The sequence below is a fragment of the Parasteatoda tepidariorum genome, chromosome 10, assembly GCF_982258835.1.
Source record: "Parasteatoda tepidariorum strain Cologne lab strain chromosome 10, Ptep-v5.0, whole genome shotgun sequence".
NCBI lineage: Eukaryota > Metazoa > Arthropoda > Arachnida > Araneae > Theridiidae > Parasteatoda > Parasteatoda tepidariorum.
The window spans coordinates 14091977-14380334 of NC_141764.1; the positions used below are offsets into that span (position 1 = coordinate 14091977).

General features: G+C 31.1%; 7 protein-coding genes across 23 annotated transcripts; 4 read left to right on the top strand and 3 right to left on the bottom strand.

The window, feature by feature from the left end:
• The first annotated feature begins 45681 nt into the window (after window positions 1–45681).
• Window positions 45682–76633, top strand: LOC147802166 (uncharacterized). 11 transcript variants are annotated; one of them, XM_087154063.1, is made up of 4 exons: window positions 45685–46141; window positions 47575–47681; window positions 52182–52267; window positions 56661–57177. In XM_087154063.1, exons 1-4 carry the CDS (start codon window positions 46087–46089, stop codon window positions 56740–56742), a joined length of 330 nt encoding a protein of 109 aa, XP_087010189.1. In that variant the 5' UTR covers window positions 45685–46086; the 3' UTR covers window positions 56743–57177. The 11 variants fall into 11 exon arrangements, 8 of the variants coding, with proteins under 8 accessions (XP_087010194.1, XP_087010191.1, XP_087010193.1 ...); XM_087154064.1 differs by lacking the exon at window positions 56661–57177 and adding an exon at window positions 76035–76633 and having other exon boundaries at window positions 45687–46141; XM_087154066.1 differs by lacking the exon at window positions 56661–57177 and adding an exon at window positions 59122–59264 and having other exon boundaries at window positions 45690–46141.
• Window positions 73817–119411, bottom strand: LOC107439396 (galactosylceramide sulfotransferase). 4 transcript variants are annotated; one of them, XM_087154061.1, is made up of 3 exons: window positions 118895–119411; window positions 83719–83863; window positions 73817–75560 (listed from the first exon to the last, which is right to left on the bottom strand). In XM_087154061.1, the coding sequence occupies exons 2-3, from the start codon at window positions 83835–83837 to the stop codon at window positions 74471–74473; spliced, it is 1209 nt and encodes a 402-aa protein (XP_087010187.1). In that variant the 5' UTR covers window positions 83838–83863; window positions 118895–119411; the 3' UTR covers window positions 73817–74470. The 4 variants fall into 4 exon arrangements, with proteins under 4 accessions (XP_087010187.1, XP_087010185.1, XP_087010186.1 ...); XM_087154059.1 differs by lacking the exon at window positions 118895–119411 and adding an exon at window positions 110168–110324; XM_087154060.1 differs by lacking the exon at window positions 118895–119411 and adding an exon at window positions 96967–97092.
• A 4028-nt stretch (window positions 119412–123439) lies between these two features.
• On the bottom strand, window positions 123440–141786 carry LOC147802167 (boophilin-H2-like). The gene is made up of 5 exons (XM_087154211.1): window positions 141713–141786; window positions 134568–134741; window positions 131117–131308; window positions 127403–127579; window positions 123440–123591 (listed from the first exon to the last, which is right to left on the bottom strand). Exons 1-5 carry the CDS (start codon window positions 141759–141761, stop codon window positions 123587–123589), a joined length of 597 nt encoding a protein of 198 aa, XP_087010337.1. The 5' UTR covers window positions 141762–141786; the 3' UTR covers window positions 123440–123586.
• Window positions 141787–145936: 4150 nt separating this feature from the next.
• LOC107450163 (serine/threonine-protein kinase 16) lies at window positions 145937–169782 on the bottom strand. Of its 4 annotated transcripts, none has more exons than XM_087154215.1 (8): window positions 169642–169782; window positions 166168–166285; window positions 164189–164423; window positions 161640–161782; window positions 155355–155475; window positions 154444–154539; window positions 151923–152047; window positions 145937–150024 (listed from the first exon to the last, which is right to left on the bottom strand). In XM_087154215.1, the coding sequence occupies exons 2-8, from the start codon at window positions 166269–166271 to the stop codon at window positions 149898–149900; spliced, it is 951 nt and encodes a 316-aa protein (XP_087010341.1). In that variant the 5' UTR covers window positions 166272–166285; window positions 169642–169782; the 3' UTR covers window positions 145937–149897. The 4 variants fall into 4 exon arrangements, with proteins under 4 accessions (XP_087010341.1, XP_087010340.1, XP_042898757.2 ...); XM_087154214.1 differs by lacking the exon at window positions 169642–169782 and adding an exon at window positions 169518–169591; XM_043042823.3 differs by lacking the exon at window positions 169642–169782 and adding an exon at window positions 169277–169556.
• Window positions 169783–176132: 6350 nt separating this feature from the next.
• On the top strand, window positions 176133–221620 carry Galphas (G protein alpha s subunit). The gene is made up of 11 exons (XM_043042822.3): window positions 176133–176741; window positions 190892–190964; window positions 192500–192554; window positions 195588–195707; window positions 201243–201340; window positions 206350–206404; window positions 207958–208031; window positions 213128–213307; window positions 214731–214861; window positions 217544–217611; window positions 219815–221620. The coding sequence occupies exons 1-11, from the start codon at window positions 176603–176605 to the stop codon at window positions 219959–219961; spliced, it is 1140 nt and encodes a 379-aa protein (XP_042898756.1). The 5' UTR covers window positions 176133–176602; the 3' UTR covers window positions 219962–221620.
• A 16611-nt stretch (window positions 221621–238231) lies between these two features.
• Window positions 238232–241623, top strand: LOC147802168 (zinc finger MYM-type protein 1-like). The gene is made up of 3 exons (XM_087152677.1): window positions 238232–238265; window positions 240698–241141; window positions 241238–241623. Exons 1-3 carry the CDS (start codon window positions 238232–238234, stop codon window positions 241621–241623), a joined length of 864 nt encoding a protein of 287 aa, XP_087008803.1.
• Window positions 241624–249700: 8077 nt separating this feature from the next.
• LOC107439399 (CCAAT/enhancer-binding protein epsilon) lies at window positions 249701–252228 on the top strand. The gene has a single exon (XM_016051984.4). The coding sequence runs from the start codon at window positions 250030–250032 to the stop codon at window positions 250909–250911; it is 882 nt and encodes a 293-aa protein (XP_015907470.2). The 5' UTR covers window positions 249701–250029; the 3' UTR covers window positions 250912–252228.
• Window positions 252229–288358: the final 36130 nt, after the last annotated feature.

Below are 288358 nucleotides of genomic sequence, written 5' to 3' on the forward strand. Positions count from 1 at the left end.
CCCGGGGCACAATACCTTTTTAGCGCCCCCCCCCCCATTCGAAATGCATCTAATATTATAAGTAAAATATACTCGCAAAGTAATAAATAAATAAAGTAGAATAAATAAAGTCATAGGCTCAAGTTAGGCATTAAATTTGAGACAAAAAATGTAGTTGAGAAAACAAGACTAGACTTTGAAATGTATATGATCATCTAGAATTAGTTCATAAGATACCTATTATTTATTTTACATATTTATAAAGAAATATTTTAAAAACACGCAGTTTTAAAACAATAAAAAAGTAAATATTTATTATCTCTAAGGAGATACATATATTTAATAATATGATTATAATACAATTATAAAACTAATTACTATGTGTAAATTTTCCGCTTTTGATGAAGCAAATTTATCAATAATATCATCAAAGTTGATCATTTCAAATTTTTCTCTTTCCACACTTAAAAATGCCAGGTCACTTAGGTGATCTTGTCCCACAGTTGATCGTAGATATGTCAAAATTAATTTTAATTTGCTGAATGACCATTCGCAGTTAGCAATTGATACTGAGATAGTCAGGAGTATTTGAAGTGCCACTCTCAGGTTTGGAAAAACATCTTCTCCATACGGGATTATAAAAGTAAGAAATTCTAATAGAGTTTTAAGTTCAATTTCTTTTCTACAAAGGAGTAACATTTTACAGTCACATTCTTCGATAAAGAGTTCTATTCCATTGAAATCTGTATTATACACTGTACAAACATACAAACGATTTTTGTACAGTGCAAATATTTGGAGATAATATATGTAACCACACAGCGTAGATGCCATAAGGAAGTGCTGACAGATACAGGTCGAGTCAGCCAGCCATTAGAAAAGACGTGTCATTTCTATTATGAATATATTATTACAGTTTGATTAGTGTTCCTTTTTATTTACGAATTAACATTTATTATATTTCACTGGCACTAAATTTAAAATATTTTTTGCAGAAATAAATTATAATAAAAATAAAAATTATCCAACAATTTTTTTTGTTTTGCTGACCATTTGGCGCCCCTTTGTGAGTAGCGCCCGTGGGATGATGCCCCCCCTTGCTCCCCCCTCGCTACGCCACTGAATTGACGATAAAAACTCAACTGGCTTCAAAGAGAGAAGTAAAAGTCGACATGTTTCAAGCTTTTAAATATAATCGCCCATTCTCAAGACTTGTCAGGCTTGAATAACTTTGTGAGTTTTATTATTGGACGCTCAAAACATGTCTATTTTCATTATCATCTATTATTTTTTTAAATCAATGAAGTTTTAATATTTTCGATTCAGTTTCTTGGGATTATCCATTTAGTTACACAACATATTAAATTATTTCACTCGATATTAAAATAAGTTTTACATAGGCACAGGTTCTTAGATTGAAAAAAATAATAATTCACTACTTTGTAAAAAAATCAATGCAGTAAATTTTTTTTTTGCTGCAAGCCTTAACATTTTAATTTAAGGACATAAAAAAATTCCGTTTACAATTGAAATTTCAAAAATTTTCTCATTTATTATCCGGTGAGGAGTTCTAGAAATGGTACTGGGAAATCAAAAGAAATTTCGAAGACAAATTTACATTGGGCAAAAATTTGGAAAAGAGAGGAAGGTTAAATCAAAAGAAAAAGAAATAAATTACTTTTTTGCATTAACTTCAGAAAAAGAACGAAAATTTAAAGAGATTGAAAGAGCTGGAAAAAAATTTAAAGCAGAAAGTATGACGAAGAGAAAAAAAATACTTTAAAAGATTAAAAAGAAAGCTTCAAAAAATATTTGGAAAAGAGTGAACAAAAAAGTGATCTAATTATAATAATAAGAAAAACATCATCGGATTACACAATGATAAACATTCATAATTTAGAACGCACTGTTAAACTGTAAGAAAAAAAAATTGAAAAAATATTTTTTAATTACGTATTTAAGCATATTTTACTTTCCATTCCATGACTAAAAAAAAAGAAGCATTTTCCACGTTAACTGTGGATATATGTTGTAATTCTAAGAAAAATCTTGTTTTTACACATTTGTGTGACCTATGGATTCCTAACGAGTATCAAACATTCTCAAAATTAAGTGCTTATTCACTGGAAACTTTAGTACTGTAATAGATAAGAACTGTTCCTTCACGTGTTATCTTACTACTTATTATTTAAACCACAAAAAGCTTAAAACAATATAATGTAAATTATCTAAATATTTTTTACATAATTTGCATTTAATAACAAATATGTCGACACCACCATTTAGCTAAAATTACAAATTTTTGAAATTTTTGTGTTTTTTTTTTTTTCAAAGGCAAGCTAAGCTTAAGTGTTCCTTCACTGGTTAGTTTACCCTACAAGATGTTGAGAAATTTGTTTTGTTGTGAGAGATGCTTAAAAATGTTGACTACGTATTTTTGTTAATATTTATAAAATATATATTCAAGAAATTGATAAATATTTTATTCGAAATCTATTCATACGTATGTATATTATTAAAATTGTATCAGTTATTGAGAAAAAAACTAAAAAAATAATCACATTTAATAAGCACAATCTGGTGTATAATCATATTCTATCAGAAGTATGCTTTTATAAAACTCGACATTCGTTGAATAAAATGATTTTTATTCAATAAAATGTTTTATTCAAATTTCTTTACTAAGTTGTAAATAGATTTTTAGACGAGTAAAAAAGAAAGATCGTATTTTATAGTTTAAAAAAAATAAAATAAAAAGATTAGCAAACGATTATTAGCGAAAAAAATATGAATGAAAATTTACGCTACGCTCGCTAAATCAAGTTTCTGGTAAGTTTATCACATTTTAATATTAATCGCCCCATTTAATCATTTCTTCATTGTCGCCAAATTATTTTTCTTCAAATAATTAATTTCAATTTTTCTCATCTTCTAATAAATAAAAACAGTTAAAACTTTAGATTTTTCAATTGAAAAATATGTAGATTATTATGGTATAAAAAAATCCATGCCTTATAATTCAAAATTTTTTCATCCTCACTTTAATTAAATAATAAAAAATAATAAATAATTATTAAAAATTATTTTTTCATAAAATTATCTTTGGGTAAATGAATTTTATGAGTGGTTGCAATTTTTTTTTTGAATCGCTTCATTAGTTTTTAAAATATGACTGAAATCGCAAAAAGCGAAATTAACATTAAGGGGTCCAAACTTTGAATCGCTCTCCTGACCAAACTATGGGGACCACATTTCCCAGATTGCGGCTACCCCCTATATTTTGAAGATAAGAAATCCAAATATGTAAAAAAATATATTTGTTTATTCAGAGAAAGTACGTTTTGTATTTTTTTTTTCTTTTGCGAACTGTACACTCATTTTTAAAGAAAATATAAAAATAATAATAATGAAAAAACCCTTCGATTTCTTTTAAAAAAAGAATATTCTGGAACGAATCTGATCGGGCGAAATATTTTTTTTAAAATACTTCTCAAACATTAAATAATAAAATAGTTTTGAAAGCTAGTGATTTTTTTTACCAGAATATTTCGCACAATTCTCAAATAAAAGGAAAGTGTTGCATAGCCATTTTAATGAAAATTAAATAAATAATAATAAAAAAATAGATTTTTTTTAAAAAAAATCAATTTTTTTTATATTTTTTAACTCATTGTTTTTTATTTGTTTTTTACTAAAATGCTATGCAACTCGTTCCTTTTATTTGTGAACTGTGTAAAATATTCCGCTAAAAGAAATTCGTACATTTTGGAAAACAATCTTTTTATTTACTTGGGCACTCCGTTCACCAACCCCCGTGATCGTTTCGCTTTCATCAATATTTTTTTTCTTAAAAGTTAATAAGAAAAAGGTAAATTGGTTTATAAAGCATGTTGTTATAATTATTTTAATAAGCACATTTTGTTTACATGCAAAGCGTAACGAAATGAGCGAATATCTAGATTTTAAAAATAATCAACTGCACTTGGAAAAAGAATTATTTAAACTTAGAAACACAGAATTAACGATACATTAAGAATTAACAAACGAAACGAAATTTTACTTGTTTACGATATATAATGATAACTTTTTATCATATTGCTCTTTAAATTGGAAAAAAAAAATCCCCTTAGGACTATAAATTACATTTTTACAAATTTAGATATTAATATTAAGATTTATATCCGTCAACATCTAATCTCTCACTCTTTATTACTCTTAATCTTCCTTTCTTACTTTTGACATCAATTCAAAAGCGATCTTATAAAATGAAGATATCGAGAGAGATAAAAAATTTCTTCAACAGTGGATATATAGTCATTATGTAAAGCAAAAAAGGCGTGAAATAATTCACTTAGGAAGCAATTACACCGGTGTAAGAAATTAAGAAAATTTGCATTTTCTAAACCTAGCTTGAATATTCAGGAAGATATGGGAGTTTTAATTAAAAGTTAAATTCTTTGACCTACGTTTTCTTACCACAACTGTAGAATATTCAGTAAAATTAAACAAAATTGTTAGAGTAATTTTTAATTAATAATAAAAATATCATTATAAATTTTAAAAACAATTCGTTAAAAATTGCGCAAGATATGAGTGCTTAAAGTTGTATTTTTATATCGCTCATGCCCGGAAAACATTTAAAAAAAAATTTCCATAATTTTGTTTCGAATTTTAATAACTCCTAACTGACTAAAGTCCATATTCTTTATGTTTGTCAAATCCGTGTACATTGCATTTGTCTACGTTTGAAATCTTTTTCACTGTTTGAATGATATCGAGTAAAAATAAAAAAAAAGATTTGTTTTTCTTTCTTTATTTCTAGTGATCGAGAGCTTGACAAAATTCAACGAGTAAAAACAAAGAACATAACTATGAACAATAAAATAATAATAAAAGAAGTCTTCTCGCTCGACAAAGATAATCCCTCTGCAGTATTAAATACGAGGGTCACTCTGAAATTTTTGAAATACAACTAGGTTTTTAAAGTTACACTTACAAAATTTTAGGTGTGTTCAAAGTAGTCTCCTCCAGCATCAATGCACTTTTGTTGTCAAATTTTCCACAGATTAAATGCCTCAAGTCATTCATTTCTTGGAATAGATGAAAAAATGCATTTATAGCCACATCAATCTCTTCTTCTGAATGAAAACGACGTCCACGTAAGTTCTTTTTTAGATTGAAGAATAACCAAAAGTCACACATGGCTAGGTCAGGTGAATACAGCTGATGTTCTATCACTTTAATTTGTTTTCGTTTAAGAAACTCAACTGTTAATCCGGCTGTATGTGAAGATGAGTTGCCATGGCGGAGCATTAGTCCCCTAACATTCACTTTTTGTCGAATTTCTGGAAGACATTTAGTGGTATACCAGTTTGCTTTGTTACTGTCGTCTGTCCCTCTAACTTGATGGCTTTGATCAATCCCGTATTTCTGAAGAAAGCGGCATACATCACTTTTTTCAGTGCGCGTTGTCTTTTCACCAATTCTAGCGTAGGATCATTTTCAAAGACCCATACTTTGCTTTCTTGACGCATTGCAAAGTCAAAAAATGGTATGTACGTTTTATCACCCGTTACAATTTTAGAAATGATGCCGTGGCCACCATCATTTAGCAATTTAAGAGCTTCTTTGCTGATTCTGACACGCTCCTCTTTTTGGTGCTCAGTTAGATTATGGGGAACCCAACGGCAAACTACTTTTTTCATATGTTATTCTTCACGAATAATTTTGTGCATGGCTGCGGATCCAATGTTAAATTCCTTCTGTATAATTTGATAGGTACAGCGATTATCATCCTTTAACATTTATCGTATGACAGACACATTATCTGGGATTACTGTGCGCTCCTCATCCTGAAGAAAATTGTGACCTCTGCTAAATTCTTTAAGCCATCTGAATACAGTAGCACGAGCTGGAGATTCATCACCAAATGCTGATTGCAACCGTTGAACGCATACTTCTTGATTTAATTCTGCTTTAAAATCGTAGTAAATCATAGCGCGAAAATGTTCTCGCGTCAACTCCATTTTCTCTTCTGTTCAAAATTTATTCTACGCTAAACAAGTTGAAGTAAGCCAGAACAAAATCGTCTGCTGTGTTAATACTTAGTATTTTAAAATTAAACAGTTGTTTTTATTTTGTAAATTCTCGTCTGCGCGCATCTCAAAAATTTCAGAGTGATGATAGCTAGCATTGTAAGGGCTGACATTTCCCTTTCAACTTAAGCTTTGCATTCTTCGAATTACAAAAACATAACAACATACAAAAGAAAATGCGTAAAGGAATTCATAGGAGAGCGCCATCTGGTGGCTTTCCGCAACGGAGTATAAATAAAATTAAACCACCTCATGGAGACCTTTTTTTCTTTGAGTTGTCTCACTAGCGCAGTAAACAACTGTGTAGAAAATTGCTTTTTATATTATAAATTGCAATATTTCTACCAAAAAAGTTTAAAATCTCTATCAACCATAAATGTTGATTTGAGAACAAGATAAATAACAATTAACACATTCAAGGTTAAAAAAAATGTAGTTAGTTTAATTAATGAGAATATCACCTCAAGTATTCTAGAATAAATATTTATTTTAGGTAATATTTAAAATGTGCATAATCTTTGAAAGCATACAAATATAAAAGCTTAAACAGTAAAATTTATTTTTTCGTGCGTTAACAAAAGTAAATAGTTTCAAGATTTTTTAAAAAACGAACTGTTTTTGTAGTTTCATTTTCGATATAAATTTAGTGCCAAAGAATTTAGTTTCTCTGTCGTTGTAGACTTTTGAATTATGTACATTGTTCTGAACTTTCAGATATTTTAACATCTCAGAGCAATAATTCTCAATATTTTTTGTCTCATGCTTTTCTTTCATTATTGTTAGAAGATTACTTCCCTGCCCCTATCTAAAATCCGAAGCAAATACTATACACTTATTTAGATTATTTTCTGAGCAATTTTTAAAAATTAAATACGAAATGTTTTTAAAAGGTGAATAAAAGTAAAGTTGTATGCTCTCTAAAACTGAAACTAAAGATGTAAATTCCTAAATAAAAAGAAAATGTAATTATTTTAATGGAAAAAGGTCGATTAGCATACCTGCACTTGAAAAAATAAACAGTTATATTAGTCTGAAATAAACAATTATGAAAAGTACACTTCTTAAAATGAGGATGAGATTATAACTCGTTCACCAAGAGTTGGCTCCGCCTTCATCACGTGGTATGCGACCATACTATTTCGCTATTTTTGGGAGAAGGTTGTGAGCAATCCTGAACAAGGTTGCCATTTGGCGATCCTATGGCAAAAATATTTATTTCGCAAACTTTATGTGCATTTTTCTTAATATTAAATATTACATAAATTTGATGATATTTAGCACCATTTCTTATGATATTTCTCTCTTTTGAGTGAATAGTTTGTCCTTTGTGAGACATTTTGCTGGGAAAACAGCAGTTTTTAAATTAAAAATATATTTAATTGGCTAGAGAAACGAAAGGTATAATAGCAGATGATAAAGCGAAATAAGTGATTGAAAAAGAATTCACTGTTTGCGTTTGGCACGCATTAAGGGTTGTTTCAATTTCAAGAGCGGAGATGTTTCTCTTCTTACTCCCGCGCTGAAATGAACTCTGAGTCAGAGGAGGTGGAGCCCAGTGCCACTCCTGATGAACGAACTATACCTTGATATTTTAAAATACTTGTTTTTATGTCTCATAAAGTACTAACCAGCGACCAGCTGCTTAGTTTTTATTTAAAAAGAAATAGATTTTAAAGTATTTCGATATTTAATATCGTGCAATAAGAAATTAGCATATTTGAGATTACCCCCTTTAAGATTGAGAGAGTGAAAATCTGATCATCAGATCAAATGTTATTCAGAAGATTCCCTTCAGAAGAGAAGATTCAAAAAGACTCTTTTTTAGATTAGCTATTACCTTTTTCCAACCTTATAAAATATATTAGTTTCTCTGGTTTATTACAATAATAAAAAATTGACATATTTTTATAATTTTTGATAATAGTAGGACCTTGCTTTTTAAATTGAGTCAAACCCAAGTTTTTCATTGAAACAGTGAGGTTTTCTTTTAATTAAATTAAATCATATTTCTTAGCTTTCAAAAATTTCTCGTTTTATATTATATCCTTATATTTAAGTGTAATTTTAAAAAACTATTTAGTTACATGAATTAAATAATTTTAATTAATGATATAAATATATGATTATGAATAGTATGGTGACTGAAAGATTTTTTTTCAAAAGTGAAGCTATTTAAAAACATTCAATATCTTACATGAGCTTAAACAGTGGTTATATAAATTTACATTTAGAAGTATCATTAAGTTAGAATATAAACTTAATTTTGTCTAATATACTGTGATATAAGTATTCTCTTCTTATTTTCAAGTCACTGAAGCTGTTGTGGCACTCTTTGTTTAAAGCCTATTCACCGCGACAAGGTGGTGCCACATCGGATAGGGTCGGTTTTTAATTGTCCTGCCAAAAACCGTATAAAATGCAGATAGTGATTCGATTTTTAATTGTCCTTCGGCCAAAAATCGTATAAAATGCAAGCAATATTTTGATTTTTAATTGTCTTAAAGCCAAAAATCACAGAAAAAGCAACTGCAAGAAAAGGTCCGGACACAGCGTAACCCTCAGAACATGCTGATGCTACTTATCCGGACATCCAGAGAGATTAAATCAATCTCTCTGGGCCATACAGAATAATTATTCTGTCTGGCTCAGAAAATCCAATTTCAACTGAACAAGGTTCAGCCTGTCCAACGTTGTGCATTGAACAGCAATTGAGATTGGAAAAAAACTTGCAGATCCTTCTAAACCACTTCATAATGCTAGTGGGTATTTAAAACGCTTTTTTGAAAAGAGCTTAATAAGAACAAGTTGATCGCACCACTATCAAAATGGAAATGACTGAAACAAAGCAATTTTTCGTTATTAATCTTGTAACAATGAAATAAGAGTATTGTTGGTATGGGAAAAAAACGAGTTGTGTAAATAAAAATTTAAACAATGAATAAGCTGATTGTTAAAATGAACTTCAAGTTAGAATTGTTTTATTCTTAAGCACAAACTTGGTGAGTAGATGATCAGTTCCAATGAAATTGGAAAACAGTTTTAAAAAAGTCACACTTTGATAAGAATAAGTGTTTATGATATAATTTTTTTTAATACAGTAAAAACTCGATGCAACGAACAAAGCATATAACGATAAATCCATTATTGCGACTATTCCAATAATTCACTATTTTCCGTCAAAATATTAGTATTAAAGATTTTAGATATATAAATAAAAATTGTATATTTATGACAAGTTAGCCCACTTTCGCGACAAACGTTTTTAGGGACGGGAATTTTTTTGTCATTTATGCGAACAATCCTATAAGAAATAGGGGTTAAATATGGAAGACATCTTTATTTCTTTTTTAAAATCATTATTGTTTATTTATATGAAAAATTTAACACAAATTAAAAATAATTTTTTGATTGATCTATTTGTGTAGTTTCAATCATGATTTCTGTGGTTTTCAATAGCTTTTGGGGCGGTTATAGCTAAGATTTAAAAAATAAAAATAAAAAATTATTACGATGCGTGACATTTTTAATGTGAAGAATCATTTTCTAACACTCCTTATCTATGTCGATTTCATCGTAAATCTCATCCAAGCGACTTTTCTACAGTTATTGTTACGCATTTCCACACGATTTTTTTAATATCCGATATTTTTAATACGATATTATTACGATTCGAACATTTCGAATCGCGGTTTGTAGCTTGCTTTATTTCTACCAACTTTATCTTAAATCCAAGTTATTTTTCGATTTTTTTTCCGAGTCTTTGGTTTTTTAGAAGAAAGAAAAATACTGTCGGACTTCTATTTAAAGAAGTTCCATTTTGCGAATTTTTTTCGAGGAACTAAGAAAATGTTGGAAATTTCCTCGTAAAATAACTTCCAACTTTGTAAAATAACTTTCTATTTAACAAACTTTTCTTTGAGATCCAAATTATCTATTCCCCAAATGTTTCAGGACATTTCAAACCTGTGCAAGCATCTTTATTTTCTTTTACTTTAAATTCCTCTAGTTCTTAAAATACTTCCTGGCCAAATGCACCATTTACAAAAAAGAAAGGGCAATCATTATCGAAAACAATATTTATTATAACGAAACAAGGAGTTCCATATTATTAGGGTGGAATCCTTCAGATTATAAAGTTATACATTAGAAGACAATTAATTCAAGCCAATGCTTACTGCTTAGTAGTTCAATGGTAGACTGAATATCAGCCCTCTAGTGGGGAGATTTAGAATTAATCAAATTTACATCTACGTTTCTGAACATCTGCAGCTTTTAATAAAAATATTTATAGTTCGCTTAAACTATTAAAATAGCACCATGTGCCCATCATTAGATCAAAAAAGTTTTTGGTTATTCTATCTAGGGGAGTGTCGGGTACCCCCGCCCACTGACAATTTCATACGTATAGAATACTTTTTCAAGTCTATGGGCCATCGGACATTAATTGTTATATTAAAAAAAGATTATTTTCAAAGTTTCAAGCATTTATGCAGCTGATAACATGGTAAACAATAGTTTTGAAAATATGTTGAATACGGTAGTCATGAAATTAAGAAAAATTGGTTGAATGTTTCGATTAAACTTCATTTTAATACTAAAAAAATAATTTTTTCTATACATACAGCATTAAAGTATGTAGTCTTAAGTTTAATTTGCACAAAAAAAGAAGTTTATATGTGAAAAATTGTTCGAGTAATTACAAATTTACAAAATAATTAGATTTCGGGTATCACCGCCCAATTTTATTTCGTCGATAAATGTACGGTTGCAAAGATTATTATTTTATTGCTTCAAATTTGAATGTTATATGCATTTTTAACAACAAATATTGTTGTTATTAAATGATAGAATTCACTAAAAGTATATAAATATGTAATAAAAAAATAATTTTGTGATAAAAATGATAAATGAGGTTTATCTATTGTCAATACATTGGTCATTTTCATTTTCACCAGAAAAAACATTCAAAAAACACAATTTTTGTAACTGGGCGGGGCTACACGACACATTTTGAAAAGAGCTAAAAAACATGCTTTTTTAAATTTCTATTTTTTTAAGTTAAACTAATCTTTTTTTGATTTATTCTTTTTGCATTATTTAATTAGATGATAAAACAATAGAAACATACAAAAATATGGATTATTGCTCAATATTATACAGAAATATAAGCAATACCTCTTAAGCGGGCGGGGCTACCCGACTCTCTCCTATATATTTTTTTAATTTATGTTTGGAATTTCTATTGGGCTCCATATACCTTTTAAAAAAACAGCAGTTTCTGCGATGAAAAGCCGAGTAAAAAGCATATTCTTATAATATTAATAGACTCTTATCAATTTTCTTAAGTTACAAAATTAGACGAGAGAACGTGTTTTCTCTGAATAAATAGAACACTTTTTCGAAGCATTCGCTCAAATACAATAGGGATTAGCTGCAATCTAGGAAATATGACCCGAATATATTGGCCAGGAGAGCAGTCGAAAGTATCGAACGAAATGTATCGAATTTTACTTCTGAAGTCAAATTTTAAAAATGCGAATTTCTTATAAAATTTGATATTTCAGAAAATATTTGCTTACATTTTCAAGTAATGAGAATAATTAAATTTGATAGAAACTGTTTTTTGATAAAGGTTTTCCCTGAACATGAAAGTTTACACTACGTTCGAAATGTCGACACAGAGCATTGTGACAAAAGTCCCTCCCATCTGCCTTGAAAATTCTAGCCCATGATGGTTTCCTTATAAATAAGGAAATACATATTATTTTTTTTAATTTGATGAGTTGACAATTAAAATTTGAAAACTCTGTTGTTTATCTTTACAATGAATTCTTTATGCTGTCAGTTAAATCATGAATTTTTGTCAGATTTCCGTTTTCAAGAAAATATTCAACCTATTTCTTGGTTCTGACGGAATCTGGCAGATAGATCTTCGTTTAACCCAAATTTTGACGGGAAAAATCAGAAATTTTAATTAATTTTTTTAAAATTCATAATTGTTCATCTGAGAGATTGGTTTCGTATAAATTTTCTATTTCAATATTCGTTTGCTTTTTATCATAATTTTAATTTATTTCCTTGTTAGCGCCCCCCACTTTGTGAACCACTGCCTTAATGCATACGCTGGCCATCATTATTACAAGAATAAAGGTTATTGTTTCGCTTATTCTTGTCTACTATAACCTCAACTTCCTGGCTTGCCAACCAGGAGGTGGGGGCAAAAGGAACAGGCGCACCTTCTGAAATTTTAAGTGAGGGGGCCAAGAACATTGGCCGCTAAAATAAAGTCACGTAAAATTGGTAAATTTAGAAAATAAAAACTGCTTTTTTTTTCAATTTTGAAGTTATTTTTTTCAAAAAAAGTTTTTTTTGAAACTTAATTAAAGGGCCAATAATGTGTTTCGCCCCTTCTAAAATTAGAAATAGTGAAAAAAGATAGCTTTTCTTTTCCAACTTTGAAGCGATTTTTCAAGTAGAAAACTTTATTTTCCTCTGAAATTATAGTAAAGAAGCGAATAACGTGCTTCGCAACATCTGAAATTTAGACATGCATGAAAATACTGTCAAGATAAACTGATAATTTAAAAAAAAGAAAAGAAAAAATCAACTTTGAAGTTATTTTTAAAATTGAAAACTTTATTTTACTCGGAATTTTAAATGAGAGGGCTAATAATTTGCTTAGCTCCTTCTGAACTTTAGATATTTGTGAAAATAAACTAAAATTAAATTGTTCATTTGGTAAAAAGTAAAAGTACCCAAAAAATGACCAAAACATCGAAAAAAAATTATTGTTTATAATAAAACTCAAAATTATTTCAAATGCACTGAAAAAAAAACATCTCTCTATCTGCATTTTTAAAAAAGTTATGAATGATTTTAGATTGCCCTAATACCGAAACTTGCTCAGCAGACAAATTTTAAAGTGCTTTTTCTCATATATGATAATTTTGAGTTTTAATCTTAATCAAATCCCTAAGGAATTTTTTCTATTTAAGATAAAGTTTTGAAGTAAACTTTTTTATCTTAAGTATAATACACTTAGTTAAACTGTGCATGGAATAAGCATTTTATGAGGTATTAAAATTTTTACAGCATGTTATATATGCCTAACAGGAATTTTTAACTTTTTTTTTGCCACTTTTTTACAAAATAATTTATAAAAACTATTTTAATTGTTATTTCAAAAAAATGAATGCACAATATTGTTAAGATGAATATTGTAATCAAACATTTTTTGAAAATACGTAAAAATAAAAAAGCCTTAGAGATTTAAAAATTTTAAATTTTTCAATTTTTTTTTTAAATTTTAAAAAAATTAAACAGTTTAATTGTTTTTTGAAGATAAATTATTGACTATAAGTTAAATGAGCATGTGAAGCACCCACAAAATGAATGATTATACCTTTATTTAAAAAAAATTGTTTCAAGGGTACTGTGACCCCTTAATTTAAAAGCTATTTTTCGAAAAGTAAAAGTTTAATTCCTTCTAAAATTTAGTTTAAGAGAGAATAATGCATTTCGCTCCTTCTGAGATTTAGACATTAAAACAAATAATGTCAAGCTTAATTAACAAACTTAAAAGAGAAAAAAAAAAATTTCCAAAAAGTGATAAAACTTTCTCTTCTTCTGAAATTAAAGTAAGCGGGCAAATATTATGCGTCGCCTTTTCTGAAATTTTGACATTAGTGAGAACTAAGTTAAATTATTATTTAATTCATTAGTAAATTTAAGTTAAATTGGTAATTTAGGAAGAAAAAAAATTTTTTTTCCAACTTTGCTTCCGAAACAAATACTATTTTTTTTACATGTGATAACTTTCTTTGTATGAAATGAAAGAAACACTTTTTAAAATAAAATGCAACCCCGTCAATGAGAATAATTTAATTTCCTGAATCAAAATATTTATCTATTTTTTACTTTAATTCAAGAGCTTTTTATTTATTTCAATTTAAAATGCACTTTTGCATTACGTAATGTGATAAAAAGAGGTTGCGCATCCCTACTAAATGAATTACAATAAAAATACCTTCACTGTGAGCTCTTCTCTCATATCTATATAAGGTAAATTTCATTTTAAACTGGTAAGTGTTCTGTTCTGATTTCGCCTTTCCATCACAATTAATTATTTTAATTAATATTAAACTAATTTATATTAAATTATAAAAATAGAATGAATGATTATAAGTACCGGAAAGTCTCTTGTTTCATATCATAATTTTAAAAAAATTGTGTCAAGTCTAAGGGTAGAGCAGTTTTACAAATCATATTAAGGAAACGAGTCTGTGTAAGCCACTGATATGGAAGCAAGTAGAAAGAGCGGCATACCAGAAACACATTCACATACTAAAATGAATTAACACAACAAAAAACATATTTACTTAAATACGTTTCTTGAAATAATGAGATTTATCTGGCTTCTAAATGGCGTAACTATCTGTTATTTACAGTATAAAGTGAATGAAACAGGAAAAAAAAAGTATTTCTATTGTAATCGGGTGAAGAATTTTTAAAAGAGAAAAAAATCTCACTTTTACTCACATGGAAAGTTTTATAAATCAGCAAATCAGTTAAAAAAAATTTTATAACCTTTGGTCTTTAAGGAAATTTTTAAATGAATAATTATTTTAGATGAATGACTATTATATGACTGCACAGTAAAATTCTATAAATTTTCTTACTTCAATTGTAAATGAGTAGTATATAAGTAAAGGAGTAAGTACTTTAAAATAATTACTTTTCTAGCAACATAGTAAAATTCTATAAATTTTCATACTTCAATTGTAAATGAGTAGTATATTATAAGTAAAGGAATAAGTACTTTAAAATAATTACTTTTCTAGCATATAGTAAAATTCTATAAATTTTCGTACTTCAATTGTAAATGTATTATAAGTCAAGGAATAAGTACTTTAAATTAATGACTTTTCTAGCAACACAGTAAAATTCTATAAATTTTCATACTTCAATTGTAAATGAGTAGTATATTATAAGTAAAGGAATAAGTACTTTAAAATAATTACTTTTCTAGCAACATAGTAAAATTCTATAAATTTTCATACTTCAATTGTAAATGAGTAATATATTATAAGTAAAGGAATAAGTACTTTAAATTAATTACTTTTCTAGCAACATAGTAAAATTCTATAAATTTTCATACTTCAATTGTAAATGAGTAGTATATTATAAGTAAAGGAATAAGTACTTTAAAATAATTACTTTTCTAGCAACATAGTAAAATTCTATAAATTTTCATACTTCAATTGTAAATGAGTAATATATTATAAGTAAAGGAATAAGTACTTTAAATTAATTAATTTTCTAGCAACATAGTAAAATTCTATAAATTTTCATACTTCAATTGTAAATGAGTAGTATATTATAAGTAAAGGAATAAGTACTTTAAATTAATTACTTTTCTAGCAACATAGTAAAATTCTATAAATTTTCATACTTCAATTGTAAATGAGTAATATATTATAAGTAAAGGAATAAGTACTTTAAAATAATTACTTTTCTAGCAACATAGTAAAATTCTATAAATTTTCATACTTCAATTGTAAATGAGTAGTATATTATAAGTAAAGGAATAAGTACTTTAAATTAATTACTTTTCTAGCAACATAGTAAAATTCTATAAATTTACTTATTTTAGTTATTTTCTGTATAAATTTGATTCTTAGAATAAGGAAATCATAATATAAAGTTCATGTTAAATGAAATTATAAAATCGTTTCCGAGTTTCGAAAATATATTTTTTGGAATATCTGACAGTGAGAAAAAAATACAAGATGTAGATATCAGTTTCTTCAGACATTCTTTGAAAGCAAGTCGACATACGTAAGAAGCAAACTCTCTTTGAGTCTATTAGTATATTGTTACCTAGCATTGCAGGAAAGGCACGCACCTATGTAATTACTTTACAGGTGGCGCCACTAAAATTTATAAAACATACTGTTTTAAAAAGCAACTAATTAAACGTGAATTGATTGCAATTGTTCTAATATCTATTATTAATCTGAGTCGACGAAACATAGCTAATAAACTTTAGTTAATAAAAATACTTCATGTATCTAACATGTACAAGTCATTTTGTACTCATCGTATGTTTATGTACAATCGTTCTTTAATACTATTAGCGAAAGTTTTCCTCCTCTTTTAAGCAATTATTTATTACTTTATTTATTTAATACAAATACTTGTCATTAATATTGAAGTTTTTATCACTATAACTAATTATATTTTAATAATCATAATCAACTGATGTTAGTAATGGCAAATTAAAAAAATTGTATTATTGTTAGCTGGACATTTTCATAAGAATTTTAAGTTCGCCATCTATTGATTCATAAAGTAACTACATAGAATGGTTGATACCGAAGACTTAATAAGGAAATTCATTCTAACACTGAAATGTTAGTCCAGAAAATAACGCAGAAAAAGAGGAAAAAATTACGTTCCTTCACTGGAGCTGCTATATATATATATATATATATATATATATATATATATATATATATATATATATATATATATATATATATATATATATATATATATATATATATATATATATATATATATATATATATATATATATATATATATATTTATATATATATATATATATATATATATATATATATATATATATATATATATATATATATATATATATATATATATATATGTATATATATATATATATATATATATATATATATATATATATATATATATATATATATATATATGAATGATTAATTATATTGAATGGACTGATTAAATTCCCTGTCTCGAAAATAGTCGAATTGAAAATATCAGGTTTTTTGAAACCCCGTGGAAAAGCCTAGCAATATGTTAAATGAAGGATGACAGAAATAATAAATAATTAAACCTGCTAGATTTGCTATAATATTGGCAAAAATGAAGCCGCTCATTTAAATAAACGATTCAAGTGTCATATTAAAAAATTATGAAAATTTTCAAAATCATGTAGAAATGCAAATCAGGATAACTTTAATTTACGATAAAATTGACATTAAAGCACATCAAAAATGCCCGATTCAAATTCGTGAGTCATTATAATATCGCATTCAAAAGATCGAAATTTTAAGAAACACGTAGTAAACCAACAAGAACCTACGAAAACTAACAAAGATTAACTATGAAATGGTATCAAAGAGCTTTAAAAGTGATGAATATATTTCGAAAGTACTGCAATGTAATTTCATTGTATTAAAATTATTGAGATTATTCAGACTTTGGTAATTCATAGCGAGAACAATCGGAAAAGTGATCGAAAAACTGCATTATAGATTTACAACTTCTAAAACTTAGGTACGCTACTCAAAAATGTCTTTTTTTATTTTTCAATAAAAAGAAATAAATATATATGTAACTTTTTTTATTACGTTCCGGAGCTATTACGGGCAGCACATCACTGTACGATAGAGGTACACCACTTGAGGCCACGGGCGAGTCGCAAGTTTTGCATTAGTATCATATAGTTTATTATTCTGTATCACTGACCCCTTTTTCGCGAAAAAGTAAAAAAACTTTTAATTTTTTTTCTACAAAGTTTCTAAGTAATTCCATCCTAAACAAGTAAAATAGTTAATAAGTGTTGCCACCGTCAAAAAAGTAATAAATGAAAATAGTATCAAAAAACGAAACTATATTAAAAACAGAAACCGAAACTAAAAATATTTTAGGCTTAAGAAAAAAGAAATAAGCTCCCCATGACGTTGCAGACAAGTTTCGATTTCAGGCGGGCAGAAAAAAGCCACTTCCTGTTTATAGGCGGGGCAGAAATAAGCACCCTCCGGTTTGCGACGGATTTTCGTTTCCAACCAGGCAGAAATAAGCATCCTTTGACTTTCTATGGTGATGTCACTTCCGCCCCCTATACCCCGGCTATTACTACTTACCCTAATCGATATTATCGTTTAATAGCTCATATCAAGTGGACAATGTGAATAACAAAGTGAACATGTAAAACTGTATGGGTAAATTAAACAAAACTTTTTCGGTGTTAATTATCCGAATTTGTAGTATTGCTTAGAAAACACGTTATAACAGTTTATCACCTTATGCACAGCACAGCATTTTGTACTTGTGTTGGTAAAGGTCAATATGAATAAAATTATATTGACTTTCTTTAAATCTGCGATAATTAAGACTTGATTTTAAAATTTATGTTTTGGAGGTAAATGATGACACCAACACGAAATATTATTTTAATTACATCCACCAGTAAATGAATATATACCGGTATATGAATATATCTGCATCAATATTAATTACAATGAATATTACAATCATCAGTGTGAGCAATCAATATAATATTGTCTCGAAAGATCTTTTGAAATAATGTTCGAACCTCTAAATTTATTATTGACTGACGAACTAGAGCCCAGATACTCAGCATAGGGGAAAATCAATTCTCTTGAGATGCATAATTTTAACGGATAGTCAGTTCGGTTCTTAAACTGATACGTAGAAGCTTTTTATTTTATTTTGTAGTCTATTTAGCCTGTATAACCACTTCTAGTAGATCCCAGATCATTGAGAAATCCCTGGAAATGAGGTTGAAGAACTGGGAGTCCTGGAAGACCTTTCCTTCCACTCTGTAAAACTTCTGACAAAAGAAAGTATCTGGAGCGTTGTCATTTTTTGTAAACTCTGATGATGAAACTTATTTGAGTTGAGAATATATGAGTTGATTGAGTTGAGTTATTGAAACTTATTGATGAAACTATCATTTCCATTATAGTTGAAGCTTAAGGATAGAATTCTAATTAGTTCTCACAAAGGAAAAAGGGATAGTAATAGTGGTTATTACTCAATTTATTTTAAACTAGATTTTTACCTTAATTTATGTTACTTAATTGAATGACTCTAACAGCTGTAAGAAACATATCACAAAAGCAGTCCCACAGGTCTGAGTTCCCTTGTTGTAGAAGCTGTTATAAAAAGTACATCATCATTATCTCTTTATAACACATTTTTTATAATTATAGAATGATAACAAGGACCTTCGTTTCTTAGTAGTAAGAAGGAAGACGGTTTTTTTGTTTGCATATTCTAAATTTATTCACCATAAATTAAACTATGCACCGAAAATAGTTAAAAATATTGCTTAAAATTCTTTAAAATATTTCTCTGATTTCTTTTAATTAATTTTCTGAATAAATCAAAAGAAATTATAAATCATTTAACAATCTAAAATTTTTTGCGCTAAAATGAGTCAATATTTTTTAACTAATATTTTCTTATCGAATTACACAATTCCATCTATATCAATTTAAAACTAAATTTTTTAAAAATTTATATTTTTTGAAACTGTAGATTGATTACAGTGACCTTTGTTTCTTATCTGTGAAGCAAAATCAAGATTGTTGCTTTACTGATGTCTGGACATGAAAATAAGTTCTACTTAGTAGTAAACTGTTAAACATCTGCCTTAACTATTAATGATCTCTCATAGATAGTGAAAAAGGAGGATGGGTTAAATGAAGGGGGGATTCATATTGTTTCCTTCTGATATTGCCAAAATGTTATTTTTTTATAATGCATAGATGTAGTTTAAATTCATTATGAGAACTTATAAATTCGAAGTTATGTTTGGAAAAAGATAAAAGTGTTGGAAAAAAGGTTGACCTGAAACTTCTTCTTTTCTAAATTGCTATAATACATAAATAAAAGTATCCAATTTAATAAAATAATCAACGTGAAAATACAGAAAAAAACAAAAACAGTGAAGTGATAATTCTCAATATTGATGCAAACAAATACTAAATTAAAACTAAACAAAAAAAAATAGGAAAAGAATTTTAAGGTCATAAAATAATAGTTTTATTTTCATTCAACAAAAAAAAATCGAATTCTGTATGATACACGAGAAACAATAAACTAAGATAATAACACTTAAACACTAAACTAATAAAACTGAATTAAAACTAAGTACAAAATGCACACAAACTTTCACAAAATTTAAAAAAAAAAAAAAAAAAAAAAAAAAAAAAAAGAGATATAATATATAAAAAAAAAAAGTAAATCATATTCTAACATTTAAGGAAAACTAATAGATCTATAAATAAATAGAAATAAACAAATAAATGATGTGAATAAACTAAATGAAATAAATAAACTAAATAAAATTAATTAACAATATAAGATAAGCAAATGAAATAAATAAAATTAAAAAAATTTTTTTACTAAACTGAAAAATAAATAATAAAAATTTATTATACCAATATTTTACTAAAATTAATTGCAATAATACAAAACTTAATACAATAAAAATCTAAGAACTAGTTTAAGTAAAACTTCAATTTCAAAATGAAAAAGGTGCTAGTTATTAAGAAATATTAATGACCTGAATAAAAAATAAAATTGTGCTACAGAAACAACAAAATTACTAGAAAACTCAACAGTGAATTGAATTAAAACAACTTTTAAGTTTACTAAAAATAAACGTGGAGTAATTGAAAAGTATTTCAAGAAAGAAGTACAATTGCACAAAATACTCTAGCTCAAAATATCATTTACAATTCAAAATAAAATTAAACTTTTTTGAATTAAGCAATATCATACAAATCAACATAAACACGCAACATGAAAAAATCTACAGGTTAAACAATTCAATTTTGAAATTGAAAAAGATTAACTAAAAATGTCAACAGTGTATTCTGACTACAACTAAAGTAATTCTTCAGTAAAACATTACAAGAGTTGTAACATTTTGACAGAACTAATATGGGTGACAATTATTAATTCTAGTACTCATAGAACAAATTAAGCATGATAAACTGTCGAATATATTGCAAAAATAATTTAAAACAATGGAAATAAGCCAATTTTCCTGCATTTTAAAAGTTTTTACCCATTATTCGCCATTTTACCAATTTAAAAAAATTAATTCCTTTATGAAGGATCCTCTAAAATACAGGGTGGTCCCGAATTCATGGTACAAACTTTAATGGTAGGTACAGGACATTGTAACAATGATTTATTGTATAGGAATGTATAGTCGCAAGTGACGCGGTGAGGCGTAAACAGGGGAAATAAAAGGAAAGAGAAATGGAGTGATCGGTTGGTATCATTGCCGGTAGAGGGCAGTAGATGTCTAGCCACCGTTGAAAATGATGCATCGCAGTAGGGAAAAGCGCCATTCACAAATGTGCTGCCGTAGACGATGGGTGACTTTACGTATGCAGAAAAAGCAGACATGCATTACATATACGGTCGTGCAAATGGTAACGGCAGAGCTGTGTTACGAATGTATCGCGCGGAGTATCCTGATCGACGAATGCCGGGTCATAGAATTTTTCAACGGTTACATCGTCAACTTTGTGAAACAGGTGCGTTCGACGTCAACAGACATGACGCTGGTCGATTAAGAGCTGTACGCACTCCAAGGCTGGAAGAAAGCATCTTGAACATTGTGGCTGATAGACCCGAGTCAAGCACAAGAACTGTTGCGCGTGACGTAGGTGTGAGTCATCAGACTGCATGCAGAGTATTAAACGAAAATCGCTTACACCCCTTCCATTTTCAGAAAGTATAAGCATTGAATCCGGCAGATTATCCTCTCCGCGTGAACTTCTGCCTGTGGGTGATGCAGCAATGTGCGTTGCAGCCGGATTTCGTAAGCGATGTGCTATTTACAGATGAAGCGACATTTCCACGCGAGGGTGTCTTTAATTCGCACAATTCCCATGTGTGGGCAACCGATAATCCACATGCAAAGCGTCCACATGCGTTTCAGCAACGTTTCTGTATTAATGTGTGGGCTGGTATTGTGAACGACTTTTGATTGGCCCATACTTACTACCCACGCGACTCAGTGACGGAAGCTATCTTATTTTTCTGAAAGAAGTGTTACCACAACTGCTGCATGATGTTCCGATCGCCATTCGTAACCGCATGTGGTTTCAGCACGATGGGGCGCCAGCACACTTCAGCAGTGATGTACGGAATTACCTGAATGCCACGTTTGGTGCTCGATGGATTGGGCGTGGTGGACCAATCCCTTGGCCACCCCGATCTCCCGATTTATCGAGCCTCTATTACTTTTTATGGGGACATCTAAAGCATCTTGTTTATGAGACTCCAGTTGACTCAGATGAGGATCTCGTCGCTCGCATATCTGTAGCTGCTGCAGGTGTGCGTGAAATACCAGGCATCTTTGAACGTGTACGCCAATCGCTCCACCGACGCTGTCAAGCATGTATCGCTTCTGGTGGACGCAATTTTGAACACTTACTGTAAACATGACACTTGTCAACAACGCTTTCAATAAAATCTTTGTTTTTCCTTTCGGCCGTTATTTCTCCTGTTTACGCCTCACCGCGTCACTTGCGACTATACATTCCTATACAATAAATCATTGTTACAATGTCCTGTACCTACCATTAAAGTTTGTACCATGAATTCGGGACCACCCTGTATAGAAAAACACATTGAAAAAATAATATAATTCAAAGTAGGCAAAAGAAAAAAAAAAAAAAAATTTTTTTGAAAAGTTGATAAAGCTGGGATTCGAACCTGCGTCACCTCGCTCAAGTCATCAGTTACTAGTCCGGTGTCTTGACCACCAGACCACTCGAACACTAGAAGCCAGTCACGATTTCGCTTCAAAAGCCCTCTGACGGTCAGCTATGCAATAGAACTTTGAGGGCCCCCTGAACCCCCTAATTCACCTATAAATATTTCCTGCAGCAGATATCTTTGGACCAAAGTCCCCTACATAGGGTCCGAGTTTGAAAATTATAACATAATATTAAAGGGAGTTAGACGGCTTCGAAATTCGAACCCCACCCCGACATTTTATTTTATTTATTATATTTCTATTATTATTCCATTACGCGTTCTTTAACAAAGAAAGATGCACACTTCTTCTCTTAGAACACCTTACGCATGAGAAACTGTCGAATATATTGTAAAAATAATTTAAAACAATGGAAATAAGCCAATTATCCTGGATTTTTCCAGTTTTTATCCATTATTCGCCATTTTTCCAATTTAAAAAATTTATTTCCTATATGAAGGATCCTCTAAAATATAGTAAAACACATCGAAAAATAATATAATTCAAAATAGGCAAAAGGAAAAAAAAGAATTTTTTTTTGAAAAGTTGATAAAGCTGGGATTCGAACCTGCGCCCCCTCGCTCAAGTCGTCAATTACTAGTCCTGTGTCCTGACCACCAGACCACTCGAACACTAGAAGCCAGTCACGATTTCGCTTCAAAAGCCCCCTGACGGTCAGCTATGCAATAGAACTTTGAGGGCCCCCCTGAACCCCCTAATTCACCTATAAATATTTCCTGCAGCAGATATCTTTGGACCAAAGTCCCCTACTTAGGGTCCGAGTTTGAAAATTATATCTTAATATTAAAGGGAGTTAGACGGCTTCGAAATTCGAACCCCACCCGGACATTTTATTTTATTTATTTTATTTCTATTATTATTCCATTATGCGTTCTTTAAAAGAGAAAGATGCACAATTTTACACATAGAACACCTTACGCATGTGAAACTGTCGAATATATTGTAAAAATAATTTAAAACAATGGAAATAAGCCAATTTTCTTGGATTTTTCCAGTTTTTACCCATTATTCGCCATTTTTCCAATTTAAAAAATTTATTTCCTATATGTAGGATCCTCTAAAATATAGAAAAACACATTGAAAAAATAATATAATTCAAAATAGGCAAAAGAGAAAAAAAAGAAATTTTTTTTGAAAATTTAATAATGCTGGGATTCGAACCTGCACCCAATCGCTCAAGTCGTCAGTTACTAGTCCGGTGTCTTGACCACCAGACCACTCGAACACTAGAAGCCAGTCACGATTTCGCTTCAAAAGCCCTCTGACGGTCAGCTATGCAATAGAACTTTGACGGCCCCCCTGATCCTCCTAATTCACCTTTAAATATTTCCTGCAGCAGATATCTTTGGACCAAATTCCCCTACTTAGGGTCCTAGTTTGAAAATTATAACTTAATATTAAAGGGAGTTAGACGGCTTCGAAATTCGAACCCCTCCCCGACATTTTATCTTATTTATTTTATTTCTATTATTATTGCATTATGCGTTCTTTAACAGAGAAAGATGCACAATTTTACACAAAGAACACCTTACGCATGAGAAACTGTCGAATAAATTGTAAAAATAATTTAAAACAATGAAAATAAGCCAATTTTCTTGGATTTTTCCAGTTTTTACATATTATTCGCCATTTTTCCAATTTAAAAAAATTATTTCCTATATGTAGGATCCTCTAAAATATAGAAAAACACATTGAAAAAATAATATAATTCAAAATAGGCAAAAGAAGAAAAAAAGAAATTTTTTTTGAAAAGTTGATAAAGCTGGGATTCGAACCTGCTCCCAAACGCTCAAGTCGTCAGTTACTAGTCCGGTGTCTTGACCACCAGACCACTCGAACACTAGAAGCCATTCACGATTTCGCTTCAAAAGCCCTCTGACGGTCAGCTATGCAATAGAACTTTGAGGACTCCCCTGAACCCCCTAATTCACCTATAAATATTTCCTGCAGCAGATATCTTTGGACCATAGGCCCCTACTTAGGGTCCGAGTTTGAAAATCGTAACTTAATATTAAAGGGAGTTAGACGGCTTCGAAATTCGAACCCCACCCCGACATTTTAATTTATTTATTATATTTCTATTATTATTCCATTATGCGTTCTTTAACAAAGAAAGATGCACAATTTTACTCATAGAACACCTTACGCATGAGAAACTGTCGAATATATTGTAAAAATAATTTAAAACAATGGAAATAAGCCAATTATCCTGGATTTTTCCAGTTTTTACCTATTATTTGCCATTTTTCCAATTTAAAAAAATTATTTCCTATATGAAGGATCCTCTAAAATATAGAAAAACACATTGAAAAAATAATATAATTCAAAATAGGCAAAAGAAAAAAAAAAGAAATTATTTTTGAAAAGTTGATAAAGCTGGGATTCGAACCTGCGCTCCATCGCTCAGGTCGTCAGTTACTAATCCGGTGTCTTGACCACCAGACCACTTGGACACTAGAAGCCATTCACGATTTCGCTTCAAAAGCCCTCTGACGGTCAGCTATGCAATAGAACTTTGAGGACTCCCCTGAACCCCCTAATTCACCTATAAATATTTCCTGCAGCAGATATCTTTGGACCATAGGCCCCTACTTAGGGTCCGAGTTTGAAAATCGTAACTTAATATTAAAGGGAGTTAGACGGCTTCGAAATTCGAACCCCACCCCGACATTTTAATTTATTTATTATATTTCTATTATTATTCCATTATGCGTTCTTTAACAAAGAAAGATGCACAATTTTACTCATAGAACACCTTACGCGTGAGAAACTGTCGAATATATTGTAAAAATAATTTAAAACAATGGAAATAAGCCAATTATCCTGGATTTTTCCAGTTTTTACCCATTATTCGCCATTTTTCCAATTTAAAAAATTTATTTCCTATATGAAGGATCCTCTAAAATATAGTAAAACACATCGAAAAATAATATAATTCAAAATAGGCAAAAGGAAAAAAAAGAATTTTTTTTTGAAAAGTTGATAAAGCTGGGATTCGAACCTGCGCCCCCTCGCTCAAGTCGTCAATTACTAGTCCTGTGTCCTGACCACCAGACCACTCGAACACTAGAAGCCAGTCACGATTTCGCTTCAAAAGCCCTCTGACGGTCAGCTATGCAATAGAACTTTGAGGGCCCCCCTGAACCCCCTAATTCACCTATAAATATTTCCTGCAGCAGATATCTTTGGACCAAAGTCCCCTACTTAGGGTCCGAGTTTGAAAATTATATCTTAATATTAAAGGGAGTTAGACGGCTTCGAAATTCGAACCCCACCCGGACATTTTATTTTATTTATTTTATTTCTATTATTATTCCATTATGCGTTCTTTAAAAGAGAAAGATGCACAATTTTACACATAGAACACCTTACGCATGTGAAACTGTCGAATATATTGTAAAAATAATTTAAAACAATGGAAATAAGCCAATTTTCTTGGATTTTTCCAGTTTTTACCAATTATTCGCCATTTTTCCAATTTAAAAAATTTATTTCCTATATGTAGGATCCTCTAAAATATAGAAAAACACATTGAAAAAATAATATAATTCAAAATAGGCAAAAGAGAAAAAAAAGAAATTTTTTTTGAAAATTTAATAATGCTGGGATTCGAACCTGCACCCAATCGCTCAAGTCGTCAGTTACTAGTCCGGTGTCTTGACCACCAGACCACTCGAACACTAGAAGCCAGTCACGATTTCGCTTCAAAAGCCCTCTGACGGTCAGCTATGCAATAGAACTTTGACGGCCCCCCTGATCCTCCTAATTCACCTTTAAATATTTCCTGCAGCAGATATCTTTGGACCAAATTCCCCTACTTAGGGTCCTAGTTTGAAAATTATAACTTAATATTAAAGGGAGTTAGACGGCTTCGAAATTCGAACCCCTCCCCGACATTTTATCTTATTTATTTTATTTCTATTATTATTGCATTATGCGTTCTTTAACAGAGAAAGATGCACAATTTTACACAAAGAACACCTTACGCATGAGAAACTGTCGAATAAATTGTAAAAATAATTTAAAACAATGAAAATAAGCCAATTTTCTTGGATTTTTCCAGTTTTTACATATTATTCGCCATTTTTCCAATTTAAAAAAATTATTTCCTATATGTAGGATCCTCTAAAATATAGAAAAACACATTGAAAAAATAATATAATTCAAAATAGGCAAAAGAAGAAAAAAAGAAGTTTTTTTTGAAAAGTTGATAAAGCTGGGATTCGAACCTGCGCCCAAACGCTCAAGTCGTCAGTTACTAGTCCGGTGTCTTGACCACCAGACCACTCGAACACTAGAAGCCATTCACGATTTCGCTTCAAAAGCCCTCTGACGGTCAGCTATGCAATAGAACTTTGAGGACTCCCCTGAACCCCCTAATTCACCTATAAATATTTCCTGCAGCAGATATCTTTGGACCATAGGCCCCTACTTAGGGTCCGAGTTTGAAAATCGTAACTTAATATTAAAGGGAGTTAGACGGCTTCGAAATTCGAACCCCACCCCGACATTTTAATTTATTTATTATATTTCTATTATTATTCCATTATGCGTTCTTTAACAAAGAAAGATGCACAATTTTACTCATAGAACACCTTACGCATGAGAAACTGTCGAATATATTGTAAAAATAATTTAAAACAATGGAAATAAGCCAATTATCCTGGATTTTTCCAGTTTTTACCTATTATTTGCCATTTTTCCAATTTAAAAAAATTATTTCCTATATGAAGGATCCTCTAAAATATAGAAAAACACATTGAAAAAATAATATAATTCAAAATAGGCAAAAGAAAAAAAAAGAAATTATTTTTGAAAAGTTGATAAAGCTGGGATTCGAACCTGCGCTCCATCGCTCAGGTCGTCAGTTTCTAATCCGGTGTCTTGACCACCAGACCACTTGGACACTAGAAGCCATTCACGATTTCGCTTCAAAAGCCCTCTGACGGTCAGCTATGCAATAGAACTTTGAGGACTCCCCTGAACCCCCTAATTCACCTATAAATATTTCCTGCAGCAGATATCTTTGGACCATAGGCCCCTACTTAGGGTCCGAGTTTGAAAATCGTAACTTAATATTAAAGGGAGTTAGACGGCTTCGAAATTCGAACCCCACCCCGACATTTTATTTTATTTATTATATTTCTATTATTATTCCATTATGCGTTCTTTAACAGAGAAAGATGCACAATTTTACACAAAGAACAGCTTACGCATGAGAAACTGTCGAATAAATTGTAAAAATAATTTAAAACAATGAAAATAAGCCAATTTTCTTGGATTTTTCCAGTTTTTACATATTATTCGCCATTTTTCCAATTTAAAAAAATTATTTCCTATATGTAGGATCCTCTAAAATATAGAAAAACACATTGAAAAAATAATATAATTCAAAATAGGCAAAAGAAGAAAAAAAGAAATTTTTTTTGAAAAGTTGATAAAGCTGGGTTTCGAACCTGCGCCCAAACGCTCAAGTCGTCAGTTACTAGTCCGGTGTCTTGACCACCAGACCACTCGAACACTAGAAGCCATTCACAATTTCGCTTCAAAAGCCCTCTGGCGGTCAGCTATGCAATAGAACCTCTAGGGCCCCCCCCTGAACCCCCTAATTCACCTATAAATATTTCCTGCAGCAGATATCTTTGGACCATAGGCCCCTACTTAGGGTCCGAGTTTGAAAATCGTAACTTAATATTAAAGGGAGTTAGACTGCTTCGAAATTCGAACCCCACCCCGACATTTTAATTTATTTATTATATTTCTATTATTATTCCATTATGCGTTCTTTAACAAAGAAAGATGCACAATTTTACTCATAGAACACCTTACGCATGAGAAACTGTCGAATATATTGTAAAAATAATTTAAAACAATGGAAATAAGCCAATTATCCTGGATTTTTCCAGTTTTTACCCATTATTTGCCATTTTTCCAATTTAAAAAAATTATTTCCTATATGAAGGATCCTCTAAAATATAGAAAAACACATTGAAAAAATAATATAATTCAAAATAGGCAAAAGAAAAAAAAAGAAATTATTTTTGAAAAGTTGATAAAGCTGGGATTCGAACTTGCGCTCCATCGCTCAGGTCGTCAGTTACTAATCCGGTGTCTTGACCACCAGACCACTTGAACACTAGAAGCCAGTCACGATTTCGCTTCAAAAGCCCTCTGACGGTCAGCTATGCAATAGAACCTCTAGGGCCCCCCCTGAACCCCCTAGTTCACCTATAAAAATTTCCTGCAGCAGATATCTTTGGACCATAGACCCCTACTTAGGGTCCGAGTTTGAAAATTATATCTTAATATTAAAGGGAGTTAGACGGCTTCGAAATTCGAACCCCACCCCGACATTTTATTTTATTTATTTTATTTCTATTATTATTCCATTATGCGTTCTTTAACAAAGAGAGATGCACACTTCTTCTCTTAGAACACCTTACGCATGAGAAACTGTCGAATATATTGTAAAAATAATTTAAAACAATGGAAATAAGCCAATTATCCTGGATTTTTCCAGTTTTTACCCATTATTCGCCATTTTTCCAATTTAAAAAAATTATTTCCTATATGAAGGATCCTCTAAAATATAGAAAAGCACATTGAAAAATAATATAATTCAAAATAGGCAAAAGGAAAAAAAAGAAATTTTTTTTGAAAAGTTAATAAAGCTGGGATTCGAACCTGCACCCCCTCGCTCAAGTCGTCAATTACTAGTCCTGTGTCTTGACCACCAGACCACTCGAACACTAGAAGCCAGTCACGATTTCGCTTCAAAAGCCCTCTGACGGTCAGCTATGCAATAGAACTTTGAGGGCCCCCCTGAACCCCCTAATTCACCTATAAATATTTCCTGCAGCAGATATCTTTGGACCATAGACCCCTACTTAGGGTCCGAGTTTGAAAATTATAACTTAATATTAAAGGGAGTTAGACGGCTTCGAAATTCGAACCCCACCCCGACATTTTATTTTATTTATTTTATTTCTATTATTATTCCATTATGCGTTCTTTAAAAGAGAAAGATGCACAATTTTACACATAGAACACCTTACGCATGTGAAACTGTCGAATATATTATAAAAATAATTTAAAACAATGGAAATAAGCCAATTTTCTTGGATTTTTCCAGTTTTTACCCATTATTCGCCATTTTTCTAATTTAAAAAATTTTTTTCCTATATGTAGGATCCTCTAAAATATAGAAAAACACATTGAAAAAATAATATAATTCAAAATAGGCAAAAGAAGAAAAAAAGAAAATTTTTTTGAAAAGTTGATAAAGCTGGGATTCGAACCTGCGCCCAAACGCTCAAGTCGTCAGTTACTAGTCCGGTGTCTTGACCACCAGACCACTCGAACACTAGAAGCCATTCACGATTTCGCTTCAAAAGCCCTCTGACGGTCAGCTATGCAATAGAACTTTGAGGACCCCCCTGAACCCCCTAATTCACCTATAAATATTTCCTGCAGCAGATATCTTTGGACCATAGGCCCCTACTTAGGGTCCGAGTTTGAAAATCATAACTTAATATTAAAGGGAGTTAGACGGCTTCGAAATTCGAACCCCACCCCGACATTTTAATTTATTTATTATATTTCTATTATTATTCCATTATGCGTTCTTTAACAAAGAAAGATGCACACTTCTTCTCTTAGAACACCTTACGCATGAGAAACTGTCGAATATATTGTAAAAATAATTTAAAACAATGGAAATAAGACAATTATCCTGGATTTTTCCAGTTTTTACCCATTATTCGCCATTTTTCCAATTTAAAAAAATTATTTCCTATATGAAGGATCCTCTAAAATATAGAAAAACACATTGAAAAAATAATATAATTCAAAATAGGCAAAAGGAAAAAAAAGAAATTTTTTTTGAAAAGTTGATAAAGCTGGGATTCGAACCTGCGCCCCCTCGCTCAAGTCGTCCTGTGTCCTGACCACCAGACCACTCGAACACTAGAAGCCAGTCACGATTTCGCTTCAAAAGCCCTCTGACGGTCAGCTATGCAATAGAACTTTGAGGGCCCCCCTGAACCCCCTAATTCACCTATAAATATTTCCTGCCGCAGATATCTTTGGACCAAAGTCCCCTACTTAGGGTCCGAGTTTGAAAATTATATCTTAATATTAAAGGGAGTTAGACGGCTTCGAATTTCGAACCCCACCCCGACATTTTATTTTATTTATTTTATTTCTATTATTATTCCATTATGCGTTCTTTAAAAGAGAAAGATGCACAATTTTACACAAAGAACACCTTACGCATGAGAAACTGTCGAATAAATTGTAAAAATAATTTAAAACAATGGAAATAAGCCAATTATCCTGGATTTTTCCAGTTTTTACCCATTATTTGCCATTTTTCCAATTTAAAAAAATTATTTCCTAAGGATCCTCTAAAATATAGAAAAACACATTGAAAAAATAATATAATTCAAAATAGGCAAAAGAAGAAAAAAAGACATTTTTTTTGAAAAGTTAATAAAGATGGGATTCGAGCCTGCGCCAAATCGCTCATGTCGTCAGTTACTAGTCCGGTGTCTTGACCACCAGACCACTCGAAAACTAGAAGCCATTCACGATTTCGCTTCAAAAGCCCTCTAACGGTCAGCTATGCAATAGAACTTTGAGGGCCCCCCTGATCCCCCTAATTCACCTATAAATATTTCCTGCAGCAGATATCTTTGGACCAAAGTCCCCTAGTTAGGGTCCTAGTTTGAAAATTATAACTTAATATTAAAGGGAGTTAGACGGCTTCGAAATTCGAACCCCTCCCCGATATTTTATTTTATTTATTTTATTTCTATTATTATTCCATTATGCATTCTTTAACAGAGAAAGATGCACAATTTTACACAAAGAACACCTTACGCATGAGAAACTGTCGAATAAATTGTAAAAATAATTTAAAACAATGAAAATAAGCCAATTTTCTTGGATTTTTCCAGTTTTTACATATTATTCGCCATTTTTCCAATTTAAAAAAATTATTTCCTATATGTAGGATCCTCTAAAATATAGAAAAACACATTGAAAAATAATATAATTAAAAATAGGCAAAAGAAGAAAAAAAGAAATTTTTTTTGAAAAGTTGATAAAGCTGGGATTCGAACCTGCGCCCAAACGCTCAAGTCGTCAGTTACTAGTCCGGTGTCTTGACCACCAGACCGCTCGAACACTAGAAGCCATTCACGATTTCGCTTCAAAAGCCCTCTGACGGTCAGCTATGCAATAGAACTTTGAGGACCCCCCTGAACCCCCTAATTCACCTATAAATATTTCCTGCAGCAGATATCTTTGGACCATAGGCCCCTACTTAGGGTCCGAGTTTGAAAATCGTAACTTAATATTAAAGGGAGTTAGACGGCTTCGAAATTCGAACCCCACCCCGACATTTTAATTTATTTATTATATTTCTATTATTATTCCATTATGCGTTCTTTAACAAAGAAAGATGCACAATTTTACTCATAGAACACCTTACGCATGAGAAACTGTCGAATATATTGTAAAAATAATTTAAAACAATGGAAATAAGCCAATTATCCTGGATTTTTCCAGTTTTTACCCATTATTTGCCATTTTTCCAATTTAAAAAAATTATTTCCTATATGTAGGATCCTCTAAAATATAGAAAAACACATTGAAAAAATAATATAGTTCAAAATAGGCAAAAGAAGAAAAAAAGAAATTTTTTTTGAAAAGTTAATAAAGATGGGATTCGAGCCTGCGCTAAATCGCTCATGTCGTCAGTTACTAGTCCGGTGTCTTGACCACCAGACCACTCGAAAACTAGAAGCCATTCACGATTTCGCTTCAAAAGCCCTCTGACGGTCAGCTATGCAATAGAACTTTGAGGGCCCCCCTGAACCCCCTAATTCACCTATAAATATTTCCTGCAGCAGATATCTTTGGACCATAGACCCCTACTTAGGGTCCGAGTTTGAAAATTATAACTTAATATTAAAGGGAGTTAGACGGCTTCGAAATTCGAACCCCACCCCGACATTTTATTTTATTTATTATATTTCTATTATTATTCCATTATGCGTTCTTTAACAAAGAAAGATGCACACTTCTTCTCTTAGAACACCTTACGCATGAGAAACTGTCGAATATATTGTAAAAATAATTTAAAACAATGGAAATAAGCCAATTATCCTGGATTTTTCCAGTTTTTACCCATTATTCGCCATTTTTCCAATTTAAAAAAATTATTTCCTATATGAAGGATCCTCTAAAATATAGAAAAACACATTGAAAAATAATATAATTCAAAATAGGCAAAAGGAAAAAAAAGAAATTTTTTTTGAAAAGTTGATAAAGCTGGGATTCGAACCTGCGCCCCCACGCTCAAGTCGTCAATTACTAGTCCTGTGTCCTGACCACCAGACCACTCGAACACTAGAAGCCAGTCACGATTTCGATTCAAAAGCCCTCTGACGGTCAGCTATGCAATAGAACTTTGAGGGCCCCCCTGAACCCCCTAATTCACCTATAAATATTTCCTGCAGCAGATATCTTTGGACCAAAGTCCCCTACTTAGGGTCCGAGTTTGAAAATTATATCTTAATATTAAAGGGAGTTAGACGGCTTCGAAATTCGAACCACACCCCGACATTTTATTTTATTTATTTTATTTCTATTATTATTCCATTATGCGTTCTTTAAAAGAGAAAGATGCACAATTTTACACATAGAACACCTTACGCATGTGAAACTGTCGAATATATTGTAAAAATAATTTAAAACAATGGAAATAAGCCAATTATCCTGGATTTTTCCAGTTTTTACCCATTATTTGCCATTTTTCCAATTTAAAAAAATTATTTCCTATATGAAGGATCCTCTAAAATATAGAAAAACACATTGAAAAAATAATATAATTCAAAATAGGCAAAAGAGAAAAAAAAGAAATTTTTTTGAAAATTTAATAAAGCTGGGATTCCAACCTGCACCCAATCGCTCAAGTCGTCAGTTACTAGTCCACCAGACCACTCGAACACTAGAAGCCAGTAATGATTTCGCTTCAAAAGCACTCTGACGGTCAGCTATGCAATAGAACTTTGACGGCCCCCCTGATCCCCCTAATTCACCTATAAATATTTCCTGCAGCAGATATCTTTGGACCAAAGTCCCCTACTTAGGGTCCTAGTTTGAAAATTATAACTTAATATTAAAGGGAGTTAGACGGCTTCGAAATTCGAACCCCTCCCCGACATTTTATTTTATTTATTTTATTTCTATTATTATTCCATTATGCGTTCTTTAACAGAGAAAGATGCACAATTTTACACAAAGAACACCTTACGCATGAGAAACTGTCGAATAAATTGTAAAAATAATTTAAAACAATGAAAATAAGCCAATTTTCTTGGATTTTTCCAGTTTTTACATATTATTCGCCATTTTTCCAATTTAAAAAAATTATTTCCTATATGTAGGATCCTCTAAAATATAGAAAAACACATTGAAAAAATAATATAATTCAAAATAGGAAAAGAAGAAAAAAAGAAATTTTTTTTGAAAAGTTGATAAAGCTGGGATTCGAACCTGCGCCCAAACGCTTAAGTCGTCAGTTACTAGTCCGGTGTCTTGACCACCAGACCACTCGAACACTAAAAGCCATTCACGATTTCGCTTCAAAAGCCCTCTAACGGTCAGCTATGCAATAGAACTTTGAGGGCCCCCTTGAACCCCCTAATTCACCTATAAATATTTCCTGCAGCAGATATCTTTGGACCATAGACCCCTACTTAGGGTCCGAGTTTGAAAATTATAACTTAATATTAAAGGGAGTTAGACGGTTTCGAAATTCGAACCCCACCCCGACATTTTATTTTATTTATTATATTTCTATTATTATTCCATTTTGCGTTCTTTAACAGAGAAAGATGCACAATTTTACTCGTAGAACACCTTACGCATGAGAAACTGTCGAATATATTGTAAAAATAATTTAAAACAATGGAAATAATCCCATTATCCTGGATTTTTCCAGTTTTTAAACATTATTCGCCATTTTGCCAATCTAAAAAAATTATTTGCTATATGAAGGATCCTCTAAACTATAGAAAAACACATTGAAAAAATAATATAATTCAAATTAGGCAAAAGAAAAAAAAAAGAAATTTTTTTGAAAATTTGATAAAGCTGGGATTCGAACTTGCACCCCCTCGCTCAAGTCGTCAGTTACTTGTCCGGTGTCTTGACCATCAGACCTCTCGAACACTAGAAGCCTGTCACGATTTCGCTTCAAACGCCCTCTGACGGTCAGCTATGCAATAGAACTTTGAGGGCCCCCCTGAAACCCTAATTCAGCTATAAATATTTCCTGCGGCAGATATCTTTGGACCATAGACCCCTACTTATGGTCCGAGTTTGAAAATTATAACTTAATATTAAAGGGAGTTAGACGGTTTCGAAATTCGAACCCCACCCCGACATTTTATTTTAGTTATTATATTTCTATTATTATTCCATTATGCATTCTTTAACAAGGAAAGATGCACACTTCTACTCATAGAACACCTTACGCATGAGAAACTGTCGAATATATTGTAAAAATAATTTAAAACAATGAAATAAGCCAATTATCCTGGATTTATCCAGTTTTTAACATTTATTCGCCATTTTTCCAATAAAAAAAAATTATTTCCTATATGTAGGATCCTCTAAAATATAGAAAAACACATTGAAAAAATAATATAATTCAAAATAGGCAAAAGAAGAAAAAAAAGAAATTTTTGTTGAAAAGTTGATAAAGCTGGGATTAGAACCAGCGCCCCCTTGCTCAAGTCGTCAGTTACTATTCCGGTGTCTTGACCACAATACCACTCGAGCAGTACAAGCTGTCACGATTTCGCTTTCAAAAGCCGTCACACGCTCAGGTATGCAATAGAACTTTGAGGGGGCCCCCTGAACCCCCTAATTAACCTATAAATATTTCCTGCAACAGATATCTTTGGGCCATAGACCCCTACTTAGGGTCCGAGTTTGAAAATTATAACTTAATATTAAAGGGAGTTAGACGTCTTCGAAATTCGAACCCTACCCCGACATTATATTTTATTTATTATATTTCTATTATTATTCCATTACGCGTTCTTTAAAAGAGAAAGATGCACAATTTTACACATAGAACACCTTACGCATGTGAAACTGTCGAATATATTGTAAAAATAATTTAAAACAATGGAAATAAGCCAATTTTCTTGGATTTTTCCAAATTTTACCCATTATTCGCCATTTTTCCAATTTAAAAAAATTATTTCCTATATGTAGGATCCTCTAAAATATAGAAAAACACATTGAAAAAAATAATATAATTCAAAATAGGCGAAAGAGAAAAAAAAGAAATTTTTTTTGAAAAGTTAATAAAGCTGGGATTCGAACCTGCACCCAATCGCTCAAGTCGTCAGTTACTAGTCCGGTGTCTTGACCACCAGACCATTCGAACACTAGAAGCCAGTCACGATTTCGCTTCAAAAGCCCTCTGACGGTCAGCTATGCAATAGAACTTTGACGGCCCCCCTGAACCCCCTAATTCACCTATAAATATTTCCTGCAGCAGATATCTTTGGACCAAAGTTCCCTACTTAGGGTCTGAGTTTGAAAATTATAACTTAATATTAAAGGGAGTTAGACGGCTTCGAAATCCGAACCCCACGTCGACATTTTATTTTATTTATTATATTTCTATTATTATTCCATTATGCGTTCTTTAACAGAGAAAGCTGCACAATTTTACACATAGAACACCTTACGCATGAGAAACTGTCGAATATATTGTAAAAATAATTTAAAACAATGGAAATAAGCCAATTTTCTTGGATTTTTTCAGTTTTTACCCATTATTCGCCATTTTTCCATTTTAAAAATATTATTTCCTATATGTAGGATCCTCTAAAATATAGAAAAACACATTGAAAAAATAGTATAATTCAAAATAGGCAAAAGGAAGAAAAAGAAATTTTTTTTGAAAAGTTGATAAAGCTGGGTATCGAACCTGCGCCCCCTCGCTCAAGTCGTCAGTTACTAGTCCGGTGTCTTGACCACCAGACCACTCGAACACTAGAAGCCAGTCACGATTTCGCTTCAAAAGCCCTCTGACGGTCAGCTATGCAATAGAACTTTGAGGGCCCCCCTGAACCCCCTAATTCACCTATAAATATTTCCTGCATCAGATATCTTTGGACCAAAGTCCCCTACTTAGGGTCCGAGTTTGAAAATTATAACTTAATACTAAAGGGAGTTAGACGGCTTCGAAATTCGAACCCCACCCCGACATTTTATTTTATTTATTATATTTCTATTATTATTCCATTATGCGTTCTTTAACAAAGAAGGGTGCACACTTCTTCTCTTAGAACACCTTACGCATGAGAAACTGTCGAATATATTGAAAAAATAATTTAAAACAATGGAACTAAGCCAATTTTCCTGGATTTTTCCAGTTTTTACCCATTATTCGCCATTTTTCCAATTTAAAAAAATTATTTCCTATATGTAGGATCCTCTAAAATATAGAAAAACACATTGAAAAAATAATATAATTCAAAATAGGCAAAAGAAGAAAAAAAGAAATTTTTTTTGAAAAGTTAATAAAGCTGGGATTCGAACCTGCGTCCAATCGCTCATGTCGTCAGTTACTAGTCCGGTGTCTTGACCACCAGACCACTCGAACACTAGAAGCCATTCACGATTTCGCTTCAAAAGCCCTCTGACGGTCAGCTATGCAATAGAACTTTGAGGGCCCCCCTGACCCCCCTAATTCACCTATAAATATTTCCTGCAGCAGATATCTTTGGACCATAGACCCCTACTTAGGGTCCGAGTTTGAAAATTTTAACTTAATATTAAAGGGAGTTAGACGGCTTCGAAATTCGAACCCCACCCCGACATTTTATTTAATTTATTATATTTCTATTTTTATTCCATTATGTGTTCTTTAACATAGAAAAATGCACACTTCTACTCATAGAACACCTTACGCATGAGAAACTGTCGAATATATTGTAAAAATAATTTAAAACAATGGAAATAAGCCAATTATCCAGGATTTTTCCAGTTATTACCCATTATTCGCCATTTTTCCAATTTAAAAAAATTATTTCCTATATGTAGGATCCTCTAAAATATAGAAAAACACATTGAAAAAATAATATAATTCAAAATAGGCAAAAGAAGAAAACAAGAAATTTTTTTTTGAAAAGTTGATAAAGCTGGGATTCGAACCTGCGCCCCCTCGCTCAAGTCGTCAGTTACTAGTCCGGTGTCGTGACCACCAGTCCGCTCGAACACTAGAAGCCAGTCACGATTTCGCTTCAAAAGCCCTCTGACGGTCAGCTATGCAATAGAACTTTGAGGGCCCCCCTGAACCCCCTAATTCACCTAGAAATATTTCCTGCAGCAAATATCTTTGGACCAAAGTCCCCTACTTAGGGTCCGAGTTTGAAAATTATAACATTATATTAAAGGGAGTTAGACGGCTTCGAAATTCGAACCCCACCCCGACATTTTATTTTATTTATTTTATTTCTATTATTATTCCATCATGCGTTCTTTAACAGAGAAAGATGCACAATTTTACACATAGAACACCGTACGCATGAGAAACTGTCGAATATTTTGTAAAAATAATTTAAAACAATGGAAATAATCCCATTATCCTGGATTTTTCCAGTTTTTACCCATTATTCGCCATTTTTCCAATCTAAAAAAATTATTTGCTATATGAAGGATCCTCTAAGCTATAGAAAAACACATTGAAAAAATAATATAATAAAAATTAGGCAAAAGAAGAAAAAAAGAAATTTTTTTGAAAATTTGATAAAGCTGGGATTCGAACCTGAACCCCCTCGCTCAAGTCGTCAGTTACTTGTCCGGTGTCTTGACCATCAGACCACTCGAACACTAGAAGCCTGTCACGATTTCGCTTCAAAAGCCCTCTGACGGTCAGCTATGCAATAGAACTTTGAGGTCCCCCCTGAACCCCCTAATTCAGCTATACATATTTCCTGCGGCAGATATCTTTGGACCATAGACTCCTACTTATGGTCCGAGTTTGAAAATTATAACTTAATATTAAAGGGAGTTAGACGGCTTCGAAATTCGAACCCCACCCCGACATTTTATTTTATTTATTATATTTCTATTATTATTTTTTTTTTTGCGTTCTTTAACAATGAAAGATGCACAATTTTACTCATAGAACACCTTACGCATGAGAAACTGTCGAATATATTGTAAAAATAATTCAAAACAATGGAAATAAGCCAATTATCCTGGATTTTTCCAGTTTTTACCCATTATTCGCCATTTTTCCAATTTAAAAAAATTATTTCCTATGTGAAGGATCCTCTAAAATAAAGAAAAACACATTGAAAAAATAATATAATTCAAAATAGACAAAAGAAAAAAAAAGAAATTTTTTTCGAAAAGTTGATAAAGCTGCGCTTCGATCCTGCGCCCAATCGCTCAAGTCGTCAGTTACTAGTCCGGTGTCTTGACCACCATACCTCTAGAACACGAGAAGCCTTCCACAATTTCTCTTCAAAATTCCTCTTACTGTTAGCAATGCAATAGAACATTAAGGGCCCCCCTGAACCCCCTAATTCACCTATAAAAATTTCCTGCAGCAGATATCTTTGGACCATAGACCCCTACTTATGGTCCGAGTTTGAAAATTATAACTTAATATTAAAAGGAGTTAGACGGCTTCGAAATTCGAACCCCAACCCGACATTTTATTTTATTTATTATATTTCTATTATTATTCCATTATGCGGTCTTTAACAAAGAAAGATGCACACTTCTACTCATAGAACACCTTACGCATGAGAAACTGTCGAATATATTGAAAAAATAATTTAAAACAATGGAAATAAGCCAATTTTCCTGGATTTTTCCAGTTTTTACCCATTATTCGCCATTTTTCCAATTTAAAAAAATTATTTCCTATATGTAGGATCCTCTAAAATATAGAAAAACACATTGAAAAAATAGTATAATTCAAAATAGGCAAAAGAAGAAAAAAGAAATTTTTTTTGAAAAGTTGATAAAGCTGGGATTCGAACCTGCGCCCAATCGTTCATGTCGTCAGTTACTAGTCCGGTGTCTTGACCACCAGACCACTCGAACACTAGAAGCCATTCACGATTTCGCTTCAAAAGCCCTCTGACGGTCAGCTATGCAATAGAACTTTGAGGGGCCCCCTGATCCCCCTAATTCACCTATAAATATTTACTGCAGCAGATATCTTTGGACTATAGACCCCTACTTCGGGTCCGAGTTTGAAAATTTTAACTTAATATTAAAGGGAGTTAGACGGCTTCGAAATTCGAACCCCACCCCGACATTTTATTTAATTTATTATATTCCTATTATTATTCCATTATGTGTTCTTTAACATAGAAAAATGCACACTTCTACTCATAGAACACCTTACGCATGAGAAACTGTCGAATATATTGTAAAAATAATTTAAAACAATGGAAATAAGCCGATTATCCTGGATTTTTCCAGTTTTTACCCATTATTCGCCATTTTTCCAATTTAAAAAAATTATTTCCTATATGTAGGATCCTCTAAAATATAGAAAAACACATTGAAAAAATAATATAATTCAAATTAGGCAAAAGAAGAAAAAAATAAATTTTTTTTTGAAAATTTGATAAAGCTGGGATTCGAACCTGCACCCCCTCGCTCAAGTCGTCAGTTACTTGTCCGGTGTCTTGACCATCAGAAAACTCGAACACTAGAAGCCTGTCACGATTTCGCTTCAAAAGCCCTCTGACGGTCAGCTATGCAATAGAACTTTGAGGGTCCCCCTGAACCCCCTAATTCAGTTATAAATATTTCCTGCAGCAGATATCTTTTGACCATAGACCCCTACTTATGGTCCGAGTTTTAAAATTAATATTAAAGGGAGTTAGACGGCTTCGAAATTCGAACCCCACCCCGACATTTTATTTGATTTATTATATTTCTATTATTATTCCATTATGCGTTCTTCAACATAGAAAGATGCACACTTCTACTCATAGAACACCTTACGCATGAGAATCTGTCGAATATATTGTAAAAATAATTTAAAACAATGAAATAAGCCAATTATCCTGGATTTTTCCAGTTTTTACCATTTATTCGCCATTTTTCCAATAAAAAAATTATTTCCTATATGTAGGATCCTCTAAAATATAGAAAAACACATTGAAAAAATAATATAATTCAAAATAGGCAAAAGAAGAAAAAAAAGAAATTTTTTTTGAAAAGTTGATAAAGCTGGGATTCGAACCAGCGCCCCCTCGCTCAAGTCGTCAGTTACTAGTCCGGTGTCTTGACCACCAGACCACTCGAACAGTAGAAGCAGTCACGATTTCGCTTTCAAAAGCCCTCACTCGGTCAGGTATGCAATAGAACTTTGAGGACCCCCCTGAACCCCCTTATTCACCTATAAATACTTCCTGCAGCAGATATCTTTAGACCAGAGTCCTCTACTTAGGGTCTGAGTTTAAAAATTATAACTTAATATTAAAGGGAGTTAGACGTCTTCGAAATTCGAACCCCACCCCGACATTATATTTTATTTATTATATTTCTATTATTATTCCATTATGCGTTCTTTAACAAAGAAAGATGCACAATTTTACTCATAGAACACCTTACGCATGAGAAACTGTCGAATATATTGTAAAAATAATTTAAAACAACGGAAATAAGCCAATTATCCTGGATTTTTCCAGTTTTTACCCATTTTTCGCCATTTTTCCAATTTAAAAAAATTATTTCCTATATGAAGGATCCTCTAAAATATAGAAAAACACATTGAAAAAATAATATAATTCAAAATAGGCAAAAGAAGAAAAAAGGAAATTTTTTTTGAAAATTTGATAAAGCTGGGATTCGAACCTGCACCCCCTCGCTCAAGATGTCAGTTACTTGTCTGGTGTCTTGACCATCAGACCACTCGAACACTAGAAGCCTGTTACGATTTCGCTTCAAAAGCCCTCTGACGGTCAGCTATGCAATAGAACTTTGAGGGCCCCCCTGAACCCCCTAATTCAGCTATAAATATTTCCTGCAGCAGATATCTTTGGACCATAGACCCCTACTTAGGGTCCGAGTTTGAAAATTATAACTTAATATTAAAGGGAGTTAGACGGCTTCGAAATTCAAACCCTACCCCGACATTTTATTTTATTTATTACATTTCTATTATTATTCCATTATGCGTTCTTTAACAAGGAAAGATGCACACTTCTACTCATAGAACACCTTACGCATGAGAAACTGTCGAATTTATTGTAAAAATAATTTAAAACAATGAAATAAGCCAATTATCCTGGATTTATCCAGTTTTTACCATTTATTCGCCATTTTTCCAATTAAAAAAAATTATTTCCTATATGTAGGATCCTCTAAAATATAGAAAATTACATTGAAAAAATAATATAATTCAAAATAGGCAAAAGAAGAAAAAAAAAGAATTTTTTTTTGAAAAGTTGATAAAGCTGGGATTCGAACCAACGCCCCCTCGCTCAAGTCGTCAGTTACTATTCCGGTGTCTTGACCACCAGACCACTCGAACAGTAGAAGCAGTAACGATTTCGCTTTCAAAAGCCCTCACTCGGTCAGGTATGCAATAGAACTTTGAGGACCCCCCTGAACCCCCTTATTCACCTATAAATACTTCCTGCAGCAGATATCTTTAGACCAGAGTCCCCTACTTAGGGTCTGAGTTTAAAAATTATAACTTAATATTAAAGGGAGTTAGACGTCTTCGAAATTCGAACCCCACCCCGACATTATATTTTATTTATTATATTTCTATTATTATTCCATTATGCGTTCTTTAACAAAGAAAGATGCACAATTTTACTCATAGAACACCTTATGCATGAGAAACTGTCGAATATATCGTAAAAATAATTTAAAACAATGGAAATAAGCCAATTATCCTGGATTTTTCCAGTTTTTACCATTTATTCGCCATTTTTCCAATAAAAAAAATTATTTCCTATATGTAGGATCCTCTAAAATATAGAAAAACACATTGAAAAAATAATATAATACAAAATAGGCAAAAGAAAAAAAAAAGAAATTTTTTCTGAAAAGTTGATAAAGCTGCGATTCGATCCTGCGCCCAATCGCTCAAGTCGTCAGTTACTAGTCCGGTGTCTTGACCACCATACCTCTAGAACACGAGAAGCCTTCCACAATTTCTCTTCAAAATTCCTCTTACTGTTAGCTATGCAATAGAACATTAAGGGCCCCCTGAACCCCCTAATTCACCTATAAATATTTCCTGCAGCAGATATCTTTGGACCATAGACCCCTACTTAGGGTCCGAGTTTAAAAATTATAACTTAATTTTAAAGGGAGTTAGACGTCTTCGAAATTCGAACCCCACCCCGACATTATATTTTATTTATTATATTTCTATTATTATTCCTTTATGCGTTCTTTAACAATGAAAGATGCACATTTTTACTAGTCCGGTGTCTTGACCACCAGACCACTCAAACAGTAGAAGCAGTCACGATTTCGCTTTCAAAAGCCCTCACTCGGTCAGGTATGCAATAGAACATTAAGGGCCCCCCTGAACCCCCTAATTCACCTATAAAAATTTCCTGCAGCAGATATCTTTGGACCATAGACCCCTACTTATGGTCCGAGTTTGAAAATTATAACTTAATATTAAAGGGAGTTAGACGGCTTCGAAATTCGAACCCCACCCCGACATTTTATTTTATTTATTATCTTTCTATTATTATTCCATTATGCGTTCTTTAACAAAGAAAGAAGCACACTTCTACTCATAGAACACCTTACGCATGAGAAACTGTCGAATATATTGAAAAAATAATTTAAAACAATGGAAATAAGCCAATTTTCCTGGATTTTTCCAGTTTTTACCCATTATTCGCCATTTTTCCAATTTAAAAAAATTATTTCCTATATGTAGGATCCTCTAAAATATAGAAAAACACATTGAAAAAATAATATAATTCAAAATAGGCAAAAGAAAAAAAAAGAAATTTTTTTGAAAATTTGATAAAGCTGGGATTCGAACCTGCTCGCCCTCGCTCAGGTCGTCAGTTACTAGTCCGGTGTCTTGACCACCAGACCACTCAAACAGTAGAAGCAGTCACGATTTCGCTTTCAAAAGCCCTCACTCGGTCAGGTATGCAATAAAACTTTGAGGGCCCCCCTGAACCCCCTAATTCACCTATAAATACTTCCTGCAGCAGACATCTTTAGAACAGAGACCCCTACTTAGGGTCTGAGTTTAAAAATTATAACTTAATATTAAAGGGAGTTAGACGTCTTCGAAATTCGAACCCCACCCCAACATTATATTTTATTTATTATATTTCTATTATTATTCCATTATGCGTTCTTTAACAAAGAAAGATGCACAATTTTACTCATAGAACACCTTACGCATGAGAAACAGTCGAATATATTGTAAAAATAATTTAAAACAATGGAAATAAGCCAATTATCCTGGATTTTTCCAGTTTTTACCCAGTATTCGCCATTTTTTCAATTTAAAAAAATTATTTCCTATATGTAGGATCCTCTAAAATATAGAAAAACACATTGAAAAAATAATATAATTCAAAATAGGCAAAAGAAGAAAAAAAGAAATTTTTTTTGAAAATTTGATAAAGCTGGGATTCGAACCTGCACCCCCTCGCTCAAGTCGTCAGTTACTTGTCCGGTGTCTTGACCATCAGAAAACTCGAACTCTAGAAGCCTGTCACGATTTCGCTTCAAAAGCCCTCTGACGGTCAGCTATGCAATAGAACTTTGAGGGCCCCCCTAAACCCCCTAATTCAGCTATAAATATTTCCTGCAGCAGATATCTTTGGACCATAGACCCCTACTTATGGTCCGAGTTTGAAAATTATAACTTAATATTAAAGGGAGTTAGACGGCTTCGAAATTCGAACCCCACCCCGACATTTTATTTTATTTATTATATTTCTATTATTATTCCATTATGCGTTCTTTAACAAAGAAAGATGCACACTTCTACTCATAGAACACCTTACGCATGAGAAACTGTCGAATATATTGTATAAATAATTTAAAACAATGGAAATAAGCCAATTTTCCTGGATTTTTCCAGTTTTTACCCATTATTCGCCATTTTTCCAATTTAAAAAAATTATTTCCTATATGTAGGATCCTCTAAAATATAGAAAAACACATTGAAAAAATAATATAATTCAAAATAGGCAAAAGGAGAAAAAAAGAAATTTTTTTGAAAATTTGATAAAGCTGGGATTCGAACCTGCGCCCCCTCGCTCAGGTCGTCAGTTACTAGTCCGGTTTCTTGACCACCTGACCACTCGAACAGTAGAAGCAGTCACGATTTCGCTTTCAAAAGCCCTCACACGCTCAGCTATGCAATAGAACTTTGAGGGCCCCCCTGAACCCCCTAATTCACCTATAAATATTTCCTGCAGCAGATATCTTTGGACCATAGACCCCTACTTAGGGTCCGAGTATGAAAATTATAACTTAATATTAAAGGGAGTTAGACGGCTTCGAAATTCGAACCCCACCCCCGACATTTTATTTTATTTATTATATTTCTATTATTATTCCATTATGCGTTCCTTAACAAAGAAAGATGCACAATTTTACTCATAGAACACCTTACGCATGAGAAACTGTCGAATATATTGAAAAAATAATTTAAAACAATGGAAATAAGCCAATTATCCTGGATTTTTCCAGTTTTTACCCATTATTCGCCATTTTAACAGTTTAAAAAAATTATTTCCTATATTTAGGGCCCTCTAAAATATAGAATAACACATTGAAAAAATAATATAATGCAAAATAAGCGGAAGAAAAAAAAAAGAAATTTTTTTGAAAAGTTGCTCAGATTTTGCTTCACATTTCTGAGAGTTCCCATTCGCGAACTTTTTTCGTACTGTAAGAATGTTCTTTTAGTTTAAGCAACGGATGAGCTAGTTGCTCAACTTCACCAGCCTGACCATTTAGTTTAAAATTATAGAACTCGTGTAACAGAAATAGAAGGTCGGATACGGCGTAATCAAAATACACGAAATGCGAATTCGACAATAAAATTTAAATATTTGTTTCTTTTAATAAGCTTCGATAAATAAGATTCTAATTTTATAAGACTATGAAGAATGGATCTCGTTGAAGAAATCCCTCGTATCTTAGGAATTCCTTTAAAGAACATTAAGCAGTATGCTTTTGATGAAGCTATATGCTTGGTTAGTTTTATTTCCACCCACAAAATGTTAAAAATAGTCGCGGAACTAATTTAAACATTTTGTGGTATACCATGCATATTGTATTTTCTACTGCAAGTCACATTTTTATATCTCATTCGCAAATATAGTAATGTTTAATATTGTGAAGTATGAATACTCAAACCAACTCTTAGATTCTATGTTAAGTAGGTTTTGTAATTCTGTATACGGCTTTAATAATTCAAATTTAGTTATTTAAAAAAAGAAATGTAAAAAAATTGAACTTTCTGTTGTTATATTAAATTGTATTTTGTTTAAATTCAAATACGTTTATGAAATTATTGCTGAACAATTTATTTGGCCATTTTTAGTAACATCCATTTCATTGAGTTTTTTTTTCAATTTATTTCGATTTTATTCATTTTTTTTCAATGTCCTGGACGAGATAAGTTTTTTTTTCTGTAAATATCCCTAACTATTACAAATCCAAAATTTCTTGACAATCTGGAAAAAAAACTTGCTTACTATATTTTCCCTTTTTCTCAAGAAAAACCCTCTTTCAGATTGCCATTTGATTTTTGAGCCCACATTGTATGGTGAAAGTTTTTTTGTTTTGGTAAATTCTTTTACCCTTTATAGTTGAAACCATCAGTTTTGTCTCACCTTGTATATTACTTGCAGCTATGTAATTGATTAACTTGTTCTCGGTCAAAAATTTTTGCGACAAAAATTTATTCAGCTAACTTTATTTTTGTTGTAGGAGACAAATTTTCGTTTTTTAAAACCAAGTTTTATTTGCTAAGTTGAATAAACGAAGTTTATGATTTTTGTGAAGTATGACAAATTTATTGATATAATTTGCCAATAATACTCACTTTTTTGATGATGCTACAGAAATTAAACATAGTTTTTTAGTTTTTAAAAATTTTCTTTAAAATATGTTTTATAAAATAATTTTTTGATAATCAGATTTTCAACATTTAATTACTGTGTTTCATAGAATCTACCTCTCTTTTTTCAGTAATTTATTAAATGGCACACTCCTGTGTTTTTCACATTTTGTAATAATTATGAAGCAACAATACTGTGAATTCTGTTTTTTATTTAATTACTTAAATCGGGTTGGAAGATTCGACTAAATAATAACAGGTGGATAACCGAAATCCCTTTGAATGTAGTTCATAAAGAAAGGACAGTAGAAAAAAGTGAATTTTTATTTCTGTCTAAAAAGAACCTTTTAAAGAACATTTTCTTTTCTATTGTTTTTTATTGTGAACACACTTTTTTGTTAGATTCAGGTAAAAGATACAAAAATTATTTTAAAAAATTATGCCTGAAAAATGAGATAAAAGCACATAAATTGCTAGTTTTGATGTAATAAATGTGTTGTTAATGTGTTGAGTTATATATTTAGATTATTTTATGAGTAAAATAGTAAGTGTGCTTATTACAGTTTAGGAAATTTTAAATGTTGATTTACTGGCCTCTCGGTACAGATTCATTAAGAATTGTATCATTAAGGAATTAATCTTCTCTATTATAGGATTATAGAAAAATTATATGATCATAGTCATTGCCTGTTTACAGACACGGTCCACTGCAATAAAGTTTCTCATTCATACTTTTTATTCTTTCACAGGAATGGACACCATATCAATATATACCAGAATTTTTTTACGATCCTCAGAAAGCTCTCGTGTATCTGAACGACTTCATCACTGGATTGATTCAACTTTTGGTTGTAAAGTATGTATTCTTAATATTTCTCTTTTAAACAAATGGATTTGTTTTTTGTTTATTGAAAATCGTATTAATTTTCTGTACTGTGATTTTTAAGTAGCTTTTAGACTTATCATCATCCATACAGATCAGTTTTTCAGGTAAAAATTAAAATAAATAATGTGAGAGTACTAATTTTAACCACAAATAATTTTTTTACAATTGTTTGTAACTAATTTTTTCAAAAAAAAAAAGCAAAAAAAATTATATAGGAAAAAAGATTTAACTTCATTGAAGTAGAGATAAAATTTGTATTGATATTATAGCCTTTTTGTAACCAATAAAGAAAATGTAAAAAATTGTTACTAATTTTTTTCAATGTAATTTTTAAAAGCATTCTAGAAAAATTTTTAACCATGACTTCAAAAAATGTTCTATTGTTAGATTATTAGTTTTAAAAGCGTAACCTATATATCCTTACATACTGTTGCAGGAAATCTGGTCTTGTACGCACTAACAACTCAAACAGTGAAAATGATACAAACTTAATTAAGACTTGGAAACTTTGATTTGTGTAAGTTTTTTATGTGATCAGCATTTGGTTAACTTATTATATTACTTATTACATTACTTTTTGCGTTTGATGAACAGATTACGTTACTTTTTTTGAAAAATTCATTTTTTTTAATATTAAAATATCATTTTAAACAGTATTTTTAGTATGAGTTTTAATCTTTTTCTTTAAACAGCACAATCTTATGAAATAAGAGACTTAAGCTTTTTTGAAAATGTTTATTTTTTAAGCTCATTTTTCATTGGTAAAGTAAAAAAAAAAAGAAGAAAAAAAAAACATAATATTGCTTAGATGTATCATAATTGTTATTTCTTATTAAATTGCTCTATGGTGCAAATGATGAAGGAAGTTACTCTTAATAATAAAACTATTGACACCTTAATTCCCGAATGTTGTATGTTTGTAAGGAAATGAAAGAAGGTAACAAATATTTCCTTTTAAGATTAAAAAAAAATGAAGTTAAAAGAAATAATGTATACATTCACTAAATATTTCATGACGATATTATTTTAGAAAACATAGAAGGGAAGGGAAGAATTAAATTCCCCAAAATAGATTGACTCAGTGCAGTAATTTTGTGTTGTTGTTGCTGGCCCACACGGTTAGCGGAGCTAAACCAAGTCCATGACTCCAGAGACTCTCAGCAAGTCTGTAACAAAAAGTGGATCTGAAAAGAGGTCCACTTTAGAGATATTTAGGCATTGAAGTATATGTTCAGGAGTAGCTTGTTGGTCGTTACACTTAGTGCAAACAGGGAAAACTCTTGAACCATTACTGAACAACATAGTTCTTAGGTGACCGCTTCGAAATCTTGATATAACCGTCTGATCCCGCCTGCTGCACTGAAGGGTCAGGCTGCCACCTGGGCGGTTGCACTGATACCAATGATGAACAGGAGGGGCCACAGGATGCAGTAATATTGTAAAATAATATAATACCTAATATAGTAATATTATACAAATGACCAAACTGTTGTTATTCTTAATGTGCAGAAATTCTAAAAAAAAGGAGGGAGTGTAGTAAACTAAGGAAGTAATCATCTTGTATAACCTCATTCTTGTGAATTGCATGCATTTTTTTATTTTTATTTGGGAACCTATTTTTATTTTTTAAATTATAAAATAGATTTTTCTTATCATTATTTAAACAATTTTTTCCATTCCGCGACACATTTACTGAAAAATAAGTTAGTGTGCTTTTATTTTTAGTACTAAAGCATTCAAAACAAATCTTTATGAAGAAAAGAAATTTTTAAATAACTTTTGGTAATAGCAAAATATGGATTGAGCTAATTTTCATGTAAATTTAGGTCTATATAGTTTTAAAGTTACCTTGAAAGTGAGCTTTAAATGGATCACTCAGCCTGATTGCCTTGAGGTTTTATAAACAGTCAATTAGCACTACTTTATTTAGAAGCCCAGCATAGACACAATCTTGGAATTTCCAGATAATTGGTTTTTAACTATAGCAGTAAATATTAAAAACAATGTATTCTTGTTTTGGTTTTATTGACATTTAAACTAGAACTCCCTTTTGTAAACGAAGTTTTAGACCATGTTCTTAAATGTATTGCAAATCATTATAAAATACATCTGACCTGTGCACAGTGCTGACCACATTGCTGCAACCACGTTGTTGGTCTTAAAAATTTGAAATTAAGACATGTTTATTATATTTAAAAGTGCTATTAATTCATGAAAAAGAATTGTAAAAACTTCTAATTACAATTTAAAAATAAATATTTTCTGATATTTCTTTACTTCTTGAATGTTAAGATATTAATTTTTTTCAAGCGCTGCTATCTTGAAACCACTGCATATTGTTTTCCGCAGTGTTATTTGCCTTAATTAAATCTGTGAAATGAAAATAATTTAAAATTTTCTGGTGGAAACTTAACAAAAATACTTTCAAAATGGCAGTATGAATGTTTGGTTTAAAATATTGACATCTAATTGTGTACCAAAATAAAATGTTACAGGTGTCTGACATAAAAGAGAGTGGTGATGAGGAAGGGCAAGTCCACCTTTTTTTTTAAAAAAATTTAGGTTATATAAATAAACATTTTAATTTAAAGTAATACATTTTTAAATTGTTATTCTTTAATTACTATTTAATTAACTTTCAAAAATTTTGACATAATAAACATATTGATTGACATGATGTAAAATGTTACTTAAGACAATTTCAAATAATAATTTTATAAAAAGTATTTTTGTCTTGAGAATAAATATGTTCAATTGCTCTGAGCATGTTGGCTTTTTATCAATTTCAATAATAAAGAAAATGAAAATATTGTTTTAAAAAGTATTTTTTGCAATAGTTTTCTGGTATTTATTTATCAAATACAGTGAGCTTATTTGTGTTCAAAACTAATGCAAAAAAATTAACGAAACATCCTGAATTACTTTAGATGTAATGATTGGATTTTACATACTAAAACTCAATCCTTTTGCAATGGGAGAAGTTCAAATCTACTTGTATTTCAAATCCTATGGAGATGCAATGCTATCCTGTGCCTGAAATTATAGCTTTTAAAAAATTCCAAAACACTATCAAAAATATTTATTGTTTTATTTAATGTCAAATGGCCAATTATAGTCCTCAAATAATTAATATCTGAAAAAAATATATTCTTTCTTTTTTCTGTGGACATTTGATAGAGAAAAATTAATGTTTTCATATTTGTTTGTAACCGCTAAATAAAAAAGCTTTCATAATTAGAAGTGTCTGCTTATTACATCTAACCGTAACTGAAACTTGTGATTTGTTTTCCTTTCGAATTCAAAAAATTTTTAGAATGTCCTTAATGCTCTTAAAAATTAACAATTTTTAAATAATAACTAGTAAATTCTGGTAAGCTGGAATAATACACGTTTTAATTTGAAATCAAAATAAGTAATTTTGGGTTTAATTTTCTTTTGCAGTTTTTTAATTTCTATATTTTCTTTTAATTTCAAGTTTTCATTTAAAACTATTTGTAATATAGCATGCTGTCATATAAAATATTGTTTTATTTTTAAAAAATATTGAAACATGCACTCAATTTCAAAATATAATTTTTATTTATCATTTTTATAGAATATAAAGTTTCATACTAAAACATTTAAGAAAAATTATTTGTTCAACTATTTTTATTGTGTTTTTTTTTCCAATTTATTTTTTGAAATTATTTATTTTTCCACTTCTATTATCGCATTTTTTGAGGGGTGATAATGAACTTTTGAAGAAGAAGCTAAGCGGGAGATAAAGTTAATAGTTATATGCTTGAGGATAAAATTTACAAATTTCTGCTCTTTTCTTATGAAACAGCTATAATATACAATTACTCAAATATATCCATAACTAAAAATTGTAAGCTTTTTATTCAACAACTAAAAATGCAGCAAATTTTAATCAGGGAAAAATAAACATTTGGTAAATAGAGGTTTGTTAATCAGTGTTCAACTGTAACTACTTGAATGTCCTGGATAGTTTGTAATAAAATTAGCCTTATTAATTACATTTTACTTTGAATCATTATCTTGTTCTTAACTCTTTATTGATTATATCTAGTGTCTTTATTGAAGTTTATGAAAAAAAACCAAGTATGGTATACAAAGGGGAGATTTCTGTATTGTGATCTGTGGCAGAATAATTGCCAAGTTTTGGTAACTTCCAGGCAGAGGGCCAGTGAGAACCTAAAAAAAAAATTACAGAAAGGAATCAACTCAAAAGGTATAACTCGCAGCCAACCCCGGGCACACTTTTACATGTTTTTTTTCTTAAAAATTAGCAAGTTTAAAATCCATTTGGCAATTGTAGTTGGCGGGACAAATCCCGATACGTAAATATCCCTTGTACAAAATGCTTTTTAACATCTTGTTATAAAGTTTTTTCATTTATGTTTAAAGTTTTATTTTTATTCTTTAAACTAATCCTTCCTTTTCATGCATATTTTTTGTTGTCTAATATAGATAAATATGGGATTAATATTGCTGACTAGATTCAACATATTGAAGTTTTGTTATTCTGGAAAATTTAAACATGCCATGCAATTCAAGTTAGTATTGATAATATATTCAATAAAGGAAAAAAATATATATATATATATATTCAATAGTATTAAGTATTGTTGTATATTTATAAATTAATTTGATACATAAAATTATTATTAAATTAATTTTGTTCATAGTTGTTTATAAAGGTTCATTTATAATTATTATGTTAATATTTATTGTGATATGGAAGGTTTAGCTTGCTTACAGGATAATGATATGTTGAAAAAGAGCTGTGCAGTCGGTTATTGAGATATTCAGGGATGAGATTTTTCCGCTTTTTAACGGATTTCCGCTTTTGTCACTTTTATCTCTTGAATTTCAGCTTTTTTTCCCTGCTTCCAAGTTGAGTCTTTTTCCTCCTGCTTCTAAGTTGTGTTGAGTTGTTTCTATCCTGCTGCTGAGTTGAGTTGTTTGCGTCCTGCTTCCAAGTTGAGTTGTTTGTCTCCTGTTGATGAGTTGAGTTGTTTCTCTCCTGCTGCCAAGATTAGTTGAGTTGTTTGCCTCTAGTTGCGGAGCTGAGTTGAGTTGTTTGTCTCCTGCTGCTGAGTTGAGTTGTTTCTATCCTGTTGCTGAGTTGAGTTGTTTGCTTCCTGTTGCTGAGTTGAGTTGAGTTGCTTCACTCCTGCATAAAAGTTAAATTGAGCTGTTTGCCTCAAGTTGCTAAGTTGAGTTGTTTGCCTCCTGTTGCTCGGTTGAGTTATTTTAATCCTGCTGCCAAGTTGAGTTGAGTTGTTTGCCTCCTGCTTCTAAGCTGAGTTGAGTTGTTTCTCTCCTGCTGCAAAGTTGAGTTGTTTCTCTCCTGCTGCTGAGTTGGGTTGTTTGCCTGCTGTCGAAAGTTGTTTCTCTCCTGCTGCCAAGTTGAGTTGTTTGCCTCCTGTTGGTGAGTTAAATTGAGTTGTTTGCCTCCTGCTGCTCAGTTGAGTTGTTTGTGTCCTGCTGCGAAGTAGAGTTGAGTTGTTTGTTTCCTGTTGCAGAGTTGAGCTGTTTATCTTCTGCTGCCAAGTTCAGTTGAGTTGTTTGCGTCCTGTTGCTGAGTTGAGTTGAGTTGTTTCTATCCTGTTGTTGAGTTGAGTTGCTTTCCTCCTGGTGCTGAAATAAGTTGTTTGCCTCCTGCTTCTAAGGTGTGTTGAGTCGTTTATCACCTGCTGCCAAGTTGAGTTGAGTTGTTTGACTCCTGTTGCTCAGTTGAGTTAAGCTGTTTCTATCCTATTGTTGTTTAGTTGAGCTGTTTCTATCCTGTTGTTGTTTAGTTGAGTTGTTTGCCTCCATTTGCTGAGTTGAGTTGTTTCTCTCCGGCAGCAAAGTTGAGTTGTTTGTCTCCTGTTGCTCAGTTGAGTTGTCTTCATCCTGCTGCTGAGTTGAGTTGTTTGCCTCCTGTTGCTGAGTTGAGTTGTTTCTATCCTGTTGCTGAGTTGAGTTGTTTGCCTCTTGTTGGTGAGTTGAGTTGTTTTTATCCTGCTGCCAAGTTGAGTTTTGTTCCTCCTGCTTCAAAGTTGTGTTGAGTTGTTTCTCTCCTGCTGCCAAGCTGAGTTTAGTTGAGTTGTTAGCTTCCTGCTGCTGAGTTGAGTTGTTTGTCTCCTGCTGAGTTGAGTTGTTTGCTTCCTGTTGCTCAGTTGAGTTGAGTAGTTTATCTTCTGCTGCCAAGTTCAGTTGAGTTGTTTGCCTCTTGTAGCTGAGTTGAGTTTAGTTGTTTCGATCCTGTTGTTGGGTTGAGTTGTTTTCCTCCTGGAGCTGAGAGGAGTTGTTTTCATCCTGTTTAGTTGAGTTGTTTGCCTCCTGCTTTTAAGTTGTTTTAAATTATTTATCTCCTGTTGATAAGTTAAGTTGAGTTGTTTGCCTCCTGATCCGGAGTTTAGTTGTTTCTCTCCTGCTGTTGATTTGCTTCCCTCCTGTTGCTCGGTTGAGTTGTTTGCATCCTGCCGCCCAGTTGAGTTTAGTTTTTTGCCTCCTGTTGCTGAATTGAGTTGTTTCTCTCCTGCTGCCAAGTTTAGTTGAGTTGTTTGCCTCTAGTTGCCGAGCTGAGTTGAGTTGTTTGCTTCCTGTTAGTGAGTTGAGTTGAGTTGCTTCACTCCTGCATAAAAGTTAAATTGAGCTGTTTGTCTCAAGTTGCTAAGTTGAGTTGAGTTGTTTCTCTCTTGCTGCCAACTTGACTTGAGTTATTTTCTTCCTGTTGTTGAGTTGAGTTGTTTGCCTTCTGCTGCTGAGTTAAGTTGTTTGCCTCCTGCTTCTAAGCTGTGTTGAGTCGTTTATCTCCTGCCAAGTTCAGTTGAATTGTTAAAAATTGCCTCCTGTTTCTCAGTTGAGTTGTTTTTATAACTGTTGTTACTATAACTGTTGTTGAGTTGTTTCTCTCCTTCTGCTGAGTTTAGTTCTTTGCCTCCTGCTAATGAGTGGAGTTCAGTTGTTTGTCTCTTGCTACTGAGTTGAATTGTTTCTCTCCTGCTGCTGAGTTGAGTTGTTTTCATCCTGCTGCCAAGTTGAGTTGAGTTGCTTGTTTCCTGTTGCAGAGTTGAAATGTTTATCTTCTGCTGACAAGTTCAGTAGAGTTGTTTGCGTCCTGTTGCTTAGTTGAGTTGAGTTGTTTCTTTCCTGTTGTTGAGTTGAGTTGTTTTCCTCCTGGTGCTGAAATAAGTTGCTTGCCTCCTGCTTCTAAGCTGTGTTGAGTTGTTTATCTCCTGCTGCCAAGTTGAGTTGAGTTGTTTGACTCCTGTTGCTCAGTTGAGTTAAGCTGTTTCTATCCTGTTGTTGTTTAGTTGAGTTGTTTGCCTAGGGTTGCTGAGTTGAGTTGTTTCTCTCCTGCAGCAAAGTTGAGTTGTCTGTCTCCTGTTGCTCAGTTGAGTTGTTTCTATCCTGTTGCTGAGTTGAGTTGTTTCTATCCTGTTGCTAAGTTGAGTTGTTTGCTTCCTGTTGGTGAGTTGAGTTGCTTCACTCCTGCTTAAAAGTTGAGTTGAGCTGTTTGCCTCAAGTTGCTGAGTTGAGTTGAGTTGTTTCTCTCTTGCTGCCTAGTTGACTTGAGTTGTTTGCCTCCTGCTGCAAAGTTGAGTTGAGTTGTTTGTCTCCTGCCGCCGAGTAGAGCTGAATTGTTTGTCTTCTGCTGCTGAGTTGAGTTGTTTGTTTCCTGTTGCAGAGTTGAGTTGTTTTCCTCCTCGTGCTGAGTTAAAATGTTTGCCTCTTGCTCCTAAGCAGGGGTTGAGCCGTTTATCTCCTGCTGCCATTTTGAGTTGAGTTGTTTGCCTCCTGTTCCTGAGTTGAGTTGTTTCGCTCCAGAGTTGAGATGTTTGCCTCCTGCTTCTAGTTGAGTTGTTTGTCTCGTGTCTGCTGAGTTGTCTCTTGCTGTTGAGTTGAGTTGTTTCTCGCCAGCTTTCAAGTTGAGTTGAGTTGTTTCTCTCCTGCTGCTGAGTTGAGATGTTTGCCTCCTGTTGCTGAGTTGAGTTGTTTCTATCCTGTTGCTGAGTTGAGTTGTTTGCTTCCTGTTGGTGAGTTGAGTTGCTTCACTCCTGCTTAAAAGTTGAGTTGAGCTGTTTGCCTCAAGTTGCTGAGTTGAGTTGAGTTGTTTCTCTCTTGCTGCCAAGTTGACTTGAGTTGTTTGCCTCCTGCTGCAAAGTTGAGTTGAGTTGTTTGTCTCATGCTGTTGAGTTGAGTTGTTTGCCTCCTGTTGCTGAGTTGAGTTGTTTCTCTCCTGCTGCAGAGTTGAGTTGTTTTCATTCTGCTGCCAAGTTGAGTTGAGTTGTTTGCCTCGTGCTTCTAAGCTGTGTTGAGTCGTTTATCTCCTGCTGCCAAGTTGAGTTGTTTGCCTCCTGTTGCTGAGTTGAGTTGTGTTGTTTCTCTCCTGAGTTTAGTTGTTTGCCTCCTGCTGCTCAGTTGAGTTGTTTTTCTCCTGCTTCCAAGTTCGGTGGAGTTGTTTTCCTCCTGTTAATGAGTTGAGTTGTTTCTCTCCTGCTGCTGAGTGGAGTTGAGTTCTTTGTCTCCTACTGCCTAGTAGAGTGGAGTTGTTTGTCTCTTGCTGCTGAGTTGTGTTGAGTCTTTTCTCTCCTGCTTTTAAGTTGAGTTGAGTTGTTTGCCTCCTGGTACTGAGTTGAGTTGTTTCTCTCCTGAGTTTAGTTGTTTTTCTCCTGTTGCTCAGTTGAGTTGTTTTCCTCCCTTTAATGAGTTGAGTTGTTTCTCTTCTGCTGCTGAGTGGAGTTGAGTTGTTTCTCTCCTGCTGCCTAGTAGAGTTGAGTTGTTTGTCTCTTGCTGCTGAGTTGAGTTAAGCTGTTTCTCTCCTGCTTTCAAGTTGAGTTGAGTTGTTTGCCTCTTGTTGCTTGGTTGAGTTGAGTTATATTGTCTCCTGTTGCTGAGTTGAATTGAAAGTCTGATTTGCATTGCTTTTAAAGCTTACATTTTTCTTTTTAATAGGGATCTATACAATGGATTTTCGAATCGGATTCTGTACGTAAGGTTTCATTTAAAGTGCTTATTGCAAAAAATAAGGAGATAAAAAATGCTTATAAGTGCGAGACAATTGAGGACCTGGATGATATTGATACAATAGAACAATCGTTACACTGACTGATTCGCTGGTAAAGATTCGAAAAAGACTTTCAGAGACTTTCAAAGAACTGTTGATGGGCGGTATACAAAAGAAAAGCTAGTATAAATTTGAAAAAAGACTTTTAAAGAACAGTTGATCAAACGTATGCAATATAAAAACTAGTAAAGGTTCGAATAATACATCTGAAAGATAGTAAATGAGCAGGATAGAATTAAAGCGCAAGTAAAAATTCGGAAAACACTTTCAAAGACAGTTTATGAGTCCCTCAATGGCCCAAAATTATTTATTATTAATAAATGTGTAAAAAAAGCCTAAAAATGATTGACGCATTTGAATTGTTATTTGTAACAGAAATAGCTCCTGTTAAAATAAGTAACCTGTTTAAATAAATAATTTACTAAGCCTTATTTCTCATTTTTTTTCTGATTTACTTTTTAGATAAGTGTGATAAAAAAAACTACAGTTCATTGTTTGTCGTTTTCCTTCATTTGTGTGTGCGAGTAAGAATCGTTGTGAACGTGTGTGTGAGCGAGTGTGTGAATTTTAATATTTTTATTTAATTTAAACAAATAGTATGGTAAACCACTGAATAATAATATCAATAAATGGAAATATTATCAAAATACAATTATCAATAGCCATATAATTATATGTTCAAATTTCAAGATAAGAGCGTGAATGATTCAAAAGCATTCACGTTTAAAAATTTCAACTGGTTCAGAGAATACCATTAAAAAAATCAGAGCATGATTTGTCAAATAAGTATAATATTTAATTGACATAGAATGAGTAAAATAATAATCCCCCCAGAGAAGCCTTCCGTAACACTCATCAAATTTTGTTCACAAGATTTCACCAATAAGCATGATCCACTGAAGTTCACTCACTATCACCACAGCTCGCTTTAATCAAAAAGTAAGTGTCGCCATCATTCACCAACATGAACTTTTGGAAATGTAGAATCGCTATCACTTTGACACCATGAAACCAAAAATATCGAACAGGTTTTTAGAAGCATGGATTTCTCGAAAAGGTGGAGCAAACGAAACACCTTTTTACTTTCTTAGTGTTTTCTCCATAGTCGCTCCATTCCAAAAGTAAACACGACAGTTACAAAAGGGGACTGAACCAATTTTCTTCGCTAAGATGAGTCACAAACTAACGCCGAAAGTGATAGAGAAATTGTGGCAGATTATGCTTTCCATTTCTGAGTAGAAGGGTAAAATGTCGCCAGCCAGGGTGAAGGTTCATCCAAATCCAATTAATTTCGCAGCATTGGAAATAAAATGCTCAGCATTCTCTTCTAGTTTGAAGTTTTGACATTTCACTGTGAAGTCCAATTTCGATCCGTTCGTTAGTAGGCTCAAATCTTCCAACAAGTGTGTTCTTTCAGTTAATTTTTTTTAATGTTTTGAAGAAGGATTTATTATTATCTTGCGCCCGTTTCATCAGGTCTTAACACCCTGCTCGGCTTGTAAAATGATGCAGTCGGACCGAGCTGGAAAACAGACATTGGATTTTAATGAAAGCAAAGCAAATTTTATTTGGTCATTCTTTGATGAGCGGCGAACGAAAAGTGTGTCATTCACTCCCCCAATAAACTTCAATACTGTTGACTGACAAAATATTTTAGTTTCTATCAAACAAAAAGCAACTTAAATAAAAAAAACATGTGTAACTGAAATTCGACGAATTAAATTAAGCAATTTAATTTTTTGTGTAGACTATATTTGAGGGTGCCCCTTAATTCTCGCCAAGTTGTGATCGCGGTTAATCGCCAAGCTTTGCGATGTTGAAACCCAATTAGGATTCTGATTGGCATAGATTTTAACGTTAGTTTTAAATGTTCAATGGTATATGTAATTTCAGAGGTCCGTTAGTTCTACGTTGGATACCGGCTGGTAAGGTTAGTCTTGCTTCTGGTCAATAAGATCGAAGGTATGTGGGCAGTCATAAAAAGGGACTTTAGAAAAAATTGTCACTTCCAGTCCGGTACCACAGACGCCTTTTTCGATTCGTATTTCGCCGAATTTATGTGGTGATGAAGGTACACATGATAAATGTCTATTCTATTCGTGATAAATTTAGACAGTATCTAACTGCCATTAGAGAATTCTGTGCACCTAAATCTGGGAGTTGTGAAGTGAGTTGTTTTTTTCCTTTTCTTTCTGTGCTTACTCCATTAATTTTTGTTTCAATTCAAAATTTTATTTATAGGGTTTATTAATTTTGCTTATATTGGGTTCACTGCAGTTTTATAAAGTTTTGGCCGATGTTTTGTTGAAATTTTCCAATGTTTTATTGAAATTACATTATGTTTTGCAGATATTCCTGTTAGCACGGTGTTCCACGCAAACAGGAATGGCGCCAAACATAAGTCGCCAATTTCGCCAAGAGGCACCCTCAAGTACATTTATACCAATTTTTTGTCATACTGATTACTAATCAAAACACAAATATAAAGTGAAATAATTGTGTTACTAATGATCAATAAACATTTTTGTCAGAATTGTTTTAAAAAAATAAGGTGAAAACAATAAAATTAAAAACTATTTACAATAGATCTCTGAATATTCTCAAAACCTAACTATGTACATTTTTCATTGATTTTTTTTTACATCATTTTGTGTACGAATAATTTGCACTTTTATGCATTATTTAAGAAATATCTCAAACAAATATGAACTGTTAGTTAATATTTCTGACTGAACAATTTTTTAAAAGTTAGTAAAAAACAATTAAAAGTAAGTAAAAGATATGTAACAAATATAAGAGTATTTTAAAGTAAACTCTGATCTATATATTTCACGCATTCGATACAAATAAAAATCGCAACAAGCTTTAGCTGGTAAGTTTAGTTGCAACATTTCTGCAGGCAGCATTATTAAAAATTATTACCTTTTCACACACATGCGTTCTCAATTTTGGTTGGCTGTTTTGTGCCTTACTAAACAGAAGTCTTCTGTGATTGGCTGTGTGTTATCATTCCACTCTCTTCTTATATTATATAAAGATATAAAGAAGAGGGTTTAGTAGCTGCACAAAAACTAAGATTATTGCATGACTATTCCATTTTTTCTATTTAAATCTTCTCCCGCTTATTATTATTTATGTTATTTATTTATTCTTCTTCTTTATATAGTTTGGTTTGGTTTTGGTTTTGTTATACTTAGTTTAGCTTAGTTGGGATTCATCAAAGATAAACTGTATCTTTTAAAAAGAGAAGGAGATCTTAAATATCTTAAACTTTATAATCGTCTGTTTCAAGAAGCTTGTTGGGTATTTTTGTTTCATGTAGGGGAAAGTTGGATAAAACGGGATAGTCGAACAAAACGGGATACGTCGCCTAGGGACCAGACTATTACAGCTATTTAGTGGACAACGACAGAAGCGTGTTATTCGACCGTGATTATATTATTCTCGGTGCGTCCCGTCTCGAGATCACTATTCGATAGAAAGTTGTAGGTCTCAGAACTTTTTTATTCTATTTTCTACATTTACGTACGTTGTTTTTTACATTGTACTGCCTCTATATATGGGAATAAAATTCCAGTGAATATTAAATTTGATTAACCATTTATTTACCAATACTTTTATGTGCAGTCTATCTAATTTTCTTTGCACATTTAGGCAGCAGCCATGTTTGTTTCAAAAAGGGTCGGAGTCGGACAAAAGGGGACACTTATGAGTTGGACAAAACGGGATAGAGTTTTTTATGTCCCGTTTTATCCACCTATTTATTTGTTGGATTATTACATTTTAAAATAGTTATATATTAATGTAGGCCTAGGCTTTTTGAACAGATTATTTATATTAGCTATATATATTTTTGAAAAATTTAGTCTCTTTAGTAATGCAAAATTTGTTTATTAACGTTCATTGTTAAGCATTTTATTTTTGACTCTAGAATTTCACATCTTCTTTAGAACTAATTGTAATGTATTTCTCTGATGAAGACTTGAGCTCTTTTATATATAAACTTCTTAATTTTCTGGATTGCTAAATTCAATCTGCATTCAATTCTTAAATGAATTCTTCTCTTTGTAACTGAAGAATTTAAATGCTTGGTTATTAAAGAGTCTTTCAGGGATGTTACGACATCAATGGAGTGAATTAGAAATAAAAGTGAATTAGAAATGGAAGAAAAGGAAAGGATTATTAAACTACAAAAAAAAGAACCAAGAGAATTGAAGGAAAGGCTGCTAAGAAATCTCTATTAAGAGCACAAGGCACATCTCGACAACGAAAAAATGTGAAAATAAGCCTTCATGTTTGAAAACTTATAGTCTTTAGAAACAAATGTAGCATCATATTTTTTGTGTACTTACTTATAAAACAACAATCTATATAAAAGTGTTAGAACAGTAAAATACCATGAATATAATTTATAGAAATTTTTTCTCTGTCAGTTAATTATGCTTTTCACTTAGTTTTATGCAAAAAATTATACATTGTAAACCCTATCCCGTTTTATCCAACCCAGGTATGCTAAAACGGGATATGTAAGAGTTTGGAAATTAATTTTTTTTTCTAGTTAGTTTAAAATATGTTTTTTGTGTGCTTCAATAAATGCTGTAGCTACAAAAAAAAGTAATGTATGGTTTTCCTTAACAGATATTCCGTACTAAATAAAAACAATAATGGTATCCCGTTTTGTCCAACTCTCCCCTACTAACTCCTGGGTGCTGGTAAAGGCAGCTATTTGAAAAAGCAGGTAAAGTGAATATCGGTAATTTTTTTTTTTTTAATGAAATGGATATTTGATTACTAATTAAGACTTCGGTATTGTACCCATTTTCTGGAATGTACTGATCCATAAGTTTCGTTTTTCAAAACAAGATCGTTTGTTTAATTTAAAATTTGAATTTTAATACAAGTAAAAAAAAAGTGTCTTTAAAATTTTGAACTTTTTCCATTTTTAAAAAAATTGCATTTCTCTTAAGGTAAGTAAAATATTTTTATTTTAAAATAACAAAAAAATTATTCATTTAAATTGTAGTAACTACATTAATGTCTACTTATAAAACATAATTTTATTTTAAAACTTTATAGTTATTTTTTAACTAGTCATTTTTACCGATATACTTATTAATTTTATCTGGATATAAAACAATGGTTAATAGATGTTTTAAATTCAGAAGTTGAATCAAAACAAAGCATAAATAATAATAATAATTGCGGAAGTAATAACCCAGCATATGTTAGGGAAGAAATTAAACCCTTATCTTTCAATGTAATAAATATCACCATAAAAAACAATTTACTTATATTAAAATCTTTAAAAGTTATAGCTTTTAAGAGAGGAGCTCATACAATCATTGATATTTAAGGATATAATAAACTATGAATATTTATAATTCAATCTCTCTCTAAACTGTCACCAATACAGCCAAATGTTTTGAATTAAAATAAAAATGGAGTGAAAAATGTCTTAGCGTTCAATTTCGACTTTTTTTTAGTTATAACTGATTTGTTTATTCTACATTTTTTCCCCTTTGGTTTCATCTTTTAAAGTTTATATTTATTAATGCAGCGCACACCTTAAATATGAAAGCAAAAAATTTAAATTGTGTTTATGAAATACTGTTACGAGCGCGGCTCGAGAATAAAATAGCCTGAAGCGCCCGTGACATGCTTTTTTTACTCTTATATAGTCGGCCAAACATGTAAATATTCAGAGATATCATAAAATACCGATTAATCTCCCTTCACATTTTGAAGAAATCCTTGGAAGTTGCGAATCAAGGCCACCGAAGGAAATTAAAAAGTAAAATCGATTGTATTTTATTAGACCTAAATATTATAGAATTTAATTTTCTGAATAAGAATTTATTAAACAAAATTTAAAATTTTTTTTATTTCTCTAGTAATGCTTATTTTTATTTTTAAAAAAAAGTTTAAAGCTTCATAATTCAAATACCTTTAGTGCCTTGCGTTAGCGTTTCCCATTCTCTATCTTCTTCAAAAATTAAGTTTTTTTATGTCTTTGGTTATCCTTAAAAAGTGATAATACATCAAAAATAAAGTGCATTATTTCCATATAGTATGCGACAAAGGTTTTTTTTTTTTTTTTTTTTTTTTTTTTTTTCAAATCAATTTTTGCGTATTTCACCATATCTCGAGAAATTTTTAAGCGAATTGCGAAATTTTTGCACTCAATTATAAAACTCATTTAACCACAAATAATTCTACGCAAAAACTAAATTTTAGTAAGTATTTATTGTTTTATTTAATAATATTCGATGAAAACTGCTGGGAAACCCTTATCGGTTGAAAATATTTACAACTAGAAGGCTAAGCCACCTGTTCGCTGCCTTTCACCAACCCCGATGATAGCTTCTCATTAAATGTCGTTTCATGGCAGAAAACAGTTTTTCTACTAAAATTATTCTAAAATTTTTGACTTGACAAATATGTACTTAAAGGAATTCTGTTTGCGTATGCTTACGCTTATGCCTCAACTTCCCCCGTCCAAATATTATTATCTATTAGTTTTGTAAATATTTATATTTAGAACTATTATATTTATTTACTAGGACGCTTCGCCCCCTGCTCGCTGGCGCTCGCCAACCCCCGGAACTGCTTTCGCAGTTCATTTCGGATTGGTTTGCAATCCGATGCTCGCTTTGCTCGCTCATTGGATACGTTCTTAACGTCTAGCTTTTGTATACTTTTCTGAACACTGAAGTTCCGAAAATTTTTCACTGTAGAAAATTCTAAACCTGTGCATTTCAATATTAATTTGAAATTGCAAACAGTTCTCATATTTTTCTTAATCACACTATTCTAAATTTCATTTGTTGAGAAAAGTAATTGTTGTAAGTTTTGTTTTAAAGTCTTTCCCACCAGAGGGCTAAAACCATGTGTTGTAAAACAATATGAAATAGTACTGAAAGCCGGATGTAAAGCATCGGCTTCGATGAAGATAATTTTGTGAGAATTTTTTTGATAATTCGGTGTGAATTCACCCTATTAGACATATGATGCTCACTACGTGCTCTTGCGCGCTGAAGCCTATCAATTAAAACATATTAGCATTTTATATAATATAGATTAGCCATATGATGCTCATTATGTGCTCTTGCGCGCCGAAGCCTATGAATTAAAACGTATTAGCGTTTTATATAATATAGATTAGCCATATGATGCTCACTACGTGCTCTTGCGCGCCGAAGCCTTTCAATTAAAAATGAAAACTGTTGCCAGCGTGAGAAAAGAAACATCATCGGTTTTATTGATACATACGTACGTATTAGCGTTTTATATAATATAGATTTATATTTTAATCTATTGGTGAACAGAAGTAATTTTTCTAAGTATTCAATTTTTAAAATAACATTAATAATATTATATTGTTAAAATAATATATTCAAGCAAATTTGATGAGAATACAAATAAAAAGTTGGACCTATTTATTGTAAATAAGCATAATTATAATACAATTAAAGCAAGTTCCAAGCTCCATTTACAAAAGTAACTACCGAAAAATGTAAGCAGAAAATTTATCTGAATAAGAATTTCGCTTTTCTAACTGAATATATGGTTTAATAAGGAGAAAAGCGCGTTCGAATGCAACTCTATCTTCATTTATTTCAAAATTAAAATAATTTCTCAGTATGCTGGATATTACCTTTAAATTCTTAAACAACTAAATAATGAACACTACAAATGCTAGCGGTTTGGTAAAATATTTGCCCAGTTAAATTAACCGATTAGGATAATTCTAAAGAATTTCTTTACTCTAAAACAAAGATGCATAACAAAAATTTAAAAACAGACGATTTTATAATACTAAGTTCCATCTCGAAAACTGCTGTTTGCAGAACTGTTTAATTTTGTAAGAAAAAATTAAAAATGTATCTAATACCATTATATCTCAGATTGGGTGACGACCTTGTAATTTGTATTGTATCGAAAAGTATCTACTTTACTTTTTCATTGTATAAATTCACCGTTCGAGTATTTATTCGAGTATATATTCGAGTAAATTAATTGTTGTTTGTTATTTGTTGTAAATTAATTGATTGGAAATTCATTGTATATATTCGAGTAAATATTCACCATGTTCATATTCGAGTAAATATTCACCATAGTAAACATTCGAGTAAATATTCACCATAAATATTCACCACTATCGAGTAAATATCCACCATATATAAATAAATTCTCCCAATTTAGTTTTTTTATACTAGTGTCGCCATCTATAGAAGCGTTTTGGTAATATAACGATGCACAGAGTCTAGGTTTTAAATTTTTTTGAATAAATTTTTATTTTTAACAAAAAATATTTTATTTCGTTACTTTTATTATAATCAATATGTTCATATCATTTTCCTGAAATAGATTGAATTTACATATTTTCATTAAAAATATTTTCCCCTCACAAATATACCATATATATATATGGCATCACAGTAATCTATAATAGCTTCCTATTTCCCCCAAATATTAACCGATACATTTCATAACCTAATATTCTGGGTACATATATTGCGACAGCATTTCTGAATACCACAGCGAATTTCAAAATTAAAAGCAAAATCGGGGCGTGGGAGCGAATGAGAGCTCTAATTGTAATTTCAAAAAACTTTGTCAGCGGTGTCGCCATCTATGGAAGTGTTTGGTTAACATAACAATTTGGGTTCAAAAATTTTAAATTTTTTTTTAGCAGTTTTTATTTTTAGAGTAGAGAATATCTTTTTATTGCTCTTTTTTTTTTCTTTTTTTTTTTAGTTGCTCTAATCTGTATGTATATTTTCGTGAAATAAATTTAACTAAGAATAAAATAAATAATTTCCCCTCCGAAATATAAATTATCACATATGGCAAAATATAACAGCCTGTATTTTCGCCTACAATTTTGTAAATTGGCCACATAAAGTTTAATATGTCAAAACTTTTTAATATATCACATTAAGTTTGGAAATATTAGACAAATTAAAAAGCAACCAATAGGTTAATTTTTTTTTTTTTTTTTTTTTTTAAATGTAAGACATATTGATGTTGAGTGTTTTGTATCTTTTGCCTATTTCAGGAGCTTTGGACAAAGTTTGAATTCTTTTAACAATATTCCGTAATTATGTCTATGTACCTGCTATTTTCAGAATTTCTGACTGTTCCCTTTAAAACAAGAAATGTGATTATAGTCTTTATACTTGTTTCGATGAATTCATATTTTTCTTCATCAAAACACGACCCTTACCAGCTTGTTATGTTTACATTTCCAAACCAATGTTACGATTTTTAGTAGTCTACGCAATCTTCTAGAAATCTGATCTTCAAGTTTTATATCAACCTGCATACTTAAGGTAGTAGATGCTGAATGCTCTTTTGCATTGCAAAATTACACCATTTTCCCAGTTAGTTTTTTTTTTTTTTTTTTTTTTAATGTAAAGATGTTTTTTTTTAATTAGCTTAATTAGCAGGTGAAACTATACAGCTTTATTGTTTTTATGTGAACGGTTAGTACTTGTTTATTTTCGTGCATCAATTGGTTAAATTAGACGATATATAATATAAATTCGACGATTTGAAAACATTAGACGGTATATTGTATAAATAAGAATATTTGTTATATCAGGTATTATATGAGTATATCATAATACTTCCTATTTGTATTTATTTTTAACGTATTGTATTATAATGTTAAACAATTTATACATGAATGTAAACAAGTGTAAACCTGTTACAGCCGATTAAAAACAATAAAGCTGTATAGTATCGCCAGATAATTAAGATTTTACATAGAATCTTATAGTGCGTCTAACAATTTGGCGAGGTACTATATGTTTTAGAATGTAAAATAAAATAATATATTCTACTACAAAAGCAACAGTGCGTTATATGAAGGGATTAATAACAAGTTAATAATAAGAATGCCTTAATTGAGAAATTTGAGCTTGACGTTTTTTGATAATCTATGTTATATAAAACGCTAATACGTACGTATGTATCAATAAAACCGATGATATTTCTTTCCCCGCGTTGGCAACAGTTTTCATTTTTAATTGATAGGCTTCGGCACACAAGAGCACGTAGTGAGCATCATATGGCTGATCTATATTATATAAAACGCTAATACGTTTTAATTGATAGGCTTCGGCGCGCAAGAGCACGCAGTGAGCATATCATATGTGTAATCGGGTGAATTCTCACCGAATTGTCAAAAAAATTCTCACAAAATTATCTTAATCGAAGCCGATGCTTTACATTCGGCTTTCAGAACTATTTCATATTGTTTTACAACACATAGTTTTAGCCCTCTGGTGGGAAAGACTTTAAAATAAAACTTACAAAAGTTACTTTTCTCAACAACTGAAATTTAGAATAGTGTGATTAAGAAAAATATGTGAACTGTTCGCAATTTCAAATTAATATTGAAATGCACAGGTTTAGAATTTTCTGCAGTTAAAGTTTTCGGAACTTCAGTGTTCAAAAAAGTATACAAACAGCTTCCTAGTTTGTTTTTATAACAATTAATTACATAGCTTATTTTAATTGTTATCTTTTATTTCCTTTCTTAAGTTAATATTTAGCTTGCTATATTTAGCTTTAATTTAAACTTTACTGGTAAAAAAAATGCCTTTTAATTTTCCCTTATCATTTCTAACATTTGGCGACACAATAGTTGAGATTCCCTGCTCTAAGTAAATGCTAAATGGGGGGAAAAACACAGAAATTCCCTCTTCTACAATTTTATAATAAAAGTTTGGCAGATGAGCATTGATTTAAATATAACACAGGAAAAAAAAGAAGAGATTACACACATAATGATGCCAAATTTGCATTAAAGATTTAAAACGAAGATTGTCTGACGAGATTAGTTTGACAGATATTCAACTAACGTCAGAAGATCAATGCAAAAGTAAAGTGTGGTTTAATTTTCATATGGACTTATTTATCAGTTGGATAATAAAGTAGCACAGGTGTAGTTAGAACCGCATAAAGTCTGAAATCTTTGTTGAATTTCCTTATCTTTCTAATAATTTATCTATACAAAAATGAGCAAATTAGAACATTCTACTGAAGTTCTAATAAGCCATCAAATCACAATTATTAAGTTCTAATAAGCCATCAAATTATTTCGATATTGAGATTTTTGATTGAAAAGTCTTACTCGTTTTCTCAAAAACGAAAAGACTAATAAGCTTGTTAAACCAGTCGAAATTATCAAATATAAAAGCTACAAAGAACAAAAAGTCACTTTTATATGTTTGCAATGAAGAGGATAATGTTTGAGCTTTGTTTTTTAATCAAAATCTTTGTTTTCACACCAGAAATCCCTTTTGTTTACCCGTTATAAAGAACTCTTTTTGTTTCTTACAAAATTTATGAGTTGATTAAGAAACTACACAAATACAATATTTAAACAAAGAGCTAACCAAGCATGTGATTCGCAAGCATTTGTGAAGAAAATACAAGCGAACCCTTATTGGAGTAAAAGATTAAAAACTCCAATTTTTATCCAAAGCAAGAAAATGCGTTTATAACAACAGCCACCAGTTGCAAAAAAAAAAAAATAATAATAATAATTGCACACATTATATTACAGTTTTGGCAAGACAGTGGCATGTAAGAAACTAATTAATATACAAACAGAAGGCGACTAACTCGTAGTCAACCTCAGACCAAGCCCCTACATAATGTTTTAAAATTTTCTTCGTGTACCATTCAATTCTTGGCGATGGTACTTGGCGTCATCGAAAGTATTCTAGAGAAATTTCAAGTGCAAAATATTAGTTTTCTGTGAATATAGATTTTTCTTCTAGTATGGGCAACAATTTAATTCATTCACCCTCAATTGTGACAGAGCTTCTAAAACTGCAATTTCCAGATTAGCAAGTGGTTACACAAAAAGTCTCTCGTTTTTCGAAGGCAGGAGAATCTTCGAGGTCTGGTCCAAATGTCAAACTGAGCAAATTTCTCCCGAAGACATATAACTTTCAAGAGAGGACATGTACTCATCCTTCCTTCTGGTCTTCGACTTCCAAAGGGTCAACGGTCTGATGGACCTTGTCTGATTTCGTCACACATTTAGTGGATAAGTCACAACAACAAAAACAACACAATTCTAATGAATTAATGGATGTATTAATTAATACATCTGCCTTTGCAATGTTATTTGGCGCGAACATGTACCTATACTGTTGTATCCCAGAGCTATTTTAAGATTTAACTTCACTGAGTGGATAAAGAATTCATGTCTTGCAAATGTACCAGTTTAATTTTGATATTTTAATACATCTGTCGTATTAATCACATTCTCAATAACACATTACTAATTTTTAAATAATAATCAATGAAGGTGCAATTATTTCTTTAAAAAAATTTATGGTTTTCTGAAAAAAAAGTGGGTAAAAAGTTGCTTGTAAATATTTTTTTTTTCTTATTTGATGATAGTTCTCTACAGAATGGTTTTTTACTTCTGATTAAAAACTATAAGAATAAAAAAAAGAAACAATATGAAAGTTTTTATTTCAATATAAAGAATTTTTAAAATAGTTTTTTATCCTAAGAATTCTTTATTTAACGTTTTTTAGTTTATAATTTTTTGATAAAAAATTGTTGTCAAAATACTTTTTTTGAAAAATTAAATGGTATAGCATTATGTGTTTATGTATACTTCTTGTATATTCTAATGTTTAAAGTAATATGATTCAGAAAAGTATGGAATAAAATTTCAGTACTTACGTATTAACGCCACCGCCGCTACAGTTTTGGCGGTTTTTAAGTGCCGCCTATCTATGCTTAAAATTTTTGTGAGAAATCATAAAGTAAAGCACTTTATTTAAAATCAAAGTAGTCAATCGGATTTCGGTGGAAAATGGGCTGAAGCAGAGTTTAGCATAGATTCAAAACAATGATATCGCCATATGAACTCTGATAAATAAAATTCCAAATGAAATAACATTTCCAAAACGTAAATTTACCAAGATAAGTTTCATGTCGTGGGAATTGGTACATTTTCGTTTTTTCGGTAAAATATTTCGCTCCTGAAAAAATAAAATTGCATCTTGTTCTGTTTTTGGAAAATCCCAAAGATGAATATTCGTAGCACTAAAAAATGGCGACAAAAAAGAATTGTTTTTGTTTCGTCAGCTTTCTTTATTTTACGTTTCTTAGTTTCCAGATAATGAATTTTATTGGAACTTGAAATTTTTTGATAAAAACTGTTGTCAAAAAACTTTTTTTACAAAATTAAATTTCATAAAATTATGAGGCTTATGTATACTTTTTGTTCTTTTTAATTTTTGAAGTAATATGATTCTTAAAACTATGGAATATAAAGTTTAAATAGGCCTTTCATGTTATATCATTAAATTTAGCAAAACTATTTCTCGAGCATTAGGCTATAACTCTTATAAGAATATACAAATTTTTTTCTGTTTATGTACAAATATTTTTCCGGTGAGTTTTGGATGTTTCTTCTCTAAAAAACAGATATACCATTTTGTTTTCGTTTGCATAAGAAAGAATATCAAATATTTTTCTTTTTTAAATTTAATTAGCCACAATAAAGAAGGAGCATTGCAATGCTACACGCTAGATTAAAGACGTCTCTAGAGTAACTGAATGACTGTTCATATAAAAATCGCAGGTATTCGTCTCATACAACGCCCCCGATAGTTCGTTGCGATCGCGAATTCTTTTTTTCACTTTCAATTTTGTTATGCATTAAGTAGGTGAGTTTATTTTTGAGGTATGGGACCAGAGAGTTCCCATAAATACTTCTTGAGTTGTGAATAAAAGAAAATTTCATCATTTGCACGATATTTTTGCTTTTATTGTTTTAATTAAGAATCTGAAATTCTAACCTATAGTTCAAACTGGATCGTTTTCAATACTAATTCAGGTGAATATCACAAATAAAGAGGGTCCCGAACTAATTGACACGGTCCCAAAGGTTAGAGGTCCCAAAGCCTAAACTTACCGAGGCTGAAAAAGCTAAAGGCAAAGAATCTATCTTTTTATATAAAACGCTAATACGTACGTATGTATCAATAAAACCGATGATATTTCTTTTCTCGCGCTGGCAACAGTTTTCATTTTTAATTTATTGGATTCGGCGCGCAAGAGCACGTAGTGAGCATCATATGGCTAATCCATGTTATATAAAACGCTAATACGTTTTAATTGATAGGCTTCGGCGTGCAAGAGCACGGTAGTGAGCATCATATGTCTATCTATCTCCGATTGTCACCGAGAAAAAAACGGTTGGTTGGTTATGAGTACTGAAATAGTTCCTTTTCATTGGCAGAAATGAGAAGTGTTATGCTATTGCTATTTAATTTTGAATTGAGCGCTTTACTATTCCACGTTTTGTTATATTATCTTTACATCCGGCGTTCAGTGGCAGACTACTATTTCATATTGTTTTACAACACATGGCTTTAGCCCTTTTGTGGGAAAGACTTTAAAACAAAACTTACAACAGTTACTTTTCTCAACAACTGAAATTTAGAATAGTGTGATTAAGAAAAATATGTGAACTGTTTGCATTTTCAAATTAATATTGAAATGTACAGGTTTAGAATTTTCTACAGTGAAAAGTTTTCGGAACTTCAGTGTTCAAAAAAGTATACAAAAGCTAGACGTTAAGAACGTATCCAATGAGCGAGTAAAGCGAGCATCCGAAATGAACTGCGAAAGCAGTTCCGGGGGTTGGCGAGCACCAACGAGCGAAGCCTCCTAGTATTATATAAAACGCTAATACGTATGTATCAATAAAACCGATGATATTTCTTTTCTCGCGTTGGCAACAGTTTTCATTTTTAATTGATAGGCATCGGCGCGCAAGAGCACGTAGTGAGCATCATATGGCTAATCTATATTATATAAAACGCTAATACGTTTTAATTGATAGGCTTCGACGCGCAAGAGCACGTAGTGAGCATCATATGGCTAATCTATATTATATAAAACGCTAATACGTTTTAATTGATAGGCTTCGACGCGCAAGAGCACGTAGTGAGCATCATATGTCTAATCGGGTGAATTCTCACCGAATTATCAAAAGAATTCTCACAAAATTATCTTCATCGAAGCCGATGCTTTACATCCGGCGTTCAGTACTATTTCATATTGTTTTACAACACATGGTTTTAGCCCTCTGGTGGGAAAGACTTTAAAACAAAACTTACAACAGTTACTTTTCTCAACAACTGAAATTTAGAATAGTGTGATTAAGAAAAATATGTGAACTGTTTGCATTTTCAAATTAATATTGAAATGTACAGGTTTAGAATTTTCTACAGTGAAAAGTTTTCGGAACTTCAGTGTTCAAAAAAGTATACAAAAGCTAGACGTTAAGAACGTATCCAATGAGCGAGTAAAGCGAGCATCCGAAATGAACTGCGAAAGCAGTTCCGGGGGTTGGCGAGCACCAACGAGCGAAGCCTCCTAGTATTATATAAAACGCTAATACGTATGTATCAATAAAACCGATGATATTTCTTTTCTCGCGTTGGCAACAGTTTTCATTTTTAATTGATAGGCATCGGCGCGCAAGAGCACGTAGTGAGCATCATATGGCTAATCTATATTATATAAAACGCTAATACGTTTTAATTGATAGGCTTCGACGCGCAAGAGCACGTAGTGAGCATCATATGGCTAATCTATATTATATAAAACGCTAATACGTTTTAATTGATAGGCTTCGACGCGCAAGAGCACGTAGTGAGCATCATATGTCTAATCGGGTGAATTCTCACCGAATTATCAAAAGAATTCTCACAAAATTATCTTCATCGAAGCCGATGCTTTACATCCGGCGTTCAGTACTATTTCATATTGTTTTGCAACACATGGTTTTAGCCCTCTGGTGGGAAAGACTTTAAAACAAAACTTACAACAGTTACTTTTCTCAACAACTGAAATTTAGAATAGTGTGATTAAGAAAAATATGTGAACTGTTTGCATTTTCAAATTAATATTGAAATGTACAGGTTTAGAATTTTCTACAGTGAAAAGTTTTCGGAACTTCAGTGTTCAAAAAAGTATACAAAAGCTAGACGTTAAGAACGTATCCAATGAGCGAGTAAAGCGAGCATCCGAAATGAACTGCGAAAGCAGTTCCGGGGGTTGGCGAGCACCAACGAGCGAAGCCTCCTAGTATTATATAAAACGCTAATACGTATGTATCAATAAAACCGATGATATTTCTTTTCTCGCGTTGGCAACAGTTTTCATTTTTAATTGATAGGCATCGGCGCGCAAGAGCACGTTGTGAGCATCATATGGCTAATCTATATTATATAAAACGCTAATACGTTTTAATTGATAGGCTTCGACGCGCAAGAGCACGTAGTGAGCATCATATGGCTAATCTATATTATATAAAACGCTAATACGTTTTAATTGATAGGCTTCGACGCGCAAGAGCACGTAGTGAGCATCATATGTCTAATCGGGTGAATTCTCACCGAATTATCAAAAGAATTCTCACAAAATTATCTTCATCGAAGCCGATGCTTTACATCCGGCGTTCAGTACTATTTCATATTGTTTTACAACACATGGTTTTAGCCCTCTGGTGGGAAAGACTTTAAAACAAAACTTACAACAGTTACTTTTCTCAACAACTGAAATTTAGAATAGTGTGATTAAGAAAAATATGTGAACTGTTTGCAATTTCAAATTAATATTGAAATGCACAGGTTTAGAATTTTCTGCAATGAAAAGTTTTCGGAACTTCAGTGTTCAAAAAAGTATACAAAAGCTAGACGTTAAGAACGTATCCAATGAGCGAGTAAAGCGAGCATCGGATTGCGAAGCAATCCGAAATGAACTGCGAAAGCAGTTCCGGGGGTTGGAGAGCGCCAGCAAGCAGGGGGCGAAGCCTCCTAGTGTAGACTAAATTAGTTAGAAAAAAAATTGACAACAGCCATTTTGCCAATGAGTAACCTGTGATCGCCTTTCGGCAATCGAAATTTTTTTATTTACTTTGGTTTGATTATTAACATTTTTATTTCATTTTGTTTGAAGAAAGGGTATTCAGCTAGTAAAACAGTAAAAAGTATGTGAAACAAATATTGTTTTATTAAAAAAAAAAAAATTATTGTATTGTAGAACTTCAAAGGCACAATACCGTTCTTTACAACATAAAAATCCAGTTTGCCATATTCCAAGACTGTAATCTCATTATAATCTAGCAAACTGTGCGTACAATATAAATGACAGATGTTTTTTTTCTCTCCACAAAATGGCATCAGACAACATAAACAATGCTCATCACAACATTAAAATTGGTGCAACGATTAGGCTTTTTCTGGTTGGTAGCACCGCATAAATCGATAACGTTGAAATAATACCACTGATTAAATTTGAGTATTGAGAAAGTCGTTTGAAAAATATAATATAGTTTCTAAAATAACTGAATATCAGTTTCTAAAATGACTGAAAGAAAAAATAATAGGAGTGTGTGTTTAACATTTGCTATAATTTAACCAGGCTTTGCAATCTTACGGAGCACACAATTATTTTAATAAATATAACAGAGCAAAACGTGATTGCAAGCTAGTAAATACAAACTACACTCAAAAGAATATTTGTCAGATATACAGCAATTTAAGTTTCATAGTTTTGCGAACGTTAACGGAAGATATTGAATACAAATCAATTTTATAAAACATAATAATCTTGAAAACTAGAATACATAAATGATTTGAACAATTCAAATGATGTTTTTCTTAAGTTTATATTTTCTTAATCGACTATTTACGGGACGTTGCAAATATTTTATTCGATTGAAGCTTAATGGGTATTTCAACATTTGTCGCTTTCTTATCAAATCTGTAAAAACTAGTTCTTCCATAGTCATAGTATTGCAAGAGCTGTTGGTAACGTTCTTATTAGTTTCGATCTTTAAAACTCTGGGATTCACATAGTGTTTGGTTGGTTTGAAACACTTTTTGAAAGGCGATTCACCCATCACACAAAGATGGTACCAGTTTTGGGTAACTCTTCTAAGCTCGGCAACTTCAGCATCCATTCTGTTCTGTCCAAAAGCTCTCACTTGTTCCTCGTGCTTCTTATAAAAGCGGTCGTATAAGAGTTGGTCGGCACGATTCAATTTTAAAAGACTAGTTTGCTCTGCGGCAGTTAGATTGCTCTTAAACATGGGATGCCTGGCGTTGAGCTTGAAAGTGACGACATCATCCATCTCCCAGCACAAAAGATGCCTCAGCAAAATCAGCGACTCGTCCATTCGCTCAGCAATCAGCACCAAATCAAACCAGTATTCGAGTTCGTCTATGTACTTCAACATCAAAGTGTCGTTGAAAAAGCTCTCTGGATCACCGCCGAGATCGAAGAACATTTGGTTGGCGCCAAATTTCCTCTTGAACCTTTTGGTGAGGAATTCTTTACTGTAAGATAACATACTCTCTATAAATTTGTGAATATCACAGTCCATCAATTTATCGAAACTGTAGTAGTAGAATAAGGATTCGAACACTTGGGTTGGATTACGGATAACGGTTATGTAGATGCTGTTACGTGGCATAATGGCGCGGATTTCTGCATAGTTCAGCCTCGTGTGGTGAGCAAGAATATGGAAAGATCTGCCCGGTCCAACCATCGTCCGGTTGAAAGGAACAGGGTGTCCTAGATAATTTCCAGATCTGGGGAGAACGAAGTTCAAATTGTTTGTGTATCCGTATCTCATTAAAATGTTCTGAATGGAAGACCCCGCGCACTTGTGAGTTTTCAAAAACACAATGTTGGTTTTCGGGTGACATATTGCAGAGTTCAATGGAATGATCCTGAAAAAAAAGGAAGAAAAAAATTATTAAGAGTAAAATGTGTTAAAAAGGCAACAAAAAAAACGATTTAAATCCAGAAATTAAATAAACATTGAAAGTTGACCCCTTAGAACTTAAAGAATAGGATATAAAAAAACATAATGTGATTTTTAATAATTTTACTGTGTACGTTATTCAGAGATTTCTCTAATTCCGCTGTCTAATATTGGCAAAGCAGACCCAAATGTAGACATTTTTTGACTTCATACAATTTGCGAAATTTTTTATGCGATTTTTTATAGTATATAAAATAAATAATAATATGAGGCAAAGAGCTTCCCCTGTTAAAATTTGACTACTCTAACCTGTTGGAAAGAAATAGAAATATTATTTCTTTCCAACTAGTTAGAGTGCTCAAATTTTAAAGAGGGAGGTATTTGCCTCATTATTCTTTATAGAAAGAATATTAAATATTATTCTTGGTAATGCCCGCAGGATTGGGAGTGATGGAGTTGTCCAGAGAGCCAACGCAGACTCATAAGTGGACATATATAGGGAGTCTTACATATATTTATGGACAGAAATCTTATCGTATGTGCACCTCAACACAGGCGTGCACAGAACATCTCCTCCATGCGTGGGGCATTTGCATAAGACCCTTATAACTACATCTCTTACTGTACAGTTTGTCTAAAATAAGAACTCCTCCAGACAGTCGTCTGGACCTGTAACGGTGACTATGGAGGTATGACTATTTCAAGTAGGGGTTTCAGGGTCGCTGTTTGAAGTATTTTCGACTCGGGTGGGTGAGAGAAAGGGAGTCTCTTTCTTCGGTCTATGGTGTTAATCCTAGAGAGAAGCTACCCTCCCTGTAATGCGCCATTCCTGTTTCCATAGCCACCAGGCAGCGTCAAACTTTGTGGCGGGAGGAGTTCTTAGCTTAGACAAATTATATATGTTTTTTTGAGGAGTTACGACCTCCTGGTCATAGTCTAGCTAGAAGCTAGACCTAGGGGAATAAGCCACCACAAATATTATTGTCTGTAAATTTCTTTTGTTGATATACATTTTGTAATAAATTACTGTAGAAAGCATGCTTTTTTTCATTGTCGTCTTTATACAACCTTCACATGTGCTTTAAATCATTTTTGGTTGAGTCCAACATCTCCTCTGTAGGCATATTGTCAGGGCACCTCTACACACACGGCAAACAAACTTATTAGAGTTGTGCCTTAAACTAATTTTAAATCTCGTAAGAATGTCTGGGAACTTCTGTTTTAGAAGTTGGTCTCATTATTAGTGAAGATACATTACGCTACCGCAATTCAAAAAGCCACGCAAATAGAAAAATCAATTAAACAACGGAAAATTGAGATTTTTATGTAATTGGCATTTTTGTATAATATGGTACTTATTGTAAAAAAATGAATTTTGTTTCATAATTTTTTTATTATTTTAGCAATGGAAAGAAAAAAGATGCCTAACCACTTTTATCGAAATCTATGCAGAAACACTTTGTTTGTTACGTTGCATTACGTTACGTTGTTACGTTTTATACTGAAAAGTGTAATGAAAATAATCAGTTCTTCAACCGGACAATAATTGAGTTTAGCTTTTAATAGTAAATACTTTTTCAAAAAATAAAAATTCTAAACAATTAAAAAGAAATGGTGTTACTGTGAAACCTCTAAGAAAAATCACCTATATGTAGCTACCATATCTACATACGATCGCTTTTGGGAGGCACGGGATTTTTTTCATATACTTTGTGTTAAAGAAATCCTTTAGGAGAGACCATTAAAACCACTCCCAGCGAACGGGAAAACTTCTGCACCAAATGCGGAAAAGGTCAAATAAGGAAACACGAAAAAATATCAACACAAAAGTTTAACAAAACAAATAAGTAAATTAAAATGTATTCAAAACAATTGCGTGAGGCTCTTATCTAGAGAGCTCTTTTTGACTATACTATCTCATATTGCTATCTGAGTGCTTTAAAGACGATGCTATCGATGAATTGCTTTTACAGAAAAAATTAAATTAGAAAAATAAAGTTATTTTAGAAAAAACAAGCATCTCAAACAAACAAACCTCTTCTCACCTTTTAAAGATGACTAATTTTTATAACATAAAATTAAATGCAAACTTGAACAAATAACATAACCGTTTAATTATTTAAAATAGCTTCATAATTGGTAAATTTGTTTTTACACATTATTATATCAGTTGGGATAATTTTCATAGAAGCTAAATTTTATTCATAGATCTGTCTTTTTATGACGCCAACAGAAGTGGCACACCAAGAAAATGATGCTGACTAAAATCGTTTGCAAAAAAAATCATGCACCTTTGATAACATGTTTTAAGTAAATGGAGGTAACCTCTAAGAACGATCAACCTTCATCAACGACTGTGGAACGGAGATTTGTCGCTCCAGCGGTGTTACACTGTATTAACAGGGTGCGTAGATGAATTATTCAACAAAAAATAAGCACCTTTTAAGCACTTTTCAAGTGCACAAATAATATTTTTAAGCACCTTAAAAAAATATTACAATTAGGCAGGGTTGGAAAGATTTTGACAATAGAAGGTTTTATTTGGTTTTAACCGTCATGTAAAAGGAAAAAAAACCCTTTTGGCACGGTATTTGACAATTGTCAAAATTTTTGAATCATGTAAATCAAATGGCGTTTTCATGCGCTACGGACTGACGATGCGCCGAAATAAATTGGGGTTGAATTAAGGGTGAAAATGTTGAATAGAATAATGTGAACAGTGTTCTCCTGCTTAATTCGTAGCGAAAATCAACATGGTAAAGGAAAAATCTCAATTTGGAAAAGGGAAAATTGAGCACTTTTAAAAAAACACCCAATGAAAAAAAGCACCTTTAAGGGCTTTTGAAAATCGAAAATAAGCACCTTTAAGCACTTTTTAAAAACGCTACTCACCCTGATTAATGTGTATTTTTAAAGATTTCGCTAAATATGGTGAACACTACAACAGGTTGTCTACCAGGTCCAAGAAAAAAAAAATCATGGCCTCTGAAATTTTCATGACGTTTTTACGTGGCATCTTACTTTTTTTTTTTAAATTAATACTGTTTGATGTATAGAAATTATTCAATTCGTGTTGATGTTATTGAATGTATTTTACTTTGGTTGTAAATAAATAAGCTGAAATTTTTTGATATATTTATAACCAGATGTACTGCTCTTTAAGTGGAATGATAACATGCTTTTCTGAAACCTGATACATTATTCTGTTGACATAAGAATAATAGTGTGCTAAAAAAAGTTTCAAAACTGTAGTTTTGCTATTTTTATACGCGCTATAATTTTCTGCTCTTGGCAGTTCGGTAATAAAAATTCTTCTAAATCAAACTCAGACTTAAAATACTATCTAAACAGTTTTAAAATTACAACTTTTCTTTAGATTTAACAAAATTAAAAGATGTCATGAGTATTTTTAAAAAAATTAACTTGGATAAAACAGTTTTCCTTCCTAAAAATCTGAACTATTATTTACCTAAACATGGTTTTTCCTTCAAATTACGATATTTTCAATATGATCGTCGATTGTTGATGAAGTTCATTTACTTCGCATTAGAGCTGCACAATGGGCTTTTGGCGACTGTCTGGGAAACATCCCTGAGGATGATCCAAAGGCATGCCGTCACAATTTTGATCCTCTGCAGAGGGGATGCACCCCCCGATTCGGTAGCCGGAGACCTGCACGTGAAGTCGAACACTTTAGGGTAGAACAGTTTAACGAGGACCAATACCGCACACCCTTCGTCCCTACACAGACTGATTCAAGTAGTCACCCACCCGCAGCCAGTGATGCTTGACTTCGGTGATCTGCTGGGAACCGTGTCTTAACGATCAGTTCACTGCGGGACTATGATGTAGGATTTGGAATTTGTGTTATTACTTTTTGACGCGCTTTGTTCACGACGATTCGATTGTACATTATACCCGTTTTCCATAGATCGTATATTCTACAGTTATTTATCGTTTTATCACCCTGTCATTTCCACACTTTTTCTGATTTTGATGTCTTCAATACGACGATGTCAGACTAAAAGTTTGCAGGAACGAGGTCCGAGTAAGAAAAATGGCGAGTTCGAAATCGCAAGTTCGAAAATATACATACATAGGAAAAAATTAGGCTTCTTGAATAACTTTCGTTCCTGGCGTGTTTATTTCTTTAAAGTTTATTACGAATCTTTCAAAATAAATTACATAACAATTGTAAGTGTAGTTCTTACGATTTTTTTTACCCACGTTATGCAAGCGTTTCTGATTGGATATTCGATTTCTGCTTGTTTATATATGATACAAATCAAGATTAGATTTAAAAAGAGTATAATTGTGTTTTTTTTCTGTGGAAAGTAGAATAATCTCATTGATTATATTTTTCCAAAAAGTTGGTGTTGTTTAAACTATTTCGTTTTCCTGCTTAATAATTTTTTTTAATAATTTCAAAAATTATTCTTCAACTAGGATTGCTTGGCATTTTTCACTACGCACATAATTATTCTGGTAATTATGGCGCCAGTAATTAGAATTTCGAATTCGAGCTACCACTTTTACACTCTCAAGCCTGTCTTAAATCCATGTCATTTTATAGTCCTTATTTGACGATGTCCCTGTGGTTTTTAGGATTTTGATTTTATTACATGTGAATTCTGAATTTGAGTTATCAGTTTTAGACGTACTCGGTTTGCGACGTTTCTACGAGTATTTCGATACCACGTCGATAAACGATAATCACGTCGTTTGGTTATCGTTTTTTCTGTCCCTAATTTATATTTATTTATATTTATAACCGTCGTTGAACAGCCAACCCAATTTTTGGGTTTGCAACTACTAATGTTCAACTCCGTAGCCTTCTAATTTTGAACCCAATCCAGGAGACAAGAGAACTCCTGGATCAAGTATTTGGAGAAATTTTGAATTCGTGGAGGGTTTTTTTTTTTTTTTTTGATGGAACTACCCCGCATTTGCGTTACATAGTAAGGAAGACAACGCGAACCTCCCACGGTCAGCCTGTCCCGCAGTGGACTGATCGTTAAGACACGGTTCCCAGCAGATCACCGAAGTCAAACATCACTGGCTGCGGGTGGGTGACCACTTGAATCAGTCTGCGTAGGGACCGAGGGTGTGCGGTATTGGTCCTCGTTAAACTGTTCTACCGTAAAGTGCTCGACTTCGCGTGCAGGTCGTCGGACTACCGAAGCGGGGATGCCCTCCCCTTTGCAGAGGATCAAAATTGTGATGGCATGTCTTCGTATCATCCTCAGGGATGTTTCCCAGACCGTCGCCAATAGCCCATTGTGCAGCTCTAGTGCGACGTAAATGAACTACAACAACCCACGGTTAGCCTGGAGGCAAACGGACTCAAAGGAACCACTGAGGATATTTCGCGTCATCACTGTGGTCGGTGCAAGCCGAATGCGGATTCGTATCATCCAGCCATCGCAGGGATTCGAACCCGGTTCACCACATTGGACGAAGGACGTTCTATCCCCTGAGCCATCACGGCTCTCTGTCGTGTTTTTCTTTCCAGTCATTTTCTAGCTTTTTTTCTTCTTTTTTTTTCAAATTTCAAATAAAGCACTTGATAGGTAGGTACTTTATTTTCCTCGCACTAGAGCTGCACAATGGGCTATTGGCGACGTTCCGAGAAACATCCCTGAGGGTGATCCGAAAACATGCCATCGCAGTTTTGATCCTCTGCAGAGAGGATGGCTCTCCTGCCTTGGTAGCCTGACGACCTACGCGTGAAGTCGAGCACTTTACGGTAGAACAGTTTAACGAGGACCGATACCGCGCACCCTCGGTCCCTACGCAGGCTGCTCAAAGTGGTCACCCACCCGCTTTCTGACAGCAGCCAGTGATGCTTGACTTCGTTGTTCTACTGGGAACCATGTCTCTACGATTAGGCCACTGCGGGACTTGAAAAAAAAACGTGACTTTGGTTTAAAAAACACGTGACTTTTTCAGTACTTTCATGACTCTTTCGGGACTTTCATTAGCTTCGTGACCGACCCAGTACACAATTTATTTCTTAAAAAAAATGTGGAATAAAGCAAAATTTATAAATTGTATATAACACTTGTTTTTATCCAATAAAATTTAGGGTTTGAGCTTTTGAACCAGCCATGCAATGTGAAATTTATGTTTATCATCAGCCTTAATATTTATTCATTCATTTGAATAAAATAGTATTTATAATGATGGAATTACATTAATCAGAATACTTTTTAGCGTTGACGACAAAAATTACTCGAATGCAGCGTTCAATCACCAAATTGAGTGTCTCTGAAATTTTGAAACAGCTTAAAAAAAATCTGAACATTTTTGGGGTGATGACACCCTTTCCGTGACAACACGTTTTGGGATTCCGATGTCGGTTAGAAAACATATTTTCAATCATTTTTTTATATTTCATCACATTGTGGCAGGTGGCAACTGTCAATTTGAATTTCGTGCTCTATGGATAATCCTAGTTAATTCCCTTGTTACTAGATAATCTGCAGAATAACTGATCTCTGCACTTTAGTCGTGAAATAAATATCGCACAGCAAAAAAATTAAACCAGGCCAAAATATATGTCACCTTGAATGAGAGAATGAATATACATTACCCTGAATGAGTATACGTTACTGTAAATGATCAAAATAAGTCGACTTTTACCTTAAAATGTCAACAGTCATATAGTCGTGAATGTCCGAAATATTTGTTATATCGGAATTCATATTAATTTATTCGTTGATATTATTATAAGTATTCGATATTTTAATATCTGATTAGGAGAAACATCAGTGTTCGGAGTACCGGTTAAATGCATACTGGGCAGTGGCACTTGACCTTAAAAAACATTGATGTGGGACATACCGGGCAAATGCATACCAGGCAGTGTCACACCTAGTATATATTTCGGATATTTACCAAAGCGGCTATGTAATTGTCAACATTCACCGGTGGAAGTCAACAACCACCCATTTCTGCCATTCACAGCAACATATACATTTCATAAGTGTGCGCCATCTTGGAAAAGTTTAGGAACTATAGCTAACATATACATTTCGCAAGTGTGCGCCATCTTGGAAAAGTTTGGGGAATTACTGCGATGGCTGAAGGTATAGAGCGTTCGCCTTCCAATCCGGCGAACCGAGTTCGAATCCCAGTCGATACGAATTCCGCATCCGGCTTGCACCGATCACAGTGCTGGCGTGAAATATCCTCAGTGGTAGACGGATCATGGGTTAGAGTCCCCTTGACGTCAGGCTAACCGTGGGAGATTCTCGTGGTCTTCCTCTCCATGTAAGGCAAATGCGGATTAGTTCCATCAAAAAGTCCTCCACGAAGGCAAATTTCTCCCAATACTTGATAAAGGAGTACCCTTGTTTTCTGGATTGGGTTCAAAATGACAAGGCTACGGAGTTGAACATTAGTAGTCGTAAATCCAAAAATTGGGTCAACTGTTCAACGATGGTTATAAAATAAAATAACATATACGTTTCGTAATTGTGAGCCATCTTGGGAAAGTTTGGGGAATTACTGCTAACATGTACATTTCGTAAGTGTGCGCCATCTTGGGAAAGTTTGGGGGATTACTGCTAACATGTACATTCCATAAGTGTGAGCCATCTTGGAAAAGTTTGGGGGATTACTGCTAACATGTACATTCCATAAGTGTGAGCCATCTTGGAAAAGTTTGGGGGATTACTGCTAACATGTACATTCCGTAAGTGCGCTCCATCTTGGGATAGTTTGGGGAATTACTACTAACATGTACATTCCGTAAGTGTGCGCCATCTTGGAAAAGTTTGGGGGATTACTGCTAACATGTACAATCCGTAAGTGTGAGCCATCTTGGAAAAGTTTGGGGGATTACTGCTAACATGTACATTCCGTAAGTGCGCGCCATCTTGGGATAGTTTGGGGAATTACTGCTAACATGTACATTCCGTAAGTGTGCGCCATCTTGGAAAAGTTTGGGGGATTACTGCTAACATGTACATTCCGTAAGTGTGAGCCATCTTGGAAAAGTTTGGGCAATTACTGCTAACATATACATTGGAAATGTTTGGGAATTACTGTTATGGTCTGTAATTTAATCATTAGTGAAAAAGGGTAATTTATCATTTTATGGAACACGTCGTGTTACTTACTGAAGTTGAGTGTTAATAAGGAATCCAAGAATTCCAAGTGTTGCAACAGGTACCACTATGAGTCGGCGAGTAATAGCTGGACAACGCTTTATGAGTGCGTTGCAGGGGTTTGAAAGCATCACAGCAGGTCATTTCATGGCTTTACCTAAAATTAAAATTAAAAAAAACTATCTATATTATATAAAACGCTAATACGTACGTATGTATCAATAAAACCGATGATATTTCTTTTCTCGCGCTGGCAACAGTTTTCATTTTAAATTGATTAGATTCGGCGCGCAAGAGCACGTAGTGAGCAACCAGATAATAATAACCAGAGTGAGCATTATCAGGTTGTTCAATTCAGATTCATGCACTAAAAACATGACAATATTTAATTTAAACTCAATTAGGAATTAATTAACTGAAGTGAGAATGCTTTAAAAGGCCGCTGTTGAATTGATATTTTTCTACTGGGAGCTACCTAAACGTCTAAAAAACGTTTAAGTGTTTGTATTGAATGCATTGAATTTTTTTATATTTCGCGTTTATTTATGCATTGAATTTTCACGCTTTAAAATGCAGAATATTAGTGAAGCAATATTTGATAATTTATTTTGCTAATATGTATCTTATTTAGCTAATGTTTTGATTTTTTCACCATGTACAATCTAAATAGCTAATATACTTTTTTAAAAGCCAATAAGAACATTGGTAGAATTCTTCTACATAAGTACAATACTATGTCTTTGATGATAATATATTATGTCTTTGTGCTAGAACATTGTGTTCATTGGCGAGCGAGCGCAGCGAGCCATGGTTCACGGCGTGAACCACATAGGATTGCGTAGCAATTCTCGGGGGTTGGCGAGCGTCAGCGAGCAGGGGGCGGAGCCTCCTAGTACTACTTTAAATAATTTTTCAGCGTGTTGTGACGATAGCTCAAGTTTTGGCAATTCCTAATCGCTGTGTTCCTCTGATTTTTTTTCTCATCCGGTAGTTTTTAATTTATGTCACAAAAGCTGATATATTTCTTTAAAAAAACAAATAGTACTTTTTTAATAAATAAAATTATTATAATTTCATAAAAGAACATTTCGTTAATGCTTCAATCGTATTGAAATACAACCTGTATTTTAAGAATAATTACACTTTATATATATATATATATATATATATATATATATATATATATATATATATATATTAAAGTGGAAAATGTTCACGAAAAAAGCATTTTTAATTACAATTTGAACAAATATCAATTTCGAAGAAGACTTGCCTTCAGTTTGTAAATAAAAACTTTACTTTTAGCTCACGAATTAAACTATGTAGCTGTATTTCTGTGAATGCAGAGCTCCCCGCGTGATATTTTTATTTGGAAATTTAACTCTTAATAATTTTTGAACTAATTGTCACTTATAAATATTTTATTACATCTTACACCATGTATATTTTCTACTCGCATTCTTATTTTCATGCTTATGTAAAATTCATAAAGATATTTTTTTTCGCAGCAAAGCGATGACGTATCGCAACATGTAACGCTAAGTCGCACACCCAAAATAGTAGCAGCATCGCTTATAATTTATTTTATGTAGAGAAATATAATTGTGTAGTAAATTAAGTGTTTGTACACATAAAATGCAGATGGCGCTGCAATCCGTTTTGAGGCGTAGCGAAGTTAATGTTATATCCAGATTGGCAAGAAAGTGAAGATAGGAAATGTGAAATCACAATCTCCGAGAGACAAATTTTGTGTGAAAAAAACTTAACAGTTTCTCCAGCTCTTACTATTTAAGTGGTGTTGTTAAAACACAACGCTTTGCAAAGCAATTAAAGGATGTCAATGACCTATCCTAAAGCGTTTAGGAAAAGGGGAAAAAATCATTGTCGCTTGTATTTTTTGAAACAATTGCATATCACTTTACTTTCAAGTTCAAACTGCACCTGCTGTACGGCAGAAGTTTGACATCATAAAGGAATTCCAAGTACGAAAAGCGTGTCTAAAAAAGCATTATTTAGGCAAGGCCAAATAAAAAGAAAAAATTAAAAAAAATGAAGCTCTGGAGATTTCTTAGATCAACACGAAAATTTTGAATAATATATGGTTTTGTTTATGTATACTAATATTGCTGTGGTGCACGCATAAGAACATCAAGGGTAATATATATATATATATATATATATATATATATATATATATATATATATATATATATATATATATATATATATATATATATACAGTACACTCTCGATTATCCGGTTTGCGGATTATCCGTGCTCATTCCGGAGTCACAGAAAAAATATAAAGAGAAACATTTTCAAGATTAAAAAAATTTGATTCATGTAGTTATAACACTACCAAATTTTTGGAAAGCAATATTCGTTATTGGATTGCAGTATATGGAACAAATCGTCTACGTTATGGATGATATGGAAAACCATCTACGTTACGTGGAGAAAGGTGATACCGCTTGATGAACAATCCTCTTCAGATGCTCAAGAAAAATATGATAACAGTATTCTCGAACAAGCAAAATAGATCTAAGGTTTCGAAATTCCTTATGAAAAAAATTTAGAAGATTGGTTTCAAAGTGATGCATGTGAGCCTGGCTTCCAGTATTTGACTGATGAAGACATCGTTACGTTGTTAAATCAAATAGTGATGATAGTAACTGATGCCGAAGATGTAGTAAATGAATGAAATACAATTTCTCATTCTGCTGCTCTGTGGAAACTTTATTAGATTATATGGGAGGATTTGATTACGGTGACACTACTGCGGTTCGTAAAATGTGTGTATCGATATATGGCGAAGACGCAATACACATTTTTTAATAAGGAAAATTCCTAGTTTGATGTTATGCATGCAAATGTCAGTAATTTTTATATTTTTTGTACTGATATTGAATTTTTCTTTAATAAAAGGAGTTTTCGGATTATCCGTGTTTTTCGATTGTCCGTGCGACCTGTCCCGGTAATTAACCCGGATAATCGGGAGTGCACTATATATATATATATATATATATATATATATATATATATATGTATAACTCTTTTGAAATTCAATTATTCAAGCACTATTCGACCGATTTTGCTCATATTTCAAAAAAGTGCAATTTGCAAAAATAATAGCACTCCTCATAATTCAAAATTTTTTTCACCATAATTACATGAAATAATAAAGAACAATAAATATCTGCTAAAAGTTATTTTTTGCATGGAATTATTTTTGGATAAACAAATTTTATAACTGTGTACAAATTTTTCAATTCGCTTAAAAAGTTCACGAGTGATGACGAAAAACGCGAAAAATAAATTTAACATCAAGGGGTCCAAACTTTGGTGCTCCTTCCTATGGACCAAACTATGGAGAATCGTATTTCCCAGATTGTGGCTGCCAGAAATCGGAATCCGTCACACAAAAAAAGTATGTTTATTCAGAGAAAGTACGTTTTTCTGTCTGAACTTAAAATATCGTCTGCAGCCGGGTGCGGAATCCGCTTCGACCAGCCATCGCCGGGATCGAACCCCGGTTCCCCTCACGGGAAGGCAAACGCTCTATCCCCTGAGCCATCGCAGCTCTGAGGCTAATATTTATAAAAGAAACTGTTACAGGGCTCAGATTTTCAAACATTGTTTATTCTGAGTAGTGGTGACTCAGGGGATAGAGCGTTCGCCTTTCAATGAGGTGAACCGAGTTCGAGTCCCAGCGATGACTGGTCGATACCAATTCCGCACCCGGCTCGCATCGACCACAGTGCTAATGTAAAATATCCTCAGTGGTAGACGAATCATGGGTTAGAGTCCCCTTGCTTCTTGCCTAACCATGGAAGGTTTTAGTGGTTTTCCTCTCCGCGTAACCCAAATACGGGTTCGTTCCATCAAAAAGTCCTCCACGAAAGCAAAATTTCTCCCAATACTTGATTCAGGAGTTTAATTGTCATCTGGACTGGGTTCAAAATTAGAAGGCTACGGAGTTGAACATTAGAAGTCGTATAATTTTTACTCATATAGAATATTTTCATACTTTTTAAAAGCTAGGGAAGAAACCCAAACTTTGGGAGTAGAGGTATATAACACACACTTCACTATTTAATTATCATTAATAATGTTTAATTATCATTAATAATGTTTAATTATCATAAAATTTTAATGTTGTCAGAAATGTTTAAGAATAATAAATCGGCTCTCATATTTTCCAATGAAATTTCCTTATAATTTACAGTCATTCAATAAGACTAATAACAATTTAAACCATTTTTATGAATTTTGTGTCCTTTAAAAAAAGAGTTCCAGCTCGTTGTGTAACAGAACCAATTGAGCATCTTTCCTGGTTTCGAAAATAACAAAAGATGAGGCTAATATTTAAAAAAGAACACGGAACAGTCACACCTATCACACATTGTCTATTCTGGCTACTGTGTATTATAGCCTTCAACCTCATTACATAATCAAAGCTTCTCACAATTGCACGTAAGATTAGAGCCGGAAAAATGACGTAATTATGACGTAGAAGAAAAAAGACGCATTGCTTAGTAGAATTTACCATCGAACGAATTTTTCCTATTTGAGAACTAACTATTGCAAAATAGTTCACTTTTTTTTTAGTTTTGTTAGTTTTTACCCAAAATATAGAATACTTTCACCCACATTTCACTATTTAATTATCAATAATAATGTTTCATTATCATATATTGATATCATTTTACCATGATACCATTTTACCATATCATTTTACCATTTAATATTATCAATATGAATACATTCGGGAACCGATTATCCGGAACGATCGGGACCATCGCTATTCCGGATAACTGATTTTTCCGGTTTTCTGATTCGTTACAAAAAGCCGTTTTTTTTATTGTTAAACCCAACAAAAATTAGAAAAATATTTAGAAATAATCTTAAAAAGAAGAAAAAACGATGAAGTAATACACTAATGATTATTTCTAAAATGATGGTAAGGTAAATATCTTTCAAAAAAGCAAGAAAAATCGTGAAATCTTATGAGTAAGAATAATTTTGTTTTTTTAAATAGCGGGAAAATTTATCGAATTTCGTTCCGGTTTTTTGATTTCCGGATAACGGGTTCTGTACTGTAATAAGATTTACGTTATAAAATAAACTACAGTCCCGGGCCAAATAATTAGAAGTAAAATCTTAATTATCAGGTTAACAATATTGTTTTTTACGCATCTGATACCTGTTGACACTTGTTTATGTTCGTGTATCAATTGGTTAACATTGCAATGCAATACTTTAAAAATAAATACAAATAGGAAGTATATAAAAAATCTCCTGAATAAAAACCCATTACATGTATGTTTAAATGTAAAAGTATTGCCTATAAACTCGTGCAAAACATGTCATTATTAAAAAACTACAGAGCGTCTAATAATTTGATCTAATTATTATAATATACTAATATAAGACGCGATATAATAAATATTCTATATTTATATAAAATATCGTCTAATTTATCCAATCGTCAAATTTATATTATACAACGGCTAATTTAACCAATTGATGCACGAAAGTAAACAAGTGCAAACCGGTTTCAGTAGCGTAGAAACAATAAAGCTGTATAGTATCACCTGAAGATTTTACGTAGAATCTTATAGTGCGTCTAATAATTTGGCCAGGGACTGTAGGTATAAACATAATTAGTCTATGCCAAGTCCATAAGTCAACCATTATTTGGGCCTCTTTTATGTTATATCCTGTCAGAATGTTTAGTAAAACTATGCAAGTTTTTTTTCCTCAATTTAGATCAGTAAAGCTTTTTTATAAATGAGACAGGAAATTGAAAATGAATTGAATGTTAGGTGTTAGACAAATTATTTTCTACAATTAAACTTTATATTTTGCATTCGATTGCCCTTCTGTTTATTACATCACTGATTTTGATCTGCTTTGGTATTATTTCCAGCATTTTTAACTTAAGATTTACGCATTTTGTTTTAAACGCAAATCACGAATAAAACTAGTTAAATGATTTGAAATCAAAGGAAATTTGAATTCCAAAACTTATTATCGATAAATATCAGTGGTTTACACTGAATTGAATCACGTTTGCAAACTACTAAATTATCGTCTGCATATGAATGACGTCTTAGTAAATGTTTTAGCTGAATATTAAATGCAGCTGTCTGCCTGGTTTTACTTCGGAAAATAAATTGAAAGCCTTCGAAAAACTATTTCCTTCAGTAACAATTGAACGGTTGTAGTAAGTTATATTTATTATTGATTTCGATCGCAGATAAAACTTTTTTCGAATGTATTTTCCTTGATAACAATTCAATTTGAATTCCAAAACTTATTATCGATAAATATCAGTGGTTCGACACTGAATTGAATCACGTTTGCAAACTACTAAATTATCGTCTGCATATGAATGACGACTTAGCAAATGTTTTAGCTGAATATTAAATGCAGCTGTCTGCCTGGTTTTACTTCGGAAAATAAATTGAAAGCCTTCGAAAAACTATTTCCTTCAATAACAATTCAACGGTTGTAGTAAGTTATATTTATTATTGATTTCGATCGCAGATAAAACTTTTTTCGAATGTATTTTCCTTGATAACAATTCAATTTGAATTCCAAAACTTATTATCGATAAATATCAGTGGTTCGACACTGAATTGAATCACGTTTGCAAACTACTAAATTATCGTCTGCATATGAATGACGACTTAGTAAATGTTTTAGCTGAATATTAAATGCAGCTGTCTGCCTGGTTTTACTTCGGAAAATAAATTGAAAGCCTTCAAAAAACTATTTCCTTCAATAACAATTCAACTGTTGTAGTATGTTATATTTATTATTGATTTCGATCATAAAACCAATCAAATTATATGATGTTTAAAAAGAAGATCGTGTGAGTGACCTTCAATAATAAATCGTTTGAATGATAGATTCAATTTCTTGATACATTACATTTTTACATCTGGCAACTGAGAAAACAAATTTCGAAGAGTACGTGTTGCTCGGTCTATCATTTTATATGATGAGTCAAAGCCATGTAAGTCGGTGCAGATTAATTGAGGGCTTGATTTAAAAAACATAGGGTTTTCCGTAATAATCGCGCGTAATATATGAATATTTTTTGAATCCTTGTCAAAAAATTCAGTCAAGAGAATAAATGTATTCGGCAGAAGCAAAACAGTTGTTAAAATCTGACGAATTCCTCCGATCATGGAATTATTAATCGAAACAAAAAACATTTTGATTGCTGGAGGAAATTTGATGATATTTCTGATTGTCGTCTTTCACCTTGTAGCTCTTTTTCTACGGCAATTAAACAGATTTTTATATCTTTAAGCCCGTAGTTCCCAAAAGAAGTTTATCATATTTTCATAACGTTTTTGCCTAAGTACTAATTAGCGATCATTAATTTTTATATTTTTTTTAAACTTTTTTGGAATTTGAAAGGATGGATTTTAGATAACAAAACAGCCTGTCAAAGTTCAATCGAGTATTGTGTAAAAGTGTTGGTGTTGTTGTCATTAAAGCAAGGGGTGGGATTGTTCTTATTTTCCAGTGGCGCCATCTGTGGCCAAGAATTCACCTTCTGCCACACCCATGCATCACACTCGTTTAAAGAGCATACCCGTTCATATACACATTCATTCATCCACAGATCTTAATTTTTACCTAAACCAGAGAACGGCCAATCTCCAATTCAGTAACCCTAGAGGTATGATTTGTTATGGGGACATGGAGCACTTTGTGACCTGACAGATTTTACGTGTACTAGTCACCGTTTACTTCATGGGGAGTCTTCAAATTAGTGGGGATCGAATTCACTACCTCTTGGAAATAGGCCTAATGCCAGCCAGACTATCCAGGCCCTACATCTAAATTAAAAAGTATATTCACGAAAATGAGTCATGATGACTTAGAGGGGGTAGAACGTTCGCCTTCCAATGAGGTTACCGGGTTCGATACTAATTCCACACCCGGTTTGCACTTACCACAGTGCTGACATAAAATATCCTCCATGGTAGACGAATAATGGGTTAGAGTCTCCTTGCCGTCAAGCTAACCGTGGAAGGTTTTCCTCTTCATGTAACGCAAATGCTGATTAGTTCCATCAAAATGTTCTCCAAGAAGGTAAAATTTCTCCTAATGCTTAATCCAGGAATTCCCTCGTCTTTTGGACAGGGTTCAAAATGGCAAGCTACGGAGATGAATATTAGTAGTCGTAAACCCAAAACGGTTCAACGACGGTTATAAATTATAAATATTTCGAATATAAATTAAGATAGAATTCCACTTTAATGCAAATAAAAAAAACAGCAAATGTAGCAATTGGCTGAATTCTATGATACATTATTAAAATGAGACAAGTTTATTCCCAAGTTAAAAAAATTTAAACATGCATGGCAAATAGAACGCATTGTGCTAACACTCTTAAGTGAAAGCTTTTAGGATCAAAAATATCCATTTTACCAAACATTTTAATAAACCAGATAGATTTCCTTGTTTTTAGTAAAATAAGTATCGTCTGGTTTTTAGAAAAAGGAATAACAATCCGTTTGGTTTGATCAGCAGCCAGAATAAAACACGTAAGGCACGTGCTAAAACGGAGAAGCTTTGTTTCATTTTACGATTATCATAAATGTTATAAAACAACGGCTAAAAGGGGGGGGGGAGAATAGTTGCCTTGCTTTCTTGATATTTTGATAGTAGGTTTCGAATAGGTCATCGAATTCAGTGCAAAATTTATGATTAAAAATAACGCATTTTTAAAGTAATGAGAAATTGTCAAATAACCCAAAAATTGAATACTTGTTGGAGCTACATTTCATTAAAAAAAATTTTTTAAACATTAGTTTTGATGGGTTTTCACATATTTACCTTTCCCCGGAAATAGAGAAAAATATATTGTCTGAAACTCACTTTAAACATAGAAAAAAAACTGAACTTAGTGCTTAAATAAACAAAATCGTTGCTTCGGTCTCAATATCGAAGCTATAATGGGGGCTTAGAAGTGTTAATTAATCAAAAGTTTGTAATATATTACATTGGTAATAGTATTAAACTAAAATAGTTCATACACATATTTCGTTTTCACAAAAAATAAATTGTTTGAAGAAAATGCAGCTACACTTTTAGGCAGCTTATGATTAATTTATTCTATTATGATGATTTTTAGCTGTTATTATGATTCTTTTTAGCTATTATAATGATTCTTAGCTGTTATTATGATTCTTTTTAGCTATTATAATGATTCTTTTCAGCTATTATTATGATTATTAGCTATTATAATGATTCTTTTCAGCTATTATTATGATTATTAGCTATTATTATGATTATTTTTAGTCAGCTTATGATTAAAAAATTTAGCATTCTCAAAGGAATAGCCTTATATTTTATCTTTGTTACTGTGAATGGCAGAAATGGGTGGTTGTTGACTTCCACCGGTGAATGTTGACAATAACATAGTCATTTTGGTAAACGTCCGAAATACAATCGAACTCGCTTATAACGAGCTCGGATTTAACGAGAACTCGGATTTAACGAGAACTCGGATTTACCGAGGGAAACGAGAATATTTGGTTGGATCAATGTTAAGTCTATGGAACAGAAGTCGCTTTTAACGAGCAAGACCCGGTTTTAGCGAGCAATATTTTTCCGTCTTGTAATCTTTTTTCTCATCTTTCTAGTCTTATCTTTTTTTCAAAATTATAAGAAATGAGCGCGAAATAAAAATAAAAAACAGCGAACTGAAACTTAATTGCCCTTATCGCTCTAATCTAAAGCATGGGGAAAGTCACGTGAGAGTAGGCGGTGACGTATCGATTTCGTGCCTTATCGGTCATGACGTCAGGTCGTGACGTCATGACCGATAAAAGTATTTAATTAAATTTAGTAAGTAAGAACTAATTTAGTAAGAAAGAAAAGTATTTAAATAAATTAATTAATGTAAATAAAGTAAGTAAGTATTAATTAAATTTTAAGTAAACTCAATCATTAAACCCCCCCCCCTCTCTTCTGGTTGCACGCCTGCCTTAAGGATCCGTTTATTACGAGCACTCGGATTTAACGAGTACAATGTTACGGTCCCTTTGTGCTCGTTATAAACGAGTTCGACTGTATATATACTAGATCTAGTTAAGTGCCACTGCCCGGCATGCATTTGCCCGGTATGTCCTATAAAAAAATAAATATAATAATATTAACGGATAAATTAATATCAAATGGGATATCAACAAATATTTCCGATATTCAAAGAGACTATGTGATTGTTGATAATCACCGGTGAAAGTCGACATTCGATTGATTTCGGACATTCAACTTAACTTCTCTGTAAATCCCTTTCTCTACCGACCGAACTCAGCTGCGGAAAGGAAAACTCATAAAAATTCTCTTTAATTTCTCAAATAAACTGATATTAACTCCATTTTTCAGTACCTTTTAACACTATAATCACTATAAAGCTAGCGGCAGTTTAGATATCCAATTCATTTTTACTGACAAAATTATGGAATCCTGCAATCGACAATTTTTGAAAGATAGTTAAATAGTGTATACAGTTGTATATTTTCAGATTTGTCTTTGTTCTTATGCAATTAACGTTTAAAGAATATTTTAGCGTCTTCCAAATCTGTTTCCTTCACTTTTAAATGTAGATTTAAAAGAAATCTGAAAACTGAGAAACGTGTTGTTTTCTATTTCTTATTTAAAATCGCAAGTTTCATCAATTTATTGCTTAAAAAATTTTGGGGAAAATTTCTTAGAAATTTTAAATGTTCTTTCTCTTAATCCAATAGAGCGATCCCTTTATTTTCTGCTTTCTTTTAAGAGTATTCTGCTGTCAAAAATGTCATCAAAAGATTAAGTACAAAAAATAACAAGAAAATAAAAAAATTTAAAATTTAACCTCAAATTCACGATGGAGTAGAGACTTGAAATTACGAAATTGTGTAGAAAAACGTACAATGGAATAAGAAAACAATTAAAATTCGATAGTTAGTTTTTAAATTATAAACCAGTTAAACTTGAAGGAGGAAATACCATGCGGGTCGCTCTACAGGCCACAAAAAGGCAACTACAGACGGGCTGAACTTTTGACTTGTTATAGACTTTTGACTAGCTAAAAATTCCATATTCAAATATAAACTGAAATAGAGTTCTTTCGAAATTCCACTTTGCTTGAAAGGGCCGTGATGGCTCAGGGGATAGAGAGTTCTCCTTCCAATGAGATGACCCGGGTTCGAATCCCAGCGATGGCTGTTCGATACGAATTCCGCATAAGGCTTGTACCGACCACAGTGCATGGAGCTGAGCATCCCACTTCCTTCCAAAACGATTTTCAAATTTGAATTTAATTTCTTTTTTTAATCATTTTTTTCTTTGTTTATATTTTTTAATAATTACCAGGAAGCGCGCTGGACTCCCGCTCGTGAAAATGAGAGTTCGAATCCAGTTGGCCGAAGACTCCCCATGCACTAAAGGTGGCTGGTGCACGTAAAATCAGTCAGGTCACAATGTCCTCCATGTTCCCATAACAAATCAATACCTCTGTGGGTACTGGATTGGAGATTGATCGTTCTCTGGTTCAGGTCAAAATTAAGATCTGTTGATGAATGAATGGATGTATGAATGGGTTCGCCCTATAAACAGGTGCGTTGTATGGGTGTGGCAGTAATCGAATTCTTGGCCATAGATGGCGCCACTGGAAAACAAGAGCAATCAACTCCCAGTGTCATAATGGACTACGACAACAACAACAACTAGAGGGCTAAGCCCAATCTTCGCTTACGCTCACAACATACATCTAGAAATCATTTCAATCATTTTTCTAAGTAATCATTTTTGAAATAACAATTAAAATTCAAAGTATATTCTTATAACATATTTGGTGAGTTCGCAACCGTAATTTAATATTTTTGCTTACCAAAAGGATGGATGTATTTTAAATAAAATTTATGCACTCATTACTTTGTGCAAGAAGCTGTAAGTCATTCAACGAATCTCTGTAATCGTAATTCATAATGGTATCTATATATATATTTCTCTTACACGGCGACAAAAAAAAGCCTCAATACAACTCCCCGAATGGCAACGATAGAAAATCGACCCATGATTGCCGCTAAAAATGTCACATGCTAAATCTAGATGAAATGGCTCAACATATAGCGCTTTTAAAAACGGAAACTGAGATAACCAGAGAGAGCATAAGCTAGGCAGAAGTGAGTAGTCTTTGTCGATAGATCTCTACTTTAGTATTTTGTCGAAAGCGTTTTTTTCACGAATTTATATATTACGAAATTATTTGACGATTTTTGATTTACATCACGAATTTATTTGTTTTACTAGAATTTATTTGTTTATGCAGGTTTTTCCATTGCAATTCACTTATTTCAATTTTTAATAGACTTAATTATAGCCAAAATGCTAACCTATTTAAAGAGATATCAGTTTTAGAAATTTTATCTCAAGATTTTTTATACTATAGCACATTTCTAATAGGTTTAACGAATTACATGTCATTTATTTGAATTCAAATTTATTTTAATGACTTAGTATTTACTAAAAAGATGTAATTTTTTTATATGGATTTGAATGATTGTTTTGAATTCTTAGAATTTTGTGCATTTGCAATGTACCTAAGTTAATAGCGAGCGACGCAAACCATATAAGATTGCGCAGCAATTTTCGGGGGTTGGCGAGCGTTAGCGAGCCCACTAGTATTAATGTAATATGCACCAAAAATTAATAATTGTAATATTGTTACTAAGATCAGAGACCGATTTAAATAACTTTATCTTAAAATGTAACGTAGAATTACATTATTCTAATACAAATAATAATGAAAACAATCCACCTAAACTCTTAATTTAGAAATCCAACGGAATCAAAAACTTAATAATAACAGTACAGGTAATTTCAACCTTTAAATTAGGGAAACGAAAATATTTATATTACGACTTCAATCAAGTTTATGCTGATGACAACCAAAGCAATAAGAAAATTAATGTGGAAAAACTGGATTACCATGTGATTTTCCAGACAATAAAAATGTATTAACAACAATTTAAAACTGCGACACCATCATTAGATTTTTATGTATAGTAAGAAATTTTTATATTTTTTTTATCTTTTCACATTAAAACATTTTTAGTCCGAAGATATAAAATTTAATCCCGAAATAATTTATAGAATTTAAAAGGAAATTCATGAAATGTTAAATTACGAAAATACATACATTAATTTCTCAGTTAAGCTAGTAAAAAAAAAAATATCGAAACTTACTTTTTTTGTAGTGTGTTTCAATAAATTTTAATATCCTCAAATATTTTCATTGCATAAACACTCATAACCGTAGTCGTCAGAGACTTTTGAACGCGTGAAGTGCAGTAAGGTTATGGAATACGTGCTACTAAAGCTCCCTTCTAAAGTGATTATTCAAATCGCCATAATTTATATACAGCATTCAACGTATTATGATATAGTACAAGGTTAATGCGACACCTTTTTTTTATTTGTCAAAATGGCAAAGCACTTAGGCACTTAAAAAGTGAAGAAAATGTTCGAATACCTAATTCACAAAAAAAAAGTTATGCATTGCAAAAAGAAAAAAAAACATAAGAAATTATTGTCAAAATACGCAGAGAATTTAATATTAAATTACTAACCATTGTTGTTATAATAAACTTTGCGCTATGAAGAGATTAAGGTTTGAATGGCGTTGGGGAAAAAAGAATAATATTTGAGCAAATTAGCTTTTGGCGAACAGTTCGAAACGAAAAATAATGTTGAAATGCGTTGTTTTTGTTTTAACATTCATGAAATATTGTGAAAAACATGGATAAATATGTCTTTCAGAAACAATAAGCCTTCTTGTGATCGAGTTATTTATGAAAAACGCAATAATTTAAGTTGTCGGCACAGTTTTTTCTGTTCTTCATTTTGTATCCATTTTTTTCCGTGAGTACCTTTTGATAAATGAAATTACCTCACGAAATGCATCTCAAAATAGTGTTCATAAAAAACGCTCCACGAAACTATAAGGTTCCATAGAAAAGTTACAAGGGTTCGAAAATTAAGACTCTCACTTTGTATCCATTTTTATGATTTTAAGAATCTTAAATTATGTTTATATCGAACAGATAAATTCATCGCCTATTTCCTATTTTACTTTTTTTATGAAATTGTTTAAGTAAAATGTTAATGAAAAGTAATCGAAAAATTTAAAAGAATTGGTATAAAAAGGATACATAAAAAACTGCATGAGCAGCGATAACTTTTTCAAAATAAAACGACTAAACTCGACAATAAAGAAATATGTTTCCCAGATAGACTTTCTTCCTAGTTATAACAGTTTTTCGTTTTTATTTCAACGAAAAATATAAGTCAGCTAAATTTAATTCATTTTCCGATTCATACACCGAAAATAAATTCAGAACTAGAATAGATATCCCACCAGATCTGCGAATTCAATTTAACTAACACGAAATTTCATATTAAGATTACTGATAAAATATAAAAAATATTTTATTCTTATTTTTATATTAAAAATATTTTATTCTTCACACTAAATTTTTAAAAGATATAGTCTTTTAAAAAAAAATGTGGTCTTTGGTTAATATTTTTACAATATTAAACAATATTTTAATAATATATTAGTCACAATTGCTAACGATCTTTTTTTCTAAAGTTAGAGATTCCAGAAAATGAACGTCTAATTTTTGCTTATATGACGTTAAAAACAAATACTTCAAAATGTAGAAATAATTGTAATTATTACGTGATATTTAAGTTTTGGCATCATTAGTATCCTCATCAATTATCACATGAAAAGTGGCAATAAAAGTCAAATTCAATTATGACGAAAATCTAAATTAAACCTTCCATTCCGAGAAGCAATTTCAATTACTTTCCTTCTTACGTCATACGAATTGTCATGGAGATGAGTCTGATAGAAAATTAACGATGATTCTATTTTATAATCAATTCAGATTCACTCTTAATTAAGTTAATTAGTGCTTTTTACTAATCTATATTCATGCTTGAATTTAAATACACTGTCTGCTTTTTAAAACATTAATAGTTTTAAGAAACAGAAATAAAACTCTGGAGTCGTTGCAGGTCTCATCGAGAGACAAAAAGAAAAAAAAACATTTAAATTTAATTTAAAAAAAACAATGAAATCTATTTTCCATTATCTATTTTAATATTTCAATCACTTTGTTTAGAACAGAAAGTTTTAGTAATTTCCCAGGGGTCTGTGTAGAAGAAATTTGGGTCCGTTAACGGACCCTTCACAAAATATCTTTTCATAAGAACGGACCCTTCACAAAATATTTTAACTTAAAAACGGACCCTTCACAAAATGATTTTTCTTTTAATCGGACCCTTCACAAATTTGTTTATCTTCATTATTATTTTGCTAATCGAATAAACCCTTTCCAGGGCAGAAAACAAGAAAGATGGATGTAAACGAATTAAGTTTTGTCATCGGCAGACGATTCTTCCATTATTCGTCCGAAATTAATATTCTGCGTTCAGCAGTATTGGCTAAATACCAAATATTTGTATGTTGCATCTCTAATTTAGAAGGAGCAATTGTTGTTTATTTTTTAAAATTTAATTTTTTTAATTACAATTTTACAGTGTTGAGCATAATCTTGTATTTATTTACAATTTAAAAACTCCTTGAAAAAAATTTTTTTTGCAATAACGGACCCTATTTGCACAAATTTATAAAAGCGGACCCTGGTTGAAACAATGTGAGTAATTTTTTCACAATTTCACGAAAAACGGACCTTTCGCAAAATGTCTGGACAGACCCCCAATATAATTTTAATAGTAGAGCTACTCAAAATCTTTTATGATCAACATATTTTATTTTATTTTATAACCGTCGTTGCAGATGTCCCAATTTTTGGATTTACGACTAGTTATGATCAACTACGTAACCTTGTAATTTTGAACCCAATCCAGAAGATAAGGAAACTCCCTGATGGGAGAAATTAGTCCTCATGGAAGACTTTTTGATGGAATTAACCCACATTTGCGTTGTGTGGAGAGGAAAACAACGAGAACCTCCAATGGTTAGCCTGACGGCAAGGGGATTCGAACCCGTGATCCGTCTACCACTGATTCTGTTTTTGAGAAAAATATATTCATAATGTTGCGAATGTATAAGGTCATATTTTTGTGATTTTGTGAAAAATCACAAAAACCAGCGATCTGTCTAGACATTTTGCATAAAAAATATTCATAGTTTTGTGAATAAAATACCATGGAATCTTATTCTATGAATCAATAGGTTCTGCAAGGGACCTATATTTTTTTGAACACGTGAAATGAAAGTGTTGTATTTGTGAACGAAAAAAAAAACACGAAAAACATGTTTCTATAGAAGCATTGTAATTATGAATTAATGAAGTCATCGACTCTATCTTTAAGGTTCAAAAAAATTTATGAAAGGTTTGCTTTTAAGAAGAAGAAAAAATTTGTGAATTGTTAAAGGACCTAATAAATGTTAAAGATCTGTTAAATGTTAAAAGACCAGAATTCCACCTAAAATGACCTCTGTTTAGGAATTGAAAATCTAAATAAAAGATTCGCGGCAACATAGCGATAAATCCCATTTCCTACCCAACTGTTTCTTAATATTGTTTCCAGATTGATACTTTATGAATTTCCCGAGTTTTGCACTGGACAAAAACACAATACACAGAAACATTGTAAGTGGAATTTACTAAAAAAGCTCTCTAGTATAATTTGAAAATGCAACTTATTTTTCTGCTCCAACACCTTTAATAATATCATTAATTTCCAATTCTTTTAGAAATTATTAATGTTCAATTCTATAACAACTTAACGTTTTCTATAATTTTTTTAGCATTTCCGGAAAAGTTTGTATAAATTCGATCATTAAGTCTTCTGTATTATTCCTTTAAAAAGAAGTCTACTTTCAAAAATAACTATTTTATTATTATTAATTTTAAAAAAAAATTCTACTGTATTAATTAGTTTTTAAAAAAATGCATACTTTATTATTAGGTACACTTTAGAAAATGTCTTCGGTATTACTAATTAGTTTGAAAAATTAAAAAGATAAAGACATACATAACACTTAATCCAAATTATTAAACATGTTTTAGGGGCCGTTCAAAAAATAAGTACATCCCGAAGGGGGGGGAGGGGATTTGTTATTTTGTACGGTTTTGTACGATGGGGAGGGGGGGAAGGTATTATTCAAAGTACGTACTTTATAAACATACACCAAATTTAAATTTGACTTTATCCTACACACTCCTTAAATAAATATTTAATTTTATTTAAAACATAATTATGTTAATTTTGATGAAAAAGGGGGGTAGACTAATAAAATGTACGTACTCTAAGGGGGGGTAAGACCTTATGTACGGTAATGTACGAAGGGGGGAGGGGTTTAAAATTTCTCCATTTTTGTGTACGTACTTTTTGAACGGCCCCTTAAGAACTTAACTTTACGTAAGAGTATGTATTTTTCTTCCTTGATTTTAAACTGTTACTAAATTTTATACATATTTTTGCCGGGAACAAAGGAATTGCAAAAAGTTTTTCTAAAAAGTGAATCAGTCAATTAAATTTAAAGACACAATAGCTAATTAATTCCCTAATTACTTGGAACGAGAGTAAGATTCCTTGAAAACAATGTGTATTTTCATTTAACGAATTTCATAAATTGTGATGTTACACTTTTTTTCAGTTTTTTAAAGTTTACATCTGTTTTTGCATTTTTAAATGCAACTTTTATCTTCTTCGCATCCCAGCTTAATTTGATTGCATTTCAACCTTTTGATTGATTTCCTCAAAGAAGGTAAGGGCATCGCTGTAATCGACAATGTCAACCTTAATCTATGAAAAGGTACCACAACATAGAATCGAGTTAACATGTCTTATATACTAGTAAATTGGAATCACGCTTTTTGTAGTGGTAGATACACTACAACACTCCCCTACCAGATTTATATCTGTGATAGAATTCGATGAAGGGATACCACTAGTTGATTTATAGCTGTTCTTTGAGAAGCGGGGAGAGCCGTATTAAGATCACTGTACTTTTAGAGTGCTGATCGTGAGAGCTGTATTAAGTTCACGGTCGTGGTCACTCCAGTGCTGCCTTTAGCAGTCGAGTAGATACTTTGTACGTGATCGAGACTTAGAGGCAACAGCGTGAGGATGTCAATGTCACAGTCACATGTAACAACCCAAATGTTCAATGTGGAACATACATCGTAGTAGGCATGTTCAAATCAAAGTGGGAGTTTCTGTCAAAGTACGCGTGTTCATTACGAAGAGGGAGTTTCTGTCAAGGTAGGCATGTTCCTATCACGTCCGGGTCACCAATGTGGGGAGAGTAGATATCGGCAATGTCAACCTTCATCTATGAAAAGGTACCCCAACATAGAATCGAGTTAACATGTCTTATATGCTAGTGAATTGGAATTATACTTTATGTAGTGGTAGATACACTACAATGGCATTCTTAAAAAGACATTTTTCAGAAGGGTTGTCTGAAGACATTCTTCTAGAAAAACCCTTTCTACCTCATAGAAAATGATGTATTGGGAGTGATTTGCCTTTTTGATGGAAGACTTTTTGATGGAACTAACCCTCATTTGCGTTACATGGAGAGGAAAAACCACAAAAGCCTCCCACGATTAGACAGACGGCAAGCGGACACTAGCCCATGATCTGTCTACCACTGACGATATTTTGCGGCAGAACTGTGGTTGGTGCAAGCCAGTATCTGAAGATTTTATTTTATTTTATAACCGTCGTTGAACAGCCGACCCAATACTTTTTTGGGTTTCCGACTACTAATGTTCAACTACGTAGCCTTGTAATTTGAACCCAATCCAAAAGACAAGGGAACTCCTGGATCAAGTATTGGGAGAAATTTGCCTTGATGGAGGACTTTTTGATAGAATAAACCAGCATTGCATTGCATGGACAGGGTGACCAAGAGAACCTCCCACGGTTAGCCTGACGGCAAGGGGATCTGAAGATTTGTCAACATGGAGTGCAGTCCATGGAGATGCATTAATTCTCTCCAACAATTCTGTGTCAATATCTCTGCAAACTTTTCTCACTGCGCCTAGTTACAGTGCTAATAAGCGCTATATTTTTATCTCTTAGAAGGTCATGACCCATGATCTGTCTATCACTGAGGATATTTTACGTCAGCACTGCGGTCGGTGCCAGCCGGGTGCGCAATTCCAATCAACCAGCCATCACCGAGATGGATTCGAACCCAGTTCATTTCGTTGGAAGGCGAACACTCTATCCCCTGAGCCACCACGGCTTCTGCAACCATTATTATCATTTTCAGCGTAAATAATATTTATTTATAAAACATAATAAACTAAAATTGTTTCAAATCGTTCTCGAAGCTAATCTTGTCTGTTTCTAAAGTGATTCTTCATAAATTTAATAGACGGGAATACACTTTCCACATGTAGGGGAGAGTCGGGTAAACCCGCCCAGCGGGTACCCCCGCCCACAGTCAACGTCATATATATAGAATATTTTTTCAAGTCAATGGGCCATCGGATATTAATTGTTATATTAAAAAAAGATTATTTTCAAAGTTTCAAGTATTTATGCAGCTGTTAACATGGTAAACAATAGTTTTGAAAATATGTTGAATACAGTAGTCATGAAATTAAGAAAAATTGGTTGAATGTTTCGATTAAACTTCATTTTAATACTAAAAAATAATTTTTTCTTTACATACAGCATTAAAGTATGTAGTCTTAAGTTTAATTTGCACGAAGAAAGAAGTTTATATGTGAAAAATTGTTCCAGTAATTACAAATTTACAAAAAAATTTCACATGAATGTCGGGTATCACCACCCAATTTTATTTCGTCGATAAATGTACGGTTGCAAAGATTATTATTTTATTGCTTCAAATTTGAATGTTATATGCATTTTTAACAACAAATATTGTTGTTATTAAATGACAGAATTCACTAAAAGTTTATAAATATGTAATAAATAAAATAATTTTGTGATAAAAATGATGAATGAGGTTTATCTATTGTCAATACATTGGTCACTTTCATTTTCACCTGAAAAAACAGTCAAAAAACATAATTTTTGTAACTGGGAGGGGCTACCCGACACATTTTGAAAAGAGCTGAAAAACATGTTTTTTTTTATTTCTATTTTTTTAGTTAAACTATTCTTTTTTTGGTTTATTCTTTGTGCATTATTTAATTAAATGGTAAAACAATAGAAACATACAAAAATATTGATTATTACTCAATATTATACAGAAATATAAGCAATACTCCTTAAGTGGGCGGGGCTACCCGACTCTCCCCTAAGTACTTCCAAACACTTACTAGAAATTTTGGCCTAACTGTCGCAGAATTGGAAATCTTTCTTTATCTAACAGTTTGAAGAAATCAATTCCCGGTTAATTCCTAATTTGCAAGAAAAGACATGATTGAAGTTCACACAGTTCAAGTTAAAGATGAGTTGGTTGATTCTCAAAGAGTTAGCTCGAATTGAATTGTTGAATAGAATCATGTTACTTTTCAATAATTCCAAAGCCGCAAATCAAGCGTTAAACTCCCCAGTTAGTTCTTGGATGTTACCAGTAAATTCCGAAAGATTAAGAGTCACATTATCTTTAAATTCTTCACTTAATTTCCGATAGCTTGAAAAATAACCCAAATCATTCCAAGAAAGATTGAAATTTTTTAATTTGTCTTAAAGATTGAAAGATTTAAACTTTTACTCCGTGAAAGATTGAAAACTTTTAATTTGATTCGATATCCATAAACATTCCCTTTTAAATTTGGTATCAGTTGATTTTTACCCAAGAGTTTAAGATTCAAATCATTAAGGTGATTCGTAATAGCGGTGAGGAATTCTTTTAAAAAAATTTATCCATATCCATAAACATCCCCCTTTAAATTTGATATCTGTTGATTTTTACCCAAGAGTTTAAGATTCAAATCATTAAGATGATTCGTAATAGCGGTGAGGAATTCTTTTAAAAAAATTTATACATTGGAGCTTTCCTCCCTGTGTCTGCTCCAACAAACTTTTTTAAGAATGGTACACTAAATTTCATGGAAACGGAGAGAAATAAGGGCTTTTTTTTCGGGAATGAAAAGTATTTGACACCCGTCTAGATTTTTCCCGACAGCTAGTTGTATCACTTCTAATGTGTTACACATTAAGTAAGCATAAACAATTCTTAAATTTATAATATTTTCTTTAAAAAAATTGACTTAAGTTAATTTCTATTTACATAATATTTTTTCAATTAATTTTATGTATAATATATTGTTCAATTATTTATTTACAAAAAAAACATCATTTAATATCAATAAGAATGTTCGAACGATGTTTGTAGAAGTAGAAATATTTTCTTGGAATACTGCACTTTAAATTTATAATTTTTTTTTACTTCGAAAAGGTTAAGGTAAATAATATAAATGAAATGAGATCAAACTTAGCCATAGAATTAAAGCAAAAAAACATGATTAACAAAATATTAGATTTGAAAATATCTATAATAGCTGAACACTCAGCATCAGTCAATTTTTCCAACCCATCTAATATATATAATTCTCTTTCGTGGCTCCCAAATTTTGAGTGTATTTCTTTTCCGCCGGTGGCAGCGTTTGCTTTGTTTTGTTTACGTTACTATTTCTCTTACACGGCGAATCGACCAATGATTACCGCTAAAAATATCACATGCCAAATCTCAACTTATAGCGCTTTTAAAAATGGAAACTGAAATAACTAGAGAGCATCAGATGCGGCAATCTCATACTATTGAGCTAGGCAGAAGTGAGTAGTCTTTGTCGATAAATCTCTATTTTAGTATTCACGAATTTATTTAATTAGCGCTTTTTTTCACGAATTTACTTGACGATATTTGGTTTATATCACGAATTATACTATAACACATTTCTAATAAGTTTAACGAATTACATGTCATTTATTTGAATTCAAATTTATTTCAATGACTTAGTATTTACTAAAAAGATGTAATTTTTTTTTAAAAAAAAGTTTTATTATGGATTTGAATGATTGTTTTGAATTCTTAGAATTTTGTGCATTTGCAATGTACCTAAGTTGGTAGAGAGCAAAGCGAGCTTGGTTTGCTAAGCAAACCATATAAGATTGCGTAGCAATTTTCGGGGGTTGGAGAGCGTTAGCGAGCAGGGGGCACCCACCACTAGTTTACAATAATACGCAAATGTCTATCGAGTGTCTCTTGTGAAGGTCAGCTAACGGACCCAAATTTCTTCTAAACAGACCCCTAATATATATATATATATATATATATATATATATATATATATATATATATATATATATATATATATATATATATATATATATATATATATATATACACACTTTTAAATTCACATCCTGTCCTTTAATTTATTTTTGGCTCAAGTATGCAACTAAGACTTCCCTTATTCCCTAAAATAGAACATTTTACGAATTTACTTTGCAAGATTTTCCCTAACTTATATTGAGAAGCACAACAATTTCATGACCACTTTGATAAACGTCCTCTGTCTAATAATTGATAAATAAATTTTATACCCTCCTTCCTTGCCTAAGACCTGTTTTTATCCTTCCACTCGGCAATGAAAAGATATTTAAAAAGAAAATTCAAACAATCCGGTTTTTAAAAAAATATATTTTTTAAATTATTTTATTTTATTTTAATAATCTATCTTCTTCTCTTTTCATTAATCTCTGATATTTTCCATGTTTTCTCTATATTTTTACCTTATTTCATGAGTTCTATATACTTACAGCTTATGATTGATATATAATTTTGAACCCAATGCAGAGGATAAGGTAACTCCTAGGTCTAATCATTGGTACAAACTAGCCTTAGAGGACTTTTTGATAGAACTAACCCACATTTGCTTTACATGGAGAGAGAAACCACGAAAACCCCCACAGTTTGCCAGATGTCAAGGGGATTCTAACCCATGATCCAACTGCCACTGATTACATTTTTACGACGTTTGTGGGATCCGGGAGCAAAATACGTTTCGGACAGCCATCGCTGGAATTCGAACCTGGGTCATATCATTAGCAGACAAGCGCTCTATCCCTTGACCTACTGAAATACTCCTCCCCCAGAAAATAAATTAAATTGTTTAGTTGAAAATTATATTTACTAATTACTACTACAATAATTACTAACAAACTTCTTTACTATTATTCTGACGACATTTTCGGTACTCCATTGGGTTAAGATGATTTCAATGCGTCCATATTGAATAAAAAATTAAAACTGAGAAAACTTTTATAATCGTTTAAAAAATTAAATTTTATTAAACTAGTAACCTTAATACAATTGACATGAACAATATTTCGAAAAATAAACGATGTTTGTCAATCAAATTTTCCGTTACAATTAAATTATAATCAAGTCAATCGATAAATAAAACCAAGAACAATATTTTCCTCAAAACTTTGAGTACAAAATATTTACTCGAGCACTGTGTCATAGAAAAGATTTGCCAACTCAAAAGATAATCGAATTGATAAAAAAAAGCAAGAAATCTTTGATTCAATGAAAATGTTTTTAATTATGTAATCAAATATATTACTCGATTAAATGCATAGTCAGGGTGAGTAGCAAGATTTTTAAACAAAAAATGAGCACAAAAAAATGAGATGAAAAAATGAGTACTTTTTAAGCACTCAAAAATATTTTTAATCGCTTTCCAAAATAAAAATCATAATTAGGATCTGCGCAGTAATTAAAAAAAATTTCTATTGTTTAACGTTTTTAATTTATAAGCATAAACAAGGGTCTGTTTAGAAGAAATTTAGGTCCGTTAACGAACCCTAAGTTTTGCCTTCGGCAAACGATTCTTCCATTATTCGTCTGAAATTAATATTCTGCGTTCAGCAGTATAGGCTAAATACCAAATATTTGTATGTTGCATCTCTAATTTAGAAGCTGCAATTGCTGTTTATTTTTGAAAATTTAATTTTTTTTATTATAATTTTACGCATAATATTGTATCTATTTACAATTTAAAAACTCATTGAAAAAGTTTTTTGCAATGACCGAACCCTATTTGCACAAATTCATAAAAGCGGACCCTGGTTGAAAGAATGTGAGTAATTTTTTTCACAATTTCACGAAAACCGGACCTTTCACAAAATGTCTGGACAGATCCCTGATAAAATCAACAAAATTCAAAAGCATTTTCACAAACTTCACATAATCATGATAAAATAACTAGTTTCTGATAAATACTGCAGAGAAAATTGAGAAAATCATGCATTTTTTGTAATTTAGAAAGACAATCGACACGGCAAAGAAAAAATCTCTCTTTAAAAGATAGAAAATTGAGCACTTTTTACAAACCCCGAATAAAAAAAGCACCTTTAAGGGCTTTTAAAAAAATGTAAATCAAAAATACGCCCCCTTTAAGCACTTTTTAAAAACGCTACGCACTCTGATGGTAAGACAATTATTCAATTTATATCTATTATTTTACGTTACTTATACTAATCAAAAAAATGCATCATATTTGAACGTTCATGTGGTTGAACCATTGAAAAAGAACAAAACTTAAACAACAAAATGGAAAAGAATATTGTAACTATTAAAAATAGAGCTCTTTGAGCATTTGTAAATTCCAAACCGCCATGATTAAATAATAATTAAAAATAATAACTAGTAGAAATCTGAATCTACCGAACAATTTCAATACTTTGTACGTTAAAATGTATCATAAAATAAAATACCTATACTTCTAGTTTCAATTTTTTTTTTTTTTTTTTGAAAATCGAAATACATACAGTGCCTGGCTAAATTATTAGACACACTATAAGATTCTATGTAAAATCTTAATTATTAGGTGATACTATAGAGCTGTATTGTTTTTATGTGACTGAAACCGGTTTGCACTTGTTTACGTTCGTGTATCAGTTGATTAAATTAGACGATATATTATATAAATATAGAATATCTATTACATAAGGTATTATATAAGTATATAATAATAATTAGACCAAATTATTAGAAGCATTGAAGTATTTTAATAATGGCATGTTTTGCACGAGTTTATAGGCAATACTTTTATAGTTAAACATACATGTAACGGGTTTTTATTCAGGAGATTTTTTATATACTTCCTGTTTGTATTTGTTTTTAACGTATTGCATTGCAATGTTAACCAATTGACACATTAACGTGAAGTGCAAACCGGTTTCAGCCACGTAAAACATTAAAGCTGCTTAGTATCAACTGATAATTAAGATTTTACATAGAATCTCATTGTGTATCTAATAATTTGGCCAGAGTCTGTAAAATAAAATCAACGATTTGTTAGTACCAAATACTTAGCTTTTAACTTTTACTATCATTAACAATTTTTTATACGATTAAGTGAATAATTTAAAAGAGTGGAAGTCTCTCAATTTAATAATTATTCAGCATTATTATGTCACATTATTAGTAGTAGCATTATTTTATTTACGTCGCACATCAGAGCTGCACTATTGAGCTATTGGCGACTGTTAGGGACATGAAGAAATGCCATCACAGTTTTGATCTTCTCCCTTCTTTCAAAATAGTCCGGAATCGAACATTTCAACTATCGACCCCATAACTCTGATTTTATTGAATAAATCATAATCAAGAATTTTATATCTATACTGAAAATGCTTTTTTTTTTGCGATGCGAAAACATTAATTTCAATTAAATATAATTTTAGTATCATAATAAAAAAAATAATGCATTTTTTTTTTAAAAAAAATCCCGTAGTAAGATTCTGTATAATCGGGGATTCTGAGTTAAAATTTAAACTTATAATTTTGAATAGCATTGAAAATAAAAGTTTATTCTGAACTATTCTAGAAATTATTAAAAGTCTATATACTCAAAAAAGTACAATAATAATGGAATTTTATCATCATAGAAAAAAAAAAGTTTTCTAAAAAAAAAAATACTAATAATAATTATAAAGGAGGAAATTTTCGTGAGAGAGTCTTTATACAAACCATAGATGTAAATTGAAAAAACTGGGGTATTTTTGGATCAAAATTAAATAAGCTCTATAAAAAAAGAATTTTTTTTGCCGTCTAATTTTTTAAATACAGCCAAAGCCCTTATAGTAAATCTTCAAGGTACCGAAATTTCGGTTCGCTATAACCGGGAGTTCACCATATCCGTATTCCAAACAATTTTACGGGAGCGAACATTTCTTTCTCTATATCCGAGAGTTCACTATAAAGCACGTTCCCTATAGCGGGATTTGACTGTATATGCAGAAGTTAATTTTTATTTCTTCTGGATCTGTTAAATAATAATCGCTCTAGAAATCCAGTCCGGCTCTATTTTACGGGTAAAATTATTCCTCAAAAAATAATAAATAAATTATTTGTATTAAAGAATGCTAAATTTGTATATTAGCTTTCAAAAAAAGAAACTTAACTTACTCTTTAACTCACAGCCACTGTCATAAATCTTTCTACTTAAAATAGTTTTAAACAAGAGTTGAAACAAAATCAGATTAGAAAAAAGTTTTCGCGCACATGTCAAATGGATGAAACAACAAGTGCTGTGGGAAGAGCGGAACTACTGAAAGTTTGGACTACCGCCAAATCAAAAGTTTTCTGCGCATGCGTCACGTCAGGCAGACAAAATGTCTGACCCAGTTGCGTTATTCTTTTAACGGGATGTTAATCATTGCAATGGTGGGAAAGCCGAAGTAAATTAATGCCTTTTTTATACAAGATTTCTGATTGTTTGGAAACTGCAGGTCCTTAGAACCTTTTTAAACTATGAATTATCTTATTCCGTTGATTAAAATGCACGTTAAAATCGTTTGAAAGACAAAACAAAAGACATTAGAACTTTTAATTAGATTGACTTAAGTCAAACACCTGCATCAAGCAAAAGGAACGATGCAATATGATACTCAGAATTATTCTAATTTTCTCCTTCAAATACTCATAAGAAATGAATTGAAAGAAATTTCTGTCAAAGCCCGAAGTATAGTAAATCCGCGTTTACCGGTAACACATAAGATTTACCAAAGTGGCTAGGGAAAAAGTCCAAAGTATGTGTTAATATGATTCCATAGCGAACTTATACCGGTAAAAGCCGGAAACGAGGGTCAGGATTTTCTATTCACAGATAAAAAGAATCGCGCTGAGCGAATTCGGGACCACTAGTGACCGCAAAAGTACTTTAAAAGAGGGGGTCTCTTCCCCCCCCCCTGTATTTATACATATATATATATACATATATATATATATATATATATATATATAACATAAAAAGCTTCTATTAATCTTTTTATGTTATTTTCTTTTCTATAAAACAACTCCTAATTAATTATTCGAATCGAAACACTTTCTCATACTTTTGAAAAGCCACATCCTGTTCTTAAATCTATTTTTGGCTCAAGTATGCATAATTAAACGTAAAGACTTTTTTTTCCTTTTCTCTTTGTGGGAATCGCGCGACCTTTTTCATAAGCCAATAGTAATTTCTAAGATTTCCCTCTCTTCCCTAAATGGAGACATTTTCGGATTTTTTGCAAGATTTTCCTTGCCAGAGAGATTGATCGTCGATGGAGTTAACTTCACTTTTCGCTCGTCATCCATTTGAAAATGATCTAATAAAATACTTTTGCTTTCATTAAAATCCTGTGTCTGTTTTCCTGCTCGGTCCGACTGCATCATTTTACATACACAGGGTGATTCTAAAAAGATGGGGGAAATTTTAGGAAGTGATAGTTCACACCCAGACAAACAATTTTTATCAAAGAATGCATGGTCGAAAACAAAACGCAAAGGTGCTGGCGCATTTGGAAGTTTTTTCATGCAAACGAGAAAGCTCCATTCCTATTGCGAGTTACTCCACTACGTTATTTGCCGCTGAAGGGAAAGTTCGCCAATCATTTCTTCGCCGTTATACCAGCATAGCCGCTGCCGGCCACTGTTTTGAACACTTATTGTAATCACATGCCATTAAATTTGCTTTTATAACTTAACTTCATCGTTCTTTGTGTGTTTTTGCCTCATATAAGAACATAAATTTTGACGCCCTCCAGTGGTTTTGGGTTTTTTTTTCGACCATGCATTCTTTGATAAAAATTGTTTGTCTGGGTGTGTACTATCACTTCTTAAAATTTTTGCCATCTTTTTAGAATCACCCTGTATATATATATAGAGAGAGAGAGAGAGATTAGTTTGAATTACCTGTACCTCACAAAATGGCAATCAAGAATTCGAAATTGCAATTTTAACCTCATGGTGCGAATTGTTCTAAAATTAAAATTAAATCAATCAAAGAAATTGAATGCCTGTAAATTATTTACCTCTCACTTAACGTTTCTCTTTTTTTTTTTTTTTTTTTTGGATAAGGTTTCACTTCTTTTTGAAATTCTTTTCACTGGGATATTTGAAACCAAGACTTTCTCCCATCGATCAACAATAGGGACGTTGAGTAAGGGCTGATTTGGTAATAGTTTTCACCAAGGAAATGATGAAGGTCGCTTTAAATGGAGACATAATTTTTTTAGAAAGTCACTATTTAAATTTTTTTTTCTTAGAATTTCTTTAGACACAAAGAAATTATCCATTTTTTATTGTAAATTTAATTACACAAATATTGAGTGAAAAAGATGTTATCTTAAAAGGGGATGCATCCTTTCATTTATAAAATGTGAAATTCCGCCGACCACGAAGACAGCCCTTGACTCCAACGATCAGAATAAGGAACACAGGTGGCAATGACCCTTCACCATTAAAATACACCAGTGTAGGGACTACCGGACAAATGTATACCGAACAAGGGCTCTTAACCGTAAAGAAACATCAGTGTAAGATACGCAGGGTAGCGGCACTTAGTTTTAAAAAAACATCAATATAGAATATACCATAACAAACGTATACCGGATAATGGCACTCTTAATTAATTAATCAGATTTTTGAAAGAAAAAAAAAACAGCGACTTATGTAGCCTGATACGTAAATTAAACGTAAAATTTTTGGAAATTGGAAACGTCAATACGCTTTATACGCAAATTTTACGCAATATTGACGGAATGATATTACCATTGAGACATTTGATAAAAAAGCTTTGGTATATTTTACGTAATATTAACGGCATGCGTAGTATTAACGGATATTACCATGTTTTAGTATATTTTGCTAAAGAATATTTACCATTGAGAATCAGTAAAAATGACTCTGTGTACTTTACGTATTATTGACGAAACAAATTTACCACTTAAATTTCGGTTCGAAATTATTGACGCAAATTTTCTGTTTTTGGGATAACCACTTTTTTCTATAATTTGACGTCTCAACTAACGTACATTTTGACGTATTGTTAACGTAAATAATATGATAAAATAACTTACTCATATCTACCTAGACAGAAGTGGTTGGTAGAATAGTCGTAAAAGAAACGAATTTGCTTACGTAAAATTTTACGTTTTTCTGGATAACCATTTTTTGGGTTTGCTACTGCTATTGTTCTACTCCGTAACTTCGTATTGCCATCAAATTACAAAAAAACTTTATTACAGTGTTGTTGCTTTCTTCGGCCATTAAGGCAGAAGAGGTACAATTGCTCTTTGTTTTCAGTATTTATGGCCAAGAATTCGACTTCTGCCACACCCATACGTCACACCCATTTCATAGGGTGGATCCATTCAAACATTCAACCACTGACCTGAACCAGAGAACGATCAATCTTAAATTCAGTACCTCCAGAGGTATAATTTGTTAAAGGAACATGGAGGACTTTGTGACAAATTCCCGACAAATTTTAAATGCATCAGTTATCATTTACTACACTATGTCGTCGGTCGGCTGGATTCGAACTACCAAGTCATAAGGTAAAAGTGCGAAATGAAATCATATTAATGCATACTTCGGGACTTTTATCAAGTCACTTTGATATATCTTAAGTTTTAACGGTAAGCCCTAGGATTTATCCAACTTTCGTTTATATATATATATATACAAAATACAAAATGAAGATAAAACAAAGGAAAATTATAGACATATTAAAAAAAAGAAAAGAGGGGGGTGATAAAAAGATTACATCTTTTATTTTCTTGTTTTTTTTTTTTTTTTTAAAAAAAGGAAAAAAAAATGTCATCATATTTTTTTTTCTTTTTTTTCCCATTATTATTTCCCCCCCCCTTCTTTTTTTTCATATGTCTATAATTTTTCCTTTGTTTTATCTTCATTTTGAACTTATCTAATGAGTTCTGTTTACTTGCAGCTCATGTGCAATAAATGAAACTTAACTTTTCTTAACTTTCTTCGTGTTTTCTTGTATTTATTTATTTTATTCTATATAAATATATATATATATATATATATATATATATATATATATATATATATATATATATATATATATATATATATATATATATATATATATATTCAAATATATATATATATATTCAAATATATATATATATTCAAAGTTTGATATTTGATTATAATTTATGCCAACTTGTTCTCTCTTTTTTTTTTTTTTTTGCGTCCCGTCGACAATTTAAAGCGTTTCTGTCGTTTTATAGCGCGTAAGCAGAATCACTGTGTTCTGATGACGTATTTAAATTTCGCAAAATTATTTGTTTTTTTAAGGGTCTGCAAAGAGTAGGCCCGTAGCCAGAATTTTCAATTCGAACGGGGGAACCCACTTCCTGCAGACGTGGCACTCCGCCATAAATGGGGAAAGTATCAAATATATTTAAATTGAGGACTTTTTGATTTGCATGTATATTCCATATATCATATGCATTCGTTTATGAGATATTGGTATAAATAAAATATATAGTACATCCATGTACAAAAAAAGCAGGAAAAAATCACCGGTCAATGCATTCTAGTATAGTACAGATAAATCGCATGATTATCATTCTCTTTTCTCACATGAAGATCCAGTTCTTTAGGTTGTCTTCAGTAAAAAATAATAAAAATGTTTCCCAACAAAATATTTCTTAAGCCCTAATTATTAAATATTTACCTTTAATATTTTTTTTATATGTTTTTGATTAAAGAGAAATGGAAGTCGTTATGGTGGGATGGCGCTTGGAAATGCATTTGCAATCATTTGCCATTCTCAGCCACTACGATTTTTCTAATTTAGTTTTTTTTCCCTTTATTTAATTATGTTTTCATTTTCTGTTTCACTCTCAGCTACCTCGGTTTTTTCTAGAGAGATTAAAACTGTTTCCAATTTGAATTGTAATATGATACAAAGTTGTCGTAGTCTATTGTTAACAAATAAAATTACTTCGAGTTTATTACTTTGTACTGAGTCGTGCGTTCTGTATTTCTTAGTTTAAATCTTCTTTTTTTTCAAGTACCATTAATTATTTTTCAACGTTACATTTAACGCTATGTCATTGTTTTTCGGTGAAAAATAAACCATAAGGCTTAAGAAAGAAATATAGAAATAGCAGTTCGAGTTAAACTGATAAAGTTTATAGTAAAAAACACCTATCAGGCCTCAGTAATGCAACTACAGAGTTGAAATTTGGAGTGATTTAAGTGCGATATGAGTTCTTTTTTAAAGTAATAATGAAACGGTAAAAAAATAATCCATGAGCTTAGGAAAGAAATATAGAAATAGCTGTTTGAGATGAACTGATAAAGTTTATAGTAAAAAATATCCATCGAGCAGCTCTACTACCTGAGAAATTCAACTACAGAGTTGAAGTTTGGAGTGCTGGAAGTGTGATATGAATTGTTTTTTTGCTTAAAAAAATAATAATGAAACGGTGAAAAATAAAACATAAGCTTAGGAAAGAAATATAGAAATAGCAGTTCGAGATAAACTGATAAAGTTTATAGTAAAAAATACCCATCGGGCAGCTCTACTGCCTGAGAAATTCAACTACAGAGTTGAAGTTTGGAGTGCTGTAAGTGTGATATGAATTGTTTTTTTTTTTGTTTAAGAAAAATAATAATGAAACGGTGAAAAATAAAACATAAGCTTAGGAAAGAAATATAGAAATAGCAGTTTGAGATGAACTGATAAAGTTTATAGTAAAAAATACCCATCGGGCAGCTCTACTGCCTGAGAAATTCAACTACAGAGTTGAAGTTTGGAGTGCTGTAAGTGTGATATGAATTGTTTTTTTTTTGTTTAAGAAAAATAATAATGAAACGGTGAAAAATAAAACATAAGCTTAGGAAAGAAATATAGAAATAGCAGTTTGAGTTGAACTGATAAAGTTTATAGTAAAAAATACCCATTGGGCAGCTCTACTGCCTGAGAAATTCAACTACAGAGTTGAAGTTTGGAGTGCTGTAAGTGTGATATGAATTGTTTTTTTTTTTTGTTTACGAAAAATAATAATGAAACGGTGAAAAATAAAACATAAGCTTAGGAAAGAAATATAGAAATAGCAGTTTGAGTTGAACTGATAAAGTTTATAGTAAAAAATACCCATCGGTCGGCTCTACTGCCTGAGAAATTCAACTACAGAGTTGAAGTTTGGAGTGCTGTAAGTGTAATATGAGTTGTTTTTAATTCTAATTTGTTGGAAAGTGAATGCAATTTCAAATAATTTTTTCTATTTTTTTCTTTAAAATTATAATTATTTATAAATTGAAAGGAAGGAAACCACCGCGGTTGGTGAGCTAAACGGACAAAGACAGAGTCCCCTAGTTATTTAATTTTTTCAGAAGAGGTGAACAGGTAAAACTGCAGCTGAAACCATACAACACAAAAGATGAAATAAAGCTCGACTGTTTAAAAAAAATATTGCTCAGAGATGACCTCGTAAAATCTTATCTGGCTTCATAATATCACATTTCTGTCGCTCTTGAAATGCTTCGTTTTGATTTAGAGATAATCTTTTCAGAATATTTGCTCGCAGCTTAAACAATACTCTCTATTGAGGAGAAAATAATATGCATATTAAATAATTGCCCGCAACGATGCATGTTTTGTTTATTGATTTGTGATTGTTTAAGCATATAACGAAGCAACATACTCATTTTTTATCATACTAGTGGGCTGCCCCCCCCTGCTCGCTAGCGCTCGCCAACCCCCGAAAACTGCTGCGTAATCTTAGATGGTTTGCTTCGCTCGCTACTAACTTAGATACATTGCAAATGCACAAAATTCTAAGAATTCAAAATAATCATTCAAATCCATATAACAACTGTTTTTAAAAAAAGATTACATCTTTTTAGTAAATACTAAGTCATTAAAATAAGTTTGAATTCAAATAAATGACATGTAATTCGTTAAACCTATTAGAAATGTGCTATAGTGTAAAATCTTAAAGCGTAACAGCACGACTGAGACTCATTTTCAATGAATAACTAATAACAATAATAAAACAAATAAATTCATGATATAAATCAAAAATCGTCAAATAAATTCGTAATATATAAATTCGTGAAAAAAAATCGCTTTCGACAAAATACTAAAATAGAAATCTATCGACAAAGACTACTCACTTCTGCCTAGCTTAAGGTTATTTCAGTTTCCGTTTTTAAAAGCGCTATATGTTGAGCCACCTCAGCTAGATTTGGCATGTGACATTTTTAGCGGCAATCATGGGTCGATTTTCTAGCGTTGCCATTCGGGGAGTTGTAATGAGGCTTTTTTTTGTCGCCGTATGAAAGAAATATATATATATAGATACTTGGGTATCCAATTCGGTATTCTGATTTCTCTATTTGTCAATTTATATTTATATTTGACAAACAAACAATTATGGATAATGATAAATGATTTTTTTTTCTTTATTTGCTTGTTTGGTTGTTTAATTCTTTATAGTGCTTCATTCAGTGTTGTTTTGGTAATTATTTTATTTTTAGATTTCGCTTTTCTTTTTTTAATCATTTTTAATGAATTTTGAACTATACTTTTTCTATATATACTAGAGAGCTAATCCCCCTGCTCACCTGCGGTTGAAACCGGTTTGCACTTGTTTACGTTCGTGTATCAATTGATTAACATTGTAATACAATACGTTAAAAATAAATACAAATGAGAAGTATATAAAAAGATCTCCTGAATAATAACCCATTACATTATTTTTAAATATAAAAGTATTGCCTATAAACTCGTTCAAAACATGTCATTATTAAAACACTTCAGTGCTTCTAATAATTTGATCTAATTATTATAATATACTAATATAATACCTGATATATTAACTATTCTATCTTTTTATAATATATTGTCTAATTTATCCAACCGTTGAATTTATAATATATGTCGCCAAATTATTACACGAATGTAAACAAGTGCAAAGCCAGGTTTCAGTCCTGTAACAACAATAAAGCTGTATAGTATATACTGATAATTAAGATTTTACATAGAATCTCATAGTTCGTCACTATTTGCTTATAACGACAAACTCACAGAAAACGACAATTTCTTCAGTCAATATGAAGACTCTTATTAACAGAAATGGGCTAACTCTTTTAAAATGGACTAACATAGATTTTTTTTGGAATAAAAAGAGAGAGAGAAAAAAAATTATATCATTGACGCTTTATCTAGATATCAAAAGCGTTATGCCATAAATGGTAAAGGTTACACCAAAAAAGGTCACACGTAATATAGGCAAAATGTAAGTAACGAAGAGCGGAAATCATGCGCGGAATACTATAAACTGCTTTTATTCACTCGCATAGAATCAAAACATCATCCCACGATTTACGATAACTTCGGACGCATTTTATTTTCATAAAGATAAAAACGCGAAAAGAGAGGATATGGTATCTGAGTTAACTTACAAATACAGCTAAAAGCTTTCATATTTTATATCGAACACCGTGTTAAGCTGTTTAGAAAAATTCCCTTCAAACAAAATAGTTTTTGTACTCTTTTTATTTATCGGGAATAAAATTCCTATAAATTACTCCGATATTATAGGATTTCCTCTAGCATTCAATTTTGTTAGATAATTTGCACATCTAGTATAAGGATGTCGTATGTTAAGGTAATGTTATTATTATTTTTTTTTAATGAATAGGATCAGGCTGTCAGAGGGGTACATGGGGGAAAATAGCCTTATGTTTAAAATAAAAATGGAAACAAATTTCAAAAATAGTAAACAGTTTATAAACCCGCATTCAAATTTAGCGTTTTGTAATAAGACTGCATTACAAATATCGAAATTTAAAAAAGAATAAAATCAGCAAAAAAGTTGTGATCACCTTAGTATAGTACGATCACTGGTTACTCATTGGTCAAATGCTTTTTCTTTCTGGATTGACTTCTATGAGACTCGATAAACATTAGATGTGGATAAATATCTCTTTAAACCCTTTCGAAATCCACAATATCTCCAGCTGTTGTTGTTGTTGTTTATATCTAATGTTGTTGTTATTAAAGAAAAAACAAAAAGTGCAGCTGGTGATCCGTCGTTATTTACTAAAATATCAAGCGTGTTGGTTTTAGGCCGACACCTGGAGAAGCTTCTTTCAGCGCCTACTGATGTTATTGGTGCGTGCTTGAAACTGACACTCACTTCCTGACAATTCTTCTTCAATTTGAAAAGATGTTGCTTCACCTGTTAATATCCTAGAGATTTTCTTCATTGTTTGGAAGTCAGTGTAATAATAAAAATTGACAAAAAAGTAATTAAAATTGGAAAAGATTAAGAAAAAACTTAAAAAATGCTTTAAAATGCAAAATACGCCCCAAAATTTAAAGAAAATGCCCTATAAATCTAAAAAAATGCTCTAAAGGACAAAAAATGTCCAAAAATGCAAAAAATTGCAAAATAATGCAAATGTCATCAAAATCCGGGCCTCTTCATGCGTTTTCATTTCAGCATTTGCAGAACTTATCTAGACAAGATTTCAAGTGCTTGTCAAAAAATCCAATTTTAATAACATTTTCCGCTAATAAAAGGATGAATTCTCAGGGTGCTAAAGTATAAAAAAAATTGAGAATTACTATTCTAGATAGGTAAAGTTTCATTTAAAAATATTAGTAGCCGCTGATGTTATTGATGGGTAAAGATTAAATTTCAATATTTGGGACAGCTGATCTAGATAAGTTAAAGTTTCCTTCCTTTTTTTCACCCTTTCTCTCTCCTATAAATTCAAGATGGTCACTAAAGCTCACTTCGAGAGAAAAAGTTAAGGAGAGGAACTTTAGGCATAGATATTGGGCCTATGCAGCCACTTTTAACCAAGTTATTGAAAATTATCAAAAATAAGCGAACGTTTTTTGTCCCATTAAATAATGTCTATTTTACAATTAGACATTTTTTTTTTAATATTCAATATTATTTTCAATTCTTTCATAAAATTTTTAATTTGAGACATAACATCACATTATAAAATTTTAAGCATTTAATGCTTTGTCTCAGGGGAGGGACTAGTTTTATAACTCGTTTCTTTCATAACTCATTTAGAGTTACGAAACATATTAGAATAGGAAGCATTGTGATCTATTTCGGATGTAGTACTTAATGATGATAAAAGATTTTTGATGCTTATCAAAATAGAATAAGAAAGTTGTGATTACCATGATCAGGAAACTCTCTGCTTTGAAAACCGAGAGTTCACAAAATAAAATAAAAAATATTTATTCAGAGATAAATATTAAAAATTATGCTAAAGTTGAAAATGCTTAAAACGGCCGGAATAGCCTGGTTAGCAAGGTGCTCGACTTTCTTTCCTGAGAACGGAAGTTCAAATCCAGCCGGGCGGTAGAGTGAAAGGTGGCTGGTGCACGTTAAATCTATCGGATCACAAAGTTCTCAAAATCAATAATTTGTTCTGAATTTTAATGATACTGCAGCATTAAAGTAGCTTTATAGACATTAAAAAAATCGATTACAAACGTTTTTACAAAGCTGTATCATTTCTTCATGTGGACGTTTTGCACCGCTTTCTGGAAAGCGACAAGTAAACTAAACTAACAGCCATGTTGAAAACACACAACAGTTACTATTCGCAGCGAAGAAGAGTTATTTCATGTTTTGTAAATTCTCAAATAATGCTCTAAAATTATAGCTTTGCTTCTACGGTTACTTTCCCTCGCCAAAAGCTGCCAACTCTACTGGATTTACCAGTAGACGATTTTATTTTAAAAGTCTCTCCTGGTCTTTTGGTTAAATAAAAATTCTCTTTTTTTTCACATTTTAGAATATTTCCAAAAATTTAGTAAGTTTTCTAAAAAAAAGTAGTATTTTTACTCAATTTGTTGCTTGCTCGAATGTTTAAACAAGTATTACTATCACATAATGAAGCGAGCGTCGTACTAGTTAGCTGAAAGCTTTTCTTATTCTTTTGTTCTAAAATTTTCCGAACTAATGATTCCTTTCTAAATTATTTAGAAATCCTTTTAACTATCAATAATGAATTACTTGTCTGTTAAAATTTAAGAGTTAACATGATAAAAGATATTTCAAATTCAGGTTAATTAATGTTAATTATGAATGGAAAATATTGCTGATCATTTAGAGCTGTTAGTGTCGTAAAGTGGGCCGAATAGCTTGGTTGGCTGGGCGTAGGATTCACGTTTCTTGAGAACGGGAGTTCGAATCCACCCGGCCGAAGACTCCCCATGTAGTAAATGATGACTGGTGCACGTTAAATCTGCCGGGTCACAAAGTCCCCATGACAAATTATACCTCTGGGGGTACTGGAGATAGATTGTTCTCTGGTTCAGGTCAAAATTTCGATCTGTGGATGAATAAATGAATGTATGAATGGGTCTACCCTATAAACGGGTACGACGTATGGGTGTAGCAGAAGATAAATTCTTGATCATAAATGGCGCTACTGGAAATTAAGAATAATCGCACCCCCTCTGCCTTGAAGGCCGTAGACAACAGCAACAACAGTGCAATAAAGTTTTTGTAATTTGGTGGCAATACGACGCGACGGAGTTGAACATTAGTAGTCGCAAAACCACAAACTTTGGTAGGCTGTTATATAAAATTAAAATAAAATAAGATTTATTACATAAATCTGATTTGTCATAGATTTTGAGAACTTCATACAATCAATTCTCTGTTGTATTTTGTTTTATAGTTTGAGTTTGTCTCTTATGCAAAATCTACTGGAGTTTTTCCTATTCAGGTTGGTGATCATTAAAGAGCTTCAAAAAACATCATTATTATTATTATATTAATAATAGTCGAAAAATTGTGAATTGTAAGTTAAAATTCGATTTCTCAGGAACTATTCGACCGATTTCGCACAAATTTCATATTTTGACTCAAAGACCGTGCAGAAAGGAAGCAGTTAGGGGTGTGAGAGACTGCAGATGTGTTTTGTACAATTGTACATATAGGATGGCGGATGAATTTGCACAGAAAAAATAGTTTAAAAAATGGCGTTCGCGACCAAAAGTGTAAGTAATGCAGATGGTTTTTCAGATTATGAAGATGTGAACATACACAAAGACTAATATTTAACTTTTTTCATTTTGCCAGAGATAATTTGGGATAGTAAACTATTAATAAATTAAATATTTTTTACACATAAAAAAAATAAAATTTCAAACTAGAACTTAGTTTTATTTTAGTTCCTAGTATTTAGTAGGAAATAAAAAAATATGTTGATTTTTTGCGTTTTTCTTTCTTCAAAAAAATTGCTCAGGGACGTTGTTAATCTCGTGTTAAAATAATAGAAAACTTAATTCCTTCGTTCGTTTTCTCACCGAAAATAATTTCCAATATCCGTTTTTTTTTTTTTTTTTTTCATGTAAAATGACAGCAAATGAAAATGCGGTCATCCCCCCACTTTATTTTTGTATTTCCGGGTAGTTTTCACCTAATCTAATTATGAGAACATTTTGATTATGTTCTTTACTTCCGGTGGAAGGAAGTGATAATGTCTGAATTACGTACTTTCGCTTTTGTGCATAGTGATCGAGAAAAGGTGAAAATATTTCTGTGTTAACGTTTTTTGACTGGCAACTGTGAAAGTTTTTTTTTTTTTTTAAATTCTAGAAGGCGCTGTCCAGAAATGGCGAATCTTTTTCGATCAGTGGGCCAGTTTTATTACAATTTAATATTTTCAGATGTGTCCCACTGATAACAATTCTTTTTAAAATCTTGTTATTCTTTCTTGTTACTCAAAACATGTTAGAAAAGGTGAGATAGATCACTTCGTTTTAAGCAGTCGAATTATATTTCTAACTATATTTACTGTCTTATTACTAACTTGTATTAAATAAAATTGAAAAAAATAATTTAGTTTAATATTACGATTAGGTAAAAATGTCTTAAAAAGATCAATATTTAATGAAAGGGAAGAATTTATATATGCATATTTTAATTCAAATTATTTTAAATAACAATGTTAAATAATAAACCTGGTCGGTAGGGCGCTGGGCCAATGCCGAGAGTTCGTGAGCTCGAACCCCACCGGCCGAAGACTCCCCGTGTAGTAAAGTGACTGATGCACGTTAAATCTGTCGAGTCGCAAAAGTCCACCACGTTCCCATAACAAATCAAAACCTCTGGGGGTACTGGATTGGAGATCGATCGTTCTCTGGTTCAGGTCAAAATTACGATCTGTGGATGAATGAGTAGATGTATAAATGGGTTCACCCTATAAACGGGTGCGATGTATGGTGTGGAAGTCGAATTCTTGGCCATAGATGGCGCCACTGAATAACAAGAAACGTATACTCTGCCTTAAATTTGCTCGCTTTCACCAAGCAGGCTTGCCCGTGTGGCAAGTGCCATTAGAAACAACAACAACAATGTTTGAAACAGCACAAATAAAAACACATTTCAATTATTAAGGTTTTATTATGAATGCCATTTAAAATGAATGCATAATAAAATAAGAATGAAAAACTTTGACTAGAGGAACTTCAGCATATTCCATGTGATTGTTCTATTAAGATCCAATGCTTCTTAATTCTGAAGAGCTCTTTTAAGCTGTAAATTACATTATGTGATTAGTTACAATGTAAAAATGTCTCTGTAAAAAAAATAGTTATTCTAGGAAAAGTGCAAAAAACTAGTTACACTGTAAAAAGTATTCAAATTACAGTCGCTGATCAAATTATTAGACGCACTATAAGATTCTATGTAAAATCTTAGTTATCAGGTGATACTAATACAGCTTTATTGTTTTTACGCAGCTGAAATCAGTTTGCACTTGTTTACATTCGTGTATCAATTGGTTAACATTGTAATGCAATACGTTAAAAATAAATACAAATAGAAAGTATACAAAAAATCTCCTGAATAAAAACCCATTGCATGTACATTTATATATAAAAGTATTGCATATAAACTCGTGCAAAGCATATCATTATTAAAAAACTACATTGCGTTTAATAATTTGATCTAATTATTATTATATACTAATATAATGCTTGATATAATAAATATTCTATATTTATTAAATATATCGTCCAATTTATCCTACTGTCGAATTTATATTATATATCGTCTAATTTAGCCCATTGTTACACTAACGTAAACAAGTGCAAACCGGTTTCAGTCACGTAAAAACAATAAAGCTGTATAGTACCACCTGATAATTGAGATTTTACATAGAATCTTATAGTGCGTCTAATAATTTGACCAGGGACAGTGTTTACACTGTAAAAAGTATTCAAATTACACTGTAGAAATTTAAAAATATCGGTACTCAGATTGCTGATAAAAAAAAGTAAAATTCATTTTTACAGGAACAAACCATCTAAGATACCGAAATAAAATATTTTACTGTAAAAATGAATTTTACGTTTGAATTTTGCGTAGGAACAAACAATCTAGGATACCGAAATAAAATATTTTACTGTAAAAATGAATTTTACGTTTGAATTTTGCGTAGGAACAAACAATCTAGGATACCGAAATAAAATATTTTACTGTAAAAATGAATTTTACGTTTAAATTTTACGTAGGAACAAACAATTTAAGATACCGAAATAAAATATTTTACTGTAAAAATGAATTTTAAGTTTAAATTTTACGTAGGAACAAACAATCTAGGATACCGAAATAAAATATTTTACTGTAAAAAGGAATTTTACGTAGGAACGAACAATCTAAGATACCGAAATAAAATATTTTACTGTAAAAAGGAATTTTTCGTTTGAATTTTACGTAGGAACTAACAATCTAAGATACCGAAATAAAATATTTTACGGTAAAAATGAATTTTACGTAGCAACAAACAATCTAAGATACCGAAATAAAATATTTTACTGTAAAAATGAATTTTACGTTAAAATGGATTTTACGGATGATTTACCCAAAATGCCGGTATTTTATACAGTAACTTGACCCGAAATTTTTTACAGTGCAAAATTTTATATAGAAGTATAACAAATGAAACATACAGTGATAGTTTTTAATAGTACTCTCTGTAAACTCAAATAAAAAAAGAAAATAAGAGAATACGACTCTCTAAGAAACAAGCTTTTTGTTATTTGACAGATTTGGGAATTTGCGACCGTTAGTCGCACCATTGATAAGTTAAGTTAAATTGCAATGTTAAGTTAAATCGCACCATTTTTAAAAAGTTATTTCATATCAAATTAGAAAATATAAAGGATAAATGGAATTATAAAATTAATGAAAATTATAACATTCTGCAATACCTATGGACATCTAAACGAAGAAAGAATATATTTTGCTCTGTGGATGAAAATTTATCTAGACAAATTAAATAAAACGCAAATGAATTCACAAAGTAGACATACTATAATTTTGATTCTACAGTTAAACCCCGCTATAGTGAACACGGTTTATAGTGAACTCCATGATTTAGTGAACAAAATGCTGGCTCCCGTGCCTTGCTACACACGTATAATGTTATGTATTGTGGATATAGTGAACCAAAAAAGAGAGAAAGTTGGATATAATGAACTTTTTTCTGTCTTCGACTGATTTATTTCCTTCATTTTTTAGCAATAATTTTGAAATTTCTACTTCAAAATAAATACACATACCGATTTTTAAAATACCATCTATAGCAGGGGTTTCCAACTGGCGGCCCGTCCCGCGAACTAAAGTATAACAGTTGTCATTTTTTTGCAGACAATTTTCGTAAAAAATCTATATGGGTTTAAAATACTTTTCTCGCTAATAAAAACCTAACTTCTTCGTTTCTGCAAAATTTAACTTACCAACGGTGCAAAGAAATTTAGGTTTTGCACCCAAGAAAATATTTATTCAAATACGAAAATAATCGTGTATGTTGCTCTTTTTTATTTCATTTTTTTTTTTTTTGTATTTTGTGAATATAACTTAGCATCAGAAATTTTCTCGAAGAAATTCTCCGATTTAACTTTTTGAAACCACTCATTTTTTACGAAAATATTTTCACACACATTTGTAAATTTTAAATTTAAAGTGTAAATATCTATTCTCTGGTGGTTGCAGCAGACAAACCTCAATTTTCTCAGTGAATATTTTGTGTGCTACTATGTAAGTTTAATACCTTAACATTTAGGTATCTGTTGCACATTAATTGTTTAATACATAGGTGCACATTAGGTTATTGTAGCCCGAATTTTTATTATTTATTTAATATTTTAAAAAATATTATAAATAACAATTAAATATTTTTAAAAATCTACTTCTTATTTTAATTTGTAATTCAATACTTTTGTTTTGTACAACTTGGTAAAAATCTGACAGAAATATTTAATGTTCCTTCAAGCATAAAAGCATCCTACAAAAAATTTTGATAAAGTTGCGGCCAGCCATTTAATTTGTGTTTTTAATAGTGACCCCCGGCCTCATGCAAGTTGGAAACCCCTGATCTATAGCATGGAATGTAGCCATAAGCATTTTTTCTTGTTTGCGTCATTATTGAATTTGGTTCAGCATTCAACGAAGCAGCCATCTTCCAGTATCTGGACAAATATGCTTCAAGTCAAAGTCGATGAATTTGATGAGGCTACTTCTTTGTGCTCGAACGGCTGGTTAGACAGGTTTAAAACGCGGAATAACATAAATTCGAGAAAAATTATCTAAGAGTCGGGAATTGTTTCCTTATCCCATGTGCTCATCAGCTAAAGATTACAATTTTTTTTCTTTTTTACGCAAGAAACGAAGAGTAATAAAAAATAAAAGTTAACACATTTTTGTTACTACTAATTTCTTTCTCAGTCATTTTTGTATTTCATTTCATTGTTCATTTATTTAAATAATGTCTAATAAAAGGGGGGAGTTTGGAACTATTAGATACAATTACTTGCGGAACGGTTATAGTGAACCAAAATTTTGGTCCCTTGAAAGTTCGCTATAGCGGGGTTCGACTGTGTAATAAAGATGATAATTGATGATTAAAACCCCATAACATATATGTTTTAATATAAAAGTATTGCCTATAAACTCGTGCAAAACACGTCATTATTAAAAAACTTCAGTGCGTCTAATAATTTGATCTAATTATTACAATATAATAATACAATACCTGATATAATAAATATTCTATATTTATATAATATATCGCCTAATTTATAGAATCGTCGAATTTACATTATATATCGCCAAATTTAACCCATTGATACACGAACGTAAACAAGTGCAGACGTGTTTCAGTCACCTAAAAACAATAAAGCTGTATAGTATCACTTGATAATTAAGATTTTTCATAGAATCTTATAGTGCGTCTAATAATTCGGCCATGGACTGTAAATGTCTAAAATATAGGCTAATTTAACAAAAGAAACTAAGTAACATGTAATTTGATAAATAAATAAACTTTAAATAAAAAAACAACCTTTGCAGACTGCTTCACAATCATCCAAACTGTTGAAATTATTTGAATTGCCTTGACAACCTCCGTAGACGAATTCTTCACATTCACCACTTTCCATATTGTAAAAGTATCTCTTGAAATAGGCATCACACATACCAATTACCTTAGATTGTGTGCAAGCCGATGCAAGATGATGAGCTATAATTAAATGTGGATTATAGAAATTCAGTTGATGAAAGTGCCAACTCACTTTTAATTGAGTGGATTACTTTTAAAATCTATACAGTGAACGTAATACAGTACAGAACCCGTTATCCGGAAATCAGAAAACCGGAAAACCAAAAAACCGGAACGAAATTCGATAAATTTTCTCGCCATTTTAAAAAAAAAAAATTTTTTCCTCATAAGATTTTAGGATTTTTCTTTCTTTTCTGAAAGATGTTTACCTTACCATCATTTTGGAAATAATCATTAGTGTATTACTTCATCGTTTTTTCTTCTTTTTAAGATTATTTCCAAAAAAATTTTTTTAGTTGACTTTAACAATAAAAAAAACGGCTTTTTGTGGCGATTCAGAAAACCGGAAAAATCAGTTATCCGGAATAGCGATGGTCCCGATCGTTCCGGATAATCGGTTCCCTACTTACTATATGCCTATTTCGAATTGGCGAAATTATACATTTCGCCAATTCGAAATAGGCATATAGTATTACGTTCACTGCATAGAAAATTTTTCGCATCGTCGAACGCTTGACGTTTTACTGTTTTCGAAAGCAATTAAATATTATCTCTTAAATAATATTTTGAAGAAACTCAGATTTTTAACATTTATTGAATATAATAGTTCTGTTAAAGCAAATACAGTCAATTCGCTATAACTCGAAGTACGATAACTCGAATATTACCATAACTGGATTTTTTTATGAGGTCCCGACCCTCTTATCTTCAATTTCATGCTAATTATTCTCGATTATTCGAATTTCACTCCCTTTAACTCGATTTTTTTTGGATCTTTTTAAGCAAGAAAAAAAACCTAGGAGATAATATCTTGCCCCTTCCTTTGCAACACACACACACAATGTCTTTCGCACTCTTCATGGAGAAGCTAAAGCTGTCCCTCTTGAAGTATGTGAACAGTGGTTAAGTGAAACGTTACCAAATTTACTTCAAGGATGCAGTTAAAATGATGTTTTCAATATTGATGAAATGGGTTTATTTTTTAAATGTCTTCCAAATAAGACTTTGATGTTTAAGGATAAAAACTGCTCAGGGGGTAAAATGAGCAAGGAACGTTTGACTGCCCTAGTTGGAGGAAATGCGTCTGGGACAGAGAAATTGCCCTTACTTGTTATCGGAAAATACCGAAATCCCTTATGTTTCAAGAATGTAAAAACGAATCCTTTGGATTACAAGTCTAACAAAAAGTTTTGGATGACATCAGTTTTATTTGAAGACTATGTAAGAAAATTGGATCTGAAATTCTTCGCTAAAAAAAGAAAAGTGATACTCTTTATGGATAAATGCACAGCGCATAGTGATCTACCTAATTTGAAAGCAGTAAACTTGCAGTTTCTCCCGCCAAAACACAACAGCAAAGTTGCAGCCGATGGACCAGGGTATCATAAAGTGCTTCAAACAGTCTTCCCGTAAATGGCTTGTCAGAAAAATGATCTTAAATATTGTAAGCATTTAGAAGATTTGTAATTAATAAGCATTAATTAAATAATCCGACAACATTTTGAAAGTTCAAAACCGAAACTAACGGTAAGTCGAACTTCCGATATGTCGAAGTTTTTCGTCAGTCCTATCAGATTCGAGTTATCGCGAATTCACTGTATATATCAATTTGTGGGGAGAGTTATTATCGACAATGTCAACCTTCATCTAAGAAAAGTTATCCCCTCACAGAATCGAGTTAACTTGTCTTATATACTAGTGAATTGGAATTGTATTTTTGTAGTGGTAGACACACTACAGTACTCACCCACCAGAATTATATCTGTGATAGAATTCGATGAACGGATACCACTAGTTGATTCATTGCTACTTTATGAGAAGCTGGGAGAGCTGTATTAGGACCATCGTACTTTTGCTGATCGTGAGAGGTGCATTAAGTTCAGGGTCCTGTGTTGCCATTAGCAGTCGAATGAATGCAGGCCGACGTTGTGTGCGATCGAGACTGAGTAGCAACAGTTCGAGGAGGTGGATAAGGTCGCAATCACAAATAGCAAGTCAATGGTTCAATGTGGACAATTCATCGAAGTAGGTGTGTTCATCGAAGTGGGAGTTTCTATCAAGGTAGACAAGTGCACATCACGTCCGGGTCACCAATGTGGGGAGAGTAGATATCGACAATGTCAACCTTCATCTATGAAAAGGTACCTCACATAGAAACAAGTTAACGTGTCTTATATACTAGTGAATTGGAATTGTATTTTTGTAGTGGTAGACACACTACAACTTTAACATTGTTAAATAAGGTAGGCCCGTCCTCGGCGGTTAAAAATTCCCAGCGGACAACGAATTTCTCGAATCCAAAGTCCGCGCGGACGGCCATTTTCCCGTTAATGTTGGTGATACATTTTCAATTTTTGTTATCTTACAAGAGTCTAGCGCCTCACTTCTAAAATGACCCTCTAATCTAGAAATACAGCAACATACTGCGCATGATTGAATTGATGTTTTCTCTGTCTCCCGTACTGCAGCGGTTGCAAGGGACTTTTCAGCAATGAACTTACAAAAAAAAAAAAAAAAAAAAAGAAAGATATTACGTACTGGTCTTAAACAAGATGCGTTAAACGCAATTATGAACATCTACCTAAATGGAAAACTCCTTTCAGATTTTTGTGCAGAAACCTCTGTAAATCATTAGCTTGATTGTGGAAAACGCTAACGTCATATTTGATTCATTTAAAAAGCACAGTACCCTCGGATAAATTGACATTCCAGATAACTTGACATTTGTCATTTAAATTATTTCGTAAAAGAAATAAATTATTTTATAAAAGAAATACTGGGTATTCCTTTTATTACTGTATAATGCAATCCTAGTATTTGTAATCCTAGTAACTACTAATTCATTGTGCAATTTACATAAATGCTTGTAATAAATAAGAGAAAATTATATATTTTTTTATTTAGAAGCGACGAGTTAGTTTCAAAGGAGGACGGGTACATTGTTGGACAAGTCGTCCTCGGGGACGGGTAAAATTTTTTAGTTTTTTCGAGCCCTGTTAGGAAGTCAAGCAAAGCTGAGAATTCGAAACGTGGTTTCTTATGACCAAGTATTTGAACGATGATAAACCAATTTGTATGTCTTTTTACTACCGTATCATTTGAAAATTTAAAACTTTTCCTCACTTATTTCAATAATATTTATGAATCATCTGAGATACTCTTTGATATATATATATATATATGTAGTTTCGAAGATTTTCTGTTTCGACGTATTTAACGCATTTCATTTCTTCATAACCCTTGAATCCGATTTTCCATGTTTTATTAATCTTTTTTTTTAAAAAAAATTGCCATTAAAAAAGCCAATAATAACTAAAAAATATGAAAACCTTCCCCCCCCCCCTCAAAACAATATCGAGACTAAATGAATGGTTGCTTCATCATGGAATGAGCGCGAAAATTACATTGAAACATGTAGCAAAAACGCTGTAGTTGCCAGGTTAGTTTAAATCAAAATAAAGAATTTTGAATTATCCATCAAAGTTGTGTTTGTCTTACGTTTTTCACAAGCTCTTCGACATTGTTCTAAGCTTTCGAAATTATTTCCATTTCCACCTTCGCCGGTATAGACAAATCTGGTACATTCTCCCAAAGCATTGTTAAAACCATACCTCTTCACGTTGTCAGAGCCAGTACCAGATTCAAAAGGTAAACTGCAGACATCTGAATCAGATTCCCATACTCTCACATCTGGAACAAAGTTCAATGATATTAAAACGCTTCAAAAGTCATAAATTATTTGTATATTTTGCTTTAAGTTACTTGCTATTTTTTTTTAATCGATTCTACTGTTTAGTACGCACGCGCACTAGGTAGTACTAATTGAGATTAGGTCCGTGTGGCTGTGGGCAGCTGGAGTTAGAAAGTCTCGTTTCATTCACAGTTCCTGGCCAAATTATTAGACGCACTCTAAAGGCCTGGTTTCTTAGGAGAGAACGCCGTCAGCTGGAAATCAGCGCTAACCTCTGATTGGTCCATTTGTGAGTTTGGTAGTATACGCCATCGAACGCTCATCTTGAACTACAATTACCGTCCAACTCAACTGCAGTTGGATTACAACGTGACGTTAACCACAGAAGCAATGGCGGACAACATCCAATAGCACATTGAAATCAGCCAAGATTTTTGATTTTGACATTAAACATAGCTTCTTCATTAAACATAGCACTCTTCATTTAGCTCAGCTATAATGTGTTTTTTCTTGGACAAAGTCATTATTTGTTCTCTAAAGCACTGGTCGACAATAACAAAATCGATACGAATTCAAAATAAATATTTGTTTACGTTATTAGCGCATGCGCAATGAGAGATAATATCTGCGTTGACCGACCGCTCATGCTGAGCTAACAAAAAAGTATTTTTTTGGCGTCAGCTCTACGTCAACTTTTCGCTGACGCCCAGATAAGGGGCTAGTTCTAAGAAACCAGACCTTGAGCTAACAAACCAGTATTTTGTTGGCGTCAGCGGGACGTTGACGTCCCGCTGACGCCCAGATAAGGCGCTTGTCCAAAGAAACCAGACCTTAAGATATTGTTGTTGACGCATGCCTGTTTAGGCAGAGGGGGCGCGATTGTTCTTGTTTTCCAGTGGCGCCATCTATGGCCAAGAATTCGACTTCTGCCACACCATAGTCACACCCGTTTATAGGGCGGACCTATTCATTCATCCACAGATCGTAATTTTGACCTGAATCAGAGAACGATCGATCTCCAATCCAGTACCCCCAGAGGTATTGATTTGCTATGGGAACATGGAGGACTTTTGCGACTCGACAGATTTAACGTGCATCAGTTGCCATTTACTACACGGGGAGTCTTCGGTCGGCGGGGTTCGAACCCACGAACTCTCAGACATGGGTCCAGCTCCCTACCGACCAGGCTATCCTGGCCTACTCTGAGATATTAAATATGATTTTTAGAAACGAAATCGAGGATGAAGTTTCAACGGTACACTGAGCAAAATAATAATGATTGAATTTCATCCCATATTAAAGTGTGCCAAAATTGTGAAACCAAAACCGTGTTAAAACATTTCGGGATTTTTTTCAAATAAATACCTTTTTAATTTATATGAACAATTTGTTTCTAGGTGAGGGAAAAAGTAATTTTACTAATACTGGTATTTGTGTGCGAAGCGAGCCCTCTCTCTAATGAAATGAAATAATTAGTCGAAAATAAATTTTAATTATGAATTTCTTTAAAACCAGACTTTTGATCTACAGTACCTGGCCATATTATTAGATGCACTATAAGATTCTATGTAAAATTATAATTATCAGGTGATACTATACAGCTTTATTGTTTTTATGTGACTGAAACCGGTTTGCACTTGTTTACGTTAGTGTATCAATTAACTAGCATTGTAATGCAATACGTTAAAAATAAATACGTTTAAATATGAAAATATTGCTACACGGGGAGATAATAATTCGTGCAAATATGAATTCGTGCAAAACATGTCATTATTAAGAATCTACAGTGCGTCTAATAATTTGAACTAATTATTATAATATACTAATATAAGGCTTGATATGATAAATATTCTATATCTATATAATATATCGTCTAATTTATCGTATCGTCAAATTTATATTATATATCGTCTAATCTAACCCACACGCAGGCCGGATTAATTTTTCCATTCAAATTTTTGAGCGCTTAGATTAAATTTTTTTTCTCGTATATTTTTTATTTATTCAAATATAAAAATATTTATGTATCTTTTCACTGAAGAAAGCATATTTAAAATTAAAATAAATAATAATAAATTAAATTTTACTTTATTTTGTTAAATTCGAACTAAAAAAATAATCATAACATTTTATAATCATAACTAAGGCCCGGATTTTGATGACATTTGCATTTTTTTGCATTTTTGGACATTTTTTGTCCTTTAGAGAATTTTTTGAGATTTATAGGGCATTTTCTTTAAAATTTTGGGGCGTATTTTGCATTTTAAAGCATTTTTTAAATTTTTTGTTAAATTTTTCTAATTTTTATTATTTTTTATAATTTTTTATTATTACACTGGCTTTCAAACAATGAAGAAAATTTCTAGGATATTAACAGGTGAAGCAACATCTTTTCAAATTGAAGAAGAATTGTCAGTAAGTGTGACCGTCCTTTTCAAGTACACACCAATAACATCAGTAGACGTTGAAAGAAGCTTCTCCTGGTATAAAAATTTGCTTTCAGACAAGAGACGCTCGTTTACATTTCAAAATATTAAAGAAAAAATTTAATAATCCACTGTAATTCTGATATTTAGTAATATTATGAGATGGAAGTTGTTATATTCATTTAAGTTTCTATACAAAATGAAAATGTTTTGGAGTCAATATATTTTCCTTTTTTTTTGTTATTTTTGGATATAAAACATATTTTTCAAACTTTAATGAACGTAGAAGAAGTATTGCATTGCTTTATATTTTTTGAAACGACTCATAATAATTTTAAAAAGTAAAACATTGTTTTAGTTTAATATTTTTACTTCTATTTAAGTCATGTCATAAGGCATTTTTAGCGCAATTTTCGCATTTTAAGGGCATTTTTTGCACTTTTAAGGGCATTTTTTGCAGTTCATAAGGGCATTTTTTGCACTTTTTAAGGGCATTAATTGAGATTTTTTAGGTCATCAAAATCCAGGCTCTCATATATATTTGAAATTGATTTTTTTTAAATTTATTTTCAAAAAATCAATTTTAGGGGGGGGGGGTCCTAATCATTGGGGGCCCCAGGCCATGGCCTAGTCTGGCCGGATGGATAATCCGGCACTGGATGCACCAATGAAAAGCCGGATTTTAGTCACGTAAAAACAATAAAGCTGTATAGTATCACCTAATAATTAAGATTTTACAGAGAATTTTATAGTCCGTCTAATAATTTGGGCATGCACTGTATGCACGTTCAAGTATAATAAATGAAGAAAAAAAAATTAAATTGAAACTTACCTCTACATGTACTCATACATTCGTCGTAGGTGGTATACCTGTTGCCATTGCCGTCACATCCTCCATAGACAAATTTAAAGCAATCACCTTTTTTTGGATCGTAGTAATAAGATTCAAAATATGCTCGGCAAAAACCGGTATCTGGCTGTTCCAAGCAATTTTTTGCCTCTGGATCTAAAAAAATAAATAAATTTACTGATTAAGTATAAAAATTAAAAATTTGAATTTTTAGCGAGTTGTTTTTCTTCATTTTATTTTATAAGTCGTATTAAAAAAATTATGTAAAAAATACTATACACGGTATCTGATACATTTTAGACTTTCAAATTTACTGACTAATTCCAAGAATTTTTCATGACTTAACGAAGTTACTATTTTCTCTGACAAAAAAAATTAAAAAAGCATTGCAATAACATTAATTGAAATGATGTCCAGATAGCAAAATAAGGTTTATTTTAACTCCGACAAAAAACCTTTTAATGTAAACCTAAAAAGATTTGTTTTGCGGTTTACGTGAAAACCTTCTAACCTTAAAACGAGAGCCGTGGCCATCTACTCTATTCTGCGCACATTACCCCAATCCAGTGTCTCTTAACCTTTTTGATATAATGGACCCCTTTTAAAATTTCTTAAGAAGTCACGGACCACCCCCCTGTGAAAAAAATAATTGTAAAAAGCATCAATTATTAGAAAGCATTTAATTTTATTATTTTAATAGTATACAAAATTTTTAAAATTAAAATTTTTAATGTGAAGGTTGCTGCTGCTTTTCCTTAATTAATAAATTGAATTGGGGGATGGTTTTCGACAAAGCAACGTGCATATCATGTTCAACATTCAATCGATTTGGATGTTTTTACTGTCACAAGTGTGAAAAATCCCTCTTTGCAAAGATACACTGTAGCAAACGGAATTATAGTTGCCATAGCTCACTTTACAAGCAATGGGTAGGCTTCCAAACGTTTTAAAAATTAGGAGTAGTCAGCGGACCCCCCAAAATATAACTCATGGACCCCCTTAGGGGTTCATGAACCACAGGTTAAGAAACCCTGCCCTAATCCAAAACTTTGGAAAACAGCCTTCTATATAAAAACCTTATATGGAGGTGGACTTGGGGTTTTCAAGCTTGAAAAAATCCTTTAATAAAGCTTGTGTCAAGGTGTTAATAATATTAAATCTAGGTAATTATAAGGTTTCTTTTTCGCAAAGTCTTGTATGCTCAGCTAAAATCCAACTTGTCTTGAAATTTTAATGGACGATGCAATTTGATCCGATCGCTAGTGTGACGTCAGGTAAAATATCACTATGGACCTAAAGGAGAATACTTTTTTTTTAAAAAAAACTTTAACAATAATTTTTAATCCTTTTAGGATGAAAGGTTTCAAACTGCAATATTTTTGCTTCATTAAAAAAAGGTTTTAAGTAAACATTTCCGCGAAAATAAAAATAAAATTCCGACTTAAGGTTGACGTAAGGTTATATGTTTTCTGGATGGGTAGGGTAAACTAACCAGTGAAGGAACACTTAAGCATCGCTTGCCTTTTAAAAAAACATATTAATTTCAAAATTCGTAGTTTTAGTTAAATGATAGTGTCAACATATTTGTTACTAATTGCAAATTATGTAAAAAAAATTGTAGAGAACTTACATAATATTGTTTTAAAGTTTTGGAGGTTCAAATAACAAGTAGTAAGAAGACCCAGGGAAGGAACAGCTCTTACCAGTGAATGAACACCCAGTAAAGGAACACTTAATTTTGGTTATTTTTTAATGCTTTTTGTGAATTTATTAGCCATACAAATATATAAAAACAAGACTATTTGTGAAATTATAACATACAAGTACTTGTAAAATGCCAACTTTTTTCTGTAATCATGAATTAGAAAGTAAAGTGACGTTAAATACAAAATAAATATAAAAAAATCATTCTTTCTTATAATTTGACAGTCAAATCTAAATCATGTGTCATCCGATGCTGTTTATTATCATTATTATTTTATCACCTTTTTGTTTACTCTTTTTCCTCTTATCTCTTGAAGCTTTTTTTTCTTTTTTAAGTATTTTTTCTTTCGTTTCTTCGCCATATTCTCTTGTTTTAACTTTTTTTTAAGCTCTTTCAGCCTCTTAAAATATTTGCCATTTCTCTGAAGTTAGTGCAAAAGGTAATTTATTCGTTTTTCTTCTTATTTCACCTTTCTTTTTATCATCAATATTTGGCCAATGTAAATGGTTCTTCCAAACTTCTTCTGATTTTTCAGCAGCATTTCTAGAATGCTTTTCTCGAAAATAGACGGGGGAAAGGTGTCTTGAATTTTGAGGAAAATCCATCTCTTGTTGACTTATATCTAGAGGATCTTTAGAAGTACTGATTTTACTTATAGAATCATTTCTTTTTTCAACTAAGAGAGGATCAGCAAGAGGACTCATTTCAAATTCGATATCTAAGATGCATGCATTCATTATCAATACTAGCTTCAGTTCCTAAGTTTGACTTAACCAACTGATCTTCTTTTAATACGTACTTTTTCCATATTGAAAAAAGTACAGGCTCGTGGACATTTTCGATATTAGACTCAGTCAATGCTGCGTTAAAAATTTGCAACATATTTTGAGGGATTTCCCTATCAAGCTTCTGAAGAAATTGAGTATCGTTTCGGTTTAACTCTGTTTTTTGTTGAGGAGCTTGCTTTTAAATTCTAACATAGTAAAGTAGTTTTTATAAATTATATAATCACGTTATTATCCTATAATGATAGCTTATTAGGAGTTCTTGGTGCAAAAGCCAGCGAAAAAATGTTCTATTAAAATTTTTATGATTATATTTAATTAGTTTTCGATTTGTAAACATAGTTTATTCAGTTGCCTAACATTTGATGTAACTACACACCCCATTATTAAATATAAATTATAATTTTTTCATAAATTAAGCTATTAAATTAACATTTTGAACTAAAATTATTTCAAGAATTATTCATACAATTTTTAACAAAATTTCGGTTGTCCTCTATATAGCAGAATTACTTATCCTAGAGCCATGTAAAATCATATTTCACACATTACTGTTCATTCACTGGAAGCAGGGCCGGATTAACCTATAGGCACACTAGGCACGTGCCTAGGGCCTACGAAATTCAGGGGCCTACGAAAAACTTGAGAGAAAAAAATTTGTTGACAAAAATAATTTAGCTTTAAAAACAACAAGTGTATTTTGCACAAAAATTATGAAGATACAAATAAAAATATAATATTTTTCGGTAATAAATTATTTTGCGGAATCTTAATTACTTTTTTGCGATTTTTGGATTCAACGAAATCTTGTATTATGCTGTCGAATTTTTTTCTATTAGTAAACATTTAACCTACCTTGCAAATTTATTTATAAATAATTTCAAAAGCTTTACTTTTGACAATGTTAATTTCCTTCACTTAGTTATCATAGTAGTATCATGAAAACTATGAAGCTATTTGTAGTATAAATATTTCTTGTAATTAATCTCACTATCAATTTCACTGTTTTCTTTGCTGGTTTGTTGTTGTATTGTTGACGTGAAGTGTTTACATAGTTATCGATCGAACTAATCATAATGGTATTATCGATATCAACTGCAATATCGGCAGTATGTCGGTATTGCAGATAAAGTTCGATAAACAAATTTGTAATTTAAAATCCATATTAATAAAAATGTAAAAAAAAATATGCAAGAAAATTTTAGCATATATTTTGAAAAGAGGGGAGGAGTGGGGGAAGGAGGGGAGGGCCCCAAAACGACTATGCCTAGGGCCTACGAAAGGTATAATCCGGCTCTGACTGGATGTAATCCCAGTGAAGGAACATGCCTGTTTCTTCACTGGCTAGAAGTTGTTTTTTGCCTTTTAAACAGAATTTTGATGTATAATATGACTAAAAGTACAAGAAAATTAAAAAATTTCTTTTAATTTTCATTAACTGGGAAAAAATCCCAGTAAAGGAACACTTGTTCCTTCACTGGTTTTTCATCGTTTGATGATCAAGTGAATAAACACCCCCTGATCTCAGTACTTTATTATGCTATGGTGCTTTAAAAAAATAAAACGTAACTTCAATAACTATATTTTGAATTCTCTTTTTCACAGTGAGAAAAATAAGACTATTACATGCAATTAATTCCACTTCAAACATATAAGTACAAACACTCACCTTATAATTGTTTCAACGAAACAAGGTGTTGCAGAGATAATAAATTCAAAAAATTTTCCAGAGAAGTCTATTTGACCAGGTAATCCAAAACAATCTAAAGAAAAACTTTCAAATTCTTATTTTCAATCAATATATATGAAATGTTCCTTCACTGGGTAGTGTTCCTTCACTGGTTAGTTTACCCTATAACCAAAACTGTTATACTCTGCATCTTCATATTTATAGATTTTAAATTTAAGAAACAGAGTAAAGAAAGAGTTGAAGCAATAAAATAGCTGAAAAAAATACAAAAGCAAATAGTTTTTTCTTTTCTTTTTTTCTGCAGAATTATATTCTAAAGATGCTTTTCTTGTTCATCGGAAAGGAAAGAAATACTCGTGATTTTTTTTCTGTTCTCATTTCGGAATTAAAATAAATTAGACAATGACTGGCTTACTTCAGCTAGAATTTGAAACAGATAAAATAAAAAATTATAACAAAAATTCTGAAATCACAGAAGTTTAAAAGATGATTCGCTCTAGAAATGTTCTTTCTTTCATTTTTTGAAATAACACCATAATTTTTAAAGACCATGATAAAACATTTCATATTTTAAGAAAATATAACTGTGAGCTGGGTATAAGTGTGTTTATCACAAAATGTTGCTTAATAAGGTAATATATAAGATAACTGTAAAAGCCTAGAAATACACAATACGTAGAATACACATCATTTACACAATCAGTTAAATAATAGAGTTGCCGAAAAATATAATTATTTTTTTCAGCTTAATTAATTCTTTTTTAAGCTTCCAAATCTAAATTAGTTTAATAAACTATGCAAATTAATCGCTTCCCTGATTGTCCCGAGTCAACTCGGACTGAAACAGATTAACTTGAATGCCCACAGATGGCGCTCGAACTGAACAAACATTAATGTTTTTTACCGACATACCGACATACTGCCCATATTGCAGTTGATCTCGATAATACCATTATGATTAGTTCGATCGATAACTATGTAAACACTTCACGTCAACAATACAACAACAAACCAGCAAAGAAAACAGTGAATTGATTTTTCGACAAAACAGAAGAACAAGAAGTAATTTCAAACCCGAATCCAAGACAAATGTTTTTGTCAGGAACGTATTACGACATTTTAGATGTATTAATTTCAGAAATGACTAAAAGGCGTAAAGCTTACAGTGATTTGTACGATAATTTCGGTTTTCTTGTTCACAAAAATTTGTCAGAATCTGAGATTAAACTAAAAGTGCAAAATTTGGTGAAAATTTACTCATCCGATTTAGAGGAAAACTTTGTAGATGAATTTTTACTATTTTCAAATTTGTATGAACATAAATCTGCACAAGAAATGTTGAAGGCTCAAATTAAAGATAAACTTGTGAATACTTTTCCTAACGTTCACATTGCATTAAGAATATATTTGTCGATTCTTGGATCAAATGCAGAAGGAGAAAAATCTTTCTCCAGATTAAAATTGATAAAAAATTATTTGCGTTCAACAATGAATCAAGATCGTTTGGCATCACTCGCACTTACGTCTATTGAATACGACATTTTGCGTTGTTTGGAATTCGACAGCATAGTACAAGATTTCGTTAAATCCAAAAATTGCAAAAAAGTAATACATTAGATCATAAGATTCTGCAAAATAATTTCTTACCGAAAATTTTTTTTCTCCCAAGTTTTTCGTAGGCCCTAGGCACGTGCCTAGTGTGCCTGTAGGTTAATCCGGCCCTGCTACTATACCTTCTTCATGGTTCCGAAAACACCGAGACTATTACTGTTTATTGCTTGTTGTTTATAAGAATTTGAAAACGAAAATGACGAACGAAGCGAAACTAAAAACGAGAAGAGGTGGTTTAAGAACAAGTGCCACTAAACTCATGACTAAAATTGACGAAGCTTTAGAAAATTCGAATTTAGAATATTTAGAAGTAGCACTTGTACAGTTAAACGAAAAAGAAAAACAAATAATTGAACTAGACAAACTCATTATTGATAGAATCGAAGACTGTAAACAAATAACAGCAGAAGTTGAATCAACTGAAGAATGTAGAGATAAAATTATTCTCTATAAGTTTAAAATTGAGAAAATTCTTAAAAAGACTGCAATCGAAAAAGAAACTGTTAGCGTCGAAAGCTCAAATAGTACAACTAACTGCTAGTGACTTATTCCAAAATTGAGAAGCTCAAATTAAGTTACCTAAGATTTACATTGAAAAATTTGATGGCAATCCTGAGAACTTTCAAGAATTTTGGTCTCAGTTTAAAAACGCGATTCATGATAATATGAAATTTAAATAAAATAGATAAATTCACATACTTAAAAAGTTTGTTGAAATCAAAAGCTCAAACAGCGATACAGGGATTATCATTGTCTGAGAAAAACTACGATATTGCAATTAATATTCCTGAAGAGCGATACGGCAAAAAGATAAAACCAGGTAGGTACAGAATATTTCAATTATTTCTACTATACCTTTTTCACGGGCTTAGCAGAATTTGTCAGTACATTTTGTTTTATCCCGTTTTTACTCCGTCGGAAGCAAAAAACATAATCTGCTGTGATTGGAGGTTTTATTTGGGAGTTTTGATATTGGACTGCACACGCGTTTTGTATGACTGTATATACGATGGTTGCTGAATTTACAAAGCAACAGGAGTAAAAAAAAATGGCGTATTCCTTCACTGACGTTTGAAAAGTATCACTTTGCGTTGTCCCTTGTTTTAAAAACTATCATACAAAGAATAATATTTAATTTTTTTCATTTGTCCGAGATAACTTGGGATAGTAAGCTGATTTTAAATTAAATGTTTCTAACTCCTAAAAAAAAATTTCAAATTTCACCTTAAAACTTGTACATTATGTTTTGTTTTAGTTCCTTGTATTTATTAATAAAATAATGCTGATTTTTTTTTTCCTTTTTCAAAATAACTGGTAAAGGAAGTGGTTAACTTACCATCAGCCAACGCCCCAATTACTAAACCTAGCAGGATGACCATATACATTTTTTTGCCTCGTTCCTTAGTCAGAATACGAAAAAAGATTAAATCACAGCATTTCTCTTTATATATTCGAAGCACAACATGTGTGCGTAAACGCATTATCTTCTTGTTCATGAAAATTATCTACATGATGAGAAAATTAACACATGGTGCTTAGGATTTAATGATTAAATGTTTTATCCTTCAAAATGTAAAACATTTTATCATTATTTTACAATATATTTTTTAAGGTACTTTAAATAATTTATTCTAAAAAAAATTTCCTCACTAAATAAGAAACATATATATTAAATATTTTTGCTACACACATATTTATACATATACTATATTAATTGCATTTATCTAATGAAATTGAATTTTTTGACAACAGTTTAATCTAGCAATTTTAGTTTTATGTGATACAGTTGTTATAATTGCTTACATGGTGTTTTGTAATCACCGCTCTTAATGGATCATTTCAAAATCCTAATGAGAAATAAAGTTTTTTAAAAAAATACGATTTGCTACAAAATTAAGAAACTTGTGGTCGTCGCAAAGCCATCACAGGTTACCCATTGGCAAAATGGTCGCCTATTTTTTTTTTTTTTTTTTTTTGGAAAAGAAACTTTATTGTGTTTTCATCTTGGACATCTTTAACTGTTAATCCTGAACTGCTTGGTACATAATTTCGCAGATACATTTAAATGCAGCTCAGACACATTCTGTGTAAATTCTTCTGATGACTGAATAGACATTAGACAGCCAATCGAGATCAATATTAACATTTTCGGATTGATACAATGGTGTTTAATGGAGATTGTAAGCTGCATCATACACCCGATTCGGATCCACAAGTTCATACATGAAATATGATTTGAAAGCTAGGCTTTTTTTTTCTTCCTGTTTTACATGAATGACTCATTTATATTGCGTGGAAGACAGTCTACGGTCTTGTGCAATTTATTGGATGCGTTGACAATGGATACTTTTATCCCTGGTGATCAAAACTCAGCTCTCGTATTTGCATGAAAGGGGTTCGGAGAGTGGCCATTCGTTCTTCGGTAGGGTTCGATTCTCTCAACCACTTTGGTACTTTTGTGAGAGACGGGCTTCATACTTGCGTTTGCGAACGGAATCCTTTCATTTTTCCGTTTGTGTGTAAACGCTTAAGGTACTCCCGTCAATGCTCTTTGGCTTTTTCAGCCTCGGTAAGTTTAGGCCTTGGCATTGTTTTTTTCTTGCTTCAACTCTAACTTTTGGGACCATGTCAATCAGATTGGATCCTCTTTATTTGTGATATTCACCTGAATTAGTATTGAAAACGATCCAGTTTGAGCTGTAGGTTAGAATTTCTGATTCATAATTAAAACAATAAAAACAAAAATATCGTTCAAATGATGAAATTCTCTTTTATTCACTACTCAGGAAGTATTTATGGGATCCCTCTGGTCCCATATCTCAAAAATAAACTCACCCACTTAATGCGTAACAACATTAAAAGTGAAAAGAAAAGAATTCTAAAAAAATTATCAAACATCAGCGGTCACCATGGCAACGCATGCGCACTTTTTACTATTACTCTTGATATTGTAGTTGAAAAGTGAGGACGCCATGAAATCTACTCCAATGCCCATTTTGCCAATGGGTAAAATATTGTTTTCATGAAAATAGTGACTTTTCAAAATCGTAAAAACTTAAAGTTTAATATGGTCTCTTATTTTTATTGCCTTATACTTCAGTCTTCTGCCATTTTACCCTTTTTTTTTAAACGATGATCCGCTACTCAAAAAGAAAAATAGTCTTCTAGCAAATTTCGTTTTTTTACATCTCTAGACAAGTGAAAGAATGAATCATTTTTTTTAAAATCTAATTATTTTTATCTTTTTAATGAATTATCTAAAAAAAATACTGCGCATCATACGAAATACGTTTTTTATTTAAATACAAAAAATACGAAACAAAAATAGTACAAAATATACATCAAAGTTTTGTAGAGAAGAAAAAATAGCCCCGCAGTGGACTGATCGTTAAAACACGGTTCCCAGCAGATCACAGCAGTCAAGTGTCACTGGCTGAGGTCAGTGTGCGTGTGGGTGACCATTTGGATGTGTCTGTTTTAACATTTACGGGTAATAATATGAAATAAATAAACTAAACATCTTTTTTTTTTTTTTTAAAAAAAAAAGGGGGGGTGGCCCTCTTTGAATCATTTTCCTCAGTAAATTTGAAAATTTTACATAATACATGATTAAAAATTTTCATAATATGCATTCTTTTTAGTAAATAAGAAAGTTGCTTAGACAGAGTGTTCCAGAAGCACCACCCTTAATATATATTTTCAGAATCGTTATTAAAATTGACACTAAAAAAGTACACACATTAAAAGTCACAAATTAGCACAAAATTTTTTAAAAAAAACTCTCAAAATTCAAAGAATTACTACCAAGGAGGGTGGAACAAGAACATAAAAATATATTTTATTCTTAGGTAACAATTGAAACCTGGTCATTAACCGCTTCATTATCCTATTTTTTTGAACAAAAAATGCAAAAAATCAACGTGCTTCTTCATTTTATTAATAAATACAAGGCACTAAAACGAAACATAATACACAAGTTCTAATTTAAAATTTATTTTTTTATGTGTAAAAAATATTTAATTTACCATCAGTTTACTATCCCAAATTATCATGGGCAAATAAAAAAAAGTTAAATACTAGTCTTTGTATATGTTCATATCTTCATAATCTGAAAAATCATCTGCATTACTTTCACTCGAATTTACTTCTGCTACATTACTTTTTGAATAAAATTATCTATAAATAAACGATAATTTTGTGCAAAATTTTTTTTTAAATGTTTTGAAATTTCGCTTAAGTACTCGAGTTATAGCAAAATACGCTAAAAGTGAAATTAACATTAAGGGGTCCAAACCTGTGACCGCTCTCCTGACCAAACTACAGGGTCCATATTTCCTCACTCCGGAAAAAAAGTATATTTATTCAAATAAAGTACACTTGTGCATTAATTAATTATTAATGCAGACGATATTTAATGAGGCAGATGATAATAATGCAGACTTAAATATGCAGACGATATCGGTATATTTAAGGTCAGAGGCTCCTGTAAAGTTACATTTTTTGTATAGTATAAGATATTGTATAGTTTATTTATTTTTTGTATAGTTTCATAAAGTATACCTTCACATTTTGGTCATGAAACAAAATCCACAAGTCGCAATCAATAAGACATTTATATACCATGAAACTGTCAAAAATGCATTAAAAAAAAGGTCAATAATAGTTTCAAAATGTGTGATAAAATTTGATAAAATTCGTGTAGTATAATCATGATACCTTAGAGCAGTGTCTTCCAAAGTGTGGTACGCGTACCCCCAGGGGTACGGGAACAGTTTAGCGAGGGTACACGTTCTTATGCGAAATATCTTAACACAAACGAGACTTCAAAAAATTTTATTTAACAAAGCTAGCCATGAACATTTATGATTACGTATTTTTGTATTGGCTGTTTTTTGCTGAGTAAACAGTTAATAATTAGTGGTGTCAACAGCCAGTTTTGATTTTTAACTTTTGCGCAATTTTTTTATCACAGCAAAAACAATATCATCCTTCTCACTGATGTAAATAAATTTATTAACAAAACTTTGTACCAAAAAACAAAAATAAACATATTTTTTAAAAAATACATTCATTTTTTTTATTAGTGGTGCACAGCATTACGAAAAAGTTAGAAAGGGTACACAAAGTCATAAGTTTGGGAAACACTGCCTTAGGGCGTGGCATAAAAACCATTTAACTTTTTATCAAACTTTTCAATTATTTAACTTTTATATCAAACATATTTTGGAGTTAAATTATTTTATTGAAATTAATGGAATCAATTGTAATTATGGAAATTTGTTTTTCACATTTCAGAGGCTGTGCATTATAATGTGACTGGTTTATGATGAAAAGATGTGTAACGTGACAAAGATAGAAAACAATAGAAACGAGGTTAATAAGAAAACACTGGTTCCAATATTGATTCAGCAATAATTTGTTTTGAGGAGAAAGATATGTCTAGTTTTTCTTACATCTTTAAAAAGAAAGAAATTTTTAATAAAATGGAAATGAGTATTTTGAAATTACATGCTAATTGAACTGGTACGTTCTGAACTTAAACACCAAAAAACAGGACAAATAAGGGCAAAATAATTTTATTCAGGAATGAACCCTGGTATATATATATATATGAATTTAAAATACAATAGAAAACAATCTAACAAAGAGAGCATATTTCTCTGCCTCAATATTTTTTTTTACTTTCCTATTATAATAATAATTTATTATAATAGACATAAAAATCCATAATAATTCTTTTTTATGATACTATTAAAATGAATCCCGATATTTATATATATATATATATATATATATATATATATATATATATATATATATACATATATATATATATGAATTTAAAAAACAATAGAAAACAATCTAACAAAGACAGCATATTCCTCTGGCCCCAGTACCCAATAATTTAATTTTATGTCTGGTTACAGAAGAAAATAAATTAAGAACCTTTTATTAATATGCGTAGGAAAAGGTGGTACTACATTAAAAATAAAAGTTTTTTATTTCAATTCATTATTGAATTATTATATTACTATTATTATTATTTAAGAAGTTTACTTTTTAGTTGTAATCATTCTCTTTTGTTAAAATCAAACTTTAAATCAAAAGGTTTTATTCTAGGTAATATCTTTTAAAAAAACCAAAAAAAAAACTCATCTTAGTTGGCTTTAAAAGAAAAAAAAAATTTAAATTTTGAGTTTTGCATGCGGCAGACTTATAGGAAGGGTTTGCAGCAGACGATCACTGCAACATTTTTTCACCCTCCTACTCCCACGATGGGTTTTACAAATAGCAAATTCCAATGTTGTTGCTCTATATCAGTGCTAAATATTATTAAAAGTTCGCATTAATATATCCAGTTCGAACATTCCTCTCTTTTTTACTAGGCTGAATAATTAAGAGTCTTATGCAGTTCTTTAATTATTATTTTCTATTTTTACAATGCATGTAAACAGATTGAAAAAAATAAATTTCTCAAAGTGCTGATATAACATCATTTTTATATATGATTTTAAAGCACTCTAAAATGAATATATATATACATATAACAAAATTATTTAACAGACTAGAAAAGCAGTGCATTTTAGTAAAAAAAGAAAAACAGTTTGAAAATAATAGGATGAAATTAGTCTTAGGATATGTTAAATTTTAAAAGTCTAACAGAGGTAATTTTCTACATGGATGGAAGAAGTAACATTTTATAACATGCATATTGCATATTTTTTAAATGCAATAGAATTTCAACTGTTTTTCATGGAACCAATCATTGTGAATGATAGATAAGGGAAAACAGCGAGTCAACATCAAATAATAAATAATGATTTGAAAAATAATAAAGTAATGGTAGATAGGTACTTTATTTATGCTGCGCTAGAGCTGCACAATGGGCTATTGGCGACGGTCTAGGAAACATCCCTGAATCTTTGTGGGCTATCCAATTCATTCCATTTATTTTTATAAATTTAATAATATCAGGTTGTTTATATAAATTTCATGATCCTCATTGGTCTTAAATAATTGTAATTTTTTTTTCAAATGTTGCTAAAATTTCTGAAAGATAGACGCAGGACTTTTCTAATTTCAAAAACAATCTAAACAGGTATTTTAAAATGATGAAAATAGCATTTATTTGTCATATGACATCTAACACAAGACAATGCATACAGGAAAACTAAAGATGTGGAAACAATCAATCATGGTTCCATGAAAATATACATTTTGAAAATTTAAGCCATAAGTGTCTCGATAACTTTTCATAGAAAAATATTTTTTTATATTAAATATGTACATATAGATACTAACACTTCACCCCCCCCCCTGCCCTTGATTGCTTCATGCTACTTTTTCAGGGTGCATAGTCAAATCTTGCAACAAAAAATAAGCACCTTTTAAGTACTTTTTAAGCACTCAAAAAATATTTTTTAGCATTATACGAGTTTTTTAAATAGCTCGCTAGAAAGGGTAAAGAGGTGATATTTTTTTGTTTAATTTCTTGTTTCTATCAAATTGTTTTTGTTTCTTATTTTTAGTTTTCAAATGTGTTTAAGGAGAGTAGAAAATTAGGTGCAAACAACAAATTTATATAACTTTTCATAATTAAGGGGGAAAAAACTAATTTTAAACGAATTATTAAAGGAATTCTCAAAAACCGTGACTTTTATCATTTAACCGTAAAACCGTAACATTTATAACGAGATCGTAATAATTACAGATAAATCATAATAATTGGCGTTCTTGGCTTAAAAATGATCAAATCATGCCTTTTTTTCTTCTTTTTGTACAGTAAGAAACTTTCAAAAACAATTGGTCAGATATAGCTTCACTGGTGAAAACAAATAATTAAAAAACATTATTAATTACAAAAATATCATAAACAGAATATTGCACTGCTTTGGTGTTTCTAACATTTGTTTTTAAAAAAGTAAAAATAGGCAGAAATATACAAATAACAATACAATAATTTCTTTTAAAATAACTTAGATACTATAAATGGTGAACAAAATCACTGGAATAAATGGATTTAGTACATTTTTGCTTTTTACTTATAATATACAGTGATTCCATAAACAAAAACAGAATATTGCAATGTGATATAAACAGAATATTGTACTGCTTTGATGTTTCTAATATTTGTTTTTCACAAAAATAAAAATAGGCAGAAATATACGAATAACAATACAATAATTTCTTTCAAAATAACTTAGATACTATAAATGGTGAAAAAAATCACTGGAATAAATGGATTTAGTACATTTTTGCTTTTTACTTGTAATATACAGTGATTCCATAAACAAAAACAGAATATTGCAATGTGACATAAACAGAATATTGTACTGCTCAAAAATTCTGAAATCACAGAAGTTTAAAAGATAATTCACTCAAGAAATGATGTTTTTTCTTTCATTTTTTTAAAGAACACCATAATTTTTAAACAACATAATAAAAAAATTTTATATTTTAACAAAATATGACGGTGATTGGAGACTTTGACACAAAATCAGATATTCAGAACACCATTAAAATTGGGGGATGGGTAAATTCCATTTTAAAAATTAGATTTTTAGGCGACCTAAATCCATGACGTGCCATGATTTTTTTTTAAAATAATTAAAATCATGACATTTCATGACAAATTTTGTTCAATACCCAAATTCATGACTTTCCAGGTGCATAGATACCCTGATTTTAATTTGCACAGTTCGAACACCTGTATCAAGAATAGCAATGACGTAACATGATGCTCAGATATATTTTAATTTTTTCTTTCAATAAAAATATTGTATATATAAATATATTTAAAGTTTGACTATAACTGTGCCTACACTCTTTTTACAGTAAAGAATTACACCTCCCCTGAGATTTTAACAACTTATTTTTCGTGTCCCCGTTATAATTTTTGTCGTATAATATCAAAAAAGCGGAATCACTGATATATAACACACTTTTGCCAAATTTTTTCCAGCAGTTCAGATGAAATATATGAAACATTTGAAGAAACAATATTGTGTGTCAATTACGAACATATAAATGCTTAGCCACTCTTTGTTTCCTATTCACAACACATAAAATATCAGTGATAGATTTCATTGCGCAAGAAAAAAGTTGTGAAATCTTTTGAAAGGACATTTATAGTAAATTTTGAATTAAAAAAAGTATTCAATACAAAAAGAAATCAACAAATATTAAAAAATAATCAGCAACAAATTTCAAAGTTGAAGTTATTTATAGCTATATTGGCTTTCAATTTACTATGCATTCTTTTAAAAGCATGCAGTTCCATTATAGTGCGTGCAATTAAAACATTTTTACATCAATGTATTTCAAAAGCAGAATATTTTTTCTGAAACTCAAAGTGGAACAACAAAAATTGTGAGCAGCTTTTGTTCATGCATAATCTATCATGTCTATTGATGTCAGAACATGTTTATACACAAGGTCTGAAAAGTGTAAAAGGAGAAAGTCACATATCACGTTGGAATGGAGAAGAAAAAAAAGAGTATAAAAATAGTAGCTGAGTCAATTCATACTATATCTTGAGCTGTAGGCGAGATAGAGTCAATTTGTAATAAAACACCATCTATAAATGGTCGCTGCAATGCACTCACTTCTAACATTGTCCTTATTAGGTTATGTATACCACTTGAATATCTGAAGATAAATAAGAATAATACATTTAAAAAATTTGCACCGATTAATATTTTATTAAAAAAATAAAAGAAGTTTTTTAATATTTTATTAATAAAATAAAAGAAGTTTTAAAAAATTTCAAAAATCATTTACAAGTTAATTTTAAACTACAGAAAAAAAATTTGAGGAATGGTACATCAAGACCCTGGTGGCAGAATTGTTGCGACACAGCAACATTGTCACAGAATGTAGTTGAGGTAGTTACTGTTACGGATTTCATTATTACAGTTAATAAAAAGGAAATAATTAGTGTATTTCTGTCCTACAAAATGCGAGAATATTGCTCATAATAGTAGAACAGGGTGCGTAGCCTGATTTTTCAACATAAAATAAGCACCTTTCAAGTACTTTTTAAGCACTTAAAAAATATTTTTAACCACTTTCCAAAAAAAAAAATCATAATCAAAATCTGTGCAGTAATAACTGCACGGTAATGCAGGTTCTGAATTGCAGTTCAATTTTATTTTAGCTTTAATGAGTTTAACTATGAGCTGCTAACCCTTAAAAATACAAAATTTAATATTTTATAATGCAAAAAATAGATTCAGTATTATTTAAAAAATTATCATAATAGTTAAATTTATGACTATTGTATTTATTGAAATGAAACATTAGAAATTCTAATATTTTATAACTTATTGTCCTAAATTTTTAATTAATTCATTAACTATTCTTACAATATAATTACATAAATACTCTTTGTAATGGATTATATAAAGAAGCTTACCACAATTTTTCATAAATAGACAAGTTTACCACAAGTTCTCATAGATATCAAAGCAAAATATGTTTTGTCAATACAATAGTTCATTGTAGTAAAATATAAAGTAACTGCAATTAATGCACATTAACTGCTTATGTTTAAATAAAATGAAACAAAATTTTATTTGTTTTATGTTTATTTGTGTAAAAAATTAAGGTAGATAGTAAATTTCAGTAATACTAAATTTCAGTAATTGGAAGTTGCGCACTACAAGTAGTGAAACTACTGTAGTGTTACGGTGGTTTACAGACACAAAACTACTACTTATCAATTTAACCTGTGATCGTTTTATTTTATGCATATATTGTCGAATTAATTTACATACTTCAACTATTTAAAATACTTAGATTAATAACACTTTAATAAAATACAAAATTTAAATAACAAATTAATTAAAAGGCTTTGATTGGTAACAAATAAACTAATTGGCATGGAGAGAACTTACCCATACTGATGTTCATATTGGAAGTTGGTGAACCTCAAAATGACTCGGTTCTACTCTCTCTACTACTACTGCTACTGTTTTTGTTGTCTTTTTTTTTATCTTTTATACTAAACTTTTTGCTAGATAAAACTATTGCTAAATTCTGGAAAGGTCACACAAGAGATCAAACTTGGACTATAAACTTGTGATTAACCCTTTTCGACACGTATTTCTTAACTTTAATCAAGAGTGTTTATTTGTATTTGCTTAAGTTCTATGAACTAATGGAAGTTTCCACAGTATTTTAAATCTAATCAATTATTTTGCAATTTACGATAAATCTATTTTAAATGTTTTATTGTGATTCTGAATTAAGTGACGATAAGCGTCACAGTAGTCACTACTTTGTCTCGTAGTTTGTAGTGTAGTGTGTTGCTTTTTTTTTAAAAAAAGTAGAGTAGAGAGTAGGGCAATACAAAAAGCAATAGTCAGTAGCCATTTCTGGCAACTACATTTAACATTAGTTTAGAAAAATAATACAGTTTTATCGCAAGTAATTTTTCGAATTTGATGGGTCTATCAATGGACACAATGAAAATGACCCTGTGGCTGCAGCTCAGCTTTAACAGAGATTACAGAGAGGAATGGAAAGTGTTTAAAAAAAAGTCTTACTGTGAGTTTTCTGGAAAATCTAGGATTCCACTGACAACTGCCAATGCAACGCTGTCTCCTCTCTCATGGGCTGCTTCAAATGGAGACTTGAAGTAACACATTGCATAGAGGCAACAACCTAAGGACTAAACAGAAACCAAAAAATTAAAAAATGAAGAAAACAATTCTCCTTAATTCAAAATAAAATTTATCTAATTCATAGCTTTCTCGATTAAATTTCTTGTGGTTTTCAGTAGCAATAGAATATCAGATACTTTTCCGTTAGCCGGGCGTAAGCGAAAAAACACCAAATAATGTAGAATTGTGCCAAATTTCTTACAACCATAGAGGGAATGTTAGTTTTATTCTCGAAATTCATTCAAAACAAAGCACATTTTTCCTTTATTTCTTCAATCTTAGTTTTTGTTTTAAAAAATGATAAAAATTTGGGATTCAACTAGTACTGAAGGAGATGCAGTCTCTTTTTTTCATGAGAGAGGTATATTGGCCAAGAATGCAACATTCGACCAGAATCATGAAAGGAAACTGTCTTTTTGTGACAGAGTACGTTGGCAGTGTAGTATTTTAACATGCCTCACGAAGAAGAGCATTCGCAAAGGTATGTGGTTCGAATTGTCTAGATTGACTTTTATTCCATTGACTGTTTTGTTATTCACTTCGCTTGGCCACTTGGCTTACATTTGGCTCACAACTGGCGACATTTGTGCCCGACTAACGGAAAAGTACCGAATATTATTATGAAAGTAATGCATTCCACATTTTCAGTCTGAAAGAAACATAATTAGTTTTAAGACTTTTTTATCTTATTATTATGATTTTAACACATTTAATTAATCTAATTCTATGAGAAATAATAAAAAATCATTTACATAATTTTTCTTAACACTAGAACGATCGACATAATTACCAAGCTAGAATGACCATTAAAGAGTAAACAAGTTTTTAAGATGTAAAAAGATGTCCATCGGAATATTTTGTTTCCCCACAAAAGAACAACATGACATGTTCACTACTAGATATATTAAACTCTTCAAAAAATATTTTGTCTATAATGATCATAGATCACCAGAAATTTAATCCAAATTTCAATCCAAACAGCTGCTAAATTAATTTTGTTATTTTTTTCAAAAATTAATTCTTTCTCGGGAGGTTGGGCAAATTAGTCATTTCTAAGACGACTGTGATTTTATATGTTGAAGTAATCTGAATAGAAACATTTGACAATCGCATAAACGATAACGAGGGGTTGGAGAGCATCAGCGAGCAGGAGGTGAGTTTCCATTTTTAAAAAAACTTGAACAGTGTCAATCTAGCCAGGCATGTGCTCAAATAAAATTAGGATAAACAATGGGGGGAAACTAATGTGCTAAATCCAAGTATGCAGTGAAATCTCCATATCTGTCCTTTTGACTGCAATGGTCATTCTAGGTAAAATGTTATTTTATGCCCTCATTATATATTCTAATGAATATATATAATCTACAGCTTCATAGACGACTTTCAGAAAATGTATTAAAATTTACGGATTGATAAATGTTTTAAATAAGATTTTTTTAAATATCAAGTATTTTTCACTATTTTTTTTTAAAGAAAATGTATTCATACTTGCATAAATTTATATTTACTACTTACTAGAAGTAAAGAATTAAAAATATTATTTTTAATGCACTAGCAATGAGTGAGGTGAGCAACTCAGATTAAAACTTTCAAGATTGAAACTCCAGTGTTTTTATTTGCCTCCTATTTTACGTTCTTAATATAATCTATAATAGCTCCTTTTTTCCTCTAAAAAATACCCAAAATGATTTAAGAGTACTGGTTCTTAAATGAGTTGAATACCATCATTGTCTAGTAGGCAACAGAAGAGAGGAAAGGCAGGGTTGCCACTCAAATCTGGAGAGAGAAAAAAACACCCTATGTTTTCCATGTACATATTATACACAATATAGTAAGACGAAACACACGATCACTGGGCTCTTGAGAGAACCACATTAGGCTAACTATACTAGTTTTAATTGCTGGAAAAACTTCTGGAAAACTGGAAAATAAAAGCACTCCTGAACATACTTACAACAAATAATGCTATAGTAAATTAAATAGTTTAACGTAGCTGAAATACCATCTTTAAATATCCCATAGACTGCATTTTGATTGGTCACCATTTTTTAAAAGACAAAAAAAAAAAAAAAATGTACTGTTTTTTTCCTGTTATTTTAGGTGATTTTCAGATTCCCAGAATTTTCCAAGTCTTCCCTATCCCCCCTGTGGAGTGGCAACCTTACTTATGTCCAACCAGACACTCCTCATTCTACTAAAGTTTTAATAGGGAATAAATTTTCATTCATTTTTTTCAAATTCTTCAAAAAAATTCCCTAGGGCTATCTTAAATTCCCTCCAACGTCCTTTGCTTGATCTGACATATGAGGTTAAAGTATTCATTCAATCTTGGACAAAAATGTATGATTGCATAGCAAGAGATTTCGAATGAGAAGAAATATTTATGAAAGGTAATAATAGTTACCCAAACATCAACTCTTTCATCTAAAGATGTATGTGTTTCAACATTATAAAGCTCGGGAGCTCTGTAAGCCATGGAACATTTTTCAGCAGCTAAATCCTAAAAGATTTATTTTTTAAATTTATTCTCCACATTCCTAATTTTAAATGTAAATATCACAAATTTGAAATTAATCAATTAAAGAGGAAATAAAAATATGACAGTTTAAAACTTTCTTTTTTTTGTAAATTATTTAACTGATATCATTCAAATTTTTGATTTCGACATTTAAAACAGATGATAATCATGACTTATATTTTAATACATTTTTAACATAATGCAATTAATATAGCAAAATAATACATATTAAAAATTATACTTTGTATAAAATTAATTTCGTGCTGGAGTGATTTATTAAATTTTGCATTTATAATAAATAAAAAAAAAATTTACTTCATAACCTAAGGCAAAACAAAAGATCTATTATTGCAGTATGTTTAAATTTCAATAACATTAAAAAAAGATTTAAAGCTCTTTCCCCAAACAAGAACTTTTTTTAAAAAAATGAAATATATGTAAAAAATATTCATTGCCAAAAAATAAATAAAAAAAAAATTTTGGCTTTATAATCTAAGGCAAAACAAAAGATTTAGTATAGTAATATGCATAAATTTCAATAACATTAAGATAAGATTAAAGCTCTTTCCCCAGAAGAGAACTTTTCTTTTAAAGATGGAAACAAAGGAAAAAATTTTAATTGTTCAAAAATAAATTTAAAAAAACTTTTTAATTTTTAATGTAAGGTAAAGCAAAGGATTCAATAAGGTAATGTACATAAATTTAATAGGATTTAACCAAAAAATAAATAAATAAAAATAAAAAAAAACACTGTAGGCAAAAACTGAAGCCAAAGGTTTAGAAAATTCTGGTATTACCTGTAGTGCTCTGGCCTCTGATGATTTATGTATTTCTTGCCTCGCTTTTCCCATAGAACCAAAATCCATCCACACCGGCTTATCATCATTGCTTAAGAGCACGTTGCTAGGTTTTACATCTCTGTAAATATTTCAGAATAAGTTATTAAAATTTCAAATTAATGGAAAATATATTTTAACCACAATAAAATCACATGGCAATACTCATTCTAGTTAAGTAAAAATGTCATACATTTTAAACAAAGTATCTTTTGAGCAGAATTAAAAGGATTTCTATCTAATTTAAAGAAAAAAAAATTAGAAAAAAATAGATGCTTGTTCTTTATATGTCAGGGTAAGATAATTAATAATGGTTTGGGGTATCAAGGCCTCCTAAAATACTTATGTGACATTGTCTATTTCCACTTCCATGTAAATATGTCAAAATTGTGTAAATATCATATTCATAATAATTTTTTTTCTCTGAACTGTGTGGAAATTATATCCTACAATGTACAGCATGCCAATAATAATTTAAGATAACTGTAGTCCTCTTTTGAGTGCAGAGCTTATTGTTTCACACAATTTAAATAATATTCATTGACGTAACACAGGGGGGCTCAACCTGAGGCCCGCCAACATTCAATGTGCAGCCGGAGGTAGCAAGCTGAACAAAATAAAAAATATAATTAAATTGTTTTTAAAAAAAATCCAAAAAAAAATCAGAAATTTCAAATTGTGCAGTTAAGTTTTTGATACACACAATGTCAACCAATGTAGTTTTTTGATCGCTTTTTTTCAATGGTTCATGCTACGGATTTAAACATAGTTTTGAAAATCCCAATATTTTTAATATGACTTTATTATGACAATACAAATCTTATTTATCACTTTTGACGCTCTTCATGTGTGCAAATTTCATAGTAAGTCCAAGGACTTTTTGGTAGTTATTACTACCCATTTTCATGTAGTTTCAGAAATCGTAATTTTTTTTTTTTTAAATATATATTAACGTACTGAAAGTTTTGAATGGGGCATTCAAATAAACTCGTTTTCGACACACTTATTTGCGCAAACTTTATCGCAAATCTAAATTACTTTTCTTCAGCATTTCATTGCTAAAATTTCAATATTTTTAGCATGATATTATTATGAATAGTTCATTTAGATAACTATATTTTGACGTGGTTCATTAATGCTGATTTTATTGCAAATCAGATTATTTTTCAATCATTATTTTGGCAATCATTACTACAAATTTCCGCAAGATTTTGAAAGCCCAGATACTTTTTATACAATATTGCGACACTTTAATTTTAAATCCTGCATTTAAATGCATCACTTTTTGAAACACTTTATTTATGCCCATTTCATCGTAACTACAAGGGATTTTGATAGTTTTTTAGGTAGTTGTTACTACGTTTTACCCTTTGATTTAAAAAATCCTGATATTTTAATACTATAGTTTCACGGCATTAAAATAATCACTTTTTACATGTTCTATTTGTACCGATTTTAACATAAATATAAGAGGTTTTTTAAACTTTTTTTCCCTCTTTTTTATGGCAGTTATTGCTGTATTTTTACTTGTGATTTTGCATATCTGGATAATACAACTCATGAAATTCGATTCTGTTTTTTAAAAAAAAAAATAATTTTAAAAGTAATTATGCATTTTAGCAAAATCGAAACCTTCCCAGAGAGTTGAAGGGGTTTTGTTTTAATTTTAATCATTTTTAACCCTATAAACTTTCTTCAAATTAAAGTATTTATAAGTTGCATTTATTTTAATAACTAGAATATTTATTACTTTTAAATTCAGTTCTATGAACAAATTTTTTAATGTTGAAATTTGTCTTTAAATAGACTTAAGTATTTCGTAAGGTGATTTAAAAAAACAAGTTTTTTATTGCTTTCATTTATTTTAATTTATCTGAATTTTTTTCTGATAATTTATTCTGATTTTCTGATTCTTTTTTTTTTCCTAAGTAATCAGTTTAGCAGTTTTTAACTTTAAACATTTAAAAGTATATAAGTTTATGCAAACATATCACAAGGTTAACTGATAAAAAGAATTTAGTGGGTAGAACAATGATGTTTATATAATTATCACTACCAATAATTGCTATCAACATGCCTGTCTAAATACTTGGGCATGCAGCCTTTCATTTGTCAATCTGTTGTGCATGTGATCCTTCACTCAAAAAGATTGTGCACCCCTAACGTACCATAACAAATGTTTGTTGTATAATTATATACACAGATATATGTCTTATGTGTTTTTTATCTACAGTGTTAATTTCACTTCAATGTTGCATAATCATTTATGTCAAATATTGTAACAGCGAACTTTTCTCTTCACATATTGTACTAGCAGAAATGGGGCAAGTTTGAACTCATATTAACAAGTAATCTTGGCGGATGTGATGGACTGCAACTGCCGTCTTCACTCCTAGTATCAGGGTGCATAGCCAGGGGTCTGTTTAGAAGAAATTTAGGTTCGTTAACGGACCCTTCACAAAATATCTTTTCATAAAAACAGACCCTTCACAAAATATTTTAACTTAAAAACGGACCCTTCACAAAATAATTTATCTTTTAATCGGACCCTTTACAAATTTGTTTATCTTCATTGTTGTTCTGTTAATCGAATAAATTCTTCCCATGGGGGTGGGGGGAAAGAAAGACAGATGTAAAGGAACTAAGTTTTGCCTTTGGCAGAATCTTCTTCCTTTATTCGTCCGAAATGAATATTCTGCGTTCAGCAGTATAGGCTAAAAAATTACGAGTAATTTCTTCACAATTTTACAAAAACAGACCTTTCACAAAATGTCCGGACAGACCCCTGATCTCTCAACAAAAAATAAGCACCTTTAAAGTACTTTTTAAGCATTCAAAAAATATTTTTAAGCACTATATAGATTAACAAAATGCAAAACAATTTTCAAAGACTTTACATGATCATGATAAAACAACTAGTTTCTGACAAAGAACTGTTTTCTTGATTATATTAGCCACCATAAAAAGATCAAGAAATTTTTCGGTTCGATTTCAGAGGGCCTGAAATTGAGAATATCTTGCAAAATGCATCAGAGTTGCACAGAAGAGTAGAAGAATGTCACTAAACCCAGCTCAGTTGACGCACATGTGGATTCCCAAGTATTTCATCAAACATATCACATGATTAGCGCTATCATGCGTTGAATAGAACAATGTGAAAATCATGCTTTTGTATAACATGCAGCAAAAATCGACAGGGTGAAGAAAAAATACATCATTTTCGAAAACTGAAAATTAAGCAGTTTTTAAAAACACCCCATGAAAAAAGCACTTTAACAAAATTTTTAAAAAACGAAAACAGAAAATAAGCACTTTTAACCATTTTTTAAAAACACTACACACCATGTAGTATTGTTGGGGACTGGATGCCTGGCGAAGAACAAGTTTAAAATTTGTTTTTCGGGCCATAACTGTTAAACTAATAGATGCCCCTTTCAAAACACGAATGCAGATTTGTTTGTAGATGTTGTTAATGAATGTGTAAATCATAAAATTGTAAAAAAGAAGAAAAACATGCAAAATATTAAAAAAAAAACTTTAAATATTGTACAAGAAACATAATGATAAAAATTAATAATGTGCACCAAATTTTTTAACTAAAAAGATTTTTGTTTTAATGCTGCTTCAGGAGGTAAAATGCATCAAATTCATAATATTATACAGGATTAGATTTGATTAAATCTGCCAAAAACTTAGAAATGATAGTTATGAAATCATAATGCATGTGAATTTCAAAAGCATACTTTAAACATTAGTTCAATATATAAATACCTATTAAACTAGAATTTTATTAAAATATAAATCACAGTTTTGAGTAGAAGTAAAAACACTTTTTGCTTTACTTTCTTATGTTCTCTTGCTTTATTTTACTTGATAGCTCTAATCTTTTCAAGAAATTATGTAGCAGACGTAAAAAATCTTAACATAGTGCACCTATTATTTTTGCTTTCAAATTATTGAATTGGAAATATTTTGTTTCCTAGTCATGACTTTTTGTATTTTGTAAATATAAAGTCTTAAAACTGCATAAAAACCAAAATAATACACTGGTTTAATTTTCATGCAGAATTCTCAAAGGAAAAAAGCATAATTCAAGAAAATAGGAAATGATTTTGAATGATCAACATTTCTTATAATTATACTAATCCACTGAAATTTTACCTAAATACCTAATCTTTTTATTACCAAATATTTTATTATCTAATCTTTTTACTCAAAGAATGACACAGGGAAGTATTTTTTCTGTTATTTAAATGTTTCCTTTCAAGCAATTTTATGATTTTAAAGCTCCAAGCATTTAGTTAGAATTTGACAAACCATATTCAAGGCATAATAAAAAATAAATACTTTTTTAAGATATTTTCTTTTCAACATGTTTGAATTAAAATACTTCATGCTATGCTCTATTGAAAATACATATAAAGAATAATATTGTTAATAATAACAAATAAACAAAAGATTTTAATTTTTGCCACAGCATTTGCGATTTAATGTAAGATTAAAACAGTCAAAAACTTTCCAATCTTGATACTTTACAACAATAATTTACAAAGAATATTTAAACTTTGAACAAGAGAATTAATGAATGCACTGTTAGAACCACAATCAGAAAATACAACATTTAATAATGGCATGGTATGGTATTTTTTATTCATATAGCACTGGAGCTGCATATTAGACTATTTTGACAGCCTGGGAAACATCCCCGAGGATAATCTAAAGACATGCCATCGCAATTTCGATCCTCTGCAAAGGGGATGGTTTTTCCCCTTTGATAGCTTGACAGCCTGGGTGCAAAGTCGAGCACTTTACACTAGAACAGTTTAACGAGGACAGATGCCGTGCACTCTAGGTCCCTACATAGGCTGATCAAAGTGGTCACCCACCCACTTACTGACCGCAGCCAGTGATGCTTGACTTCGGTCTTCTACTGGGAGTATACATGTCTTTACGATCAGCCCCCTACGGGACACATTTAATAATGGAATGCTAGTAACAAAGTTTTACTATTAATACATGACAATGTAAGATTTAGCAAAACTAAGCATAGAAACCACAGTTTATTTATCAAAACTTTGTATGTTTCCTTCATCAATAATATCAAATACACTAATTTCCTAGTCAAATCTCCTAATTCTATCTAATTATTCTTATTTACTAATTAAATTATTAATTAACGTTATCTCCTAATTAAATTACTAATTACGTTATCTCTAATTACTAATTAAATTCATAACTTTGTTTACAACTGTCAGGGGTGATTGTGAGCCCAAGTCGAAATTCCGGAAAATTTCTTGTGTTAAAAAACAAAAGTTTAAATTAAAAAATTAGAAAAAAATTTAAACAAGTTTTTTTTCCTTTTCTACAATATTTCTTAGTTTACTTAAAATATTTAAAATTTTACACACACCTATACCATTTACACATACCTATGATGAGCTGGAGAAGTAATTTAAATTTACAAATATGTCTTTCTTTCTCGAGTTTATGATTATAACAACTATTTACTGATAAAAAATTTATATTAATCATGAATATAAGCTTATAAAGTATATCTTTGGCTCTCCCTTACAAACAAATAAAATAAACTGTGTTTTTAAGTTCCACCTTTGAAAATTGGCTTTCCAGAAACTTCAGTGATCAATGATTTTTTGAAACGTCTGGACCTTTGATCTCCAGAAACTTCCGGATCACTGTTAGCGAAAAGTCTTGAAATCCGGATTTTTTCCGGAGCACAATCAGCCCTGAACTGTTCTTTACATCTGTTAGAATGATTACACAGTTTTTAACCTGGGAACAATGTTATCCATGGTTCATAGCCAAATTTCTCAACAAAAAATAAGCTCTCAAAATAAATTTTTACGAGGTTTATTAGAAATCATAACTAAGATAAATGCAAAATAATTTTTTTTAAATAAAATATTTCTTCATCCACAGTAAATATAATGGAAATAATTTTATGTTACTTGGATGGTCCATCACCATTTGATCTATGGACCGGTACCAATTCCCAGACCAGGGGTTGATCTGCTTTAGACCAATAAGAATTAAGAACAGTAATTAAGAAAAATAAGTCACCGGTCCTCTCTTTATTTCTATCCCAGTGATGCTTAATTAATTGTGGCAATAGATTCTACTAACATTGTATATAGAAGTGTTTTTTATGGAAATGGAATAGTATAATACGGAATAGTATTAAAATAAAGAGTAAAACTTAATTTGTAACCATATGATAAGGAATACAACCTGTGAGCTAAAGGATGAGGTTGGGCATTATGCATCACTCTTATACCCTCACACATCTGTCTGAACAGCCTTAATATTCTCGTTTCTGAAAGATGGTTTTTACTTTTAGAACGCATAACCAGCTCATCTTGGAGAGTCCCTCTCTAGAGATAATAAAAATTAAAATGAAATCAATGATAAAGTACCAATAAAATAAAAAATAAAAATTTCTTTTAAAAATGCAACCACTTTTGGTTGCATTGCACTCAATTTGGGTAATAAAATTCCATCATTTTTCCACATTTTCATACCAAATATCTCCAAAATCAGATCATCATGGAGAGTTCCACTCTATTAAATTTTAAAAAATAATAACAACCAGGATAGTGTCAATGTTATTAAAAATTCTCTTCCTTTTCCAGGTTTTCCTAGAAATTACCATTGAGATCCCAGGCCTCATATTTGTTATACATTGCAACATTTTTTAGAAATATATCTTTTCAACAACAATAAAACTTACTATACAATTTAAAATGTATATGTATATATATATGTATATATATATATATATATATATATATATATATATATATATATATATATATATATATATATATACATATATATATATATATATATATATATATATATATATATATATATATATATATATATCAGATCGTGGGTTCCATTCTCCAGCCGGGCAAGGTTGACTCAGCCTTTCATCCCTTTAGTGGGTCGATAAATGAGTACCAAGCATGCTTGGGAACTAAACACCGGGGGTTCCGCGTTCGGCTGACCACCTAACTGGAATGTCTGCTCCGGCACCCCAGAGCCCAAGGTCAAGAAAACTGAGATGGGCATAGTAGGGCTTGACCCTCTATGGACTGCAGCGCCACTGAGTTTTTATATATATATAAAATCTTACATTTTGAAGGAAAGAAAATTCCATTAGGTTTGACATGTAGATTTCATATTATACAAGAATACAAATTATAGATAGAAGCAATATTTTGCACAAGAAACAGAAAAATTTAAAAACTTTATGTAATATGGCTTATTAACCCCTTAACAGTGACATATATTTCAGAAAAAAAGACCAAAAATGGAACATTTTTTTAACTGTTTAATTTTGTTCTTTATATCATTATAAAAGTTAGAAAATGGTTATTTATTGCAAAATAAAAATTTAAATGCAATAACTACTGTATTTATAATTTTTACATACACATAAAAAAAGCAATGGATTACACACACATCTTATTCAATTAGAGCAAATTAAACAAAATTTTGAAGCTAGATATAATATAACTAGTATAATATTATATAAAAACATAACAATATGATTTCTAGTACATAAATTTTATAAATCTTTTACAGTATGGTATATCCCAAAACCACCACCCGCATTTCCCTCCCTCATATAAAGTCATAATCAGTGAAAAACTAGGACCACTAATGCCATCTACTGCAAAAATAGTGAATTAAGTATCCTAAAGTAGAAACGAACTAAGCTTGGGCTTCACAAAATAGAAACGTTAATTTTTTCCCAGCCCAAAATCAATTTGGGCATCACAAATAATACAAGTAGTTATTGCCCGAACTGGATTCGAGCAACACTGGCAAGGAGTTAATACAGTCAAATCAAACATGTGGCCATCACATATCTTACAAGTGATTAAGAACTATAACTCATTTATACAGAAAGCTTAATTTAAATAATTATTATAAATATGAACTGTAAATATAATTACATTTAAGAAAAATTCAAAATAAGAAATTTCAAAGTTTTTTGCACAAACTAATAATCTCATTTCTTAAGAAATCATAAGAATTATATAACCATGTTGTAATAGAATTTTCACTGGAAATAATAGTAATTGATGTTTGGTATGTTTTACTTTGAAATTCATTACTTATAGTTAAGGTGAACTCAGTGATTTTGACAGACTTTGGAAACTATGGATACTTGGAGCCCAGGACTTCAGAATTTCTCTGTCCCTTTTACATAAAGTGTAAGTAACCTATTAAAAATATAAATTTTCTAGCTCTTTATGCATCGATTAGTGTATACATTCACAATTATTCTATTACAAAACAATAAAAAAAATTCAAAACAAGAAAAGGGTTACATCTATACAATCAAGGACAGATCAAACACTTCCATCAAAGAAAAGCAACAATGTTTATATGACACACAGAATTATTTTAATTTTCTCCTTTAGTATAAATATAAATAAAGAAAAATGTATATAGGAGTATATTTAAATTTGAATTAAAATTTTTCCTACATTTTTTTTACACGCCAGAGAATTAAGTGTTCTTTGGGGAATGTAATAAATAGTTTTTTATACCCATGCTACGATTTTTAGTTGCAATTGATTCGTTATGGCACATCGGCAAAATCCGTGTGAATATTAAGGATAACTATTTTCTAGGTTTGTAGCACAATTTTGCTACATTTTGGGGAATCAATGCGTTTTTTCTAATTTTTTTTTCCAAAATTGAATCTCCTACTTCTGTTCTTAAAAAAAACTTTGATTCGATGGACAATTTTTCAATAAATTTACCCTGTAATATGGCAGAAGTAGACGAACTTCACTATGACTTGGATGGAGTTTATCAACTCTTTCAGCCACTGACACGTCTATACACTCTACAATGTTTGGATGATTGAACATGCCGTGGTATTCTGCCTCTCTCAGGGCATTCTTCTCATCTTCTTTAGAGTGGCACGCAATTCTTTTGAGAGCATAGTATCTATGAGTCTTCTGGTCTTGGAGTAAATCTACTACACTGAATCCACTAAAAATAATAAATATGTATGAATTGTCAGTGATTTACACAATAGTTCAGTTAAGAAACTTTGCATAATTAAAATTATCAAGGCCCGGAACTAAATTTGATGCTTTCTTATTTTAAAAAAATGGGCAATTATAAATAGAACAACCACAGAAATGACTAACATAACTGAGTGCATACGATTTATCTATCAACAAATCTGAGAATAGACTTCATCCTTGTAGCAGAATTTTTTCAAGTTATTTGCGACTAAACTCTCTAGCACTAACATCTTTCTGCAAGATACATTTAATAATAACAAGCATATATGTTACTAATCAAGCAAATGCATATGTAATATCGTATAAAAAATATCAGATTTAAGAACTATGGAAAATTCAATAGCAATAACTGTTAAAAATTGGATTTAATTATTACCTTATAATGTAAATACTCAAATGCAGGACTCGAATTTTCCATATTATTTTAAATGTATCGGGATGTTTAAAATCAATATCAATAACTGCCACATGAAAATCAATATCAATAACAGCCGAAAATACATTCATTTAATATAAAAATACATCGATTTACGATACTATTGACGTAAATTGAATGTGTCAAAATGTGATCATTTAAACGCATGGTTCAAATATTATTTGTAAATTTCTGTAAAGTAAAAAAAATAATTAACATTTTTTTTTTACTTTTCAAAAAAATTCCTTCTGCAAGAATTCTGTAACGTTCTGCGACAATGTCGCCATCTCGCTGCTATTCTGCCAGGCTGACTTTATAAAAAAATTATTTAAGCTTGAAGTTTAAAGTTCTGTTTGTTTGACACCCAAACTTCTTCAGTTTTAAATATGTAAAGAGATAGTTTCTTTCCGATTGAGAAATTTTATATTTTCTTAACTGCAAAATCCAGATTAAGTTTCACAAATAAGAAATAACAATAAAAGTCATGTTACCATTAATATAAGAGAAAAAGAAATTAATATAACATTCTTACTGCATGTGATGGCATGTGAATGTTATTTACGCATGTGCTAGCAGTTCGCCTTACATGCAGTTTTTTAACAATCGCAATCACTTTTATGACAATCGAATACAGTGTTGTAGGTGGTAAGTTTGTTCTGGACCAATAAAATTACACTCAGATATCCTTAAAATAATTATCAGTTGTGACCCGCTAATTTTGATTTTCACATTTATGACAAAATATGCTTTTCCAAAATAACATATTTCATCTTATATGTAAGTATTATACACTTCACATTGTAATTTTTCATTGAACAAAAATAAAAAATCTAATATAGACATATTAATAAACCAGTGAACATTTTTAGGGATTAATAACAACTTTTAGAGTCCTTTGGAGCATTGGCTATATTTTTCTAATTTCAACCCCTAGTTAATTGTTAACTGATAAATAAAAATAATATCTCACTACTTTCTTTAAGAATTTTAAGTTTTAGAGCATAAAAGTTTTTTTTTTAATAAAAATTTAATTTCGTGCAACAATACATTGGAATGAATTGCAGTTGAAACAGTTATATCTAAGCTATATCCCAAAATGAATTTGATAAAAATTTTATAAAAAATAAATTTTCTAAAATCCCTATATGAATGAACATATTGAATTTCCAAAACATTTTCAATATTCTATTTTATAAAAAAGTGCACTTAAACTATTTTGATTTATGATTAAAATTTAAGAAAAAAAACTCCTTTGCAGTTTCTACAAATTTTCACAAAACTCTTATCTTACCCTTCTCCCAATCTGGTCTTAATGGTGAAGGTTTTACCATTGATATCAATAGATTCTTTCCCACACAAGCAACCCATAGAGAAAAAGTTGAAATAAGCCGTCATGACAAATTCAAAACCTAAAAGAACAGATTAAGATTTAATCAAAAACTGTATTTTAATGTAAATTTATTAAATGCAGCAAAATAAATATTTTCATAATTTCATTTTTTGTAAATGATTACTGTTACAGAAAATATGTCTTATAATTACTACTCTTGGTACTATAATTAATTTAATACTTAACTTTGCAATTATAAATTTTCTATTCACAAATTAAGAACATTTAAAATAAGAAAAACTAATGGGGAGATTTCCATATCAGTATATGTGCTAAATTACAAATTTTGGCTACAAACAATTAGTGGTACATGTGAAACTAGACAAAAATCACAGAAGAAAACCAACTCAAAGGATAAAACTTGTAGCCAACCCCTGAGCAGTCTATTGCATACTTTTTTTTATTTACTAGTTAGAACCAGGGTTTGTTGATTTAAATCAGCTTGATTTTAATCACGATTTAAATCGAATGATTTTTTTTAAAAATTATTATTAAATTATTTTTTTAAATCAACTAATTTTTTTTATGCATATATTGATTTAAAAAGTTAAAAAACAGTGTTTTAAATTATTGATAGGGTGACCTGGGGTAATTCCTGATCAAAAAATGCAAACATCTATTTTGGGAAAAAACTATTCAAGATAGAATTTTAATATTTACTAGAAGTTTGAGGCTATATGAGATGAGTCCTATGCCACCTTCTGTTGTTTGAAAATCTGATTAGAATTTAAAAGATTTCAAATTTTTAGTGATCGGAAATTACCCCTGGTCTTTATCATTTCTGGGGTAATTCCTGATCACTTCTGGGGTAATTACTGATCACCAGTTTTTATTGTAAAGGGGCTGTATATAATGGTAATTAACAAATAAGACATCAAGATCAAGCAAATGAACCAAAAAGATATGTTTAAGCAGCTAATAAAACGATTTATTTAAAAGCAAGAAGAAAGATCAACACTTTAAATTTTCCAAAAATCTTTGCATCGTGCCATACATTTCAGGCAATCAGCCAACTCATTCTCATGTTCTGCTGAAATATGAGAGAGTTCCCACATGGGTTACTTTTGCTGGATTTTTTAACTTCATTAACGGATAGTGTTAAGTTAAGTAAGGTATGTCAACAGCTCTGGCAGCAGCTCTCAAGCTGAAATTTTCAGTTTCAATCATTAAAAGAAATTCACTAATTTTGCTTTCTAGAAGCTTAGTATCCTTTTTAGGCTTATAATTTCTCACCATATTTATACTAGGCTAATTTATAAACTTAAAAATTATTCTAACAATGTACACACATAAAATTAAGATAGGAGCAAGGTAAGACAAACCAGAAATGATGCAAATCAAAATACAGTCTTGTATACAGTTAAAAACAAATTTTGTGATGACAGTTAAAATATATTTTATAGTTGTTCCACTTAATAAATATGAACTGTTATTTAAAAAAAGACAATTAGCTATTTATTAGCTATTTTATATACTATTTATAAGAAGAAATGACAATGATCAGGAATTACCCCAGTGATCAATAATTACCCCATCTGTAGGGGGCAACATTTGATATAGTTTCTTATAATCAATTATAATGTTTACAGTAGATGTGAAACAATTAAACAAAATCTTACACTATTTTTATATCAAAGAAAAAGAAAGTAAATCAAAATATTTATTATTAAGAGAAGGAGGTTGCAGAAATGTGCACATTTTGAAACCCATCTTTGAAATGGAAAATACAGAAAGCAGTTTAAAAGATACTTATTTTGTTAGATTAAACAAAAAACTATTATTAAGTAAATGTAGTTATACTTTAGTAAAGTGTATAAGCATTCTTGTCCATGTCTCAAATTTTAAAAAAAAAAAAATTTTAAAAATAAAACTTAGGTGATCATTATTTACCCAGAAACAGAGTGATCGTGAATTACCCTGGGTCACCCTACTTTTAGTATTTCTTCTCTTAGTTTTAAAATTTATTTTAAATAAATTGCTGCATTAATTAATTTTAGCTAACAAAATTACTTTCTTTCTAGGTATGTGTTAAATTCCAACACATTTGAAATTACATTTTTAAAAGTCTTGATTCTTGAGATTGAAAGTACAGATTAAAGTAAACATTTAAGTATTTTTTTTCTGATAATATGTTTACAGAATCTTTGACATTATCAGATTTTTTATAAAGAAATTTTGCGAAAAAAAAATTTCAATGAGTACATAGATTCAAAAAAAAAATTTTTTAGCTTATCTATTTTGATATAGGATTAAAAACGAATATTTTAATATAAAAATATATAGATTAAATATTTATTTATTTTTTGATGAATTACTACATTTGGTAATTGAAACTTTGTTTTAATAGTTGAAGTATTCCTTAAATTCTCTATTTCATCAAGTCTTAAACTTTCAATCATGCATTTGTTTCAAAATAGTTAATGTGTATTCAAAGCTATGTACTATAATGAAAAATTATTTTAGGTAGTTAGAGCTTCTAAAATATTCTTATAATATAATTTCAATATTAATTTAATTTTAATTAAACATTTATAAAGTTTTTTTAGTCATAAAACGAAGTTCTTAAAGTGTATTTGAAAAAAAAAAAAAAAAATCTGACTTAAATCTACAAAAATCAAAATCTGACTTTTTTGATTTTTTTTAAAAAAAATCAAACAAATCAGGAACCCTGGTTAGAACTCTCTTTTGCGTTTTGGAGTAGGTAGTTGGTACGAATTAGTACTGATAGGAATAGGAAATCAGTAAAAAATTTCGCAACATAGTTCAATAATCTACAATCGTTTTATTTAGATTATTAAACACGAAATTTATTGAACATGAAAACGAAACAAAAAACTCGTTAAAACAATTTAAATTTAATAACTCGTGGCTAATTCTAGTTTCGGAAATTTTAAATTACAACTAGTGTAGGATTAATTTAAAGCAATCAATATTTTTTTTCTCAAAAATACTCTCACTAAAACTATAAAAAAAATTAACATAAAAAATAAATTAGACTATGAACAATTACCAAAATAAATGTAAGATTTCCCCCCTTATTCTGACGTATGTATATCATGTTTTAGAAATCATCACTTTCCGAACTTAGAAGTTTCAACTAAGATAATATTGACTAACACATAAGTTTAAATAATCAAATAATATTTTTAATACAAGCAAGGACATGTTTAAATTTTATTAACATAAACGAATAAAAAAATAATAATCCTAAAACTATAATATATCCACACAAAACATCATCGTTCCATTACTTTCATGTTTACGTTTTTATTGATGACAGTTACAAATACAGTTAAATAATAACAGCTGACAGGGAAAAGGCAAAGGAATAATTTTTAAAATATAATCTCAAGATAAGGTTTGCTTATAGCTTACTTTAGTAATACAATCCCCTATGCAGCGGATCGAAATTGTGATTGCATGTCTTCGGATCATCTTCAGGGATGTTTCCCAGACCGTCACCAATAGCCCATTGTGCTGCTCTAGATCGACGTAAATGAACAACAACCTACCGTCCCGCAGTGAACTGATCGTAAAGACAATGTTCCCAGTAGAACATCGAAGAGAAGGATCACTGGCTGCGGTCAGTAAACGAGTGATTGACTACTTTGATGAATCGGCGCTGGGACCGAGGGTGTGTGGTATCGGTCCTCGTTAAACTGATCTACCTTAAAGTGTTTGATCTCACATCAAGTCATCGTGCTACCAAAGCAGGGAGCCATCACTTTTTTCCCTCAGGAATGTTTCCCAAACAGTCACCAATAGTTCATTGTACAACTCTGGTGCAACGTAAATAATGTAACTACCTACCTTCAATTCAACAAATCTGCTGAGAGTGACCTTGTGGCCTAACTACCACTACAAATATTAAATACCAAATCACTAGTATATAAGACACGTTAACTCGATTCTATCTTGAGGTACCTTTTGATAGATGATGGTTGGTATAGTCTAAGATTAAATCCCCACAACCTGTCATTTCAAGGCGTTAAAATTGTCATGCGAAAAAAAAAAGAATCCTGATAAAACATTTCTTACCTTGTAAACAATATTAGTGATCGAAATGGGATACAGGTAGCGTAGAGCAGAACTCTCTACCTATGGCAACACTTTTCATGCTTTCACCATTAGCGTGTGGAGAGTCATAAAAGAGGGATACACGTTAATTTCTGTCATGATTTTTATATCGATCAAAATATTTTAATTTGCGAAACTATATGGAACTGAAAACTACATTAAACATAGTTCTAAGAGAAAGCGATATTTTTCCTTTTCTTTATTCCAATTTTACCTTTTTTCAAAGCCTCATGGAAATTTAAAAAAATATTTTTAGCAATTAAATACGAAAAATATTAAGAAAAGAAATATTGCATTCTTTTGGAACTATTATGTTTACTGTAGCTTCAGTTTTCAGTTCCATATAGTTTCTTAACTGAATATTATAGGCTTATGTTAAATGTAAATATGGGGACATTTATATGTGCAATATATGGACAACAATTTCTTCATTTTAACCCTATTATTCGTCCTTAAAAATATATACATACTGACATATTATGTCACATTGCAGACTCCCTAATTTGTTTATAATTATTTCTTTCTGTATGGAAGCATATGTAATTTTTGACGGAGTTTGAATATTATGGGCTAATATTAAATGAAGATATGAGGCCATTTAAATGTACTTAAACGACGATTTCTTGATTTTAAAGTTATACTCTCTAAAAAATGTATACATGCATACTTAAATATTATACTACTTTGTGGGCCCCTAATTCTTTTTTTTTTTATTTCCTTTAGTATGGTAGTATAGTATGTCATTCATAATATAAAACCTGACCGATTTTGTTTGAATATTATAGGTTTATGTTAACTGTATATATGAGACATTTATATGTACAGTATATGAGCCATAATTTCTCCATTTCAACGTTTAAACGTACTTAGATATATATGCATATAGTACATACTGACATGTTATGCCACATTGTGAGCCCCTTATAATTATATCCTTTGCGATGGAACTATATGTCGTCGAGCTTGAATATTATAGGTTTTTTTTTATAACCGTCGCTGAGCAGTCGATCCAATTTGGGTTTACGACTACTAATGTTCAACTCCGTAGCCTTGTAATTTTAAACCTAATCCAGAAGACAAGATAACTCCTGAAGAAGGTTTTGGGAGAAATTTGCTTTCATGGAGGTCTTTTTGATGGAACTGACCGGCATTTGTATTACATGGAGAGGAAAACCTCCCACGGTTAGCCTGGCTGCAAGGGGACTCTAACCCATCATCCGTCTACCGCTGAGAATATTTCACGTCAGCACTGTGATCGGTGCAAACCGGATGCGGAATTCGTATCGATCAGTATCGCTGGAATTCAAACCCGGTTCACCTCATTGGAAGGTGAGCGCTCTATCCCCTGAGCCATCGCAGCTCGAATATTATAGATTAATATTAAGAGGACATACGGGGCTATATATATATATATATATATATATATATATATATATATATATATATATATATATATATATATATATATACAAGGTCCGGCTATTAATTTCCAGGACTCATAGAATAACTCAGAAGAAAATAAAGTTAACCGCATAGCCATTTAATATTATTCGAAGTAATCCCCATCAGCCGTAATGCACGTCTGTGCTCGGCTGTACAAATTTCGGAAAGAAGTTTTAAAGTCCTCTTTCGGAATGCTCTTTAATAGTGACGCTACAGTCTTCTTGATGGCTTCGACATCTTGAAATCTTGTCCCCTTCAGCGAATTTTTCAGCTTAGGAAACAGTCTGCGGGTGCTAGGTCTGGAGAGTATGGTGGATGCTGCATCTTAACGACACCATGCTGGGTTAAGAATAGCCTCACAGGCAGCGCAATGTGTGGAAGCGAACTTTTTCAATTGCTTCGGGCGTGCGTAACGACTGCGGCCAACCTGTGTGTGGATCATCTTCCACGCTTTCGCGCAGTCCCGAAAGCTTTTAAACCATTCAAAAGTTCTTGAGCGACATAATGCTTCCTCGCCGTAAACTTGTTTTAACAATTTGTAGGTTTCCGCAGCTGTCTTGCCTAATTTGAAGCAACATTTAATTGTTAATTAATTCTTGCTCCATTTTCACTTCGACAACAAGAATTTAAGAGCTACGTTTTAATGCGCCTTTCTACGAGAACCACTTACTTCAGTATGGTGCCGATTGCACTGCACATGCGCAAGAAAGCACTCTTCAATATGCAATCATTAGCGCCATCTTCTGGCTTTTCGTTCTCCTACAGTTACGTCAGTCCTGGAAATTAATAGCCGGACCTTGTATATATATATATATATATATATATATATATTAAAAAAAAACAGTGTATAAGCAACAATTTCTTCATTTTAACGTTTTTATTATATTACGCACTTAAGAAGAAAAACAATAACTTTAAGTTAAAAGAAAAAAGAAAGAATGTTCATAACAATATTGTAAAATAAATAAATAGAAGCATTTATTTTTTTAAATATAATTTTTAAATAAGATCCACGTCCAGGATTTGTACCGTGAACCCTCGGGACTGGCAATTTTACCAGTTACACTTGAAAGACTTGTAACAAGCTTTCTGAGTAATTTCGCGTGATTTTTCGAAGGAACCATTTTGGCCATGCTCCCTAATTTGTAAATGTGGACATTTGGACCATTTTGGACTCCCTAATTTGTCGATAATTATTTCCTTTGGTTTGGTAATATATTATCGTATAATCTAATGTGTGAGTTTGGTTGAAAATTATAGACTAATATTAATGAAAGATATGGGGTCTTTTATATGTACAGCATACGAGCGACAATTTCTTACTTTTATCGCTATTATACGCATTTAGAAATATATGCATACCTACTTACATATTATACCACACTGTAGGCCCCCTAATTTGTATATAATTATTTCCATTGGCAGTGTAGTATATTATAATAAAATTCCTGATTGCCAAAAAATGAGTTACTTCTAAATATAGCAACTAGGGATCGGGATAGACTGGTTGGTAGGGCATTGGGCCCATGCCCAAGAGTTTGTGAGTTCGATCCCCGCTGGCCGAAGACTCCTCGTGTAGTAAATGGTGACTGATGCACGTTAAATCTGTCGAGTCGCAAAGTCCTCCATGTTCCCATAACAAATCAATACCTCTGGATACTTTTTATCGGATACTATTTTCTTTAGAACTCTCTTTAATTTTCTCAGGAATCAAAGAATAGTGAGGAGGACACATTCACATTAAAAATACGCATAATATTATATTCAAAGACACTAACAAAATTTGTTATTTATATCAAAAAATATATATTTCGCGATTTAATTTCTTCGAATATCATAATTTTCGAGAAGCATGGCAATCAGGGGATTTAGGCTTATTTACGAACGCAATGACCTATTGGGCGTTGCTAGTTGAGGTGAATCATTGCTTGTGGAATAATACTTTCAATGTGTTTAGAAATTTCTTCAGTGTAGCATGGTAACGTCCCATTTTTGGAGCTTATTGCGGCTTATTTAATTGCAAAAAAAAAAATTATATTATTTCTTATGCAGGAGACAGTTTTTTTTTAAAAAAAAAAAAAAAAAAAAGAAGGAACATCAAAACTTATTGGAAACATATTTTTACATAAATAGAAAAATAGATATTATGTATTCGTATAGATATTCGTATTCGGGAGAAATCCTAATCCTTGAGAAATTGCTCTATTAAAATTTAATGATCTAATATGAAAAGTCTATTTAAACCTTACATCCCATAATTTTTTAATCAAATTACTTCAAACATTAAAGTGTGTAAAGTATACAGAAATACGTAATGCCATATCATTTAATCTAGCAAAACAGGTTTTTTGGTAACAATTTTTATTGAAAAACTTAAATTTTCAATAAAAACTATAACTTATAAGCTAAAAAATCTACAATAACGAGTGCATATGATAAAAAAAAAAAAAAAAAAAAAAAAAAAAAAACGGCACTAGAAATTCTTCATATTAAAATTAAAATTTCTTTAAAATTAAATTGATTTCCTTTTTCTATTATTCTAAAATTTTTTAATCAGTTGTATTTAACCATTTTGTACAGAATTATCCTCAAATAAGGAAAAAAATATTAAAAAGTAAATTCTTTATTACAAAATAATTACACTTACCTGCTTTATAAATCCAGAAAATCCCAAAATAAAATGTTCTTCGGTTCAAACATTTTATTGTCAAATAATATATACAGAGATCGATTCACAACTTTAAGAGGACTTATTATACTATAAAATTTTGTAATTGCAAGATCTCGATATTAATTTCACTATGTAACTGGTAACTTAAAAACAGAATAGCTGAATTCTAATTGCAATACTTACCAAGAAAACATAAAAAAATTTATTACTAATAAACACAATTAATGATATTTCAAGTAAGTCTGATGATCTTTTATTGCTTTTTTCCGAATTGTATAGACTCAGAAATATATACGATTCTATGAAGAAGAATATTTTAAAACTATTACAGATGTGCGCGTTCTTAAACAACATTTATTCATGGGAATGAAGTAGAAAATCGACTTAAATATCTTTACCTTAATTAAATGAATTTAAAAAAAAATGTTTTCATTTTTCCGTGATACACATCCATAATGGTATGCGATAAGGAAATCGAGCGTTCTCAGTTAGAAGTTTGTTGATAATTGAAAGGAAATCATCAATGAATTGTTCCTGATATGTTGGGTGTGATCTGTTTCAAAAACTGTTTACGATGTTCTGGGTTATTTTATTAAGTTCTTCAGCCAAAGGAAAAACTTGGGAAAATTTTGTTTCTTATTTTCTACTGAAAAAACAAAACAAAAAACATCCTACCAGTAATTTAGATGGAACTGAATGAAAACTCAACAAACAGTGGCCAGAAGAACGCGAATTAACTCCCTAATAAGTAAAAATTAACTTTTATGATAATCCTCCGAGTGACTTCTCTTAATCAATGGAATGAGAGTAATAATTTTTAAAAAAAACATTACTTATATTCATAATATTGTATTTTGTAATGGAGAAAATTGAATAAAAACGTTTTGTTATGGAGGTACTAAAACACAGAAGGAAATTATTATTATTATTTAATTAGGAATGCGAAACAATGTATTTTATTACTTATTACTTGTGTTTACAATGCTAACAATACTTGTGCTTACAATGCTAAAAGTGTTAACACTAACATAAGATGGTGCACAGCTTGCAACAAGAACAAACAGTAATAAATTTATGGAAAGAGGCCAAATCAAGACTGCCAAAAAAGGGAGTTATTCAAAATCTAGCAACCATGTCACCTTTTTTAACAATATATCTCTAAATAACTGAAACAAATTTTCACTTCAAACTCACCAGAATTACATAATAACATTAATATCTTATGAAATACGGCAGATTTGTGCTCAGAAATTATCTAATTTATTTCTTTTATTGAAAACAAAATTATCCGTTTGAAAATATCGCCTCGCAGGATAACATGTAGTAAGCAGCTGCAAACTTTTTAACCGGAACTAGAGCAAGCATACAGCTCGAGATTGTTTACATTTCTACTGAAAGCACCATTCAAACATTTTATTCAACCAGAGCAGCAAATAATTATCTTGGCATTCTTTTATTTCTTGGCATTTCCACTAAAATAAGGCAAACTTGAAAACTGATATTTAATTGCCACTGAAAATTTGGCATTTCACTTTTTCTTGCAGAGTCCCATTATTTTTGCTATCAACCTCAAAATTGTTGCACAGATTGAAGACGTGAGGCTTTAAACATGGAGTTAGTGTATTTATTCACCAGATGGCGGCTTTAATCTTCAAGTGAAGCAAATAAAGTTTCGTTTTTGTTTTATTTATTCATTTGTGATTCGCAGACGGTTACAACTTTTTTTGAAGGAAAAAAAGTCAAGGGTGTGTTGTTTGGAAATCATATAGGAGAACGAAATTTTTTTCAGATTTTGTATACTATATACAATTTAGCATGTTAATTTTTAACATTTTAAAAATAATATAAATTTCTATTTTTTTAAACTACCAATCTACTGACATCTATCTCTGCCTCTTTTGGTTTGGCATTAAGAACGAGAGTACGGTAAAAATATAAATGCTTAGGTCGCATCTGCTGTGATGACTAGTTTAAATTCCTGAACCTGATATCTATGCAAGGAAACTGTATGTTCATGAATGTGTGCATTAGCCTGAAAATCATTTTGATAGTCAATATACAGATCATGAATTAAGATAGGGGAGGTTATATAAAATTTATTTATTTCAAGGCAACTAAAGGCTGACCGGCTTTAGGCCTAATGTCATGGGCTGTTTTGGAGGTTCTAGTTCTAAGGGCGATGCAGAGGAAGATAAACGAAGGAAAGAAGCTAATAAGAAAATCGAAAGACAGATTCAAAAAGATAAACAGATATACAGAGCAACTCATAGACTCCTTTTATTAGGTTTGTAGACAAATACAAAGATCCCCCGATTCCTACTTGACTGAATTCCCGATTGAAGGTCATTCATTAAATAGTCAATGATGTATTTCCTCCCAATTTCAATCGCTTATTTAATTTTTAGATCACAAACAATTGATTTTACGTTTATTTTAAGTTTACAATATCATAATTAATGATTTGAGCCTATCATTCATGTCTCACACACTAAAGTTGTAATCTCTCTATTACCCCTTCTTCCTATAAATATTAATAAACACAATATCGGAATGGTTTAGGTATTCTCTTTATTACTATACAAACTGCAATAAAAATAATTGCCTCATATTCAATTTTCCCATTCTTCCAAATAATATACATTTTAATCTCATTTTTAATTCTATGCATCTATTTGACCATTTCAGGTAATTCTGAAATTTTCATGATAGCAGAGAATTTATGCTTAATTATTTACCAACATTCTCTATTACAGCCTATATATTTAGAAATTTTTTTCATGCACTGTTGTGCATTATCTTAACTATATATGGATTAGGTATTCCTGTCAAAAAAGTAACTTATTTATGTATTATACTACTGTCTCTATTTATTTGGTGTGTATGAATTTATTGTGTTGTGAAATGGCCTCAAATGGAAGTAAGTGTTTACTAAAATTAGAATTTTTAAAAATAAATTTAAACTCTATCAGAAGTTTTGTTATAAGTTGTTGAAAGTTAGGGATATAAATTTTTTTTGTTATGTTTTATGTGCAAGTTTTATCTTGGTTAACTTAGTTTATAAAACTAAAGTAGTTGCTCTAAAATTACTTGACAAATAGTTTATTAACTTGTCCATATCATAGTGTATCTCTATTCTTTAGGTCTATTTAAATTTTTTTAAATTGCCTTAATTTCTGCCAATTCTCTAAATATTAAATTAAAGAATCAAATTCTAATTTCTTTGTTTATTGTATTGGGAAAGATATTTTTGTACAGGCACCATTTGCTGCTGCTAATGGTATCTCTAAGTACGATCGCATAATTCATGTTTTAAAATGAATAATATTCTACTGTGATTTATTATTGGTGATAGCAATCAGTTTTACTTTTCAAGCTCTTATTGACACTTCTGCATCAGTAGCTATTTGCATAAACTGCATTCACAAAGAAACCAAAAGGTTTTTTCAAACATGCAGAAATTTAAAAAAAATATATGTAATATGTTCAAAGGTGATAAGAGGTCAGGATTTTTACTTGTTGAATTAGTTTGCTTCTGTGGTATTTTTTTAGTTTCTAAAGTGTCTTCAAAATTTGGCGACCAATTTAACGCAGTTACAGATAGGGAAATCTTACCAGTATTTTAAATTTCTTGCTGCGATTTCCTTTAACTTTAAATATAATAAATTTATGTTGATATAGTAAATGGGCTGGTAGAACTTTTTTTACGTTACTCTGTCACTATGACTCTTAATAAATTTAACCCAAGTAAATTGACAGAAGTAATTGAGCTTTGTTCATCATCATTGCGGTGCTTGTTAGAGTGGAATTAGCATTATACCTGATAAATATCAAAAATACACTAAAGATTTCCGTAATAGAAAAGGAATTTTAAGTTGCTTGATGATTTTTCCTTTAGAAATCAATACAAATGCTCGTAACCAAGTATAGAAAGTGTTTTATGTCAGATTCAATGCAAAAGAATGCTGGATATTAATGGTGGTTCAGTACCAATAAAATTTCACTAAGGCCGCCATAAAATAGTGAAGTGGTCTCTCGGACTAACAACCGGATGTAAAGCAATGATATGCTGTTTTGGTCTGTGTTTGTGGCATAAGATAGCTTGTTTCTTCATAATTTATAACATCATACATTATCTGTATTATTATTTTTAATTCAATTCATAAATTTTTTTAAGAAATATTTAATAGTAGCTTGTAAACGGATTTGTAAAATTGTTCAAGTTTTAGTAATATATTTTAGTTAATGCCTATTTTGACCAGTGACTAAATTTTCTTCTGTAAAAATTTGACAAGTGCCAGATAGCTGCACTTGAAAACCTTAATTATATATCAATAAAAATCATAGCAACAATTTTACCTTGGTCCCAGTTGGGCAGAATATGGGTTTAATATGATCATGAACTGATATGGAGATGTCTTTTTTTTTTTTTTTTAAATATTGTTCCTATATAGGGCTTATGTCATCCTTCATTTGGCAAAAATAAGGCCCATATTGGCTGTGGGGGTGGAGTTATCGACAAAGTCAACCTTCATCTATGAAAAGGTACCCCACCATAGAATCGAGCTAACATGTTTTATATACTAGTGAATTGGAATTATAATTTTGTAGTGATAGATACACTACATTGGCTAAATAATGAATTTAGAATATTGGTTGAATCTGATAATTCTATATTGGACCAATATCGTAAAATAATGACCTTTTGAATCCTTATTAAGTAAAGTTTTGTGAATATTAATCCAATGAGGGCCCAAGTTATTTTGCTGCAAGGGAAAATAAGGCATACAAACAGGGTGCGTAGCGTTTTTAAAAAGCGCTTTCTGAAAGCCCTTAAAGGTGCTTTTTTCAATGGGTGTTTTTAAAAAGTGTTTAATTTTCCCTTTTTCAAAATGAGATTTTTCCTTTACCTTGTTGATTTTCGTTACAAATTATGCAAAAAGACGCAGCTCACATTGTTCTATTCAACGTCTTCACAATTAATTCAATCCCAATCTATTTTGGCTTATTGTCAGTTCGTAGCGTATGAAATTCATTTTACACGATTCAAAATTTCATGATTTTTGACAATTGTCCAAAACAAGACCGAAAGTTTTTTTTTTTTTTTTTTGACATGTCGGTTAAAACAATATAAAACCGTTAATTGTCAAAAACTTTCCAACCCTGCCTAACTATGAAATTTTTTTTAAAGTGCTTAAAAATATTTTTTGAGTACTTGAAAAGTTTATTTTTTGTTGAATAATTTGGCTATGCATCCTGTACAAATATTTAGTAAATTCTAGGCATGCCAAATGTAAATCACTGATCCAGCCTATGGTCTACAGTGTGCCAAATAAGCAAAAAATACTAACGGAAACGTGAACGAAAGCTTTGATGCATCCTCTGGGCCTCTAAATTATCTTTTGTAAAAAAAAAGAAAGAAAAAAATAATACATACTTCATTTTTAAACTTGCTTACATTTAAGTAACATATTTAGCGATGCTTGTTTTATCTTATTTTTAGTGAAGTGTTGTTCTAATCACCATAATGGATTTGTATGTATTAAAAAGAGGTACTTTTTGGTTAGTCTGGAAGAAGTAAAGTCAACGATTTTTATTTTTTAATTTAAGAAAAGAAGTTTACAGAAAATAATATAAAATTAAAAAGATTGCATTTATCTGTGCTGAACTAACCGAAAAATGCCCCAAAAGAATCTAATATGTCGTATTATCTTTTGAGAAAGATTATCTAATTTTGATCTTTCATACACAATTGTTGTAGAAATTTCAGCTTTAATTCAATTTTATTGAATTATCGATGACTTAATTACTAATCACATTATTTTCTTAATCATAATATATTCACTCTTTATGTACTATATCTTTGAATGGAAGATTTTTATTTTGAATTGAGAACTTGATTATATTAAAAAAAAGGCCTGTAAATTTGAATGTTCTGGATCTAAGGTCTAGTTCTGTTTTTAAAGTCTAACAGAATCATAGCACAAAGATTAGTTTTGTTTGCAGAAGATCAATATATATAGGTATTAAAATCTGACCTCAAAATTAATCTATTAATTTGCTGTGCTCTAAGGTTTATTATTTGGTCCGATTAGTTTCTCTTGACTTGAATGTTAATTATAAATATCAGGCATTAGGTGTAATTTGTTCAAAAAAATTATTTACTAATTCAGTTGATAATAAATCAAAAATTAAAGAGAAAAATACTTTACTAAAAGTTGGTTTTGATTTTAAGATGAGTTTATCAATTTTCTTATCTATAATTTGCAAAGAATTCAGTATTTTCTGATTCACATTTTCGGTAGAAAATAAAATTATTCAGAATATTTACTGCTGATTTTACTTTAGATAAAGATGGTGCTGAAATTGAATTTTCTTCTAAAAAGTATTCTTCCTTAGTTTTGTTCTTTTGTTTTATTTCGGAGACAATGTCATCATCAGTAAGGATACCAAAAGTGCACGCTTCATAATCATGATATTTAAATTGGTCTGTAACATCCCAACAAAAACTATTCATTCGATATTTTTCTAGCTACAGAGCAATAAATTGTCTTCATCATCTTCGTCCTCCACATTGGAGTCTTTTTCTTCCAAATCTTTCAAAGAACCTGCATGTCAGAAGCAATGGCACCAACCGCAAAACTGCATTGTGTATTGTTGTTGGTGTCACTTGCCTCCATGATTTTTCTACGATTGCTTCTAGAAGAAAGTTGTTGTGTATTCTGTGTCCATGTTTCCCCCCCCCCTCTAATACACACATCACTATTTGTCTTTATAGTGAGATTTCAAGTTACAAGTAACGCCCATCTTCATGGGCTGCAACACATACGTCGTATTTGGTGAAAATACTAGCATAATCAGGGGTCTGTCCAGGATATATTTACAACCATTTATCGGGAGCTTCACAAATTCAACTTTAGGAAAAACTGTAATTTCACAAAATACTTTTAATAAGGCTAGTTCTCATGCAAACCCCATTATCGTTGCAATCTGGGTAAAAGAGGAGCTTTTTTGCCGGATGTCTTTTACGAAAAGGTAGCACATGCTTGGTCAGATACTGCAATATGGTAAACCTAACCGGTCACTTGCGCCATATCAAAGCGAGCTTTTTTTCCTTTCTTTTTAGCTGAGTTTTTTAAAATGAAACAATGAGGGTCTCCCTTTGTAAACTTTACAGAAAGTCAAAATTCGAACATTATTTTTAATATTCGAACATTATTTTTAAACACTATTGTAAATTTATTCTAACAGACCTTTATTTTTAATTTTTTCTCTCTGTGAAACTTTTTCTGTATGACCTAGTCAAAACTGTTCTCATAATGAAAATAACTTTTAGTGCTAGTACTGTTAAATGCATAATTTTTATTAAATTCAAGTTAAAATTTAACTGTAGATAATGATTTTTATGGAATTTTGAAATTAGATGCAATTTTAAGCACACGATTTTACAATAGCAAAATTATCTTTTTTATATGGGGAAAAATATACAGAAATTTACTTGTCATAAATTATTTTAATTTGAAGTGAAAATTTTTTGAAAATATTTTTGTGTTGATTTTTTAATATAATTTTTTATTTTCACAAATTATGTCTAAATTCTCGCAAAATAGGTACTGCTCAAAAAAACTCTGATAGACCCCTGATAATGCACTTTAGACTTTCGAAATGGGTGTGAGCTGGGCAATTGTCAGCAAGAACACTTTTACGTTTTCATTTTAATAAATCACTGTCGTGACTCATCAGAAAAATTTGAAGTCATCTGTGCTTTTTGATTGACTTTGTAGTTTATGTACATTTTTTTCGAACATTTTTAAAGCACCTTAGTTTTTGAGATTTACCTATGACAATTATTACTTTTCTGTACTATTCATGTTTTCATCCAAAAGAACTTATTCTCACTGTAGAGAGCTTCCTACTAGTAGTGCATTTTTCCCTCCTTAAGATTCATCTTCTGATTGAGACTCATTTTGTAAAATAGTCCAGCAACGTTAGCTTTAAGAATGTTCTTCTCTTCATAAACCTGTTTAATATCCAACCACATGTCAGCTTTTCACTTTTCCACATCTATTGCGCTAACACTTGTCTCATCCCCAATAATTTTCCCAGAAGAAATAGTCTTGTTTTTTAAATTTAGCTGGCCATCCATTGGAGCACACAAAACCCTTTTCATCTAATTTTTCAGCAAACACATTTTATTTAATTTGAAGCACATGTCCTGTCACAGGAAGATTTTTAATCTGCTCAATGGTGAATTATTTTAAACAGCATCTTCTACATTTACCAATTCAGCCCAATGTAGTTTTATTTATTTATTTTTTAAGATACCTTTACAGGGTGCGTAGCATTTTTAAAAAGTGCTTAAAGGTGCTTATTTTTATTTTTTAAAAGCCCTTAAAGGTGCTTTTTTATTGGGTGTTTTTAAAAAGTGCTTAGTTTTCCTTTTTTCAAAATGAGATTTTTCCTTTACCATGTTGATTTCCGCTACGAATTATGCAAAAAGACACAGTTCACATTGTTCTATTCAACGTTTTCACAAGTAATTTAAATCCAATCAATCTACTTCGGCGTATTGTCAGTCCGTAGCGTATGAAAACGCCATTCGTTTTACACGATTCAGAATGTCATGGTTTTTGACAATCTTCAAAGACAATGCCAAAAGGATTTTTTTCTTCGACATGACGGTTAAAACAAGATAAAACCATCAATTGTCAAAAACTTTCCAACTTTGGCTAATTATGATATTTTTTTAAAGTGCTTAAACATATTTTTTGAGTGCTTAAAAGGTGCTTATTTTTTGTTGAACAGTTTGGCTGCGTACCCTGCTTTAACACAAGTTAATTGTCAAAGGGTGATTTGTAAAGAATAAGATTTATAGAGAATAAGAGGATTCTAAGAATTGAGGTGAGGGACCAGGTTAACACCTTGTAGAACAAACAAACTTGGAGGAAAGGGAAGAAAAGAGGCTTGTTCCTATATTTGAGGTGGATGGGGCTGTGAGAAAAATGTGCTGTTTAAGAACTTGTTCACTGTAGTTAAAAGTAATAAGTATAAAAGAGCAGGGTTGCCACAGGTGACTAAAATGAGACTATTATCCGCCTGTAGCGACTATGGCAACTTTTTTTTGCCTGAAAAGGTAAAATAGCAACTATTTTCGGGAGACTTTTTTACAATCCTAGCTATGTTTTTTAGCGTATATTGGGTTGACAACCTTTGCAAAATATGAGGGTCTTTTTTAAGCGAGTACCATTTTGTAAGTAAAAGAAACTTTATTTATGAACACAAATTTTATCACAAACTAAAATAAGAACAATTATTTATTTTTCAATGTAGTCACTATTAACATTGAAACGTTTTCCAAGTCGGGCCATCAATTTTTAGATCCCGTTATCAAAGAACTGAGACGCCTGATATTTTAAACCAGTTAGCAAAAGTTTATCTTAACGTGTCATTATTTTTCAAATACTTTCCACTAAGAAATTTTTTAAGTTTAGGAAGCAGATAAAAATCTGATGGTGCTAAGTCAGGGCTGTATGGTGGATAATCTAGAACTTCCCATTCATGGCAGTATGCTGTGTTGTTTTCCCTCATCAACATTTATTCTTCCTTTATTAAATAGTCTATGTCATTTAAGCACATATCCATTATTCATTACACCTTCACCATAAACTTCAACAAGCTGTCGGTTCAGTTAGGCGAATTTATTTTTCATTAAAAAACCGAATAATTTAACGCACTTAACAACCACCCCCAGCTTAGATTTGAAACGCAATGGCATTTTAGTGAGTGACTACAGAGGATTGCCGACCTTGAATTAATGTCACTTGACAGGATGCATGAATAGAATGCACAACCGGTTCTTACTTTAAAATGACCCTTTTTAGTAAAATATGGGAAAAAAGAATATAAAAAGTTGCCTTATAATGGCGGCAATATCCTTGAATTTCACAACTGCTTCAAAAAATGTAGCTTTTTCTTTTATATGTAATTTAAACTTTCAGAGTCTCAAAAAAAATTTTTTTTTGTATTTAAAAACATTCTTAACTGCATGGTAAAAAAAAAGTGGTAAGGAGTTAACTACTCAATTTTTGAAGTATCTCTGTTCATACCACTTTTAAATTCGCGATCTCAACGCTCAAAAACGCCATCTGAGGAGAAGACCAGTTCCATGTCTTAACCCTTCCCACTCATCTTCTCAGTTGTTTAGGAATGTACTATGATATTTTTCCTTTTCATATTTATTTTTCACAAATATTTTTTTTTAAAATTTCCACAACTCTTTCTTTTTGAACTGTGTTCAATGTAATTTCCAGCTCCTTAAAGTTTCCTAACTTGGAGAGTTTTAATATATTTGAAAATCAAGAAGGAAACTGACATACTTCCTTCTCCTATGACTCTCCACACGCTAATGGTGAGAGCAAACGAAGTGTTGCCATAATTAGAGAACCCTGCTCTACGCCACCTATAATCCATTTAGATCACCAATAGTAAAAAAAGAGCCCATCTTTTGGACATGCTTTCCTTTCAGTTCTTGTTTTGAGGATTTCTGAAGAACGCATCAGCAGTTTTCATGGAATGTGATAAACATAGTCAGGGGTCTGCCCAGGGCAAATTTACTACCATTTAGTGGTACCTTCACAAATTCAACTTAAGGAAAAACGGTAGTTTCAGAAATAAAAAAGCTAGTTCTCATGCAAACTTCATTCTCTTTGCAATCATGGAAAAGATGAGCTTTTCTGCCAGCTGTCTTTTACAAAAACGTGGCACGTATTTGGTATGATAGTGCAACATGATAAGCTTAACCTTGAACTTTAAGCGAACTTTTTTCCGCTGAGTTTTTAAAATAAAACGACGAGGCCCTCCCTCTATAAGGAAGTCAAAATTCAAAAATTATCTTATACACAATTGAAAATTTATTCTAACCGACCTTTAGTTTTTCATGAACCATTTTCTTCTCTGTGAAACTTTTTTCTGTGTGACCCAGTTGAAAATGTTCTCATAATTTAAATAACTTTTAGTACTAGTACTGCTAAATGTATGTTTTTATTAAAATCAAGTTGAAATTTAACTATGGACAATTTTTATGGATTTTGAAATTTGGATACAATTTTTAGCCCAAAATTTTATAGTGCAAAATAGTTTTTGAACATATGGGGAAAATATATAGAAATTTGCCGGTCAAAAATGATTTTTATTTGTAGTGGCAATTTTTGAAAATATTTTCTTACTTTACCAAGTTTTTGTGGTGATTTTTTAATATAATTTTTAATTTTCTCAATTTATTTATGTTTAAATTTTCACAAAATAGGTACATCTTAAAAAAAACCTAGACAGGCCCCTGATAGTATGAATATCTCCATCATGATTTGAATCTTAGCAATCATGGAGATGGTTCTGCTTGTATAAAGATTGAATTTTTTGTTTGAAGTTAATTACTATAATATAGTCTTGAAATTTCATGCTAGCCAGATTTTTTTTCTCTGTCCGAGTTTAAGATTGTCTCTGAAAAGGGCATCTTTTTCATTTGCTCTCTCTTAAATTTAATCTCAGTAAATTTTTAAGCTTTAGGATAATCAGATGTAAATATAGCTAAGAAATTTGCGCAGAAGTCTTAAAATATCTTTAGGTGTATCCAACTTTTAAACAGTTAATACTTTATCACAAGGATGGCAAGTTTCTTCCACATTTGGAAAAACCGCCTGAAAGAAAGGTTTATTTCAACCCAAGTGGAAGAAATTGTAAACTCTTATTAATAAAATTTTAACTGTTTATTATTGCAATCTAGTTTAAATAATATTATTTTCAAGTCATTCTAGAAAATTATTTCTAAATAAGTGGAAAAAGAAAGTGTCTTAAACTGTCCAAAACCCTTTTATTCAGATTATGCCACAATTTTAAAAAAAATATTGTGAAAAATAAAAGGTTAACTTTGGAACAAGAAACAAAATGAAGACAAGTTTTTATTTTATTAAAAAAGTTTATTATTATTTTTAATATTGCATTATTTATACTTATCCGAAATATAATTTATCAGTATTAGGAGCGTATTTATTCATATTTAAGGGATAATGTATTCTCTTTTGTTGTTCAATGAATTGTGGAGCTTTGAAAATTATAAATCTTTTTCTAATATATTATTTTTCTTTAATAAGTTAAATGTATGAAAAGTATAAGCAGGGGTCTGTCTAGGTTTTTCTGAGACGTACCTATTTTGTGAAAATTTAGACATAATTTGTGAAAAATTAAAAATTATATTTAAAAATCAACACAAAAATATGGTAAAAATATGGATTTATCGCTTCTTAAGGGATACAAAAATAAAATTTTAAGAAAAAGTATTTTGTGAAACTACCGTTTTTCCTAAAACTGAATTTGTGAAACTACCGTTTTTCCTAAAGTTGAATATGTGAAGGTACCGCTAAACGGTAGTAAATTCGGCCTAGACAGACCCCTGATAAGCTAATTGTATAAAAAGTATCAAATATTTATTAATATATGTAATTATTATGTGTACAATTGTTACACATATAGAATTTTTATCTTTTACCAGTGTTCAAGGTTTTGGACACTTTAAGACAGTAAAACCTGTGTGTCCTGTTCAAAACCAGTTTAGGGCATGCAAAACCCCAATTCTGTTTTTTTTGTCTGTTTTCAGGGTTGATTTACTAATTCCCACGAGCAAAACGAGCGACTCATTGTTCTAGTGTACTTCCAGAGTATTCAAAAATGCTTTACGTAAACATATGAAACGTTTTTTTTAAAAAAACTCAGTTAATAGGGATTTTAAAAAAAGTAAATTTTAAATTGAGAAATTTTTCCTTTTTATTAATTTTGATTCTTGATTGTAAAAATGTATGCATTTGACCAGCAAATAAATCCAGAATTGTTTTATCCCAGATAAATATTAATCTAAAATAAAGGGGGGGGAGCTAAAATCCAACTGTCAATTTCTGGGTGCACCCCTAGCAACAATTTTATCTTGATTCCAGTTTGGCTCAATATGGGTCCTGTCTGAACATGCACCAAGGGACCAATATTGGGATGGTTAGATTTTTTTTAATATTGGTCCTATACAGGCCAATATCATCCGTTATGGGGCTGATATAGAGCCTATATTGGCTGAAAAATTAATATAAAATATCGGGGGAATCTGACAAATCTATATAGCATTGATCCCCAACCTTTTTATCACCGCGGACCTGTCAACGTTTGATAATTTTACTGCGGCCCGCTGGGGGGGGGGGGGCATTGATTGTTTATATTTTAGATTATTTTGATTTATTAATTTTAATTTAATTGTATTTAAACATACCTTCAAAATAAAATACAGTTACACCAAAAAATAAATATAAAGTGATTTAACATTTCAACTTACTAGAACATTAAATCAATGAAAAGTCTGAGCTTGTTTCTTTGCAAGGAGACGGTTTCATCACATTAAAGAATTTATGTCACTACCTTCGGGGGCCACTTTTTTATAAAATAAATAAAATTTCAATGGAACACAGATATTTTTAATTAGGGGTATACCCTAGGACAGTGTTTCCCAAACTTACGACTTTTGTGTACCCTTTTTAAATTTTTCGTAACGCTGTGTACCCCTAATAAAAAAAAGAATGTATTTTTTACTATAAAAAAAATTGCACAAAAGTTAAAAATCACAATTGGCTGTTGACACCACTTATTATTTACTGTTAACTCTGCGAAAGATAGCCAATGGAAAAATATGTATTCGTAAATTTTCAGGGCTAGCTTTATTTTTAAAAAAAAATTTGAAATTTTCGTTTGTTGTAAGACATTTTGCATAAGAACGCGTACCCCCGCTAAACTGCTCCTGTACCCCTGGGCGTACGCGTACTACACTTTGGGAAACACTGCCCTAGGAATTTAAATTTAGTTTCAATGAAATGGGCTGTCCGGTACCATTTGATCCTCGGTCCGGGGGGTTGGGGAACACTGCTATATTGGACATATTTTGGTTGTAAAGTGACTGGAAAATATCGGGTGGATCTGATAATTCTAGATTGGACCAGTATTGGAAAAATAATGGCCCTTTGAACCATTATTGAGCCATATTCTTGAATGTTGGTCCAATGAGAAATCTATTTTGCTCCTAGGGACTATTCAGTCCTGGGGACTGAAATCAGTCTTTAGAAAATTTGTGGACTAAATTCCATTTATTAAATATCTCTTTCTAATTTTTTTTAAAATCAAATTTCTTTTTTACTTTAAAAATGTATATATTAAATATTACATTTTAATAAAAACATTGTTGTATTTTTCACAATTATTTGGAAATGATCAAGTAATGATGTCAAACTGCTATGAAAGATTGGTGTTGGGACTTTTATTTATTTTGCTTTTGTTAATCTTATTCCTTAAGTTCTGACATTGAACTTCAACATCTGCTTGGGTAAACAAGATTTGTACTATTGCTGAGTCTAAACCTGCTTGAGTTGACATTCTCCTAAATGTATTGACATGATGGCTAAAGTTAAATTATTCCTTTTTTTTTCTTTTTTTTTGTAAAAAAATTATAATGATAGGACAAAATATATATATTAGTGTATTGAAAAGTAAGTAGGCATTGGTTTCTTATTCAGTAAATGAAATGAAAAGATATACTATAAGGCTAGCTGCTATTTTTGTTTTGGTTTCTCTAAAAAATAAATTAGTTAAGTAGGATAGAAAAAATAACCAAATTATTGATTTAAAAAGCAGACCATTATCAAAGAAAGGTAAATTTTAATGCCAGTGAGGTATTAATTTCGAAAAAATCTGGAAAATAAAACGCTGGACTGCATTAATTGGTCAAAAAGCTACACTATCTGGCCATTAATGACCGGACACCCCTCATTTCGGATACATGAGTTGCTAGTATCAAGTCAGTAGGGCGTAGGGCCGCCACGCGCCCGAATCACAGCTTCTAACCCTTCTAGGAAGGCTATCTACTAGGTGTTGGTACACGACGGCAGGTATTGCCCGCCATTCCTCCTGTAACATGGCGAAGAGTTGAGTGGTGATTTTGTGGCGCTGTGATCTGGCCCTCAACCGGCGCTCCAACTCATCCCAGAGATGCTCAATTGGATTGATGTCGGGACTTTGGGATGGCCAGTCAAGCTCTTCCACCCCCATTTCATCAAACCAGTCCGTGATGGCATGTGCTTTATGAATGGCAGCGTTATCGTGTTGAAACACAAACGGGCCATTACCGAACTGTTGCCACAAGGTGGGAAGCGCGGAATTGTTCAGGATGTCTCTATACCATTCTGCGTTCAGGGTTCCACGCACTAACACCAAGGGTTCAAGGTCAAACCATGAGAAACAGGAACACACCATAATTCCTCCACCGCCTAACTTCACAATGGGGACAATGCACTCCGGTAGGTACCGTTCTCCGGGCATTCGCCAGGTCCACACTCGTCCATCAGAGTGCCACAACATGTAGCGTGACTCATCATTCCACATAACGCTTTTCCATTGCTCTACTGTCCACTGGCGACGTGCTTTGCGCCACTGAAATCGGTGGTGGGCGTTTGGTGGAGAGATGTTTGGCTTATGTGCTGCTGCTCGTCCATGGAATCCTTGTGCAATCAGCTCCTGACGAATGGTATGTGTACTGGCAACACTGCCAGATGCAGCCCGGAAGTTGGTAGCGACAGTGCCCAACGACATTTGTCGGTTTGCCTTCACTACACTTCGAAGAGATCGTCGATCCCTGTCGGACATTATTTTGGGCTTGCCGGGTCGGGACTGCTGTTTTATCACTCCCTCTCGTTCCCATTTCAACACGACGTTACCAACTGTTGACCGTGGTATCTGAAACTTGTCGGAGATGGCAAGTATGGAATGACCAAATCGGTGGGCGCCTATGATCATGCCCCTTTCCGCCTCATTCACCTCTCGCCGTCCACTCATTTTCACTGTTTACGCTCGTATGGCCGTTGCCTGCCTGCAAATGGTCTTTCCCCCACCACAGGTTCCGTATTTATTCCACCAGGACGAGTTCACCTGCCTTTCAAGGGGTGTCCGGTCATTAATGGCTAGATAGTGTAGCTCAGTCTTCAAATTTTTTTATAGTAGTACCCATGCAATTTCTATTGCTAAATATTTAAAGTTTGAAATACTATTAGTCTTGTTTACATCTACTTTTGTTCACACATTATTTCATTCTAGAAAGGAAAAAAAAAAACTTTTAACATTTTAAGTTATAGACATTTATATAAAGGAGTATATTGGTGAAGTAGTTTCTGAGAAGCGTGATAAAAGTTGGTGACTAAACATTTTGAAAAATAAGATGTTTCTGTTTTTTTTTTTTTTTTTTTTTTTTTTTTTTTTTTTTTTTTTTAAGTATATTGGTGAAGTAGTTTCTGAGAAACATGATAAAAGTTGGTGACTAATCATTTTGAAAAATAAGATGTTTCTGATTTTTTTTTTTAGGTGCTGGTGAGTCTGGCAAAAGCACAATAGTTAAACAGATGAGAATATTGCATGTGAATGGATTTAGTGAAGAGTAAGTTATTCATAAAATTTTTGCTTTGAAATTATTTGTTTTGAATTAAACTTCTTTTTTTAATCTCAATTTTTGAATTCCAAACATTGTTTATAAATTAAGTTTTTTTTAATTTAATAATTTAACGATTTATTTTTTTGTTTAAATCAGGATTAACAAGTTTTTTTTTAGTTTTTAACCATGGTTAAAACCAGACTTAGATAAAATGAAAAACTTTCAGTGAAAAAAAAGTCTCAAGCAATCTCACACAAGCAATTTATTGACTCTTGTAGCTAGTTAAAACTCTTTTGTCACCACCTAATTCGGATGAAATTTGTTCGAAAATCACTTTTTTTTTCTAAAAAGGGTTTTAATTTTTATAAAACTCTACATTGATTGTTACATATACCAGCATATATATTATTTTTGTTTTACATTTATTAGTTTTTTGATGATATGAAACTATTGATTTATCAAATTTTCTGTTATATCCGAATTTTATAAAATTGGCTGCAGGGATAAACGAATTTTAACCTTTTTTTATAGTATTAAAATTCAGCAATGACCTCAAATATTCCACAAGTTAGTGTATATTATGCCAAAAACCCAGGGTTTAAATAAAAACCGGGTGGATTTTATTGGAATTTTTTAAGATATTTAACACTATCTTAACACTTTTTAGATTAAATTTTTAATTCAATAGAGAAGTAAAAAAGTTTTAATGTAGTACCACCTTTTCATGCTGGTATTAATAAAAGACTCTTAAATTAATTCTTCATTTGAGTAAAAATCAAATCATAGTATATTGGGATCGGAGTTTTCTGTTTTATTTATTTTTTTTTAAACATTCATAAATTATAGCTTCATTTTTTAGTTATAAAGAAAGCCTTTTGCAGGTCAACTGACTGCAGGACTACTGTTTATTCAACAATTTTCTTAGTTTTTTTTAGGAGTTACTCTTCAATCTATTAGTTAGTTTTGATTTAAAAATTCCGGAATTAATATTTGAAATCCCTTAAATTTTATCGGTTAATCAATCTATTCTCTTTTATATTATTCTTTATTAATCTATTTTGATTATATTTATAAAAAACCCATTTGAGCCCATTTAGGGAGGGGGTTGATTTGATCAAAAATGAACCTCATAACATATTTTGTAATGAAAAATAAAAGGTGAAGATGAGAAACACTATTTTTTAGAGCAAAGTACTTTTTATTTCATTAAAAAAGCTGATAAGATTTCTGCTTGAAATTATTAAGAGTAGATTTTTTTTTTAGTATTAAAATAAAATTACATAATGGAAAAATAGCAATGGGTTTAACATTTCAGCTCTAAATTTCTATAAATTTATGTAAAAATTTTGAACTTTAAAAAAAAAAAAAATTATGTTTTCTGGTTGTCCTTTTGGGGTGAATTGTTTATCAACAAAATTTCAGCTATATGAATGGTAAGAGTACTTGCTGTAAAGTTTTTTTTATTTTATTAATTACTGTTTGAGATGTTTTCTGTTGTTGAATTGTCCTTTTCCTGACTGCTTTTATAAAATCTATTTCAGTGAAAGAAAACAGAAAATAGAAGATATTAAAAAGAATATCAGGGATGCAATATTGGTATGTACTTTTAAGCTTACTTTTTGCATTTAGCTACAGCTTAGATACCCAATCCACGACACTCGTAACAGAGACATTTTTTTTTAAAGGACATCTTCAGAAAATTAACAGAAATCTTCACTTAAAAATCTAATTGTACAGAACTAAATACAATAACATCAGACTGCTTGATACCAATTCAACAATGCAGTAAGACCGAGTCTGAGCTTTGTCAATGGTTTGAGTTAAATTTCTATTATGAACTTAATAAAATCAAAATATCATTCAACTGTAACTGTTAAGCACCTAAAACACGTGATTAGGTTTGCAGCTTCAAGAACTTAATTAACTAGCAGCTTAACTTGACTTTATAGCTAAGCCACATTAAGCAATGATTATTTAGAATTAAAGCTTTAAAGTTATTCAGTTTTATTTTATATACAACTTTTAAAAATGAACAATAAAACCTAATGTAGTACTTTTATTTAATTTTTAAATTTTCACTACTGAGACTAATATTTAAAAAAAATGTGCTATTTCTGTAAAAATCCAATAATTAGCCTACAAATAATAATATTCTTTCTCTATGTTGTACTTGAAAGATGGAAGTGGCACACATTACTTTTCTCTTTCAGATAGCGATGCTCTTCCTAAAAAGGTTGACCAATCCTGTTCTGCAGAGTATAAAATTGAGAAAATTTTCATCGCTCTAGCTTTATCTTTACTCAACAAAATTCAGGGTTCCCATGGACCTTAAAAACTGCTTAATTTTTATTTTAGAAAATAAGGGCCCCTTAAAAGTACTTAATTTTGGTTCAAGGTTTTTAAAAGTCCTTAATTTTTCAGCATCACTATGGTTGATAAGAACAATTTTTTAGAACAAAATGTCATTCTTTTATCACTTACAATTAGATCATGCATCGAGGGTAAAGCATTTTAGTGAGATAAAAATTAATGAGTGTGGGTGTGTGGGGGGGCTACAAACAAGGGGAAGAAAGCAAGTCCATTACTTAATATATAGGTTCTTTCATTAATTATATTCTCACCTTTGCCTAAAATGATTCTCTATGAGGAGAGCGAAGCATTCTAAAAGGAAAGAATAATGTGGACAAGGGGAATACTGCACATGGAAGAGATAGTTTTTTTTTGGGGGGGGGGGCAGTTTTAAGGTACGTAAGTAGAAGACTCTCACTAACCTTTAAAATTACAAAATTCGAGAAATTCAGTTCTACTGGTAACACATCTGCTTATATCTACTAAGAAAAGAAGTGTCAGAAAAAAATTTTGAACTAGGAAATGTAAATTCATAGAAAGCATAACATTTTTAAAAATTCATGATTGTACTAAAAATTAAACATTTGTAGGAAACAGGGTTTGAGAAATCCCAGCCCACCTATGTTTTTCATCAAAAACCTGGGGTTTATTGGGTTTTTGATGAAAACCAAGTTTTTTTTTTTTTTTCAAAAATACTTTTTAAAGTTTTAGATTGTTGCACTATTATTTTTATTTCTTAAGGATAAGCAGATTGCTACACAAAAATTTAAATCTACTCAACTAAAAGATCCTTTGATTTTTAATAATCATTTTATTCAGTTAACATTGCTTCTTAATATACTGTTTTTAATTTTTGTTCAAATTTTTGCTTGCTTTAAAAATAGTTCACGTTTTTCACCAAAATGTTTAGTTACATTATGTAGTTTCCTAATAATGGGATTGGTTGGAAATGATTTTGTTTAAGTTCATCATAAAAGTAAATATAAAACACATTTGTTAATCTAGTAGTGAAATATAAAAACTTGTTGAAACAATTTTTTTTGTATGATTTAGACAAATTTCTTTATTTACTCTTTTTTTTAATATACATGAAAAAAATTGCTAATCTTAATTTCTGCACTTAATTTTACAATTCAATTTCAGTGAAATCGTTAAAAATGGAATGCAGATTAGTTTCACTTTTACAATCTGAATGACATTAACTTATAACAATCTGAAAATGTTTTTAAAAAAATAAAATATGCCGACCCGGGTTGGCAAAAATTGCCTAGTAATTCTTTGGCGACCCCTGTTAATTAATACAATTTTATCGGTGCTTACATTATAATCAAATTGTTTTTATTATTTTTTCATTTATAGTTTTTTTAGGAAGTTAAATAATTGGCACTGTCACTGGTGGTATATGTCTATTCGAAGTACTTAATTTATTTTTTTTTTAAAAAAAGGTCCATAAAAGTGCTTAATTTTTGCTTTGTTGAAAGAGTGGGAACCCTGAAATTACATAATGTAAATATTTATCATGTTACATCTTTAAGGTTGAAGTATCTTCTAAAAGATAATGACCTAAATTCAAATCAGCAAAAAAAAAAAAAAAAAAAAAAAATTACGTCATATAACAGGAACTAAGATTTTATTTTAACTCATCAACACTTACCCTGCTTTATATTGTTATTCGTTAAAATTTTATCGGAAGTTGCCACTCAGACTATTTTTAAATAATAAGTCACTGACAGATTTTATATTCGAGAAAAAAGACAAGGTAGTTCTCTTGCTTAACCCTAAGATCTATTTCTATAAACTGCTGATCATTTCTTAGTCTTAGTTTTTATCAGTACAAACCATGCTAGGTGTAATTTTGCTTGCATAGGCTTGGGCCATTTAAAAAAAAAAATTCCAATCAAATTTAAAAGAATTTAATTTAAATTTTAGCTGTCACATAATCTTAATCTGTAAACTGTCACCTATGACAAGTACAAAGGGAATGAGAAAGTTGATTCAGGCATAAAACCAAATTGATTAATCTTCTATATAGCTGTTATTCTGTCTATATAGCTGTTAAAAACCGGAATAAGAGAAAGTCATCAGTAGCATGCATAGTCGCATTGGTGAATGAAAAAAAATATTGATATTTACTTCCAACTAGTGACTGTTGACACTCAACAAAAAATATGTACATTTACCAGATTTAAGATAACACTTTTTCTTCTCCATTGATGCACTTGTCTAGTTATGTAACTCAGTCGAATGTTTTCTGATAAATGAAATTTTTTTCCCTTACAGACTATAACAGGAGCAATGAGCACGCTTTCCCCTCCTGTTCCTCTTGAAAATCCAGACAACCAATGGAGAGTAGACTATATTCAAGATGTTGCCAGTAATCCAGACTTTGACTATCCTCCAGTAAGTGCTGAGATCATAGAGTAGACATTATGCCTGAAACGTGAAACTGTACACTCACACCATGTTACAAGGCCAGGGTCAAACATTTTCAATGTTCATAGAGTGGTTTTAAATCGTAACAATGCTAATATACAAGTGATTGGAAGTAGCACATTACAAATACTGTACATTACAAACTACTGTAGTCGTTACTTTTCTTTATATTTTGTAGTGTAGCGTGCTACTTTTTCTAAAAAAAAGTTGTGTAGTAAGTAGTGCAATACAAAAAAAACAATAGTTGGTAGCGACCACATGGCAGAATCTCAGTGACACAACGACATTGTTGCAGAACGTTACAAAGTTCTTGCAGAAAGATTTTTCTTTTGAAAAGTAAAAATCAGAATTTTCATCAGAAATTTACTTGTAATATTTGAATAATTAGCATTTAGATAATCACTTTTTGATGCTCTCAATTTAAGCCGATAGTAACGTAAATCAATGTAATGTTTCGATTGAATTTTCGGCAGTTATTGATTTTCACGTGGTTTTTAAATATCCCGATGTATTTTAAACAATATGGGAAGTTCGAATCTTGTATTTTAGTATTTACTTTTTAAAGCAATGATTCCATCGATTTTTTGACAGTTATTGCTATTGATTTCTCCATAGTTTTTAAATCTGATATATTTTATACAGTATTATTTATTGCAATAACCTAATCTCAAAACGAAACATACATTTGAGGAGTCCGATTCGCGTGATTTCATCAGTTATCTTTATTTCAGCAATTGCTTCTATGGATTTCATGATTTATTATTTATTTTTTTTATTGTGATTATTATTTACAAAATGCAAAAAATGAAATAATTAGTGTGTTTTCTCCCTATACAATAGGGGAGCACAACCTTTTTGAGTGAAGGGCCACTTGCACAGCAGGTTGGCTAACGAAGGGCCGCACATGTATTGAGACATGTTAATGACAAATGTAGTAATGTTTATTTAAACATTAGCGTTCTATTTTTTTATCAATAAACTTTGTAATATATTTGTAAAAAATTAAAGGTGTTCATTTTTAGAATTCATTCAAAAATAAAAAAACTTATACTTTTTTTTTTTTACAAAAAAAATTGCTATTTTTATCATATGAAAAATAGATTTATCAAAATAAATAAACTTTGATGAAAAGAAATGTTTTTTTTTTAATCATATCATGCAATACGAAAATTCATTTTAGAATTACGGGGCGCATCCAGAAAGTAAGTTTCCGTATTTTTTTTTTTTAAAAAAGAACTCATACTTTCAGGAACATATTTATTGGCAACAACTACAGCAATGTCTCAGCTATTTTCCAACATAGCCACCACCAGAATTGAGACACTTGTCGTATCGTGGGATCAATTTTTGTATTCCTCTGTCGTAGACAACTCTTCGTCGTTGCCAAAACGCTCACCGGAGGACAGGAATTTCTTGAGGTGCAAGAAAACATGAAAATCGCTGGGAGCAAGATCAGGGCTGTAGGGTGGATGATCAAACAATTCCGAGCCAAATTTCATCAAAACAGCTGCTGTGCGTCGAGCTGTATGTGAAAGAGCGTTGTCATGGAGGAGCACAACACCTGCAGTAAGCATTCCACACCTCTTGTTTTGAATGGCACGTCGCATTTCCGCAGTGTTTCACAGTAACGGTTGGCGCTTACTGTTTCACAACGTGGTTCCATTCACAGACGGCAGAGTTCTACGACAGATGGATACAAAAGTTGAACCCATGATACGACAAGTGTCTCAATTCTATGTTGCTATGTTGAAAAATAGCTGAAACATTGCTGTACTTATTGGCCAAAAATATGTTCCTGAAAGTATGAGTTCTTTTCTTTTAAAAAAATAGGGAAACTTACTTTCTGGATACGCTTCGTAAATTCTAATAAATAAAAAAAAAACTGCAATGCCCACAGAACGAAAGTAGGAAAAATTTTTGTCATAATCAAGTAATATAAATTCAAATTAAATATTTTAATTGAAGAAAATTTATAGGTTTTTAACAAAAGCCTAAAATAAAAAAACTGTTATAGTATAGGAAAATAAAATTCAATGCTTATTTTGTAATGTACTTTATTATTTCATTTTATTAATTATTAGATTTTTTTATATCGTAAAAAAATTTTTTTTATGGAAAAAGATCACTTTAGCAACAAAAAATTTAAATCTTAACTACAAACAGTGAGCAGTTTAAAAATTCACGTTTTCCGCCATTTTATGAATTTCTCAAGTTGCAATAACATTGCATTTAAATTAGGGATGTAACGAGTATTTGACCCTTCTGTGAAAAATTCAGTTGGTTGAATGATCAGTCAAATATTCAGCAGAATATTTTTTAGAAATGTATTTTTCTAAGTTCTTTTTATTTTTGAATTTTTATAGATATTACTTTTTTTTAAAAAATTATAATCAGACAAGTCAATTTTGTCATTTTTTCGATACTTTGAGATTTGAGAAGGATTTTTTTCCCATTTTTTGCTGTTTTTATTATAACCCAGCATTTCAACAGAACTTCTCATACTATTAATTTATTATCACTCTTTCCCTATACTGTAATATAAATAACCAGTAACATAAAAAAGTGTGATTTTCAGTATTAAAGTTTTGTTTTTGGAACTAAAAAAAATTTGTTTTTTCTGTTTTTCCTTTTTAGGCATTTTTATTATGACTCAGCATTTTTTTAAAAAATAAAGTTGCTAATAAAATTTATTTTATAGCAATTTTTTTTCTTCTAAAATTATAGCAATAAGAAGAATTTAAATTGCGATTTTCAGCATTAGATTTTCATTAAAAAAATTAAGTACGTTTTTTCTAACTTTTTATTTTTTTTTAATAAAAAAAAAACTTTTTTTAGACGTTTTTATTATAACGCAGTAATTTTTAATAGCATTTCTGTTGACTTAATTCTTGGCTTTTTCTGGTAATTGGAAAACTGAGATGTTCAGCTTTAAAATTTTCTTTCAAAAATTAAGATTGATCTTTATGTTCTCTGTTTCGCTTTTTGACATTTTCAAAAACGTTCTTGATTGGCCTTATTTTTTAGAGTTAATTTATGAATACGTTTTTCCAGGAAATATTTTTCTGAGCATTGAAATTTCAGTTTCAGTGATGCTATGCTGCTAAAAGATTTTGCTATTTGGCCCCAAGTGTACGGCGTTCAGTCGATTTTTCTTCTTTTTTTTTAACGAATATTTGGTTTTTGACCAAATCACAATTCACTACCACATTCGACCAAATCATATTCATTGCGGAAAAATAACAAGGATTTACGATAAAACTGCACCAAAATACTGTATCAAAAAGTGATTATTTAATTGCGCGATTAACAATCACGTGCCGTAATAACATCATAGTTAAATAACGGGATCGTCAAAATCATGTGGAAAAAGTATAGAAATAATTGGGTGAAAAAATTACTTATATTTATGCTGAACTCAGCACGAATAAAGCTTGTCAAATGCTTGATTTAAAATTTGCATGTCGTAATAGAATAATTGGAATTTTCTATGATATGTGGGAACGCATAGCAATAACTGCCGAAGAAAATTGTTGGAAAAAACGAAAGAATTGCAAAAAAAAAAGATAAAAAATCACTTAGATTTAAGATGAAATCGTCACAAATAAAGGGCACCAAAAAGTGATTATTTAAATGGGCGATCTGAAACTCGCTTCGTAATAAAAATTCGGGATTTCCGAAATCACTTAGAAAAGCGGAAATAACTGTTTAAAAAAAATCATTTATATTTATGATAAAATTGGCTTGAAGAAAGCGCATTAAACGTACATTTACTAAAGAATCTGTTATAATTGATTGTGTCAAAACGTGATGACTTAAAAGTGCGATTAAAAATTGCCATTTTTTAAACTTTTTTTATTGTGTTTAGAAGTTCTCGCGGGCCGCACTTCAGTAGTCGAAGGGCCGCATTTGGGCCGCAGGTTGTGTACCCCTACTATACAAAATGCGAAAATATCACCCATGATATTAGAATAAAAAATTTTAACATATTCAGTTAAAATAATTATATATGTATATATTTAATATTTTTTGTAAACACAGCACTTTTGTTATTTTAAGTTATTAGCATATATGTTTAATATTATTAAAAGTATCTTGCATATAGATGTTAGTGCTAGAGAGTTTTGTCGCAGATAGCTCGGAAAAATTCTGCCACAGGGCAAAAGAAGGAAGCATATTTTCGATGTTCTTAATTTCTTAGAGGGAATAAAAGAGCATACAACATTAAAAAAATTACAAGTATTTGATAATTTTTTAGCATCTTTTAAATTAAATATTAGTTGTCAAGAAGGGGATGACTAAATGAACAAATTTAAAAAAAAAAAAAAAAAAAATTTAGAATTACAAACTGGCTTGCGGCGGTGCCCTGGCCCTGTATAATATAAACAAATATAAATATTTCTAAATAATTCTTCATGTTTAGCAAAAGCTAATTTTTTTATTCAAAACCCTTTTAAACATAATTTGAAAATTAATTTCTCCAGCTAAGTTCTGCTTCTTAAACATTGTGCATAGCAGTTTTAAAAATTGCTTAAAGGTGCTTATTTTTCATTTTTTAAAAGCGCTTAATAATGCTTTTTTTCATTGGGTGTTTTTAAAAAATACTTAGTTCTGCCTTTTCGAAATGAGAATTTTTTTCTTTACCTTGTCTATTTTTGCCACGTATTATGCAAAAGTGTGCTTTTCACATTGTTCTATTCAACATTTTCACAATTCATTCTACCACAATCTATTTCGGGGTACCATCGTTCCCCAATCCTTTTACATATTTGATGAAATACTTGTGAGTCTGCATGTGCGTCTACTAAGCTGGGTTTGGTGAGGTTATTGCAAGCTTTAATATAACCTTTTTCAAACAAAATTCATTTATATAGAGGCAGTAGAAAAATATTTTGTTCTTTCCAAATTTTTTCACCATTTTTTATTTTTTCTGTGTGAAAATAAATTTGGAAGTGATTAAAATTTTTATATTTTCTCATTTTTGGATGTGTTAAGTTATGTTGGTATATTTCTTTCATCAATAACGGTGTGAAAATTAATTTGGAAGTTACCGAAATGAATTTGACATGGTGTTGGCAAAAATGATCAACAAGATGATACATAAGTACTTGTTCATCTCTAATATTTTTATCACATAACTATAACTGTCACAAAATTTTGTTAATTATTTTTATGAATTACTAATAAACTTTAAAATCAATTAGTTTTTCAATAAATAATTAGGGTTGAAATGAAATGTAAGCTACATACAGCTTAAAAGAAAGAAAGAAATCTCTATAAATGCTGAGTGGCATAAACGTTGCTGCATCAAGTGAAAGAAAAAATAATCTTGGTAACAAAGAATAGACTTACTTTAAAATCAGTCATTGTAAACAAATCTATAAATCTTGTTTTTAATTTTACTAATTGTATTAAAAATATTGCAAAGATAAATAAGTGAATTACCTTTGGTCTCTATATTTTCGTAGTTTGAATTCTAAATGAAAGTGACCTAATTTATTTCAGGAATTTTATGAGCATACAGAGATCCTATGGAAAGACAAGGGAGTTCAGTCCACCTTTGAGAGATCAAATGAGTACCAGCTAATTGATTGTGCTAAGTAGTAAGTTGAACTTATTTTTTGTTAAATAATAGCATAATATATGTTGAATTTTGTTCGTAATAGAGTTCAGCCCCTCTTTGACTAGTAGTAACTTAGTTAATTTACAAGGGAAGTATACATCTCGAAAATTCCAATAAAAACCAAAGTTCAACTTAAATTATAGTGCCTGGTTGAAAACCTTGGATAGAGGGTACTAACAGGATATCCACGCACCTGGAAAATCATGAATTTCGGTATTGAACAAAATTTGTCATGATTTTAGCTATTTTTTTAAGAAAAAGTCATGAATTTAGGTCACCGAAAAATCTAATTATTAAACTGGAATTTACCCCTCTCCCAATTTCTTGGTGTTCCGAATATCTGAATTTGTAACTAACTCCCCACTCACAATCATATTTTATTAAAATATCAAATGTTTTTATCGTGCTCTTTAAAAATTGTGTTCTTTCAAAAAATGAAAAGAAAAAGAAAAAAACGTCATTTCTAGAGCAAATTATCTTTTAAACTTCTGTGATTTCAGAATTTTTATTTATTATTTTATTAATTTGAAATTCTAGTGGAAGCAAACCAGTGACTGGCAAATTTTTTTAATTCTGAAATGAGAGCAGAAAAATCAGAAGTATTTCTTTCCTTTCCCTTGAACAAGAAAAGTATCTTTAGAATATTATTCTGTGGGAAAAAGAAAAAAAAAATTACTTTTGTATTTTTTCAGCTATTTTATTTCTTCAAATCTTTATTTACTCTGTTTTTTAAATTAAAAATCTATAACTATGAAGATGCAGAGTAAAACAATTTTGGTTGCACCTATAATTTCAATTAATGTTATTATGATACTTTTTTGAATTTACTATTGTGTTTTTGTCGGAGAAAATAGTAATTTTGTAAAGTCATGAAAAATTCTTTGAATTAGCCATGAAAAGTCATACATTTAAAAATCTAAAATTTAGCAGATACCCTGTACAAATTAGCTCCAGATCTGCCCCTTGTCTATAATAATATAATATGTAATAATAAAATTTCTAATAACAAATATTCTTTTATAATAATAAATATTCATTTATAATGTTTTTTTTTTATGTGCAAGAAATGCAGTGTTAGCTTTTCTATCATTTAAGAATTCCATGTACAATGTAAATGTAAGAAAATACATGTGACTAAAAATAGTTGAGAAATTATTGTTATCTATTTTAAAGTTTTGTTAACTAAACTTTAAAACTGTCTATTTTAAAGTTATAACTAAAATAATTTTGCTTTTAACTGCATTCTAAGATGTATTTAACTTAATTAAAATTTTGTGTTTTTGATCGTTTAATGTAATTAAAACACATGTTGCCGAATTATGTTAAATGCATATAAAAATATTATTAAATTAATAACTGCCGTCACATGACAATCTTGAATGTGATTGTATGTTATCAGCCAAAAGATTTCTTACATTTCAAAAGTTGAGGAATTTCCAAATGCGTTTTATTAGCTCAATTTCAGTCACTAAATTTGTCTTATAATATTTGTTTTTTGTTCAGGGTTTGTATGCACCAAGAAATGTCAGTAGAAATTGTAAATTTACTCCAAAACCTGAAATTCTCAGGGAATTTTTAACTCAATCAAAGCTAGCAAAAAAAAAAAAATTCATACATTTATTTGTAGTTGTGCTAAAAAGCAATAAAAAAAAAATCATAATTTTTTTTTTCCAAGCTGATGATTACTTTTTATATTATTGAGATCCTCCTTTTATGCTAGCTTTTTTGGAGATGAGAGACAAGATTACTCTATATTCTTCTGTCTCCACATTCTAAGAACAATGCTAAAAAACAGTGGTAGATCTTGATAAATTATAGTCATGCCATTTACTTTTTATGTTTGCGTTTTCCTTCTTCTGGAATAAAGTCGAAAATGTCTCGACTTTCAAAGAAAGGGAATGGCAACTACACGTTGCCTTTTCTTTTTTTTTTCCTCAAAAGAAAATTTTGTTTCCCTTTTCTGCACTGATTGCGCTTAGCCATTACTGTTTCATCTCTGAGATGACGATAGTGTAGTGCAGGGGTGGCGAACCTTTTGCACCAACGTGCCCTTTTTTCTAAAATATTGTTTAATTTGGTCATATATGTGCCGTCAAACAATTTTGACTTCGTGATTATTAGAAAATAATAACACTAAATACTATCAACACAAAACTCTTTATTTACTATGAAAAAGAATACCTTTCCCAATGTCTCAGTTACGCGTAATTCAACTTAAAGTAACATCAGTGTGACTTCTGTTGTTGCAGATTAGATGACAAATAACTTATAATAGGTTGTAAGATGTTATTTTAAGCTGATCTGTTAATTTTTTTTCTGCTAGTTATTTATTGTTAGCTAGTTTTTTATGGTAATTAATTGTTTTTTGGCATTAATTGTAATATTTTTGTTAATAATTGTTTAATTTTTTATGAATTTTAATTTAATTAGTAAATTGCTTCACAGTGAACTTCGTGATCGGTGGCGTGCCCAAAATATTATGTGGCTTGACATAAATGGCACGGGTGCCATTGGTTCGCCATTCCTGGTGTAGTGCATTGTTTTATTTGTAAATCAATACCACAATGCTTGGATTTGGGGATCGTCTGGTTTAAGACAATTATCGACAGAGCCTTATCACTTTGTGATTATCATCTCCCTTTTTGATTAAATTGAATTAAAAATCTTAATTTGTGAAGTTGACTTGTTAAACACCATCCGCTAATTGCGCATAATATTTAAGTTTTCTTATCTGTCTTATTGGATTGTGATTTTTAGAAATTACAGTTTTCTTAAGTTATTTTATAAAAAAAAAAAAAATGCAATTATTGAATCTAGTTTAGCTACTCACAGCTGTGTTTTTCCCCAAAATTATAATTTTTTTATTATTTGCTGAAGAAACATTGTTCACACATACTAATTTTAATAAAATGTTGAATTAAAGTTTTTTTTATATATACATAAAGATAATAAATTTCCCAGCTTTGTAATTTTTACATATTTAGTCTATATGATGATTTTTTGGAATTAACAATTCAATAATGATTGGAAATTTAACAGAAAGTCATTTATTATTGGACATATTTAATATGATTCTTCCTTTCATGTTTTGGAATCCTTTAAAATAAAAGCTAAGGTCACATAGAAAACAGAGATTTTTAGCATTAAAGACTAGTTAAGAACTAAAAAGGATTTTTTTCAATCAGTCTTCTGTGTATGATTTTTAAATTAAACTCAGTGGCATGACAGCCCAAAAAGGGCCAAGGCCTTCTGCTCCCATCTCAGTTTACTTGACTTAGGAGTCTGGGGTGCAGGAGCAGATGTTCCAGTTGGGTGATCTGCCAAAATCAGAAGTTTTATTTTTAAGTGAATTAAGTGCAAAATATTATAGTTTCTTTCCTTTCCTTCATTATTATAATAATTTTAAAGGTGCCTATTCTGATATCTAAAGCATAACAAATTATCTTACTCATAAATTTTTACATTGATGTTTTAAATTGTTTTTTGTTCATATGTAACAAAAAAAAAATTATCAGCTTTCTAGCTATTAAAGATAATTAAATTAATTTTTATGTTCTTAACCACTTCTTATACTATAAATAAGTTTTTTTCCCCTCTTTTATTCAAGGAAGTAGCATGCTTGTATTAGAAAAAAAATCAATTCAACAATTATGGTTTTGATAATTGATTTTTGAATTAAGAAAAACTAATTTATGTTTACAAATCTATCTAAACTCTTAAGAAAAATTTTTAAAAAATATGTTTTTGTTGATACATCCTATTTATTTTATGGAGAAAAAGTGCTGATTTTTTTCCATATTTATCTACTGATTTACTACAAGCCCCAGAAAGAAAATTTGTCAAAATAAAAAAATATGATTAGGGAATTTATATTTAAATATGTATCATACAGTCAAACTTTCTTATAACGAGGCCTGATTCAACGATAGCCTGGATTTGACTGAGAAATCGGAAATTCTTGTTTGATACATATTACTAAGTTGATGGGAACATTGTTCTCTTTTGAAAGATGAACCCTGGTTTCACTGAGCATTATTTTTGATTTATAATATTACGGCAATATCCGTCTTGATGGTTCTGTGTCAGCAAAATCATTTTGGTGTTGATGCCCTCTTTTTTGGGCCATGAGTTTTATTCAAAACTAGGAGGCTTCGCCCCCTGCTCGCTGGCGCTCACCAACCTATGGCTGGCAACAGCATTTTTATTTTTTAAGTTTATTTTTATTTCTTTTAGAATTCGTTATTTTTTTAGCGAAATGTTTTTTAACCTAATAGAATTCTTTGCCGACTGTTTTCTCTATGAATGAAGAAAATAAAGTAAATATTCAACTGTTGTGAAAAGAATCTTATTTAGTTGTACAAAGTACTTCAGCCAAAATTTGGGAGCCACGTAAGAGAATTATATATATTAGATCAGAAACACATCATTAAAAGGCAGAATGCTTTGGTGTTTTCAGAACAAAGCAAACGTTGCCACCAGCGGAAAAGAAATACAGCCAAAATTTGGGAGCCACGTAAGAGAATTATATATAATAGATTACAAAGAGACTATAAGAAAAATCAAAACAGTTTAACTAACTAACTTTTATACTGTACGCAATTAAAAATAAATTAAGAACTAGTATATTTTTAATTTAGTAACTTTTTTGAGAATTTTTATTATTTTTACATGAACCCGTTTTTTATGAGCACGCAGTTGCAAAGAACAAATATTGCAACCCTTCACAATTTTTATAAGTGAGTTAAACTGCATTTATAATTCATATGCTATTTTTTGTAATTTATTTTTAAAATCTAATATTTAAAATGCTTTATAGTAGAAGATAATAACAAAAAGTTGTTTTCAATACCTTAGCCAGAATCAAGTAAATATATATCCAGGATAAATCAAACAATTAAATTAATAACTATTGAAATGATTACAAATAATTTTATCAGTATAGTGATAACCTTGCTTGTGTACTGACATCTTGTAATTGTTTGCTTTCAGTTTCTTAGATAGGGTGAGTGTCATAAAAAAAAGTGATTACACACCAAATGAACAAGTAAGTTGGTGTTCTTTCTCATATTTCCGTACTGTATATTTGAGCTGTGGTAGGCTGTAGATAGTGATATGGCTTCATTGCAATCCATACAATGCATGCATTTCAATCTTAATTAGTTACTGAGTTAAAATTATTGATTTGTGAATTTTAATTAATAACCAAATATTAATTAGTGTGTGAGAAGCATGGGTGCCACTCTTCAGTCCTGAAGACTGAAATCATTCTTTGGAAAAATTCGGTGGACTAAATCAGTTTTATTTTCCTGCAGCTCAGCAACTTTGTAGTTTGATTAATTGTTTAATTTTTGTTATTATTATCATTTTTTTTTTTTAAAGTCCAGAGATGGATTGTACTCCGAAAAAAATATGGATTTCCGGATTTTTCTTTAACTGCGATCTGGAGGTTTCAGGAGTTCCAAATGTTCAGAAGCTTCAAGTTATGTTAAGAATTTATATTTGCAAAGGATAATTTTTATTCCGTTTTATTTATTTTTGATATTTTTTCCTTTGTTGGCAAGCTGCCAACAGTATAAACAGATCCATGTTTTTTTATTTTTTATTTAGTCAATAGAATGTCACTTAATATTAACTTTTTCATTTTCATTAGAATTTGTTCTCGCAGTCTATTGTTTTATTAATTTGTTTATTTATACTATTACTAGTGCGTGCAAAGGTATGACTGTGCCTCATAAATATTGGATCAAGCATCCAATTTATTTGTGGATAAGGCATACTTTATTCAATTAAAGAATTGTTTTTTAATATTTGTTTTATTTATTATTATTGTAGTTATGTGTTTATTAATAAGTGTGATTAGTGATAAAAATAGACTTGCACATGATTATTCATTTAAACTATGCTGCTTATAATTTATTTTGAATCTCATGTTTTGAAAATAGCAATGATTTCAATTTACAACAACATTAATATTTTTAAATGCGTCATTAATGATTTTACTCAAGAAATTTTCAGGATGTTTGAGTTGGGCTCACAATCAGCCCTGAATGTCTGATAAAGGAGAGAAAAAAATGATCAGCCATGCTTTAAAAAAAAAAACATATATGTGTAATTTTGCTTTTAAGAATGCTATCTTTTTATGTTTGTGCTAAAATGACTGATTTTGATTTTTAATTTAATACAGAATGATACAAAATCAGTTGTATTGGCTACAATGTGTTACCAAGTTAAAGTAGACTTCTTTAATAATTCTATACTGCGATTGCAACTTGTCAGAATATTAAGCCGAATAATAGAAATTCAGTCATAATTCTGTTCTTCCTTGTCAAAAGAAATTTAACAGAATTTATTGATTGGAAAGGCAAACCAGAAAGAGTTTCAGGAAAAGTTTTATATGAAGTTTTTTTTAAAAAAATGCTTAATTAATCACACAATCTGTTTTAAAACAATAAATTAATTTATTATTTTGTAATTATTAGAGGTAATTTTTTTTAATTAAAATAATTTTTTGTAATCTTAATTACTATATTATTATTGTGCTATGTTGTACAAAACTGTATTGTGCTGTCTCTTTTAAAGTAATAATAATCTTTTTAGGATATACTACGGTGTCGTGTTTTAACATCAGGCATATTTGAAACTAAGTTCCAAGTCGATAAAGTCAATTTTCAGTGAGTCTCTTGTTTGTAAATATTTATATAAATTCATTGTTTCTCTGATACTGTTGCTCTTTTAATCGTAATGCAAAATCAAGTATAATGTTTGTCTTTTCATTGCTTCTTTCTTTTTAAAAATGGCTTTAAAAAAAATAATAATAAATAACAATAAAGCAAAACATTAACATAAGTAATTTTTTTCAATTGTCACTAATCATCTAATTTATTTATGTTTTTAAGTTGATTATAATGTGTCCAATTCATTACTGCTGATTACAGCTGATATTGAAATTGACCAGTCCAACCTAACTCCTTACCTGTTTCTATCAATTTTGCTATTTTTAATAGAAGTATCCTTCAAGTCTTCTTGTTGAAGTAATGTTAAAATTATTTATTTATCCTTTTTCATAACTATTTTTTCAACTATCGTAAAGTGACTGGTGACTAAAAACAGGGTTCGTAGCCTTTTTAAAAAAAGTGCTTATTTTTGATTTACGTTTTTTAAAAGCTCTTAAAGGTGCTTATTTTATTCGGGGTTTGTGAAAAGTGCTAAATTTTCTATCTTTTAAAAAGAGATTTTTTTCTTTACCTGCGATTGTCATTCTAAATAACAAAAAAATGCATGATTTTTACAATTTTCTCTGCAATATTTATCAGAAACTAGTTATTTTATCATGATTATGTATAGTTTTTGAAAATGTTTTTGAATTTTATTGATTTTATATTTATAAGTTAAGAATTTGAAATAGTAGAAATTTTTTTATTTATTATTGCACAGATCATCCTAATTATGATTTTTGGGGGGGGGGCGGAAGTGATTAAAAATATTTTTTGAGCTCTTAAAAGGTGCTTATTTTTTGTGGCTAAGTCTGGCTATGCGCACTGAAAAAGCGACTATTTGGTACTTTTTTTCTACCTTGGACTCTATGGACTCCCAACTATTCTTAAAAGGTGGCTACTTCTTTCTAATTTAGGCTCCTATTCCCTCATATATTGTGATATATAATATAATAAGTGATAGATTGTTTCGAGCCTTTCTTTCTTTTTTTTTTTTTTTTTCTAATTCGTGGAAAAAAAGGATCCATTTTTTATGTTTTTATTCATGAAGCTGTGTGAGTAAAGAGAATTGAAGTATGAGAAGGAGAGGGAAAAAGAAAATTCGTTTCCCATCCTTAGAATTGCCGCAATAAGATCAGTTTCTGCTTGGCAGATTTTTCATCACCTCAGATTCAGAGTTTTCAGTGAAAACCTTCAATTGTGTAAATGTATCATAGTTGGTTGAATTTTTCGCTATTAATCCTCGTTTTTATGCAATGGATTCATTTTCACTCCTTGTACAATTTATCTATCGATCTTTAAATTCTTCACGTTATCATTTTTGCTTAGATTTCCTCTTTAGTTTATGGTAAGGTGACTGTGCCTTAATTAAAAAAGGACAATAATTATTATAAAAAAGGGTTCATTAAAGAAATTATATTAAGCAATGTTTTGTGCCTATGAGAGATCTTAAATGTGGCTTATCTGAAGATCGGGCTGTCTCTTTCACCCGGGAAATATCTCTGTAAAAGATGGTCACAGTTGGCCAAATGGGCTCTATGTAAGGCAAGCATAGTTATGCATTAGAATGAAATCAAAGCGAACTTCATCCATGAAAATGTAAACATCGGGCTTTAAGACCTTATCCCTACTTCTCATTCTACTAGTCGCATAATAATCTTTATCCAAGACTTGGAATCATGTGCACTCACTTCATTTGGGATTGGTAGGCGGGCCACAACCCCAAATGAAGAGAGTGCACATGAGAATGAAAGAGAAATGAGAGAAATTGTTAAATTTAGAAATTATTACTGAGAATAATTCTAAAAAGTGTTTTACAGGGTATCCGCGCACCTGGAAAGTCATGAAAAATCATGGAAAGTCATGAATTTCAGTATTGAACAAAATTTGTCATGAAAAGTCATGATTTTTGCTGTTTTTTTGAAAAAAATCATGGAAAGTCATGGATTTTGGTATTCCAGTGTTGCAAGTACTGCGCCAATTGTGGAAACCTGGGCCTATATGCTCCAAATTGAAGTAGTAGGCTTAAATTGCCCCGATCTGAGCCAAAAGGGATATTTTCCCCTGGGTATCGCCAAGTCACAATTTTGCGGCAACCAAGCTACTGCTGTGATGGGTTGCTCTGGATTCAGTGGGAAGGATTCTTGCACTCTCATGTACAACTCTGCTTCATTTTACAAGATATTCTCAATTTCAGGTTTCATTTTCCACTCTCTGAAATGGAACCGAAACTTCCCAGGAATTTTCGGGGACCGACTAAACATTGCCAAAGTTTAATAGCAAACGAAAATTTTATTTCTCTTGTTTAATTTTATTGTTATTGAAGTGCCATCGTCTTCGTCAATGGCAAGCTTATGGCCTTCTTGCTCTATTCTATTTATAGAATAGTACTCATGATCTTGGAATTAACTTGGGGACCATTCACTAAGTACATATTTTCATGTTGATCCTCAGAGCAGTTAAGAATCAAAAAGCTTCATAACCTCAAAATTTCCATCTCCCTTTTATTCATTTAATTTAATAAAGATAAAAATTGAGTTTCTTAAGTGTAAATTTTTTCTGAGGCACCATCCACTAATTGCATATTGTTTTTAAACATTTATTACTTTTTTTTACTAATATTTTTTTTTATACTTATTGCATTTTATTATAGCTTCAATACTCATTGAATTTGCATTTAAAAATTATTTTTTTTAATCATTTCATTAATGAAATACTGTACTGGGTAACCAATTTTAATTTTAAAAAAATTAGGGGTCATTCACTAATTTACATTTGTAATATAAATTTATTAAAGTTTGCTTAATTCTTTACATATTTTTATAAATTCCGTATGATCAATATTAATCTTGTTAATGTTTTATTGAATATACTATTATAAATAACATTATTTTAAATTTTAAGAAAAATATACTCAATAACGTTAAATAATAGTTAAATTAATTAGAGTTTTAAATTACCTTTTACAGAATTAAATAAAGTAATTATTAATTTAAAAAATAGTATGAGCCACTCAATATTGAATTTATTTAAATTGCTTTTGCCAAAAGCTCCTTTTTAAGTAATATTTCACCTATATTAAATAAATGTTTATGTTTTTTCCAAACTGAGACACCATTGATTCACTTGCTGTATTATAAAATGGTGTCTCTAGTTTAAGCATTGTTAGGGCGTTTTTTAAAAGAGTTCTGCTTTTCTTAGTTTGACAGGAAAGGACTTAAAATCTTTGGATGTAGAAAACGCAGAAATTTGGCAAAATTCAAATTTAATAGATGTTGGACTAGATACCACAAATACGATGACATCATTATCTTCTTCAGTAAGAAATTCTATGTATTTAGGTGCCAGGTCTATGGCACATGCAAAAAAGTTATTAAAAGCATAGCCTCTTGAAAATAGGTTACTATACCATCTTAAATTGTTGCATCCTGTGATGAGAATGGAATTCTATTAAGGTAATAAGATATCTGGCAACAGTAACCCCATTCATTATAAAACCTGAAGAGGCATGTTTGTTACTGTTACGTGTAGAACCAGAAGGTTATTCTTGTGACTCAAATGAATATGCACCAATTGATGTGTTTTGGAAAAACTATTTTGTGAAGAAATATAATTTGGGTAATATCAAATATTCTCTGATAACAAAGCTTTTTAAAGCTCTTTTGTGCATACCACATGGGAATGCCGATGTTGAAAGAGGTTTTAGTACTAGAGAGGTTTTAGGTTCATATGTGTGAATAAAAAGCTACTTGACAATAGGGCAAGTTTAAATTTGCATAGTGTTAATGATTTGAGACAAGTTGTGTCACTGGGGATTTAAATAACTTTAAAGTTGACAAAGATATGATTAAAGGAACTCGTGCAGCATTTAAAAATTATTCTGCTTGATTAGAGGTTGTGAAAAAAGAATGTGAAAACACTGAAACTGAGGAAAGCAGATTGAAAGTTGCTGAAATTGATTTGCTAAAAAAATTGAAGGCTTCTCAAGATCTCTTAGCCACTGATAAAAAAAATATTAAAGATGGGTTAAATAATAAAGACATGTTTATAGAAAGCGGACAGATCCTCTTATCTGAGGCTAAGTCGAGCATAGCAGAATATTTAACAGAATTGGAAGCTACCAAAAAGAAACTTAATTTGTTTATGCAGGGACCTTTAAAAAGTGAAAAAAATAAGATATGCCATTAATGAACAAAGTTGAAAACTCTTGTTTTAATTCTTTTTATTAAATATGCTCCAAATCTTTGTTTCGCTGCTCCAAAATTGCTTTTGTGTTGCTCGAAAGATGCTCCAAAACCATGTTTTGCCACTTGCACCACTGGTCTCCGAAAAATCTAATTTTTAAAATGGAATCCCCCCCCCCCAATTTCATCCTGTTCCAAACATCTGAATTCCTAACAAAATCTAAAATTTATTAGAATATAAAATGATTTTATCATGTTCTTTAAAAATTATGGTGTTCTTTCAAAAAATGAAAGAAAAAACATAATTTCTAGATCAAATTATCTTTTAAACTCTTCTGTCATTTAAAAATTCCTATTATTTATTTTATTTAATTTTATCAATTTAAAATTCTAGTTGAGGCAAACCAGATTTAAATTTCTTTCCTTTCAGATGAACAAGAAAAGTATCTTTAGAATATAATTCTACAGAAAAAAAATTATTTGCTTTTGCATTTTTTTCTAGCTATTTTATTGTTTCAATTCTTTCTTTACTCTGTTTTTTAAATTTAAAATCTATAAATATGAAGATGCAGAGTATAGTTTTGGTTATGCCTTTTGTTATGTTATTATAATGCTTTTTTAAATGCATTGTTGCGTTTTTGTCGGAGAAAATAGTAACTTCATTAAGTCATGAAAAATTCTTGGAATTAGTCATGGAAAATCATGAAAAGTCATGAATTTGAAAATCTAAAATGTAGCAGATACCCTGGTTTTACAAAACTGTCATTCGATATAGCAACAATAAGTTTATAAGTTAGAGAAATACTTCCTTTTATATAGTCCCAAAATAAATTATTTAAATTATGTAGCTAAAATAATTTCTTTCCACAGCATGTTTGATGTGGGTGGTCAACGTGACGAGAGACGTAAATGGATTCAGTGCTTCAATGATGTTACAGCTATTATTTTTGTGACAGCTTGTAGTAGTTATAATATGGTATTAAGAGAAGATCCTAACCAGAACAGGCTCAGAGAATCTCTCGATTTGTTCAAAAGTATTTGGAACAACAGGTAATACATAGTTATATTTTACACCATTTTTTTCCGTCCCCAGATAATAGCAAAATTTGGGGTCTTGTTTTTTCTCATAGTCACACATACCCTCCAACTGCTATGGAATTTCCGTAGTTTCAGAAATCTTCTTTTCAGACGGTAGCAAAATTAATGTCTTAATATTTAAAAAAAAATTTTTTTAGTGTAACTTGTCCGCTATTACTTATGAAAGTGCATGCCATATGGCTAGATTCTTAAGTTCTGATAAAAGTTTTATGAGAGATTCATTTGCTTTAAAAATTTCTACTTTGGTTCGCTACCACTAGAAAGAATTATTTTTAAAATCCTCATAAGTTGGAGGGTATGGTCACAGATAACCTAGAATACGGCTAAAATGAAAAAGACTCTTAACTTAAATTTCACTTTCTTTCTTTTTTAATTGCAAGTTTTCAATTATTATTGTAAAGATAGGGTATCTGTGCACCTGGAAAGTCATAAATTTTGATATTTAACAAAAATTGTCATGATTCGAACTTTTTTTTTTTAAAGAAAAAAAAACATGGAAACTCATGGATTTAGGTCCCCAAAAAATCTAATTTTTAAAATGGAATTAATCCCTCTCCAAATTTTATGACGTTCCGAATATCTGAATTTGTAACAAATCCCCACTCACAGTCATATTTTATTAAAATATAAAAATTTTTTATCCTGTTCTTTAAAAATTATGGTGTTCTTTCAAAAAAAAAAAAAAAAAAAAAATGGAAAGAAAGAACATCATTTCTAGAGTAAAACATTTTTTGAACTTCTTTGATTTAAATTTTTTTTATTCAATTATTTATTTTTTTTAATTTTATGAATTTAAAATTCTTGCTTAAGCAAACCTGTTCTGGTGATTTTTTTTTATTCAGAAATGAGAACAGAAAAATCAGGAGTATTTCTTTCCTTTCCAATGAACAAGAAAAGTATCTTTAGAATATAATTCTGTGGGGGGGGGGGGGGAATTCTTGCTTTTGTATTTTTTTCAGCTATTTTATTACTTCCACTCTTTCTTTACTCTGTTTTTTAATTTTAAAATCAATAAATATGAAGATATAGAATATAACCGTTTTAGCTGTACCTATCACTTAAATTAATATTATTCTAATGCTTTTTTAAATGTATTGTTCTGTTTTTGTCAGAGAAATTAATAACTTCGTTAAGTCATGAAAAATTCTTGGAATTAGTCATGAATTTGAAAATCCAAAATGAAGCAGATACCCTGCACAAACCACATGAATTTCAACTTTTATTGATAACTGACATCTATGGTTAATATAATTCTATGGAAAATTGATCTTTTAAAAAGAATGTACATGTAATGTATAAAGATTTTTTGTATCCAAGTAATAACATTTTTATTTTAAGGGAAATAATATTTCAAGGTTGTAACTCTTATTAACAGGTGGCTACGCACGATATCTGTAATATTGTTCCTTAATAAACAAGATCTGTTAGCAGAAAAAATCAAAGCTGGAAAATCTAAACTTACAGACTATTTCCCTGATTTTGCTCACTATCAGACACCTCCAGATGGTAAGTTTCCTTTTACACAAGTTAAAATATTTGTTTACATTTTGAGACATTCAAAACATTTACTTCCTAAAATTCAGAGAATAGTCAATATTTACAAATGACTTTCTTGGGAAAACTACTTTTCTAAAAATAGGAACCAGTTAATTGAGATTTAAGTTAGCCAATTCTAACCTCTGTTGCAATTATTTTTTGTAAAAATACTATATTTTAGTTGTATTTTCATGTGATCTCTTCATTTAGCAAATTTGGCAAAAATCATAATTTAAAAAAAAATCTAATTTGATTTAAATCAGATTTTAATAATTTTTTTCTTTTTTTATATATATTTACCGAACAAAGCACTTAATAAAATGTTTAAATAATACTTAATATTGTTTTAAAAAAAATATTATAGATGAAATAGCCAATATTTCTTACTAAAATAGTTACAATTATTATTTAATTATTAAAGACTAATCGCTGAATAAAGAAAATCGTAATTATATTTTTCAAGCTCAGTTTTCTAATGAATGTTATTGATTGAGAGACTATTTGTCAAATAGATTTCTAATAAAGAGTAAATTAGTCGAGATCAGAAAATGTACTGAAAGAAAAATTATTTTTTCAATTTAAAAGCGTTGAATCTGGCCTAAAAAGCTGACAACTCTTATTTTCGACAAACTGCTTGCACATGTGCATACAGCATTTACATGCAATTGCATGGTCTGAGAACACTATATGGTCTGTAGCGCCTCATCATGGTCTTACACAAATGACTGCACTAAATATTGAGGGGAAAACAAACTTTATTTACAGGTTCAAGCATTCATATAGATAGTAAACTTGGCAGCAACTCACAATCAATTGTAGGTTTCTACTGACAAATAGATAAATTTGCAATGGATAGAATTTTTTGTGTAATGTGGTATCTCCACACTTAGCAGACTATTTTTTGTAGTTATATATAAGAATTTTTCAAGAGTATGAGTAACCCACTAGTACGAGTCACCTACAGTGATCTAATTTACATAGCATTTATGCCAATGATTAAAAGATAATCTATGCAAATTGCCTACATGTGACTTATATTGCAAAAAGATATATGCTAATTCCCGGCTAACAACGACCGCTCTGCCCCCTGATAAAACGTCATTCAACTACCTCAAGAGGTATAAACAAGACCTCTAAAGTAAACAAAGCCCTGCCAAGTATTTGATTAGTAACACCAGTCCATCATTGCTTTTAGATTTGCTGATCAGTGGAATGTTACAGGTCACACCAAAAGTTTACCAAATATTTTTTGCTTGTTTTAGAGGCTAATTGTTATGAATTGACTGAAATATTCACTATTGTGTTACTTATTAAAGAGCTTCTTTGGTAACAAAAATATGCAAGAGGAAATAAAATTTGATTTCTTTCAATCACTCAAAAGTAGATGCCCATTTTCAAGACTTGCCAAGCATTAATGAAAAAAAAGTGATTTGAATTATAAGAAAAGTTGCAATGAAAAATAAAGACTAAAACGGTGAAACAAGTATTGAAAAACCACTGACCAAGAGGGCCATGTCAAAATATTCTCATTCATGTCTGTCAAATCTTGAAAATGGGTGCCATGTTTGAGCACATGCACATCAGTAAATGTGAAATGGTTATTCTACATGCTGTATTCAAGATACTCATAAACTTTTATTGGATAGTGAGAAGGGGCTTTTTTATCTTCATCTGTTGCTTGCTAATTCTTTTTCTCAGTTTAGTATTCTTGGAAGAAATTTTTTTTTTCCTTACTTTGACTTTTTGTATTGTAAATATTTAATAGATAATCACAACCCAATGTCAAACCATTACCTCAACATTCCTTCATTACTTTTCTTCTATTAATCTTAGCAAGACACTTTATACCAAATGAAAAGTACAGTATCCAACCATGCCTGATTTTTTTTCAACAAAAAACAAACTTATTCTTTAAAATTGCTTTGATTAAATGTATTTTGCTTTTATAATAATGTAAACGTGCTATTATTTTATTCTGGGATTCACATTTTAACATCTGTCCATTAATTTATTTATAAATCTATCCCCCTTGGCGAACTTACATCTTCATCAAACTTAGCAAGTTAACTTGCTAAATTTTTTATGCTTAGTGTTAAAGTATGTAGTTGTGAAATTGTCAGGTCAAAATTATGATATTTCACCCAATGATGCATTTTAGGTATATCACAGTATGGTTTAATCCTGTACTGATGTTCATTGACATTAAATTGTTCATGTTTTTAAAATTGTTTTGGTGTGTTTCATTCGTTTGACACTCTAACCATGCTATATTTTCAAGGAAATACTTGCCAAGCAGCTGTTTAAAAGTGCTGGTATTGTTCTTCGCATTGTAAAGCCCACCTCTCATAGTTACAAATTTTGATTTGCAATAATTATAAATAAGATAAATGTTCAATAGCAACTTAGAACAACATAAATTTTATGATTTTGTATCATATTTTACACTGTTAATCACCAGTGGCCGACACAACCTAAATGGAATGTTCTGTGTCAACCACCAATAAGTGATGTGACACTCAATGTGTTAAGGTTATATTCTTTTATCCCTATGCTGTTTCACTAAAATGCTGCATTGTTTAACCCTGAATTGCTTTAATAAAAAAAGTAATAATTTACTTGAAAAAATTTATTTTGTGGTTCTTTTTATTGCAGCAGTGACTGATCAGGGAGATGAACCTGAAGTTTTGAGAGCAAAATATTTCATAAGAGATGAATTTTTGGTAATCTTATCTTTCTTACCTAAAAATTTACCACTTTATAATGCTTCGTCTTGTTTTTTGTTTTTATTATTATTATTCATTTAAAAAATAAAAAAAAAATGTTTATGCTGCCTAAAAGAAAGTCAAACAGAACATGTAAACAGTATCAAGCTTTTCTAAATGAAACCTGGACTTGGAAAATGGAGAAATGCTTTAAAAAATTACCTCAAAAATCATTTTTTTACAGCAGGTTTTATTTAGTTTATGTAAATCAAAAGGTTTAACATGTTAAGCCCAAACTAAAAGTAATTTAACCATTAAAAAGTTCTTCCAAGTGATTTTTTTTAATAAAATATATACAATAACTAAAGATTTAGAATATTTATTACAACTTCACTTGTCAAGTAAATGAATGTTTAATATTTTTTCAATAGTGCATGTATGTAAAAATTAGTTTACCTCCTTGGTTGTTAGTATATAAAGAAATTAATACAAAATACTCATTTTAGAATTATTTACAGTAAACTATTCCTTATTTAACAGTAAACTATTTCAAGCATTAATCTCAATTAATTGTTCTCAAATAAACATTTGTTTTTAATTTATTAAATCAATACAAATTTAAATAATGAGTCCGAGATATTCAAAGCAATATACTTTTTCAGTTAAAAATATTCAAAATTCGGAGACTGATGAAAAGAAATGTGAAGGAAAAATTGACTGCATAAATATAAACATATAAAATAGTAAAAATACATTTTAGTTCTAACGGCTTAAAAAATAAATTTATTTTAGCCAATATCCGAAAACGGCAATTATTTTACATGTTTAATAAAATACTTGCGAATCTGTGTGTGCGTCTACTGAGCTGAGTTCAGTGAGATTCTAGCACTCTCAAGTTCAAATCTGCTGCATTTTGCAAGATATTCTCAATTTCAGGCCCTCTGAAATCGAACCGAAAAATTTCTCTATTTTTTTATGGTGGCTAATATAATCAAGAAAAGAGTTCTTTGTCAGAAACCAGTTGTTTTATCATGATCATGCAAAGTCTTTGAAAATTATTTTCCATTTTGTTAATGTATATCAGTCAGGGTGCGTAGCTTTTGTAAAAAGTACTTAAAGGTGCTTTTTTGGGGATTTCGTTTTTAAAAGCTTTTAAAGGTGCTTTTTTCAGCTGGCGTTTTTAAAAAGTGCTTTTTTCCGAAATTTTTTTCTTCTCCCTTCAGTGATATCTGGTGTATCCCATGCATTTCACGAAAAATGGGGGATTTGCTATGTAATCATTCATGCGGACTTCATGTCACACCCACGTTATGACTTGTGCATGCGCGCACACTTTAAACCGAAACCCGAGTGCTCCAATTCGGATAAAGAATATCAGATCCTTATGAAATGTTTTTCTTTTTAATTTATTTTAATTTTGTTCTTGTTTATTTTATTTTACTTCTAACACTTTTTTTTGACGTAGGGGGTAAGGGTACTTTTGTTCTGAGTTCAGGGTCAAGTTGAATTCACTCGGTGATGTGGGAAAGTACTGATTGTTTCGATTTACGCCCGTTTCCCCCCCCCCCCTTTTTTTTTAACGCTAAAACTGTTTGTAAAAAGTTTTTGTTTTTCAGTAATATCATTGATTGAATATGAATTTTTTGAGTGCTTAAAAATTTTTGTAAAGTGCTTGAAAAGTTTTTAAAAAGTGCTTATTTCTGATTCAAAGATTTGGCTACGCACCCTGTCAGTGTTTCGTGTGGTACGTGTACCCCAGGGGTACGGGAACAGTTTAGCGGGGGTACACGTTCTTATGGGAAATATCTTGCAACAAACGAAAATTTCAAAACATTTTATTTAAAAAACAAAGCTAGCCATGAAAATTTACGATTGCGTCTTTTTCTATTGGCTATTTTTTGCAGAGCTAACAGTTAATAATTAGTGGGATCAACAGCCAGTTGTGATTTTTATTTTTTTTATAGTAAAAAATATATTCATTTTTTTTTATTAGTGGTACACAGCGTTACGAAAAATTTTGAAAGGTTACGCAGAAGTCATAAGTTTGGGAAACACTGATGTATATAGTGCTTAAAAATATTCTTTAGAGTGCCTAAAAAGTATTTAAAAGGTGCTTATTTTTTGTTGTAAGATTTGGCTATGCATCCTGATGATGAAATAAGTGGGAATTTTATGTTTTTCTTTAAAATAAACTTGTATGTGTTGTCTCCTCTTTTTTTAGCGCATCAGCACAGCGAGCGGTGATGGGAAGCACTACTGTTACCCCCACTTCACATGTGCTGTAGACACTGAGAACATTCGACGGGTATTCAACGACTGCCGAGACATCATCCAACGGATGCACTTACACCAGTACGAACTTTTGTGATCGAACCACTGTTAGATTACTCTGTTCTTTTTTCTGTTATTGCATGCAGCAAAAAGGTGGAACATTATAAATACTACAACACTGTGGAGTGAAAACACTGCCTCTTTCTCTCAAATCATCATTGGCCATAAAACAACACCACCTGCTCTGCTGCATCATTCCGTGTGCTAATAGCGCCATCTGGCGGCCCAAAAATTAGCCGAGGAACATTTTGCCTACCCTCCTTACCTCCCTCTATCCCTCCCCCCCTAAAACTGTGATTTCACAAACAACAACAAACCACTACTCTCTCTTTTTTGTGTATCACGGTTGCTTCCATTTCTTCATTCTCTCTGCATTTCTTCTTCTCATGGGTGTTGTCACACATAAATAACATAGAGGAACCCTTTTTAGACGAAAAGAGAAATTCTGCGGTAATGGATATATTATTATTTTAGTCTTCTTCCCCCCTTCAAAACAACCGTGATGTGATTTTTATTTTTAATGCATTTTATGACTTTTTATTGCTGCACTTATTCTCATGTTTCAAAACCCATTATTATGTGTATTATCTTCAAAGAATGACAGGACATGCTGTGTGTCCCGTAATTGCATTTACGGCAGCCTATTTTGATTCGGTTTTTATTATATATACATATGTACATGTGCTGTGCATGTATATGTATATATATACACATATATACATAAATATATAGTTTGTATATTTCAGAAGTTCTCTCTTGGTGGTTATTGCATTTGTTAGTTTTAGTCTAGTCAACCTTTGATTTTTTTAGATTGGAATAGTTTTATTATTGTTGATTTATATTTAAGTTGTAGAAAGAAAAAAAATCATATTTGGATAGTATTTATTGTTTTTCGACAGGAATTGGCTGTGTTATTAATTGATGATGAGATTGAACGTCTTTATAATAAATTTTAAAAAAAAAGAGAGAGAGAGATTTATGGGTGCTTTGTTATCTGCTGCTGCTGTCTACTTAAAAAATCAAATTTGTTTTTTTTTTCTCCTCTTTTTTCCTGTTTTTGTTTGTATGCATTTGTCTTCCCTTGTTGCAGATATATTTCAGGGCTTCTTTAACATTAGGTTTCTAATTTTTGTGTATTTTAAATGTGTTGGTAGAACAACTATTTAATCAAGTTCATTATAATCAGTTAAAAGTGACTCGCTTTTAATTATCTATTTTTAATATATTTTTATATAAAATAATCTGCAGTCACGGATGGTTTTTTATTATTATTAATGCTTGCATCCCTCTATTAATATTAATTCCTTTTTTTTTTTAAAGGTTAGTGAAAAATTATGTTGAAAAATGTATCTTGCTTCTAAAGATTCCTTCTATGAAGTATTCTGTATTATTTATATACATATATATATATTCAAGGCCTGTTCAAGCTCAAACCAAATATGTTGTTACATTTTTGTTCTGGTATAGTCAGGCATTACTCCCTTTTTTTCATGTTATGCTTTTATAATAAATTGTAAAAGTGTTATTTAATTAAAATCAACTCGGTGTTTTAGAACATGTTTTTAAAAGGTATAATGCTTTTAATTAAATAAAGATATGTGTACATAATTTTTTAATAACTAATTAGTTTTTTCTTTTATTTTCTTGCTAATTAAGTTTGAAAAGAGCTTAACTTTCCTTAAAAAAAGAAAAGAAATTCTATAGGTTGGTGCAACAGTTTTTATGTGTGTGATCTATATGGTTATTTAAATTGCATTCAACTATTTAAATTATTTTTGTAAGTGAATTGCTAACTTAAAAATATGAAAATTAGGAAAAGAAAAAAAATTGGATTTTATTGTCAGTGAATCTTTTTTTTTTTTTTTAAACAAATTTCTCTTATTTTAGCCTTCATATTTTGTAATAGCTTTGCATAAACATCTGAGTGAATGGTTTGCTTCTAGTTTTTTACAACCTGCAGAATTTATTCATAATTGTGGAAGTGTAGCCTGATTCCAAACTATTCTGCCATCTGAATGTTTGCGAAACATTTCTAGTGATCCACATAGTGTTTATATTTGAAATTCTAATATAAATTTCATATTCGTTAAAGTCTAACAATAATGGATTTCCATATTTTTTAGTCTTTATAAATTTTTCTCTTTTATTTTTCAAATTCTAAGCTATTAACATTTATTACTTATTAGCATAGTAAATATGTAAACATAGATGGTCAAACTCAAATAAGTTAAAAATGTTTTTTCTTTTATAAAAATGAATGACCAACTCTTAAATTGTTTTTTTTTTTTTTTTTTTTCTAAAAAAGTGGATAATTTTTGTATTCAAAAACAACTTATTACAAAAACGCATTAAAACATTATAAATCATCTACATTAAAAGAATGTGGTTTTTCAACCTGACAAAGCGTTTAAATGACTGTTTTTCTATTTATTGGTTCACATGGATATGTATATTAAACACAATGCGACCAAAAACTCCCACAACAAAAATTACTCAATACTTAAAACAACTCAGATTAATTTAAAACATTTGTTTAAAAAAAAATTGAGATGAAAATCTTATCATAAATGTTTTTATAATTCATTGCGTGTTCTACTTTGTGATGAGTGTGATTTATTTCATATTGCATAACTTGGGAGAGGTACCCAAATTTTGCACTTTGTTGTTGTAATAAAGTGTATAAATAGTAATAATTTTTTTTACAGAAAACACAAGTTTTTAGAAGTAAGTGTTCATAGATTTAAATATATATAACCTTAATAAATGTTATTGCATAATTTATAATTTCAAAAACTTCAAGTTAAAATATTTTTTCTTCCAAATCTAAGTTATAATAAAAGTTGGAAGTATATCATTGTCTCTTGGAGATGAATGTTTAAAATTCAAAACGGAGAACTTTGTACTAGTTATGTTGCAGCTCTGGAATATCCACGACAAAATAAATTATTCAATATTTCATAGATTAAGCTGGAATTTTTATTTTACAAAAATTGATTCGTAATTCTCTTTTATGTTCTTATCATGTATTCAGTGTTTTACTTTGTGAGGAATGTCATTTATTTCATTGTACATAACTTGGAAGAGTTTTTTTTTTTTTTTTAAACTAAGTTTTAGAAATTAAGTGTTAATGCATCATTAATTCAAAAAGAAGGGGGAAATATTACCAGTTTGAAATGGTATTACACATTCATATTTTTCAATTAATTTGCTCATTTTATTAGGTATATATTTCTTTTTTGTTGCTGGGAATTAGTTATTTTTACAGTGCTACTAAATTGAATTCCAATCTATTATATTTTCAGGGTTTGCCCCTTAACAGGGAAAACAGGGGAAAACCTGAAAAATTCAGGGAATTTAAAAATCGCCTAAAATAACTGGGAATTTTGAGTTTTTCATTACGAATTGAGAAAATACAGGAAATTTTGTTTCTTATTTTTGTCTTTTAAGAGATAGGACTGCTCAAAATGCAATCTATGGAATATTTAAGGATGATAGTTCAACTACACTAAACTATTTCATTTACTATAGCATTATTTGTTTTAAGTATGTTCAGATGTACGTACCTTTTTTTTTCTCTAAGTTTTTCCAGCAATTCAAACTAGTATATTTAGCCCAATGTACCTCACACAAGCGCACAGGGATTGTGTGTTTCTTCTTACTGTATTGTGCATAGTGTATGTACAAGGAAGACAGGGTATTTTATTTTCTAGATTAGATTGGCGATCCTGATTTTTTAAGTACTAACATAAATTAATAACTTCTGATGTTGACCAAGTTATTAGTTGGCAGTTTTTTTTGAATAATTGGGATCTTTTTTCTAAAAAGCATCTACTTATAAAGGCTACTAAATTATGATAAATATGTTTCTCTTTTTTTTTGGCAACACTTACCTATTTCAAAGCTTTTTTTTTTTTAAATGAGACTTCCAATGCATGTTGATTGTCATTTTGTTGCCAAAACTTTGTGAGGCTTGAATTTTCTGTGTGAGTGAAATATGATATCTGTAAAAAATCTGTCTTTATATTTTTGTAATAGCTGGCAATGTATTAGTTTCAATTGTTAATAACAGCAAATGTTCCTCACAAACTATGCATTGAGCATAATAAGATAACGTGAAGCCATTAATAATTTTTCAGAGCCCAGTTCTCGTAAATTCTAGCATGTTTTCTAAAATGAAATTGTAATAAAAAAAGTCATCCACAGAAGTGAATGTCGATTTCAATGTAAAATCTGAAATAGACTATTCTGATCTGTTTTATATTTTGTTAATTAATTTTTTAAAGTGAGAAAGCGAACTTAAAATATATTCTGCCAAATTTTATATTTAAAAAATTGGCAGTTTTACTTTGAAAAAATTTTGTACTTTAATCATGAATTCCTATTACATATAAATATGTATGTAAATTTAAATCTTTTTGTGATTGTTAAGCTAATTTAAATGACTAAAATTGGCAAAATATTGCTTTGAAAGTCTTCTACATATTTTTTTCTTAAGTAGTTTCATTTTTCTTAAACATTTAATTTTTAATTTGTGAACAACTTTTTTTTAAATTTTTTTTTAGAAAAAATGAAACTTATTTTAGCAATTAATAGTCTTCAAAGCTTTGTTTTCATAACAATAAACTTTTTAACTATTTATTCAATTCAAAAACATATAATTACATGGGGGGAATTATTTTTATTATGGTTGCCCGTTTCTCCTGGCTAAACCAATAATTCTCGTGATTTGTGTTCTCTAAAAATGAAAAAATTTCTTAACAGAATTTGGATAAAAATAAATTTTTTGCCCACTTCATTACTTGCTTGAATATTTAAATATGTATGTATTACTGCTGAATAATGAAGTAAGCCTTATTCATTATAATGAATGTAATTTTTTTTTCTTTATCTTAAATGCTCAGTTTTTTTTTTTTTTTTCAGAACTTTTTATTCTAAAATGAATTTAGTGTTTATTATGATTAAAAAATGTAACGAACATAATGAAAAAATTTTGCGTTATAGTTTGCCAATAGTAACTGGAAAGTATTGCAGTCCATTTACATAGGGTTGCCATTCCATAGGGAAAATATAGGGAATTTAAAAATCTCCTGAAATAACAGGGAATTTTTATTTTTTCTCTACGAACTGGGAAAATACGGAGAATTAATTCTTATTTCCGTCTTTTAAAAAATGGTGATCACTCAAAGTGTAATATATGGGATATTTAAAGGTGATATTTCAGTTATACTAAAATATTTTATTTACTATAGCCTTATTTAAGTATGTTCAGCTATTCATTTTTTTCTCCAAGTTTTTCCAGCTATTAAAATTAGTATACTTAGCACATAATAGCTGACGCAAAAGCACAGTAATTGTATTTCCTCTAAGTATATTGTGTATAATATGTTACACAGGGAATTTTTTTTTCTCCAGATTTGTAATTATTTATATCCTACTGAGTTTTTACATTTTATAGACTAAAAAAATCCCTGAAATTCCTTATGTCTAAAATTTTTGAAAGGTTATTGTATAGTAACAACATGATTTATATATTTTTTTAAATTTAATGTTTTTTTTTTTCCTCTTTATTTTGGCAGCTTTGTTTTCTAGAGTTTGTCTCCTTATTTAATCTCCAAATTTCGTGAGTTCTGTAAATTAGATTTCCTAAAAATAGGAAAGACATTTGAATGTGCTAACTTTCTGACACGATACAATTTCACTTTACTTCAAATGCATATTTTTGTGGATCATGTTTTTAACTCTAGATTACAATAAAACTTTTTACGGAGACGAAATTCTGTGCAACTTAGGAATGACTCATTTGTTTTACTTGAATTATGAATTTTAGGGTTACCACTCCACAGGGAGAATAGGGAAAAACCTGGAAAATACAGGGAATTTAATAATCCCTAAAATAACAGGGAATTTTTTTTTTTTTAACGAACTGAGAAAATACAGGGAATTTCTCTTCAATTAAATATATGCATTGAGTTTATATGTGTACATAATGTACAATGATGCATGAAGAAACATTCATTAATATAATCAATACTGTAATTTGATAAACTAATAGCCAATATAACAAATCTCATTATTAAAAATTGTGTATAAAAAGTTCCTGAAAACAATGGCAGGTGCGTTGCACAAAATACGCATAAATTGAGGACTCTGTCAATAAAAGTTTTATATGATTTAAAGTTAAAGAAAGAGTATATTTATAATAAAATATGTCTGTCAATCATTTATCATGTATGTGTCTTCCGAACTCTAAAATGTATTTTTCGGATTATCTCTTTAATTTTTTCGTATCAGGAGGAAGAAAAAAATTTGTGGTTGGTAAAAATTGTTGAATGCTATTTAAGTGTGAGTGTATGAAAAACTGCCTTTTTTAAAAAAAAAAATTACATCTTAAAAATAAATTTTTAAAAAAACATTATTTTACAGGTTAATGATGAACAATAAAGATATTACTCAATCATTATTAATGCTCGCCACAGGATGATTAATTATAACAAAAGGGCGATTTTAAAAAGTTCTGTAAATGTTTTTTCAGCAAAATTGCACCCCCTTTGCACTTTATTATTAAATTTTTTTTAAATAAATTTGCAATATTTTATGACGTTCTAAAAATTTATTTCACTCTTATTTCTTAAAAAATTTCTCCATTTTAGAGATGAACCTTGTAATGTTAACCATATTTGAGATAAAGTTTGCCACTCTTGGCCTGTTTTACAACTGCCTAGTAGCCTAAATTTCCTATTTTTTTCCTATCTATAGAAATATGATATTTTAGTTGAAATTCATTCGCTGAAAAAAAGATTTAAACGATTATGTGCACACTGTTTATTTTTAAAATAATTAGCATGTTTTTTTTTTTTAAGTGTTTCAGAGAGAGGGTCCTAATCGCAGTAACATTGGACGAGTTTAAAATTAAATAAAGTAGTCATTACTAATTTTTTGTCTATTTTATGCCTTTTTTTTTTTCTTTCCAGCTTCTACACAAGTCTTAAAAAGTACTAATTTCTACATGAATTTTATTTCACCATCTGATTTCATTCTAGCACCAGATCGCAAATAAAGCCCCATACAAATTAAAATTGGCAATAAATTGAGAACGAGTTTGCTCGATCAACAATCTTTTAATGTAGATGTGTGTGCTTATACTTACCCATATTTTAACTGCTGATGTTTTAAAAATGGGATTGGGCTTATTTTGAAAATATTTGTATGGCATCACTTCTTGTATATTTTAAAAATTATTAATGTTGAATTTTCAACATTGTATTCTTCCTGTTAGTTTTACTGAATTATAAAAATACCTCTTGGTTGAAAATAATGTATTAAACTGTGAAATACAACTTTTTTAATATTTTACTTTTATAAGTCAACTCTTTAAAAGTGCTTATTTTTAGTTTGAAAATTGGAGTAAGAGCCCCATTTTTTGTTCTATTAAATCTATGTTCTGTCATTTTTCTTATTGTTTGCTGTACTGCATATCTATGAGTGAAACAGAAGTTACAATTTGTTAATTTTATCAAAATTTATTTATTAAATGTATGTATTTTTTTCAGTACATGAAAGACCTAACATAAAAGTATCACTAAGTACGGAAGAGATTTTGACACAGCAAAGTTTAAAAACTACATCCGTTGATTTCTTTTTAAAAAAGTGAATGTTCGCAAATAGCTAAATTTTAATTATCTGATGTTTCCAATAGTTTCCTTCATAACTATACTGTATTAAAATGTTTCATAATTTAAATTTTATCCGTACATTTCATTCTTGTGTTCTGAAAAATTTAATGATGCATTTTGTAGGATTTTTTTTGTGGAGGTTGTCTTTTTCAATAAATGAATCTCTTTTTCATAAAACTGATTTTTAAAATGCCCTGTTAAACTGCAACATGAGATCCAATAATCAATTGCAGTTCCATAGTCTTATTATTTTTAAAAGTTATCTATAGTTTGTCCAAAGTAAGAACTCCCCTAGTCATTCGTCTGGACATATGGCGATGACTTTGGTAACGAGGTATAACTATTGCAAATAGTTTAGGACAGGTTTTGGCTCATGTCGGAGAGAGAAAGGGAATCTTTTTCTTCCGTCTGTTGTGTTAAGTAAAGAGAAGCTACCCTCCCTGAAATGCGCTATTCTTGTTTCCATAGCAACAGACGGTCTCAGATTTTGTAGCTGGGGGAGTTCTTACAGTAGACAAACTATACTCTTATTGTATGCAATGTAATACTTGTTTTGCACCAACCTAATGATTTCTTCTAGTCTGGCTAAATACCAAAATGATTCTATATGCAGATTATTATTATTATTAATATTTATTATAAAAGATAGGGTCAGTATTTCATGACGACCTGTTCAGACCTTTAGTATATATGTTCATATAGTTTAAAAAGTGTGAAATGTGTCTTTTAAAAAATTGTTATTGAAATGCTGTAAAGATTAATTTAAATAAATTTAAAAACAAAAAAAAAAGTTTGGGAGGGGATTTTTGTAGAGCTCAAAATCTAGGAAGTACTAATTACAAACTGTTGATTATAAAATTCTTGTAATGGGGTGACATTCCAAAAATAAAATTTAATAGTAAATATGGATTGTGTGTTTACTTTTGGTGACAACTTCATGAAAGGCATGTGTATTAACATCCAATATGAATTTTGTATTTATTTTGAATTCATTTTAGATATGACTTGACTGTATGTGAAGTGGAGAGCTAAAATATACCTTTTTATAAACTCATGACTCCCTCCATTTTTTTCACTCCCTCCGTTTCACACGTACAAAAGAGAATATTTATTTGGGAGACATGGTTCGTAGCATTTTTAAAAATAGGTAAAAGGTGCTTATTCTCGCTTTGTTGAAGTGCTTTTTTTTCATTGAGTGTTTTTAAAAAAAATGCTTAATTTTCTCTTTTCGAAAATGAGATTTTTTCTTCTTTACCATGTCAATTTTCACCATGTATTATACAAAAGCGTGCTTTTGTATAATACATTGATCACTTTGATTCGCATGCGATCTAATTTACAATCCAGCGATTCGATCTCTTTTTTGAAGATTTTTCTTTTGGTTGTTATTCGCAATTATAATAAAAGCTTTTATTTTATTTTTATTTGTTACCTGAACTTTAAAAAAAAAAAAGAAAGAGTTCTGAGTCAAGTTTTTTTTTTTAAATGCCAAACAGGTGAGCGGGTCGTTAAACGCAGCTGGATAGGAAAGTCGCTGTCTGCGAAGGAACTGAGGGTGCACTGTATCGGACATCGTTCTATTTCGCGTGTCGTCCTGGTGACTACCAAAGCTGAGATCCATCCCATTCATTTTTGTAGTAGTTCATTTACGTCGCACTAGACACGTGCACAATGCGCTGTTGGCGACGGTCTGGGAAACATCCCTGAGGAAGATCCGAAGAGATGCCATCACAATTTTGATGGCACTCCCGCTTCGGTAGCCAGACGACCTGCATGCGAAGTTGAGCTCGCTACGGTAGAACAGTTTAACGAGGAACAATGCCGCACACCCTCGGTCCCTACGCAGACTGATCCAAGTGGTCACTCACCCGCACACCCCACTCATTATATGCTTTGCACGTTTGCCAAAGCCCTCTATATTGCGACTGACTCCAAGCACTTCTACAAAGGATCAAAATTGCGATGGCTTATCTTCGGGGTCTTTCTCAGGGATGTTTCCCAGACCGTCGCCAATAGCCTATAGTGTGACATTAGCAACTTGGTTGGTGTTAACTGGGAGCTGAATTCGAATCAACCAGCCATCGCAAATATTCGAACGTGGGTCTTCTTGGGAGGCGAGCATAAGCTTTTTAAATTTGTTGCCCTTCATAATCAATAGCTTTCTTACAGCTATGGCCATCCAACTAGTGTGGCGGGTAGAATCTTCGTTTACCACTGTTTGAGCTGAGGTTCGATTTCTCGTTTTTTCGAATTGCAATTTTTGTCATTGAATGTTTATTTTATGACCCAAATTATCTTCACCTTGTTTGTGGAATTATTCGCTTAAAGAAAATCATTTCCGCAACAGCCAGCTAAGGCACCACAATCTTCTATTGTGGTCAATGTTGCAATGTGCGCAAGCCGCAATTACTTCCCACTCAAGCTTGTACCCATTGATCTGAAGCTGTGTGGGTTATCGAGGAACGAAGACTCAGTCTTTAACCTCTGAACCATCACAGTTCGATAATTTTCTCTTACCTATAAAAAAAAGTATATAAATGTGCTTTTATAAGCATTTTGTAAGACATTAATGTTTAATAAGTAAACAGAGCCGTGTTGACTCAGGGGATAGAGCGTTTCATTTCCAATGAGGTGAAACTGGTTCGAATTGCCTTGCCCCGACCACAGTGCTAACGCAAAATATTACCAGTGGTAGACGGATCATGGGTTAGAGTTCTCTTGCCGTCAGGCTAACCTTAAGAGGTTTTCCTCTCCATGTAATACAAATGCGGGTTAGTTCCATCAAAAAGTCCTCCACGAAAGCAAATTTCTCGCAATACTTGTACCAAGGCCGGGATAGCCTGGTCGGTAGGGTGCTGGGCCCATGTCCAAGAGGTCGTGGGTTCGATCCTCGCCGGCCAAAGACTCCCCGTGTAGTAAATGGTGACTGATGCACGTTAAATCTGTCGAGTCTCAAAGTCCTTCATGTTCCCATAACAAATCAATACCTCTGGGGGTACTGATCCAGAAGTTTCCTTGTCTTCTGGATTGGTTCAAAATGACAAGGCTACGGAGTTGAACATTAGTAGTCGTAAACCCATGAAATTGGGTCGGCTGTTCAACGACGGTTACAAAACAAAATACTTGTACCAGGAGTTCCTTTGTGTTCTGGATATTAGTAGTCGTAAATCCTAAATTGGATCGACTGTTCAACATCGGTTAGAAACTAAAATACGTAAATATTATTTACTTATTGCAGTTTGGCCTGTCGCACAGTGGTACCCCTATTTTGGGGGGAAAACTCTACCCATCTCTGATAGAATATGCCTGAAGAATCTCTACCTCATCGAAAGAAACTAAAGATAAGTTCGTTCCTTGCACTCTTTCGCGATATCACTTTTATTTTTATCTTGATTACTTATATTAATAGGATCACGGTAGAACTTATAAAATAAAAATTTCAGGTCACCAGCATTGCAGTTCAGGGGTACACCGGAATTCGGGTGATGTTTTTTTCTCGTTTCCAATCTCTAGAATCCCGTGATTTTTGCAGTGATATTTTTTTACTAACTTCTTTGAAGAAGATTGCTCTGTTTCATGTCTACAAGAATATATTCTTCACTCCCCGGATGAATAAAAGAGGAAAAGAAAGCTGCCCCCCCCCCCCCCCTAGTGTTGGGCCTCACGTAAGTGCCTCATGATTGATTCCGAGAAAAATGGCTTGACAATTTATCTCCTGCTATGAATGAACCAGGGCTAAAGAGAATAGAAGGGTTGGTTCACTCCTTTGAAGTAGCTCTTGCCGCGCCAATCCTCCGATTTTCTCTAGTGACGTCACTTTGGCGCAAAGCTCGCACTTTTACTTCAAGAACGGAGCGTTCGGCCTTACTAGCTCTAACTAATATTGGAGCATTTCTTTTTGCGAGATATTCTAAGACATTTGTTATTTTCTATAATGACTCTCCTCAGTTTTTGCAGTGAATTTACAAAAATTTAAAACTATTATCGAAATGCCAGTTTGCGCGATTGCAACTTGAAAAAATTCTGATAGAGAAACAAAAGGAAAAAATATAATTTTCCGCGTGTTCCCTAAAGTAAATGAACAGCTATGTAAAGAATGGATTCCGAAATGACACAGTTAATATAAAACAGCAATACGTTTATTCTGTCGTTAAGAACTTTTATAAAAAATTAATGATCTAAACAGAAACCGCCTCGTTACTTCAAAAAGAAAGGCAAGTGAAAAAAATTAAAAAATAGATAAACTCACTGAAAATTAAAATGTAAATAAAAAGTATAAATAAAATATATAGTGTATAGTTGAAATTCTCCTAATTTCATAACATATTGTTAATGTAGTTATTCTAAATATTTATGATTTCTTTAAAAATTATATTCTCGTAAATTTAAATATCTATAAATTATATCATCGTAATTTTAGACATCCATAAGCAATTGTAAAATTTCTAATGTCATTATGAACCTAAATTATTATTTTGTTTCAGTAATTAGCGTTTAAGGTTGATGTTTCCTAATGATTAAGTATGAACAAATTGCTATTAACGGCATATTTTAAAATTAGAGATTCTAAATTTAGCTCAACTTATTGTTATAAAGGAATATGTAGATAAAAAAAGTGTCGATATATGCTTTCATTTTTCTTAATAATTAAAGTTAAAACAGAACTTTTTAAAATAAAGTATTCATAGTGTCATTTTCGCCAACTAGTAAAACATTTTTCTAAGTTTAAAAGGCCAAAAAAGTTTTTTTGAACTATGTTTATGAACGTAAATAATGTGTTAATTATGTAAAGTTTGAAAGCTAATAACCAGAAAAAGACTAACTTATTTTTACAAAGCGAAACATGCAAAGTTATCAAATATCTTTGCTTGCGATCTCCGAGATCTGTGGACACAGTGACGTCATGAGGAGGGAAATCGTAGCTTCAGCTCTAAGAGCGGAGTGAACTAGCCCTTCTATTCTCTTTAGCCCTGTGAATGAACGCTAAAATAGAATTTCAAAAAACAGATATAGAAAAATTTATTTAATTTTTTTTTTTTTACAATATGTAACTTACCATATAAAGATACCAAATATTTAAAAATCTCAATTTTGAATTTTTTGTCGCTTACGTTGATTTTTCAATTGCGCGGCAGTACATTGGCAGTGGCGTATGTAGACTTAGGTACGCCCTATCTTAGACATAACACAATTTTTTTTAAATTATAATATGAGACAACACTAAGAAGAGACATTCGGGAATTTATAATTTTTATAAATTTTAATTGAATATGAATTAATAATCGTGATGAAAAAGTGGAATTTGCAAAAAGTAATAAATTGGAACATTGTATACACTTACTGTGTAAAAATATTGAAATGAAATATATCTTAATAATACAAGGAAATAACTGACTATCTTCAAGTATTTATATTCTAAGTTCAATTAAGGATTATTTTTAAAGTGAATTGAAAAATATTTTGTAAAATATAAAGATATTTTTTATCGAAATTCATATACTAGGGTGCGCAAATTTTTTAAATGAAGGGCTCAGTGCCCAAGTAATTTAGATATGTTGACGACAATAATGATAATTTTAATGTACACGTAAGTGTTTTAGACGGCTCCATTTCTCAGTCAACTTAGCGATTTATTTGCATTAAATTCATTTAACATGGTGTATAGCGTTTTTATAAAGTGCTTATTTTCGTTTTTTAAAAGCCCTTTAAGTGCTTTTAAAAAGTGCTCAGTTTTCCCACTTCGAAACTGAAATTTTTTTTCTCTACCATGTCGATTTTCGCCGTATTTGTACAAAAGCGTGGTTTTCGCGTTGTTCTATTCAACGTTTTCACAATGCACTTCAGCGTACTGTCGGTCAGTTTCGTATGAAAGCGCAAGCGCCAAACATTTTACACGTTTGATGAAATACTTGCGGGTCCGCATATACGTGTACTGAGCTGTGTTCGGTGAGCTTCTTGCACTCTCCTGTGCAACTCTGCTGTATTTTGTAAGATATTCTCAATTTCAGGCTTCATTTTTCCACCCTCTGAAATTGAACCGAATTATCTCTCGATCTCTTTATTGTGGCTAATATGAACAAGAAAAAGAGTTCTGTATCAGAAACTAGTTATTTTATTATCATATAAAGTCTGAAAACTATTTTGTTAATGTATATAGTGCTTAAAAATATTCTTTTAGTACTTAAAAGGTGCTTCTTTTTTGTTGAAAGGTTTGGCTACGCACCCTGTTTCAATGATTATAATTCTTTTTTAATTATCTGAATTCTTTTTTTTATCAGTTAACTTAGTCATATACTATTTGCATAAAATTAAATTCCTTCAAACATCAACATTGAAAACCGAACTTTTCAAAATAAAAATACCTTGAAACCTCTCGGGAACGACCACTTTCCGTTCCACAGATTGGTCGTTATTAGAGGTTACTAAACAAAAAGGGAAGGGCAATCAATATCGAAAACAAATATTTATTTTAACAAAACAAGTTCCATATTTTAAGGATTGAACTCTTCAGATTATATAAAAGTTAAACGTATCAATACAAGCCGATGCTTAGTATTTGGTGGTTCAATGGTAGACTGATTCTACTGCACAGAATATCAGCCCTCTAGCGGGGAGATTTCAAATTAAGCCAATTTACTACTACATTTCTCAACGGTTACCTCCATTGACTTTAAAATTTTTATCGAATTTACATGATACTGCGCAAACGATTTTAATTTTACTTAGTGTTTAGATAGAGTTCAATGTTTTGTTAAATTTAGGACATTGATATTAAGTGAATTATAAGAGATTTTAGGAATCTTAAAATGTCTTTTTTAATTACTTTTTACAATACCAAAAATTAGAAATAAAACTAAAAAATACAGTTAATAACTCACAGTTGAGTTTTGTATTAATATTGTGTTAAAACAGGGTGATTACCCGGTTTTAACAGAAACCTGGAATTATCTGGTACTTTTTTTGTACTGGGGAAATCAGAGAAATTTGAACAAAAATCAGGGAATTTTAAAAAAAAAGCTGGGGTTTTTTTCTTTGATTTTTATTAGTTTTACTAATTTGTATTATTCATTAATTTTCATAATTAAAATTATTTTATCATCCATTATACCAACTTTTAGACGGAAATTTATTGCTGAACAATTGAAATACCATCCACTTAATAATTCGCTTGCATCAAAATTTGGTCCATTATAACCCTGCTGAACTAGTGCCACATGAAAAGTGCTTATTTTTGTTTACGTTTTTTAAAAGCCCTTAAATGTGCTCTTTTTTATTCAGAGTTAGTAAAAAGTGCTTAATTTTCTATCTTTTAAAAAGAGATTTTTTTTTCTTTGCCGTGTCGATTGTCTATCCAAATTACAAAAAAAATGCATTATTTTCACGATTTTCTCTGCAACATTCATAGTTTTTTTTTTATCATGATTATGTAAAGTTTATGAAAATGTTTTCGAATTTTATTGATTTTATGTTTATAAATTACGAACTTTAAACAATAGAAAAACATTTTTTTACTGCACAGATCCTGATTATGATTTTTTTTTTTTTTTTTTTTTTGGAAAGTGATTATAAACATTTTTTAGTGCTTAAAAAGTACCTAAAAGGTGCTTATTTTTTGTTGAAAAATCTGGCTACGCCCTCTGATAGAAAGCCCTTCGACCTCTTTGAAAGGCTATGGTTTATTATATATTTTCTTCTATATTTATAAAATTATGTCCTTTCCCCCTCTTCCATTCCTTGAATCCCTTTATCGTTCAAGTTTGTTCTGACGCTTTGAGGATTTTTTTTTCTTTGACAAATAATTAAAAATGCTTTAGTATTTTTAACTTTTTCATGTACTTGATTCTTCAGCCAATTGGCGGAATTCCTTGAATTTCAAGGCCATTGTTTAGCGGATTTTCGTTAATCAATAATTTATATTTTGACAAAAAATTTTTGAATTTCTGCTAATCTAAAATTTAAATTTCATTACTCATATTAAATCTCGTTAACAAAACATTAATTCCACCCTTATCAGCACCCTCTTTTTCTTCTTTCTTAATTCTCATTCCTGGGTGACACCGACCTTTTTTTTTTACGCAAATCTGAGAAAAATGTAACTTTGAGAACAGGATACTGAAAAGAAAAATCCCAATTTTGGTCCTTACGAATGAATGAACTACGAAGACGAAAGCAAAAGGTAGAAAATTGATTATCTAAAAAGTAATTCAAAAATGGCACACTTAAAGGATCGCTCGCTCAAAAAATTGTGTTTTTCTCTAATTTTTTTTAAACACATACTTTTAATGAGTAACAGTTTCGTTTCATATTCCGATTTGTAACAGGAGAATTATTTAATCAATGTTAAATAATCGTTCCCTTTTTTATTTGGCTACAATTACATTGAAATTATTTTTTATTTGACATGAAGATTTCAAATCCCGCTCCCAATGAATGCTCCCAAAAATATAAGTTTGCGGCGCTTCTGAAAATAGTAAAACACAAGAACTAAAACAATTCAAAACTCTGCAATAAAGATAAGCTTAATAGTAATAGTATATACATATCTATATATTTGAAATGCACTATTCAACTTTGTAACAAATAGGAGAATGGATAATATCTATACAAGTTTTATCTATAACATATTGTTCTACTTCCAAAATTGATCATAAGAGGGCACTACTAAACATAGTCGCGAAAGTTTTTTGTATAGTAAAAATTGTGGCATACAAGGCATAAAAAATAAGAATCATAATCCGCCCCGTCCCATTTCCTTAAACAACGAAAATACTTTTTCAAAAACAATTTTTTTGCTGTATCTGTAAAAAAGGATTGTTAAAAGACGAAAAATTATGAAAAGAATTAGAAAAAAAAAAAGATTGCTATGCAAAACTGGCATACAAAGTTGTGATGTGTTCTTTTTAAAAAAAATTATACAGAGAAAGCTCCAGGAAGGACCACCTCTATTTACCCCCACTTTTGTACATTGCGTCAAATGTGGAAAAGATCAAATAAAGTAACGCAAAAAAATATCAAAACCAAAATTTTAGCAAAACAGCTTAGTAAATTAAAATTTATTCAAAGTTTTTGTGTTAATATTGTGAAATTTATTCAAAATATTTAGTTTTATTTAGAGAGCTCGTTTTGACGATACAACCTCACGTTGTAGTCAAAATGCACTAAAAGACGATGCTTGCTATCAATCATTTACTTTAAGAGATGAAAGTTAAATTAGAAAGAAGAAAAAATAAGCATCTCAAACAAACAAACCTCTTCTCACCTTTTAACGAGCTGTTTGCAGTTGATAAAAATCCAGAAAGGAAATAAAATAAAAATTTGGGAACAAGACAATCGGTGATTAAATAAAGTGGTTGTACGCATAAGACTTTTCAAAATCCACGGGCCTCTCAGCTTTGCTTCGAATTCTTCCTCTTTAATAAAAATTTGGGAACAAGACAATCGGTGATTAAATAAAGTGGTTGTACGCATAAGACTTTTCAAAATCCACGGGCCTCTCAGCTTTGCTTCGAATTCTTCCTCTTCATTATGTTCAGAAAAATCTTATTCTTTTGACCCAATTAAGATCCATTAAGTCATCAATGTCGGCATTACTTTCAAATTCTTCGCAAACTGGCACCAAGCTAATTATTTTAATACCAAAATTTAAACATTAATATAATCATTAAAAGAAAACTTGTTAACACTACAGTCGCAAAAAATAAAGATACGTTGCGAGCATAATTTTCACTTTTTTTTAAAAAAAAAAAAAAAATTCCAACTTCTGTTTTGAATGTAATAAAGATGTAATAAAAATAACCAAAAAAATATATATATGTTTTTGAAAATATCCATCTTTACCCCACAAAAAAAATTAAAATTAATGTTTAAGTTTCACAAATGCTCTAGTTATAAATATATTTCTCTTATTATTTAAATTTTGAACTGAAGTCAAAATGAGCATGACTAATCCAAAACAAAAATCCAAAAAGTATATCCCCCCCCCACCTCAAAAAAAAAATTTATTTTTTGAAAGATAAATTGTCACCCAAAAAAAATCCTCCAGTTCTCTTAAAAAATTTTTTTTAAAGTGCAATAATTTTTTTTTCTTCTTCTACAAATGACCCCTTAAATAATCAAAAATATTTCTTACATAATGTAATTTATGATAAAATTGTATAAAGTACTTTTAAAAAATTAATCCCCCTCCAAAAACAAAATGTCTGTGGAGATTTAATTTTTTTCCTGAGCACCTAAAGTCAAATTGTCCAGTGTTTAAAATATTCTAACTTCTCTTTATTTTTCATATTCTTAAATTTCTTTTTATTTTTATTATGTTACATATTTATGCATTTTGAAAGCACCATTAACATTTTAAAAAAAAAAGTAAATAAATAATAAAAGAACATATACGTATTAATGATTCTTATCATGCTTTGTTTTTAAGTTTTATTGTTAAAACTGGTCACAAGAGGGCGATACTAAGCAATTTCTCCAAAACTTTTTAGAGCATGAAATATTACAGAACTTACGCATGAACATTAAATTTCAATTGAAAGTAGGGCTTCAGCATCATATTCTTGTAATTTACTGGGCTTTCTAAAATTATATGAAAAAAATTATGTTTTTTAAAAATTGGTTTTCTTGAAAACTGATTTATGGGGACATTTTTCGATCCCTACTCTACTGCAGGTATGAATCACTATTACAGAAATTGTAACAGGACTCCAATCAGTTATTGCAAATATTTAAATTAAACAAAGAAATTTAAACAAAACGGAATTTCAATTCTTACTATCAAATAAAATAAAGAAATTTAATGGAAAAAATTTTACTTTAAAAGTATTTTAATTCAAAATTACAAGGAAGGATAAAGGGGAAAAATAGTTTAAAATTATAAAAGCTTTAAGACACTTGAATAAGGAGAGAATATTCTAAAAGAGAAGAACATTTATTCATGATTCATCACTGTTTCTGAGGTTTTAATGGATCTTTTGGGAACCTGGGGCGATCAGATTATTTAATATCATTAAATTTTCAATTCTTTTTTTATGAAACTTATATAAACATGTCTAAGTGTAGTTGCTACAAAAAAAAAAAATAATAGTAATTAAATATAAAAAAATCATTCTTCTTAGAATTTATCTTAGTTTAAATCGCCTAGTTAGATAAGGTTGTTAATCGAAGGTTCCGCTGTAGTATGAAATGAACTGATGTGAGTTTGTAGCTGTTACTCGTGACTGTAAGTTTATTCTATCTAAAGCCAGCGCTGTCTACGCTTATTTTGAAAATGGCGCAAAACGTCAACATGGAGAAAAGCCACAGTTTTGTCAAAATGAAAAACATTTGTGGTCTAATTTTTTAATATTTAAAAACATACTCTAATGCAACATTACTTAGGCTCATGAAAATTTGCAAAAAAATGTGAATTAAACGGTGATTTTGATCATTTTCATCTAGGTGAACGATTTTTTAAAAAGTTTAATAACTTTTAATATATTTAAGTTATTTGTCTGTTCGAAAGCCCAGCTAATTCTTTATGGCAAGATTATAATATATAGTTTAAAATCATTGCATTGCTGCAAGTGTAAGCAGTGGCGTAGCTACCTAGGGGCTAGGCGGGGCAATGCCCCGGGGCCCTCAAGCTCAGGGGGCCCTCGAATCCTTACCAGAATTCTCGATCGAACTGAACTTTTGGAAATTTCTCCCATTTTCAAACTAAATATGACAGGTTGCAACCCCACTTTAATCATGACAACTCAGTTGAGAGAAATTCAAAAGTTATGCCTAGGGAATTCCCCTAAATTCTTTCTGTAGGTTGGCAGTGTTGTCAATTTGACGGATAGTGATATGTGCGCTTTATTATTCATCGATGTTCGTTTTATTGTGAATTCTAGTTAAGATTTTTTTCTTTCAAGAACGTTTAAAAAATTAATGCTGTATCAGGAGTAAGTAAGTTAATGTCAATAAACTTTTTTGTACTGGTCAATATAGTGGTTCAATTTTACTTGATTTTACCATTCATATTGATGTCCGTTAAGTCAATAAATCGTGTCAAATCTATAGATTTCGGCTACAGCTCATTGTATAAAGCGGAATATCGTGAAAAAATGCAAGTCACCTGCAGTAGGTACATTAATTCAGGTCCGCGGGCAGGAGATCGTTCATGGTCTCTGTAATGCCTTTCCTTTCCAATAAATAAGCAGACCAGATTTTTAAAACAATAAAACTTAACTTTATTTAAAAACAAAAGAAATAGGCATTGTTTTCCATCAAGAGCTTCCAGCTCTTAGAATACCAAGGAACACCCTCTCCCGATTATATCAAACATACATCTACCTTTCTCTCTCTCGCATCCCCCCCGACGGGATGACAAAATGCGCCAAGTGCGCCTTAAAGGGTTGCCAAACAGTTGCCAACCATTACAGTCTCCACCGTTAAATGTGGTAACACTAACGGTGATAATTTTTTTCCCGGGGATTCCCCAACAACGCTTGTAGCGTATCATTGTGTTTCTCTTTCCTTTTATTTTACTTTTAACGTCGTCAGTGAACAGTGAGTACCTACCTACTCGAGCCCAATCTAATATTGTATTGTTTAAATAAATTATAAAACTAAAATTATGGATAAAAAGAAGAAACCCAGTGGTGCATTTAAACGCAAACAACGCCAAGAAAGAGAAGATAGTAAACAAAAATTGCCCGAAATTGACAAGTTTTTTAGTCAGCCTTCTGCAAGTACATCTGGCCAAAATATTTCTATTGATAGTGACTCAAATAATGTGGTAACTGCAGTGTTGGTTGAGAAGCCTACTGAAGAAGATTCGACAATTATTGCAGTGGGAGATACCTCCGCCGCCGATCATGTGAACGTGGATGATGTTTGCATGACACACATAAGAGCGGACTGTTTGGAGGAACCATAGACCTCAACATTTTTCGAAAATGTATACGACTAATCTTCTTATGACTTGGGAAACTTCATGGACAAGATATTAAGTGATAACGAAAAACGTCAAATTCTTGATATGGGGCCTTTACAGCCTTCAGGACCTTTTCCAACAGACATCAACCAGAACAATAGGTGTTTTTCAAAATCGTACTACGTTTCGTGTTCTAAATAAGGGCCAGTTAATCGTTTTTGGTTGCGTCATTCCAAAATACTAGACACTGCCTATTGTCAACCCTGCTGGTTATTTGCTTCACAAAGGAATAATGTTTGGTGTAAGGGAATTCGAGATTGGAAGCATTTATCAGAAAGAATTAAACAACACAGTTGTTCGAGTGGCCATTCGGAAGAATGTGCTGTGTATGAATTTTGGAAAAAAAACGATACTAATACTATCGACAAGGAACTTGAAAATGAAATTCGCAAAGAAGCATCATTTTGGAAAATGGTTCTTCAAAGGTTATTCGATATCATACTTACCCTAGCAAAGAGCTCTTTGGCTTTGAGAGGACATCAAGAAGACTTAAGTCAGAAAGGATACCACGGAAATTTTCTGTCCTTTGTAGAGCTTGTCGCCCGATATGATCACATTTTGCGGCAATTTTTGGATATGCCCAAAGGTAATAATAATTATTTTTTATCGTTTTATTTCGCTTATAATTATTAACTGTTTAACATCACGACTTTTTTGAAATTGTGTTTTTTTATGTTTTTAGGATCTACAAGATATCTGAGTGCAACAATTCAAAATGAAATGATTGAGAGCTTGGGAACCAAACTCGAAGCCCATCTACTAGAACAAATTAGAGCGTCACCGTTTTTTGCCATCATAATGGATACGACACAGGACCTATCGAAGGTAGATCAGCTAAACATTGTTGTGAGGTATGCAGTAATAACCAGATCGGAAAATGGACAGTCAATTGATATAGAAGTAAAAGAAGTGTTTCTAGGCTTTTATGCAGCCATCAAACATGGCGCAGTAGATTTAGTCAACCAAGTGACAACATTATTTATCGACAAAAATATTGATTTAAAAAAATGTGTGGGGCAAGGCTATGATGGAGCCAGTGTGATGAGTGGTGTATATAATAGTGTATAAAAACATATTAAGGATATCCAGCCTAACGCAGAGTACGTACATTGTGCCACTCATAATTTAAATTTGGTGATAAATGATGCCGTTAGCAGTTGTGTGGAAATACAAATTTTTTTCGCAACGTTGCAAGATTTGTATAACTTTTTCGGAAACAGAATCAAACGTTGGGATCTACTGTCAAAATTCACTGGTTAATCGGACACCACTCTAAAATAACTAAATCTGACTAGATGGTCCAGTAGGATCAATACGATATCTGTAATAAAACTTCGTTATTTTGATATTATCAAAGCATTATCAGAAATAGTTCTAAGGAGTCCTAATAAAGATGAGCGTGGTGAATCAGAGAGAATTAAAACAAAAATGCTAAATTTCGTGTTCGTATTGCTTTGCGAATTCATGCACAGTGTATTGAACGACATCAATTATGCATTCAAAACTTTACAAAAATGCGACATCAATTTGGGCGAGGCGAGTAAAGCTTTAGCAGAGACCAAAGCAAAGTTGCAAATTTATAGCAATGATTTCGAATTATTCAAGTGCAAAGCCAGTGAAACTGCAAGAAAATATGGTATTGATACCCATTTTCAAGAAAAAAGGCAAAGAAAAGTTAAAAAGCATTTTGATGAATTCGCTGCTGATCACTGATTTCCAAACCGAGAAAAAATATTTGAAATTGAGATTTTCAATAATGTACTAGACACAATATCTCAATTAGATACACGTTTTATTGGTATGAGAGCACTCTGTCATATATTCGATTTTCTAACACCAACATTTTTATTACATGTTGATGAAGCAACTTTATTACAAAAGTGTGACGAATTCCAAAGAAAATATTAAGATATAATAGGTCCTAGTTTTTCACTTCAATTTATTAATATTTGCCACCTAGTTTTAAACTCAACTAACTCAAGCATGGACTGTTCACATGTAAGGAAATAATGAGCAAATATGGAGTGCTAGAATGCGACCTAACGGAAGTATTTACAGCAATGTTATTATTCTTTACAATTCCTGTCACTTCTGCAGCAGCTGAAAGGTCACTTAGCAAATTAAAAATAATAAAAAACTATTTAAGAAATAATATGGGCCAAACTCGACTCCGACATTCATCGCTAATAGCAATTGAAAACAAAACCGCATCAAGCCTGGATTTAAACGAAGTCATTGATACTTTAGCAAAAACTAAAGCTAGGAAAAAATCTATCTATATTATATAAAACGCTAATACGTATGTATCAATAAAACCGATGATGTTTCTTTTCTCGCGTTGGCAACAGTTTTCATTTTTAATTGATAGGTTTCGGCGCGCAAGAGCACGTAGTGAGCATCATATGTCTAATCAGGTGAATTCTCACCAAATTATCAAAAAAATTCTCACAAAATTATCTTCATTGAAGCCGGTACTTTACATCCGGCGCTCAGTACTATTTCATATTGCTTTACAACACACTAGGAAGCTCCGCCCCCTGCTCGCTAACGCTCGCCAACCCCCGAGAATTGCTACGCAATCCTATGTGGTTCACGCCGTGAACCATGGCTCGCTGCGCTCGCTCGCCAATGAACACAATGTTCTAGCACAAAGACATAATATATTATCATCAAAGACATAGTATTTTATCATCAAAGACATAGTATTGTACTTATGTAGAAGAATTCTACCAATGTTCTTATTGGCTTTTAAAAAAGTATATTAGCTATTTAGATTGTACATGGTGAAAAAATCAAAACATTAGCTAAATAAGAAACATATTAGCAAAATAAATTATCAAATATTGCTTCACTAATATTCTGCATTTTAAAGCGTGAAAATTCAGTGCATAAATAAACGCGAAACGTAAAAAAATTCAATGCATTTAATACAAACACTTAAGCGTTTTTTAGACGTTTAGGTAGCTCCCAGTAGAAAAATATCAATTCAACAGCGGCCTTTTAAAGCATTCTCACTTCAATTAATTAATTAATTCCTAATTGAGTTTGAATTAAATATTGTCATGTTTTTAGTGCATGAATCTGAATTGAACAACCTGATAATGCTCACTCTGGTTATTGTTATCTGGTTGCTCACTACGTGCTCTTGCGCGCCGAATCCAATTAATTAAAAATGAAAACTGTTGCCAGCGCGAGAAAAGAAATATCATCGGTTTTATTGATGCATACGTACGTACGTATTAGAGTTTTATATAATATAGATGGTTTTAGCTCTCTGGTGGGAAAGACTTTAAAACAAAACTTACAACAGTTACTTTTCTCAACAACTGAAATTTAGAATAGTGTGATTAAGAAAAATATGCGAACTGTTTTCAATTTTAAATTAATATTGAAATGCTCAAGTTTAGAATTTTCTACAGTGAAAAGTTTTTGGAACTTCAGTGTTCAAAAAAGTATACAAAAGCTAGACGCAAAGAACGTATCCAATGTGCGAGCATCGGATTGCGAAGCAATCTGAAATGAGCTTCGAAAGCAGTTTCGGGGTTGGCGAGCGCCAGCGAGCAGGGAGCGAAGCCTCTTAGTTGTAAATATAATTGTTATTTAGTCAGTTGGTAGGCCCGACCTTTATATAATAAACCCTTGAATCTTCTCTATTTCGTTTTATTAGCCAAACCTACACCAAGTATTAATTGTAATTTATGTTGTTACTGTTTAATATTTTCATTACCTGCCCTGCAGTGCACAAAAAAGAGCTTAAGTAGCTTAGCATTTTTAAAGTATTTGTATATTTCATATTTTTATTTGATAAAACCTAATCAGTTTACATAGCAGTGGGGCCCCATTTTTTAATTTGCCCCAGGGCCCTTGGTTACCTAGCTACGCCACTGAGTGTAAGGCACTTAAACAACGGCTTATTTATTTTCCTTGATGACATAGCTTCGTAAGGAAATGTCAATAACAGCATGCAGCACCTTACATAAGGACGGGATAGCCTGGTTGGTAGGGCACTGAGCCCTTTGTCAAAGAGTTCGTGGATTCTATCCCCGCCGGTAGAAGACTCCCTGTGTACTAAATGGTGACTTATGCACGTTAAATCTGTCGTGTCGCAAAGTCCTCCATTTTCCCATAACAAGTCACTACTTCTGAGGGTACTGATCCAAAAGTTTCCTTGTCGTCTGGATGGGTTCAAAATTACAAGGCTACGGAGTTGAACATTAGTAGTCGTAAATTGGGTCGGTTGTTCAACGACGGATATAAGATATAAAAAAATAAGGATTAACTTTTTGAAAAGGTTAAATTTTTGACTTTTTTAAAATTGTGTTTTTAGAAAGGAAAAAAAAACTAAGTTATTAATAATTCTTCCGTACTGGTGTGACAGTCCTGGGGGTGCCCTGGCCTTCTAAAGAAGTTTCCTCCAACTGTACCTCTTTGGCGACTGTCCTCCGGTTTTTGATTTTCAAAGTATTAATGTCCTTTCCAGCACCTTAGATCCACCTAAGACATGGTCTTTGTCTTCGTCTTGTTCCCATAGGTACTGATAGGAATATTTTTTTGTGTGCTTCGGCCTTCCTGCATTCTGATTATATATCCAGCCCATTTTAGCCTTTGTATTTTCATGTACTTGACAACATCAGGCTTCCTTAAGATTTTATCCAGCTCTGAGTTGTTCACCACGAGCCGTTTACCTGAATTCCACCCCCAGATTAGCACCCTTCTTTCAAAAATTGCAATCGCCTCCTTGTCTTTCGAAATCAATGTCCAGGTCTCAGAAGCATAAGTCAAGAGTTTTACATAAAATTAATTTAGTTCTTAATTTTAGAAAGTTTGATCTCTTATATTTTTTCAGACTGCGAAAAGCATCTATTAGCATTTGTGATTCGTTTATGCATTAGTGTAGTAAGGTTATTGTTATTGAACTCTGCTCTTAAATAGGTGAAGCAATCTACTTTTTTCAAATTTGTATTTATGAATTTCTAAATGACAAATTTGGAGATCAGAATTGAAAAATGATCTTTTTTACGTTTACTTTTAAATTCATCGTCTTTTGTTTTAGTACATAAAAGGTTTGCTTGGGTAGTTCGGGCCACAATAGCGATACATCTGACTTAAAGATATTTCTTCTGGTGCTTACGTTAGAATTTTTGATAACCTTTTCTTGAGCAATATTAAATAAAATTAAAAACTGTCTAGGTCTTGTGCAAGTCATCGAGTTCGTTGACAATGGATCCTTTTATCCCCAACTGGTGATCAACACCCAGTTCTCGTATTTGCATGAATGGGGTTCAGAGAGCCACCATTCGCTCTTCGGTCGGGTTAAATTCTCTCATCCGCTTTGGTACTTTTGTGAGGGACGGGTTTCATGCTTGCGTTTGCGAACGGAATCCTTTCGTTTTTTCGTTTGTGTGTAACGCTTAAGGTATTCCTGTCTAGGCTCTTTAGCTTTGACTTTTTCAGCCTGGGTAAGTTTAGGCCTTGGCATCGTTTTTTTTTTTTCTTGCTTCAACTCTGACTTGTCCCGCAGTGGACTGATCGTTAAGACACGGTTCCCAGCAGATCACTGAAGTCAAGCATCACTGGCTACGGACAGTGTGCGGGTGGGTGACCACTTGGATCAGTCTACGTAGGAACCGAGGGTGTGCGGTATTGGTCCTCGTTAAACTGTTCTACCGTAAAGTGCTCGACTTCACGAGCTACCGGAGCGGGGGTGCCATCTCCTCTGCAGAGGATCAAAATTGTGATGGCATGTCTTCGGATCATCCTCAGGGGTGTTTCCCAGACCGTCGCCAATAGCCTATCGTTCAGCTCTAGTGCGACGTAAATTAACTACAGCAACAACTCTGACTTTCGGGACGGTGTCAGTCAGTTTGGGACCCTCTTTATTTGTGATCTTCACCTGAATTAGTATTGAAAATGATCCAGTTTGAACAATAGGTTAGAATTTCTGATTCTTAATTAAAACAAAAAATATCGTTCAAATGATGAAATTCTCTTTTATTCACAACTCAAGAAGTACTTATGGGATCTCTCTGGTCCCATATTTCATAAATAAATTCACCAACTTAATGCATAGCAAAATTAAAAATCAAAAAAAGGATTCTAAAAAAAAAGATCAAACGGCAGCGGTCGCCATAGCAACGCATGCGCACTGTTTACTATCAGTCTTGATTATTGTAGTTGAAAAGTGAGGACGCCATGAAACCCAAATCAAAACCCATTTGGCCATTAGGTAATAAGAGATAAACCAATGCATCTCCGTGATGTTCTTTATATCCAAATCCTTTCCTGGGATATAAATACCCAGTTCATGCATAGCTTCCTATTATTTTTCAGTTTTTTTTATTGCAATTTCTATAAGAAGGTGGCTCAATAGTCCCATTGTTTTTCTTTACTGATGCACTGTTTCGGGGCAGGGAAGGGGGAGATTGACATTTAACAATGGAATACCTGCAAGTGACGTAGTGTGGGTATCTCTATCCTGATTGGTTGTTGAAACGTGGCATTTGTTTACGTTAGCAATTGTTCTTTGCATTCTATTTCGAATAAGCCAAGCCCATCAAGTAGCAGTTCTCTTTAGTGACACATTCTAAATTCTTTCACAAAGATTCTTTCTCAAAAATTTCTATTCTATTAATACATATTTACACAGAGTCTACACACATAAACAGGTGAAACATGAACAAACTGATCATGCATCAAAGTTGCCAGGTACGCAAAACAAAAATCTATCACGGTTACAATAGAATACGTAAAAGAATAATAAATCTAAGTTAAGCAAGAGAAGCAGACAAGAATAATCATATTTTCCCTAATTCGATGTGCTCTGCATTGTGGGTATGTGAGGTCTTCTTCTTCTTGAAGTCCAAGTACCCAATTCATGAAAGTGTTCCCTTATCTATCAAAAATATCCCATTTGTTACTAAGGATGTTTTCATCTCTTCCTCTACAGAGCGCGGTTCTTGTTTTAAAACTTTTCCGTCAAAGATAAATTTCCTGAAAGAAAGCTCTACTTTCTCCTACTCCCCTGTAGTTTGTCTAAAATAAGAACTCCTCCAGACATTCATCTGAACCTGTGGCGGTGACTAAAGTAACGAGGTATGACTATTTCAAGTAGGGGTGCGGGGTCACTGTTTTGGAGTGGTTTCGGCTCGGTTAGGCCAGAAAAAGGGAATCTCTTTTTTCGGTCTTTTGTGCAAGTCCTGAAGTGAAGCTATATCCCTAAAATGCGCCATTGTTGTTTCCATAGCACCAGACGGCCTCAGACTTTGTGGCGGGAGGAGTTCTTAGCTTAGACAAACTATAAGATGTTCAAAATCTTTTAGAAAATTTTTAAGAAATTTTCTCTGCATTTTTTTTCAATTCTTCTAGCATTTTTGTATTCATCTATAACATTTCTTCTTTGTAGCAGATTTCCGTAATCTGTAGCATATTAAACAACCTGTTGCAGGAACTGTAAAATTGTTTTTGTACTTTAAGGTTGTTTCACTATAGTATTCAGTAAATATTGTGGTTAGATGCAAACAACACATTTAAAAATTTAAGAAAATATTCTATATTAACTGCCCTTTAAGTATTTATGCGCTCTGATGAAGAGGATGATCTGGGAGAAGAGGATATTTGACTATCCACTTTCAAATACATGTTTTCATTAATAGCACATGGCTAATGATAATCATTGATTTTTGATGTAGTTAGTGAATTTTGATGTAGTAAGTGTAGAAAAATAAGAAACTGTTAGAAAAAGGAAATGTATGGACATTTGAATGAATTGGCGGATAAGTTTGTAAATTGATCGACTTTATAGACGCTATAATTGGAACGAAGGCTGACAGTGACTTTCACTTCTTTTCCATAGTTAAATTATGGGAAATGATTTATGAAATACCCTAATCACAAATTTCTAATCACGAATCAAAATTTTATCTTCTTCTTTTTCTTTTTTTTTTAAATTTCAGATTAACTGTATACTATTTCGATTTTTCAATTTGTTAAAGTACTGTTTTAAAATCGGGAAAATTTCAAATTTTAAGAATCTACCTGCAAAACTTCGAAAATTTTAAGAATCCATGCGCAGAATGAATTTCAAATATTTTAAACGCAGAACATTAAAAATTTTAAGAACAGGAACGCAGATATTTGTTGCAGAATTTAAGTACCTATACGTAAAATAATCTTTAACTATTTTAAAAGCAGAATTTTTCAAAATTCTGAACCGGAACGGAGTTTTTCGGAAATTTTTATTATCCATATGCAGGACGAATTTAAAATGTTTTTTATTTTAGAACTTTAGAAGTTTTAAGAATAAGAATACTGATTTTTAAAACCTTTACTTACAACATATTAATGCAGAATATCCGAAGTCTTTTTAGAATCTACAATCAGAAGTTTTGAGAACCGGAGAGGAGAGCTTAAAAAAATTTAATATTTTACCTGTGAAATTTAATTTTTTTTTCCCGATTGAATCCCAAGTTAAGCTAGAAACAAAATGAAGAAATAAGTATCCAGGATTTATCTGCTCTATATTATTCATTATTAGGATGTTTAACTCATTATAAAATGAAAAAAAGTTTCGAAGAAGTAATAAATATATTCATCCAAATTAAAGATAATGGAATATCTAAAAAAAAAATCGTTTTATTTTTTCGTAATGAAATATTTAAAAAAAATCATTTTATTTTTTCGTAATGGAATGTTTAAAAAAAAAATCGTTTTATTTTTTCGTAATGAAATATTTAAAAAAATCATTTTATTTTTTCGTAATGGAATATTAAAAAAAAAATCGTTTTATTTTTTTGTAATGAAATATTTAAAAAAATCGTTTTATTTTTTCGTAATGGAATACTTAAAAAAAAATCGTTTTATTTTTTCGTAATGGAATATTTAAAAATAAAAGCTTTATTTTTTCGTAATGGAATATTTAAAAAAAAATAAAATCGTTTTATTTTTTCGTTGCGGCGGACGGAAAGTTCATTTTGATTATCTTGTGGTTGAAGTGAAAGTCCTCCAAAGAGAGAGAGAGAGAGAGAGAGAGAGAGAGTGAAGAGACGTCATGGGAGGTAAAGACACCTCCTGTCCAATCGCTATTGAAACGCATGACGTGCTGACCTATTTTTAACTCGACCGCTGCGCCGAATGTATATACCTACTTTATTCCCCTTCTCTTACCGCAGATTAGATTGAAGCATCGATCACGAGAGCTACAGGAACCTGTTGCTCTCCGAAGTGTGTTGCGCGTGCGCCCAAACAAGAGGGTAGCGGTGGAAAAAAAAAAGAAATCTGACGTAGTTATGTTGCTCTCTTTCTCCAGTGTTCCTCACACCTAAGCGAAAACTCTCGGAATCAACAAGTCGCGCGCGGAGCAAAGGATTACATACCGTGTTTGTGTTGTGTTTTTTCGGAAGTGAGGAAAAGGCCTTCGCGACGGCCACTATCAATTGGGCAGACTTGGACAACAGATCGCCATGCTACACGCAAAGCATGAGCTCACCTCACATGTATGATCCAGCATTTCCTACGGTGGACGATTTGAAAGCCAAGTTGAATAACTTGAGCTCTAAAAATAACGGTGGATCTAAAGGACTGTTGGATTTGTGCGAGGTGCCGGACCTGTCCGACCCGGAACTCTCGTTCGATCTCCAGAATATAATCGGTCCGGACAACGGTCATCCAGTATCGAATTTGGACGAATCGTCTAGTCTGTTTACTGATATCCTTGTTGAACAACAGCAACAACAGTCTAAAAGGAACCCTTACGGCCTGCAGCAGACGTTTACTTCATCCAGATACCCACAGCCCATGCCACAACAATCCGCCCTTGGAACTGACCATTACGGAGCCGAAGCGGGAATTGGAATTAAAAGAGAACCCGTGGACCACATCGATTTGAGTAGTTGCAGTCAGAGGTCTTCGTACACGAACGGATCCAGCATATACTCCTACTCCCCCATCACGGAGAGGGCACCCAATGGTCAGCTAGGTGCCTTCTTACCTAACCTCGGAAGAACTGGCCCCCCGGTGCACAATGGGGGTTCTATGAAGAGCCTGTCCCACAAGCACCACAAGAACAAAAAGAATGTGGACAAGTCGTCTGACGAATATCGTCGGAGACGAGAACGCAACAACATAGCCGTCCGTAAATCGCGCGAAAAAGCGAAATTGCGCAGTCGGGAAACCGAGCGCAAAGTGTCCGAGCTTGTGCGAGAAAATGATTTCTTGCGCAAGCGTGTTGAACTGCTCACCAAAGAACTTAACGTCTTAAAATCTCTATTGGCCAATGTGGGTGTCCCTCCCGACAGCGTGGACAATGAAGTGGCCAAAACACTTCACATGGACAATTTCCATGGCATGCAAGATCTCTGACCAGTTATGTGTTCTACTCCATTATTTATTTAAGAGAGAAGTGTGTGCGATGTAAGAGCATTCAATTTTATTTATTCTTTTTTTGTGAGCGATTTTAATCAAAATTTGTTCGAAAGCACACCTTTGATGAATGCGTGTGTGCCCCAAATTGGATAATCGAATGTTTTTAGTTATAATAATGAAACCAACGGTAAGTGTCATCAAATTCCATGGACACAACTTTTCTCCAAATTCTTCCTTCTTGATTTCTCATTTACATATCAAAACTGGATAATTTGCATTTTGTACCGATTTTGTGGCATTATATAATTAAACATAGTATTAAGCATCCTATTTATACTGGTTTAAAAAAAAAAGGTGTTCGATGTTTTTTTACTATGAAACTGATTTTTCTTCAGTGAAATATTTTTTTATGAGCACTGTTAAAAATTCACATTAAAATTTACTATGACCCGGTTGTAAATATACCTTAATCATGTTTAGAAATGATAACGTTATTGAAAGAAAAAAAAATCGTTGTGAAGAATCTTTTAAATACATATTTGTATTTATAAATTTCACTGTTGTCTCCTGTAAATATTTAACAGTGTCGGCCAATTTCTCATGTTCTCATAGCGACGGCCATAAAATTCGTTATAGTAGTATTTGCATTTTTTTTTCTGTTGGAATGTTTATAAATTACGAAGCAGTGAAATATTTTAGAATTTACATTTAAACTTAACTTGACAGGATTCGAACAGTCCTTAATACTATAAAAAAAAAAATCAAATGAATATTATAATAAGTATGTAAATGTATTCATGCAGTTTTTTATTTCAGAGGGATATTTAAATTCTGAACTTATCTACAAAAAATAGTAACACTTTTTTATTTATTTTTTTAGGCGCCATGCAAACCATATTTTAGGGAGGGTTGTTTTCATTTCTTGAAATTGAATTTATGTGGGAAATAATTATAAAAATAAATCAAAAACTATTTATAATAATTTTCTATTACATCATCCTGTTTAATATTACAATTTAATTTATTGTTGCCATTTCAGAAAGATTAATTTGAGAGAAGCGAACTGAGAGAATCTTTTTTTTTTTTTTTTAAATGAATAATATTTATAAATATGTTTATATATATAGATTATATATAGAGTTATCATTCCTGCGAGAAAAAAAAAAGTATTTTATTCATATTTTTGTGTGTTTCAATCATATATTGTTATTTGTTATTATCATTCAAAACAGGCATCATTTTTGTGAAATAAGTGTTTTAACATTTTTGCCTGTGTGTTTTTGTTTAAAATAAAGAATTCGTTCTGTTTATGAATTTCTTTTGCATTTAATGTTGTTGTTTTTTAATTCTTACAATATTTTGATTATTGTTTGACATTAATGAATGATTCATAAATCTTTCTTTTTTTAGTACATTAATAATTAAATGTGCTCTTAGTTTTAGAGCAGTGTTTTAATTTATGATGAGAATATTTCTGTATTGTGATCTGTTACAGGAACTACAAAAAAAAAAAAAAAATCATGGAGAGGTTTGTTTGCTGTCCAAAAGTTGTAAGAACTTGGCAATTATTCTGCCTCCCATCACAGTACAGAAATTTCCTTAAGTATTAACATGAATTATAAATATATCTGATTTAAAAATCTATTTTGTTTTCTAAGTTGGAATTCATGTTTCTAATTTTTTAGCACATTTGATATGTTTCAAAATTAAATTATTATTTTGATGTATAATTGAAAATTATAAATTCTTTTTTTTAAGGAAAGATTTATAAATTGTTTGTTGATGCCTTATTAATTTATTCCTATGAATGATTTTGTTGCAATTACCAAAATATTCCAGTGTATTTTTTGTCACGATTATTTACAGTTATCAATTAATTGATTATTTAACAAATTTTAATTAGGTTAGTTATCGCATAATCAAAAAAAATCTTAAACTTTTTTTGAAACAAAAAAATCCAAACTTTTTTTTAATCACACTGTTGGTTATCATTTTTATTACATTGAAAAAAGTTTTAATCTTGCATTATGGTAGTTGAGGACGTATTTTTGAAACTTTAAAATTTAAAAAAAGTTTGTTTTGAAACTTAAAAATATATATTGTTATGAGTTTTTTATGAAGTGTTACATCAATCAAAAAATATGCTAAAATTTTTTTTTAACAATTCTCCTATGAGCTATTTCTAAAAAAGAAATTTCAAGAAGTTTTTATAAAAAAATAAATATTTCTAATTTTGGATAAAACTAAGAATATTATGATTTAATATTAATTTTGTTTTAATAAAAAATTTTGTATTTTATTTTTGCTTTCAACATTTTTTCGCCATTAGAATTTTAAAAAAATTACTAATGACTGTTTTTTTTTAAAATTATTTTTAAAAAAAAACTTTTAAAATAAATTCTAAAAATACATGAAAAATTTTCAGAATGCACATTAAAATAAATTAATATGTATATTATGATCCAAATTTCATGAAGTTATCTTTAAAGGGTTTTGAGAAATGTTCTTTGAAAATTAGAAAGAACATGATTTCTAATTTTTATTGGGGACATATATAGTTATGGACGCCCATAGTCATTTTTTAGAGTAAGAGAAATAGCACTTATTAACTTTTAGAACTTCTATGGATATTACTCCAAATATGTAAAGCAGTAAAATTAATATTATTATTTTTTGATAAGTATATTATTAAATGCTGTCTATTTTTCCGTTTTTAGAATTTTTGAAATTTAATTTACAGGATATTCACGCGCACCTGGAAAGTCATGAAAAATCATGGAAAGTCATAGATTTCGGTATTGAACAAAATTTGTCATGAAATGTCATGATTTTAACTATTTTTTTTAAAATAAAATCAAGGATTGTAGGCCTCTGAAAAATCGAATTTTTAAAATGGAATTTACAAATTTCATAGTATTCCGAATATCTGAATTAGTAACAAAATCACAGTCCTATTTTATTAAAATATAAGATGTTTTTATCCTGATCTTTAAATAATAAAATTTAAAATGCTTTTATCCTGATCTTTAAATATTATGAATGGTGTTCTTTCAAAAAATGAAAGAAAGAACATCATTTCTAGAGCTAGTTATCTTTTAAACTTCTGTGATTTCAGAATTTTTTTTTTAATTTATTATTTTTTATTTTATCAATTTAACTAGCTAGCATATGACTAACTAGCTTACTGAAGCTAGTTAGTCATTGTCGAATTGTTTTTATTCCGAAATGAGAACAGAAAAATCAGGAGTATTTATTTCCTTTTGGATGAACAAGAAAAGTATCTTTAGAATATAATACTACAGAAAAATTTTTTTTATTTGCCTTCGTATTTTTTTTCAGCTATTTTATTGCTTTAACTCGTTCTTTACTTTTTTTTTTTAAATTTAAAATCTATAAATATGAAGATGCAGAGTATAGCAGTTTTGGTTATACTTATCATTTCAATAAATGTTATTGAAATGCTTTTTTAAATTTATTGTTGTGTTTTTGTCGGAGAAACTAACTTCGTTAAGTCATGAAAATTTCTTGGAATTAATCATGAAAAGTCGTGGATTTGAAAATCTAAAATGTAGCAGATACCCTGCATTTACCTATTTGTTTAAATAAATGAAAATAGATTTGAATAATGTTGAAGAATTACTTTAAATTCAATAACACAAAAGCAAGACCGGTTGTGAAAAATCAGAAAATAGACAAATTAGTCATGCTAAACTAACCTCTCCAAAAATGCTGATTTGTATTGGGCGCAATTTTTACATAAAAAATCGTTTGAAGTTCTAGATTAATTCCATCTTAATTGGATGACGACTTTATTTTTACAATTTTATTTTTACACAGCTAGCACCAGTTTATTTGTGTAAAATAATGAATAATGATCAATTCTCCCTTCCTTTACACCCCTTTCACTGATTTCAGTTAGAAGGCAGGAGACCTTTTAAAGGCGGAAAGAGAATAATTTGTTTATCATTTCATTCCTTTTCGTTCAAAATCGTTTTCTTGCTTGCAATTTTATGACGTGACAGAGATGTTTCCTCTCGGAGGGGGGTGGAACATCATAAAGTTAAAAATGTTTGGAACAATATTTTTCATTTACAAATTTAAAATAAATTTAATATTTCGCGTAGTCATTTTTGTATGACTAATACTTTAAAAATGCTATGTATTTTTTGTTTGGCTACGCAGGTTTAAAATATTGCTTTTATCCTTTATTGGTAATATCTTAACCCTTTGCACTTTAAAATATTGTTTGAACTAATGTGAGAACTAAACTTTTTAAAATACACAATACGGTAATTTTTCATAATTTTTAGAACTCATAAAATAATGTGGTTACTAATTAAGATATAAATTTTTTTTTAATTTAAGAGTTTTTGCATTAAATTTTAGTTTTAAATTAAATTTATTCTTAACAAACGATTTTTTTTAAAAACTGTTGAAGTGAATTAGCAGCACTTGAATCGTTTCTATTTTAGAACTTTTTTTTTTTTTGGTTCTATTTATAATTTCCTTTTTCAGAATAAGAAAACTGTAAAAAAGAAATTTATAAAAAATGGAATTTTTTTTAAATTACAGCTTTAAGTTAAGGTTTGATTTATGTAGAATACAGAAAATAAGAGAAATCTAATTCGTTTTGTTAAATTGAATCGAGCAGTTTAAATTTGAAACTAAATAAATAAGGATTTTTTTTTCGAGTTTCTGGAGAGTTTTTGATACTATCACGTAATTCAACAAAAACTGTAAAAAAAAGAAAAAAATTTTAAAAAATGGATTGTTTTTTTTAAAATTACAACAATAAGTTAAAGTTTGGTTTATGCAGAATACAGAAAATGAGAAAAATCTAGAGCATTTTGTTATATTGAATCAAGTAGTTTAAATTTGAAAAAAAAAATAAAAAATTTTTTTCGAGTTTCTGGACAGTTTTTGATACTATCACGTAATACTACAAAAACTGTAAAAAAAGAAAAAATTTATTAAAAATGGATTTTTTAAAAATTACAACAGTAAGTTAAGGTTTGATTTATGCAGAATACAGAAAATTAGAAATCGAACTCGTTTTGTTAAATTGAATTGAGTAGTTTAAATTTGAAAATAAATAAATAATTATTTTTTCTCCAGTTTCTGGAGTTTTTTTGTTGTTGATACTATCACGTAATTCTACAACAAACAAGCTAGAAATCTACAAAATTAATGCTGAAAATTAAATCTGCTTAGGGAAATAAATTATTGCAATCAACTTTTTCCAGAATAACAGTAACCTTCAAAATATACTTTTTTGTTAATCATTAAACAAACCAAAATGGACGATCAACCAAAAAAATGAGAAGGTGGATTATTAAGGTATTTTATAGTATTAAGTAAGAAACTTTGATTTTTTTTCAATAGTATCTCAAAATAGCAAAAAAATGAAGTTAAAAAATTTCTTAAAAAACTTTTCATACGAGAAGCTACAACTAATGTTTTACTGATTTGAAACGTATGTCTTATTTATTTCAAGTTAAAGTACATGTTATTAATGTTTCATTAATCTTTTTCTGAAAATTTGAAGTTCTAAAGTAAGTCAATGTTTGAAGAAAGAAAAATTTCCTTCGTATGAAAACTGAACAACTTAATAGTTTTTTTTGAAAATCCCCTTATGTAATTGGTACTAATATTCAATTTTAAAAAAATAAGTTTTGAAAAATCCATATTTCATATGAAACAGTCATCTATCGTTTTCCCTTTTTCCTTCACAATATTAAATGGCCGTGCATTTTATGGAAGTTATAAACTATTTGTTCATAAAGTTAGAAATTCACGCAGATAATTTTAAATAAATTTAAATGTGTGTCATTGTGTTTATTTTCATACATGTTAATACAAAATGATAGAAATTTTTTCTTATGCTATTACGAAGGTGTAAATAAATTACCATCCAAATTGCTACTTCAAATGAAGAAGAAAAATTGGCAAAATTCTGATCCTAGCTGGTGCGCATTAGAAGGTATGTACGCATTATTGCTCATTTCACCAGGTCATTTTGAATAAGTTATTTAATACTGTACATTTCCCCGTTTATATATACAGGGTGATTCTAAAAAGATGGGAAAAATTTTAGGAAGTGATAATACACACCCAGACAAACAATTTTTATCAAAGAAGTGCATGGTCGAAAACAAAACGCAAAGGTGCTGGCGCATTTGGAAAGTTTTTTCATGCAAACGAGAAAGCTCCATTCCTATTGCGAGTTACTGCGCTACGTTATTTATCGCCAAGTTTTCGGCCGCTGCAGGGAAAGTTCGCCTATCTTTTCTTCGCCGTTGTACCAGCATAGCCGCTGCCGGCCACTGTTTTGAACACTTATTGTAACCACATGCCATTAAATTTGCTTTTATAACTTAACTTTGTGTGTTTTTGCCTCATATAAGAACATAAACTTTGACGCCCTCTAGCGGTTTTGGGTTTTGTTTTCGACCATGCATTCTTTGATAAAAATTGTTTGTCTGGGTGTGTATTATCACTTCCTAAAATTTTTCCCATCTCTTTAGAATCACCCAGTATATATATATATATATATATATATATATATATATATATATATATATATATATATATATATATATATATATATATATATATATTAAATTATCTTTCAATTGTTTAAACTGAACATCCGACTTGGACCACCAATTTTCTCTGCAAATGTCAATACATGGATTTCTAAAATTTTTTGATTATCAGCAGTCTCAGGGAAAGGCTAGATCAGTGGTCGAAAAACCACATTATTTTTGTAGTTAACTACAACGACAATTTTCTTTTTTTTTAAATGTAGTGACTACAAACGACCTTGGAATTTAGTTACTACTTTGAGGAAACTAACTTTGCTGGAGAACTTAACTTACACCAATGTTCAAAATGGTTTTGAATAGGAAATAGGCTTTCATTAAGTATTAGGGAATAATTAAGAAATATTTATTCACGCTTACAAGTTTGTTTTTTTCAACAAAATGTTTTTTTTTTCAAATTTGTTTATTGACCTTCAACTTTTTATGCCGCTTCCGATAGCGAATGTTTAATTTAAGAAATGCGAAATTATCAAATAGTTGCAACTTTTTAATTGTTTAAATGCTCTTTTATTTCCTCTTAGAAATTAAGTACATACATCGGATATCCGTTACGTTTCCTTGAAATAACATCGATGTTTCACGAGTGTGCGTTCGCGTGCGAAAGTGTGACCGAAGTAATTAATTATCTATTTTTCGTGATTTCTAGTTTCAATATTAGTTATACGTGATTTCAAATACGTAATTCTGCTAAAACTTAGCTGCCGCCAGAGGGTCATTTTCATTGCATCCACTGATGGACCCGCGAAGATTTGAACCCATCAAATTCGAAAAATTAAATGCGATAGAACCGTATTTCTTTTCTAAACTAACGTTAAAAGTAGTTGCCATAAATCTCTACAAAAAACTGTCTTTTTGTATCGCACTTCTCATTACACTACTTTTTCAAAAAAATTTGCCCACTATACTACAGAAATACGAAAAAAAGTTACGACTACGGCAGTTTCTCTACTTGTAGAGCGCTATTTCCAACCACTGGGCTAGATTATGCTGTCCCACAGTCTACTGATCTCTAAGACACGGTTCCCAGCAGAGCACCGAAGCATCACTGACTGCGGGCGGGTGACCACTTAGATCATTCTGCGTAGGGACCGAGGGTATGTGGTATGGGTCCTCGTTAAACTGTTCTACCGTAAAGTGCTCGACTTTGCGTGCAGGTCGTTGGGCTACCGAAGCGGGGGTGCGCTCCCCTCTGCAGAGGATCAAAATTATGATGGCATGTCTTCGGATCATCCTCAGGGATGTTTCTCAGACCGTCGCCAATAGCCCATAGTGCAGCTCTAGTACGACGTAAATGAACTACAACAATTAGATTATGTTATCACTATCTGAAGCCTTCCCACCTTGCTGTATGATGACGAAGAAATTCTCTTCTCTTATGTCTTTTACACAAAATTGACTGGATCATCTTAATTATTATATATATATATGTATATATATATATATATATATATATATATATATATATATATATATATATATATATATATATATATATATATATATATATATATATATATATATATATATATATATATATATATATATATATATACACCAGCCAACTTTTAATCCTTTCCATTATAATTTTTCCCAGTGGTATTAAAATGGAATTAAAACTTCAATTTTAAGCAAACAAATACGTTGTATTTGAGAAAACTTAAGTTCACAATCATGATAGTAACGCATATTGATATATGTGCTTAATTTTTGTAAGAATAGTGGTGATCAAAACCATTTAAAAATTAAATTTATAAAAAAAAAATAGTATATATTTACTACCACTTTAAATATGAAAATAAAATCTTCCGGAAAATCCGGAAGAGTTGGCAGGTATATATATACAGGATTATTTATAATTCCCTTCGGGGTTTCGAAGCATTATAGTAAAAAAAAGACAACGAATATGAAAAAAAGAAACATATGAAATTATTCCGAAACTTTTCAAGTTTTACTTACATACATTACAGGTGTTCTATGTGTGAACCCTTGGTCACACGGCATACATCAATGCGATAGTCCAGTTCCTGCCCGGAGGGAATTATGAATAACCCTGTATATATATGCTCTCACTATGATGCACATGTTTGATTTTCATTGGTCTAGTTATGGCAAAAAGTCAAGAGGGGTTTATTTAGTTGGGGAAACAGTGTAGTATGTAGAAGTAGCGTTTTCTGCATGCATAAGGCAAGGTTAACAGCTAGTTAATCTATGAAAGAAAATAATAAAAGTAATTAAAAGTCAGGATGCTTAGAGATTGTAAGAGAAGAAGGAATCAAAATAAAACTTATCTATAGCCCATCTTCCTTGACTTCTGGCATTTCCTACAAGTTATATATTCTTGTTTAAAGAATTAAATTACTATTGCTTATTTTTAAAAAATATAAATGATTAAATAATAACCAAGCTGGTACTCTTAGTTGGTCGAAGTCCAACTTCCCTTTATCATGATATTTAAATGATTGTGATTTTACGTATGCTCTTTTGTTTGATGCAGTGAAACTTATCAAGTTGACTACCCTTGTAAGTTGACCTTTAATGCGAAGAACTGAATTTGTTCTATATAATAAAGTTGACCAGTCATCGTTGTAAGTTGACCAGAAAAGAAAAAAACTTTTCAGGAAGTTCTCTACTTTATTTGTTAAGTAACACAATTTTATTGAATTTGTAAAATAGTGCTTGAAGTTAATCTAAAATTTTTTTTAAGTTCACCATGTGGGAAAGCTATTAATGGCTTTTGTAACTAATTGGTTTACACGGAAAACAAAAAAATTTTAATCCATTCATATTCACCGAAACCTTAAGAAATTATGTTTAATAAATAACTGGGATGCTACACTAACAAAATATTCACATTAATTATTTTTAACTATTCAATTTTATATTGAATTCAATTAAACTAATTTGCTCAAGATGTGAGGTATTTGTTGAACAAAATTTTCAGGACATGTTTAAATAATGTTATAATATTTATGTTTATATGATTAGCTATGTAATCTAATCAGCTGAATGACCGAATTACCTTGAATGACCAAAATCAAGAGAATGTCGAATGTAACATTCACCTGTGAATGTCAACAATCATAAAGTCGCTTTGGTGAAAGTCCGAAATAATTGTTATATCCCATTTAATATTAATTTATTCGTTGATATTACTATGTTTATTCGATATTTTAATACCTGCTGAGGATAAAATAAGAGAAACATCAGTGTTCGGAGTACCGGGTAGTGGTTTTTGAGCTTAAAAAAAAAACTATGTAGGGCATACCGGCCAAATGTATACCGGGCAGTGGCATTTAACTAGACCTAGTATGTATTTCGGAAATTTACCGAAGCGATTATGTGATTGTCAACATTCACCGGTGGAAGTCAACAACCACCCATTTCTGCCATTTAGAGTAAGATATATAAGAAATCTATGAATAACTTCGTGTCTGTAAGAATAAAATTATTTAAAACATCTTCTATATGTTGACTTCTAACCTAATGCAGCATGATTATAACCTAATGCATTGATTTCTAACTTAATGCATTGATTAATGCGTCTTACCTAATGAATTGATTAATACATCTAACCTAATGCATTGATTAATGCATCGATGACCTCTAACCTTATGCAGCATGATTATAACCTAATGCATTGATTTCTAACTTAATGCATTGATTAATGCGTCTTACCTAATGAATTGATTAATACATCTAACCTATTGCATTGATTAATGCATCGATGACCTCTAATTTAATGCAGCATGATTATAACCGAATGCATTGATTTCTAACTTAATGCATTGATTTCTAACTTAATGCATTGATTTCTAACTTAATGCATTGATTTCTAACTTTATGCATTGATTAATGCGTCTTACCTAATGCATTGATTTCTAACTTAATGCATTGATTTCTAACTTAATGCATTGATTTCTAACTTAATGCATTGATTAATGCGTCTTACCTAATGCATTGATTAATACATCTAACCTAATGCATTGATTAATGCATCGAACCTAATTCATTGATTTCTCAGTACTACGAAAACCCATTCTAGGGGAAAAATTCTGTCCGTGAACTATCTACTTTTATTTATTTTTTGTATCGAGCACTTTTCTTACAAAGGTTTTGTTCGCAATTTTTTTTTTAATTGAAGACATGACGAGGCATCTTTTGTTGTTGAGAGAGATATATATTCTAATCCAAAGTTGGTTTTTCCAACTCGTGACGTCAAAGTGAAACAGCACGAAATTAGTTAATAAAATGGCGAGGTATCGAAAAAAATAAGTGCTGTGTACATTGTGAACTTTATGGGGGGGGGGAGTTTCTGTATTTTTCTTGTGATTATTATTTACTTAGAAAATAATAATACTTTTAAGTACCGTTTTGTTTGAAACTCTATATAAAGGTACATTAGAAACATTTAGCTCGTAGTATATGCAGCACTATTACCTTCTTATCTAAATTGAGACGTTCTTCTACGGGAAAGCAAGTGGACTTTTTACAAGGAATGTTTGCATTTTAATGATGAAAAACTTTATTTATAATAGCAGATTAAAAGACACCTGTAGACAGAAAAACAAGCAATAAAATTGGAACAAGAAACAGAGATAACAGTAACAAAACTGAAACTACAGTAAGTCTGTAAATCGATCATCTTGTGCCAAGCTCTCCAGTATTTCTCCGTTCAGTGCAGGACAATGACGCAAATGGTTCACGTTCATTTTTTCAGGAATGTCTAATTTTTTTTAATTTGATGGGTTCAAATCTTCGCGAGTTTCTTTAGAATAACAAACTGGCTCATGTAAACATGAATAAATATTTCTGAAAAGTTCTTCATGTTTAAGGTAAGCCAATTTTTTTTATTCAAAAGCAATGAACATAATGTGTAAATTAATTTCTACAGCAGTATAAATAATACAGGTGTATATTAATTTCCACAGCAAAGTTCGGTTCTTTTGAGTAGTGACAGTACAATTCCAAAGTAGTTAGTAGTCTTTACATTTAAAAAAAAATTAGTTGTAGTTAACTTTATTTATTATCGTAACATAATTGTAGTAAACTAAAAAATAATGTAGTTTTTCCGACAACTGCATCGTTTTCGAACTCTGTTTTTTTTTATACTTTAAATTACTAATGTAGATAAGACAGAATTTGCAGTGAAACGTTTATCGCGTTGTCGTCTGCAGTGGATTTATCTGTGGAGTCGTCTGCAGTGCGATTTAAATAAGAGCAGAAACAAGCGACATTGAAAATTCGTTCTTTATAAAACTCATCTCTTCGTTAACACAGTATTGTCTGCTACAATTATATCTACAAAAATGTTTGTTTAAGAGATCCTCGTGTTTTAATACTTTTATGCAGCAGCAGTGTTGACGCAACGTGGGGGGATATTATTTATCCCTCTTCTGTACGACCGACCCTGAACTTTGGTGATTGATGAAATCTTCAGAATACAAAAGTCTAATTAATTCTTCCTTCATTTGCATACCGTGATTTCAGCTGCTGCAGCTTCATTAGACTTAAAGATTGCCTTGCAACATATCCTACCGTATGACGAAACGATGACAAACGAAATCAAATGAGATAAATGACCTCTTATGTATCGTCATTATTATGGTATCTGATAGAACAAATATTAATTGGAATGAGTTGTTCTCCCTCCATTCCATAACACACAAAAGGGGGGAAGGAAAGCTCTTCATTTACCTTGAAATACCATTTTTAGGCTACCATTAGTAAAAGTATACTCTTATTATTATTTGTTATATTTTATTATTTTTATTATAGAGTTATACTAAAAATTGTTTCTCCTAGATTTTCTGCCACAATGTATATATATATATATATATATATATATATATATATATATATATATATATATATATATATATATATATATATATATATATATATATATATATATATATATATATATATATATATATATATATATATATATATATATATATATATATATATATATATATATATATATATATATATATATATATATATATATATATATATATAAATATTACATTTTGCGAATTTCTCCATTTTGTGATTTTTTTTTCGAGGAACTGGACTCCTTATAACAGTCTAGTCTTTTTGGAAATTTCTTCGAAAAGTAACTTCCAAATAGCGAAGTGGATTTTCTATTTAGCGAACTTTTCTTTAAGATCCACTTTCCCTATTTTCAAAAATAGTTCCTAACATTTCAAACATGTTTACGCATTTTATGGGGAAAATGACCTCTGATTGACTTTCGCAGTCACTTTCAGAGAAAGCAGTAAAATCCCTTTCTCTTTCTGGTTGCATTTCATACAGGAATCCATGCCAAAAATCAATTTACCAGAAAGCATCACAGAAATTTCTAAAGCATGGAACTGTGATGTTACAAATCGTACTATTCGTAACAGTTTCGCTAAAGCTGAAATCTTCGTCAGCGCGACGAATTTGTTAAGTTCCAGAGAACTAGGTTGACATTCCTCTAGAACAACTTTATATGGGTGCAGCTAAGAGAGAATCACGGAATCAATGATAATGTACTGATTAGTTTCTCTTTATTGATTCTGAAGCTGCAACCACAGAAACATTAACTGAATCGAATATTTCGGGACAGTGAGAAAAAAAAACACTACATCAATAAATTGTGAGGAAGACGAAAATGATAAAGATATCACCAAATCTTCATATGATAAAACGTTAAAATCATTTGAAACAATGCGATAATATATAATAATTAACAAGATAAAGGTGTATCAATTGCTAGTTCAATAATGTCCAGCGTTTATGAATTTAAAACCTGTTTTGTGTTGTTTCAAATGGTAAATTTCTATTTAACGAATTTTCCAACGAACTTTCTATCGGGATTTAGCTACTTCGTTAAATAGAGGTCCGACTATATATATATATATATATATATATATATATATATATATATATATATATATATATATATATATATATATATATATATATATATATATTATATATATATATATATATATATATATATATATATATATATATACACTCCTCAAAAGTGAAATTGCAACACCAAGAAATAATGCACGTAGCGTCATGCAAATTTCAGGAGCGATAGTAGTGAAATGGATATACAAATGATTAAAAAAACAGACTAATAAAATCATTGTAAAGAAATTCATTCAATATCTAATGTGGCCACCTCGGGCAGCTATACAGGCCTCGATCCGGCGAGGCATGCTATCAATGACTCCATTGATGGTTGCCTGAGTTAACCTTTGCCAAGCCACATCCACTGCTGTGCGCAGATCATCGACGGTTTGCGCCATTGGTCCTCTGTTCATGCCACGTCCAATGAGATCCCATAGGTGTTCTATGGGATTCAGATCTGGAGAGGCTGCCGGCCAGGGAAGGATGCCAAATCAAGTCAGGCTGTTAAGAGTTCGCCGTGCGACATGCGGCCTGGCATTGTCTTACTGGAATACCGTGTTGGGTGCGCCCTGCAACAAGGGCAGAACAACGGGATACACAACTTGTGTGACGTAGCGGTCCGCTGTCAAACTGCCGTGAATGTGTATCAGGGGCGTTCTGCGATCAAACATTATGCCACCCCAAACCATGATGCCCGGTGTAGGACCGTTGTGACGCTCGGCGTAATGGGCTGGTTCGTAGCGTTCTCCGGGTCGCCGCCATACCCGTCGACGGCCGTCATTTCTCCACAGACAGAAACGAGATTCATCCGTGAACAATACCCGATGCCATTGGATGGTCCGAGTACGATGACGATGACACCACGCCAGGCGTCTAGCCCTGTGTAAAGCGGTCAACGGTACCCCTGTTGCTGGTACCCGTGCACGTAACTGTACTTCGTGCAATCTGTTGCGTATGGTTTGGGTGGACACAGATCCACCTGCTCCTGAAGGCAACCGGCTTCGGATGGCACGTGCCGTGGAGAAAGGGTCTCGAATAGTCAACTGTCGAATACGCCGGTCTGTGCTCTCTGACGTGCACCTGTGCGCACCACTTCCTCTTCGGTGTGCACGTAGACCTTCCTGAATCCATCGTGTGACACAACGTTGGATGGTACTCACGTTGTGCCCAACACGAGTTGCTATTGCGCGCAGCGACAAACCAAGTTCATGGAGTTCGATAATACGGTCACGTTTCCCGGTCGTTAACTGATGGTATTGAGCTCGCCGACGTCTCAGAGGCATTTTCTACGCTATTTCGAAAGTCGCAAATGCTGCGCAAAACCTCAGATGCCGTTTATGAGAAGGGACAGTTGCTGGTCTTTATAGCCCGAATATGCGTACCACGTGATCAGATGCGTGCGCAAATTTAATCATTTGCATATCCATCTCACTACTTTCGCTCCTGAAATTTGCATGACGCTACGTGCATTATTTCTTGGTGTTGCAATTTCACTTTTGAGGAGTGTATATATATATATATATATATATATATATATATATATATATATATATATATATATATATATATATATATATATATATATATATATATATATATATATATATATATATATATATAGGACTGACAAAAAACTTCGACCTATCGGAAATTCGACTTACCGTTAGTTTCGGTTTTGGACTTTCAAAATATTGTCGGATTATTTAATTAATGCTTATTAATTACAAATCTTCTAAATGCTTACAATATTTAAGATCATTTTTCTGACAAGCCATTTACGATAAGACTGTTTGAAGCACTTTTATGATACCCTGGTCCATCGGCTTCAACTTTGCTGTTGTGTTTGGCGGGAGAAACTGCAAGTTTACTGCTTTCAAATTAGGTAGATCACTATGCACTGTGCATTTATCCATAAAGAGTATCAGTTTTCTTTTCTTAGCGAAGAATTTCCGATCCAATTTTTTTACATAGTCTTCAAATAATACTGATGTCATCCAAAACTTTTTGTTAGACTTGTAATCCAAAGGATACGTTTTTACATTCTTGAAACATCGGGGATTTCGGTATTTTCCGATAGCAAGTAAGGGCAATTTCTCTGTCCCAGACGCATTTCCTCCAACTAGGACAGTCAAACGTTCCTTGCTCATTTTACCCCCTGAGCAGTTTTCATCCTTAAACATCATAGTCTTATTTAGAAGACATTCAAAAAATAAACCCATTTCATCAATATTGAAAACATCATTTTAACTGTATCCTTGAAGTAAATTTGGTAACGTTTCATTTAACCACTGTTCACATACTTCAAGAGGGACAGCTTTAGCTTCGCCATGAAGAGTGCAAAAGACATTGTGTGTTGCAAAGGAAGGGGCAAGATATCAGCTCCTAGGTTTTTTTTCTTGCTTTAAAAGATCCAAAAAAAAAAGTTAAATGGAGTAAAATTCGAGTAATCGAGAATGATTAACATGAAATTGAAGATAAAAGGGTCGGGACCTCATAAAAAAATCGAGTTATAGTAATATTCGAGTTATCGTACTTCGAGTTATAGCGAATTGACTGATATATATATATATATATATATATATATATATATATATATATGTTATCCTCGTATTAGTATTATTTTGTACTTTCACGCTGGTTCTTAATCTGTTTAGGCACGTTAAGTTTGTGTTTTCAATGTTTTCGGTAGCAACGTTTCATAAAGAATGTATTGGACGGACGGAAATATATATATTTAATCATACAGCGATCTACATCGCCGGACTTTACGCCACGTGATTTCTTTTCATGGTGTTACGTCAAAGATTTTGCATTTTAAAGATTTTGACGATATGAAACCACAAAATGTGTGGGACGAACTTCATCACTAACAAAACGCCGAACGTAAATGTAGCTGCAAAGATGTACTCGTTATCGTTTCCTTTAACTTCTGTGCATCACTTATTGAAATACGTGTTCAAAAATATACATTTTGAAAATCCGATCATTAGATCAAAAATATTCAGAGTGGACCGTTTATTTATTTATTTTATGTGTGCACAGTGCATTAACTTACTAGACGGATCGGTGCAGAAGAGTAAAGATTGGTGAAGAAATTGCATGGCCCTGCAAAAAAAAATTATAATAATAATAATAGTAATAATAATAATAAATAAATAAATAAATAAATAAATAAAGCGACTAAAGCCCCTACTAATTACCACTCCTTTTTCAATTTCCTGAACAGCCTTACTTTAATTCCTGTATGAGAATTATTCCTGTATTATTAATTCCTGTATGAGAATTATTCCTGTATTATTAATTCCTGTATCTTACTTGCGTTAGTGACATCTATTATAGAGTACGAGATTTATCTTGTTTCTGTATAGTAAGTGTTTTGTTGATCTCCGTTTTAGTGAGAAAATGAAATAACATCATTGTGATGTGTTAATAAACAGGAATAAACAATGAATCGTTACAACACTGAAATACAAGTAATAATTGAAAATACTACAGAGGATGTCATCATTCGGGTAAGAACAATTATGTCATTTGGCGGAATCTTGACGAAATTATTTATCCGCTTTACAACTCTATTTTTGGAGTTATTCGAGATGAAAAAGGAAGGAAGATGTTAACTATAAATAAATAGATTTCCAAATTTTTTGATTCGAATTATTTATAAACTGAAGCAATTTTCTAAATCTATATAAGGTTAATAACCTGTTAAAAACACGTCAGTATTATTCAAAGAGAGTGCCTCACAAAAGGGTACACGAGATACGGAATGGTACACTAAAAAAGGTACGCCGCAAAGTTTTGGATATGGTAAAACCTGTGTTGGGTACCACTTGCGATGTATTATTTTAATGTTCAGATGGTTTACATAAATAGAAAGGATGAGCTATTGCTTTTTATTATTGTTATTTTTACATCATATTTTTACATATTCTTACACATTATCAGCGCAGACAGTTGATATAAACTATTTTTTTCAATATTACATTAACATTTGATTTATCAAATAGCTTATACATCTTATGAAATAAGATTAATTACCAGAATGAATTTAATAGTACTGAACCACTTAACAAATTAAAGTAAAATATTCTATAATTAATGCTATAATTAATAATACCGTAAAATATCTATATGTGTATATTTCTCTTACACGGCGACAAAAAAAAGCCTCATCACAACTCCCCGAATGGCAACGCTAGAAAATCGACCCATGATTGCCGCTAAAAATGTCACATGCCAAATCTAGATGAGGTGGCTCAACATATAGCGCTTTTAAAAACGGAAATTGAAATAACCAGAGAGAGCATTCTCACAAAATGTGATCTCTTCCGAAATTCACCTTATCAAGTTGTTCAATTCAGCTGCGGCAATCTCATACTATTAAGCAAGGCAGAAGTGAGTAGTCTTTGTCGATAAATCTCTATTTTAGTATTTTGTCGAAAGCGCTTTTTTTTCTTCACGAATTTATATATTTTAATAGACTTATTTATAGCCAAAATTTTAACCATTTTAAAGAGAGATCAGTTTTTAGAGATTTTATCTTAAGATTTTATACCATAGCACATTTCTAATAGGTTTAACGAATTACATGTAATTTATTTGAATTCAAATTTATTTTAATGACTTAGTATTTACTAAAAAGATGTAATTTAAAAAAAAAAAGTTGTTGTATGGATTTGAATTATTGTTTTGAATTCTTAGAATTTTGTGCATTTGAAATGTACCTAAGTTAATAGCGAGCGAAGCAAACCATATAAGATTGCGTAGCAATTTTCGGGGGTTGGCGAGCGTTAGCGATCAGGGGGCTCAGCCCACTACTATTATATAATACGGCATTGTCACCTTAACACTAAATAGTTCAATGAAGTCATTTTGACTGTTTTTTAATTTCAATTAGAAAAACAATGATATATATAATAACTAATTTCTTAGAATTTTGTGACTTTTGTACAACAGATAATTTTTTTATTAATATTTACCAATAATTTGTTATATAACTGTAACTAAAATAAAAAATATGAAAAATTAATTTTAATCAAATTTCTTTACACATTAATTATTCTTTCATAATCTAGTCGTTTTGACTGCATTTGGGCAAGATAGGTATATATTAAGTTTCAGTTTTTTTAGTGTTAAGAAAGATTTAGAAAAGCACAAATCCTATTTATTTCAGTGATAAGATAGATTAGGGTTTGTATTTAGATTAGATTCGATCTTTGATGATAGCACACAAAAGGTTAATTTACAAGAGTAGCTTTCACTTTGCGTAAATGGTTCAATTCACTGAATTCTCTTGTTTTATTTCATTATTTATTTCATCTGAACGAATATTTCAATTTACGACTACCAATGTTCAACTTCGTATCCTTGTACTTTTGAACCCAATCCAGAAGACGAGGAAACTCTTGGTTTAAATATTGGGAGAAATTTGGACTTTTTCATGAAACTAACCCGCATTTGTGTTACATGGAGAGGAAAACTACGAAAACCACTCACGGTTGGCTTGATGGCAAAGTGACTCTAACCCTCGTTCCGTCTACCACTGAGGATATTTTATGTCATCGCTGTGGTCGGTGCGAGTCGGGTGTGGAATTCGAATCAACCAGTTATTACCGGGATTTCAGCCCGGTTTACCTGATTGGGAGACGAGCACTCCATCCCCTGAGCCATTAGGGCTCTTTTGTTTTGTTTGTCAGTTAGTTGAAAATTGCTTCAACCTAGAGAGTAGAAAGATTCGACGTTTACAAAGATTCGAAGTATCTATTCATGGACATGCGCAGTAACTTCAGATAAGAAACGATACTATTGAAGAGTATTTACAAAAGAACGCAGTTATTCCAGAACGATCTCGGTTCTCTTTCACTCATATGAATACGAAAGAAAGAAAAGTTTTAACAGTAATTCTCTATTAATAAGCACAGAAAACCAATCTTCCTTCTGAAGAAAAACTGTACTTTGCAAGAAAATGTTCCTAAGCAATACCGTTCAATCCAGTTTCTATTTTTAAATGATCCTATTCGCATTAGTTTGGTATATATGTTTCGTTTTATGTGTTTGGTAATTATAAGATTTATAGGTTTGGAATGTGTACTTCTGATAGAAATATTTCTGTGGCCAACTTAGGCGCTTCGTATTTCTCTTGGTAATATATTTTCAGTGTACTGCCAAGAACTTTTGGATTTGATGTCATATGATACATACGTTGTAAGGAGGGGATAGAGCTTGGTGAACCTTCCAATGTGGTGAACCAAGTTCGAATCACAACAATGGCAGGGGTATTCAAATTCCGCACCCGGCTCTCAACGACCTTAGTGCTTACGTAATATATTCTCAGTGGTAGACGGATAGTGGCTTAGAGCCCCCTTGGTGTTAGGAAACCGAGAGAGATTTTCGTGGTTTTCCTCCCCAAATGCGGGTTAGTTCCATCAACAATTCCTCTAAGAAGGCAAATTTCTCCCAATACTTGATCCAGGAGTTCATTTTTCTTCTGGGTTGGGTTCAAAACTACAAGGATACGGAGTTGAACATCGGTAGTCGTAAACCTAAAGTTGGGTTGATATTATTATATTTAATTGGACATAAATGATCTAAACGGGGTTCGCTTGACCCCCTCCCCGCCTTTTTTTTCTTCTTCCACTGAAGCATCGGAAAATTTCGAGATTTACTTAATTTGGTTTCCAAAACAATTAAGTGAAATGTTAAGAAGTGTCGTTCGTGAATGTTTTTTTCATTGAGAAGAATAAAATTTGTTATTTATCGAGGAAGGAAAGAGTGTATGATGATGAGGATGTTTCGAGTAAAGAAAGTTCATTCATATTTCTGTTTGGCGGAAGAACTTCCGCCAAAGTCCGGAAGTTCTCTCTCTCTCATTCCTAAAGCTATAGGGTGATGTCGTAGTTTAATCAAGAATGAACTTTTCGTTTAACGTCATATCATTTTTCAGAATGAATTTCTGTGCACATTTTAGTTTAGTATCTATCAATGAGAGGACAAGTTTCAGTTCAGTTCAATGAAAGGATAAAGTTTCAGTTTAATATCTATCATTGAGAGGAGAAATTTCAGTTCACTGTCTACCATTGAGGAAACAAGTATCTGTTTAATATCTATCATTGAGAGGAGAAACTCCTGTTCACTATGTACCATTGAGAAGTCAAATTTCAGTTTACTATCTATCATTGAGAAGAGAAACTCCTGTTCACTATGTACCATTGAGAAGACAAATTTCAGTTTAATATCTATCATTGAGAAGAGAAACTCCTGTACACTATGTACCATTGAGAAGACAAATTTCAGTTTAATATCTATCATTGAGAGGAGAAACTCCTGTACACTATGTACCATTGAGAAGACAAATTTCAGTTTAATATCTATCATTGAGAGGAGAAACTCCTGTACACTATGTACCATTGAGAAGACAAATTTCAGTTTAATATCTATCATTGAGAGGAGAAACTCCTGTTCACTATGTACCATTGAGAAGACAAATTTCAGTTTAATATCTATCATTGAGAGGAGAAACTCCTGTTCACTACGTACCATTGAGAAGACAAATTTCAGTTTAATATCTATCATTGAGAGGAGAAACTCCTGTTCACTACGTACCATTGAGAAGACAAATTTCAGTTTAATATCTATCATTGAGAGGAGAAACTCCTGTTCACTACGTACCATTGAGAAGACAAATTTCAGTTTAATATCTATCATTGAGAGGAGAAACTCCTGTTCACTATGTACCATTGAGAAGACAAATTTCAGTTTAATATCTATCATTGAGAGGAGAAACTCCTGTTCACTACGTACCATTGAGAAGACAAATTTCAGTTTAATATCTATCATTGAGAGGAGAAACTCCTGTTCACTACGTACCATTGAGAAGACAAATTTCAGTTTAATATCTATCATTGAGAGGAGAAACTCCTGTTCACTACGTACCATTGAGAAGACAAGTTTCAGTTTAATATCTATCATTGAGAGGAGAAACTCCTGTACACTACGTACCATTGAGAAGACAAGTTTCAGTTTAATATCTATCATTGAGAGGAGAAACTCCTTTTCACTATGTACCATTGAGAAGACAAATTTCAGTTTACTATCTATCATTGAGAAGAGAAACTCCTGTTCACTATGTACCATTGAGAAGACAAATTTCAGTTTAATATCTATCATTGAGAAGAGAAACTCCTGTACACTATGTACCATTGAGAAGTCAAATTTCAGTTTAATATCTATCATTGAGAGGAGAAACTCCTGTTCACTACGTACCATTGAGAAGACAAATTTCAGTTTAATATCTATCATTGAGAAGAGAAACTCCTGTACACTATGTACCATTGAGAAGACAAATTTCAGTTTAATATCTATCATTGAGAGGAGAAACTCCTGTACACTATGTACCATTGAGAAGACAAATTTCTGTTTAATATCTATCATTGAGAGGAGAAACTCCTGTTCACTATGTACCATTGAGAAGACAAATTTCAGTTTAATATCTATCATTGAGAAGAGAAACTCCTGTACACTATGTACCATTGAGAAGACAAATTTCAGTTTAATATCTATCATTGAGAGGAGAAACTCCTGTTCACTATGTACCATTGAGAAGACAAATTTCAGTTTAATATCTATCATTGAGAGGAGAAACTCCTGTACACTATGTACCATTGAGAAGACAAATTTCAGTTTACTATCTATCATTGAGAAGAGAAACTCCTGTTCACTATGTACCATTGAGAAGACAAATTTCAGTTTACTATCTATCATTGAGAAGAGAAACTCCTGTTCACTATGTACCATTGAGAAGACAAATTTCAGTTTAATATCTATCATTGAGAAGAGAAACTCCTGTACACTATGTACCATTGAGAAGACAAATTTCAGTTTAATATCTATCATTGAGAGGAGAAACTCCTGTACACTATGTACCATTGAGAAGTCAAATTTCAGTTTAATATCTATCATTGAGAGGAGAAACTCCTGTACACTATGTACCATTGAGAAGACAAATTTCAGTTTACTATCTATCATTGAGAAGAGAAACTCCTGTTCACTATGTACCATTGAGAAGACAAATTTCAGTTTAATATCTATCATTGAGAAGAGAAACTCCTGTACACTATGTACCATTGAGAAGACAAATTTCAGTTTAATATCTATCATTGAGAGGAGAAACTCCTGTACACTATGTACCATTGAGAAGACAAATTTCAGTTTAATATCTATCATTGAGAGGAGAAACTCCTGTACACTATGTACCATTGAGAAGACAAATTTCAGTTTAATATCTATCATTGAGAGGAGAAACTCCTGTTCACTATGTACCATTGAGAAGACAAATTTCAGTTTAATATCTATCATTGAGAGGAAAAACTCCTGTTCACTACGTACCATTGAGAAGACAAATTTCAGTTTAATATCTATCATTGAGAGGAGAAACTCCTGTTCACTACGTACCATTGAGAAGACAAATTTCAGTTTAATATCTATCATTGAGAGGAGAAACTCCTGTTCACTACGTACCATTGAGAAGACAAATTTCAGTTTAATATCTATCATTGAGAGGAGAAACTCCTGTTCACTATGTACCATTGAGAAGACAAATTTCAGTTTAATATCTATCATTGAGAGGAGAAACTCCTGTTCACTACGTACCATTGAGAAGACAAATTTCAGTTTAATATCTATCATTGAGAGGAGAAACTCCTGTTCACTACGTACCATTGAGAAGACAAATTTCAGTTTAATATCTATCATTGAGAGGAGAAACTCCTGTTCACTACGTACCATTGAGAAGACAAGTTTCAGTTTAATATCTATCATTGAGAGGAGAAACTCCTGTACACTACGTACCATTGAGAAGACAAATTTCAGTTTACTATCTATCATTGAGAAGAGAAACTCCTGTTCACTATGTACCATTGAGAAGACAAATTTAAGTTTAATATCTATCATTGAGAGGAGAAACTCCTGTTCACTATGTACCATTGAGAAGACAAATTTCAGTTTAATATCTATCATTGAGAGGAGAAACTCCTGTTCACTATGTACCATTGAGAAGACAAATTTCAGTTTAATATCTATCATTGAGAGGAGAAACTCCAGTTCACTATGTACCATTGAGAAGACAAATTTCAGTTTAATATCTATCATTGAGAGGAGAAACTCCTGTTCACTATGTACCATTGAGAAGACAAATTTCTGTTTAATATCTATCATTGAGAGGAGAAACTCCTGTTCACTATGTACCATTGAGAAGACAAATTTCAGTTTAATATCTATCATTGAGAGGAGAAACTCCTTTTCACTATGTACCATTGAGAAGACAAATTTCAGTTTAATATCTATCATTGAGAGGAGAAACTCCTGTTCACTATGTACCATTGAGAAGACAAATTTCAGTTTAATATCTATCATTGAGAGGAGAAACTCCTGTTCACTATGTACCATTGAGAAGACAAATTTCAGTTTAATATCTATCATTGAGAGGAGAAACTCCTTTTCACTATGTACCATTGAGAAGACAAATTTCAGTTTAATATCTATCATTGAGAGGAGAAACTCCTTTTCACTATGTACCATTGAGAAGTCCTACTAGAAGTCTTCTCTGAAACAGGCTGACAAAGTATTAGGGGAGTAAGGGGGTTGTACATAATAAGAATTGAACGATGATGGAAAGTGATACCGAAGTAAAAGATAGGCGAAGATTGGTGAAGACCCTTAATGGACAAAATGAGTACAAATGTCCTTCTATAGCCAACCAATGAGGTGAACCGGGTTCGAATCTCGGCGATGATTGGTCGATACGAATTCCGAATCCGGCTTACACCAACCACAGTGCTGATGTGAAATATCCTCACTGGTAGATGGATTATGGGTAAAAGTCCCATTGCCATCAGGTTGAACGTGGTAGGTTCTCGTGGTCTTCCTCTCCATGTAACGCAATGCAGGTTAGTTTCATCGAAAAGTCTTCTCAATACTTGATCCAGGAATTCCCTGAATTGGGTTCAAAATTACAAGGCTACGTAGTTGAACATTAATAGTCGTAAACCCAAATATTGGGTAGGCAAAGTTCCACGACGGTTATAAAAAAAAACGTCCAGCTAAATGACTGCATCTCATATTATAACAACAGATCACTGGCGTCGTTGGCGAAGAGCAGGGGTGTATTTCACCCTCAAAAGTCTCCCTCAATGTTTCAAATAAAGGTAGAAAGGTTTTATGAATACAACAAAGTATCTACAGACCAAGACTCGTTTCCTCAAATTCAGTGCAAAAATAAATTTAAAAAATAAAACAATGCTTTAAATAAAATGCAAAAATTAAAATCAACACTAAGAAATTCGAGTGCTTTCCATGTTACGCTATTTGGGCCAAATTCTTAGGGCTACTCCCTACAATTTGAATCAAAAATATTACTTCATCTTAAAAAATAGTTGTGTTTCTCTAAAGAAAGACTGTTCTGAAAATCATCTTTTTCGTCTTTTATAATCGACTGCCATTTTTATTTAACATACCTACTTATCTAGAGTTGACTGTTTTTGTCTATAGAGCGTGGACTAAATTACGTAGCTCTATAGTTTATGAAAAGATAGAAATTTCTCGAACTGAAATGTTTGAATAACTTCCCAAATCGTAACAAGTTTTTTTTGTAAGAAGAAAATAAAAGTGGAATACCTTTTGACCTCATTGATAACAGCGAATGTAACATTGATATAATTTTAATCGTAAGTAGTAATCTAGGGAAATAAGGAAGCATAACTGATATGTGCTCAACAAAAAATTCATTCATATCAAGTTCACGGCAGGAATTTTGAAATAGTAATAGAATTTTCCTCTGTTGGGGCGATGATAACTTACCCGGTGGTCTTTCACACGTTGCTTTGGTAAAATAATGGGTTAAAATTATGAAAAGAAACAATATTTTCTATATTAATAAAATAAATAAATAAAAAATATCTCCCATTTAAATCTTTAATCGAACCATAAAGATGAGTTCTATGTGAAAATATGATCATTAAATCAAATGTTATTAAAAGTATATGCATTTTTTCCCTTACTAATTGAATACATAGTTTAAAGGAGGTTTACTATTAGGTATTAAGTGATTTTTGTGTGTGTGTGTCATTGTTCCTTATCTTTGAATTTGATTATTGAAATTGAATTTAATACGTTATGTTAAAAGAGAGCTTCTTTCATTTCAAAAAATGAATTTCGTTATTACCCATTTGCAAAGTGGGTGTTGTTTTGGGTTTGATGGTGTGTGCAGATTATTTGGACGTCATCACACTTTTCAACTATGTTCAAGAGTAATAGTAAGCAGTGCACATACGTCGTCATTGCATGCGTTGCTATGGCGACCGCTGCTGTTTGATCTTTTTTTTTTAGAATTTTTTTTTTTCACTTTTAATTTTGTTATGGATTAAGTTGGTGAGTTTATTTTTGAGAGATGGGACCAGAGAGATCCCATAAATACTTCTTGAGTTGTGAATAAAAGAAAATTTCATCATTTTGCCTGTGATCGCCTTTTTTTGAAAATTTAATTTGCATGCTGTGGTGCATTTATTTCTACTCTAAAATTTATATAAACTGCGCATGCTTAACTAATCCATTTCTTAAAAATTATTCGTCTGATTTCGTTCAAATTTTGTATTTTGTCGTTTAAAATTACAAAGTTTAAAATGATGATATACCTTACGATTCAAAAATTCTGTGATCTTAACTAAATAAAATTATAAAAAATTATTATCGAAAATTATTATTGTCCCAAAATTAGCTTTGAATGAACGCACTGCGTGCAATTTTTTTTTTTAAATTCGCCGTATACTTCTCGAGTTATGACAAAATACTCAAAAAGTGAGATTTAACCTAGTACGTGAAAATACAAAGGTTAATAGTTGAAGATGTTCGCTTTTTTCTTCTTTGTCGCACCGTACAACCAGATATAGTTATTTAAGAACCTTTTTTTTTGTTAATTAATCAAATTTTTTATGTAAGTTATAAAAATATTCATTTATTTACGTTAGTCTTTAGTTTTAAGCTTGTTTAATTTAAAAAGTTTCTTATTACAAACACAATACTGGACTACAGGAACTTAAAGATTCAATTTGATAGTAAGTAAAGTCTAAAACATTTTATTGTGTTTTTCTTCCAAAAGAGATTTTTTTTTTAACAAAAAAATCTGCAAAAATGCTAAATTTAATCTTAGAAATATATAAATATTCATTCGGGGTAAAAATTTAATATTTTAGCCAGGGGATTAAAAAAAAAGACTTTGAAAGCCAACGAATTACTACTGGAGAAGGTGAAACTAAAAATAAATAAATAAATAAATAAAAATCCTGTTTAATTGCAAAACAGAAAGAAACAGAAAGTGATTACTCAAGTGAAAATTTTTGATGGTTTTCCATTGATGGACCAACATAATCTTGATGGTAACTATCAATAATGCCATCATGAACAATTACATTTTTTGATGGTAACTAACATAAGTAAACATCACCTCAATGTAGGAATTCTGCCTGATTTATGATGGTCCAACATAAGAATAGCAGATTGTGTTGGTGGTTTGTTTATACTGAACCATCGCGAATTTCCATCGTAGTATCTTAGAAATCAAATGTTGGAACGATCATGAACAACCACCATCCCAATGTAGGAATTCGGACTGATTTATGATGGTTCATTCTAAAAAAAAAAATTTTTAAAAATTGTTCTGATGGTATATTCCTGAGAATCAGCAAGAATTCCATTAAACCATCACGAATCACCATGGATTGCTGGTCCATAAGAATCAAACTTCTCTTGATGGTTAACGATCATAGTATTAAACTATTAAAGTAGTATTTTCCATCATGGAAGCTTGTTGGTATATAAAAACCCATGAACACGTAATGGAAAATGTTGGATAGTGACCATCAAATAATGTTGAACCATCATGAATCGCACTTAAACCAGCATAAACCATCAAAATTTTTTGATTGGACCATCAAGAATTTTAACAAGGGTATTCAAAAAGACCCTAGAGTTTCACCTACTGATCAAATTAGTTCGGTTCTTTTTCATTCCACTTTCCTTACTAGTGATTCGACAGATTTCATTTCTGTTTTAAACATTAATTTTCATCACTTAACGCTATCAGTGATTTTTAAATAAGACTATATTTTAATTCGATTGTTTCCTCTGTTAGAAAATTAAATGTTTTAAATGATAAAAATTGTTACTTTACATAATATATGGCTACATCTTACGAATCAAATTTGTATGCACTTTTTTTTATTGTGTAGGATGCTTAGCCCTACCCCTAATCGCCAACCTGAAAGTCGGGAAGCCCATCCTGGAATACCCTGCCAGTAGCTTATTCCGGCATAGATCTTGGGATCAATGTCACACATAAAGCATAGCATCATAATAAGACGGGAACACCATCACTGTGATCAAAGCCAGGTAGACACGAAATGGAGTTCTGAGAAAGGCCAAGGCCAACCCGGAGATGTCTTGCCAGCGTATAAGAAAGTGTTGATAAACTAATATTTAAAATTTATATCATCAAGGGGTATTATTTCAATCATTTTCAGTAAAGATGCAACGCTTAAAAGCTTTTTTGGGTTCATTTTGAAAAATTTTGTTGAATGAAGGGCTATTAAATTTATGTATTTCATATCGAATGCTAGTGTCGATATTTACAATGTAACCTTGTTCTCATTACTTGACTTCAAGAAATTTGGTTTTAACTGAAGATTATTCACTGAAGAATTTAAATATATTTTTTTATTAAACATTCGAAATAATCTATGTATTCATTAGTCAGGGCATATATCACCAAAGATTTTCATCATTCTGCAAATTTTCATGTTTTTTAATTTTACTTTTGTTATGAAAAACAAATAAATTTAGTAATTATTCCACGATCTTTTTAAATATCGTATGTATCGTTTCTCAATATTGTCTAATCCCCTCATTGATATTGTCACTCACTGGTGCTCCAAATCATAAGCCAATATCATCCAAAATATCTCATAATAATTGCTTATTTTATATCATTGAAAGTTTGGTAACTGTAAACATCTTATGAATGTATAGTTGAAACATTTGTTCGTTAAATTCGATCCGAGAGCTAATCAGAAAATATTCAAACAGCACAAAAAATATTACCCCAAAAAAAAATATACCAAAAACAAAAAAAAATAAAAACCTTATAATACAATCCGAATTTTTTTTTTAAGGAGATCATACGAATTCGAATCCCTGTGATGGCTAGTCAAAACGAATTCCGCACACGGCTCGCACAGACAATAGCGTTGACGTAAATTATTCTCAGTGGTAGAAGGATCATGGGTCAGAGTCCCATAGCCATCAGACTAACTGTGGGAGGTTTTCGTGGTTTTTCTCACCATGTAACGCAAATGCGGGTTAGTTCCATCAAAAAGTCCTCCACGGAAGCAAAATTTCTCCCAATACTTGATTCAGGAGTTCCCTTGTCTTCTGGATTGGGTTCAAAATTACAAGGTTATGGAGTTGAACATTAGTAGTCGTAAACTCAAAATTGAATCGACTGCTCAACGATGGTTATAAAAAATCAAAGAATAAAATATCAAAGCATAAAGTTTGCTAACATTTTAAATACTTAATAAAATCTACTGGGAAAATAGTATTATAACTTATACTTATAGCTTAATTACTGCGAAAATTTAGAGTCGCTTATGGTCTTTATTATAATATAACAATAATTGTAGGTGTTAATTTATGATTTCGTCAAACTAGGAATTTCAATCGGCAATGATTTCAACGATTGAATCCATGATTCAGTAATCATTTATATTCGAAAATTAATATAAATTTATCAAAATTAATTCTTTTTTCTTAATCTGATTTTTTTTTAGAAAAATCTAAAAAGAAATTGCTTTTATTTTCAGCTTTATATAGATTCTTAAATTGAGAAAAGTAAACTTAATTTGCCTAGTTTCAAAATTTCTTAGCTGCCAGCGATTTTTTACAGGCCTCAAGAATCGGTAAAAAGTTGTATAAATATTACTAATTTTTTTTTTCTACAGAAAATTGCTTCATTTTTTAGCTTTCATACACAAGTAAATTAAGAAAAATAACTTGCAACTCCTAAAAATTGTTTTGCTTAATATAGAAAAGTCATGTTAATACTGTACTTATGAGAAAATTATTTTCAAAATATTTTGTGGTTTTGAATATTAATACGGTTTATTAAGGTTGTGATGTCATTAGTGTTGGTTCAATTAAACGTGGAATTGATCCAAATACAATTTTGTACAAACTTTGTACAATTGATCCAAATACAAAGTGTTATATAATTCGATCCAAATACAAAGTGTAATAAAATTCGATCCAAATACAAAGTGTAAGAAAATTCGATCCAAATACAAAGTGTAATAAAATTCGATCCAAATGCAAAGTGTAATAAAATTCGATCCAAATACAAAGTGTAATAAAATTCGATCCAAATACAAAGTGTAATAAAATTCGATCCAAATACAAAGTGTAATAAAATTCGATCCAAATACAAAGTGTAATAAAATTCGATCCAAATACAAAGTGTAATAAAATTCGATCCAAATACAAAGTGTAATAAAATTCGATCCAAATACAAAGTGTAATAAAATTCGATCCAAAATTACTAACTAGTCTGATTAATTTCACTTCATTACTTTTAAATCTCTGTTTACTCGGTCTGCCTTTCTTATTGTTGTTTAAAATCTAATTATGTCTATAATTGTATTTGAAGTAACAATTAAAAAACGTTGCGCCAGTGAGTGAAATATCAGACATTTTTTTTCCGTGTATTTTCATTCAGTTAATACATAAACTTCGTTACAAATATTTCACATTTTTAAAAATTTCACTGCGTTTAATGTTTTAAAATACACATTTTAAAACGCATTCAAATCGCAAGAGAAAGGCTTCGAAAATCAGAATCGAACAAAATTCAAATCTTCCTTTTATGAAGACGAGCGAGGGAATGAGCAACCCTGAAAACAGCCGGAAATGCTTTCCTATTTCCGCAAACAACGCTTTACAAAAAGAAAAATCAGGGTCGATGTGACGTCATCCTTTCCCACCCTCCCTTGGCACGCGTCCATCAAATCTCTTTCTCCCTCCCTTCCCCACCCCCTCATTGCACCTGTATTCAGTGGTCATGTTTCAAACTTTTTTTTTTCTACTTCCCCTACTGACTCTCCGGACGATTTCTCCCGGTTTCATTTTTTTCCCCCACCCTCTGTTCGTAAGAAAAAAAGACGAATTTCTTCCGCGTTTTCTGCGAAGGTTCTCTTCAACTTGCTTTTAACCAGACGGAAATCACGTGGTTCGGGAGGCTAGACAATCATCAGACATCGTCTGGTTTTTGGAATACTCGCGACGTCTATACATACCCCCTTCACCTCCTCTTAGCCCCCCCTTTAACCACCCCACACACCGACTGTTTATTATGCAAAGATTCCTTCTTTAAAGTTTGTATCATTTTGTACCTAAACATAATAGATTGTCACCCCCTTAATGATTAGAGAAACGATTATTACTAGAACAATTGTTTCAATTTTCTAAAAAGCCTGAATACAGGCTCTACATATATATCAGATAAAAAATATATGTTTATAATTCTCTGATTTATAAATTTCTGAGCTGTTATAGTACCCTAGACAATCTAGAAACGGAATCATCTGAATAAAGATGCATAATTTTCGTACAAATATTTACTCCTCATTGCTTAACTATTTTATGGTCATCCTTATTAGATTTGCGGTTTGTTGTATTGAACCCAACTCAGAAGATAAGGAAGCAATAAGAGATCAAGCTTTGGGACAACTCGCTTCTTGAAGGACTTTTATTTATTTATTATTATTAAGACCAATATGCGTTACACTGAGAGGAAAACTGCGAAAACCTCAAATGGTTATTCCGACTGGAATGGGATTCTTGATTACGGAACTTCTTGACTTCTTGAGGAATGATTCGTGAAGAAGCTGAATCTGGAGAAAAGAGACTTTATTTTAATCTCGGTTATCAATCCCAACAATTGAAAAAAAATTTTTTTTTAAACATTAAATTTTTTATTTAAACAGATACATATTTATGCTTTTTTAATAGACATTAAAAACAATAATTCATATTCATTTTTGACTACAGCAGAAAATACTCTTTCTTTCTCTGCTGTATATCAAGTAATTTAAAATTCCTTGTCTATTGAAAGCTAACAAAAGCGGACGAAATTTTTCCTGAAAAATATATCATTTCTTCATTTTCTCTTTCTACTGTTTATTAAAAATTTTATTCTAAAAACAGAAAGCTCTGAAAAAAAAGCAGCAATAATTTTTTGTTGTTGTTCCTTAAAATGTATAAATATAGTGATTCGGGATGTTCCGTAATCACAGCTCTTTATATGTAGTTTTAGAAGTCAAAAAAAGTCTTTATCTTTTTCAAAATATATCATTTCATCATTTTCTCTTTCTACTGTTTATTAAAAATTTTATTCTAAAAACAGAAAGCTCTAATAAAAAGGCAGCAATTATTTTTGTTGTTGTTCCCTAAAGTGTATAAATATAGTGATTCGGGATGTTCCGTAATCACAGCTCTTTATATGTAGTTTTAGAAGTCAAAAAATGTCTTTATCTTTTTCAAAATATATCATTTCATCATTTTCTCTTCCTACTGTTTATTAAAAATTTTATTCTAAAAACAGAAAGCTCTATTAAAAAAGCAGCCATTATAATTTGTTATTGTTGCCTAAAATGTATAAATTCGGGAAAGTATAGTGATTCGGGATGTTCCGTAATCACAGCTCTTTATATGTAGTTTTAGAAGTCAGAAAATATGCTTTTTAGAGATCTCACATTAAGACGAAGTAAAAGAGTATCAAAACCAGTTTTATTGCCTTTCAGATTTTCTTTATATTTCCTCTGTCATATTTTTAATGTCTATTTTAATATATATATATATATATATATATATATATATATATATATATATATATATATTAAAAAAGAAAAAAGAGAAAAAATTAGGGAAATCAATAACTTTTATTTACTGAGCATAAACTGCAAGTATATAGAACTCATAAAATAAGTTCAAGATGTAAGGAAAACATGGAATAATTACAGAATAATGAAAAAAGAAGGAAAAAATATTAAAAAAAAAGAAGAATTAATAAAAATCCGAGAAAAACGATGTAATCTCTTCATCAGCTCACACGATTATATCCGCAAAAAGGAGTGCTTTCTAATATTGTATCAATATAGCCATAGGCACAATATATCAATACAATAGTGTGAGGAGCATTAAAAAAATTTTTTTTTAAATGAAATAGAATCGAAGTAATAAATATCATCTAAAAAATATATATAATATATAAAATATATTTGTTCCCCACATAAAGTATGATCCTACATTTCAAAATATATTGAATTGAATAAAACTGCTTTTTTTAAGAGTATTGATTAAGAAATATTAAGTTTTTGAATTCCATAAGTATTCTTGATAATGTATCGGTAACAATAATATTATTACTAATAGAAGATTTAAAAAAAAAAGAAAAAATTGGAACTAAGCCCGTACCCAATATGTAAATGAAAATTCTTTAAGTATCCGGAAGAAGAACCGTGCTACAAATGGGCGACCTTGTCTCTCACCTAATAAACAATAAAAAGAGAGGGAGGTGAAGAGTGGCGAGGGTAAACAAAAAAGGGAAATAAAATGATACAAAGTGTTGAGGCTGTAAACAAGCAACCCTGTCTAGCCGACTGAAGAATCTATTACTTTACTCTCTCCCTCTCTCTATAAAGCAGACAACGTCTGCCGCAATTTCATTTTCAGACTGCGGAATGCATACATAATAAGACCTCTCTGCAGTTAATTATAGGAAGAAGAGATACTTTTCACCTATATTAGACAAATAATATATTTCTTACTTTAACACACACGTATATATATATATATATATATATATATATATATATATATATATATATATATATATATATATATATATATATATATATTCAAAATGAAGATAAAACAAAGAAAAATTATAGACATAAGAAAAAAAAAAGGGGGGGGGAATGATAAGTAAAAAAAATAAAAAGCAACAGTTTAAAAAGAAAAAGAAAAAAAAAAGGATGAAATTTTATTTAAAAAACCGGGATAAAAAAGATATAATCTTTTCATCAGCCCACACGATTATATCCACAAAACAGAGTGCTTTCTGATATTGTATCAATAAAGCCAAAGCAAAATATATTAATATAATAGAGGAGCACTCAAAAATTTTTTTTACAAAAATTACAACAAATAAAATAGAACACAAAAAGTAAAAATAACGTGTAAAAACAGAAAATAAAATAAAAGAAAAAACAGTATAACAAATTCTATATACATAACTGGGTTACATAATTGGGTTATAAAGCGTACTTACATGGACGGGAAATTTTTCAAGAATGATTTAAAAATGTTTTCACAAAAAGATTGCCAGATTACAAAATATGAAAATAAAAGCTCAAATTAAGGGTAAATAGAGGGTCAGAAAGCACTCTGTTTTGCGGATATAATCGTTTGGGCTGATGAAAAGATTATACCTTTTTTTACCGGTTTTTTTTAAAATAAAATTTATATGTATATGTATATATGTATAATATATGTATATGTACATGTATATATGTATATATATGTATATGCATATATGTATATGTATATGTACACACACACATATATATATATATATATATATATATATATATATATATATATGTGTGTGTGTGTATATGTATATGTATATATGTATATGTATATGAAATATATATATATATATATATATATATATATATATATATATATATATATATATATATATATATATATATATTTATATATGTATATATATATATATATATATATATATATATTCCGTAGCCTTGCAATTTTGAACCCAATACAGAAGACAAGGGAGCTCCTGGATCAAGTATTGGGAGAAATTTTGCCATCGTGGAAGACTCCTGGATAAGCACCCCCAGAGATATGATTTGTTATGGGAACGTGGAGGACTTTGTGACAGAATTAACGTACATCAGTCTCCATTTACTACACGGGGAGCCTTCGGCCGGCTGGGATCGAACCCACGACCTCTTGGACATGGTCCCAGTGCCCTACCAGCCAGGCTATTCCTGCCTCGCATATGTATATGTAATACAATAAATAATTATCCGCAATAATATGAACTATAATAAATAATATAAACAAGGGCCGGGCACTAGACCCATGTTCAAAAAGTTGTGGGTTCGTTCCCAGCCGGCCGAAGACTCCCCGTGTAGTAAATGGTGACCGATGCACGTTAAATCTGTTGGGTCACAAAGTTGTACATGTTCCTATGACAAATCAATACCTGTGGGGGCACAACTGAGTTGAAATTTTTTTTTAATGGCGGGCACTTGGGGGTTGTCCCATTTGCCACAGAAATGCCAGAACTGCTACTCTCTTCTCGTTACCCAGTGGGCATCTGTGGCGAAGCCATGGCGGTGGAGCAGCTTCGCCCACGTCACACAACCACAAACCCGTTTACAGGGCGGGTCACATTCACACAATCACACACAAAGGAGAAAGGACATAGAACACAGAGAGAAAGAAACATCCATGCCCTGAGCAGGATTCGAACCCGCGACCAGCGACTCCGCAGTCTGTTACGATAACCACTCGGCCACCAGGTCGGCTAAGGAGTTGAGCATTAGTTATCTATTGAAATTACATACATTTGCTGACTTGTGTGCTCAATATAGGCTTATAAGTCATTGTCAAGTAGAAAATACAGATAGAACAATTCAGAGAAAGACATCACAAAGAATACATCCAGGGTTACGGCGGGATTCGAACCCGCTACCTCCACGCTTAACAGAGCGTTTGGACCGACGATACCGCTCGGCCAGGGTGGCCCCTTGAGCATTAGTAATCGTAAACCCAAAATTGGGTAGTCTGCTCAACGTTCATGAGCTCCTTTTCAATTTAATTCACTTAAAATCACTTAATTTAATTCACTTCTCAATTTAATGCACTTCTCAATTTAATTCACTCCTCAATTTAATTCACTTCTTACTATTTTCTTCTCTTCAGTTTTAAAGATTTATGTCCAATTGATGTCGGTGAAAATTTCTGTTGGCGGTAAAAATGATTCTTAATCTTCCTTTCACCGTTTCTGGACACAATAACTTCTGTACTGCCATCAGGCGTAGAGCTTCTGTCAGCATTCTCAGCTAGCCTGAAAGTGAAAGCAATGAAATCTATTTGGCGACATAGTTTTTTCTGTCTAGAGGTCTAGCACCAGTTAAAAATAGCATTGCTATTCAGCATAGAGCTCTAAATCAGTTTAGAACACTTTAACTAACCCGAAAGTGTTAAAAAGTAGCATATTAACGATAAATTTCTTTTGGCGACACTATGGCAACAAATTCTACCAGTAGCGATGTAGAAACGATTGTTTGTATTATAATTCAGCTCAGAGCTACAGCTAAAATGGTAGTTCTCCAGCTGGTCGAATAGTGATTCGAATTTTAATTAGCTTTTAGCTCTTTCGGGCGATTATATGAAGTTAAATTCTTTTTGTAGTTATCTAGATAAAACTGGTAAGATACAGTCCAACGGATGAGTAGTACATGATTTATGTGTAGGCAACAAGGTGTTTTACATATTTTGGTGTTACTTTGTATATTTTGATTTTTAAACTCTCTTTTCCAACAATGTTTAGAAAATGTGTTGCCAATAAAACTTTTTCTACCAAGTAGATTTGAAGTTCATACTAATATGTGTCTAGGTTTCAAACAACAAGCATGCAACAGTAGTTCTTTTGCCTTCCTATTTTATCCTGTTATCCTATTTCTAGTTGCCTTCCTATTTTATTTCATAACCATCGTTGAACAGCCGACCCAATTTTGGGTTTACGACAACTATTGTTCAACTCCGTAGCTTTGTAATTTTGAACCTATCCAGAAGACAAGGAAACTCCTGGATCAGTACCCCTAGAGGTATGATGTAGGAAAAATACCGATATTCACCTCTTACATTTTCTCACCTGTAATTAAAAGATATGGAGCCACCCATTCCTATAGAGATGCAGTTTGGAATTGAAGGACTAATGCTACACGCTTGTTGTTTTGCAATACGCATTCGGTGCTAATTTGCCGTCTAATGATTTGCAAGATATCCTGAATTTTGATGCAAAACTATTACGCACAAAAATAATTATTTAAAAACATTAAATTTGTATAAACTTCTAATTAATTACCATAATTTCCAAATTGGTCTTATTGATATTCCGTTCACCAAATTCGGAATTTTGTCATTATCGAAATTGAATTTATGCCCAAGATTCATAAATTCAATTTCGATAAAGTCAAATTATTTCCACCTCTATCACATCAGCTTATCTCGATACCCTAGAATCTTGTTTTATTCATATGAATGCCTATTCCCTTGTTAACGACATGAGTTCCTCGCCACCGTGGAAAGACATTCTGCCCTGATTTGTCTCTCTCGGCCACTGCAGTTTTTTCTAGTTTTTTTTTTTTTTTTTGCCTTGTTTTCTGTTTCCCCTCTCGGCTACCGCGGTTTTTATAGTTTTTTTTTTACACCTCTGTTTTTAATTTTTTTATTGGCTTCTTTACGTTTTCTGTTCTTAATCACTTTTGATTTTCTCAGTCATGTCTGGAGAGTTTTGAGTATTGGTGCTTATTTTTGAGCTTTCTAAATATATTGATTTTTTTACCGCCATCTTCATATTTTTGAAGCAAATGAAGTTTTATATCTGCAAGTTGTAGACACTTAGAAGTAAAAGTCGTCCCTCAGTGGGCTGATCGTAAAGTAGTAAGATCCCAGTAGGACACCGAAGTCAAGCATATCAGTAAGCAAGACTGCGGTCAGTAAGCGAGTGGATGACCACT

What these genes read in the sequence shown, in the direction of transcription:
- LOC147802166 (XM_087154063.1), top strand. Translation starts at nt 46,087, where the DNA reads ATGTTTAATATTGTGAAGTATGAATACTCAAACCAACTCTTAGATTCT. An exon ending in ATTCAACTTTTGGTTGTAAA is followed by an intron (nt 47,682 to 52,181) that starts GTATGTATTCTT and finishes TGTCTAATATAG; the next exon opens with ATAAATATGGGATTAATATT. An exon ending in AAACATGCCATGCAATTCAA is followed by an intron (nt 52,268 to 56,660) that starts GTTAGTATTGAT and finishes TCTTTTTAATAG; the next exon opens with GGATCTATACAATGGATTTT.
- LOC107439396 (XM_087154061.1), bottom strand. Translation starts at nt 83,837, where the DNA reads ATGCTTTCAAACCCCTGCAACGCACTCATAAAGCGTTGTCCAGCTATT. An exon ending in CTTATTAACACTCAACTTCA is followed by an intron (nt 75,561 to 83,718) that starts GTAAGTAACACG and finishes CTTTTTTTTCAG; the next exon opens with GATCATTCCATTGAACTCTG.
- LOC147802167 (XM_087154211.1), bottom strand. Translation starts at nt 141,761, where the DNA reads ATGTATATGGTCATCCTGCTAGGTTTAGTAATTGGGGCGTTGGCTGAT. An exon ending in AATTGGGGCGTTGGCTGATG is followed by an intron (nt 134,742 to 141,712) that starts GTAAGTTAACCA and finishes TTATTTTTTTAG; the next exon opens with ATCCAGAGGCAAAAAATTGC. An exon ending in TCGAAGAGCTTGTGAAAAAC is followed by an intron (nt 127,580 to 131,116) that starts GTAAGACAAACA and finishes ATTTAATTATAG; the next exon opens with CTCATCATCTTGCATCGGCT.
- LOC107450163 (XM_087154215.1), bottom strand. Translation starts at nt 166,271, where the DNA reads ATGACGGCTTATTTCAACTTTTTCTCTATGGGTTGCTTGTGTGGGAAA. An exon ending in CCTCATCCTTTAGCTCACAG is followed by an intron (nt 155,476 to 161,639) that starts GTTGTATTCCTT and finishes AAATATTTACAG; the next exon opens with AGATGTAAAACCTAGCAACG. An exon ending in CAGAGGCCAGAGCACTACAG is followed by an intron (nt 154,540 to 155,354) that starts GTAATACCAGAA and finishes TAAATCTTTTAG; the next exon opens with GATTTAGCTGCTGAAAAATG.
- Galphas (XM_043042822.3), top strand. Translation starts at nt 176,603, where the DNA reads ATGGGCTGTTTTGGAGGTTCTAGTTCTAAGGGCGATGCAGAGGAAGAT. An exon ending in CAGACTTTGACTATCCTCCA is followed by an intron (nt 195,708 to 201,242) that starts GTAAGTGCTGAG and finishes AATTTATTTCAG; the next exon opens with GAATTTTATGAGCATACAGA. An exon ending in ATTACACACCAAATGAACAA is followed by an intron (nt 206,405 to 207,957) that starts GTAAGTTGGTGT and finishes TAATCTTTTTAG; the next exon opens with GATATACTACGGTGTCGTGT.
- LOC147802168 (XM_087152677.1), top strand. Translation starts at nt 238,232, where the DNA reads ATGGGGACATTTTTCGATCCCTACTCTACTGCAG. An exon ending in CGATCCCTACTCTACTGCAG is followed by an intron (nt 238,266 to 240,697) that starts GTATGAATCACT and finishes GTTCTAAATAAG; the next exon opens with GGCCAGTTAATCGTTTTTGG. An exon ending in ATTTTTGGATATGCCCAAAG is followed by an intron (nt 241,142 to 241,237) that starts GTAATAATAATT and finishes TTATGTTTTTAG; the next exon opens with GATCTACAAGATATCTGAGT.
- LOC107439399 (XM_016051984.4), top strand. Translation starts at nt 250,030, where the DNA reads ATGAGCTCACCTCACATGTATGATCCAGCATTTCCTACGGTGGACGAT.